Raw genomic sequence first — 243793 nt, 5'->3', positions numbered from 1 at the left:
AATATGTTGATGGCAGATCAGATGGCGACAAATTTGCGTTATATGAAACATAATACTTTTTGTAATGCAAATAAGCCTGGGAGGTGGTTAGCTTATCAATTACGTAAGAAACAGAAAGCAAGAATTATAGAGAAAGTAAAATATAAAGGTACTGAGGTTTTTCAATATAATTTGATTAAAAAGAGTTTTTTAGATTTTTATACAAAATTATATGCTAGTGATAATATACATGTTGCAGAAGTAGAAAAGTATTTACAATCAGTGCATTTTCCTAAACTTTCTAATTAACAACAAATTATGATGAATTGTTCAATTATTTCAGAGGAAATTGGTTTAGCTATTAAGCAGTTAAAAGTGGGAAAGTTTCTAGACACAGATGGATTCACAACAATGTATTATAAAATTTTATCTAAGGAAATGATGGAGCCATTAAAGGAGCTTTTTAATAGTATTTTGTTGGGAGCTCAAGTTCCCCCTTCATGGAGGAGTGCGTTTATATCATTGATCCCAAAGGATGACCAAGATCTTACTGAACCTAGGAACTATAGACCTATATCTCTTTCAAATGTGGATTATAAGATTTTTTTCAAAAATTTTGGCAAATAGATTAATGAAGGTAATGAAGGACTTGATTCATTGTGACCAATCAGGATTTATAACAGGAAGATATATGAAATATAATGTAAGGCAAATTCTCAATTTAATAGAGTATTTGGATAAGAATAATCAGATCCCTGCGGCTTTCATATTTTTAGATGCTGAGAAAGCTTTTGATCAACTAGATTGGGAATTTTTATTTTTATTGATAGGGAAAATGAATTTTGGAGATAAGTTTTTACATGTCATTAAGGCTATATATCAGTAACAGTCTGCTCAAATTATTATTAATGGGGGTCTGACTGAGACTTTTAATATTGAAAAGGGAACAAGACAAGGATGTCCATTATCTCCATTGTTATTTGTTTTAACAATGGAGATTTTGTTAATTCAGATTAGAGAGTCAACGGTAATTTAGGGAATAAAAGTAAACAGAAATGAGTATAAATTGAGAGCTTTTGCAGATGATTTGGTTTTAACTTTAATACAACCTACTCAAGTAGTTGGTCACTTGTTGGAAATGTTAATGAAACTATTTTAATGTTGAATCTAATAACTGCAGCAAGGTTACTTGTAGGTTTATATTGGAAGAAGGATTCGCTGCCTACTTTAGAAGAATGGATACTTAAAGTTTCCAATTTAGCAGAAATGGCAAAGATTTCTGCTTATTTAAAGGACCATACACAAGAAAAATTTATCATAGTGTAGAGAAGGTGGATAGATTATATTCAGAATAAATATGGAATTTTAAAGTTTCATTTATTTTATGATTAATTTTTTCTCTTTCTTTTTTTTGAAGTAGTAATTATTATTTATAGAATTTTATAATATTTGATTTATAGTAGATTTGTTCATTTTATTATTTTTAAAGTTTAAAGGGAGTTAAGAGTTATGTATGAATTTGTTTATTGTATATATATATTTTTGTTTTAAAAGTTATAGATTGTGTTTATTTTGTTTACAATAACCCTGTATTTTGCTCTGGGAAGCGGGGGGGGGAGGTGGGGGGGAGGTAGGGGGGAGGGGATGGGTGGGATTAAGTAGGTTAGTTATATAGAAATATTAATGTATAAAATAGATAATTTTAGAGAGAGGTGCCGCTCGGGTATTTCCCCTGAATTGTATCCAAAGAGGGATAAGAGGGGAGGAGGAAGGATGGAAGGAAGTTGGTTGGGAGGAGGGATGAGGGGAGAGATGAGAGGAGAGGAGAGGAGAGGAGAGAGGGAGTAGGGAAGTAAGGAAGGAAGGTTGAGAGGGCGGATGCAGTCGGGGGGAGATAGACGAGCGACACGTAAAATTCTATTTTAAAGGTATTTTTCTCTTTTATTTTTTTTCTTATATAATGTATGGAAAGTATTATATGTATTGAAAATTTAAATAAAATTTTTTTCAAAAAAATGTCTCCAGTCTCCACTTGGTTCTCTGATTTTTTTCAATTTTTTTTTTGCAGTTCAGAATAGAACTCACATTTACTGTTTTAGAGCCAGGTTTCACCTAGTCTGTTCTTTGGTTTTTCCTGCCTAAATGTAAAACCTTCCCATATTAAATTTATTTTTGTTGGATAGAGCCCATTCTTCAAGTCTGTCAAGATCCTTTTGGCTCCTGAGCTTGTCTTCTGGGGTTTTGGCTTTTCCTGCCAGTTTAGTGTCATCTGCAAATTTGTTGAATTCCCTTCTATTCCTAATCCAATATCTTCTAGATATTGAGTAGTACTGGGCCTAAGATGGAACCTTGTGGTACCCAGTCCTTCCTTCCTCTTTCCTTCCTTCCTTCCTTCCTTCCTTCCTTCCTTCCTTCCTTCCTTCCTTCCTTCCTTCCTTCCTTCCTTCCTTCCATGTAGATGTAGTACCCTTAAGGACTACTCGTTGAGTATGATTTTTTCAGCTAGTTACAAATCCATCTGGTGGTGATGCTGCCTATCCCATTTTTTTTTTTTTTTAGCTTACCAAGAAGTAGATTGTGGTCTACTTTGTTGAATGTCTTACTGAAATCTAAGTATACTATATCTATAGCATTTCACTGGTCTACTAATTTAGTCACTTTGTCAAAGAATGAAATAAGATTGGTTTGGTATGATCTGAAATCCATGCTGACTTCTAGTTATAACTTTATTTATTTCTATATGTTTGCAGATCTCTATTTTTTTAAAAAAATCTTTTCCAGTATCTTTCCAGGTTTGATGTTAGGCTGATTGGTCAGAAGTTTTCTGGGTCTGTTCCCCCCCCCCTTTTTTTGAAGATGGGAACCACATCAACTCTTTTCCTATCCTCTGTTAGTTTCTTGGTGCTCCAGGATTTTGAAAGATATAATACAATGGTTCTGAGATTATGGGATGTAATCTGTTATGTTTTCTGTTCGATGCAGCATTGAAGAGGCAGCAGGTGGAAAACTATTTTCTTTATTGAAGATCAAAACAGAAACTAACAAGCACATGCTCCACCCTATTTATACATTCAGCCTAGGAGGTGGCAGCCAATAGAAACACAGCATTCTCCCACTTAAATGCATACTAGGTAGACTGCAGACAGAAAGTCTGGTTTGTTGGCCAAGTGGCCTGCTAACCATTACTACACAGATCTCAGCAACCAATTTCTCAAATTTAACTCTATACATTATACCCCTTCCCCCTAGATCATTGACACTTACAACTTTGCTTTGTTTGTGCAAACATTATAGATATTCAAAAGGCATAATGGCATACAATGGTACATAAGCATGACATTACACTGTTCCAGTAGCAAGAATATCTAAGCATCCCAGTTTGCAAGAAAACACATAAACATTCAAAATTGCAAGGAAAATACATAAGCATTCAAGTTTGCAATGAAAATACTAAGCATCAAGTTTGCAATGACAAAAATCTTATGTAGTCTTTTAAGTATTTCGGTGACCCTTTTGCCCACTCCAAATGTCTTGGAGCTGCTGCTAGCTCCCGATTCACAAACTCACCTGCCATGCTCGGCAGACCCTAGCTTTGTGACTCATCCGACACAGGTAGAGCCGATTCTTGAAGGCTGGTCTGTTCTGGTAGACCCAAGCCTATGTCTATTTCTCTGCTCCAGTAGGCCTGAGCCAGTGTTCCTCAGTGGGGTAGAACCCACCGGATCGGCTTGAAAACCTAGTTGAAGACCCTATTGTCGGCATTGTCCTGTGGACTCAGTGCCTGAGTTAGGAGCAGCCTCGTTTGCAAAAAACCCATTTGGCAATCGCAAGGTCTCGCTTTCACTGGGAGACTCAGATTCACGATCGCAATCGTGTTCCTTCTCCTCTCCCTGAGCAGAATCATGAGTGAAAGGGTGGTTTGGTAGCCTCCATTGCAGCTGATCAATGTGCCTGTGAAGCACTTGACCGTCTTCCAGGGCCACTTCATATAAGAGTGGCCCTGACACCTTGCAAATCACAGCTACCACTCACAGTCCCCCTTGCCCATAATTCCACACCCACACTGGGTCGCCAATTTGCAAATGCCTCGGAGCCTTAGGCTGCTGTGCTTGTGAAGCAACCCTGTCTGGATGTAAGCGATCCAGCTTTGTGTTCAAGCACCGCCCCCATCTTAACTCAGCTGGGCTTCTGCCTGTAGAAGTGCAGGACGTTGTGCATTGGCAGAGTAAGAAATCTACCAGCCTATGGTGCCAGTTGCCAGTTGCAATCCTCTTCAAGGATTCCTTGGTCGTTCTGACCATGCGCTCCGCTTGGCTGTTAGAGGCCGGGTGAAAAGGAGTTGAAGTGGCATGTCTAATCATATTCGCCCTTAGAAAGGACTGAAACTCTGCAGAAGTAAATTGAGCCCCGTTGTCTGAGACTATGCATTGCAAAGATGCTATGCAGAACCTGGATGGTCCTAGCAGTAGTCATAGTGGAAACTGGAGCAACCTCTAACCACTTGGAGTGGCTGTCCACAACTATGAGGAAGAGTTGTTCCTGAAAGGGGCCTTTGAAATCAATATGAATCCTCGACCATCGGGCTTGTGTGGTTTCCCATCTGTGGACCGGAGCATGTGGCATTTCTGGCCTTGACTGCTGGCAAATACTGCAGCTGTGGACCTGGGCTTCGATATCTTTATCGAGCCCAGGCCACCAAAGGTAGCTACGTGCGAGTGCCTTCATCCAGACTATTCCTGGATGTCCCTCATGCAGAGAATCAAGGATTCTAGCCCTCAGTGAGGTTGGGATTACAACCCGACTGCCCCACAAAATGCAACCCTTATGAATAGATAACTCTTTCTTCTTTTTCCCAAAATTTTGAAAGTTAGGGCCTGGACACATTTCAAGCCATCCTGTGAGCACCCAGTTTAACACACGGCTCAGCATGTTGTCTGAAGCTGTTTCAGTAGCCACATCCCCTGCGTTAAGGGGAGACTCCGGCAAATCCTGGATAGCCAGGATGCAGTTAGCTGGAGTGGGATATGGCTCTAAATGCAGTAGGGGTAACCTACTAAAGCAATCTGTGTGTCCCATTTCTTTGCCCAGTTTGTAAATCAGACAATAACTATAAGCGGACAGGAATACTGACCCCCTCAACATCCTAGGAGAAATAATCTGGGGTGTTTGCTTGTTTGTAGTGAACAACCCCAGAAGTGGCTTGTGGTCTATGAAGACCATGAAATGGCCGCCATACAAATAGTCATAAAACTTTCATATACCCGCCAAGATGGCCAATGCCTCCCTACCAATCTGTGCATAATTGCGTTCCATTGAACAGAAAGTTCTAGAATAATATGCTATGGGAACTTGTGTCCTTTCAGCCTGAAGATGGCTTAACACAGCTCCGATCCCGTAAGGGGATGCATCACAGGCAATGCTGATTGGAAGCTGCTCATTATAATGAGTTAACACTGCATTTGATGACAACAGTGATTTAACTGCTGCAAAACCTTGCTCGTGGATGCTCGTCCAGTTCCATTGGACCTTCTTGTCCAACAGCTGGTGTAAGGGCTCTGCCACTGCGGCCTTGTGGGGAAGGAAGGCATGATAAAAATTAAGGAGTCCCCAAAAGGCCTGAAGTTCTCCTTTTGTCTTGGTACTGAGTGCCTGCTGAATTGCTTTGAGCTTGGATTCAGCAGGATGAATGCCTTCGGCATCTATAGGAACTCTGTGGAAGTGACCCCAATTTTACATTTTTCCTGCTTTAGTTTTAGGCCCGCTTTGTGGAAACACTGCAAGACAGCTCTAAGCCTTTCAGTTAGGATTTCGACTGATTCCCTGGCTATAAGGACATCAGTGAAATATGGGCACACACCTGGAATGTTTTGGAGCATGCCCTGAAAAATTCCTGGGGCTATACTAACCCTGAACTGTAACCACCACACCTTGAAACCTCCCCTGTGGGTTACTATGGTCTGGGCCTCAGCCATGGGGTCGCCCACTGGCAGCTGCTGATAGGCTGGGCCATATCTAATTTGGCAAAAATGCGACCTCCCTGTAGAGATGGCAAAATGTGGCTGATTACAGGCACTGGATAGGAGTGCTGCTGGAGAGCTTTATTTAGTGTGCATTTATAGTCAACACAAATGCGGACTTCCCCGTTGGTCTTAAGTGGCATAACTATGGGAGTTTCCCATGGACTGCTATCCACCAGCTCTAAAATGCCTTGTAGCAACCGCTTGTTCAGCTCTGCATCGATTCTCTACTTCAGGGCAAAAGGCACCCAACAAGTCTTTATCCTTATTGGTACTATTGTAGGATCAAGCCGGAGGGCAATAGGGGGGGGGCTTTGTATTCCCTTAATTCTGGGCTGAAAATACTTTACAAACTATTGAGAGGCTCAAAGTCTGCAAGCTATTTAACTTGGTCATTTGAATTCCCAACACATCAAACCAATCAAATCCGATGAGGCTAGTGCTGTTGCCCTCAACTACTACATTCCAGAGGACTCTGGAAGTTCCTGAACTGCACCCTGAGTGTGGCCTCCCCTTGACTTTTACCCAGGAGTTTTGGAAATTGGTTAGAACAAGGTTCGATGGCCTGAGCTTAACTCGCTTGCCACTTCGACTACAAATTTGCTGAAGAGTACTTTGGTAAATTATTGATAAGGCTGAACCTGTGTCTAACTCCATGTCAGAGGAAACCACTTGCAACTTGACTTTGAGACACAACTTTTCCTTGAGTGTCCTAAACACGCTTCTTCTACTAGCGCAATAGCCCACCCTGTTTTGCCAGGCACCCTGGTACCTTTCTGAGGCAACTCTTCTGATGGGTGTTCTTTCCTGAGACTCCTACAAACAGCAGCAATGTGGCCTTGCTTGCCACACGCCCGGCAGGTTGCCATGCAGAACCGGCATTTCACCCATTTATATCGGCTTCCACACCCAACACATCAAGAAAAGGGAACTGTCTTGTCAATTGGTCATTGAGGCCTTCTTTCAGGTGGTTGCTGTAACCGATCAACTTCATGGTCCAATTCGGAGTCTTTGACTCTCTCAGTGTCCTCTTGGTGGACAGTCTCCGTGCAATGAGGGCTCTTGGAGAGCCGTAGGGCCTTGATGGCTCCACCAGCTGCTTCTTTGGCCATGATCTCCTGCAAGGCATCTTGGAATGAGATAGTCTCTTTTGTGAATATATTTTGTTGCAGCTCTTGACTCCTTAGCCCACAAACTAAATGGTCCCTCAGTCTTTCTTTGAGGTCTTTGAATTCACAAAGTCCCGCAGCTTGATGAAGAGCAGCTATGAAGTTGGTGGCAGACTCACCGGGATGTTGGTCTCTCTGTTCGAAGGTCTGCCGCCAGGCAATGATCAATAGCTTGGGCTCAAAGAGTTCTTTGAGCATCTTCTTAAGTTCTGAGTTCGCGATGGATTCGAGCGGGGCTGGTGCAACCAAGTTCTCAGCGATATCAAAAGTTGCCTGACTGCACACACACAGCAGCCTTGCAGCCTTCAAACTGTCATCTCAAACTTGGTTAACCCTCAGGTAGTTTTCAACTCTCGCGACGTAAGAGCTCCACCTCTCTGGATGAGTGACGTCGAATTTGGAGTTTTCCGATCTTCGCCATTGTCAGTTTTTCATGGGCCTTTCAATGCCTTGTGCTGCGCAGGTTTCCATGGGACTTCCAGGGTGGATCCTTGGAAGCGCTCTCCTCCAGCATTTCCATACTGGCAGGATAGAGTGAAGGGGGGAACCGCCGTTCCAACCCAGCGTCTACTAGGCCTAACCCCCGTAGTGACTCAGCTCTTCAAATCGAAGGCAGCATGATCCCACCTTCGCTGCCAATGTTGTTTTCTGTCTGATGTGGCATTGAAGAGGCAGCAGGTGAAAAACTATTTTCTTTATTGAAGGTCAAAACAGAAACTAACAAGCACATGCTCCACCCCTATTTACATATTCAGCCTAGGAGGCGGCAGCCAATAGAAACACAGCATTCTCCTGCTTAAATGCATACTAAGTAGACTGCAGACAGAAAGTCTGGCTTGTTGGCCAAGTGGCCTGCTAACCATTACTACACAGATCTCAGCAACCAATTTCTCAAATTTAACGCAATACATTACATAATCTGTCAGGTCCTGGTAATTTATATTTATCAAGATCAAACTGATTGGATCAGGCATCTGTGGAAGGTCTTTAAAGATGACCAAAGTTCCTAAAAGGATATGGGATGAAATATGCTGTGAAGTACTTTATCTTAAGTTCAGGATTTCAAAAATAAGTACCAGGATTCTGATTTTGGACTTAACAGTGACTGGCACTTAATTGGCAAAGGATTGATGTTCCATGATGTTTTTTGGCCAGTACCCATTAGTATTGCAAAATTTAATGAAGTTTTTGAAATGTTTTTAAAGGAAATAGAATTATAATGCATTCTAGTAATCCAGTGAGAAAACATGAGAAATGCCAAGCCTTTCCTGATCTGAAAAGATTATAGCTAATGCTGTTGTCTTTAGTTATAAAATAGTCTTTATCCATAAAACCTACCTGTTTTTCCACAAGTTGATCCATCTCTATCACAGACTGTAAATATATTTAGTTGTTTTAAGGCCTCCATTTGGATATGAAAGAGTAAGACACTGCCAGGATAAGGATAGATATGTTGGCATAACTAGTGAGAAAAGCAATAACTTGGCCAGGCATAATATAAATTGTTAAATTCCATTTGCTCCACAGAATCTATTTTAATTATTTCCTATCCTGATAAAGCAGAAAGTAACTGAAAATCTGTACCTAAATTGATAGTGATCTAAAAATGACAATAAGCCTAAATGTGATATCATCTACTTTACCCTCTACTTGCTTAGATCTAGTGGTGGGATTCGGCCAGTCTGCACCAGTTCAGCAGAACAGGTAGCTAATTTTTTTGTTACCCTGGCCCAGAACGGACTTCCGGAAGTGGCATCACACAGAGAACCAGTTGTTCACATATTTGAATCCCACCACTACTTAGATCTGAAAAAAAAGTCATAGAGCCATCTGTATGTGTGGTCTGATAACATATTAGTAAAGTTCCATGACATATTTAATCATGATTTAAGTCATGACCATGAGTATAGGCATCCTTATCATCAGATATTATATGCAAACAATGCATGAGAAATCAGTTAAATCCTTAACCTGAACCACCGCTCCAGCATCAGATGTGAATATTCAAAATTGTCCAATAGCAAGAAGTCTGGAGATGGATATGAAATTTTTAGGGGCCTGTAGTCTCAGTATCTTTCATCATTGGCTAAGGCCTGCTGAGAATACTAATTCAATAGCATTTGAAATCCCAAGTTCCTCATGTCTTATGTAAATAAGTTGTTTAGGATTGTTGCCTTTTTTACTCAGATTTACAAAGTATATTACCTAAATACTATTGCAATCATATTATTTAGTACACTTTTTTCCTTTAAATTTATTATTTGATTTTAGGCTTCCTGTCTCCTACTACTTTAGCAAAAGGCAATAATGGCTTCTCAGATTCACTATATTTTTAATTACTAGCATCCTACATAAATATAATCCCTTCCATTGCTTCATAAAAACTAAAAAGGAAACTGATGAATAACTCATTAGTTTATCTTTAAATTAGTCAAATGTCAATTTTTGTTTTCTTCTCTTAATAAAATAAAATAAAAAAGAGAATATTGATAACAGATGATAATGAATCTTATTGCAACAAAAAGCAGTAAAAGAGTGAGAATGAATGCTGTGGGATCTGTGCTGAATAGGAGTAACTTTGATTTCTGGTCAAAAGAATTCAACAATTAAACTGTAGTTTCACACTGCAGTTTAAATAACACTGTTTTAATTACAAAAAGTTTTATTAATCCTTTTACTACTTTTTGTTGATGGTTATTCTGTGAGACTCCTCCAATAATAATTCTATGGCAGTGCCCATGATACTTTTACAAATATACCAAAAGTAACAGTTTAATTCTTCTAACTACTTATAGAAAAGACAATTCTTCTATGGCATTAAAAGACCCTTGGGTAGTATTTGCTTTATAAATTACAATCTTTTGTTTGTAATTCCCCCCTTCTCCCTGCACTCTCTCTCAACACAGTTACATGTATACACACTTAGCCAGAATCTGAAGACTGTTCATCATGCTATATTTTCTATTCCTTAGAAGAAATGTTCCAAATATTCTGTATTGCAAAAAGATTAATCTTTGCCTTCAGACAAAAGTTACAGTTTTTATGAAATTCACTTCACTGTGTTTTAAACACATTGGTTAAAAAAAGTTATTAGGAGTACAGTATAAAACCACAGCAAAAATTTCTGTAATACAGGTTTAAAAGGCAGCGCCAAAATAAAGCTGGTATAAGCTCTCAGTCGCTATTTACAGAATTGAGGCATTATCAAACAAAACTTAAATTAATATCAATTTATCAAAGTATACATAAAAATAAAAGCCTGTCATTTATTTTCAAACAAACAAGACAAACATGTGTGGCAAACATGACAATTCCAATGATGGGCCTTGTCAGTACAGTGTAGATCACAGGTCGGCAACCTGCAACTCCGGAGCTGCATGTGGCTCTTTGAGCCTTTCCCTGTGGCTCCCAGCCTCCTCTGCCATTTGCAGACACAGAGACAGAGACAGAGAGAGACACTTGTGCTTCCCTGCTTCTCTGTCTCTCTCTGTCTCTCTGTCTCTCTGTCTCTCTCTCTCTCTCTCTCTGTGTGTAAAAGAGAGTGGACTCACGGTGTTCTCCGTGGAGCTGAAAAGCTTATTGGGTGGAGCTCCTCCCTTTGCTGCGTCTCTGCAGGAAGCAGGAAGCAGGAAGGGCAGGAGAGAGCTAGCTAGCCCAGCTATGCTGACTCAGGAATTCTGGGAGTTGAAGTCCATGAGTCATAAAAGAGCCAAGGTTGCCTACCCCTGAGCTAGCCCAATAAGAATGTGTGTCAGCTGGTTGGAGAACAGCTTGAAGCCAGCTTGCCAGGTGAGCAGAAGATGGGAGAGAGGGAGGGGGAGAGAGAGAGAAAGAGAGGGAGAAAGAGAGAGAGGGAGAGGGAGGGAGGGAGGGAGGGAGAGAGAGAGAGAGGAAAGAGATAGAGTGGGGGAAGAGGACTGGCAGACCAAGGGCAGAAAGAGGGAGAGGGAGAGAGATGGTGGGAGGGAGGGAGAGACAGAGAGAGAGAGAGAGAGAGAGACCCTTTTGATATCTAAAATGAAGATAACACTGCATATATCCTTTTTTACATTATGAATAAAAAACATACTCCTAGATTGGAGCTAAATGCAGAACAGACTGATTTATAGTTGGTAGACCGGGTGCCTTACCCAACAGATAAGATATATATATACCTATAATAAAGGTAAAAAAGGATATATGCAGTATTACCTTCATTTTAGATATCAAAAGGGTTTTGCAGCTCCCAGTGTTTTGTTTTCGGTGGGAAACGGGTCTAAGTGGCTCTTTGAGTGTTTTGGGTTGCCTACCCCTGGTGTAGATCATTAATATTATCCTTCCCTAAAGTATATTTGCTTTCAGTGTTAAAGAGAAAAAACTAGAACAAAAAACATCATAAACTCTGATCATACATTAGTTGATGCCTATACAAAAATAAAGTATATTAATTTTAAATGTACTTATATCTTGTGCTCTTTGAAATTACAGAAGATTGTTTAGGATTACTTAGTTCAAAATATCATCATTGCACTGATGTTCAACTACAAACTGATCATTTTGTTCAGTGAATGGAGCCAAGCCTCAAATTCCAAGGAATGTGAATATAGACCAATCTATGCATTTGAGAAAAATCAGTGTGTGCAATGTAGTGAGCAGCTTGTGCTTATGAAGAATGATGAATCAAAATGAAACTTCAGCAGTGAAAAGCCACTCTTAGAAATTATAAATCTATAAGCCAGATATAGAAGAGGCCAATTAGAAGGGACAATAGTTTTAGGTGTATGCTCCATTACTTTAAAATGTTTACTAAAAATGTGCAGAGTATGATAAATGTTTGGCAAAATGTGTCATCGAAGTGCATCAAAGTGTATCTGAAGTGGTTGTGACTCTCTATTCAACATATATCCCATGACAAACTTGTTATATAATGTATGAATCTTTCACTGTTATTAAATTGATGCACACAAAATTCTTCAAGTTGAAGAACAGAGATAAAACTATTATAAAAAGAAAAATGCACCTTAAGTGCAAATTGAACAAAGTATAGGGTTTGCAGGAAGGAATTAACTTGATAGTTTCGCGACTGCTTCAAAACTCACCAGTTTTGGTACTTGACACATTTTGATGGGAAAATGTTGTTCTGGTCCTCATCATTTGTTTGGCGCTTAACACAGTGCAAAAGGAAATGGGGGACAGCAGCAGAAAGCAAACAGAAAGTCGGCCATGCTGGGAAAATTGCTGCAAAAGGAAGTGGGAGACAGCTGCAGAGAGCAGACAGGAAGTCAGCCATGCTGGAAGGTTGCTGACATGGGAAAAAGGAACAGATAAGAAGTCTTCCTGGCCAATACAAAGGGTCATGATAAGTCACATAATTTGTTTGATATTCATCTTTTTAATGCTCATCGCACCTCCTGGAATCAATTTAGGATAAGTACCAAAGTACCCCTGTACTGAGTTTTTCAAAAAACCTTCAAATAACCTCAAAGTTGTAGTTTTCCCTATTTTCTAATAGATGCACCATTAAAACCACAAACAACAAACATGTGTATTGGTGGAGACTTTATCATCAGTTTTACAATCAGCAATAAGATAGACCACTTATCAATAATATGCCAAATTGATCTATTAAAAAGGCATCATCCTAATTGGGCATGTTTTACATAAAACATTTGGATATGTATGAACAGCCTTATGCAATTGAATCAAATGAAACCAGGCTATACTGAATATATATAGTTTGTTATGTGTTATTTATCAGTATTGATCCACAACTAATAAGACTAAAAGCTACCAGCATCAATATTTAACAATGTGAAAATGGAATTTCACATAATAATTCTAATAAAATGCCCTCCCTTCTTCTATACCTAAAAGTTGCACAAGTGATGATGATGTGCTTTTAAGGGGAAAAAAAAACATTGTTTAACAGCATTGGTATTCCCTTCCCAGGATTTCAAGTTGTTTTATAAACTCAGTTGCATGAGAAACAGAATACCACACAGCTATAAGGTAAGAACAGATAAAAATACAGCACATATGTAATTGTTTCAAACTATACAACAGGCTTTCTTTTATATTTCACCAATCAGACTGCAGTTGATTCACACTGAATCTATTTAAGATTAGTTTGTAGTTCTAGTAAAACTGCGTCATTGGTTCTTGAAGATATTTTTACTTAAAAGATCTGGATTTGGGCAAAGCACTTCATGCTTTCAGAAATTAATTGGTGCAAGTAGATTTTTCTTTGAATAACTCATGAAAATTGTATCTATAATTAACATAACAGCATTTTTGCTTTATTTTCAGAGTAATACATAAATTCTTCTGTCCATACTCTGCTTCCATTAACTAAATCATGGGATCAGAGCATTCACATTTTATCATTTAGAAAAAAATGTTTCTGTTGAGACAAAGGATAGGTGGAAAAATAAGTGGCTTTAACTTGTTCTAACTCTAGATTGTTGATTTAATTAATACACTAAATTATTACAAAAATGTTATGGTGTAAAAAGTATATTTTCAAAACATCTGCATAAAAATATGCTAATTTTATAATTCTACATTTCAGTCAAATTCAGAGATGAGTGTGCACAATTAACAGCCTTAAATAGGGGATGGGGGTGGGAGTGAGATTTTGCAAGAAGCACTTGCTAGTAAGAAAGAAGTTCTTTTACTTAACTAAAAGTTTCTGTTTACTACACTATCATTTTGGTTACCTACATTTGCAAAAAAAAAACCCCACTATTATTAATATAAAACTGTCTCATGAATGCATGCTACAAGAAGAGCTCATTTCTGGCAGCCCAGCTTTCTGATATGTATTTTTATTGAATACTATCCTGTTCATTGTGGTTTTTTTTTCTTTATGGCTGCTGTTCACATTGCTCCAAATACTGCATACAACAAAGATTTTAATTCATGTGGAAACGGTGTTCCCCTCGAGTTATGTGAGAAGAGAACTCATACCTATCCTGGCTGTGATAGCCACACATATTACACTCAAAAGGATCACGGAATCCATGACAACCCATATGGATGGTATACATTACATGGTCTAGAAAAAGAATTCTACAGTGTTCACATTTGTAGACTTTTACTTGCTCCCCATTGCCATTGATTACTTTGAAAGCATCTTGGGAGCTGTCATTGCTTCCTCTTAGGACATCATACTGCCTGTGTTCTTCTTTTATGGAGAGGCCATTCCGTGCATGAGGCACTATGTGGTTGGTTAGGTATATTAAACCACTACGTTCTTCATTATTGCTCTCAGTATCGGTGGAGTCTTGGCCACTGTTGCTGGGTGAAGGGTCCCTTTCTGAAGAGATGGACTTGGTTTTAGAAAGTAGTAGCAAGTTTTCCACTGCACTGTCCTGAGCTGCATGATTGGCTCGAGCATGGTTGTCTCCAAGGGGTTTGTGAAGCTGATACATTGGACTGATGACAGACACTCCTTCTGAGCCACCAGGGGGTGTCTGCACCAAAGGGCGCAAAGATTCCGCCCCTAGATAATTGATGGCATTATTAATAGCTTGGTCAATGACATGGGTTTGCATCATATCATTCTCCTTTTCATAATTGGTAGTTGTATCATAGGGAATATCAGATATACACTTCTCACCTGCAATCCAAAATATATCATAATTAGGCTTGGTTTTGAAATATTTTTCTAGACATCAGGCCTGATCAATAAGAATCGATAATGACCTTGGGAAAATATCACAAAAGTAGAAAGTTGAGAAGGTGTGCACAAAGGCAAAGATTCTAAAATGAAATATTTCTAATACATTTTAGCAGAATCTCTCTTCGGAATTCAGCTGAACTTGCCAATTTTCTCACTATTTGTGACTATTATTTTGTTTGATTAATATAATTCATCCTTCCTTCCTTCCTTCCTTCCTTCCTTCCTTCCTTCCTTCCTTCCTTCCTTCCTTCCTTCCAAAAGTAGATGCCTTTGTATTTTTTTAACTCCTCTTATTGGGAGATAAAACCTGATCCTTTGGAGTGTGGACCTTCACATGCTACACCATACCTGTGAGCTGTCAGAGATTCCATATGCTTGCTATGTGTGGAAAGAGAGTTTATATATATATATATATATATATATATATATATATATATATATATATATATATATAGAGAGAGAGAGAGAGAGAGAGAGAGAGAGAGAGAGCTCTGGCTCAGAGAGATAACTCCCAAATATGCTCCTTTGTGACATAGCCTGACATAGTTTGCTATAAGAAAGAGAGCAAAGCTGAGAAAGGCTTGGTCGTACCAACTTGAAACTCCTGCAGAAGCAGAATCGAGATCACTCTATTTTTCTCACATAACTTTATATTCTCTGCAAAGCAATTTCCTGAACAAAGCATTGTAATAGATTGGACAAAGTACATGTGCATGCTGCTTTTGCTATCTTCCATGATTCTAAATGTTCTGTTTCCCTTCTCATAGAATCAGACTTGTGTGACAGAAGTTAAAATACCTATGATGGAAAGTGGCAGTCAGATGAGCAGAGTAGTAACATAGCAAATAAACCTCTGCTAAAAATTCTCATGTCCTAAAACTTCTTTTCTCCAGAATTGGAAACATACTTTTATTCCTTTATAGGTCAAATAGCAGCTTTCTGTAGGGGAGGAAAAAGGTTTATTAGCCTGGAACAGTGGCTTGAGAACAAGAATTAAATTCCCCTCCAAAAAAGCAGAGCATCCAGTCCTGGAGATTCTTCATCATTTCATCCAATTTTCTACTCAATGCAGAAGATCAGACTCTGTAAATCAGTAATTCCTGAGTTATGTTTGAAACTAGAAGCTTTCTCTTTTTTTCTAGAAATTAACTACAACTTATATAGAACTATAATGAAATATTAGTGTCAGAACCCATTTCTATTTCATTTCTATCTATCTCCTCTGATCTAAAAACAAATCTCACTTTTCCCTGGGTTCTGCCATACTCCCAACAGGGAGGGGAGGATATGCCTGCAGGGTTATTGCTTTCACTTCCTCTATTCACTACAATGTAACCTTTTACTTTATTATTGCCTCTGTGTCCACTGCCTGCTACAATGTAACAATTTGCTTCCTACACTGGATCTCTCTCTCTGAACTTTCTTCTCCCTAACCTGTCAGCTAGGAAAAAGTGGGGAGAAAGAAATACAACCTCCGGAGCCTGGCTTATTTCTCTGGTCTCAAAAGAAGGTGCAAAGAGTTGCTTGAACATCATTCTACGACCGGAGCCAGACTGATGTTATCTCCTCTTTCCCACAATGGACTTTAACACCTGTAGATTGGCTGGTCTGAGCCGTCTGGATGAACTGTGGAGTGGGGTTGGCTTGGGGACACTTTAAAGTATTGATCTGTAAAGGAATCCCTCAGATCATGTCTATTATGCCTGCTATCAACTTTTAATAAAAGTTCCTGTTGGAGGAAACCCTCTCCAAGTGTCCTGCTTTCTTAAGATGTGGGTCCTTAGATTAGCATGATCCAACATTGGAGGGGGGACAGAATTATCACCTAATGGGAAAAGAGATTCTTTCTTGTGACCAGAGCAGAACTGTGGCTACTAAGCATCTGAGTTACTTGATTTAATTTTGATAAAGCCTTCATGTTTTTAGAGCTTCTGTCCATGTCTTACTAAAATTCTTGCTATCATTATTGTTATCTTCTTATGCCACACTGTGAATAACTGACAGGAAACACTACTCTTCTAAGTCTTCATAGCTGGCAAGATTTCTTATTATGTCAGTAAGGAAGTGAGAGCATGAAAATTGCATCTTCCTCTAGTCCCATGCCAGGACTAATCCATAACAAAAATGTTCTTCTCAAAGTTATTGAAAATCCATGTTTGTCCCATGTTCATAGATTTTGTATTCTTCTGGGAAAATGTGTGGCACTTTATTTAGATAATGTTTCTGAACTTGAGAAAGTCTGTGAGTAATTTTCATCTACAGTACAATGTAAGGTCATCTGATGAGGCTACCTATATTACAAAAGTTTCTGGGCAGCAATATGGAACACCACTATCACATCTCCTGAATGTCAGGCCTATGCATCTGGCAATATCATTCTCTTAATAATGCTGTTATTCCTGTGTCATGCAATTATGCTCTGCAAGACTAAGAGTTTTATGAAATCATTTTTGTTGTACATTTGAATTACTACTGAAATATTCAATATTATACTGATAGGACATACGAATTTTATATAGTTTTCATGCTGTTTTGGAAGCACTGATAGGAAGCTAGTTATAGTGAACTGGATGAATAGTTTTCAAAATGTTAGTAAAAAAATTCTGCATATACATGAATATCTTCTGTGTACTAAACACATTGTAACATAAGTGTTCATTCCATTTCTAAGCAACATTATAAAAATTAAGACATTATTCTTGGTAAACTACATATAATCAGTAGATTTGGCTGCAAAAGCTGAATTTTATCATTACCTCATATGTTGCTATTAATTATTTCTCTCTCTCTCCCCTGGACTGCAAGGCAATCAAACTGGTCAGTCCTAGAGCAGATCAACCCTGACTGTTCTTTAGAAGGCCAGATCCTGAAGTTGAAACTCAAGTACTTTGGCCACCTAATGAGAAGGAAGGACTCACTGGAGAAGAGCCTAATGCTGGGAAAGATTGAGGGCAATAGAAGAAGGGGATGACAGAGAATGAGATGGCTGGATGGAGTCACTGAAGCAGTAAGCATGAGCTTAAATGGACTCCAGAAGATGGTAGAGGACAGGAAGGCCTGGAGGAACGTTGTCCATGGGTCAATGTTGCGATGGGTCAGAAAAGACTTTGCAACTAATAACAACAACAACAACTCTTTTTTAGTTGAGATTATATGAAGTTGAATCAATCAGAATAAGCATTGGAACAGTAGATTTACTTTAAACTATAGCCCATGTTGGACTTTCACCAAAAAAAGGGAGAGATTATAGGAGACATAGGAGAAAACTATCAAATCAGAAAAACTGTTTTTGCTCAAGTCGAAGGTCTTACTTCTCATTCAATTACTCTAGTATTCTCAGAGAGACTACAAATATCTCAGAAGTGCAATTTTAGGAATGGTGAATCTATGACTCTTCAAGGTGTTGAATTAACTTTAATCAGTATCAATTGCCAAGGCAGGAATCATGGGGGTTGTTCTATTTGAAAAGATATAGATTCAATCTTGGTAAATAATTGATTCCATGTTAGATTACATCAATTGCTAAGAATGACGATGTCCAGAGTTTTTGTATCCCAAAGATCCCACCAAGTATGGATATCATTTTCTTATCTTACATATCTTTCCCTATGTGTAAAGCTTCATACTGGAGGTGGTTGGTTAATTAAGTTCAATGTCACCTCCCTCCCATGTGTCCAGCATCCTTCTTTGCCATATTGTCTCTAAGATTGTTAATTTTTTTCTGCTATTTATAATGGATATTATTGTTTCTAATGTTTGTTTTGTTGTAAGCCACTCAGAGTTGTTGGATACAAGATGGGTGGCATATAAATTTTATAAACAAACAAACAAACAAACAAGCTATTTCTGTATCCACTCTGTCTGCTTCCCTCAGTCGCAGGGGTAAAACACTTTTTGGAAACTTTCAATCATGTCAGTGCTGTTTTGTTGATCTTTTTACTTGGCCACTGCTAAGAGCAGCTTGGAATCCACATTTTTGGTTAATTGTTTTGCTCTTTCTATTGTTATACAGAAGTAGAAACAAAATGGAAGAATCCAATGAGAAAAATGAGGGAGCAACATTTAGTTCTTACCAACAAATTTCTGAGGCAGAGAACTCTTACGTTTGGCGACGTTACTTGCAAGCCTGTCCAGCATAAGGGAGCGCTCTGATCCCATTTTACACAGGTCTTCAGCCATTTCACTTTGGCTGGTTTCCTCTTTCAAGACTGGAAAAAAAGTGTTAAAGGACACCAGATGTTTAAGGCACAGTTATTTTCCATTTTTTCTGAAACTCTGCTGACAGTCAGGCTCTAAAGCTGAGAAGCAACAAAAAAGAAAGGTAGCTTGGGGTAGCTGATAATTAAATCCTCTGACACAGAGATGCAAAATCCAAGTACCCATTGTCATTTTTAATACAAGAGAATATGAAATGTATTAAATATATGGATATAATTATATAAATACTTCCTATTTTAACTTGAATTAAGATTTAGTTCAGCTTAGATTTACTTTTTCCTTCCGCTTTCATCCATTTCTTTGTCCTACCTATTTTTTAAAATAAAGCTCTTCTCTGAAAAATAAATCAACAGTAAAAAAGCGCAGCATAGTTTGTGACAGTGGTAACCAGTGACTTTGTGAGTGTGCATAGCAGTTATTAAAAACATATCAAACATAGGCATAAAGCAGGGGTGTCAAACTTGGAATGTCATGTGACATGTCGCAACGTATCGCGACTTTGTTTTCCATTGCTGGCAATGGGGTGGGCGTGGTTTTGCTATGATGCATCTGGCCCATGGGTCAGCAGTTTGACACCCCTGGCATAAAGCAAAAATGTGGAGGAAGAAAAGGCCCTGTGATAACTCCCTGTTTCTTCTCACTTGGACTCCAGCAGGGAGTAACAAGTCCTAACTAATACTCAAGCAAAATAGGATGTTTTCTTTCTAAACAAGAGGCCTGTATATGTTTTCCAGGAGAAATAGAGAAAAATATATCACTGAATTCTAATGCAGACCCTCATTAAGGAAGACCGCCTTGTTTTGCTATGGAAAAGATGTATGTATGTATGTATGTATGTATGTATGTATGTATGTATGTATCTATATTCCTAAGAAATGAAGAATTTGTAGGATAATTCTAGATATGTTATTCTACAGCTTCCTTATTTTTTTCTCTAGAGTATTCTAGAGGCAGCTTGTGAGACTCCAGGTTTGAATTTGAAGTAAAGATCAATCAGAAGACTCAATATAAATTAAGTGAATCAATGATCTTTAATAATTTTCTACATCCCCCTTTCATTGTGGGAGGGAATTCTATTCCTCTCCCATAACAGTTTCTGATCTTCAAGTTGCTGTTTCATTGTAAAGCAGCTCAGAAATCTCTGTCCATAGTGCTATTCAAGAAGAGAAACAGATTTTGATTTTTTTTTTGTTTAATACAAACCACTTGTTATCAAGAGTATATTTGCAAAGGAGATACTTGCTACAGTTTACACAATCCATCATTCCTACTATGGTTACCTGGTGGCATTCACATACTGCTCATACTCTACCACTCATATTTCTTGCTCTGTGTTGAATCCATTGTTCTTGTATAAAAGAATGATTTTGCCTTATCCCAACACCTAAACCTTTTCTATTTTCTACTTGGTTATAAATCATTGGCTGTCTATTAAAGCATTGTCTTTAATCACTCCACTGAGCTTTTTAAATGTGGGGCTTATGTCAACTGATTCAAAATTATTTTCAAACTTTTTGTGCAATTGCTATATTACTGGATCTCTACAAAGTATTTCCAATCATCTGTCCCAAGTTGGAAGTACAAATTTGTGTGAAAAAATATAGCCCAATTTGGTCTGGTTTATTCTTGTTGTGATACTCTGATTGATGTGTCCTCTAGTCTGATTAATAGATATGATGAGTTTAAATACCTGCACATTTGGGATATTTTGATTGGTCATAATACAATCCATATGTATATTGTTTTTGAAATAAATAGTTTAGCACACAGTCTCATAGATGCTTTTTATAATCTAGAACCAAAAGTAACCCTTTGTGTAAATCAATTTGCTATATTTAAAAGTTCCCAACTTAGCAAAAATGAAAAGGTCTTACAACATCAATTGTCAGAAGCATCTCAGCTGCTTTCCAACACTACTTTGACAGACATTAACTTTAGATTATCTGAAAATGTGACAGCTATACAAGCACAGAGCTGTGATGGTGCAGTACTGCTCACTCCAGGAGTTCGATTCTGATTTGTTCAAGGTTGACTCAGCCTTCCATCCTTCTGAGATTGGTAAAATGAGGACCCAGATTATTGGGAGCAATATGCTGACTCTGTAAGCTTCTTAGAGAGGCTGTAGAGCACTGTGAAGTGGTATATAAGCCTAAGTGCTATTGCTATTGTCCAAAAACAGTAAATGTAGCATCTGCATATGAAGCTTAAAATAACATAACCTACTGACAAGATAATCTGCAAGAAACTATCTTCAGGACTACCACCTGATACAACCATTATATCCTGTGCTATTATATATTCCAACCGAGCTGATCATTATTTCTAGATTGAAGGGGCCATAGTGTCTCCCACATGATGGATCAGCCTACCTGAAAGCTAAATTAGCACAGGCTTTGGCATTCTGTTACAAAGTGAAAACTGCAGGACTTGGAATATTACCCATTTTTATGTTGCTAATAATTGAAGTAGTTGATGCAGTTGGGAATTATATTATTTTCATTGAGTTACTTCCACTTTATGAACTGCTATACATTTCTTTATTTATTTGGAGTTTTTTTAAGATTTGATAATATTTTTATTGTGGTCTGCCATGAGCCATATAATTTGCTAGCAGAAATGTAATTATGAGCAAGGAAATAGTTAAAATGCATTGACAGGATCAAAGCAATTTTAATTCTTTTTCATTATACGCGCAGTAATAGGTATATCAAAAATGCTTTATCTAGTCTTGTTACAGGGACTTGATACAGTTTGTATCTTTTCCTGAAAGGACCTTACTTTCCACATAGTGTTTGATGGCAATGTTAGGAATTGTGTTTCCAGTAATCCAAAATATGCCTTCAGAAAATATGCAATAGCCTTGTGGGGCATTCTGCTTTAAACTGTTCCAATGCAAAATGAATGTGTGCTTTTAAAAAAGTGTATAAGAAGACTTGTATATAACTGGTCTGATCATTCATATCCAATCCATTCAGATATGCAATTAGTATGCAATCGAAGTGTTCATAACCGATAGTTATCTCAACTTTAAGAAACAGTGGTCTCCATCTGTTTCTCTATGCACATTATTAATACATGTCATATTTTACTGTGCATTCAGCAAAGATGGAATAAGCATGAATTGTCCCCTTTCAAATAAATGTGACTGTATGTGTGTTTGTACCTTATAATATGCAGTCACTGAAATGGTTGATTAATGAGTGCTGAAACAGGAATAGGAGAAAGAATATTGCTTCTAAAATAATTTCCATGTCAAAGAACTTGTTTTTCTTGGAAGATAAAAGAATTCTATCTTATATTTGGAGGTTTCCCAGATATTCCTACTTCATGTTTTATTTCATGAATCTGATACTGAAAAAGCTAAAGTAGTATTAATTCTCAGTATTGGAGCCAGTGGGGGAAAGGAGGATTACTGTTTGAGAAAGGCAGGGAAGATAGATGATCACATTATTGAACCTGCAAACAGAAAGAAGAAATAGCTTCTTATTGCTATGACAATAAGATCATCTATAAAATTCTCCAAAAAGGTGTAGCTGTTTGAAAGTAAGCAAGGGAAAAAAAGTGGGCAGCATAAAAGTAGCCATTCAAAGATAAGGCAAAGAAAAACAGGAAGGATCACTTGCTCAACTTCAACTGAGCAATTGTAACCAGACAAGAGGCCAATAGCTATTTCTCACATTCAAACTCTCTGCCTTTGGGAATTTGATCAGTCCCTTCCACCCTAAACTTACAAGTGCTTTCTACAGCTCCTAAAAATGTTAGTGCTCCAAGAGAGCACTGGACTAGTCATAAAATTGGGCCTTATAATTGCATCTTATTTTCAAGCTAATCTTGCCTTTTGCTTTGTATTCTTACCCGGATATATGCCACCTGAAAGATTCATGGTTTGTAAATAGTTGTGGCAGCGCTCCTTATGTTCTTCCAAAGAGCTTCGCTGCTTATAACTCCGACCACAATATCCACATTTATGAGGTTTGCCAACTGCAGGGGAAAATGGAATTTATTGTAGAAACTCAAAGAGGTCTGGAATAATTTAGTCCAGATAATGTGAATCAAATAAGTACAAATAGCCAGACTCAACAGCCATCCTGAAGAATGAAAAGGATAATTTTTACTGCAATTTTGGGGGCATGTAATTTAGTCATGTTGTAATGAAAACAGGCCCATTCACTCAAAATATCCTGGGAAAACTGCCACTAATAAGAGAAAAAAAATGCCAAATTAGAATTTGCTTAACTCTGACTTGAAGATTTGAGTTCAAATACAAATAAATTTAATAATGAATAAAACTTGCCTGATTTTAAAATCATTTTGAAAAGTTATTTTGTAACTTTTCTACAAGAAAAGTTATAAACATGAAATTTTGACTTGAAAATTGTTTAAATGCAAAGGCTCAAACTTGCATTCTATGCATGTAATATTAAATGCTTATATTTAATGGTAAAGAAATTTTAGCTGTTAATTTTGTCCATTATTACTTCTATCTTTATAAAACAGATTGATTATGATGTTTTTTTAGTTATCAAATAAACCATGTTTCCGCAGCTGAGTAACAGAATAACAGAATTGGAAGGGACCTTGGAGGTCTTCTAGTCTGTACTGAAGCAGGAGACCCTACACCAATTCAGATGAATGGTTGTCCAATGTCTTCTTAAAACCTTTAGTTTTTAAGTTTTTAAACCACAACTTCTGGAAGCAAGTTGTTCCTATATATATAAAGATATAAGGAATAAGCTATATTTTATAACTATGTATTTGGGTTGGGCCCATCTATGGAACTATTGGCCATATGTAGTTTGTAAATTTATGATTCATTGTGTTTTGCAGTGTTAATACATGGCCAACCATTTATTAAAAATAATAAATAGTTCTGAATGAAATCTATAGTTTGCTCTATATTTGACAACTCTTGTGATCTCACAAACAGGCAAAAGATAATAAGAAAAAAAAATATGGGCTGCATACAAACTGATAGGAAATAGTAATAATAGTAGTAAAGTTGGAAGGGACCTTGGAGGTCATCTAGTCCAACCCCATGCTCGGGCAGGAAACCCTACACCATTTCGGACAAGTGGCTGTCCAGTCTCTTCTTAAAAACTTCCAGTGTTGGAGCATTTACTGCTTCTGGAGGCAAGCTGTTCCACTGATTAATTGTTCTCACTGTCAGGAAGTTTCTCCTTAGTTCTAGGTTGCTTCTCTCCTTGATTAGTTTCCACCCGTTGCTTCGTGTCCTGCCTTCAGGTGCTTTGGAAAATAACTTAATTCCCTCTTCTTTATGGCAGCCCCTGAGATATTGGAATACTGCTATCATGTCCCCCCTTGTCCTTCTCTTTGTTAAACTAGACATACCCAATTCTAGCAACCGTTCCTCCAGTCCCCTAATCATCTTTGTTGCTCTTCTCTGTACTCTTTCTAGAGTCTCAACATCTTTTTTACATCGTGGTGACCAAAACTGGATGCAGTATTCCAAGTGTGGCCTTAGCAAGGCATACCAATACACTGTTCCAGTCTGTTATTCTGTTCTGTTGTGGACTAGTCTTCTTGAAAATTTAATTGAAATGCAACTAACCAAATATCTAGTAGGCCTTTGGTTTCAGTTGAGATTAGAAGTAACCTCAACTAAATTAGCATTAATCTCAAATCATTTTGTAGATATAATTTGGCTTGGCCAAGTAGCAAGCAAAACCTTTCTAGAATTTACTATCATGGAACCTACCGGAATGGGTCCTCAGATGGCCCGTAAGAGCATCTCTACGACGGCAAGCATAGTTACACAAGTGGCACTTGAAGGGCTTTTCGCCGGAGTGTAACTTTATGTGGCGGAGAAGGTTGCCCTTTTGAGTAAAGGATGCCCCACACTGATTACACTGGAAGGGGCGTTCGCCTACAGGGAGAATGAGAGGGAAAAATATGTGAGAACAAAACTCTTACAAGGTAATAGGAGGATGATTTCAGTGAGAAAGTTGTTTTCCAACTGGCGCTCTGTGGCTTCCACCAGCTGCAGGTTTGATATAACATGAGCCTTTCAGACTAAACCTGCCAGTTCCTTAATGCTTCACTGGCTGGGTCAATTTGATCTGAAAATCTAATTTTTTTTCTAAATCAGAATGGCACATCACAATGCAAATTCAAACTCATTTAAATAAAGTAACTGCAATATTTTGTGTTGAAGAGCCACTCTTCCTGATCAGCAGTTTTGGAATAAACCAATATCCAATTTTGCATGTTGTGGCATTTGGTGGGTTTTTTTAATGTGGCTTTTTTCAAAGGGTCTTTAAAATATGCCATTGAAGCAGCAAAATAAAAAGGAAACTCATTAAAAATGCATTTCAGGATCACAAGTTCATTTCAGCGTTACATTCTTATATTTAAATGAAAGGCACTTCATTATAATAGTTATAATAACTTCTTTTCATTTACATTTTCCCTGTATTTTTCCTTTCAATTTCTTCTCCATTACCTGACTGTCCCTAAGCAGCCAAATCAGGAAAGAGACAGAAAAGTGTGGGGGCAGGTGGGGGAGTGAGAGGGTGGGGTAGGGTGGGGTGGGATGGGATGGGATGGACTAAAAAAAGGAAGTTAAGACAGAGCAAAGGAGAAAACATCTTCTACACAGAACTCCTAACTCTCATTGCTGATATGTTATATCAGAAATTGACTGCAGGTTTGTTTTTGTTTGTTTTGTTTTGCTTCTTTTGGTTTTGCTTTTAAAAACAGCCCAGAGTAATTAATGTCAGATTTACTTGTTAGGTTTTATACATGGAACTGTTTTATTGTTAAAAATATCTTTTGAAGAGAATAGGCTATTTTGGTTAGACTATACTTTACTAGCATTGCCAATCAATCTTGAGCATTTTAAGAAACTAATAGGATAATTACAGTTTGGTAATATTAATATATTAATCATAATTCAAGATGTCTTGTTAGATACTAAAGGAAGCTAGAAAACATTGTCTTGCCGCTAATCAGGCACTATTGCTTTTCTATAACAATTCTCCTATATTCCTTATTTTGCTAACATGCCAGAACTAAAGTAGCTTTAACGATGGTAAATTTCATTTTCCATCTTGACCAGTTTAAGTTTGTCTTCTCTATATTTTATTAGCCAAACCTGATCAACTGTAATTAAATCACATTTCCTTTCCTTTCTCCCATATCCTTTACGTAACCTCATAGTAATTCAACTATTATATAGCAGAGAAATTTAGTGAGGTACTGTAATAAAATATATGGATGACCTTGAGGAACAAAGGGAGGAGATGCTACCTAGGAAACAGCCAGACAAGAGAGACCAGTGGCATAATGTTAGAGAAAGAAGCTTAGGAAGGACTTATCCTAATTGATCAAAAATGGTGACAGGAAGTTTGTACTTTCAGATTTGCACGTTTCTGTTAATATACCCTCACAATAAAGTTGAATTAACATATCTAGTCATTTTTCCAGTCTTGTTTACCTGGGAAGGCTGACATCAATCTTGCAAATCTAAAAGTACAAACTTTCTGCCACTACTTTTAACCTCTTGATCCATTAGGGCAGGTCCCTCCCAAGTTTCTTTCTCTGACTGCTAAGCCACTGGGGCTCTGGCCTCTCTTGTCCAATTGTTTCTTAGGCAGCATCCTTCCCCTCATTCCAAAAGTTCATCCACATTACAGGTACCCCTGCCTCACCATTACCTAACCCACTCTCTCTTCTCTATCAATCATTACTCCTGCCCAGCACTACAGATCCCCATTAAATGTTGAAATATGCTATTTTCATATAAACACTGATAATATAAATCCTGTCTAATAAAGGTAAGAAATCCAATGAGGCAATCAATCACTCAAATAGATCCAAAAAGAAGGGTCAATTCCCATAATCCTTCCTAATTACTATTTAAACTTTTTTTCTAACTGAGAAATTACTAGATATTTCTAGATATGTTCATCTTAATAAGCTAATACATTTCAAAATATGTTAGATGTAACCAACAAATGGTTTTTCCAAAAGAAGAATTTATTCCAAAGGGAAATTTGAATTTAAAATATTGAACTGATAAAATAATCATTTTGTCATCATTTTTTTTCTTTTCACATCCTAATCTTATTACTCTATTGAACAGTATGTTAAAGTTTAGCAAGTCAAGAAACAATGGTTAGAAACTGATCAAAAAAAGAAGCAATCTGGAATTAAGGAGAAAGTTCCCAACAGTGACGACAATTAACCAGTGGAACGGCTAGCCTTCAGAAATTGTGGGTGCTCCATCATTGGAGGTTTTTAAGAAGAGACTGGACAGTCACTTGTCTGAGATGGTATAGGTTCTCCTGCTTGAACAGGGGGCTGGACAAGAAGAACTCCAAGGTCCCTTCCAGCTCTATTCTATTCCATTCTGTTAAGTTTCTATTCTATTCTATTCTATTCTATTCTATTCTGTTCTGTTCTGTTCTGTTCTGTTCTGTTCTGTTCTGTTCTGTTCTATGATTTATAATTTCCTTATTATTTATCTTTACTCCATGAAAAGCTTCACTAATAAACTTGCATGTGTCTGTTAGAATAGCGATAGCATTTAGACTTATATACCACAGTGCTTTGCAGTACTCTTTGGGTGATTTACAATGTTGAAGAATTATTTGCATATTATCCCCAACAAATTGGGCCCTCATTTTACCAACCTCGGAAGGCTAGAAGGCTGGAGTCAATCTTGAGCCCCATCAGGATTGAATTCCAGACTGTAGGTAGAGTTTGTCTGCAATAATGCACTTTAACCACTGCCCCACTAGAAACTAAAGTCAAAGGAAAGGATAGATCAGGTGGAGTTCTAGGAAAAAATATCAGCTTCCCTAATCAGGTAATTGGAAACAGCAGCAAAGTTTGAGGAAAGAATGATTACTGCCTGCACTGTGAAGCCTAGGTTCTGTGGTATGGGCATATGCCAACTGGAAGATAATTCTCTGTGCAACTGAAACATTTTGTTTTGATATCCCTTCATGTGAAAATTATTTTAAAAATAGTTTTGAAAAAGAAAAAAGATAAATATGGTAGAAATAGAATATTGAAAAAAAAGTGTCTTCCTTTAACTAAGGATGTACATTGTGAAAGAGTGAAAATACATGTTGCATAGGAGAAACAGATATAAGCAAAATGCTAGAAAGTTGCAACAGTATCCCAAAAAGAAATTGGCAAATCAATCTTAAAATTGCAATTAAGCAATAGCCACACAGAATTCAGATTTTGTACTATAGATATTTTACATTAAGAAGATTTAACAAAAGATTAAGCTGTGAAATGATTTTAAAATATGCTATAGGTTTTTTAAGAATGAGGAATTAAGGGAATTGCCCTATATATAAAACCTCAACTTAAACCTAAGTTACTTTTAGCAGATGAACATGTAGATTTGTAGTAGTGGTAACTGAATTTAATTGAATAAAATTAATAGTAGTGGGTCTATACAGGCTAAATGATGATAAAAGTAAATGTTTTGAATATATTATAGATCAGCTAATACCCTTTTTGTATGAAAATTGGTTTATGTTGGGGGATTGGAATGGAGTGACTTTAACCAGCTTTGGATAGATCATCTACCAAGGGGATTAAACCCTCCCAGGGTAAATTACCAAAGACCTTTTTTGAGATGATGGACAATTTAGTACTAACAGACTCATGGAGAAACAAAAATGATTCTGCTAGAGAATATACTTTTTTTCTCAGAAAGACATAAATCTGTTTCAAGGATTGATATGAGATGGATTTCTAAAAATCTTGCAAATAAAATTTTGAAAGTGTACATTTTACCTAAACCTTTTTCTGACCATAACCCAGTTCTTTTGGTACTTAGAGGAAAGAGTTTAAGCTATAGATGGAGATTAAATGAATCTATTTTGCAAAAGGAGGTGATCATAAAAGATTGCAAAAAGAAATTAAATGATAATAATTTAGGTAAAGGGATAACCTTAACAACTGTGTGGAATGCTAGTAAAGCTGTTATGATGGGTTATTTTATACAATACAATCGCTTACAGAAGAAAAAGATCTTAGGAAAAGGCACAAAAGATATTGGATGAAATTATACAGAAAGAAATCGAGCTGCAAAAAACACCTATGGATTCTAAAATTTCACATCAAATTAAACTGTTACAGCAACAATTGTCTATGTTAACAGTTCAAGAAACAGAAACAAAATTGAAGTATGTGAAACAAAGACACTGAGTTTGCAAATAAACCAGGAAGATGGTTGGCATATAAACTAAGGAAGGAAAGGGAAAAGAGAATGAGAAAATTTGTGAAGGTAATAAGGTAATAACAGAATATGAGCTTGTTAAAAAGACTTTTCATAATTTGTATAAAAAATAGGAGTTAGATATGTCTAAAATAGATGACTATCTTTTAAGACAAAGGTTGCCTAAACCAGGACTTTTCACCCTTTTCACCCACTGTACCACTTTTAGGATATGGTAATATCTGAGTACCACCAGTCGCCTAGCAAGTGTCAAAAACTTGATGACCCCCCCCAAAAAAGGAAAAAAGTGATAAAGTACAGGTAGTCCTTGACTTACAACAGTTCGCTTAGTGACTGTTTGAAGTTACAATGGCATTGAAAAAAGTGCCTCCAAGCCACAGTTGAGCAAGACGCCTGCCTGCCCGGCGGTGCTCTTCCGCCTATCCAAGGTTTTCATTGTTGTGAGCATTTCTGTTGAGGATTGGCAGTGGGGGGTGGAGTGGGGGATGTTTGGTTTTTATTCCCCCATCTGCTGGGTGGTTGCAGCAGGTTTTGGTCACTTCACATGACCCTGGGACACTGTGACCATCATAATATGAATCAGTTGCCAAGCATCTGAATGTAAATCACAAGATCCTGGAGATGCTGCAACATTCCAGCTGATCAGCGCTTCTTCTGGGCTCAGCAGAAGCACCAGAAGCAGCGCCGAGCTCCAGCTGGAGCCTGGTGCTGATCCGGGTGCTTCCACTGGGCCCTGACAGCCCTACAGCTCCAGCCATCTCTCACTCAGGCTTGTGCAGTGCTGCCACCGGTTTAGCTCATTCACCTCCCCCGCTACCACTTTTCTAGGATGGTCGCATACCACCTGCCAGGTGCCAATGTACCACAGGTGGTACCCATACCACTGGTTGAAAAGCCCTGGCCTAAGCTATCACAAAGTCAGAGGCAACTTATGAATGACCCAATAACTGCCTTTGAAATATCAGAAGCTATTAAAAAATGAAATCAGGTAAAGCTCTAGGACCAGATGGCCTTACAAGTCAATATTATAAGTGCTTTGAAGAGGAATGTCTTCAGCCTCTAAAGCAGGGGTGTCAAATGCTGCCCTGTGGGCAAAACCACACCCACCCCATTGCTGGCAATGGCAAAAAGGTCACGATACGTCATGACACGTCACGTGAAATTGTGAATTTGACACCCCAGCTCTAAAGGATATAATGAATGATATATTACAGGAAGGAAGGATACCTCAAACATGGAGAGAAGCCAACATTGTGTTATTACCGAAGAAAAGTCCACATGCTACAAAAATAGAGAATTATAGACCATTTCATTATTAAACAAAGACTATAAATGCTTTGCTGCAGTTTTGGCAGAAAAAAGAATACAGGCATATTCATGAAGACCAATCTGATTTTCTGCCAAAAAGACAGCTAAGGGATAATGTGAGGACTGTTTTGAATATCATTGAATATTTACAATACCATAATGAGAAACAGGTAGCTCTAATATTCCTAGCTGCAGAGAAGGCCTTTGACAATCTAAATTGGGTTTTTATGTTTAAAATTCTGAAAGAAATGGATTTTGGAGAAAATTTTATTTAAGGAGTCAAAGCTATTTATATGTCACAGCAAGGAAAAATTGTTATTAATGGTGATTTTAACTAATTCATGTGAAATTCAAAAGAGCGTGAAACAAGGATGTCCCTTGTCTCCTCTATTATTTATTTTGGTGCTGGAAGTTTTGAATAGAGATATTAGGCTGGATGAGATAGTAACTGGTATAAGTATCAAGAAAGAAGTTTATAAATTGAGGGCATTTGCCGATGATTTGGTTGTATTCCTACAAGATCCAAAAATAAGATAGAATATTTAATAAGGAAATTAAATAAGTTTGAGGCTTTAATGGGTTTTAAAATAAACAAACAAAAAACAACAATGTTGCTTAAGAATATGTCTTCTCACGATTGTGATATATTGATTAAAAAGTCTGATTTAAAGTTGAGAAAAAGGTGAAATATTTGGGGGTTATGTTGACAAAAACAAATGCAAAATTGTTTCAAAATAATTATGCGCCTCTTTGGAATGATATTTTTTTTTAATTTTAAGTTTTTTATTAAGTACAAAGAAAAAAAGGATTAAAAACATTGAACATGGTAAATCATCTTTGATTGACATCTCAGTCCATATTGTACATTAATTACATATAATATATCTATATACAAACTGTATATTTCTGGTCTCTATCTTAACTTATCTCTTTATTTGTGACCTCCATTTTTTCCCTCCATCTATAAAATTTATTCCATATTCGATAAAATTCTGTTTCTTCCTGATTTTTTAATCTTTTAGTTATCCTATTTAGTTCTGCGCAATACATAATTTTCTTTATTAGTACTTCTTCACTCGGTACTTCCATTGCTTTCCACTTTTGAGCAAATAATATCCTTGCCGCCGTAACCATGTGTAAGGACCCACCCCACTTTGCATCTTAAAAAGACAGAACTCTTGGAATAATTCTTCCAACAGGCATCCTTTATTAAGAGAAAATGGTTGCAGGCGTTCTAGACAGGACTTGGGGTCCAAGCTCTCCCATTCAAGGTTTTAAGGGGTTCCCCAGTAGCCTCACTCAATCACCCCCTTCTTCCAGGGACAGTCTCAGGCATTACACTCCCACCCCCTTTTCCTTACTGCTGGCTGGATGTAGACTTCAGAAAGAACTACATGAAGGTAATAGCCCCATTGTTATGGTTAGTCCTTTTGGTGATATACACATCCAGTTCCTTTGAAGTGTACTGAAGGAAGTGAGAGCCATAAAGCCCCTTTGTTCACTCCCTTCCCTTCATTGTATGACAGAATCCAGAGAAGGCAGAAATGGTATTTTCTATAGTTGATAACTAGAGATGAAATATAATTGGATTCTGACATCCTGCCCCCTTAAAAAAAGACAGATCCACCTGAAAAAAAACAAAACAGGTATAAAAGTTACTCAGGCTTGTTAGGATACTCTGTGTAAAACTTCTTTAATAGCTTCGGGGTTCTGACATGACATTTATAGACCCGCTCATTTTGTGAGGCTGGGAGGTGTTTCCAGGCAACTAGGTACTGAGTCACTCCATGATATCTCCTAGAGTCAAGGATTTCTTTTATTTCGAAATGTTCACCCTCCACCATGATTGGAGGTGGTGGGGGGGATTTTTGGCCATAAAGGTGACTGATGCTCTCTTTTCAGCAAGCTGCAATGAAAAATTGGGTGTATTTGCCTGAGATTTTTGGGTAATTCTAATTCTACTGTTACTGGGTTTATGATTCTATTAATTGGAAAAGGCCCTATATATTTTGGTCCAAGTTTTTTACAGGGCTATAGGGACTTTAGGTATCTTGTAGATAAGTACACCATTTCTCCTATACTGAATGGTGCAGGCTCAACCCTTTTTTTTATCGGCTTGTGCTTTGTATGCCTGCCTAGCTTCATCTAGTGCTTTTCTAACTATTGGCCAGGTGTTTTGTAATTGTTCCATCCATTCTTTCAGTGATGGGATTGTTGGTTCATTTGGGGTTAATTCTGGCATGGGGTTGAAACTTTGACCGTTGGTTGTTTGAAAAGGAGTGTAACCAGTGCTGGAGTGGACTGCATTATTGAAGGCAACTTCTGCAAAAGGGAGTAAGTCTGCCCACCCGATCTGTTGGAAATTAAGAAAACATCTTAGATATTGCTCAAGTACTGAGTTCATTTTTTCAGCCCCCCCATTCCCTTGTGGGTGGTGGCTAGATGTCAGTCCCTGAGTGGTTCCTAAAAGGGATAAAAATTCCTTCCAAAATGCAGATGTAAATGGTACTCCCCTATCAGAGATGATGCGTTGGGGTGCCCCGTGCAATCTGTAAATGTGCTGGACGAAAAGTTGTGCTAAGGCTTTTGCAGTGGGAAACTTTTGGTAAGGGATAAAGTGCACCTGTTTGGAAAACAAGTCCGTGACCGTCCAGACAACAGTATTCCCATTGCTTTTTGGTAATTCCACTATAAAATCCATGGCTATTTCCCTCCAGGGGGCTGGGGGATTTGCCACTGTTTGTAATAGTCCTGGCGATTTCCCTTGCAACCCCTTTGCAGTAGCACATTTTGGGCAGCTGGCTACATACCTTTCTATGTCCTTTTTATGGATGGCCACCAAAATTGCCATTTAATTAAGTGTAATGTTTTTACAAATCCAAAATGCCCTGCTGATTTTGTGTCATGTCAAAGCTACATGAAAGTGACTTTTTGGGTTGTTGGTATATATAACTTTTCCCCTACCCAAGGCAACCCGTCTCTCATTGTGCACACATTTTTGTTTTTCTGGAACCATTCATCTGTTTCCAAACTTTTTCGGAATTCAATTCCAGTTTGGCTGTCCAGTTGTGGTTTTAATTTAGCTTGGGTTCTTGTGGTTACTGGTGCTGCCAGTTGTGACTCTGCCATCATTAGTTTATAGTCTGTGGCTCGTGTGCTGTTATATTGGGGCGTGCATCTGCCAGGAAGTTCTTTCTCCCTGGTAAATGTTTGAGCTTAAATTGGAACTGGTGAAAATGCTGGGACCAGCAGGCTTGTTTGGGATTGAGCTTCCTGGGCACTTTCAGGGCTTCCAAATTTTTGTGATTAGTCCACACCTGGAAGGGGATTTTGCCTTCCAGGAACTGTCGCCACGTGAGTAATGCCCAATGTATCCCATATGCCGCCTTCTCCCATACGGGCCAGCGCTGTTCTGTTTCTGTGAGTTTTTTGGGTGTATATGCACAGGGTTTTCTTGTAATAGAACAGCCCCCACTGCCACATCACTTGCATCTGCCTGTATTACGAAGGGCTTATCCATGTCTGGATGCCTTAGTACTGGTTCGGCAGAAAAGAGTCTGTTTAATCTCTCAAACGCTGCTTGGCACTCCATTGTCCATTTTAATAGCTGGCTAGGTTTTACTGGGGATGCTCCCTTCGTTTTTAGTAAGTTCATGAGGGGCAGGGTTATCTGGGTAAATGAGGGAATGAATTGGCGGTAAAAGTTTGAAAACCCAGGAAACTTTGCAGTTGCTTTCTTGTGCGAGGTGGTGCCCATTCTAATACTGCTCTGACCTTCTCTGGGTCCATTTCAATGCCCCGGGAGGATATGCGATAACCTAGGTAGTCTATCCTTTCCTGGTGGAATTCACATTTTGAGAGTTTGGCATATAGGTGGGCGGCTCGCAGTTTCTTTAAAACCACTCTGACAAGGTTGACATGTTCCTCTTTTGTTTCGGTGAAGATAAGAATGTCGTCCAAGTAAACAAGAACCCCCTTAAACAGGAGCTCCCTTAGAACGTCGTTGATTAATTGCATAAAGACTGCAGGGTCCCATTGTAATCCAAATGGCAAGACTTTGAATTGATAGCATCCCATGGGGCAGTTAAATGCGGTCTTCCATTCGTCCCCTTCCTTAATTCTCACGCGATACTAAGCTTCCCTTAGGTCTAGTTTAGAAAAAAAATTCCCTTTCGAGAGATGTGACAGCATGTCTTTCATGAGGGGCAGAGGGTATAGGTTGCTTTCACTGATTGTATTCAGTGAAAGCCCTATAATCCACACATAAGCATAAAGAGCCATCCTTCTTCTCTCTAAAGAGGACCGGGGCAGCCACTTTAAGCTTGGCTGGCTCAATGAAACCTCTCTCTAATTTTTTTTTTTATGAATCTTTCCATTTCCTCCTTCTCCTTTGGGCTCATGGAGTATAATCTGGGTTTCGGGAGTTTTGCCCCAGGCTTGAATTCAGTGGCACAGACTGTGGGTCGGTGGGGGGGAAGCTCATCCGCCCTCTCCTCACTGAAAACTTCAGCAAGGTCTCTGTATTCCTCTGGTATTTCTGGTAGTCCCTCTTCCTCTCCCATGGATGCTTTTTCTGTTCTTGATTCTGGTAGCCCCCCTTGGTATTTTAAGTCCATAGGGTCTCCCTTCGGGAATTTGATTTCTGTCATCCTCTAATTTACCCAGGGGTTCCATGTTTTTAACCATTCCATCCCTAGGATCATTGGGCATTCCATGCCTGGGGTCACCACAAACGTTATGTCCTCCTCATGTTTGCCCAAGGAGAGGTGTATTGGTAAAACGGCTAGGGTAGCTGGCACCCCCTGCTATGAATCCATCTAACTGGCCTAATGAGATTGGTTGTTCCAGTCTCCTCGATGGAATGCCCAGATTCCCCACTAGTGTTGGGCTAATGAGGCAGCGGGTGCAGCCAGAGTCTATTAAGGCTTTCATCTTCACGGCTTCGGGCATGGGGGGGAATTAATATAGTCACTGTCTTGAGGATGGGTGTGATATGTCCACTTACCAGGGGTTCACCCTCTGAGCTGTCATCTGAGGCATCCACCGGCCCTGCGGTGTAGGCTGGAGTTCTTTCCCCCTGATGAGCAGAGGTGGGGGGGTTCCACAATTTCCATCATTCTCATGGCCGTTTCTTTTGGCTTAGCTGAAGACTTTCCGAATTTGCTGATTGGGGATCTGTCTGGGTTGTGCTGGGGGCTTTGGAGCAGCATTCTACAGCTCGATGCTCTTCTCTTCTGCACTTGAAACATTCCATTTGCTTCTTGACTGTAGCCAATGGTTTCACTGGTTTGTGTGTCAACTCAGGCGGGGAGTGGCTCCATTGTTTTCCTTGGCGATGTCTCTTTAGTATGTCGATTTCTGCTTCCTCTGCCAAGACGTACCATTCCTCAAGTTGGTGTGGGTCCCCTTGGGGCAGGCAAGCATCATGTAGGTCATAATTTAGTCCCTCTTTGAAATGGCTAAGGAGGATGTCTTCTGGCCAGTTCAGTTTACTGGCAATGGCCCGGAATTCTTGTGTATATTCAGCCACCGGGGGTTTGCCTTGCCTCATCGTTTTTATCCTTTCACGGGCTTTGCAATCAGCCAGGGGGTCTTCAAATCGCCTTCTCAGAGAGGACATGAAACTGTTGAAGTCATTGAGTTCTGGGGCATTGGAGTTGTGCAAGTTCACCACCCAATCTGCAGCCGGTCCGTCCAGGGCAGATTGCATGATCCGGATGCGGGCTTTGTCACTGGGGACGTCCCGCCCATATTCCTCCATGTAGCTGAGGTCTTGGGTTAGGAAAAACCCCAAGCGTGTTGGCTCCCCTTTGAATTTCACCTCCAACGGTGGACGTCTTGGAATGGATCGGTGCCTCCGTTGTGGGTGGTAGTGTCTTCCTTCCAGATCGCCATCTGTGGTTTGGTAGGGGGTGGGGACTACTGGATCAGTAGATGTCCCCAGGGCTGCAGGTTCTATTTCCCCCTCGGTGTCTCTCCCTTTGCGGTTCCAGGATCTGGGGCAGCCGTAGGGCTCAGGATTCTCCTCTCCTAGGAAGCTGAGAGTTCTCTTCATCAGGTCAATAGCTTTCTCTAGGATCCAGTCTAGGTATGGTGCCCAGCTTTCTCTCTCGTCACTTGCGTGCAGGGATTTCTCCATCTCCTGCTTCCATTCTGATTGCTTGGCCCCCCGTCTCAGGGTCACCTTTCTTGATTCCTTTCCCCACTCGCTTTTCTTTCCAACGCCCATTGACCAGCGAGGCTTGTGGTCCCATGTCTCCCCCACTTCTTCTTCTGAGGAATCTGACCTCTTGGATCCTGACATCCGGCAAGGTTCCAGTCGGGGCAGTGGCTCGCTTTCCGGGGAGTTTTCCCCCCTTGTTGCTCCATTGTCTGACATGGTAATTTTTTGCAAAATCCCCTGGCAAGGGTCTCCCTTCCAGATGGATTAATTTTGCAAGTCCTGTCTAATATAAGGACCCACCCCACTTTGCATCTTAAGAAGACAGAACTCTTGGAATAATTCTTCCAACAGGCATCCTTTATTAAGAGAAAATGGTTGCAGGCGTTCTAGACAGGACTTGAGGTCCAAGCTCTCCCATTCAAGGTTTTAAGGGGTTCCCCAGTAGCCCCACCCAATCACCCCCTTCTTCCAGCGACAGTCTCAGGCGTTACACTCCCACCCCCTTTTCCTTACTGCCAGCTGGATGGAGACTTCAGAGAGAACTACATGAAGGTAATAGCCCAATTCTTATAGTTAGTCCTTTTGGTGATATACACATCCAGTTCCTTTGAAGTGTACTGAAGGAAGTGAGGGCCATAAAGCCTGTTTGTTCACCCCCTTCCCTTCACCGTATGGCAGAATCCAGGGAAGGCAGAAATGGGGTTTTCTATAATTGATACCTAGAGATGAAATATAATTGGATTCTGACATGAATAATTAAATATGTGTCCTCTTTATTTACATTTTTCTCTAGTATTCCTAATAGTAATGCCTCAGGTTTGTATAGAATATTTTGCCTAGTCATTTCTATTGCCCATTCCCAGACCATACGCCAATACACCTGTGCTTTTCCACATGTCCTCCATACATGAAAAAATGTGCTCTTTTCTTTTTTACATTTCCAACACATAGATGAATATCCGTTATACATTTTGGCTAATCTGGCAGGAGGAAGATGCCATCTGTAAACCATCTTATACAGGTTTTCTTTATATGATGTCGCCAATGTTATTTTGTTATTTCTCTCCCATACTTGCTTCCATTGATCCATATTTATATTATATCCTAGATCTATTGCCCGTGTCACCTGTGGACATAATTTACTTGGACTTCAGTAAGGCATTTGATAAAGTAGATCACAACCTACTACTTGACAAGATAGAATAATGTGGGGTAGACAGAACCACCACCAGATGGATCCGTAGCTGGCTGACCGGCCGTACTCAGCGAGTGGTCCTCAATGGAACTGCATCTATATGGAGGGAAGTGTGTAGTGGGGTGCCCCAGGGCTCTGTTCTGGGCCCAGTACTCTTCAACATCTTCATCAACGATTTGGATGAAGGGATAGATGGGGAACTCATCAAATTTGCAGATGACACCAAGCTGGCAGGAATAGCCAACACTCCAGAAGACAGGCTTCAGATACAGAAGGATCTGGACAGACTTGAACACTGGGCACTAACTAACAAAATGAAATTCAATGGTGAAAAAAGCAAGGTTCTACATTTAGGCAAGAAAAACCAAATGCACAAGTACAGCATAGGTGGCACCATGCTCAATAGTAGTAACTGTGAGAGGGACCTCGGAGTCCTAGTAGACAATCACTTAAATATGAGCCAGCAGTGTGCTGCAGCTGCCAAAAAGGCCAACACAGTGCTAGGCTGCATTAACAGAGGGATAGAATCAAGATCACGTGAAGTATTAATACCACTCTTCAATGCCTTGGTAAGGCCACACTTGGAATACTGCATCCAGTTTTGGTCACCACGATGTAAAAAAGATGTTGAGACTCTAGAAAGAGTACAGAGAAGAGCAACAAAGATGATTAGGGGACTGGAGGCTAAAACATATAAGGAACGGTTGCTAGAATTGGGTATGTCTAGTTTAACGAAGAGAAGGACAAGGGGGGACATGATAGCAGTATTCCAATATCTCAGGGGCTGCCATAAAGAAGAGGGAATTAAGCTATTTTCCAAAGCACCTGAAGGCAGGACAAGAAGCAACGGGTGGAAACTAATCAAGGAGAGAAGCAACCTAGAACTAAGGAGAAACTTCCTGACAGTGAGAACAATTAATCAGTGGAACAGCTTGCCTCCAGAAGCAGTAAATGCTCCAACACTGGAAGTTTTTAAGAAGAGACTGGACAGCCATTTGTCCGAAATGGTGTAGGGTTTCCTGCCCGAGCAGGGGGTTGGACTAGATGACCTCCAAGGTCCCTTCCAACTTTACTACTATTACCATTGTTTCTTTAACCTGCTCCTCATATAGCTTATGTTCCAACAGGTGTTTATAAATATTCTTTATTTTTTTTTCTCCAGGCCTAGCAATATTTTATCTAACCCTGTATCTTGTCTGTTAATACCCTATTCTTGCTTATCCTTCATGTATCTTGCTTATATCTGGAGATAAGACCATCACTCCATGTCTATTCCTTGTTGTTTTAGCTCTTGTTTTTGTTTTAAACAACCTTCTTCTGTCAAGATGTCTTTATATATAATAGCCTTGTCTTTCCTACAAATTGGGATATGTGACTGCCTCCAATGGCGATAGCCAAGCCGAAATCTTTGTGTAATATTGACGTTTAACTATATTCCAGCTTTTTATTAATTCTTGCTGAACCTTATGTCTTAAAAATATTGGTGGTTTCTGCTTTGCCCCATCCATATGTGAGCATGCCAACCCTGCTGGAGGTCATAACCCTCTAAATGGAAACATCTTTTATTTTCTAAGGTTATCCAGTCTCTAATCCATGTTAGGGCCGCTGCTTGGTAATATAGCTCCCAATCTGGGAAGCCTAAACTTCCCCTCTCTTTGGCATCCTGTAATGCCTTTAATTTTATTCTTGCCTTCTTACCGGACCACACAAATTCTAAGGTTAATTTATTCAGCTCCTTAAAAAAATTCTTGTCTAATTGAATTGGGATATTCTGAAACAGGAATATCATTTTAGGTAAGATGTTCATTTTTTGGAATGATATTAAAAAGGATTTGCAAAGATGGTGCAAATTACCTTTATCCCTACTGGGCAGAATTTCTGTAATTAAGATGAATGTTTTACCAAAGATGCTCTTTCTGTTTCAGACAATACTAATACTTGCAATGGATACTGTATTTAAACAATGGCAGAGAGATATTTTCAAGTTTATATGTCAAGAAAAGAAACCAAGAACTGGATATAAACTACAGCAAGATGCTAAGGAAAGAGGGGGTTTGAGTTTACCAGATTTGAAATTGTATTTTGATGCATGTTGTTTAATCTGGCTATAAGAGTGGGTGAACCTCCAGAACAAGAGGCTAAGGTTTGGGTGGCACGGTTATTTATGATATGATGAAGTTAAAGTAAATGTAGATTTTAACAGTCATTTTATTAGACATGCCATATTAAGAGTTTGGAATAAATATAAAACAAGAGTTTTATGAAGTTGCCTCTTTGGGTGCGCCCCCCCCCAGAAACTTTTTTAAAAAATGAAATGGCAATGAAGCCGGACTGGTGGATGTATGGTAAAATAATCTTTTTAATTATGGTGAGCCTACCCTTAATTCTAAGGAAGAGCTAGATTCAGAAGTCAAGTTTGCCATTGGTTTACATACTTACAAAAGAAAGAGAGATTTAACTCTTTATAGGTTTGACTTTGTTAAAAATGAATTGGAAATTTTACTATATGGTAGTCATGACCATTTGTTGCTAAGGTTTACAAAATGTTATTGAAATTGACTTTGGAAAGTGAACGTGTAAAAACACTGTATGATTCAGTGGACAGGAACTTTGGGCATTATGTAATGCTTGAACAATGGGAGAATATGTGGACAAAAGGCTTAAAATTCACACTAAACTATAACTTAAAAGAAGACTTTGATAATATGATGTATTGCTGGTATTTAACACCAGATACATTATCTAGAATGTATAAAGGTATCTCAAATGAATATTGGAAATGTAAATGTAAAGAGGGGACTTTTTATCATTTATCATTTGCTAAAGCAAAGAAATATCTGAGTAGGATTCATATTTTAGTGCAGAAAATTCTTAAAGTGAATATGAAGATTAAACTAGAAACTTTTCTTCTGGGTCTAATGGAAAAAGACTTGGGAAAAAAATTAGAACTTTGATATTATATATGTTGATGGCAGCAAGACTATTGTAAGCACAAAAATTGAAGGACATTCGATTCCCACTATGGATGAATGGCTACAGAAGCTGATGGAATTGGCAGAGATGGCTAAATTGATCATTTTGATTAAAGAAAAGAATATAAGTACTTTTGTTTCTTCATGGAGACCGCTTCTGCACTTTGTGCTTGAGGTGGAAAAAAATGATACTTTGATTTTAGGTTTTACTGATTAGACTGATTTATTGATACAGAAATGGTTCACACTACTATAGAAATGTAAAAAGTTGAGGTTTGATATTAATGCCTTATTTTACTGCAAAAAAGGGAGTCAGAAGTTAATGCCTTTTTTTCCCTTCCTCCCCTTTTCCACACTTCTCTTTTTTCCTTTCTCTTACCTCTGTTTCTTTTTATTTGCTTTTGTGTTTTCTTATTTTATAAGTTTTTTTTATTGAAAATTTTTATAAATTTTTACAGAAAAACAAAAAAATAACAATACAAGAATAACATAAACAAAAAAACCAACCATAACAAAACAAAACAACCCTTCCCCAACCCCCCCCCAAAACACCCAGTCCCTCCCCCCCCCGAGCTTCCCAGAGCAGAATATAGGCTTAATTAAAAAAAAAAAATTAAAAAAGTTATATAAAAAAAGAGAATATAACACTAAGATATATGTATATATATAAAAATAAAAGTTATAAAAAAGCTAAATGATATTTTTTTATATCCAATTTAAATTGTATAAACTTTATCCATTTATCCCAAACAGCAAGAAATTTCTCTTGCGATTGTTCTTTTAAGAAAGCCGAAATCTTTGCCATTTCTGCCAAATAAGACACTTTAAGGAACCATTCCTGCAAAGTAGGCAAAGATTCCTTCTTCCAATATTGTCCTACTAACAGCCTTATGGCTGTGATCAAATTTAACATCAATATAACCTCCTTTGTATCACAATCAGTAACTATACCTAGCAAAAATAATTGTGGAGTAAATTTTACCCTCCTTCTGAAAATTCTCTGAATATTCCACCATATCTTAATCCAAAAAGCTTTTATATCTCTGCATGACCACCAGATGTGATAATAGGTGGCATCCATACAGCCACATCTCCAACATTTAGGCTGTAGGTCAGGGTACGAGCGACCAAAGGAACCATAACTGATTTAATGAGCCATTCGCAGTTTCACTGTCACGCCCGTGTGTACTTAGACATGCATGGCTTAATCTTTGAGACAAGCATATGCTACTGGCAGGATCAACCAGGTATTTTATAAGTTAATAAATTAAAAAGAATGCAAAAAAGAATGAGGAATTTAGTTACAAAGATTGTTTCCTGATATGAAGAAAACTTTTGTCTTCTGTTTAAATACTATATTGTAGATTTAATTATTTAATTTCTTATTTATTTATTTAAAAGGAAGTCACCTTCCAGGTTAACTCACCTTTTGATGACTTTTGTGGGGAAATTAACAACACTTTCTTGAAATAGTATGGAAATATCTTGCCACTGCCTTTTCTGGAATATTTTTCAACTTAGATGTCATCTACTGATAATTTGCTACTAAAGTCAAAACTAACAGTGAAATCAAGGGAACAATGATGAAAAATGTGGAATTTAAAATCAATGTATTTATAGCTACTATTATGATGATCTTGACAGAGCCAGAGTATTAAATCAAATATGGCAATAGTCATTTTATGGTTATGATACTCACTAGGACTGTTATAATAAAGAAAGATACAAATAATATGATCCCCCTCCAATGTATCTGTTTTAATCTTTCCAAATGTATGCAACAATTAGGCCTAAACAAGTTTGTGTGAAGCATTTTAATTAAAAGCAAGCTAATTGCCATTTACAGTCTAGAAAAAGGTTTATGTGCTATGATTTTAATCAACTGCACAAAGTGTCAGTATTCTTATCTGTCAGGCACTTATGGAGAGAGTTTTATTCTGAAAAGAGAAGAAAATTCAGATAATCTCAGTTATATTTAGGATTTTTTTAAAATAGAAGATATTAAGTATTGTTTTGAATAACCACATCTGGCAGATATATTTGGGGATTGGAATTATATCTTTTAACTCATATCATATTTAACTCATATAATTATTCATTATATTTGCTATTTATTACTATGCTTATGCCAGTTAAGTATAGTGGTTATGCCACAAGGCTAGAAACAGGGAGGCTCTGAGTTTCAGTATCACCTTGGATACAAAGCCAACTGTAGGACCTTGGCCAGGTCACTCTCTTAGCCTTGGAAGAAGGAAAAGGTAAATCTCTTCTGAAAAACTTTCCTAAGAAAATCGAAGGGATTAGTCTAGATAATTGTCAGGAGTCAATACTAACTCAAAGGGTCAAAAAAAAAAAAAAAAACCAACTCTAGGTTACACAGTGCTATGGATTTGATCTTTAAAGTTGTTTCAGAACAAGTGGGACCATGAAAATTGCAACTTTTGTATTATGTTTATCCTCCCATACAGCTTATGGAATATTCAGGAGTTACAGTAAGTATGAATTATAGTTTCAAAAACCTCATACTGTTATCTGATGCATGCTGAAATGTCACCATGACATTGTCACATCTAATTTCCACATGTTACTGAAAAAGTAAGATTGGAGAAAATTATTTTTGCTTTCTTAGGACTAGATCTGTACAAAACCTTCAAAAGAGATGGTTGATATGAGGGAATGGTTATCTACTACATTGTGGCTACCCCAGATATCTCCCCATGCCTGAGCATGCACCACTACTTAGCTTCACCGGCATATTGAAGCATGGTAACAGGAATCAACAACATCAAACCTCTTTGCCAAGATCCTCCGTCTACAAGGTTAAAATTTCTCCTCTAATTCAGTGGCCTTTTCAAATACATAACCATGACCTGAATGAAGACAAAATAGCAGTTCCCACTTGTTTTTGCATTCCCTCTTGATACAAATTAGGTCACAAAGGAGAAAATAAGCAGACAAGTAATTATTTCATAGACTAAAACCTAGAGCCAAAAATTAAAACCTGGAGACAAGAATTATATTTATCTAATATGGGGATCATAAAACAGTTTTGTATAGAAATACAAAGGATTTCACCAGAGGATTGCTGGTGAAATCAAAAAAATTCAGATCACCAGCAAAGTAGAGTTAAGATGAAATGATGGAAAGATAACAAAAAATCAGAATTAACTGTTTCTCTCTAACTTGCAAATGATGCAACAGTTTTCAAGGCTGCATCTTAGATACATGAAGCACACATGGAGAATCTAACATTCAGGAATAGCTGGACAGAAACAACTTTTTATGCATTCCTATGGTGGAATAGTCAGGACAACAATCCTATAAAAGAATTCATTTTAGAATTTTTCCCAGATTTCTCTGTAACACACATGGCTCTGTGTGGCAGAAGTTCAATATTTCCTCATAAAAAACTGATGTTTCACAATTCCTTGAGGGCAAGGAATTATCCAAAAGTACCCTTTTAGATAAAGATATGTAGAAGGAAAGAATGAAGTACCGTTATTAAAACTATTTGACTGGTAATAGTATATTAAAAAAATCCTATAAGACTGCCATCTCAGATTATATCCTCACTTGCAATTTACAGGATAGTATGTTTTAGAATTGTTGTACCATCGTTGTGCCCAAATAACCAATTTATTATTATTATGGTTGATCACATTATTATTGCAACTGCAATGACAGCTTAGTGGTGTTCTAAAGATGCTGTAAATCACTCAGGAGAAATAACCTTGAGTTGCTTAAAAACAAGATTGGTTTAATTGAAATCTAGTGAATACTATATATTCTTACATTTAAGATATTTGCTTGGTTTCTTCCTTTTAAATTTCCAGCTCCATCAAGGTCTATATCAACATTCATGTTTGTATATGTCCATAACCAAACACTACTAGTATAAACAACAGTAATTTATGGTATTGGAAGCAACTCTAATCATTGGTTCTTTGCTACAGAAAATACAGTGAGGTTCACATAATCCTTACAATTCACTATATGAATTATGTGGGGATAATTTGCCTGCTGACAATGATACATTGAGGCAAATGCCATGGAGAAATTATTTGTCTGTTTAAGATTTGCCACTCACTCCTTGGATCCATCTCTTTCCAGATAAGCAGAATCTACCTGGAAGATTAAAATTACTACCTGAAACTCAGAGTGGTTAACTTTAGAAGACATTATTCCCACTATATTTAAAACTTCATTAAAATCCATTTGGATATTTGATTCTGATAATTATTGTTTTGTTTCTAAAATATGGTTATTGAGTGAATGGAAAAGAAGATAATTTCTCAATTTGGTAACTGCTATTATTTTGATTTAATGTCTGGCCTGATTTGAAGACAAGACATAGCCTTATTATTATATTGTTTGATTTACAAAAAGAATGGATTAGAAATTTAAATTAAAATTCTCCCTGGCCTCTTCATGGCTTTTGACACTATCAGCTATGGTATGGTATTGGTATTCTTGGTGTGGAATAGAATAGTATGGTCTGGGTGTGTTAAGTAATGTCTGGTAACTTTCAGAGTTTCAGGATAGGAGTGGGCAGCCCAGTTCTGGATTAATTTGAATACAAATCTCTAATAACTAAAGAAAAAAAAAACTCTGCTAGACCTTACCAGTGTGGCTTCTCTTGTGAACCATAAGAACATTGGGACCGATGCAAATTATCCCACAGACATCACACTTTAGCTTTCCGTTAGGGAGTCGAATGCCTCCAATTCCTGACATGGCTTTGCTGCCACTGTGTGAGCCATTCATTTTGTCTCCAGAGGCATCAAGCATTCGTAAATCCTCCGCACATTCTTCCCCATTCATTTCACAGGCATGCCCATTCTCTTCATCACTCTGTGTCTCTATTTTAATATTACTGGCTGAAAGAAATAATAGAGGATGCTACTCAGTGTTTCTTTTTTTTAAAAAAAATAAACCAATCAAAATCATTATGGGAAAGAAACAGCATAAAGGGAAGCATTTATCAATAATACACTTAACAATATAATTAAGTGACAAATTACTGATGGAATGGAATGGACTTATTTAAAATACATATACAATATTAAAATATTTACATGTTTAACTCTAAGTTTCATATCATGCCCATATGACATATCAATATAATGTGCAAACTAGTGAAATTATCAATGTTTCTGGCAGCCACAATAGCTCTTTAATATGTTGGCGCATTTGACTGGAGAATGTGGCCAAATTTTGATTTATTGATGTAACATTTGTTGCCATCAATTACATTTATTATTTATACATAGTTATTTATTGCATTATTATTTTGTTTCATACCTAATTTTATTTGATAATATTTGTTTTCTTTCACCTGGTAAGTTTTCATCTTTATGTTTTTCTGTATTGCTTTCTGCTCATTTATTATAATAAAAGACTGACTGATTTGTGACTAGATAAACAAGACCAACCTATCAAGCCATTTCCTAGCTCATTTGCCATAGATTTGGACTGCCAAAGCACTTTAAACCTTAAAGCAACCAAGCAGAGACTCCATGTATAACTAAGGAGGCAATGGAATATACTTAGTGGGGTGGGCTCAAATGCACATATCCAGTGGTGGGATTCAAATATGTGAACAACTGGTTCTCTGTATGGATTCCACATCCGGCATCTGTGCCTGGACAGCAAAAAATTAGCTACTGGTTCTGCCAAAATGATGTGGACTGGCTGAATCCCACCACTGCACATATCTGACAGAAAGGTATGACTTGCACAGAGTCATGGTTCCACCTGTATCCTAGGTGCCCTAAGCAGTCACTAGAGCAGGTGCCAAAACTATTTTTAATAATGGTCATCATTTTCAGAGATTGCCAATTCTAAAATGATATAGCTATTCTTGCTCAAAATCTGACAAGAATTCAGGTCAGACCCATGAAATCTTGTGAGATTCTGCCATTTTCAGTTCCATAAACTCTCTGTTCACTGTAGCATTGGCACATACTACAGTGGTGCCCTGACTTATGTGGAACTCCAAATAAAGGAAAATTTAGAAGTCAGGGATCTAGGGAATGAAAGCAGAAAGAAAAAAACTATTTTTCTATATTTGACCTAACAGATGGAAATTGATGTTGGGCTTGGGTGGTGCAGTTTAAAAAAAATTAAAATGTTTGGGCTCTTAAAGCTACAGGGAGGAATGTGAGATCATCAGAAAATAGAGCTTGTTTTTCTTCTTTTACCTTGAACATTTTGCCTTACAATGACTCTATTTATTATTTTATAATTATTTACATTTCATACTTCTTAACTGCCCAACTCCCTTAAAATGTTTATTAGTTTGCTAAAATTGTGTCACTAAAAATGAATTATGACAATGTGATATGGAGGTAGTCTGGGGCCAGAAAGCTGGCACATGTAATCCACACTGCAGATTGCTTATTCCAATTCTATCCTCTTAATTGTAAGAAAATTAAGTAGAAATATAAATGGAAATCCTTTCCTATTTGAAAAACAGAATAATTCTGGAAAAAGCAAAGTATACATCAAGAAGAAATAAAGTTAAAAATTGTATTTCTGACATGCCATCTTTTTGTATATAAAGAGACTTCTTTTCATTTATTTATCTACAAAGGTATCACTCATTCCAAAGATTTTAGAAATCTTTTATATTGGAGAGAATACAAACATGTCATTCCCACCAATATCTAAGTATGCTGTTCATGAAGCTAGGATTTTATTCATTTAATAATACAGGTAATCCTCACCCACCAACTGCAACTGCGTCTAGCAATTTCATTGTTAAATGACACAATCATTAAGTGAAATATTACACGATCACATCAGATTTACAACATCAGTTTCGCAGTTGTTAAGCAACAAAACCAAAGCACTATAGTTATTAAACATGAATTCCAGAACTGCAACTTGCAGCAACCTGCCAGATTTTCTGCTGATTTTGCTTTTTAGAAGCTAGATGTGAAGGTCACAAATGGGGATTATAGGATTGTGGGACCCTTGTAAATGTGCACCAATTACAAAGCACCTAAATTATGATCACATGATTACAGGGACACAGCAATAGTCACAAGTTTAAGAACCAGTTGGAAACCTACTATTTCAGTGCTTTTGTAACTTAGAACAACCACTGAATAAGACAATCTGTAATTGAGGACCACCTATATTCTAGGTGACTGACCAAGAAACAACAATTTCTTTTTAGATGCATAATCTATAAAAAATGTTAATTAGAATTTGTTTTCAGCTCTTCAGATTATATAGACAAAGGGGAGGTAAATGGATTATAAATGGATAGTAAAAAAATGGGATAATACATCTTCATTGTTTTGACTGATTTCTTATGTATTAAAAGTAAATTTTCTACCATAAAATTATATAGGGTATAGTCATGGATAATATTTGGGAAGCAAAAATGATTTTCCTGTGATCATACTATGACACTGCTACAAGTAGATTTGTCAACTTCTCCATATTTGGTAGATCCTAAAACAGGGATCTCCAAACCCCAGTCCATGGACTGGTACCGGGTTGTAGCATGCCAGCAATCGGTCCGCACAAAGAAGCAAAGCCCCATCTGTGGGATGCAGGCAGCACACAAATCCATGCACTCTCCAGTCCATGAAAAAACCTTTCTCCATGGAACTGGTACCTGGTGCCCAAAAGGTTGGGGACCTCTGCCCTAAAATACTCCATCTTCCCATTCTGTTTTTTTATCACACCAAAACTAGACAGTTGAAAATATATATCCAGTTGGAGCCAGAATTAATCCATTGAATCAATGGGATTAATAAATCATGATTAATTGTTACCTCAGAGCTTTTTTTTGCAAAAAAAAAAAAAAAGGTGCTGGAACTCACACACGTCATGCAACCTGCCTTGCCTACCCTACAAAGTTCCATCCAAAAAAGGTGCTGGAACTCCATTCTGGGCGTTCTATGACAAAAAAAAGCCCTGGATTACCCTACTGATTTAGTGTGACTACTCAAAGTGTGACTAAGTATGGATCAAACTCTGCTTTTATCTTCTTCCAGTTTTAAAAACAAAACATATCTTCATTCTCTCTGGGGGTAAACCTCCCTAAGCACAGTGAAACCTCTTTGTATATAGACATGGTCTGCAATGGTCCTAAAATAATATAGGCTCCTTTGAAGTTAATAGTAGAAAAGTGTTTTTAATGATCAATTGCTATGAGCTACAAAAGCCTGGTTAACTGGGACTAAGTATTAATTCTTAATCATATGCATTTCAAAAATGCAGACACACAATATCCCAGCTACTATCCCACATACTGCAAAAGTGATATCAATTGTTATTACAGATAACTGACAATGGCTAAATTATTTTTTATGAGTCAGATCAAACAGAAGGGATGTGAGGAACATTTTAACTTCTGTTAACGTTCAGCCAAATCAGACCACTTGTATAGCACTTCTGATTAACTGGCAATGATGTTAGACTGAGATTTCCCCCCAATCTTGGTACATAATGCTTAACAATACAAAGTTTAGCTAGCACTTGAATCTGGGTACTACATGTGTAAGACATAAGCAGTGCCATTGAAACTGTGTCCAGGCCTGTAATACTAAGGTGATCAACCGTCCTCCTTTAGGGAGGACAGTCCTTCTTTTATGAGTTCTGTCCTTCCTCAAAAAGTGTCCTCCTACATGTCCTCCTTTTCGATATTTGAAGACTAATCTGCAGGGCTTTTTTTTTTCTCATAGAACGCTCAGAACAGTGTTCAGGCACCTTTTTTGATGTTTTTTTTTTTCAACTTTTACATGAGCTGTGCTACTCCTATTGGCTTTCGAAAGCCAATAGGAATTGCTGCTGAGCACGCCAAAACACCCGGCCGGCAAATTTGGCACATGTAAGTTGTCTGCAACAAAGGCGAATTGGCAGGAACTTTGCACCCTGCTATCCAACTACACCATCTCCTAGTTAGTCCCGAAGATACCTGGAGGAGACTGGAGCGGCGACGCCATGGTAATTTTCTCTTGATCTTCGGCCCTGCTAGGGCAATAATGGCTGCGGGCACAAGAGGCAAGGGCGGCAGGGCTGCTGCAGGTGGGGGTGTGAGGGGCAGTGGTGGCCGACTGCCCCCGTGCTGTGGGAGCCGCGGGGCCTGCTCTACACGGGATTGTGCAGGGTGGGCAGTGGTGCTGGTGGGGTGGTTGCAGGTGGGCTGTGTTGACAGCGGGCTGCCCCCCCAGGGCCGGAGCCAGCACAGCTGGTGCTTTGGGAGCTGCGGGGCCCGCTCTACACAGCAGGGCAGCCGTGCTGGCGGGGCGGCTGCGGGCGGGTGCACGGCATGTAAGCATAATTACAATATAAAATGTTATTGTTACAAATGTTTTTTATCATGCATTTATCATATTATAGTGTATTCTGTATTATTATTGCAATGAATAAAATCTTTCTTTTATTTAAGATATTTTTTTCTTCAATTTATTTGTGTCCTCCTTTTCATTGTAAAAAAGTTGGTCACCTTAGTAATACTTCAGTGTCGAGCAGAATGGTCTGATCTTATAACCACTTCTCCTACTTAGTCACTGCTAGTTTTGACTTAATAACTGTATCATGTGCCTAATCCTCCATTATTTGACCTGATTTGCTGTTTCTGGGCCTTAGTCAACCAACCAGTGCCTTATTTCTCAATTTTTTGTTCTCATCATTATGAAATCTGAAATCAAGGCATAAGAATTATTTTATCAATCAAACAAAAGAATCTTAACCAATTAGCCATGCACTTCTGTATGAAGAAAAGTAAATATATACTATTCAATGTCCTTCTTTTATTTACATGGTTACAGGGCCCTGTGTGTAGATGTTACTAAGCATTTAATTCTCTCTTGATATAAGTGATATTTTTTTTTTCATATGCCTCTCTAGCCAATAATATAGATAAATTAGGCTTTTCTCTAAGCTAACTGATCTATGTGTAACACTAACATTATTTGTAAGCTTGAAAAAATACAAGGAGGTAAAAGTTAAATGACAAAGGTAAGAACAAAAAAACAAAGACAGAGAAATACATGAGTAACGGAAGTTATATGTACAGATGAAAAATACAAGCAATATCAGGCCATCATACCCACAGAATACTTACTAGAAAAAGATTTGGGGATGATGGTGTGGAAATCCTTAAAGCCTTCAGCCCCATATGCAGCTGCAATAAAGAAGGTAAAGAGGATGCTGGATTGTAAGGTGGTCAAGCAGGACAAGATGAAGAATCATAACATACATTGCTTCTATGAAAGAGACTGGCATCACTATTCATAGAGATAAAATAGAGGACAGAATAATAGGGAGGCAAACTCTTGATATTTAATGAAGTGTTTTCATATGTGGAAGAATGTAAGAGGAATTTAAGTGCTTAGAGCAATTCCATTCTAAAATAAACAAAAACAAACTATTTAATTAGCATCTGTGAGGATTTCTTCTATATTGTAAGATAACCATCTTTTTTGTAAAAAAGGGGATTTTAGGCCTTTGGTACTGTGTGCTCACTTAGAAGATAAGACATTTAAACATTTATAAGCATCATACAGTATGTAGAATTGGAAAGTGAGGCATAAATAAAACTTAAAATACAAAAATAATATTTAGAAGACATAGTATGGTGGATCTGGGAAAGAATTGTTTACTTTGGTAAGGAAGCTAAAACCTAGACTCATGAAATGGGAGGGGGCAATTTAGACAAACACTTTTCATGTAGTAGTTCAAATCAAATCATCCAGATAGTTATGCAGCCTTTACTTAAATAGGAGGAGTCCACCATCTGGGTAATAAATTCTATTGTCTTATTATTAGTTTTTTTCCCCAAATCAAAATCTGTTTCCTATAATGCAGGAATGTCAAACTGCCGGCCCACGTACTGGATGTGTCACGCCAAAATTGCGCCCATCCTATTGCCGGCAATGGGGGAAAAGTCACGATATATCATGCGACGTCACATGACATTGGAAGTTTGACGTGCCTGCTATAATGTAAATCCATTATTCTGAGATATGTTGACTATATTGATAGAGAATAGGTTTCTGTGCAATATTTTTTGGGGTACTTAAGGATGCAAGTCTCCATTCAGGTTTTTTTTAAAACTAAATATTTTGCATTTCTTCTGTACATCCTTATAGAACTTAGTATCATATTTCCTAACCCATCCTTATCCCCCTTCTCTGAATTTGTTCAAAGTGTCTAAATCTTTTCTTAAAAATGCTCATATGCTGTTTGTCTATTTTGCAATCACATCCAATTACTGATATATAGTCAGTTTGTAATCAGCTACTATTTCAAAATCTTGTCCACATATATTGTTATTCCTCATTCAATATCTGTACATTAGATTCTGTTTGATAAATGAAGAACTTTGCATTTATTTGTTGAATATTTATTTTGTTATTTTCAGGTAATTTTCTCAAGATCATGAATTGTATTCATTTATTTATTTCCTAGGTATTTTAAAAAAAATCTCACAATTTTGTACCATTTAACATAACAAAAGGTAGAAGGGATTTTGGAAATCTTCTGGTCCAATCCCCAGATCGAGCAGGAGATCTTATATTATTCCAGATTAATGGTTGTCCAATCTGTTCTTGAAAACATCCAGTGATGGGGCACTCACAATTTCTGGTGAGAAGCCATTCCACTGATTAATTCTCACTGTCAAGAAATTTCTTCTTAGCACTAGATTGTATCTCTCTTTAGTGATCTTCCATTAGTTACTTCTTGTCCTGCTCTCAGGTACTTTGGAGAACAGATAGATTCTCTGAGAGAGCCCCTCAATACTGGAAGACTGCTTTGATGTCACCCCTAGTTCTTCTCATGGAGCCAAGCAATAACTATATGGCATCTCACATGATACTTACCACTATTTTGATGAGGACCCATGGGTTTTTCAAATCAGTTATATATCAACATGCCATGTCACTTAACCAATGCCATATTAGTTTGTTAAGCAGAAAGTTAGACTTTGTCAAGTTTTTTTTTTTTGCTGAAATCGAGATATATTTTCTCTTATTACACCCCCAGAATTCACTAATGAAGTTATCTAATAAAACAAGTAGAGGAGTTTAGCCTGAAAAGAATTGTTTTTTATATTCACTTCTGATAATGGCCATATTATTTGCCATGTGTTGAAAACTGATTGTGTTTTAGTTTATTCTACAGTTTCCCAGGTTTTAATGTCAAGCTTCCTGATCTGATCAGAATAGATCTGGAAGGGACCATGGAGGTCTTCTAGTTCAGCCCCCTGCTCAAGCAGGAGACCCTATATCATTTCAGACTGACTGTCCAGTCTCTTCTTAAAAACCTTGAGTGATTTAGCACCCACAACATCTGAAGGCAAGCTGTTCCAACTGGTTAATTGTCCTGACTCTTAGGAAGTGTCAGAATCCTCTTCAATGTTTCTTTTCAGGGCTCTGCCATTCTAGTGGGAGGGGGAGGCTTGCTCTGTTGAAAGGGGGACTTATGGATGTACTTCCTCTACTTTGTTCTTTCTGAACTTTGATGTAACTCTCTGGGTGTGAAAAGGGGAAAGAAATGTGCCAGGAGCCATCTGCCTTATCTCCACTCCATTGAGAGCTCTGGTGAAGAGCCTGGGAACTGTCCCTTATCAGCTCTGGTTCCCATAACAACTTCGCATCTGTGGATTTGCTGGACATAAGTTGGACAGTTGGGCTCTGGGATGGGTTTTGTGTGAATGAAAAGTTTAATGTAGCAATTTGCATGGGAAATCTTTAGATCTTGCTTTGCTCTCCTGCTATCACTAACTCTCAATAAAAGTTTGTTAGAGAATTTTAATTTCTCTGTTGGTGAAAAATAAATCAGAAGCTCTCACAGTTGACTGCATTTAGCTGATTCAAAATAACTTCTTTATATCAAAATATTTACATTACCATACATTCTTCTTTACAGCAACATAGCTTAATGAAGACTTCTTACAGAGACAGATCAGAGACAAACCTTGAGACTGGAAATCCCGCTCCTAACTCAATACTCTTTTTGCACAGACTCAGTAGCACTTTCTTCACATTGGCTGACTGAGTTACCACATGACTCTTCCTGTTCATGAATATTCCAACAAAGTTCCTGCTTGAAACAATGCCAGTTTCAAGAGTTCTGCTTTCTGGGGAGAATTAGTTGAGGCAGGTCCTTACAATAAGCAAGATCTGCAAAGTAGTCAAACCGGAGAGGCATACGCTCTACCATGGGGACTGTGCACAATATGTCGTTCCATGGCAGAGAGCAGATGACTCTGAGTGTGGGGAAGAGCTTGCCAAAAAGACTCACCCCAAGTCTTCCATCTGGATGGATGGAAGAGACGGGTGCCATGGAGGAATCTGCCAGATCGAGGTGGTTGTTTGGCATGGGCAAAAGGGAAGACTGGGACAGAAGAGCCCAGCTTGTAACCTTCACCCGAGGCAGCCCAAAACTAGGCTGGAGATGTGAGATGGAATTGCTTGGTGAAATGAAGAAGCTGAGGGAGAACTGGATCCAACTGACCAGATCCTGAAGGGGATGATAGAGGTGTTCCAGGATCTAAAGGCAAAATCTGGATGCCACAGAGTGAGAAGTAAGGAACATCTCGAAGAGGCTTGGAGAAGCAAAAGCAAGGCTGTAGTCATTGAGGCAGCAGCTGTAGCGGTGAGCTCCACTGGCATGGCAGTGACCATCCCGGCTGCCCTCAGTCAACCAGGACCCTCGGAGTCAACTTTCCTCACATACATGCTGGTGTATGGAAAAACCATCACTAGTGAGGAAGCTAGGGTCAGGGTCATCACCCTGGCTCTGGAAAGAACTGCAGGCTGGTGGATGGTGACCTTGCACAGCTCAATGTCCCAGAGCTACGGAATTTCAATTGCTTTATGTCAGCCCTGAGATGGTGGTTCGAAGATCACCTAGCTAACAGGAAAGCACGAAATCGCATAAAAACAGTCAGGCAAGGGTGATGCCCCATAGCCAAGTATACGGAGGAGTTCCAGGACCTGGCATGTCGCCTCAATTGAGGCATATCGTCTCAATCCTAGTGAGCTGCTTCCAGGATGGGCTTAATGATGACCTATACAATGACTTATACACCATGGGGCCCCAGTTTGCCTACACAACTGATGCATCCTGGCCAAAAAAGCAGAGATTGAACAGAACCACAACCCATATAGATTGGGGAAGACTTGGAAGAGGTCTTCCCTGGAAAAGAAGTGAGAGGGAAGGTGTTTTCAAAACTAGACTTGTGGGAGGCTTACTACCAGATCAGGATTAAAGAAGGGGATTAATAGAACACTGTGTTTAACTGCCCCCTTGGCTGTTTCCAGTTTAAAGTACTCTCCTTTGGATTAAAAGGAGCCCCAGCTTTGTTCATGATAAACAAGGTACTTCATGAGCAGCTATACAAGGGAGTTTTGGTGTACTTGGGCGATATCTTGGTTTACATCAAAACTAAAGTGGAACATGTGAAATTGATCAGAGAGATCTTGAAAAAACTCTGAGTGGCTAAGCTGTATGCTAAGTTGTCAAAGTGTGAATTGCACCAAGAGAAGATTGATTATTTGGTTTATCACATTTTGCATGAAGGAGTGGAGATGGATTCAGAAAAGGTGCAGGCTGTGTTAGCAACACCAGTGACCATGAAAGCGCAGTCAAAGGGAAAACCCCTGCTAAATACCACTGTCACATCTGAATTCAAACAAGCATTGGACAAAGATGATTGGTTCCTGAGCCACAAAAATCTCTGTTCCATGCAAAACTCTATCTGCCAGCCAGCCAGAGACTAAAGACTATGCAAATCTGCCATGACTCCAAAGCAGCTGGGCATTTTGGATTCATGAAAATCTTACATCTCCTAAAACAACAATTTTGGTGGCCCTCCATAAAAAAAGTTGTGGAGGGTTATATCACCAGCTGCCTTACCTGTGCAGCAGCAAAATGAAGGCAAGGAAAGACACATATTACCAGTTGCACGTAGCCCTGCAACGCATAATCTCCAACAGGGGGTCCAATTCACCTCAAAGTTCTGGAGGGCATTTTTGGACCTTTTGGGCATGGACCAGGACCTGTCATCTAGTCATCATCCTCAAACGAATGGTGGAACAGAATGAACAAACTCAGTACTGAAGCAATACCTACATTGTTTTATCAACTATCAACAGGATAACTGGACTGACCTCTTGCCATTTGCTGAAATAGCATACAATAATGTGGTCCATTCTAGCATGACGTTCACTCCTTTTCAAGTGGCCACAGATCAAGTTTTCAACCCCATGCTTGAAATGCCAAATAACGAGTCCACCATCCCTTCCTTTAAGGAATGGATTAAACAATTGCAAAACACCTGGCCAATAGTCAAAAAAGTTTTAGATGAAGCCAGAGCAGCTTATAAGGCTCAGGCAGATAAGAAAAGAGTGGAACCTAAACATTTCAAAATAGGGGACTGGGTATATCTGTCTACTAAATTCCTTCAGTCATTGCAACCATCAAAGAAACTGGGCTCCAAATTTCTGGGTCTGTTCCCAATAAAATACACCATAAATCCTGCCACAGTAGAACTGGAACTCCCCAAACCCTTAAGGCAAATCTACTCTGTATTCCACTGCAGCCTGTTAAAACCTGAAATAACCTCACCTTTAAGGCCTGTAGCTCCCCCTCATCTCTACCCATCATGGTAGAGGGTGAACAACAACAATCAAGGAGATCTTAGATTGATGAAAACACCATGGGGCTACAAAATACCTTTCAAAATGAATGGGTTCAAAAAAACATTTTAGAGCACCTAAACTGCTCAGATGGTTTTATGCTTGTTACCCAAACAAACCTGATTAACCTATTAACCTATTTTCCTCCCTACTTTGTTATTTTTTGTCTCTCTGGGTGGACTTCTTCTTTTTTTAAGGGTGGGGGGCAGCATGTCAGAATCCCTTTCAATGTTTCTTTTCAGGAGTCTGCCATTCTAGTGGGAGTGGGGAGGCTTGCTTTGCTGGGAGAAGAGGCTTATGGACATATTTCCTCTACTTTGTTCTTTCTAACTTTGATATATCTCTTTGGATGTGAAAAGGGGAAAAGAATGTGCCAGGGGCCATCTGCCTTATCTCCACTCCGATCTGGTGAAGGGCCTGGGAACTGTCCCTTATCAGCTCCGGTTCCCATAACAACTTCGCACCTGTGGATTGGCTGGAGGCAAACTTGAAAGTTGGGCTCTGAGGTGGGGTTTCTGTGAATGAAAGGTTTAATGTAGAAATTCGCGTGGGAAATCTTTAGATCTTGCTTTGCTCTCCTTCTATCACTAACTCTCGATAAAAGTTCCTGCTTGAAATAATGCTAATTTCAAGAGTTCTGCTTTCTTGGAAGAATTAGCTGAGGCAGGTTCTTAAAGGAAGTTTCTCCTTAATTCCAGGTTGCTTCTCTTCTTGATTAGTTTCCATCCTTTGTTTCTTGTCTTGCCTTCTGGTGCTTTGGAAAATAAATTGACCCTCTCCTCATGGCAGCCTGTAAAATACTGGAATATTCCTATGTCCCCCCTAGTCCTTCTTTTCTCTAGACTGGCCATTCCCAAATCCTGCAGCTGTTCTTCATATGTTTTAATCTCCAGGCCTTTAATCATCTTAGTTTCTCTTCTTTGCACTTTTTCCAAGGTTGTAATGTGATAACCAAAACTGGATGCAGTATTCCAGATGTGGCTTTATTAAGGCTTTATAAAGCACTACCAATACTTTATGTGATATTGATTCTATGCCTCTGTTTATACAACCATTAGCTTTTTTGGCTGCTAGTGCACACTGCTGACTTATGTTTAAGTGATCGTCCACTAGGACTCCATCTATAGATCCTTTGATCACTGTAAAATTCCTAGAAGAGTTGATGAATTATACATATCCAGGGGATGTTAAAAAGCATTTTAATAAGTTCATGTTAATCTTTTCAGGAAACTTTGGATTTTTTTTCTAATTGATTAGAGAAACAGCAAACAGCTTAATGTATTAAATCCTTCTTTGCCTAGAAGTTGAATTCTAAATGACTATTAAGATTGCTAAAAAAAAACCTTCTCCCCCAAATAAACAAATCTCCTGCTGAACAATCAAAGAAATGAGCACAATCAATGGTAGAGGCTGGTGATTTGAAACTGGAATTAAACATCGAATATAAGACCACCAATCAAGAAGGGTAGCTCATTTTCTTTCTAACTGTGCTTATATTAAGAAGAATTATAAGTTACGAACATAATCTTCCAATCCTTATTTGGCAGTAAGTTGATGACAAGATTTGAGTAAACATTTGTGGGGGGAAAAACAGACAAACTATTGGAATACAATGCTATTGTACCCAAGTTTAATTTAAAAACTGGAAAATTTACACGAGCAATATGAGGTTCTTATGGATCCAGTTCAACAAGGCCTAAATAGGCACACTTCCCTCTGCAATCTAAACCTGCTCATTCCAAAGCATCCACAGTGATTTAGACTGAAGTCAATCAATGCTTTGTGGCTACTGAACAATTTTATATTTGAAACTATTGTATGTTGTGAGATATACAAAGAAATAGCTGCCAGGGATGGGTAGAAGGCTATTCATTTACAAAATGGCTTCCATAGTGAGTACACATCACATTTATCACAAAACACACTAGCAAGCTGCAAGATACTCTCTACCAATTTTATCTTTTTAATATTTCTTTTGGAGTGTATGTTTTCTAAACCTTATATGAAAAACTGTGAAGTTTTGAAATCTGTGGCTTGTGTCCATGTAACTGCTGAAAGATAAGGAAGGTTGTATTATCATAATGATTCAGTGATTCTGATTTTTTGTAATTAATTATCATCTAACTATTCATTTTGCTTAGTTCTGTTTCCCCTCTTCCCCCCCCCATCATGTTTTAAAAGGGAATAGGCAACAACTGACCAAAATTGACTCTTGTTTCCTAAAGTTCTGGATATGAGTTGTATCCATATAGATTCTGGAAGGCCATAAAGGACAGCAGAGCCAAAGAGCTGACAAAGAGCCAAAGAGCTATATTGAAATGGAAGCTGAAGAACATCAAGTTCCCTAGGGAACTAGGAGAGCATAGCTGAACCAGCAAATCACTCCTTCCCCCATCTAACTTAACTGGAAATCTCAACCTATTGCTTCTCTCTCTCCTGTGCAACATCCACAAAGGCAGCAATTCTGGGCTTTTGTTGGTTTTCTTCCTTTCTCCATAGTACTTCCCCTTTCTCCCCTTAGCCTTTTCTTTCTTATCAGCTTGAGATGGCTTGGACATTTCCACTTGGCATTGTTTCTACTCCCAAACTTTCAGAGCACTTTGTTTGCTCTACTATGTGATCACTTCATCACTTATTCTTGCACCTGAAATATAAAAGAGGCTCAAGTAAAAGAAATCTATTTGCTTCCATTCTATATAGAAAGAGGAAAAACTAAATTGTACTTCTATTGTCCCTCCTTCTGTGTTTTCAATTCAAGTTTATTTTGTTGATAAGGAAGGAAAAGATGTCTGGCCATCAAGCTGTTCATTCTTCCTACATATACATTTCTACTAAGAGATTTCATTAAAGCTTGATAGAGCAGTTTTGCAGACAGTTATTTTTTCCCAATAGCTCTAACCATGTTTGGAGGAAATAGTCTTAAAAAACCCCTATGTGCATATTGTTAAGAGAGTGATATCTCACTTGAGGCTCAATGTCAGAATCGGATTAAGAAAAGAATCTGGTATGTTCTCTCTATGTAAACAAGGAAAATCAAGCTCAAGAATAGTATTTAACAGGGGATCTGAAACTGCTAGAAGGATTAAGAATGCACTTGCTGATAAGAGTGAATATACTACTGTAGAGGGCTCTTAATTCCGATGGCAGAAAGCAGAGTGAGGGAAAAGTTCCCCAAATTATTGTTTTGCAGCCTGGACTACAACTCTTTTCCTAAACCAGGAAAAATGTTTCCAGGGATGCAAACAGTCTCAACTTTTTTAAGCAGCCCTACTTTTCCCAGGATTCCTTAGCAGCCATATAGGAAAAGACAAAGCTATTTTAAATATGTCCAGGCAAGTACTTGACAATATTGCTCTGCCACAGCAAGAAGTTCTCTGATAGCAGAAACAGAGTGATCCTTTCTCTCTTTATCTTTTATAATTCTCTGATCTTTCAATTAGTTGAATTGTTAATAACCAAACATCTCAGACATTAAAATGCCTTAGGCCAAATGTGCAAACAAGAGTTGATTAGCATTGGTACTGCAGGCAATAATTTTTGTTCACTCTCAGGTATTAATTTCATTAAATTTTCTTGATTAGCTCCAAGAGGAGGAATAACAGAAAAGAAACCATTCCAAAAATGCTTGGTAGATCTCTGTTGATCAGTTAGAGAGACAGAACTTGAGATTTTTTGTTTTTCTTTTTCTTGCTCTCTCATTGAATCTAGGAAATATAAGACTGATTTAATTCCCTGCTTCAGCATTTGCTGTCATTTTGTAATCTTTCTCAAGAGCAAAATCTTCTGAACAACAGCCAATGACACAAATAGGAGTGAACTCTTCATCTCCTATTGATAAAAGGAGAACAAGAGAACTTCAGCAAAAATACATGATAGATTTATTTATTTATTATGTATAATGTATTTGACATGATGCTGCCCTCTTGCTGGTCTATGACCATAATAAAGATTTGATTTTAATGCTGCCTAACTCCAAATTAATCTGGGTGGATCGCAGTGTATCAAAACAACATAGAAACAATATAACAAAAACAAACCAACAATAGAATCAGATTCAGACAAAGAAAAAAAGAAAGAAAGAAAAGCAAGGAGGAATCTGGCAAATGCTATAACATCCCACCACAACTAACTTCCAACAAAGAGGGCATCAACTGTCCTGCTCCTGGGAGAAGGGCCACGTCTTCAAGGCCATTTGGAACGTTATAAGGGTGTTATAAGGGTTGGAGCCATTCAGATTGCAAGAGGAACCTCATTCAAGAGGGCAGATGTAGCAGGGAAAACATGTTTCCTGGATCCTGATAGATAATTGAATGGACCTGGAGCATGCTAACCTATCAACTTGAGGTGATACCAAGGAAGCTGGCAGTTGCTCAAATAACCAGGCCCTGTGCCATGAAAGATTTATACCTTTTGTAATAGCCTGATTCCTTCATTTGACTTTTGTACACAAACTTTGCATCTTTGATGCAGACAAAGCATTAACATTCAATAGCAGATACTGGAGGTTGATTTGCAGTTCATAATATAACTGGGTTTCCACATCCTCCTCATTTTGCTTTAGAGGAAGAAGCTGCAAATAATGAAATATAGGAATGCAGGAAAAAGAGGAAGCAGTAGGCAGCTGAGAGCCCAACCAAAATAAAAAAAATTATGGAGAAGTGACAGAAAGGGAAACCCAGACCAGGAATTGCACTTGGTGGCTTATTTACTTGAAAAACAAAATAACAAGTTAGCAAAAAAAAAAAAAAGTGATCTCTTCCATGAAGAACCCAGCCTTCAATATTGAAAGGTTGGGCTGTTTTTCAATTTATAAAAACCTGCATAGTATGTATCAACATAGATTAAGGATCTTCCTTCCAATTCTGCTTACAATTTATCTCATTGTTTTTACAGTGGATGTTTTTGTTCTCAGAGAAGTATTTATTTAAATGTTATTTATCAACACCTCTTTAAATATCTACTCCAAATGAATTGGTTACATGTGATCCACAGTTGTACTGAAGGACAAACTAGGAATCTGTCAGAAAAATGTATTTGGCATTCTCTTAAGAAAATCATGATTATTAATCCAAAATAGCCATGCCTTCCAGACACATAGCTTAAAACCCCGTCAAAATAAACAAATGCAGATATGCAGTGGGCTACTGTAAAGAGACTGATAACCTACAGCTTTGGCTGAATAAGAAAGCAAAGACCATAAAGGCAAAAATAAGGATAAGTCCTTATTTTTTATGTGTAATAAGCCACAGGATTCTTCTATTAGAAATGGTGATGCACAATAGAAGAATGCACAACTTAGAGCTACTGTTCTGGGCGTTCTATGACAAAAAAAGCCCTGGATACAAGTACAGATTAGGTGAGACCTGGCTTAAAAACAATAACTGTGAGAGACACCTTGGAGTCCTAGTAGACCAGTGATGGCGAACCTTTTAGAGACCAAGTGCCCAAAGTGCAACCCAAAACCCACTTATGCATCGTCGGGTGCCGGGGTGTGTGGCCCATTGGGTGGGTTTGGCCCATTGGGTGGGCGTGGTTGCAGTGGTAATGGCAGACTGGGTGGGATTAAAAAGTTCAATCAATCAATTCCAACTTTGCAAGATTTTTTTCCCCGAGAAGTTGAAATTGACTGATTGATTGACCTTTTTTTTTTTTTTGCACATGACGATGGAGGCCTAAAGCGAAAAGGTTTTATAAAACCCAGCTGAAGGCCTAGGACTGGGGCGATGGCATGCATGCCCACAGAGAGGCTCTGAGTGCCGCCTCTGGCACCCGTGCCATAGGTTTGCCACCACTGTAGTAGACAATCACTTGACTATGAGCCAGCAGTGTGCAGCAGCAGCCCAAAAAGCTAATACAATCCTGGGTTGTATAAACAGAGGTATAGAATCAAGATCATGCAAAATATTGGTACCGCTTTATAAAACCCTAGTAAGACCACACCTGGAATACTGCAGCCAATTTTTTTCACTAAATCACAAAAAAAGATGTCGAGAGTTTGGAAAAAAATTCAGAGAAGAGCAACTAAGATGATCAAAGGCTTGGAGACTAAAACATATGAAGAACGGCTGCAGGACTTGGGTTTGGCTAGTCTAAAGAAAAGAAGACATAGAGAAGACATGATAGCAGTGTTCCAGTATTTGAGGGGCTTCCACAAAGAAGAGGGGGTCATGTTATTCTCCAAAGCACCAGAGGGCAGGACAAAAAACTATAGTTGGAAACTAATCAAAGAGAGAAGCAATCTGGAATTAAGGAGAAACTTCCTGGAAGTGAGGACAATTAATCAGTAGAACAGCTTGCCTCCAGAAATCGTATGTGCTCCATCACTGGAGATTTTTAAGGCTAGACAGTCACTTGTCTGAGATGGTATAAGTTCTCCTGCTGGACTAGAGCTGGGACTGGACTAGAAGACCTCCAAGGTTCCTTCCAGCCCACAGCCTATTCTAATAGGTCTGTGCCAACTCAAAAGCAATGTTGATGCTACTCTTCTAGCCAGCTGTAGTTGTCAGAATCCAATTATATTTCATCTCTAGTTATCAACTATAGAAAACCCAATTTCTGCCTTCTCTGGATTCTGTCATATGATGAAGGGAAGGGGGTGAGCAAAGGGGCTTTATGGCCCTCACTTCCTTTAGTACACTTCAAAGGGATTGGATGTGGATATCACGAAAAGGACTAACCATAACAATGGGGCTATTATCTTTCATGTACTCCTCTCTGAAGTCTCCCTCCAGCCGGCAGTAAGGAAAAGGGGGTGGGAGTGTAATGCCTGAGACTGTCGCTGGAAGAAGGGGGTGATTGGGTGGGGCTACTGGGGAACCCCTTAAAACCTTGAATGGGAGAGCTTGGACCCCAAGTCCTGTCTAGAACGCCTGCAACCATTTTCTCTTAATAAAGGATGCCTGTTGGAAGAACTATTCCAAGAGTTCTGTCTTCTTAAGATGCAAAGTGGGGTGGGTCCTTACATTAGACAGGACTTGGGGTCCAAGCTCTCATGAAAGACATGCTGTCACACCTCTCAAAAGGGAAATTTTTTTCTAAACTAGACCAAAGGGAAGCATACTATCGTGTGAAAATTAAGGAAGGGGATGAATGGAAGACCGCATTTAACTGCCCCATGGGATGCTATCAATTCAAAGTCTTGCCATTTGGATTACAAGGGGGCCCTGCAATATTTATGCAATTAATCAATGACGTTCTAAGGGAGCACCTGTTTAAGGGGGTCCTTGTTTACTTGGACGACATTCTTATCTTCACCAAAACAAAAGAGGAACATGTCAACCTAGTCAGAGCGGTTTTAAAGAAATTGCGAACCTCCCACCTATATGCCAAACTCTCGAAATGTGAATTCCACCAGGAAAGGATAGACTACCTAGGTTATTGCATATTCCCCCAGGGCATTGAAATGGACCCAGACAAGGTCAGAGCAGTATTAGATTGGGCACCACCCCGCACAAGAAAGCAACTACAAAGTTTCCTGGGCTTTGCAAACTTTTACCATCAATTCATCCCCTCATTTGCCTAGATAGCCTTGCCCCTCACTAACTTACTAAAAATGAAGGGAATATCCTCAGTAAAACCTAGCTAGCCACTAACATGGACAATGGAGTGCCAAGCAGTGTTTAAGAGATTAAAGAGACTTTTTTCTGCTGAACCAGTACTGAGGCACCCAGACATGGACAAGCCCTTCGTAATACACGCAGATGCAAGTGATGTGGCAGTGGGGGCTGTTCTATTACAAGAAAAGGATGAAGGGGTATTGCAACCCTGTGCATATACATCCAAGAATCTCATGGAAACAGAACAGCACTGGCCCGTACGGGAGAAAGAGGCATACGGGATACTTTGGGCATTACTCACGTGGCGACAGTTCCTGGAAGACAACAAAATCCCCTTCCAGGTATGGACTGATCACAAAAATTTGGAAGCCCTGAAAGCACCCAGGAAGCTCAATCCCAAACAAGCCCGCTGGTCCCAGCATTTTCACCAGTTCCAATTTAAGCTCAAACATTTACCACGGAGAAAGAACTTCCTGGCAGATGCAGATCTCACATGCCCCAATATAACAGCGCACGAGCCACAAATTCTAAACCAATGATGGCAGAGTCACAACTGGCAGCAGTAGTAACCACAAGAAGCCAAGATAAATTAAAACCACAACTGGACAGCCAAACTGGAATTGAATTCCGGAAAAGTTTGGAAACAGATGAATGGTTCCAGAAAAACAAAAATGTGTGCACAATGAGAGACGGGTTGCCTTGGGTAGGGGAAAAGTGATATATACCAACAACCCAAAGAGTCACTTTCATGCAGCTTTGCCATGATACAAAATCAGCAGGGCATTTTGGATTTGTAAAACTTTACACTTAATTAAATAGCAATTTTGGTGGCCATCCATAAAAAAGGACATAGAAAGCTACATGGCCAGGTGTCCAAAATGTGCAACTGCAAAGAGGTTGCAAGGGAAATCGCCTGGACTGTTACAAACAGTGGCAAATCCCTCAGCTCCCTGGAGGGAAGTAGCCATGGATTTTATAGTGGAATAACCAGAAAGCAATGGGAATACTGTTGTCTGGACGGTCACAGACTTGTTTTCCAAACAGGTGCACTTTATCCCTTGTCAGAAGATTCCCACCACAAAAGCCTTAGCGAAACTTTTTGTCCAGCACATTTACAGATTGCATGGGGCACCCCAACGCATCATCTCTGATAGGGGAGTGCAATTTACATCTGCATTTTGGAAGGAATTTTTATCCCTTTTAGGGACCACTCAGGGACTGACATCTAGCCATCACCCACAAGGGGATGGATAAACAGAACGTTATCACTCAGTACTTGAGAAATATTTGAGATGTTTTCTTAATTTCCAACAGACCGATTGGACGGACTTACTCCCTTTTGCAGAAGTTGCCTACAATAATGCAGTCCACTCCAGCACAGGTTACACTCCTTTTCAAATAGCCACCGGTCAAAGTTTCAACTCCATGCCAGAATTAACCCCAAATGAACCAACGATCCCATCACTGAAAGAATGGATGGAACAATTACAAAACACCTGGCCAACAGTTAGAAAAGCACTAGATGAAGCTAGGCAGGCATACAAAGCACAAGCCAATAAAAAAAAGGGTTGAGCCTACACCATTCATTATAGAATAAATGGTGTACTTATCTATAAAATACCTAAAGTCCCTACAGCCCTGTAAAAAACTTGGACCAAAATATATAGGGCCTTTTCCAATTAAAAGAATCATAAACCCAGTAACAGTAGAATTATTAAATTAAACAGCAGTCGACGTGATGTGCCGGTGCCTGGAAGATGTGAGGGTCTGGATGGGGGTGAACAGGCTTAGACTCAACCCTGACAAGACCGAGTGGCTCTGGGTCTAGCCTCCCAAAGGTCAACTGGATGGTCCATCATTAGTCCTGGGGGGGGGCAAATTTACCTCCCTCAGTGCAGGCATGCAACTTGGGTGTCCTCCTGGACTCACAGCTAAATTTGGAACAACATCTATTGGCTGTGGCCAGGGTGACCTTTGCACAGGTTCACCTAGTGCACCAGTTGCGGCCTTATTTGGACCGGGAGGCTTTACTCACAGTCACTCATGCCCTTGTCACCTCAAGACTGGATTACTGTAACGCGCTCTACATGGGGCTACCCTTGAAGGGCGTTCGGAGGCTGCAGTTGGTTCAGAACGCAGTCGCGAGAGCGATTGTGGGTGCGCCAAGGTACGCCCACGTGTCACCTATCCTCCGCAAGCTGCACTGGCTTCCTGTGGGTCTCTGGACACAATTCAAGGTGTTGGTTATCACCTTTAAAGCCCTTCATGGCATAGGGCCAGGTTACTTACAGGACCGCATTCTGCCGCATAGTTGCCAGAGACCGGTGAGGTCCCATAGATTGGGCCTCCTTCAGGTCCCGTCGGCCAGACAATGTCAGCTGGTGGGCCCTCGGGGAAGGGCCTTTTCTGTGGTGGCTCCGACCTGGTGGAATCAACTTCCCCCCGAGGTTCGAACTACTCCCACCCTGCCGGCCTTTAAGAAAGCCATTAAAACTCTCCTATTCCGGCAGGCCTGGGGCTGATGTCCCTGGGGGGGGCTAGGATATGAACGCACTCGCAGTATGACTGTATTATTTTATTGTTTTATGATTGTTTTAACTCTGTACGCCGCCCTGAGTCCTTTGGGATTGGGCGGCATATAAATAAAATTAAATACAAAAAATACAAAATTAGAATTACCCAAAAATCTCAGGCAAATACACCCAATTTTTCATTGCAGGTTGCTGAAAAGAGAGCGTCAGTCACCTTTACGGCCAAAAATCCCCCCCCACCAGCTCCAATCATGGTGGAGGGCGAACAACACTTCAAAATAAAGGAAATCCTTGACTCTAGGAGATATCATGAAACGACTCAGCATCTAATTGCCTGGAAACACCTCCCTGCCTCACAAAATGAGTGGGTCCATAAACGTCATGTCAGAGCCCCGAAGCTATTAAAGAAGTTTCACACAGAGTATCCTAACAAGCCTGACTAACTTTTATACCTGTTTTGTGTTCTTTCAGGTGGATCTGTCTTATTTTTAAAGGGGCAGGATGTCAGAATCCAATTATATTTCATCTGTAGTTATCAACTATAGAAAACCCAATTTCTGCCTTCTCTGGATTGTGTCATATGATGAAGGGAAGGGGGTGAGCAAAGCAACTTTATGGCCCTCACTTCCTTTAGTACACTTCAAAGGGACTGGATGTGGATATCACCAAAAGGACTAACCATAACAATGGGGCTATTACCTTTCATGTACTCCTCTCTGAAATCTCCCTCCAGCCGGCAGTAAGGAAAAGGGGGTGGGAGTGTAATGCCTGAGACTGTCGGTGGAAGAAGGGGGTGATTGGGTGGGGCTACTGGGGAACCCCTTAAAATCTTGAATGGGAGAGCTTGGACCCCAAGCCCTGTCTAGAACGCCTGCAACCATTTTCTCTTAATAAAGTATGCCTGTTGGAAGAATTATTCCAAGAGTTCTGTCTTCTTAAGATGCAAAATGGTGTGGGTCCTTACATTAGTGCTGCAATCAAAAGTTAGGGTTTTTTAGAAAATTCAATACTTAACCATACCTTTTATATATTATAACTTTGTTAATTGCAAAATGTAGTATATTAATGTGCATAGAGAAAGATGAAAATAAGTGGTCATGCTACTGAGTCCAAAACAATTTCCACTGAGATTGTTACATTTGGCATCCCGTTCATTCAGAATGAAACTTCCATGCAGTAGGAACGGTTTGCGGATTCTAGTTATGGGTTTTTTCTTCTCCTTTTTTCCAGCACAGGAAAGAATTAGCTGGAATAAATCTTTTTTTAAGTGCAATACTTACACCCCTGTTTACTTTGACATACTTCTTTGGGAAAAAAACAAATATTTTCAATCTGTCCCTAAAATATATTTTAAAAAAGCACTACATACAGTTCTGTTATTTTCAATTAAAAGATATGTTTGTGTGCATATTGTAAGAAAAAGAATCCCACGGGGAAAAAAATCTCAATAGTATTCTTTCTCTATAAAGAATACCAAACACTTTTTTCAGAAACAGCATTAGGAATATGATTTTTTTTTTCAATTCCAATACTCTAATAATCTCACGTAGATTGTAAGGGGACAAAGAAAATTTCAAATGCAGCTGGGAACATTTAATAGAACTGAAATGATTCAAATAATTTGTTGACATGCATGATCTAAGCAGTCATTTTAAAATTTTTAAAATGTCATGCTTCATCACTTTTTGGGAGACTGAGAAAAAGTGCAAGCAACATGATGGATCTATATATTGTAAAGAAGCTCTAATTACAGTCAGGCAGCCATAATGAAATAGTAGTGCAAGTGAAAATGCAGAGAAGAGTCAGGATTTAGATTTAGAAGATTTTGGTCTCTTCCCTACCTGCTATTCTTAGTTCTAGCTATTACAAGGAACGAACACTAGTAGATGCATAACTTTTATTTCAGCTTAGTTAATTATACCAAGATGTAGTGGACAAAAATATCAAATCTAGTCTAAACATCTGGCTGACTGCACAACCAACCATAATAATAAGCATCAAAGCATCACAAGCCCCTCACCATGACACTGGGATATCCATGAGGGAATAATAATAATAATAATAATAATAATAATAATAATAATAATAATAATAATAATAATAATAATAATTAATAATAATAATAAATTAAACTGCTCTGGGACTTCAGAATTCAAACAGACAAGCACCTGCAACATAACACCCCAGACTTCACAATTGTCGATAAGAAAGACAAAAAAGTCTGGATAGTGGACGTGGCAGTGCCCGGAGATAGCAGAATAGAAGAGAAAGAACTGGAGAAGATAACAAAATACAAAGACCTACAAATAGAAATAGAAAGACTGTGGCAAAAGCAAGCAAGGGTAGTACCAATAGTCATAGGCTCCTTGGGTGCAATCCCAAAATAACTGGAGCACCACTTGAACACCATTGGCATTGACAAATTCGCTATTAGTCAATTGCAAAAAGTGGCCTTACTAGGAACTGCTTCCATCCTGCGACGATATCTGTAATACCATCAAACATCCACATCTGCCTATCCCAGTTCCTGGGTAAGGACTCGATAGGTAGACAAAATGCCAAATCCAGTCTGAACATCTGGCTGACTGTGCGATGATCGATAATAATAATAATAATAATAATAATAATAATAATAATAATAATAATAATAATAATAATAACAACAATAATAACAATAATAATAATAGTAATGGAAAATGAAGAAACTAAAGTGCTCTGAGACTTTAGAATTCAGACATATAAGCACCTGATACTTAACACCCATGACTTAATAACTGTTAATAAGAAAATGGATATTGCAGTACCTGACAACAGCATAATAGAAGACAAAGAACTGGAGAAAATCACAAAATACTGAGACCTGCAAATACAGTGGCAAAAGAAAGCAGACAGTACTAATAGTAATGGGTGCCTTATGTGAAATCCCAGAACAATCAGAGCACCACTTGAATACTATTGACATTGACAAAATCACCATCAGTCAATTGCAAAAGGAAGCTTTACTTATAATAATCTGCAACAATACCTTTAACATCATCAAATAATATCTGCCTATCCCAGGTCTTTGGAAAGGATTCAATGGACAAAAATACCAAACCCGATTAAAATATCTAGTTGACTGTGATCATCATCATAATAATGTATTGAATTTATAGCCCAGAACTTAAGGGAGAACTTTTATAAAATGTTTTATAGATGGCACCTTGATCCACAAAAAATGTCTCGTATGTATCCTGACTTACAGCCCAAATGTTGGAGAAGTGGTTGTTTGGACGCTACTTATTACCATATTTGGTGGTCGTGTAAAAATATAAAAGCCTTTTGGATTAAGATATGGTGGAATATTCAAAGAATTTTTAGAAGGAGGGAAAAATTTACCCCACAATTGTTTTTGCTAGGTATTGTTACTGATTGTGATACTAAGGAGGTTGTATTGATGTTAAATTTAATTACAGCTGCAAGGTTGTTAGTAGGGCAATATTGGAAGAAGGAATCTTTGCCTACTTTGCAAGAGTGGTTTTCTAAAGTATCCTATCTGGCGGAAATGGCAAAGATTTCGGCTTTTTTAAAGGATCAATCGCAAGAGAAGTTCTTTGTGGTATGGGAAAAATGGATAGATTTTATATAACGTAAGTTGGATATAAAAAATATTATTTAGTTTTTCAATAACTTATATATAAATTTTAATATCGTATAGATTGTAATATTTTTTCTTTCTTTTTATATTTTTTATTATTATTTTACTTTCTTATATTTCCTTTCTTCTTTCTTTCTCTTTATTTTTTTTCTTTTTAAGTATTTTTTCCTTTCTTTAATATTTATGTTTATATATATATATATATATATATATATATATATATATATATATATATAAACATAAATATTAAAGAAAGGAAAAAATTAATAAAATAATTAACAAAAAATAATTAACAATAATTAACAATTATATATATATATATATATATATATATATATATATATATATATATAATTGTTAATTATTTTATTAGTTGTTTCAGTAATGTATTTAGATTTATCTATGGTTTATACTTTTTTTTTAAGAATTCAAGAAACTTTAATTAAGCCTATATTCAGCTCTGGGAAGGCTGAGGGAGGGAATGGGAGGGTTGGGGTGGGTTGTTTTTCTTCTTGTAAAAATTTTAAAAATTTTCAATAAAAAAAAATGTATTGAATTTATATGCTCCCCAACTTCCAGCAACTTTGTGGTGGAAGAAGAGAAAAAGGAATGCTCTTTCCCTTCCCCTTCCCTTGCCTTCATAATGTATCACAAGATCACACATTTAAAAAAGAGAGAAGTAAATGTGTGATGATTCAGTCCTGATTGGTTTGTTTTAGGGCCAATGTACATATTAACATTCATCACTTTTTGCTTGCTACATACATGAACAAGCCATCAAAGGTAAATAATTGCAAAACTAGAACTCATTTCAGTAGGATAAGGCCAGTGAAACACATACATGTCTGAAAACAATTTAGAAAATGTGTGAAAGTACTTCCCACTGAGACTGGATATATGGCAATTTATTTAGCCTCTCATTGTTTTTGATTCTGAACCTCTGGTTCACGCTACATACAGATTTATTAACCAACAACATAAGTTTGAACCAGTCAAACCTGGTAGTTTTTTTAACAATGATTTTGGACATTTGTTACAGAGAAATTTTTAGAAGTGTCTGACTAAAGTTTCATTTTTAAAAAATGGTCACATGGCGAAGAAGAAAAAAAATGCTTTAAAAAAGGAATTTGTAACCTCTAAAGAGTCAAATAAAAATATAAACCTTGTAGTATCAGTTCAAGTCATTGTTCCATTGAGCCTAAGGATTGGGTACCAGGACTTCAGGCTGTGGAGTGGGAAACAATGACCACTTCCATGCTTCTACCATTTCAATCTCTAACCTCCCCAGAAGTATTTGAAAGCCAAGGTTAACATCACTTACATGGATGAAACTAGGCCAATTGGTCTAGTGGTTAAGGCATTAGTCCAAAAAGTGGGAGACCATGAGTTCTAATTCTATCTTAGCTATAAAAGCCAGCTGGGTGACATTGTACCAGTCACATGGTCACAACCTCATCTCATAGGGTTGTTATTGTGGGGAAAATAGAAGAGAGATGTTAGATATGTTCACCATCTTGGATCATATGTAAAAATAATAAAAGTGGGTAATAAATAAATAAATAAATAAATCACCATCCCACCTCCAACCTCCATGGCCACAGAATTTCTGCACACTTCTCACTTTTGCAACTGGTGCTGAAGAGAAAGGGGAAACTGACAAAAGGCTGACAAAAGATATTAACCGTAGAGGCCTCTCCTTGAATTCCATGTTGAATTCACTACAGAAAACAAAGTCTCACCAGTCTCCATCCTGATGAATTATTTGGGCAATTGTGCCCAAGCTACAAAATGCTTAAGCTGCCCCTTTCCATCATGGATCTGAAGTACAGGAACTTGGAGAATGGATGAGGCTAGAGAATGGGGAAATGGTGATATTGTCAGGTCCACTGTCATATTTTGATATCCTGCCATTATCTAAAGGGGGGGGGGAGAAGGAGGGCATACTTGTGATTTTTCTGCTTCTGCTGTTCTCTTGCAAATTAGGGAGGGGGACTGTTTTTGGAAATGGGACAGTCTCCTTCCCAGCCAGTTTTTGCCCAGTTCCAAGGCCATCATGTCCTGAGTGTGAGCTGTTATCTGCCTAACACCATAGCATTCTCAAAATATCTTCTTGGCATCACATTGGCTACCGGTGGACTGGTCAGGGGGTTGGGATTGGGAAACTGAAAGAATTGTGTTATGCTTTGTGCGGGGCCTTCAGATTCTGTCTGATTTTATTGCATTCAGTTTCTCTCAGTAAAAATTATTTTGATTCAACTCAATGGGTTCAAGAGTCTTGCTTTCCTGAGGGGCCAACTGGAGCAGGTCTGACAGCTATCGTTTTTCAAAAACCAACTGCAGCCAAGCTGAAAATAAAACAGTTCAGCACTTTAATATGGTGACACTCTGGATATGCAGAAGCTTGAAGTTATTTTCTAGCTTGCACAAAATCTTTGAGTGGAAATGCCAAAAAAAGGTGAATTTCACAGAAAGAATACAGTTGCTGCCATAGAAACTAGGTAGCAAATGTGAAAAGGAAATCTATATGAGCTTCTATTGGTCTTTGGGCTCTACTAATTGGTCCCATTTCCAGGACTACTATATAACATGGGGAAACAAGCATACCCCACAAGATCTTGCAAATGATTCCCAGTTATTTCAATTTAAATCCATTGAATTAAATACCCAACTTCCACTGACTATTGATTCTCTTCATGGTATATTTTGCTGAATCAATTATCCAAGTGTATGAATTTGTGATATGAGGAAACATTTATTTTAAGCTATTGGAAGGGAAAAAGCAAAAAAGCAAAACTAATCCCAATTCTTAATTACAATTTTTATATACATGTTTTTCTTCCTCTGGCCAACGTATGGATCAACAAAGAATCCTCTTGCCATGATGTTCTATTTTATATCTTCCATGGACACTTCTCCATTTGGGAAAATAGGGCAAAATGAGCAAGAGTATGGACTAGTTCAGAATTCTACAGGTTGCTTGAGGGTGCTGAAAAGCACTAGACAAATATAAGTCTACTATAGAGAAGTGAGGTATATAAAAGCAGGTAGAATGTTTCTACTGCAGAGGTAATTAAACAAGAGTAGCTGTGAGGACCCACCCCACTCTACATCTTAAGAAGACAGAACTCTTGGAATATCTCTTCCAACAGGCATCTTTATTAAGAGAAGATGGTTGCAGGCATTCTAGACAGGACCCGAGGGGCCAACCACTACCAATCAAGGTTTTAAGTGTTCTCAAGCAGCCCCCACCTGACTGTCCTTCCAGCGACAATCCCAGGCGTCACATTTCCACCTCCTTTTCCTCTCAACTGGCAGAAGAGAGACTTCAGAGAGTAGTAGATGAAAGCTGATGGGCTATATTGTTATGATCAGTCTTCTGGGTGAGATCCACATTCAGTCCCTTTGAAGTTTTAATGAAGGAAGTGAGAGCATAAAACCCCTTTGCTCATCCCCCTTCTCCTTCATAGGAGAGGGCAGAAATGGGGTTTTCCATAGTCGATAACTAGAAATGAAATATAATTGGATTCTGACATCCTGCCCCCTTAAAAATAAGAGACATCCACCTGAAAAGAAAACAAAACAGGTATAAAAGTTAGTCTGGCTTGTTAGGATACTCTGTATGAAACTTCTTTAATAGCTTCGGGGCTCTGACATGACGTTTATGGACCCACTTGTTTTGTGAGGAAGGGAGGTGTTTCCAAGCTACTAGGTACTGAGTTGCTCCATGAAATCTCCTAGAATTTAGGATTTCCTTTATCTCAAAGTGTTATTTGCCCTCCACCATGATTGGAGGTGGTGGTGGGGGAGAAATTTTTGGCCATAAAGCTGACAGATGCTCTCTTTTCAGCAAACTGCAATGAAAAATTGGGTGTATTTGCCTGAGATTTTTGGGTAATTCTAATTCTACTGTTACTGGGCTTATGATTCTTTTAATTGTAAAAGGCCCTATATATTTTTGTCCAAGTTTTTTACAAGGTTGTAGGGATTTTAGGTATTTTGTCGATAAGTACACCATTTCTCCTATAATGAATGGTGTAGGCTCAACCCTTTTTTTATCGGCTTGTACTATGTATGCCTGCCTAGCTTCATCTAATGCTTTTCTAACTATTGGCGAGGTGTTTTGTAATTGTTCCATCCATTCTTTCAGTGATGGGATCGCCAGTTCGTTTGGGGTTAGTTCTGGCATGGGGTTGAAACTTTGACTGGTAGCTATTTGAAAAGGAGTGTAACCTGTGCTGGAGTGGACGGCATTATTGTAGGCAACTTCTGCGAAAGGGAGTAGGTCCATCCAATCAGACTGCTGGATAATTAAGAAAGCATCTTAAATATTGCTCAAGTACTGAGTTCGAATGTTCCGCTTGTCCATTTCCTTGCGGGTGATGGCTAGATGTCACTCCCTGAGTGGTCCCTAAGAGAGATAAAAATTCCTTCCAAAATGCAGATGTAAATTGCACTCCCCTATCAGAGATGATGCATTGGGGTGCCCCATGCAATCTGTAAATATGCTGGATGAAAAGCTTTGCTAAGGCTTTTGCGGTGGGAATCTTTTGGCAAGGGATAAAGTGCACCTGTTTGGAAAACAAGTCTGTGACCGTCCAGACAACAGTATTCCCATTGCTTTCTGGCAATTCCACTATAAATTCCATGGCTATTTCCCTCCAGGGGACTGAGGGATTTGCCACTGTTTGTAACAGTCCGGGCAATTTCCCTTGCAACCTCTTTGCAGTTGCACACTTTGGGCAGCTGGCCACGTAACTTTCTATGTCCTTTTTCATGGATCACCACCAAAATTGCCATTTAATTAAGTGTAAAGTTTTTACAAATCCAAAATGCCCTGCTGATTTTGTGTCGTGGCAAAGCTGCATGAATGTGACTCTTTGGGTTGTTGGTATATATAACTTTTCCCCCAGCCACGGCAGCTCAACTTTCATTGTGCACACATTTTTATTTTTCTGGAACCATTCATCTGTTTCCAAACTTTTCCGGAATTCAATTCCAGTTTGGCTGCCCAGCTGCGGTTTTAAATTAGCTTGGGCTATGATGGTTACTGGCGCTGCCAGTTGTGATTCTACCATCATCGGTTTAGAGTTGGTGGCTCGCGTGCTGTTATATTGGGGCATGAGAGATCTTTCCCCCCAGCAAATGCTTGAGCGTAAAGTGGAATTGGGGAAAATGCTGGGACCAGCCGGCTTGCTTGGGGTTGAGCTTCCTGGGTGTTTTCAGGGCTTCCAAACTTTTGTGGTCTGTCCACACCTGGAAGGGGATTTTGTTGCCTTCAAGGAACAGGTACCACATGAGTAATAACCAACGTATCCCGTATGCCTCTTTCCCCACACGGGCCAGCGCTGTTCCGTTTCGGTGAGTTTCTTGGATGTATATGCATAGGGTTGCAATACCCCTTCATTGTTTTCTTGTAATAGTACAGCCCCCACTGCCACATCACTTGCATCTGCCTGTATTACGAAGGGCTTGTCCATGTCTGGGTGCCTCAGTACTGGTTCAGCAGAAAAAAGTCTCTTTAATCTCTCAAATGCCGCTTGGCACTCCATTGTCCATGTTACTGGCTGGCTAGGTTTTAGTGAGGATGCTCTCTTCATTTTTAGTAAGTTCATGAGGGGCAGGGCTATCTGGGTGAATGAGGGGATGAATTGGCAGTAAAAGTTTGTGAAGCATAGGAAACTTTGCAGTTGCTTTCTTGTGCAGGGTGGTGCCCAATCTAATACTGCTCTGACCTTCTCTGGGTCCATTTCAATGCCCTGGGGGAATATGCAATAACCTAGGTAGTCTATCCTTTCCTGGTAGAATTCGCATTTCAAGAGTTTGGCATATAGGTGGGTGCATGCAGTTTCTTTAAAACCACTCTGACTAGATTGACCTGTTCCTCTTTTGATTCAGTGAAGATAAGAATGTCGTCTAAGTAAACCAAGACCTCCTTAAATAGGTGTTCCCTTAGAACTTCATTGATTAATTGCATAAAAACTGCGGGCTCCCCTTGTAATCCAAATGGCAAGACTTTGAATTTGTAGTTGAATTTGGGCAGTTAAATGCAGTCTTCCATTCATCCCCTTCCTTAATTCTCAAGTGATAGAAAGCTTCCTTTAGGTCTAGTTTAGTAAAAAAAATTCCCTTTCGAGAGGTGTGACAACATGTCTTTCATGAGGGGCAGGGGGGATGGATTGCTTTCATTGATTGTATTCAGGAGCCTATAATCCACGCATAAGCGTAAAGAGCCATCCTTCTTCTCTCTAAAGAGGACCAGGGTGGCCACTTTAGGCTTGGCTGGCTCAATGAACCCCCTTTCTAGGTTTTTCTTTAAGAATCTTTCCATTTCCTCCTTCTCCTTTGGGCTCATGGAGCATAGCCTGGGTTTCATGAGTTTTGCCCCAGGCTTGAATTCAATGGCACAATCTGTGGGTCAGTGGGGAGTGAGCTCATCCGCCCTCTCCTCACTGAAAACTTCAGCAAGAAGATTCCTCTGGTATTTCTGTTAGTCCCTTTTCCTCTCCCATGGATGCTTTTTCCATTCTTAATTTTGGTAGCTCCCCTTGGGATTTTGAGTCCATAGGGTCCCCTTTCGGGAAAGTGATTTCTGCTGTCCTCCAATTAACCCAGGGGTTCCATTTCTTTAACCATTCCATCCCTAGGATCACCGGGCATTCCATGCCTGGGGTCACTACAAATGTTAGGTTGCCCAGGGAGAGGTGTATTGGTAAAGTGGCTAGGGTAGCTGGCACCACCCCCTGCTATGGACCCATCTAACTGGCCAAATGTGATTGGTTGTTCCAGTTTCCTCGACGGAATGCCCAGTTTCCCCACTGGAAATGAGGCAGCGGGTACAGCCGGAGTCTATTAAGGCTTTCACCTTCACAGCTTCAGGCATGGGGGGAATTAATATAGTCACTGTCTTGAGGATGGGTGCGATGAGTCCACTTACCAGGACGGGTTCACCCTCCGAGTTGTCATCTGAGGCATCCACTGGCCCTGCAGTGCAGGCTGGAGTTCCTTCCCCACAATGGACAGAGGTAGGGGGTTCCACAGCCTACATCACTCTCATGGCATGTTCTTTTGGCTTAGCTGGAGACTTCCTGGATTTGCTGTCCTGTGATCTGTTTGGGTTGTGCTGGGGGGCTTTTGAGCGGCATTTTGCAGCCTGATGCCCCTCTCTCCCGCACTTGAAACACCCCATTTGCTTCTTAGCCATAGTCGATGGTTTCACTGGTTCACGTGTCAACTCAGGCAGTGAGCGGCTCCATTGTTTTCCTCGGCGGTGCCTCTTCAGTAGGTCGATCTCTGCTTCCTCTGCCAGAACGTACTATTCATCCAGTTGGTGTGGTTCCCCTCAGGGCAGGCAAGTGTCATATAGGTTGTAGTTTAGCCCATCTTTGAAGTGGCTAAGGAGGATGTCTTCTGGCCAGTTCAGTTTGTTGGCAATGGCCTGGAATTCTTGCATATATTTGGCTACCGGGCGTTTGCCTTGCCTCATGGTTTTATCCTTTCTCAGGCTTTGCAATCAGCCAGGGGGTCCTCAAGTCACCTTCTCAGATAGGAGATGAAATGGTTGACATTGCTGAGCTCTGGGGCATTGGAGTCATGCAAGTTCACCACCCAATCTGTGGCCGGCCCATCCAGCACAGATTGCACGATCCGGTTATGGGCCTTGTTGCTGGGGATGTGCTGCCCATATTCCTCCATGTAGCTGAGGACTTGGGTTAGGAAAAACCCCAAGCGTGTCGGTTCCCCCTTGAATCTCATGTCCAGCGGCGGGAGTCTTTGAATGGATTGGTTCCTTCGTTGTCGGCGTTAGTGTCTTCTATCCAAGTTGTTATCTGTGGGTCAGTGGGGAGTGGGGAACTACTGGATCAGCAGACGTCCCCAGGGCTGCAGGTTCCACTTCCCCCTCTGTGTCTCTCCAGTTGCAGCTCCGGAGCTGGTATGGCCGTAGGGCTCAGAATTTTCCTCTCCTAGGGAGCTGAGGGTTCTCTTCATCAGGTCAATAACTTTCTCTAGGATCCAGCATACCTTTTGCAAATGCTGCTAGTAGCTGCTTCTGCAGCTATTATATAAATGTGTAATTTGTTAGAGCTCTACCTCAATATATCTAATGACCTCATCCTATGTTTCAGTATAAAAAACATAACCCTAAAAAAAGCCACAACCCCAAATTGGAGGATCATTCTGTTCTCAGGAAATGTGCAAATTTGAAAATGTAAGCAGCAAAAGGTATAAAAGAAGAAAATGACTTATTTATTCACACAGGAAGAATGGGGTTTTCTAGAAGTTCAGGGACTATATTATCTGTTTGTTCTGCAGGTATCATTTGCTGCCCTGCACCTGCTCTGTAGTACAGGGAAGATCTGTGGTCAGAACTATGTTGGTTGGTTTGTGGGAAACTGGCAGTCAATCTTTTGATTATGACATTACTTTTGGTTGGAAAGATAAACAGAAATTCATTCAGTTTCTGGAAGAATTTTCAGCGCATTCAGATAAACACTGAAAAAGATATATAAAAATATCCAATTGTTTAGAACACTGAGTTCTTTTTGTGAGTTGTTTTATGTTCAATAGCTATGAAAATTCTGTGCCTTCTGGAAACCAAGATTGAGCTGCATCAAAAGTTTAGCCTGGAACCAAGGGCAAATTTTGTGTGTGTGTGTGTGTGTGTGTGTGTGTGTTGGCAACTTTAAGCCTGGGGAATTTTGGGACTTGAACTCCAAAAATTGTAAGCTTGTCAAGGTTGGAGACCCCTGTTCTACTTAACTTTAAACAGATTGGAAAGTTGCATGAATATGTTATCTGTTACAGGGCTATAAGCATTTCATATTAGAAACTGTAGCATTATCAGGGAAGTCCCCAGCCAAGCCAAAAGAACCTGCAACAAGGGCGATAGAGACTGTGGAGTCCCCAACCCCTGCCAAGGATGGGGAGGTAACTCCGGCCTACACCACAGGGCTGGTGGACACCTCAGACAACAGCTTGGAGGGCGAACCTCTGATAAGTGGACTCATCGCACCCATCCTCAAGACAGTGACTATATTAGCTCCTTCCATGCCTGAAGCTGTCAAAGTGAAAGCCTTAATAGATTCTGGCTGCACCCACTGCCTCATTAGCCTGACGCTAGGGGGGAATTTGGGCATTCCGATGAGGAGGCTGAAACAACCAATCTCATTTGGCTAGTTAGATGGGTCCATAGTGGGGGGGGTTCCAGCAACGCTAGACACTTTACCAGTCCACCTATCCCTGGGGAACCATGAGGAAGACATAACGTTTGTAGTGACCCCCGGCATGGAATGCCCAGTGATTCTAGGACTGGAATGGTTAAAGAAATGGAACCCCTGGGTAAATTGATAGATGGCAGAACTCAATTTCCAAAGGTGGATCATGCAAACTTAAAACCCCAAGGAGCCCTACCAAACCTAGGAACGGAGAAAACATCAGTGGGAGAGGAAAGGGGGCTACCCGAAATATCAGAGGAATACCGAGACCTTGCTGAAGTTTTCAGTGAGGAGCGGGCAGATGAGCTTCCCCCTCACCGACCCGTGGATTGTGCCATAGAATTCAAGCCCAGGGCAAAACTCCTGAAGCCCATACTATACTCTGTGAGCCCTAAGAAGAAGGAGGAAATGGAAAAATTCATAAATAAAAACCTAGAAAGGGATTTATCAAACCTTCCAAGCCTAAGGTAGTCACCCTAGTCCTCTTTAGAGAGAAGAAAGATAGCACTTTGTGCTTGTGCATGGATTACCGTGCCCTGAATGCAATCAGTGAAAGTAACCTATACCCCCTACCCCTCATGAAGGACATATTATCCCATCTCTCGAAAAGAAGTATTTTCACTAAACTAGACCTAAGGGAAGCATATTACTGCATTAGGATTAAGGAAGGGGATGAATGAAAAACTGCATTTAATTGCCCAATGGGGTGCTACCAATTCAAAGTTTTGCCATTTGGACTACAAGGGGCCCCCCCCGCACTATTTATGCAATTAATCAACAAGGTACTAAGGGAGCACCTATTTAAGGTGGTCCTGGTTTATCTAGACAACATCCTTATCTTTACAGAATCCAAAAAGGAACATGTCAACCTAGTCAGAGCAGTTTTAAAGAAACTATGAGCTGCTCACTTATATGCCAAATTATCGAAATGCGAATTCCACCAGGAAGAATAGACTACCTGGGTTATCGCATATCCCCACAGGGCATTGAAATGGACCCCGAGAAGGTCGGAGCAGTACTAGAATGGGCACCACCTCACACAAGGAAGCAGTTGCAAAGTTTCCTGGGTTTCACAAACTTTTACCACCAATTCATCCCTTTGTTTGCCCAAATAGCTCTGCCCCTCATGAACTTACTAAAAATGAAGGGAGAATCCTCAGCGAAACCTAGCCAGCCACTAAAATGGACAATGGAATGCCAAGCGGCATTTGAGAGGTTAAAGAGACTTTTTTCTGCCAAACCCGTACTGAGGCACCGAGACACAGATAAACCTTTCATAATACAGGTGGATGCAAGCGATGTAGTAGTGGGGGCTGTACTATTACAAGAAAACGATGAAGGGGTATTGCAACTGTGCGCATACATGTCCAAGAAACTCACTGAAATGGAACAGCACTTGGCCATGTGGGAAAAGAGGCATATGGGATGCGTTGGTCATTATTTATGTGGCGCCATTTCCTTGAAGGGAATAAAATCCCTTTTCAGGTCTGGACAGACTGCAAAAACCTGGAAGCCTTAAAAACAGCCAGGAAGCTCACTCCCAAGCAACCCCGCTTGTCCCAGCATTTTCACCAATTCCATTTTATGCTCAAACACTTGCCAGGGGGGAAGAACTTCCAGGCAGTTCTGTCTCACATGCCCCAATATAACAGCATGTGAGCCACCAATTCTAAGCCACTCAGGATTGAGCGAAAATATTCATGCAGTAAATCTACAGACTGCATGGGGCATCGTATCTGATAGGGGAGTGCAATTTACATCAGAATTTTGGAAGGATTTTTTATTCCCCCTAGGAACCACTCAGGGACTGTCATCTAGTCATCAACCTCAAATGTAATGGAGAATCCAAATGTTCTAATTCAGTACTTGAGCAATACTTAAGATGCTTTATTAATTTCCAGGAAATGAATTGGACGGACCTACTCCCTTTCGCAGAAGTTGCCTACAATAATGCAATCCACTCCAGCGCAGGCTACACTCCTTTTCAAATAGCCACTGGTCAAAGTTTCAACCCTATGTCAGAACTAATCCTAAATGAACCAGCAATCCCATCACTGAAAGAATGGATAGCACAATTACAAAACACCTGGCCAATAGTTAGAAAAGACAAAGCTAGGCAAGCATACAAAGGATAAGCAGATAAAAAGAGAGTCAAATCCACACCATTCATTGTAGGAGAAATGTTATATTTGTCTACAAAATACCTAAAATCCCTACAACCCTGTAAAAAACCTGGATCAAAGTATATAGGACCTTTTCCAATTAAAAGAATCATAAACCCAATAACAGTAGAATTAGAACTACCCAAAAATCTCAGGCAAATACACCCAATTTTTCACTGCAGCTTGCTGAAAAGAGAACAACAGTCATCCTTACAGCCAACCCCCCCCCACTACCTCCAATCATGGTTGAAGGAGAACAACACTTCGAGATAAAGGAAATCCTAGACTCTAGGAAGTATCATGGGGCAATTCAATACCTAGTAGTATGGAAACACCTTCTCTCGTCACAAAACGAGTGGTTCCATAAATGTCATGTCAGAGCAACGAAACTGCTAAAGAGGTTTCATAAAGAATACCCCAACAAATCAGACTAACTTTTATACTTGTTTTGTTTTCTCTACAGGTGGATCTCTCTTGTTTTTAAGGGGGGTAGGATGTCAGAATCCAGTTATATTTCATTTCTATCTATCTCCTTTGAGCTAAAATCAAATCTCATTTTTTCCCTGGATTCTGTCATACTTCCAAGGGGAGGGGGATATGCCTGTGGGTTTATTGCTTTTACTTTCTCTATTCGCTACAATGTAACCTTTAGTTTACTGACTCCATGTCTGCTATCCATTATAATGTAACAAATTGTCTCCTGCACTATGCATCTCTCTGAACCTTCTTCTTTCTAACTGGGCAGCTAGGAAAAAAAAGGGGAGGGGAAGAAGTACAAACCTCCGGGACCTGACTTATCTCTTCGTTATCAAAAGGAGATGTGAAGAGCTGTTGCACTACAAACGGAGCCAGATTGATGTTATCTCCCCTTTCCTATGATGGGCCTAACATCTGGAGATTGGCCAATCTGAATTGTCCGGATGAACTGTGAGGTGGGGTTTGCTTAGGGACACTTTAAAGTAATCGATCTGTAAAAAAATCCCTCAGATTCTGTCTATTATGCCTGCTATCAACTACTCTTAATAAAAGTTCCAGTTGGAAGAAATTGTTTCCAAGAGTTCTGCTTTTTTAAAATGTGGGATTGAAGTGGATCCTTATATTAATATAGGTTCTAGAAATAATAATAATCACTGGATTGGGGTTTACCAATAGAAAGTTCTACATTAGTGCTTGTTCATGTAGATATATGGTAATGATTTAAGGCAGTGGTTCTCAACCTGTGGGTCAGGACCCCATTTGGGGTCGAACGACCATTTCACGGGGGTTGCCAAACAATGCAGTCCACCATTTTCCCTCCTTTTCCTTAGCTGTGCTACTCCCTTTTATTCTATTGGCTTTTGAAAGCCAATAGAATAGACTCTCTCTTGAATAGAGTCTAATTCTATTGGCTTTCAAAAGCCAATACGAATTGTCCAGGCTGTCTCTGCCCTGCTGAGCCCACCAAAATTCCCATTCTGCAAATGGTGCTGCACCAGTTGAGTAGTCCTCGACTTACAACCGGTTGAGTAGTCCTCGACTTACGACTGGTTGTGAGTCGCGGCATTAAAAAGATTGAGAACCAGTGATTTAAGGGGAAATTTCTGTCTAATCTCCATGAAAAGTACTGGAGCTATGGGAAAGCATGATTGTAAGCCAAAAATGGCAGTGATCTTTTTCAAAACTTACCCCTTTCAATTATGTTTTACAAAGAATAACAGAATGACTGAGTTGGAAGGGACTTTGGAGGCTCAGGCAGGAAGCCCTATACCATTTCAGACAAGTCGTTGTCCAATCTATTCTTAAAAACTTCCAGTATTGGAGCATTCATAACTTCTGGAGGCAGGTTGTTCCATTGATTAATTGTTTTGTCAGGAAATGTTTCCTTAGTTCTAGGTTGCTCCTTTCCATGATGAGTTTTCATCCATTGTTTTTTGTTCTGTCTTCAGATGCTTTGAAGAATAGGTTGACTCCCTCTGCTTTGTGGCACCTCTTAGATATTGGAACACTGCTATCATCTCACTTCTAGTCCTTCTTTTCATTAAACTAGATATATCCAAGTGTTTTGGCCTCCAGTTCCCTAATCATCTTCGTTCTTCTCTGCATTCTAAAGACTCAACATCTTTTTTACATTGTGATCAAAACTGAATGCATTATTCCAAGTGTGATCTTACCAAGACAATATAAAATGGTATCAACACTTCATGTGATCTTGATTCTATCCCTCTGTTAATGAAGACTAGGACTGCAGTAGCTGCAGTACACTGCTGGCTCATATTTAAGTGATTGTCCTCTAGGACTCCAAAATCCCTCTCACAATTATTAGTATTGAGCCAGGTACCATCTATACTGTACCTGTGCATTTGGTTTTTCTTGCCTAAATGTAGAACCTTACTTTTTTCACCATTTTCACCATTGTTAGATAGGGCCTATGTTCAAATCTGTCAAGATCCTTCTGTATCTTAAGCCTAACTTTTGGAATGTTGGCTGTTCCTGTTAGTTTGACATTGTTTGCAGATTTGATTGATAAAGATATCAAATGCTTTATTGAAGTGCAATTAAATTATATCCACAACATTTCTCTGGCTCACTAATTTGCCACTTTGTCAAAAAAGGCAATAAGATTTGTCTGGCATGGTCTGTTTCTGACAAACCCATGCTGGTTTTGGGTTATGACCTTTTTTTCCTCTAGATGTTTGCTGATTTGTTGCTTGATTATCTTTTCCAAAACTTTTTCCAGGTATTGATGTCAGGCTGATAGGCTGTAGTTTCTTGGAATCACTTTTTCCACTTTTTTGAAGATGGGAACTATATCAACTCTTTTCCAGACCTCTGGTAATTCCCAGTGCTCCAGGATATTTGAAAGATATGATTCACTGGTTCTGAGATCACATCTGCCAGTTCCTTCAGACCCTTAGGGTGAAATCCATCCGATTCTGGTGATTTGGATTTGTCTAGGGCCTATTTTAACCTGTATTCCTAATCTTTTACAGTACAGTTTTTGATAGGTTGGACTGATTTTTCCTTTTGTGTAAAGACAAATGCAAAAAAACAAGTTAAGCAATTCTGCTTTTTCTCTTTTGTTTGTCACCCTTTTGCCATTTTCTTGTTTTTTACATTTTGAAAGAAGTTTTTTTTGTTATTTTTTTACTTTTGTCGCAAACCTTATTTCATTTTGAGTCTTAGCTTTCCTGACTTCATCTTTGCAGGCTTGGGCTATTTGCTGATATTCTGCCTTAGTTGTGTGCCCCTCTTTCCACTTTTTATACTGTAATTGTCCTTTTTGTCTTTCAATTTATCAGAGAGTTCTTTGTGCAGCCATGCTGATTTCTTTTGAGAGCTGTTATTTTTCTTCTTCATTGGAATTGTGCTAGACTGGGCTTTTCAAAATTTCCTAAGCTTCTTGGGTTGTTTTTCCCCTGAGGATTCTCATCCATGGAATCCTTCCCAATTTCTCTTTAAGTTTATTGAAATCATCTTTCTTAAAGTCCAAGACTCAAGTTTCACTTTGTTTTATTGCTTGTGCTTGCATAATGTGGAATTCCAATATTGTATGATCACTCTGGCCCAATATTTCTTTAACTTTAACACCTATCATTTCGTGCCTGTTAGTGAGAATTAAGTCCAATATGTCAGGGTAGTTAAAGTCCCTTATTAATATTATGATGTGCTTCCTACATACCTAGCAAAAAGTTCATCTATTTCCTCTTTTTGGTTGAGTGGCCTACATATAGTGGTCCCAAATTATACTGTAGTGCTAGTTCAACGTGAAAATTTTTAAAATTAAAAAAAAATCTAGAGCAACTTCTTTGCCAGATAGTGAGACTCCAGTCATTTATATACTTATATACTAGATAAGTACTATTGGTCTCACTGGGGCTTGATTCTGAATGGATAACAGTAAGATTGAACTATAAACTATAACTGTAAGGACCCACCCCACTTTGCATCTTAAGAAGACAGAACAGGCATCCTTTATTAAGAGAAAATGGTTGCAGGTGTTCTAGACAGGACTTGGGGTCCAAGCTCTCCCATTCAAGGTTTTAAGGGGTTCCGCAGTAGTCCCACCAAATCACCCCCCTCTTCCAGTGACAGTTTCAGGCATTACAATCCCACCCCCTTTTCCTTTCCACCGGCTGGATGGAGACTTCAAAGAAAACTACATGAAAGGTAACAGCTCCATTCTTATGGTTAGCTCTTTTGGCAATACACACAATCAGTTGCTTTGAAGTGTACTGAAGGAAGTGAGGGCCATAAAGCCCCTTTGTTCACCCCTCCCCTTCATCGTATGGCAGAATCCATAGAAGGCAGAAATGAGATTTTTTATAATTGATAACTAGAGATGAAATATAATTAATATAATTGGATTCTGACATCCTGCCCCTCAAAGATACGGCAGATCCACCTGAAAGAAAACAAAACAGGTATAAAAGTTAGTCAGGCTTCTTAGGGTATTCTATGTGAAACTTATTTAATAGCTTCGGGGCTCTGATATGACATTTATGGACCCACTCGTTTTGTGAGGGAGGGAGGTGTTTCCAGGCAACTAGGTACTGAGTCACTCCATGATATCTCCTAGAGTCAAGGATTTCCTTTATTTCAAAGTGTTGTTCACCCTCTACCATGATTGGAGGTGGTGGTGGTGGGGATTTTTGGCCATAGAGGTGACTGACGCTATCTTTTCAGCAAGCTGCAATGAAAAATTGGGTGTATTTGCCTGAGATTATTGGGTAATTCTAATTCTACTGTTACTGGATTTATGATTCTTTTAATTGGAAAAGGTCCTATATATTTTGGTCCAAGTTTTTTACAGGGCTGTAGGGAATTTAAGTATTTTGTAGATAAGTACACCATTTCTCCTATAATGAATGGTGTAGGCTCAATCCTTTTTTAATCAGCTTGTGCTTTGTATGCCTGCCCAGCTTCATCTAATGCTTTTCTAACTATTGGCCAGGTGTCTTGTAATTGTTCCATCCATTCTTTCAGTGATGGGATTGTTGGTTTGTTTGGGGCTAGTTCTGGCATGGGGTTGAAACTTTGACCGTTGGCTAATTGAAAAGGAGTGTAGCCTGTGCTGGAGTGGACTGCATTATTGTAGGCAACTTCTGCAAAAGGGAGTAAGTCCGTCCAATCACTTTGTTGGAAATTCAAAAAACATCTCAAATATTGCTCAAGTACTGAATGACAACGTTCCCTTTGTCCATCTGTCTGAGGGTGATGGCTAGATGTCAGTCCCTGAGTGGTCCCTAAGAGGGATAAAAATTCCTTCCAAAATGCAGACGTAAATTGCACTCCTGTATCAGAGATGATGCGTTGGGGTGCCCCGTGCAATCTGTAAATGTGCTGGACGAAAAGTTTTGCTAAGGCCTTTGCGGTGGGAATCTTTTGGCAAGGGATAAAGTGCACCTGTTTGGAAAACAAGTCCGTGACCGTCCAGACAACAGGGGATGAATTGGCGGTAAAAGTTTGCAAAGCCCAGGAAACTTTGTAGTTGCTTTCTTGTGCGGGGTGGTGCCCAATCTAATACTGCTCTGACCTTCTCTGGGTCCATTTCAATGTCCTGGGGGATATGCGATAACCTAGGTAGTCTATCCTTTCCTGGTGGAATTCGCATTTCGAGAGTTTGGCATATAGGTGGGCGGCTCGCAGTTTCTTTAAAACCGCTCTGACAAGGTTGACATGTTCTTCTTTTGTTTCGGTGAAGATAAGAATGTCGTCCAAGTAAACAAGGACCCCCTTAAACAGGTGCTCCCTTAGAACATCATTGATTAATTGCATAAAGACTGCAGGGCCCCCTTGTAAACCAAATGGCAAGACTTTGAATTGATAGCACCATGGGGCGATTAAATGCGGTCTTCCATTCGTCCCCTTCCTTAATTCTCACGCGATAGTAAGCTTCCCTTAGGTCTAGTTTAGAAAAAAATTTCCCTTTCCAGAGGTGTGACAGCATGTCTTTCATGAGGGGCAGAGGGTATAGGTTGCTTTCACTGATTGTATTCAGGGCCCTATAATCCACGCATAAGCATAAAGAGCCATCCTTCTCTCTATAAAGGACTGGGGCAGCCACTTTAGGCTTGGCTGGCTCAATGAAACCCCTCTCTAGGTTTTTTTAAATGAATCTTTCCATTTCCTCCTTTTCCTTTGGGCTCATGGAGTATCATCTGGGCTTCGGGAGTTTTGCCCCAGGCTTGAATTCAATGGCACAGTCTGTGGGTCGGTGGGGGGGGGAGCTCATTCGCCCTCTCTTCACTGAAAACTTCAGCAAGGTCTCTGTATTCCTCTGGTATTTTTGTTAGTCCCTTTTCCTCTCCCATGGATGCTTTTTCTATTCTTCATTCTGGTATCCCCCCTTGAGGTTTTAAGTCCATAGGGTCCCCCTTCGGGAATTTGATTTCTGTCATCCTCCAATTTACCCAGGGGTTCCATTTTTTCAACCATTCCATCCCTAGAATCATTGGGCATTCCATGCCTGGGGTCATCACAAACATTATGTCCTCCTCATGTTTGCCCAGGGAGAGGTGTATTGGTAGAGTGGCTAGGGTAGCTGGCACCCCCCTGCTATGGATCCATCTAACTGGCCAAATGAGATTGGTTGTTCCAGTCTCCTCGATGGGATGCCCAGATTACCTACTAGTGTTGGGCTAATGAGGCAGCGGGTGCAGCCAGAGTCTATTAAGGCTTTCACCTTCACGGCTTCGGGCATGGGGTAATTAATATAGTCACTGTCTTGAGGATGGGTGCGATGCGTCCACTTACCAGGGGTTCGCCCTCCGAGCTGTCATCTGAGGCGTCCACCAGCCCTGCGGTGTAGGCTGGAGTTCTTTCCCCCTGATGAGCAGAAGTGGGGGGTTCTGCAATTTCCATCATTCTCATGGCAGTTTCTTTTGGCTTAGCTGAAGACTTTCTGGATTTGCTGATTGGGGATCTGTCTGGGTTGTGCTGGGGGGCTTTGGAGCGGCATTCTACAGCTCGATGCCCTTCTCTTCCGCACTTGAAACACCCCATTTGCTTCTTGGCTGTAGCCGATGATTTCACCGGTTCCTGTGTCAACTCAGGTGGGGAGCAGCTCCATTGTTTTCCTCGGCGGTGTCTCTTCAATATGTCGATCTCTGCTTCCTCTGCCAAGATGTACCATTCCTCAAGTTGGTGTGGGTCTCCTCGGGGCAGGCAACGTCATATAGGTCATAATTTAGTCCGTCTTTAAAATGGCTAAGGAGGATGTCTTCTGGCCAGTTCAGTTTGCTGGCAATGGCCCGGAATTCTTGTGTATATTCAGCCACCGGGCGTTTGCCTTGCCTCATTGTTTTTATCCTTTCGTGTGCTTTGCGATCAGCCAGGGGGTCTTCAAATCGTCTTCTCAGAGAGGACATGAAACGGTTGAAGTCGCTGAGTTCTGGGGCATTGGAGTCATGCAAGTTCACCACCCAGTCTGCCCCTGGTCCGTCCAGGGTGGATTGCATGATACGGATTGCTGGGGACGTCCTGCCCGTATTCCTCCATGTAGCTGAGGACTTGGGTTAGGAAAAATCCCAAGCGTGTTGGCTCCCCTTTGAATTTCACTTCCAACAGCGGATGTCTTGGAATGCATTGGTGCCTCCGTTGGTGGTGGTAGTTTCTTCCGTCCAGATCACCATCTGTGGACTACTGGATCAGCAGATGTCCCCAGGTTGCAGGTTCCACTTCCCCCTCTGTGTCTCTCCCTTTGCGGCTCCAGGAGCTGGGGCGGCCATAGGGCTGAGGATTCTCCTCTCCTAGGGAGCTGTGAGTTCTCTTCATCAGGTCAATGGCTTTCTCTAAGATCCAGTCTGAGTACGGTGCCCAGCTTTCCCCCTCTTCACTTGCGTGCAGGGATTTCTCCATCTCCTGCTTCCATTCTGGTTGCTTGGCCCCCCGTCTCAGGGTCACCTTTCTTGATTCCTTTCCCCACTCACTTTTCTTTCGAATGCCCATTGACCAGCGAGGCTTGTGGTCCTGTGTCTCCACCACTTCTTCTCCTGAGGAATCTGACCTCCCAGATCCCAACATCTGGCAAGGTTCCGGTTGGGGCAGCGGCTCTCTTTCCAGGGAGTTTTCCACTTTTCTTGCTCCATTGTCTGATATGGTAATTTTTTGCAAAATCCCCCGGCAAGGGTCTCCCTTCCAGGTGGATTAATTTTGCAAGTCCTGTCTAATGTAAGGACCCACCCCACTTTGCAATGGAGTTTGCATTGCGTATCAGAGGATTGAAAGAAAATTTACAAGAAGATTTAAAGGGGCTTGTTGTTAAAGATATTGCTTTTAACTTGGGTTGGAGACCGGATATAAGGACCCACCCCACTTTGCATCTTAAGAAGACAAAACTCTTGGAATAATTCTTCCAACAGGCATCCTTTATTAAGAGAAAATGGTTGCAGGCGTTCTAGACAGGACTTGGGTTCCAAGTTCTCCCATTCAAGGTTTTAAGGGGTTCCCCAGTAGTCCCACCCAATCACCCCCCTCTTCCAGCGACAGTTTCAGGCATTACAATCCCACCCCCTTTTCCTTTCTGCCGGCTGGATGGAGACTTCAAAGAAAACTACATGAAAGGTAACAGCTCCATTCTTATGGTTAGCTCTTTTGGCAATACACACAATCAGCTGCTTTTAAGTGTACCAAAGGAAGTGAGGGCCATAAAGCCCCTTTGTTCACCCCCTCCCCTTCATCGTATGGCAGAATCCATAGAAGGAAGAAATGGGTTTTTTTATAAATGATAACTAGAGATGAAATATAATTAATATAATTGGATTCTGACAATAACCTTCCTATTCTCTGCATTCATAACAAGTGAGGATGAAAAGGAAATTATATACTGCTGTAACAGGGGCTGCTTGACAGTGTGTTGAATTCAGACATTCAATTTTATAGCAGATGTCCCAAAATCAACAATTAACAACTAAGAACAACTATTAATTTCAGTAGAAATGAAATTAATAAATCACAAGCAAGAAATTACAGAGAATCATCTCTGATTTGACTAAAACAGAATTAAGTAGATTTTGCAATCAAGGTAAACCAGATTGTTCTGTGAACAATTCTTACTGCAATTATACTCAAACATGCATTTCTTTTCTTGCTTCAATTCGACACATCAAATAATTATATTAGAAATATAAGCAATTCCAATTAGGATCAACATAAAGTCCATGACATGGTAGTAGATAGATATAGCAGAGATGCAGAGATAAATTAAGAAAATGCATTGAAGCTTCAGATATTAAGGCTAGAATGAGTCAGCAATAATTCAGTTTTGATCAAACAAAGTTCAAATAATACTTCATTCAATTAAAGCCTATGATTCTAGCTTCAATGATTATCTAATTCAATTCTATCAGAACTGATACTAAACTTTGCCACCTAGAGTAATTCTGAAGTCAGGAGATGCCAAAGTTAAATTAAACAAATTGAATAAATAAATAAATTTGATTCAGAATATGTATAATTTATGATGGTGAAATTTTAAGATGTCTGGATTTTATATTTTGAAAATAACAAGAATAATAAATCTTAATTCTGACAAGTTTCAGTCAAATGGCTTCCACTATCCACTATTATACATTTTAAATATTCCATTCTTCTATATCTCACAAATCCTTTTTTTTTTTTTTTGCAATCACACTAAAAAATGATAGTTTGATAAGTCCATGATAATTATTTTCACCTTTAGACCAGGGAAGTCAAAAGATTCCCCTTTCTTCTAAATTAAATAAATTTGAATTGGGAGGTGACATGATGAAACCTAAGTTAAATTGAACTACCATTGCCAAGAAACTGATTCTCTCTCTCTCTCTCTCTCTCTCTCTCTCTCTCTCTCTCTCTCTCTCTCTCTCTCTCTCTCTCTCTCTCTCTCCCTCCCTCCCTCCCTCTCTCTCTCTCTCTCTCTCTCTCTGTGTGTGTGTGTGTGTGTGTGTGTGTGTAATGGCATTATTTAAAACTAAGAAAGTTGGTAAATAGGTCAAATAATTTAAGAATCACAGATTGCATAGCTAAAGTTGGAATATTTCTGTGTATAAGCCTTTTAATCTGACTTATTGCTTTAGATAAAATCCCCATTTAAATACATGAATCTCATTCAAATGTCTCTTTACTGAATCTCTTAATCAAAATTTTACACAGCTCTTGATAATATCAATGATTGTTCCCTCATTTTTGATTTTCCATTACAATGGAAAATCTTTTATTCCAAAGCTAAGAAAACTTCTCCCTCATAAAGCTAACACTCTTAATTTATTTTCCATGCTTTTGAATAATAGTTATCTTTAGCAAGGAGGGCGGCATACAACTTTAACAAACCAATAAGCTTATGAAATTAATATTTTTGTCTTTATAAATGAAAACCTTGATAGCTGGTCAAACTAGAGAGAAATGTAGGCACTCTGTTTGTGCATATATAATCAGTATTGTGTTAGAAAAATTGCTGGCCTTGCTTTGTCCTAAAGCATTGCTAGGTAAATAACCCACTGGAAATGGTACTGGATATGATTTCTGTACTCTCCAAAACCAATAAAGTTATATGTGTAAATTACAGGAAAAGAGAGGGAGAGGCAATTGTAGGCATGGTTTTGCATACATTTACCCCATTTTAAATGTAAACCTATCTGATGGGAAAACTGTTAACTTACTAAACTTCTCTGTCATGAGGAAAAAGGCTAAACTTCAGGGGGAAAAGACCAATAAAAAAGAGAAGAAAGTAATGCTTCACATTCTGGAGGTCATGATGGCTACCATTACAGTGGTGTTGGAAGTCTTTGTGATAAATGCAGAGGTGAAACTTTCAATATTGAAAAGTACAAGAAAAAAAGATGTCTTCCTCATCCCCTTTTGACATGTGGATAAATCAAACTGTGATACATTGTGCTGTTTTTAATAGAATAGTCATATTCTTCAAAATATTGGCTCCATTGGCTCCATTTTTTTACTGGCAAAAACCTAGGCAAAAGTTTGAGAACTAAACCAAAAAGTGGGGTGAAATAATGCTCTACAGTAGGACAAAGATAACATTTGATTGCACAAAGAGAAAATCATGTACAGATAACAAACATAAGAAATTATTAATATACAACTCAAGTTACTGAATGTTGTTTCTAGCCATGTACACATTTCTTTACTAATATATTTTTCTTCTGGTTTTTCCTTCTTCATGTGAACCAGAGTAGAAATAGCAATATCTTAGAAAGACCCTGCTAATACAATCCCTCTATCCTATAAAATTAAGGTGAAAGCTTTTGATGGATGTAATTTCTTATTCAGTTACAGCTAATAGCAGCTTTAGTGTAGATGAAAATGGCAGAAAGAGAAAAGTTAATCTTTAGTAGTATCATAATTCCAATAAATTGAATCATCTTTTGATTATATTTGAACAGTTTTTTATATCATATCCAGTTTGAAGTTTGTACCTAATAAATTTATAGCTATATACAACTTCCTTCCATGGACAAAATATAAGTCCCATATGGACTTCATATTTATATTAAAGTGTCAGTCTCTCACTCCTTGGGAATATGAAAATATTTACTGATTGAAAATTTTTACAGATTGATTGAATGTTTTGTGTCCATATAAAACTACTACTATACTTCTATCAAACGGAAGGCACATTCAGGTAAAACGTTCAGACAGAATGGAGATGTTGCACATATGGGACATCCCTAAATAATGAATATGAGCAAGTTATTATTTTTAAATAATTTTGTTTCTATTCACTTAGAGTAGACTTTCTTTTCATTTAGATATTATTTGCATTTTATTATTGCATTTTACTATTGGATGAAGTGGCAGTGGACAAAAAATCAGTCTGTGCAAGCATACTGTAGCTGTGTGATTTGAAGGGTCAGTTTGGTTGTCCAAGGGTTGGCACTCTGAGGACAGAGACATTGTGGTAAAGCAGAAATGCACAATGTGCATTCTTTAAATTTAACTTTTCTTTTTTAATCATTTCCCCTGATTTCTCCTATTTTATCCTAAAATAAACTTTGCATATCTCTTTATTGATTAATCTCTATTAAAATTGCATGCTTTGGAACATCTGTGATTTTTTTAAAATGTAGAATTTCAGTAAATGTTCCTATGAACTCAAAGCAATGGTTTTTGAACAAAAAAGTTTTATTCTTTGAATAATTCATTTTCTAACCAACAGTCTGGAAATAATAGCATTAACTTTGGTAAACTGGCTTCAGTGATAGCAGTTTTTCTTTAAAACTGATCTGGAAAAATAGAGCTGTGACTCTCCCAATATTTGTGAAAGACAGTTACATGAAAGTCTTGTGCTTACTGAGTCTGCCAAGCATAGAAGTGTCCTCCCTCAAACTATCCTGCCCAGCAACCCTATGTTTAAGCAGATTGTTTCTCTTTTTGGCTAAAAGGACCCTTTTCTTGTGACCGTCCTAAATACCTGAGCTGAACCCTGCTGTTAAGCCAGAGATTTTGCTAGATAATTTAAAGTCCACAGGACTTATCAGAATGGGAGAGATGTGCTTCACAGATAAAAATGACTTCCTCCCACTGCAGATAACATCATCAGCCTCATTATCCGAACTGAAAAAGCCACACAACTGAGTACACGCTCTCATATCTCCACATTTAGCCAGAACCATCTTTCTTTCCTCCTCTGCACAGCACGGAAAGCTGATCTTTTTTTTTCTTTCCGTTTGCTTCTTTCCTCAAGATTAGTGATAATCATCGACAAATTTCTCCACTGCTGATGATGTTACTCAGTGTTAGGATGTATCAATTTTGCATACTTAACAGACACTAAGGAGAGAGGAGGGATTTTGTTTCTTTTTCACAGGGGTTTTATACAAGCAAACAACTAATGTTGCAATTCTACAATCACCTGAGTAGCAGTAGGACTAATAAGTCTAGACCAGTGGTAGGCAACCTCGGCTCTTTTATGACTCATGGACTTCAACTCCCAGAATTCCTGAGCCAGCATGGCTCAGCTTGGAAACCTCTTCCTTTCCCCTCAGCATGGCTGGCTATTGAATTCTGGGAGTTGAAGTCCATGAGTCATAAAAGAGCCGAGGTTGCCTACCCCTGGTCTAGACTCATGTTCTTGGAACTGGGAAGACATGTAGAATTGCACTGCTGGTCCCACTAAATTCAATGAATTTCTACAGAGATTCAGATTGTGCAATAATTGGATTGCGCAATTATAAGATAACTGCTTGACATATAGTTACCATAAAGTGTTTAAGAACTCCTCCGCAACATTTATGATTTCAGTGGAATTTTGCTTAACTTGATTAATTTACATTAATAGGATTCAGCCTTAATCTCTGTCCCCCCCCCCATGATAAGAATTTGTATAATCTCTTCCTTTGTTTGTGCTATGAATTGTCTTGAGGAACTAAAATGCTATATAAATTCCATGCTTTGAATGATTGATCTTTGAGATTATGCATTATTTTATCTTTTGAACAAATTACAAATCATAGCATCTATTTTTATTCTCAAGCATTTGTTTCCATCCATCTAATTAGCAAAGCTAAAGCAAAATACACTCAAACCCTTGAGACAAGTCTGTGCCTTCACAAAACCTTCAAAATATCAGTGGACAATTACACCAATGAATATACATAACAGAAAAGAGTAACAAAATAAAAGAGTTGGAAGGGACTTGAAGGTCTTCTAGTCCAACCCCCTGTTCAGACAGGAAACCCAATACCATTTCAGACAAATGGTTGTTTAATCTGTTCTTAAAAGCCTCCAGTGTTGGAGCACCCACAACTTCTGAAGGCAAGTTTATTTATTTATTTAAATTTTTAGACAATTTATATTGCAGTCTACTTGCACATGGCCACCAAGATGGCTTACAGGATTTAAAAACAATATAAAAGAAATAAACAATAAATAATAACCCCCTACCCTGGCAACACACATTCATACCAGCCATTCAATGGGCTCCATCCCTCTCTAGGTTCTCCTGGCCCATTGGCAGAACCACATCTTCAGGGCCTTCCAAAAGAGTGTTAGAGTGGGGCCCGTCTAATCTCCAGAGGGATGATGTTCCAGAGGGAGGGAGTCACCTAGGCTCTTCTTCTGGGTCCTGTCAGATGTATCTCCTTAGGGAATGGGACCTGCAACATTCTAGTGAGTTGGGTAGATGTGACTGGCAAGAGATGTCCCTCAGATAAACTGGTCTAAAGCCATGAAGAGCTTTAAAGGTGACAACCAGCACCTTGAATTGCACCTGGAAGCAAATCAGCAACCAATGAGCTCCCTCAGGAGAGGTGATACACGTGCACACCAAGGTCTGCACAAAACCATGCCTTTTGCACCAACTGGAGCTCCTAGATGTGTTTCAAGGACAGCCCCATGTAGAGCTCTTAGCAATAGTCAAGATGGGAGGTGACTAGTGCATGAGTGACCATAAATAGGGATGGTTGTTCCAGGAAAGGGAATAATTGGAGCACAACCTGCAGTTGTGCAAAGACCCTTCAGGCCACAAGTGCCACCTGCTCTTTGAGCAGGAGTTGTGAGTGCAGCAGAACCCTTGGATTACACATTGGATCTGTTTGGGGCAGTGCCATCCCATCTAAGACCAAAGGTAGCAATTCTCTATTGACCAAAGAATCCCAAACCCAGAGTCACTTGGTCTTGTCAGGGTTCAGTTTCAACCCGTTGCTCCCATTCAGCCCTAACAGCCTCCAGACACTGCAAGAAGGAGGTCACCATGGGCTGAGATATACAGCTGAGTATCATCAACATATTGATAATATCTCAGTCTATGGTGATGGATGATCTCACACAACAGCTTCATGTAGGGGCAGAGAGAGTACCAAGCTCTGCAGGACCCCACAAAGCAGTGGGCGAGGGCTGGATCTCTCGCCTCCTCTTAGTACCAACTGAGAGTGGCCACAGAGGAAGAAAGTGAACCAGGATAGCACAGATTGCTCCACTCCCAACCCCCAAAGCCGCTCCAGAAGGATACATGGTCAATGGTATTGAAAGCCGCTGAGAGATCAAGTAGAGCAAGGATAGATGCATTTATCCCCATCCCGCTCCCACCAGAGATCATCAAAAAGAGTGACCAATGCTATTTTTGTCCCATATTCAGCCCTGAATTCTGACTGTTGTTCCACTGATTAATTATTCTATCTATCAAAAAAAATCTCCTTAGTTCTTGCTTCTCTCTTTGATTAGTTTCCATCCATTGTTTCTTGTCCTGCCTTCAGGTACTTTGGAGACTATGTTGACTCCCTCTTCTTTGTGGACAATTCCTTAGATATTGGAACACTGCTATCATGAGATATGTTCCCAATAGAAGAAGAGACAGCAAAGCTCCAAGTGAGGGATCTTCAATCAGGTTATAAAGTCTTTATACAGTTTTAAGTGATACAAAATTAGGAATTTCTGCCATGAGTTTGGGAGTATATAGGCTTAGACATAAGAAATAATTCTGTTCCATACTAGCTATATTTCTAGTATTCCTTGCTTTTGTTAAGATAGTGGCTAGATGAATAGCATTCTTCCCAAATTAATAAACCATATTTCCCAATCAGGAGTAGAACATTTCCTCTTTTTCTTTAGCGTGCTTGACTTTTTATTTTCTCTGTTGGGTGTTGACCTATATTTCAGCATGGAACAAAGATTCTAATGGGGACAAAAAGGAGAGAGCAAATGTGTCACTGGATTTGAACAATATCAATTTAATTATTTGTTTCCCATATTCCACTATGCTGTTGTATTAATATAATAAAAAACCAAGCAACTGTTTTTGGAAAAAAATAGGATCTTTCCCATTGGAAACAACAACAGCAACAATACCTGAATACTGGCACCTAAAAAAATATCTGGCCATAATTCCTTTATGGGTTGGATTCAGGACCCTTAAACAGTGCTGGAATTCTTGATTTTAAGGAAAATTAAAGCTGAATATAAGCAAAGCTTATCCTGGACTTCCAAAAAGTGATTTTATCAAGGTAATGATAAGATTCCTTGGAAAAATAACTCAAGATGATACTCAAGAATATAAAAAAGGGAAAAAAAATCAACATGCAGTTATAATGAAGAAAAAAAAATCAGAAGACATCCAAAATGCAGATGGCCAGGAAGCACATATTTACTTCAATGAGTTTAAACCACCAGAATCACATGTATTGCATCCTAGAGTACTGATGGTCTGCCTCAATCTTTAGATATCACTTTTGAGAAATCCTGAAGAAAGAATGAATACTTATGACTGAAAAAGGAAAAAAAAGTATGCCTATATTTCAAGAGGAAAACAAAAAATCTACCAATCAGCTCAACATCAATAATTGGAAATTCATAACCTTATTTGTTAAGTGTCTTAAAAACAATATGGCGATTATTAGATGTAAACATGGATTTGCCAAAACCAAACCTCTAACTTTTAATTGGCTAACTTTATGGTTTGTGAGAATGCTGGAGATTTCTAGCCTTATACCTTAAAAACAACATCAGATTTGCTCTCTTATGTATATTGGATAAAAAATCCCTCAAATGTATTGCATTACTGTATTTCATTATATTTATATTTCATAAATCATTTGGAATGGCAAAAAACTCCTAAAAATGTTTAAAGAAGCTTTCTTCCTTTAATGACCATAAATGATCACCACAAACTTGAGGTATTCATATGGTAACCACTGTGTGTTTATTAAAATGTAGTAAATTAAACCATCATCATCATTTTAGCTATTGTCTATCCACTATTGGCTTCTTCTGCATGTTTCCAACCAATATAGTCCTGAGCTTTCTTTTGTTAATTGGGCCCACAATACTTGCTAATGTCATCACTCCATCTTGTTTTAGGTCTCTTTTGTGGACGTTTTTTATCAAGTGAAATCCATTCTATTGCTGCTTTAGTCCACCTGCCATCAGTTCTTCTTGCTATTTGACCGACCAATTTCCATTTCCATTTTTTTATTCTCTTGATGATATTGTATACTTTTGTTTGTTCTCTAATCCATGTGCGAGTCATACTATCTTGCCTTATAATGCCAAGCATGTATCTTTCCATGGCTCTTTACGCCACTTGTAGCTTTTGTATCAATTGTGAGGTTAGTGTCCATGTTTCACTGGCATATGTTAAAGCTGGTAGCACACACTGATCGAAAACTTTTCTCTTCAGGCATAGGGGGAGGTTGTTCTTGAAAATTATACTTAGCTTGCCGAATGCCTGGCAACCACATTTCAATTTCCTTTACTGTATCATCTACCATTGAGATCCATTGGCTAAGGTATATGTAGTGGTCTACTACATCTAATTCTTTTCCAGATATAAACATTTTTCTTTCTTTGAGTAAACTAAATAAAAATACTAAACAATTGGTAAAGTTCATCAGCCAATGGTAATATTGACCATATTTAAGGTATAATTCTTGTTATTTGTGATGATAGATTTATTTGTAAAATCTGAGGAGATAAAATTGTTTCAATCCCAAACTACTATTCTACAGAATAGTGATAAAAGGAATTATCAAACCTATAATTTATTCCATACTTATTAGTTCTGCTTGTTTCTCTGAAAATAAAGAGGTAAATGTTTTATAGATATTGGCAACATCATCCATTTGCTGTGCAAGAATGTTTCCTCATGGCTATGCTGCAACTGTCATGATAAAAAGTTTTGTCTTATCTCTTTTTTACTTATCATAGGATCAAAAGAAACACAGTGGGAAGAAACCACACTACATTCATAGACACATGCACATTCACATGTAGCAAAGCATGAAATCTGCCAGTATGGCCATAATACTGTCATAAAGAATTATTTGTGTAACTGCACTTTAGGAAACATGGGACAATTTGTGTAGTTATTTGTTATCCATTATCTATCCTCTATATAGTATAGTGTAAAGTAGTGGTTTGCAGATTCAATCAAAATATAGCAATATTTAAAATACAATAACATGTACAGGATCCCTTCAACTTTGATAAAAATAATAATAATAAAGCAGCAAATTTACTTTGAAGGCCTTTGGAAATGTTGCTACAGGTAGTCTCAACTTACAACCACAATTGCAACAAGAACTTCCAACTTCCATTGCTAAGTGACGTGGTCATTAAATGAGTTACCCCCAATTTTATGATCTTTATGTTGCAGTTGCTAAGTGTGTATTGCAGTAATTAAGCAATCCAGCTTCCCCCATTGACTTTGCTTGTTGGAAGCCCTCCAGGAAGATTGCAAATGTGATCAAGGCATAAGGCATGGCAACCATCATGTTGGTTGGTTGTCAAGCATCCAAAATTTAATCATGTTAACTGCAATATTCATGTAAGCATTGGTTGTAAGTTACTTTCTTCAGTGCCATTGTAACTGAATAGCCATTAAAAATACTTTAAGTCAAGGACTAAGGACTATCACAGATGATACCACTCTAATGGCAGAAAGTGAAGAGGAACTAAAGAGCCTCTTGATGCAAGTGAAGAAGCAAAAGTTGGCTTGAAACTTAACATTAAGAAAACCAAGATCATAGCATCTGGCCCTCTCAATTCCTGACAAATAGATGGGGAAGAAATGGAGGCAGTGATAGATTTTATCTTCCTGGGCTCCAAGATCACCACAGATGGGGACTGCAGGAAATAAGTTAAAAGATGCTTGCTCCTGGGGAGGAAAGCTATGGCAAATCTAGACAACACACAAAAAGCAAAGACATCACCCTGCCAACAAAAGTACGTATAGTCAAGGCCATGGTTTTCCCAGTTGCAATGTATGGTTGTGAAAGTTGGACCATAAGAAAGGCTGAGCACAAAAGAATTGAGGCCTTTGAACTATGGTGCTGGAGAAGACTCCTGCGAGTCCCCTGGACTGTAAGGTGATCAAACAGGTCAGTCCTAGAGGAGATCAACCCTGCCTGCTCTTTAGGAGGTCAGATCCTGAAGTTGAAACTCAAATACCTTGGCCACCTAATGAGAAGGAAGGACTCACTGGAGAAGAGCCTAATGCTGGGAAAGATTGAGGGCAATAGAAGAATGGGATGACAGAGATGAGGTGGCTGGATGGAATCACTGAAGCAGTAGGCGTGAACTTAAATGGACTCCAGAAGATGGTAGAGGACAGAAAGACCTGGAGGAACATTGTCCATGGGGTCGCGATGGGTCAGATACGACTTTACAACTAACAACAACAAGGACTATCATTATAGTAGAGAGTAAATGAGATAGACCTCCCTAGACAGAAGGTTCAGAGTCTAGTTGCAGCCACTACAAAGGCACACTTCCCAGTCTGAACAGGATCAATATCAGGCAGGTTGAGAACCACCAAACTTTTGAGTGATTTATAGGTGAAAAGGTCTTATTTTGACTCTAAACCATTCTGGTTTTTTTACCTGGAAAACAAACTGGAAGCCAGTCAAGTTATTTCAATAAAGAAATGACATGCAACTCTGTTTATGAGCATTTGCTAATAATAGGGCTTCAGTCATCTGGACAACAAACTTATGCCCGTCAAACTTGCCTTGTCCAGCCTGACTTTGCTATTTTCCCCTCAAGAATGGGATTGATCTCAAGTCAGAAGGGAATTTGCTTTGATTTTTGTTGCCAACTAAGCAACAAATAATTGAAGTTTAGACTTCTGCATAACTGAATTCAGAATTGTAAATATCAAGTAGAGAGGCATGTGTATACATACATAAATACTGTATACATACTGTATACACATATATGTACACTGTGAGTTTATGCACTGGAGACAAATGCACACACACACACACACACACACATATACACACATTAAATTAAGTAGAGGTGTGTGTATCTGTGTGTGTGCATGTGTTTACTAACTGAACACTTAGCTATCTTTTTAAAATATGGATACACTCTCTTATTTTGAACACAAATAGAGGAAGAAATCCGTAATATGGATTTAGATAAGCAATATTTTTACCTTAGATGCTTATATTTAAAATTAATCATTAGTAGTTTTCCCCATCTTTTTTCTCTCTTTTATCTTCCCCTAATGCAGTGGTTCTCAACCTGTGGGTCGGGACCCCATTTGGGATCGAACGACCATTTCACGGGGGTCGCCAAACACCGCAGTCCGCCATTTTTTTCCCCTTTTCCTTAGCTGTGCTACTCCCTTTTATTCTATTGGCTTTTGAAAGCCAATAGAATAGACTCTCTTGAATAGAGTCTAATTCTATTGGCTTTCAAAAGCCAATAGGAATTGTCCAGGTTGTCTCTGCCCTGCTGAGCCTGCCAAAAGTCCCATTCTGCAAACGGTGCTGCACCAGTTGAGTAGTCCTCGAGTTACGACCGGTTGAGTAGTCCTCGACTTACGACCGGTTGGGAGTCACGGCATTAAAAAGGTTGAGAACCACTGCCCTAATGCAATCTTTCTACTGTCCTCTCCCCATTCCATCTATCCTATTTCTTTTATCTTCCTTTTTAAAAACGTGAACAATAGAAAAAGCATCAATGAGTGAAGCCAACTGTGAGTTCAATTCATTTACTGAAGACCAAAAACTTATATGGTTCGGCATTACAGATAGGTATTCCAGGTACATTCTCTGTTTAACTTAAAGATGTTAAAATTTTAAAACCTAAGTCAAGTTAGCTTTCCCCCTATAATCCATACCTTTATAAATTTAGTTCTTCATTATGACATCATTTTGAGGAAACTGAACAGAATTTTTTTTTAAGTTAGAGAGTTGCCTGATATTTTCTTTAAATCTGAACATTTATTTTATTTAAGACAGAAAAGAAACATGAAAAAGAGGCTTTGTCAAAAATGAGAGTACAGACTTAAATATTCTTTTCCCAAGTATAAGTGAAACACCTTATGCATGACAAAGCAGAATCAACCCATGTACCAACAATCTTACCCAAAACTCTTTCATTTCTAGAATTTGGCAATCCTCCTGTGCTAGTTGAAAGATCTTCTGGTACAGGCATGGGCTCATCAGCATCGTCTGGAGCATCGCTTACTGGAGGACTTTCTTTCCCTGATAATAAAAGAACAATCCCACTAAGTTAGGAAAGATATCTGCTCTCTGTATATTTCTTTTCAAATAAGATACAGATAATACTGATAGTGATTCCAAGGCCATAAAAAACAAAGCAAATCATGATGTTGTTTTTTGATTGGCAAGTATTTTAAAACTAAAGACAGATTTTGAATTGAACAAAGCCTAAAGATTAGTAAGTATATTTGCTGCTGCTTCCATTTACATCAAGTGACAGTGCAAATAATTTTATCATTCTTTTCAATTCTTTTAACACATTGAATTGGAGCTAGGCTATTTTCAATTAAATCCTATTGAAATCAACAAAATTTGTTGTAATGATTAACTTTTTATATTGATTTGTATGGCCTTAAGAGCAACCAAGTTAATATATCAGACAGCTGAACAAAGAGAATCGGATTATGGAGAATTTGGAATATCTTTTTGAATTGATGTCTATTTTGACTCCACATTGTTTCATATACTAATCCTTTTTTAATTGAAAATGTTAAAAAGGACAGATAAAGGAAGTGCACATTGTTTTCCACATTGATATCCCTACCTTTTTGCACAATATTTCATGAAGTATATTTTGGGGAGAATGCACGTATAATAACAAGTCTTAACTACTTGTTCTGTAACAATTACAAGTTGTTAGCCTCCTTCTTGTGCAAATAGCTTTAACATGAAAGCAAACACTACTTTGATGTTGGCTATTCCTAAATTCTGCTTTAATACTACTTCTCAAATAAATAGAATCTGGGTGTTCCTCAACAAAACCTTCCTTTTTAAATATATAACTAACTAAATAAATAAGTTTTATTTAACGTGCTACACATTGGCTCTTCTTTTGAGCATTAAAGAGAGTTTGGTGTTCATATTTCATGCCTTAACATATCTTACGTTGTTATACCCAGATAAGTCAGAGTTATGTGGCAATTTTAACAGATATGTAATCACACAAGCATTTTCTAGCAGATGATTTTCAAAGTGGAAAGATGGGGAAAATAGGCATTCTCCATTTAATTTTTAAAAAGCATGTTCAGAATAATAACTGGAACTGGTTGTGCAATTGCAAACAAAGAAGCAAGCATTGGGACAAAATATTTAAATAGCATCTAGACATCTGAGTCCCAAATGTGTTCCTTTGCTGCTTGATAGAAACCAGTCCTAAATACATGTTTCAAGTCTGCTCCATGCATTTAATTCACTCTGTTTAGTTAGATCATTTTTCTTATACAAAACTGTGAGTCTAGTTTTCTGGTAGTGTCACACCTGCTATTGCCATGCCATCTCAGCTTGGCACATCATATTCTAGTCACAGCAAACAATTCTTTTAGCTAAGATAAAGTCCCAGAAGGCTGGTTTGGTGAGTCTGCTTTTTGTTATCTGACTGACAGTACTTCAATTAAAGATACTAGATCTTGGCTGTAAATAATCATTTGATCACTTAATGGCAGGGAAGAATTTAACATTCTTGCTAATGGCAACAAAACACCTTGATTTCACTCTATAAGAAAATACAGACCACAAAATTAGAGAGAGAAATGTGTTATAATAATTTTGGGGAGAAGAGCAGACAAACTTTTCCTTGCACACATCTAGTGGCTTGCAGAATTTTTGCAACCTAGGTACAATAGCTCTTAGCCTTCATTTTTCAAAAGGGACAATGGAATATAGTTGTCCAAACAAACTTTTTGTTGAATCTTCACTGTTATTACATTTTCAACTGAGCAGGGAAAAAACTCATTTCAAAAATGACTGCTTTGTGGAGTGTAATAGAAGTGTGAATGGGAAGCTTATCATGTAGGAAGCTCCTTCCAAATCCATCTATGGCTGTATATCAAGAAGTGCAAAAAAAGCTTCTGTTTTATGTTTGTCGGCTTATATATCTACTATTTTAAAATAAATTTGCAGCTATTTTAAGGCAGGGAGCCATTCTGCTTTCTCCATTTGTCAGCCAATATGCTATTGATCCTTTTCCTACTTATACAAGCAATGGAAGCAGAAGAATTTCCCTGTTGTTCAGTCCCATGTTGTTAGGAAGTTTCTATCTGTTAGACATTACTTGTTGAATGGCTCATATGTATTACAAATGGTTATTGGGCACAGACTCCTATTTCATAAAGAAAGGACAGATAATGTTGATTCAGAAGGAACTATCAGGATCTGAATCAGTCATTCAGGGACTATACTTACTTGAGTACACTTGAAACCATGCCTATATAGAACCTTGCATACACAATGCCCCTTCCCACATGCATATATACATATCTTCATCTACACATGCATACAGGAACATGATACTTTAACCTCTTTCAGAAGTGGAAAGAAATGATATTAATGTAATGCAATGCAATGCAATGCAATGTGATAAAACTTATGTGCTATTCCAAATCAAGAAGATGAAACTATGGTGCTTTAGGTATCTTTATCCAAAGTTTTGTCCTATCTTTTCCTACAGGAGAAAAATCATTATCTTTCATTGCCATTAGCAGCAATAAATTAGCTTCAGGTGATAAAGAAGAGGAAATTATTTATTTATTATTTAGTTATTAAACATGGATTCTTACTGAAGACCTATTAAGGAGTACACATGATGAAAAGCATAGCATATGGCTAAGATATGTAAATTACCAAGCAGAAACATCCATTAAATGTGATGAATATACACACTATATTTTATCTGTTAACATGTATTAACATGGCACTTAACATGTATTCATCTCATTGTGTGATCTGTATATCATCTAACATCTTATATGGTCCTGGTTTCTAATACCTTTTGAGAAACATTTTTTTCTAACACTATATAATTTTATATATGAGTAATAATATTAAAAATATGAACCCTGGGTATGTTCATGTTTAAAATAAAATGAGCACCAAGGTAGTTAAAACTATAAAAGTTTAATTTAAAAATGCCAAGCTTTCGCCGTCACCTGCCGGCATCATCAGGGCTTAAAATGCTAGAGAGTGAGAGAGTCTCTTATAAGCAAGCCAGAGTCTGCGCCTGGCTCCTTGATCTCATTATCGGACCTAATTGGATAGATTGTACTCCGGTGATCCGTTTCTTCCTGCACCCCTTATCTACATGTGTGTCCTCATTTGCCTTCTTTTCCTTGGATTCTAGGGTGGGTGGGACAACCTCTCTATCCCCCTGGTTGTCACCATCCTTTGATCCATTCTCTCCCTCAGGTTTGTGTGGTGGTTTGCATTTCCCCTTCCTTTTTTTTCCCCAATCCACATCCACGCAGCTATTCTCTCTACGAGTGCTTTCCCTTTCTTCCCTAATGCCTTCCCCTCGCGCCCAGTTGTTACTGAGATGGTCATGTGTGACATTCTGGGCTGACTGGGTTACAGCAGTAAATTGGGGGAGTTCGATGAGCTGTTTATCCATATGGTAAGCCTCGTAAGTATGGCCATGCACAGTCATCATGCCCCTCCCCCCTTTTTTCATCTTCTGCATCCTTTCTCCACACGCTACAATCGGAATCACCGGTGCGGGGGGAGGTGAGAGTATAATCTCCTTGAGCGTCGCAACGTTCCTCTTCTGCTCTCCTCCTCCCTCCAGTGCTTCTCGTTCTTGCATGTGTCTGGTACAGATCTTTATATTCAATGGATGCTGCCGACGCGAGGCATGGCAAGACGATTTCACAAGCCCCACCCCCCATGTGTTCTTCCGTCCGGGTTCACTCTTCTCCCTACTCCTCGGGATATCTATCCACCCATCATTACACTCAGCACCGTCCCATACTCCATGCACTCCTGATTCGGTTGGCGTTGCTGGTCGGGGGAGTCGTCCCATCCTCCTCGGATCGGTCGCCTTCTTTCTCTCAAGCTGTAGGTGGGGTGTCAATGTTAATAACCTCCTCCCATCTCCGTCTGCGGTGTTTTCCTGCGCACCAATTGGGATATCCCCAGTGTTCATAATATAGGGATTCTGGGCTTTGATTTTCGCCGCCCCCCTAATCTTTTGGAAGTGCGTCAATACTGTGGGGGTGGTGGGGGTTTTTGGATGTTGCTCCTCCTCCTCTAGACTATCCACGACTTGTCAGGGGATTGGCATATCTTCCTTGATTTTTCTACTGAACCTGCCATTGAGCCGTCGGTAGCGGGATGGGCAACTGGCCACACTCCATGATCTTAATGCCAAATGTGCCGAGCAGAGGTCAATATGCTGGTTAATGGAGTTACTATTGGAGAGCCATGCTTCTTTAAGCAACCGGCCCCCCTTTGTATTGTCACTTGCCAAGACGCATACCTCGTTAAAATTAAAGCGGTGGCCCAATTCCGCCATATGTACCCATATCTGGGAGTGCTGCTCGCCCCTTTTCACTGCCAGTTTGTGTTCATGGACCCTGGTCTTCACTCGTTTGGAAGTCTCCCCAACATAGTTGCATGGGCAGTCCATACAATCAATCTTATATATGGCTGCCGACCTTTCCATGCTGGGGAGCGGGTCCTTGGGGCGCATAATAGCGGCACGTAGCGTTTGATTGGATCTGTGTGCTACTTTTATGTTATATGGCGCTAGGATTCTTGCTGTTGCCTCCGAGACGTTGCAGTTATAGGGGAGGGTGACCCGTGTTGTCTGTGGCACTAGTTCATCAGGTGGTGGGTTACTCCGGGATTTAGATGGTGTATTAAACCGATTGATGAATCTTGCCGGGTACCCATTGCGCTTGCATATATGGAGAAGGTGGTTTCTTTCCTCCTTCTTTGCTCTGGCAGTACTGCAATGTGACTCCACTCATTTAAATAAGGTTCTAATGCAACTGACTTTATGGGCTGTCGGATGGTTACTCTCGTAATGGAGAATCCTATCCGTACAAGTTGCCTTTCGATATACCTTGGTGGTCAGAGATCCATCCAGTTGGCGTTGAACTAGTACATCTAAGAATGCCAACAAGCCCTGATTTTCCTCCTCCATGGTGAACTGGATGTCTGGGTATACCGAATTCAAAATGCCCATAAAGTCAGTCTTGTGCTGTTTCTTGATGACTACAAACGTGTCGTCCACATAGCGGGCCCAAAACTTTGGTTGGTACTGGGCCATCGCTATGTGTTCCAACCGTTGGAGCACCACCTCTGCTATTATACTGGAGATCGGAGACCCCATTGGTGTTCCCTTAATTTGTTCAAATATAGTGCCCTGAAAGGTGAAGTAAGTCTTTAAACAGACCCCCACCAGTTTTATAAGATCTTCCGTCTGGAGGGAGTCCTGATGTTGTTCCGGGTTTCATTTGTTCAATCGGTCCCTTAGGACTGTGACCGCAAGGTCTTGCGGGATGGAAGTAAACAGGGAAACCACATCAAAAGAAACCATAAGTTCGTCTTCCTCCACCTTCAGGGCTCTAATTTTGTTTAAGAACTCGTCTGCCGATCTCACAGTGGTGTTACTATTGTTGGCCAAGTGGCTGATGCGTACGCTCAGCCACTTGGCCAATTCAGAGGTAGGGGTGCCCCTAAACGCGACAATAGGACGGAGGGGGACATTAGGCTTATGTATCTTGGGTAGCCCATAGAACCTGGCAAGAGCTGGGTCACCAGGACGTACCCTTCTCAACACGTCTTCACCCATCCTCCTATTCTGTTTTAAGTCATCAAGAAGCTTGTTGGTACGGTTCCTGAGTGTAGTTGTGGGATCTGAATCCTGGAGTAACCCACCACCTGATGAACTAGTGTCACAGACAACACGGGTCACCCTCTCCTATATCTGCAATGTCTCGGAGGCAACAGCAAGAATCCTAGTGCCATATAACATAAAAGTAGCACACAGATCCAATCAAATGCTACGTGCCGCTATTATGCACCCCAAGGATTCGCTCCCCAGCATGGAAAGGTCGGCAGCCATATATAAGATTGATTGTATGGACTGCCCATGCAACTATGTTGGGGAGACTTCCAAACAAGTGAAGACCAAGGTCCATGAACACAAACTGGCAGTGAAAGGGGGCGAGCAGCACTCCCAGATATGAGTACATATGGCGGAATTGGGCCACCGCTTTAATTTTAACGAGGTATGCGTCTTGGCAAGTGACAATACAAAGGGGGACCGGTTGCTTAAAGAAGCATGGCTCTCCAATAGTGACTCCATTAACCAGCATATTGACCTCTGCTCGGCACATTTGGCATTAAGATCATGGAGTATGGCCAGTTGCCCATCCCGCTACCGACGGCTCGATGGCAGGTTCAGTAGAAAAATCAAGGAAGATATGCCAATCCCCCGACAAGTCGTGGATAGTCTAGAGGAGGAGGAGCAACATCCAAAAACCCCCACCACCCCCACAGTATTGATGCACTTCCAAAAGACTAGGGGGGCGGTGAAAATCAAAGCCCAGAATCCCTATATTATGAACACTGGGGATATCCCAATTGGTGCGCAGAAAAACACCGCAGACGGAGATGGGAAGAGGTTATTAAGATTGACACCTCACCTACAGCTTGAGAGAAAGAAGGCGACCGATCCGAGGAGGATGGGACGACTCCCCCGACCAGCAACGCCAACCGAATCGAGAGTGCATGGAGTATGGGACGGCGCTGAGTGTAATGACGGGTGGATAGATATCCCAAGGAGTAGGGAGAAGAGTGAACCTGGACGAAAGAACACGTGGGGGGGTGGGGCTTGTGAAATCGTCTTGCCGTGCCTCGCATCGGCAGCACCCATTGACTCTAAAGACCTGTACCACACGCATGCAAGAACGAGAAGCACCGGAGGGAGGAGGAGAGCAGAAGAGGAACATTGCGACACTCGAGGAGATCATACTCTCACCTCCCCCCGCACCAGTGATTCCGATTGTAGCGTGTGGAGAAAGGATGCAGAAGACGAAAAAAGGGGGGGAGGGGCATGATGACTGTGCATGGCCATACTTACGAGGCTTACCATATGGATAAACAGCTCATCGAACTCCCCCAATTTACTGCTGTAACCCAGTCAGCCCAGAATGTCACACATGACCATCTCCGTAACAACTGGGCACGAGGGGAAGGCATTAGGGAAGAAAGGGAAAGCACTCGTAGAGAGAATAGCTGCGTGGATGTGGATTGGGGAAAAAAGAGGAAGGGGAAATGCAAACCACCACACAAACCTGAGGGAGACAATGGATCAAAGGATGGGGACAACCAGGGGGATAGGGAGGTTGTCCCACCCACCCTAGAATCCAAGGAAAAGAAGGCAAATGAGGACACACATGTAGATAAGGGGTGCAGGAAGAAACGGATCACCGGAGTACAATCTATCCAATTAGGTCCGATAATGAGATCAAGGAGCCAGGCGCAGACTCTGGCTTGCTTATAAGAGACTCTCTCACTCTCTAGCATTTTAAGCCCTGATGATGCCGGCAGGTGACGGCGAAAGCTTGGCATTTTTAAATTAAACTTTTATAGTTTTAACTACCTTGGTGCTCATTTTATTTTAAACAATTTTATATATGTATATAATCTTGTATCACTCATTTTTAAGTAAAACCACCAATTATTGTAATTTTTATTTAAAATTGTTTCTATCAACTCCTTGATAATTGCATATTCTGCAATGCTAGATTACAGAATGTTCTTTTAGGGTGAAATGAGAAGTTTTCACAAGTTATGACTTCAATATGCTTGTGTCAAACATCAGGATCATCACACCTGTTTAATATTGCACTTTGATGACATCACAGTTTGCTAAAGATGCCACTTGTAATGAAGATGCCTGATGGAGTTTTTAACACAGTACAATAAAGGCACATTTATTGACATCCATAATCTGGATGTTCTACTTTTCTCCTGTTACACACACACACACACACACACACACACACACACACACGCTTTGAAATGTACGTTCTGAAACCTCCTCTAAACAAAAAATGACCAGTCCTGGCTCAACTACAAAAACAGGTGGTTTCTGAACATTGATATCCAAAAATAGTAATGATTATGGATTTAAAGTTATTTAAATGTCTTTCTATTCAAATTAATACAAACCTAGCATTCAATGAAATGTCATATGGAAGGCAAGAGATTCCTTTCAACTAATTACAGAGGCAAAACAGCTCCAGCCTTGAGATAGGGAAATGGGATTGGTCGGGGAGAACTGCAGATGGGTAAGTATTCAGCATCTCTTTACTAAATTTCCCATGCAAGTAGATCAACATTTGTTCCATCTGGTAAACATGGGCTGCAAGGCATATAAAAGTTGTGTTCAAACAGAGGCTAAGATTTATGTCAAGTCTTGGTTCAAAATTGCACTTGCACACTAGGTACTGATTAAAAGTAAAAGTATGGATAGTAAAAATCTCACTGGAAAGAACTGAAAATTCATTTATTTCCTTGGTCATCCACACTTCCTTCCTACATAATGTCCAGGGAATTCTCCTCATAAACCTTTTTACTAATCTTGCCTTTGGCAATCATGTTGTTTGTTTCTCTTCTGGTTAAAACAAAAGCAAACAAGCAAAAATCATATCCATTATTAGCCAATTGCATTTATATATTTGGTAAAGAGCAAGGAAAATTATTGAATATGAATATGCTGTTCAATTAGCTGTTACCTAGACAAAAGAGACTGAAGCTTTTAAAAATTTTAAAGTTCAAAACCGATAACATTCAGAAATGGTTCAGGCATATGTCTCCCTGAATCACTGGAGTATAAGAAGGGAGATAATAAGCTACGCAGTCAGACTTGCAAAATTCTGTTATTATAAAAGTAGTGTTAGCCTTTCCTGTGGCTTTCCTAGTCAGGTATACCTAGTGGGGCTGACTAGCCTACTTACAATGTAAACTTCACTATAATTTTTGTGTGAGATAATTGGCAACAAAAGTATCTCTTTTTTTGATTTGTATTGCTTCTGATGAAAACTGACTCCCATAAACATTGTACTGCCCATAATATACAAAGGTAACCTTAATTTTTTTTAAAAAAGCAGTTTTATTCTCTGTCTACTTAAAATAATCAGTGAATAAAGAATTCAGATTGTCTTCCTTTGGGCAAGTTGCATTGCCTTTTCCAACTTGTGAGCTGAAGCACTCACCAATTCCATAATGAACAAGGCCATAATGGCTTAGTGCTGTTTTTAGTCAGCATTCAGTATTGTAAAAATGTACAGTTTATATTATTTCATGCTGAATATCCACTACTAGACATTGGTAGCTAGTTCTTTCTATGATGCTTACAAGCTGTTTATGTGCCTAGGCCTAATGTCTGTCCCTTGCACTTGGAATTCAGGAAAGTATTTCTTTGTTAAATAGATATTCTATTAATCTTAGTCTAATTTTTTCTATTAATTAGTTCAAATTTTTTAAACCAAATCTTAAGAGAAAAATAAGTGATGTCACAAGTCAGTTGTCCCTCTCCTAACATCCGGCTTACTGAAGACTTGCTAAAAACTTAATTCTTACTCCACCCAAGCCCTATCCTGCTTTCTGATGCAGGTGTTTTTACAGGAAACCACACACATGAGATACTGCAAAAATTTAATTTCATTTCCTCTTCAATTTGGTTTTAGCTGAATTTGCCACTTATATATAAATACAAGATTTTAAAAATTCTTTAGATTCACTCTTCAAACCTCCCTGTCCACATTAAATTTTATATTAATATAAGCCTGTGGAAAGGGAAGTACAAAGTAAACATAACTCAAACATAATTATGTAGGCTTAGATTAGAAACATAAATCTAGGCGAGATCTAGGTGATATCACAGGCAGAAAGTTAGCAAGTGGCTGTAATTTATATTGGAGAAGTTTAAAGCAATTTAATACAGCCATTTCAATAAACTATTGAAGAATGGCCCATGATTACTTTCACTGACGGTACCAAGGAACTTAAAGAGAAATCCAGCCCAATAACGAAAACTGCTGAAGTCAGCATTCTGACTAAAGTATTGAGGAATGGAATAAGGCAGGAGTTTCTGCAGCAAGGAAAGCAGTCTACCCCAAGTTCCACATAATTACATTGTAACCGATTGAAATATGGAAAACAAACTTATTTAGTTATTTATTCATTTACTTACTTACTTACTTACTTACTTACTTAATCCCACCTTTATTATTTCTTCAATAAACAACTCAACACAGTGAAGATACTTCCTCTTTCTATTTTTCTCCACAACAGCAAGTGGGTTAGGCTGAGAGACAGTGACTGCTCCAAGGTCACCGTGCTAGCTTTCATGGCTAACTCATGATCTCTCACTTTCTCTCAAGATGCCTAGACCAAACTGTCTCAAATAACTCCTTTTGACTCACATAGCCAAACTGGAAGTAAACAGATTCTATTGCATAATAATATTGGCAACCTGGAATCACAGTGGCTGGGAACATAGCTAAGAAGTGTCCTAAGTGCTGATCTGTGAACTGTGCCAAGAAGAACCCTAATTGTTCTACTATAGATTTGTATATAACTCTACAGATCTTATTCAGAAGAATGATATCTATTGCACCATTTGAAAAAAGACAATCTGAAAAGTCTTATACAATTGATGTATCACCTGCTTTTAAAGACATTCATTTTTTTTTTCAAAATGTAATCTGAGTTTAAAGAGTGATTTGGAGGTTTCTACATCACAGAAACAACCTTATTAAAAAGCCTAAACAATGACAAAGAACCTAAGAGTGTCTAACATAAAGAGAAGACCAGTAATACTTGCTGACATTCTAAAAATTATACCCTGTCCTGTTATATTGTTATGCAGTTGGCTGCTATCCACACTTGATGTGTGGTCTTCAATGAAGTAGATCAGGTGGAGGGAAGAATGCAGTGGAGTACCTCAAGGTTTCATCTTGGGCCCAGTACAGTTCTACTTTTAGGAAAGAAAAACCAAAACAGATATAGAATAGGTGGTAACTGGCTCAATAGTATTAACTGTGAGAGGGATCTTGGAGTCCTAGTGGAGTATCACTGCACTTTTGGTGCTGCAGTACCAAAAAAGCCAAAGCAGTCCTAGGCTGCATTAATAGGGGGATAGAATGAAGATCATGTGAAGTGTTAATACCGCTTTGTAATGTCTTGGTAAGACCATAATTGGAACAGTGCATCAGTTTTGGTCACAATATAAAAAAGATGTTGAGACTCTCGAAAGAGAGAAGAGCAACAAAGATGATTAATAGACTGAAGGCTAAATTAAGAATGGTTGCAGGAATTGGGTTTGTCTAGTTTAATGAAAAGGAGAACTAGGTGTGATAGGATAGCAATGTTGAAATATCTAAGGGACTGCCACAAAGAATTGGGATCAACTTATTTTCCAAAGCACCTGAAAGAAACAATGAATGGAAGCTAATAAAGGAGAGAACCAATCTAGAACTAAAGAGAATTTTTCTGACAATTAGAACAATTAATCAGTGGAACAACTTGCTTCCAGATGTTGTGGATGCTCCAATACTGGAGGTTTTTAAGAAGAGACTGGACAGCCTTTTGTCTGAAATGGTATTGGGTTTCTTGCTTGAGCAGAGGGTTGGACTAAAAGATCTCCAAGGTCCCTTCCAACTCTATTATTCAACATCTTCATAAATGACCTAGATCAGGGGATTGAAGGGGCATTATCAAATTTGTGGATAACACCAAACTGGAGGGAATTGCTACAGTTTAGAAGATATACTCAAGATTCAGAATGATCTTGACAGGCTTGAGCATTGGACTCTATGCAATAAGATGCAATTCAATGATATAAATATCAACCAGAATAGAGTTGAAAAGGATTTTGGAGGTCTTCTAGTCCAACCTCCCACTCAAGCAGGAGACTCATTTCAGAGAAGTGATTGTCCAGTCAATTAGGCAGGAAAAACAAGAACAGGTACAGAACAGAAAGTGTTGGACTCTACAGTAGAGCCTGTGACACTCCTGGTGGACCATTACTTAAGTATGAATCAGTAGTGTGCTGCAGTTGCCAAAAGCTCAATACAATCCTAGGATACATCAACAGAGGGATAGAATCAAGATCACAGGAGGGGATAGTATTTGGAATACTGCATCCAGTTCTGATCACTCCAATACAAATAGATGTTGGGATCCTAAAAAGTATGCAGAGAAGAGCAGCAAAGATGATAAGGAGTCTGGAGCAGTAGTGAGATTCAGCTGATTCGCACTACTTAGGCAGAACGGTAGCTAATTTTTTGTTGCCCAGGCCTGGAAGTGGCATCCACACAAAGAACTGGTTGTTCATATATTTGAATTCCACCACTTGTCTGGAGTCTAAATTGCATGATGCATACTTATGAGAACTAGGTATGTTTAGCCTAAAAAAGAGAAGTTTTACAGATGACATGTTAGCCATGTTCTAGTACTTGAAGGGCTGTCACATGGAAGAGGGGGTCAATTTATTCTCCATAGCACCTGAGGGCAGGACAAGAAGTAAGGGATAGAATATTATCAAACAGAAATAAGGAGGAATTTCCTGATAGTGAAAACAGTTAACCAATGGATCAGCTTGCCTCATGGAGTTGTGGGTGCTCCACTGTTGGAGGTTTTCAAGAAAAGCTGGATGATTATTTGTCCAGGATTACATAAGGATTCCTGCCTTGGATGGAGGGTTGGACTGGAAGACCTCCAAGGCCCCATCCAGCCCTATGATTCTGTGTTTCTAAGATTCTACAATTCTATGATTCTATTCTATATTGGTTACTTGTCTACAATAAAAATCTTAATTTTCTGCATTTGGGTAACAGTGTTACTTGCTCTTTAATATGTACATTTTTAATGACCGTCTCTTAAATGTTTTATACAGTTTAGAAATATATAATATAGAGGTATCTAGAAGGATTTAAAATTCCAGCTCTAGTGGATTATGAAATACCCAGGTCTTTAGTAGATCTCCAACTTGCATGTTATTTTCTCTCTCCTCAAACAGTAATGCCCCTTCAAGTGTCTCCCCTTACAATTGTTTCCAGATGTAACAAATCCCTTTCACAAAAAAAATTGTGTAAGCCAATTTCACTGCAAAAAACGAGAATTCAAGACTAAGGAAATCTAAGCAAGGAAATTTAATCAGTCTTAGACTAATTATAAAACTAAAGATCATTAAATTTAGAAAATATTGATAGATAGTACTTGACAGATAAGATAAAATTATTTCTCTGGTTTTCATATAAAAAACTTGTAATAGAAATCTAAATATGGTTTTGAATTTAAAATATGTCACATAGGCTTATTGTTCTGTGAGAGAAAGGAAGATCTGTGCATACCAACAAGTATGCTTCTTTTTCATTTTTTCCCCATTTTTTTTAAAAAATCCATTACTAAGTTTGAAGTGATAAACATTAATGATATCCTGATCTGCATATAGTCATTACAAAACATTGAAGCATCTGTCCTGACAATAACAACAGTGCTATGGTCTTGTAGAGAACCAAACAAATTTGAAGATGGATGAGATTCCCTACTTCTTTTTAAGTCATATTCTTTATATATCCCATCTCACCAGAAACTTGGGACATGTCTTGAGTCTCATCTGTTTCCATTTTCCTCAAATTATCTGGAAAAAAAGAGAAAAAGAAAAATTTTAAGTTTAATGTGAAATATAAAATCACAGGAGAGAACTGAGAGAACAGAAAGAGAAAGGAATTGCTATTTAACTATGAGATTATCTGTCAGGACTAATGTTTTCCCCCTTTCTTTCCAATTCTGCATATTTGTGAGGTATCAGTCTGGTACAGACCTTGATCCTTTTAAAAAGAGCATTACAAAGATTTATAAAAAATATCATTACAAGCACAGGAAGACCAAATTTGTTATTTATTGTTAATTTCCTACTGCATAATAACCCAAAATGCAAACTGACTGCAACAAAATTAAGCAGAAAATTAAATGGCCCTGGGTCATTGTAGGCAAAGAATTCATTCTCTTGGCTGATCCATAGTTATGTTCTTTCTAATTTACTGAGCATGCATCGATGAACTTTGAGTCAGCTTGGTGACACGCGTACAATCAGCAATCAAAAACCAAAGCAATTTGCTGAAGAATGTCTCATTTACCCAAGCAGGCCTGCATATCTGAACAGCAATCGCCACTACCTCCATTAATAATGAATACACCTCAAACAGTGGCAGATGGGCAAAACAGCAGCTTCAGTCTTTTGGCCTTCTCTTTTTCAACCATCTTTGCTTCAAACCACACCAGCTTTCTTCCACATGGGGAATGGAAGCCCTCCCCAAAATAGCAAACTGAACCCTGGAGAGAAAAGGAACTTAGGTTTTTCTGTTTTACTGACAGATGGCTTGACTCCCTAGATATGCAACCAATAGTGGGAAGCTGCTTGGCCTTCTGTTACAACATGTAATGTTCCAAAGAATAAAGTTGCAAGGTGGTCACAAACACCAGGGAAACATGCCCAAGGTAGTGAAGCAGAAATAAAGCCTAGCTCTGGCCTTGGGGCATAATGCTAGAGGTCTAAGTTCTCTAGAGCCTGGATAGACATTTGCTGGCTATTTGGCCAAAAATAAAAAAATAAAAAATAAAGTATTCTTAGCATATATAAGAATGAACTCATTCAGTAACACAGGTAGTCTCTTTTCAAAAGCATAGTTCAGATCAGGTTTTCTAGCTTCTACATCTTCTTTAAACTACTAAGGGCTTTATCCAGTATTTTTTTTTTCAGACATCTACAGAATTGTAACTTGATTGTCACAGAAGCTTTGGAAACAATCTTCGACGTGCAATACACAAATGATTTCCAATAGAACAATGTTTTCTCCAATTGGCTAGCTTGGGACTTACCAAGCTGAACAAAAAATATATGAAATCTTTATTTTCCTTACAAAAGAAAAGTTTTGTCAAGTTGTCAAGTTCCAGTAAGCTAAAAATATGGTTGATGGGCTGCATTTGGTTTGGTGAGTTAAATGTTATGCTGCTCTGAGCTGTTGGATCTGGATGTTGGGAAGGCTATATTGAATTCTGGACAACTTATTATGACTTGGTCTGAACTTAGGGGGCATTCTATAACTCTAAAGTTAGAATGCAGCAGTCAGAAATGGCTTGTGTAATCCATTTAACACCAGCTTGAAAGAAATCACCAGGCCTTTGTTCAAGACCTTTAAAATCCTAAATGGTTTGGAATATGTAATACTTAGATTTCAATAAGGCATTTGACAAAGTAGACCACAACCTGCTGCTTAGTAAGCTAGAAAAAGATGGGATAGACAACAACACCATCAGATATATTTGTAACTGGCTGACAAACCATAATCAGCAAGCAGTCCTCAATGGTACTACATCCACATGGAGAGAAGTAAGCAGTGGGGTACCACAATGCTCTGTCTTAGGCCCAGTACTTTTAATATCTTCACAAATAACTTAGATGAGGAAACTCATCAAATTTGCAGATGACATTAAACTGGCAGGAATAGCCAACATCCAGAAGACAAGCTCAGAGATCCAAAAAGATCTTGAGAAACTGGAATAATGGGCCCTATCCAACAAAATTAATTTTAATGTGGAGAAAAGCAAAGTTTTACATTTAGGCAGGAAAAATCAAAGGTACAAGCAGTGGTGGGATTCAGCCGGTTCACAGTGGTTCGGCAGAACCAGTACCTAAATATTGTTGAGTTTGGAGAACTGGCTGAATGCACACTGCTTCCGGAAGTCTGTCCTAGGTCTTAGAGGACTGGTGGAGATCTCCTAGCCTAGAACGGCCCGCCGGAAGTGCATGGATGTCACTTCCAGAAGTTGGTTTTAGGCCTTGGAGGCCCAGGTCTGCATCCACGCACAGAACCGGTTGTTCAGATATTTGGATCCCACCACTGGGTATAAGTACAGATTAGGCGAGACCTGGTACAAAAACAGTAACTGTGAGAGGGATCTTGAGTCCTGGTGTCCTTGACTATGAGCCAGCAGTATGCAACAGCAGCCAAAAAAGCTAATACAATCCTGGGTTGTATAAACAGAGGCATAGAATCAAGATCACGCTACCGTATATTCTAGTGTATGACTTTTGAGAGTGTTGAAACAGGCGCCGAACTCGGGGATCGTCTTATATGCCGAGTCGTCTTATACGCCAGAAATAAGGTAGTTTCTGGCATATAAGACGACTTTCTAGGCATGCAACTCGGCGTCGATCGTCTTATACACTGGAAATAACATAGTTTCCGACATATAAGATGACTTTCTAGGCATGCGATTTGGCGTCGATCGTCTTATATGCCGGAAATACTGGTAGTTTCCGGCGTATAAGATGACTTTCTAGGCATGTGACTCAGCGTCGATCATCTTGCGACTCGGCGTCAATCGTCTTGCGACTCGGCGTCGATCGTCTTGCGACTCAGCGTCGAACTCAGGGGTCATCTTATATGCCGGGTCGCCCTATACGCCGGAATATACGGTAAGTATTAATACCACTTTATAAAACCCTAGTAAGACTACACCTGGAATACTGCAGCCAATTTTGGTCACCATACTACAAAAAAAAAATGTTGAGACTTTGGAAAAAGTTCAGAGAAGAACAACTAAAATGACCAAAGGCCTGGAAACTAATACATAAGAAGAATGGCTGCAAGTCTTGGATTTGGCTAGTCTAAAGAAAAGAAGAAATAGGGGTGACACGATAGGAGTATTCCAGTATTTGAGGGGCTGCCACAAAGAAGAGGGGGTCAAACTATTCTCCAAAGCACTAGAGGGCAGGATAAGAAACAATAGTTGGAAACTGATCAAAGAGATAAGCAATCTAGAATTAAGGAGAAACTTCCTTAATTAGCAATTAACCAATGGAACAGCTTGCCTTCAGAAATCGTGGGTGTTCCATCACTGGAGGTTTTTGAGAAGAGACTAGACAGTCACTTATCTGAAATGGTATAGGTTCTCCTGCTTGAGCAGGGGGCTGGACTAGAAGTTCTCCAAGGTCCCTTCCAACTCTATTCTATTCTATTCTATTCTATTCTATTCTATTCTATTCTATTCTATTCTATTCTATTCTATTCTATTCAGAATGTTCTTCCCTTGCATTGAATAATTGACATTATCCAAATAATCAAGTTTTGAATTGAGGTCAATCATTCCTGTAAACATTTCAACTTGTTTTATTAAAAATGATAACATAATAGTGATGGTAATTATTTGGTATTTTAAAATTAATTAAATTATTTTCAATTATGTTGAATTATTTTGTTGAGTCTACCTCATGCTACAATTCAAAATACTGGGGTCACTTTCTTAATGAATAAAATGAATAATAAAATATATCTCAGAATTCCTTTAAAGAAGACATAATACACAATTTACATAGATCTTTAGGCCTGAGACAGATCAACCTCTATTTTCTACTTCAATTTTACCCAATTGCCACTCTTGTTCAGACAGATATTTCTGAATCTGTTATGGATTTTCCATCCCTACATTGTACAAGGTTTGGATATTTTTAACACACATTTCTCTTGGACACTGGTGAATATTTACCAAATATTTATCTGGAAAATGCTACACAGAATTCAGAAGGGGAAAATGTAGGGTTTTTCCTTGCTAAAAGTGAAACCCATTGACATCCTACATATAGATGGTATCCTGGAAAAATGAAGAACTGATTACTCCATGACTTGAAAAAAGAGTCTTAACCTATGATTTAAAATACCACAGAACCCATAAATAAAAGGGATAAGGATGCATAAAAACTTACATACTTCACTATTAGCAACAAAATAGCACTCTCTATCAGCTGAGGATGAGAGCCTTATTTATAGCAGCAAGCCAGCTCCTCATTGTCTTTAATGAAGGACCAGCTGCATATGGAAAGATTCACAGGAACAGTCATGTTCATATGATGATGGTATATGTGTTATATTCATGCTATAAGATACGCATATGGATCACTATGGGGCTATAATGCATTTAATGTTAAGCACTTGTAAGTGATTAATTCAACATGAGTTAAATTGTTTAACAACCAATGTAAAACATTCACATTTCCATTCTAGTCTTCTACTTTGCTTCTATCTAAAATTTATCTATATTTATTTATTTAAAATTTATTTATATTTATTTATCTAAAATAAATATATCTTCAGTATATGTTGCTTATAATATCCACCGTTTTAACCTTATTGCTTTCCTTCTTGTGCTATGGACAAATAATAATTATTTTCTTATTGTTCTGTCCTTCTGATAATTCTTGTTATTATTTTTAAAAATAGAATACAAATGTATTTTTAAAAATCCACAGGCAAAACGGCAATATATGAAGCTGGAACAGAACATCTCAAAGTTTATTTTCCACATTATACAGCAAATTTCAATCAGGCACAGCTTTCCCATAAAGAAAAAGCATGATTGTGAAATTTATGAAATCTATCTTGGAGTAGTAAAGACTATGGATGCTAGATTTTTGTCACTCAGTCCTGCAGTTCAGGCCTCTGATTAAGCTGGAATCCCCAAAAGTCAGATTTGAAACATTTGTTCTATTAGTTTTGATCCAGATTGTATCTACTATTTAGTGAGGAGTTGGGCGAGCACTCTATCATAGACAAATTAATATTTAGGCAGTGACCAAAAGCTAAAACTCCTTTGCCTCCATGCCAAGATTCTGGCCCAATCCTAGTTAAGAACAAAGAAAACATCAAAATCTGTTTGATCCTGAGATGTAACATTATTAATATCCGGCTTTGGGAGTTTCACACATTAAGAATACATCATACACCAAAATACTGTATTTTTGCAGTAATGTATGTTTCATATATGTATCCCAACTGGAATTCAGCCAGAATAACCTGCAGCTCCAGTTGTAGTTTTAGATTTGCTGCTATATAAGTTCCAATCGATGTCAAGAAAACATTCTTTGAATTTCTCAGTATATTTAAAGACTGGAACAGTATGATCCTCCATCCAGGTCATTTGGAACCTTGAATTCTAGTACCTTAATTTAAACAAGAGGTGCACTGCCTTTTTTGTGAATTATCTCATTTTCAGTGTAGCTTATTTGCAAATCTATAGGATTGGAAGTAAACTTCATTAGAGACAGTAGGAAATTCCTCATATATAAATGTGCATTACAAATCAGTTTGACAATCTACTCTACCTAAATAATACTCTAGCAAAACAGATACTGGTATAATCTCTAACCATTTAGGAGAGTAATAATTATCTTTACATCATCCTTAATTCAAATATGAAGAGATGACTTTATTTTACTCTTGAAAGAAAAAGAAACATGTTATGTGGAGAACGAGGAGAAAACAAAAATCCACATTACAACAATACCTTTACTACAAAGATCCCAAAACATTGCTTTAGTACTGTGAAGCAAATAAGTTACAAAAGGAGAAAGGCTGATTTGACTTAAGCATCACAGCACCTGATTTCCATCAAAATTGATTTTGTTAACTTCATTAATTTGCATGTTTTTTTAAAATTTACCCTAAAACAGTCTTTAGAATTTAACTTCTAGAGCTGATAATGAATATTTTTATATTCTGCCTGCTACAATGATGGTTTTGCCTCTTAGAAAAATGGGGATACATTGCAAAGACAGTCCACAGTATAAATGTGTATTCTGTAGGATATTTATTTAGAAAATTTATATTGCTGCCTACTCATACATGGCTACTCAAAGTGGCTTACACGGATATAAAAACACCATATAAAAGAAGTATAATAATAATAATAATAATAGTGAGGCACTACCTTGACGTGGTTGTGGGGCTTGTGTACTCTGAGGAAGATGAGAGCTATGCTAGAGGTTCAACCATACTGGACAGGTCTCATCAGAGGAGTCAGACAAAGAGTGTCTCTCCCATAAAAAATATGGTGAGACGTAAATTTCAGAATGCCATACCGGCTCGGACGTCGCCCGGGTTAACAAGGTCCGCGCTAGATATTGGAGTTCCTGGATATCTGGTGAAAAATGGGTTACAGGACTCAGGACTGTTGGCTGAGCAACCAGGGCCAGCAGCTGCAGAACTACTGGAAGAAAAGGTGTTTACCCGTCGCAGATACACAGTGATGGAAAACAAAGAAATAATGATCTGTTACTACAGATCAAGTCCAACAAGAAGAGGATATCTAAAACGAATGCACCAGTTCTGGAAAGAACAACATCCAGAATCAGAAATAACAGAACAGAGACTAGCAGATCAACGCCGATTTATAACACGAAATAAAATATTCACAGAAACAGAATTGGACGAACTGCAAAGGTTTACCCAGGGCAAAGAAATCAAAGCCTTACCAGAAGTAATTCAGAATGTAGAGGCAAACCAGGGGGAGTTGGCAGTGAAGAATCTAGCAGAGATATACAACTGTTCTCATTTGGAAACCAGGCACCTCTACCTCAGGAAGAACAAAACCCTCTAACTAAAGAAATAAAAGAATTGAAACAAAGAATAACTGAGCATCTAGAACAGCACAAAAACAACAGAATAAGGCTACCTGCATTGAAGCTTGTTCCAAAGAAACAGCTAGCACAAGCATTAAAAGATGCAAATATTGCAATATCAAGTATAAGCACCAATTCATTGCAAGAAACAAACCAACTAATGTACAGCACAGCTGCAGTTATAACAGAATACCTGGGATGCAAAATCAACAAAAAAGAAAAACAAACAAACAGTGCACCAGAAAAATGGAAGGTTAGACTAGAAAATAAGATCAGCAAGTTAAGATCACATGCAAGCAAGCTAGAACAGATGAAAGAAAAGAAGCTGAAGAACAAGAAGACCAAAGAATACCTAATCAAGAAATACCACTTAGAAACAAGGAAGATCAAGGAAGCACTGGAAATAATAAAGCAACAAATAACAGCTATAGCCAGGAAAATCAGTAGATATGAAGCTCGAATTGCAAACTATAGGCAGAACCTCCAATTTCAATCCAATCAGAAACGTTTCTACCAATCCATCAATGGAGAAACTGCAAGGAATCAGTCAGTACCTGACAAGGAAGAAACAGTGCAGTTCTGGAAGCAGATATGGGATAACCCAAAGAAATACAACAAGGATGCGGCTTGGTTAAAAGAGGTGGATGCAAATAAAACAGAAGTTGAAATGAAAGAACTAGTAATAACAACAAAAATGGTAGAAAAAAGAGCAAAGAAAATCAAAAATTGGTCAGCACCAGGTGAAGATGAACTGCATGGGTTTTGGTTGAAACATCTAACTGTTATACACCCACTCATTGCCAAACAGTTCAACAATATACTACAAGGAGGAGAAATTGAAAAGTGGCTAACAACTGGGAAAACCTACCTAATAATGAAAAATCCAGCAAAAGGGGCAACACCAGGTAACTACAGGCCAATTACCTGCTTACCAACAACTTTCAAATTACTAACTGGTGTAGTAGCTGATGCAGTGCAACAGCATCTAGTTGAAAACAATCTCTTTCCACCTGAGCAGAAAGGAAACCGCCCCAATAGCAGAGGAACAAAAGATCAACTCCTAATAGACAAAATGATCTTGGAAAACTGCAAGAGAAGGAAGACCAACCTGAATGTGGCATGGATTGACTACAAAAAGGCATTTGACTCTCTGCCACATGATTGGATAATAAAGTGCCTAGAAATAACAGGAGTCAGTAGAAACATCAGAAAATTTGTGCAAAGATCGATGGCACAATGGAAGACACAGTTGCAGATCAATGGTGAGAGGCTGGGAGAGGTTAATATCAAGAGAGGAATATTTCAAGGAGATTCATTATCACCATTACTATTTGTTATTGCACTGTTTCCTCTGTCAACAATACTGAATAACTCAGGACATGGCTATCAAACATCAAAAACATCTGCCAGACTATCCCACTCCTTTATATGGATGATCTGAAGCTGTATGGAAAAACATCATCTGAAATAGAATCGCTGCTCAACACTGTCCGTATATATAGCCAAGATATTGTAATGGAGTTTGGCTTGGACAAATGTGCCACACTTACTATCAAACAAGGAAAAATAATGAAAACTGAAGGAATCAAGATGCCCCACGAAAATAACATTAAGAGTCTGGATGAGGAAGAGTACTACAAATACTTGGGTATCCTTCAAGCTGACAACATCAAGCACACTGAAGTCAAGAAAAAGATTAGAGGTGAATACATCAAGAGAGTGAAGAAGATCTTAAAATCCAAACTCAATGGAGGAAATACCATAAAGGCAATCAACACCTGGGCAATCCCAGTCATTAGGTACACAGCTGGAATAGTGGACTGGACTCAAGCAGAACTAAAAGCAATGGATAGGCAGACCAGAAAAATAATGACAATGAATCATGCCCTTCATCCACGCAGTGACATTGATAGACTTTATCTACCAAGGCAAATAGGTGGGCGTGGAATGCTACAAGTACATCAGATGGTTGAAGAAGAAAAAATGGCTTTGGAAGAATATCTGAAGAACAATGATGAAGATGCACTGAAATTAGTATATCAGGAAGGCTTACTAACTACTGGAGAGACCAAACTGGCCTACAAGAAAGACCAAATGAAGAACAGAATAGAGGCATGGGAAGACAAAGCACTACATGGCCAATACATGAAAAAAATAGCTGGGAAAGCAGATAATAATAAAACCTGGCAATGGCTAAGAGCAGGAAAATTGAAGAAAGAGACCGAGGGACTAATTCTGGCTGCACAAGACCAAGCCTTAAGGACAAATGCATACAAAGTCAAAATTGAGAAGACAGCAACAGACAGTAAGTGCCGCCTATGCAAAGAAGCTGAAGAAACAGTGGACCACTTGGTAAGCTGTTGCAAGAAGATTGCACAAACTGATTACAAGCAGCGGCATGACAAAGTAGCAACAATGGTGCATTGGAAGATCTGCAAAAAATATCATTTGCCTGTAAGCAAAAACTGGTGGGATCATAAAATAGAGAAAGTCATAGAAAATGATAAAATTAAACTGCTCTGGGACTTCAGAATTCAAACAGACAAGCACCTGCAACATAACACCCCAGACTTAACAATTGTCGATAAGAAAGACAAAAAAGTCTGGATAGTGGACGTGGCAGTGCCTGGAGATAGCAGAATAGAAGAGAAAGAACTGGAGAAGATAACAAAATACAAAGACCTACAAATAGAAATAGAAAGACTGTGGCAAAAGCAAGCAAGGGTAGTACCAATAGTCATAGGCTCCTTGGGTGCAATCCCAAAACAACTGGAGCACCACTTGAACACCATTGGCATTGACAAATTCGCTATTAGTCAATTGCAAAAGGCGGCCTTATTAGGAACTGCTTCCATCCTGCGACGATATCTGTAATGCCATCAAACATCCACATCTGCCTATCCCAGGTCCTGGGTAAGGACTCGATAGGTAGACAAAATGCCAAATCCAGTCTGAACATCTGGCTGACTGTGCGATGATCGATAATAATAACAACAACAACAACAACAACAACAACAATTTAAAAAACACTCCTCCCACCCACCCTGGCGACAGCACACACTCATACTAGCCATTTAATAGGCTCCATCTAGCTCTGGGTTCCCAAGGCCCACTGACAGAGCCACGTTTGCAGAAAATATGAGAATATGATTGACTTATGTTCCTTTATTTCATGTAGCAACAAATAAAACAGTCCCCCTCTATTTTCTTTTGCTTTTTTGGTGTTTTATTAGCAATTGTGATCAATATGTTATTTCAAAAGGCTTTTCTTGAGAGCAAACCATTTTGGGCAAGGAAACCTGGTAAACCTGTGGTAAAGGTATCTTCACCACAAAAGCATACACTCGGTGAACTCATTGAACAGCTGTGACATTATTTAAATTTTCTAATATTGTCTATGTGTATATGTTAATGATTTTTTTAAAGAATGGGAAGCTGGCACTTTGCTTTGCAGCATTCCAGTTTTAGTTTTTTATGGGTAGTCTTCAACTTGTGGCCAGTGGCCATGACCTTCTGAAATTCTGATGGACAACCCCCCCAAAAGAGACATACAATCCATTTTTTAAAATTCTGAGGTACCTTCGCTATGGCCACACAACTGCATTTTGGGCACTCAGCAACTGGCCCACATTTACTGTATAGCTGTTTGCAGTGCCCTGCAATCACATAATTATGATTTATGATGTTTTTGTCAGAAACTGGCATTTACTTATGGTTTCTGGCAAAAACTGCCCAATAACAACTGCTGTGTTCTTTTACAAAACACTGCATTTGCTTAATGACCTCCACATTTGCTTAACAACCATTGCAAAAAAAAAGTTCTAAAATCAGGTCTAGTCATGTGGTGACCTGCTTTACAACTGTCATGACTTATAATGATTGATGTAATTGTCAGGCTTAATTATGATCATAAATTGAAGATTACCTGTAAAATAGGTAACATAGGTGACATTGGGAAAATATGGGGCAACAAATGATGTGTTTACCCTTAATATATATCCAACAAAAAGTTAGCCAGTTAGCAGGAATAGAAGAAAATCCTCAACTGTGCAGCCTGTTCCCCAAACCAGGACTGGGCATCCTAGGAAGCAGGTTGAGGCCATAACCTGGGTAATGCATTGGGAAGAATCATGAACGACATTTACTTGTTAATCTACCATCAGGAGAATCATCACACACTGCACTCTTCTAAATTACAGTGCTACTGGCACTGTTCCAAACAAAGAATACCAGCCGTATTACCTGGTCCCAACATTTTGATTTGAATAAAATCTCCTCAGAACAAGATTGTATTCATCAGCTATTCTGGAAACCTTTTGACCATTTCTTGCAGAGGAAGTTGCCACAGCACTCACACAGTGATGGGATCTTCAGAACATTAGTCTAAAGCAGGTCTATACAACATGCAGTCCACATGCAGCCGGTGGCAGCCCACTGGCAGTTTTAAAAAATAACACATTTGCTCCTGCCACCCCAAGAGATTTTGCTCAATGGCGGCAACTGCATGATAAATAGTGTCAGCAGAAAAATTAAGTGGCAGCATTTTTGGGCAGCAGAAAGGGGCAGGGGCAAGAACTTCCAGCCTTCTCAATTTGTTCTCTCTGGTTTGTGAAAGGAATGATCTCTCCTGAGCAGCAAAGAACAAAGCTTGGGCTGATATCTTGATAATAATAATAAATGAGAAGCATTTAGGCTCTTAAATTACTGTTTGCTGTAATAGTTAAGGGGATACTGTGAGTTCTACTCCTGTCTTAGGCAGAAAACCAGCCTAACGGTTAGTCAGTCTCCTAGAAAGGAGGTAATGGCAAACCACTTCTGGAAAATCTTGCCAAGAAAACTGCAGGGACTAGTCCAGATAGTTCTCAGGAATTAACACTGACTTGAAGGAAAAATAAAATAAAATAAAATTTAAAAATAAAATAAATAAAATAAAATCTAGGCTTTTATTATCTTAACATAGACATGCATTAATAAGTTTGGGCAGTCCTACACTTAAGACAATTTTGCTAAACTAAATACAGATTCTTATGGATGAATGAGCTGGAAACCTTTGTCCAAAAACGCAAACCGTCTTTAATTAAAAGTATCCAATATCTCTACTAGCAGCTGATAATTAACTTTATTATTGGAATTTAATAAAGTAGACCTCTCAATCCCTATGAAAGATTTTACTTTAGAACCATTTTAATTCTATTTTTAATTTCCTCTCCAGCATACTACAAATAAAAACTAACAAAAAAATCCTTTCTAGAAACAAAAACTGAGAAACATAGTAGTCTTTCTTTCTCAAATTTCCATTAAGTAAGTTTTCTCTCTAAGATTATCAAGATGTACAAGAAACAAAGTTTATAATTAAGATCAATTCATTTCCTCCTCTGCTGTGTTAACACATCTATATGGAACTTTTCTATAGAAAAAAGGGAGCATATTTAGTCATAGTTTCTTTCTCAGGAAGTTAGATGAATTGACGGTTATAACCATAAGTACACTGTTTCACATCAGGCACCTACCTAATGAATTGAATTTGTATCCTTCTTTTTGCAAATTTTGCCCCCCCCCAATTGGAGTATGACTAAAACCACAGTCATATCCATGAAAGGAAGCCCCACTGTATTAACTGGAACTCACTTTCAAGGGTCACAAATTTGAAGCTTTCTATGTCAAAATATCTTCTTTTATCCAGATGTTTAATTTTTAAAAAAAGAAATAAAGATGGCAAATATAAACACAAATATGTACAGAAAATCCTATATAATTAATTATTCTGAAATAATTTCTTGTTACCTAATTCATGTTAGCAAGATGTTTTGTGAAAATAATTTATTAAAACATTTCCTTTGTTTTAGATTAATTCACATTATGAATTAATCTATAATCCTGTTGATAGAAAATATAAGTTTCCTTTATAAATGACATTTAAGTTCTCTTACTTGCTCTTTGCATTTTAATATTCAAAATATGATAAGGGAAAATTATTACAAGTGCTCAAGAAATCTATATAAATTAACCCAATCCTACGCAAGCTTATTTGTATCTAAATATAGTGAGTAACTGTATGCAGGTCTAATTCTGCAAACTATTATAATGTCGATCAATTTCCCAGGATAAAGAAATTTCCTTCATGTAGATTCATGGATTTGAAATCGGTACAATGTCCAATTGAAGCAGTTTTTCCTTGTCTTTGATTATGAGCAAATTCCATAAGTATTACTTTTATTTCAATTTAATAGGTAGTCAACTTCACATTAAAAGTGAGATAACCAGATGCAAAGTAGATTATAATTTTTGAACATCTGGATAAAAGAAGACATTTTGACAGATACAGCTTATGATAGAAGAGTAAAAAAATGCACTTGCCATCTGCTAATTCAATACAGTATGAAGATCAGGGATAAAGAAGTCCCATTTTGTCCTGATTTGGTCTTCCTCAGTACAGTCACAATATTACCAATCAGAAAAATACCATTTTAAATGAGACTGTAGACTGTTGTTTGAAAAGAGCCTGCTAGTGCTCTCTTCAAACAATTGGCCATATTTGGATCACAAAAAGGCCACATAAAAGGTAAGATTTTAAAGAAATTACAAAACATTCTGATATAAAAACAGCCCTGTACCCGTTTTATTTGTATTCCAATATGTTTAATGGAATGTATTCAATAATTCTGACACTGCTTTCTAATTTCTCTAAGACTATTCAAGGAATTCCAGGTTAAAAAGAAAACAACTCTTAGATTTTTGCATTTCAAATAAGTAAAAGGATTCCTAAAATGAATTAATCAACGTATCTTCTGCCTCCTTGGGTCACCTCTTTCAAGTTAACTTATTTCAGGATCTAACTCTAACTCCAGGTCAGAGTTAAATGAGTGGCATTCCATTAATTTCAATGGATTAAAGATGATTAATGCTATGGTCTCTGACCAAGCATCAGTCCTTTTCACTATTTCAATTAGCCACAAAGAAAGATTCATTCTTGATGAGGGAAGGGAAAAGACATGTTCATTTTAATTTTTTCCCACAAATGTAAGTTAAGCTACTTATTTGTTTTCTTTATTCAATATTACTTGTTTCATTTGAATTGACCTATGTTTCTCTTTAGGGAAAAAAATGTGCCCCTTTTCAGATTAAGTTTATCCCATAAAACAAGACATCACATTCATATTTTAATTTTGGTGTAGATTAAGCCCTTGTTGCAAATAGTTCTCCATGAGAGTAGAGTAGAAATCTCCTAGAAATAACAGTTATAGACATTTGTGCACATGAATGTCAATGCTGTTATAGACATATAGTATAAATAATCTAGTTGAACAAGCCACACAAGTTCATGCTTCACAATTATTTCCTCCATAGTTATTAAGTTGACATAAAACTAATTAAATTTTGCAAGAACACATCTTAATCAAAGAAAAATGGACTTGATTGAGCTGAAGAGGAGACAGAATTTTGAAGGGATATATAATGTCCTAGGTGATTTTCTTTGAGAGAGATGGCAAAAGTGATAGATATTAATACATTTTTTAAAACTGAAAAGCACTATAGGATTATTGGTTTAACAATGATTTTGTAAATTTCACAGAAATATAACTACACATTTAAATCAAGGTATCTAAACATTTTGAATAAATCTTCTGAAAAGAGGATAGTATTTCTGCATTCCAGTTACTAGCTTCATACTTGTTAAACCATGGAGACTTTTTTCTCCCCTTTGGTAATATTCCTTACAGAAGTGAATCTAAACTAAATATTGATCAGTAATTACTTTTTTATTTTACTTTGAATTGAACAGGGACTGAAAATACAGATATACTAATCTATGCATGCTGTATCTTTTTCTACTTCTACTGCAGGGTGATGAAATGGCCTATTTCAGATTATGTCAGAGGGCAAACATTGAAGGCAGAATTTAGAGTCTGATGTATAGCATGATTTTTTTGATTTTTTTAAATCTACTTTGGTATGGGAGGAGTTGTTTGGATTTCAGGTTGCAAAATACTTGTCTGAATTCTTCCAGTGTCTTGATTTTTCACAAAAGTATGAGCAGAACCCTTCTGTGAAAGTTATTGTGTGGAAGAAGGTTTTAGAATCTACTATCCATCTCTTTGGAGAATGGCTATCACTTCCACATAGCCACTGGCCTTGCATCTCTTACCTTTACAACATTTTCACACTGTTAGAAAAGTATCCTCACTACTTGTACTCCAATCTTTAAATAACAGCCTCCCTGGAAAGTCACAAAATCAGGAGTGAGTTGGCACCCCATCTTTGTTCTTCCTTCACTGTGTTTTCATTTCACAAAACAATAAATAAGTTTTTATAAAACCTCAAGTGGCTGAAAAAAATGGGAAGAATGGAAGGTAGTGCTATGACACACGGGATGTAGAAGAAAGGGAGGGGACTCCCAGGAGGCAAGTGGAGTTTCCACAAATGGAAAACTGCTTATCCTCTAGTTCTAGAAGAAACCAGTGCAAAGATGTCTTTGGTTTTCTCAGTCAGCTCACATTTCTAACCTCCACATAAGACCTGCAATGTTGTGAGGTCACAGTCTCAAAAAGCCATCTACACAAAAGGGCTTGAGGAAGGAAATAAGTCAGAAGAAAAAAGTAGATATTGTTTGCATCTAACCTCAATAGAAATGGCTGAACATAAGTGTGAGTTCAATACAGGAGAAAAAGGACATATTGAACATAGTTCAATGCACTAAACACTATATATTGCCTAGAAATTTAAACTGCAGCATACCTGTGGATCTGATCCAATGATTATTTAAATAGGTATCTATTAATATAAGATTAAAATCACTGAAGTTTTTTTCCTGTGGAGCTAAGCTTCCAATACAAATTGAAAACCATATATGCCAACTTGCAACTGTCATGCCATTACAGCATGATGAGATTATAAACTAAAATTTTCATTTAATTTTTCTATGTTTCATTTGCTCTTTGTTTCAATATTCAATTATTACAGTATAAATCATGAATATTTTAAGGTAGAAAATGAACCTGAATGTATATATATTGACTTTGGGAAACTTAAAGAACCATGCTTTTATCTAAAATAAATAATGTAAAATTGACAAATAATGGCTGTTTAGGTCTAACAGAATTCATATTCAAATCTTGCATTAGTTGTGAAGCAAACTTTGTGCAGCAATCTCTACATTCAGAGAGCCCACACTTAAAAGTAGGCACTTTTTACGAGTGAAATAAAGGAGGACTGCTGCCTTGCACATCTTTTTCTGCATCTCAGATGCAGATACTCAAAAGATGGGTAGAAGATTCCTGGATTAAATGGACCTTATCCAGGTTCTTCAACTTGTATGCATGACCCAAAGTCAGGCATTCTCCCTTAGCCTAATTAAACATTTGGTAATGATATAAGCCTAAAATGTTTGAACAATTTTGATTAAAGGATATGTATCAATATCATTAATAAATAAACATACTCTGGTTTCTCTTCAGAACGTATAAATCTTTCGCCTTTTACTAAAGATTTCCGTGGAGAGGAACATTTATGAGTTTTCATCTGGTGGAACATTCAGAGAATTTTTAGAAAGAGGGTAAAATTTACTCCACAATTGTTTTTGCTTGGCATTGTTACTGATTGTGATGCCAAGGAGGTTATATTGATGTTGAATCTGATTACAGCCGCAAGGCTCTTAGTAGGTCAATACTGGAAGAAGGAATCTTTGCCTACTTTGCAAGAGTGGTTCTTTAAAGTATCTTACTTGGCAGAAATGGCAAAGATTTCGGCTTTCTTAAAAGAGCAAACGCAAGAGAAATTTTTTGATGTATGGGAAAAATGGATAAATTTTATACAATTTAAACTGGATTTGAAAAAATATCATTTAGCCTTTTTATAACCTGTATTTTTCTATTTTAAATATTTTTTTAAGGATTATAACTCTTTTTTCATATATATTTTATTTTTAATTATTTTATAATTTTGTTAATTTTTTTTTTAATTAAGCCTATATTCTGCTCTGGGAAGCTCCGGGGGGGGGGAGGGAGGAGGTGGTTTGGGAGGGGTTGGGGGAGGGTTGTATTGTTTTGGTTTTTTTGTTGTTGTTGCTGTTATTGTTTTTTTTCTGTCTTTGTAAAAGTTTTTAAAAAATTTTCAATAAAAAAAATATATATCATTAATAAATAAAATCCCAGAAAGGTGGAATCAGCAGCTTGTATTTCTGCAAGTAATGTGAGAAGAATTTATTTTCCCATCTTTTACATTTTAAAAAGTCAATTTTATCTCCAGTTAATAAAGTTAGGTAATGAAGCAAATGCAAGTAATCCTTCAAATTGAGAAACCAGGAAATTAAGGAAAATTAAGGAAATGTTTTAATTTAATTTTTAATTTAAAGAAAATTAAGGAAAATATGCCACAAATTCCAACATTTGTTTATACCGGATCACATAATTCATAAATGGCTGATATCTTTTATGATTGATGAAATAGTGCCAAACTATCTTTGAACATTTTTGCTTTGACTCTCCTATTACCATAACTTTCAGAACACTTGAATACAATGCTGTTGTACCTACTTAATGGAAATGATTCATTTTTAACCAAAACCCAAGAAGAATGAAGTTGGTAAGTTACTTTTGGATCCAAAAATAGCACATCAGGAGCATAGTGAAACACTACAGCATTCCTCAATCAAAATCAGTGTCTAGTAATATGTTATATGATTTAAATTCAATATATTTTTGCCAGACTGTTTTGTAATATTTTCAATTAAAAAAGCCACACTGAAACCTTTTTCCTTGTTTGAAAAAGTTCCTATTGACTTCAAAAATAACTAGCTTCTCTAAGAGATCATTATTTTGAATTTCAATGCATGTTTTGTTCTCTTTATCTTCAGAAGTTGACTCAAAGATTTTCACATTGGCTCTTCAAAAATAAATTATTCTCTAAAAAGAGATAGCTAAATATCAGAAAACTTTCTAATATCTTTTAACAAATATACCTGCACTACAGAGAATGGAGTTTATATGTTTCAATAGGTCTTCCCATTATAAATATTTTTTTAGTATTGGATTTTAATATATTTAATTTAGCACATTAAACTGTATTGGGGTATCATAGTTCAATATAAATTAAATATTGTTATTAAACTAATATTGAGCATGCTCTTTTCTAACAACATAAATTAAGTATAGTTTTATTTTCAAGCAATAAATGAATTAGCTTATTTTAATGTATGAAATTTTATATTTTTATACTTCTCTTTTATAGTGGCTTGCCTTATGTGCAGATTTATTTGATGCACTACCTTGTTTAAAAAGAGATGGTAATGAACCAAAGATATTTGACAACCTTAAAAAGATCTAACTCTACTTATGAAAGATAAGCTATCTTGGTGTGGAAGCATTCAGCCAATCTGAGAAAGTTTGGGACACTGATACTTGAATTCACTGTAAAAGGAAAATGGCCTGAATACTGTATACATTTCAATGGCTAAATATGCTAGTGTTATACTCAATTCTATCTGCTCAAGCTACTATATTAATTTGCATGGTACATTTCCAAAAAGAAATGTAAGCCTGACTCCCATATTGCAACTAAATTACAATTCTAAACATGTTGATTAAATCTTAAAATGTTAAGATTTAATGTTATGTTTAATTTAGAATTTAACTTTCTGTGAAAAAAAATCAAAATTATAAGTTTGTGATACAAATTAACAATATGTTTTCAATATAAAACATTTGGAGTTAATGGTATAGTTAGAAAAAAAATATTTCAAAATATGCTCATAGAAGATATTTATCAAGATTCTCCAAACTTCCCTTCATTGGTACTGTGGATTACTTGTGTGAAAAGAAAATTTATTTTGAATCTATGCAGATATAAAAACTGGGAAACCTTTTCAGGGATGGGATACAGAACAAACACCTCTCTGCATATGTGTGTGTGTGTGTGTGTGTGTGTGTGTGTATGTGTATGTATGTATGTATGTATGTATGTATGTATGTATGTATGTATATATATAGAAGGATACAGTTCAGTGCTTGGTATCTAAATACTATTTTAGACCTAGTGCACTTATAGTAAACCTTTATCTCTACTTTGATGTAAAATAAATGGTTTTCATTTTTCTAAATAGGTGCCTGATCTTTTAAAAAATGAAAAAGCTGAAAAGTTATGCATCACTACTACTATACCACTACTTACTATAACTATTATTATTACCATTACTATTGCATTAATTCTTATAAACCAAGCATTTTTAAGTATGTTTTCAATTCAGTTACTATAATAATAGAACACATCGTCTGGTAAGAATATTTGAGAAAATCAAGTTAAATCAGGGACTCCAAATATAATTCAGTGCTTTGCATAAATAAATAGCTGACAACTTGTATAATGCAGAGACCTCACTGAAAACAGATGTGATTTCTTTCTTGAACTCATAGGTATTACTCTTTGGTGCTGCTGGATTATTATTATAGTTACTATCATTCATACCTATTCTTATATGGAATAAATCTCAATCGCCTCCAGCAATATTCTATATCAGGTGATTTCAAGTGAAAAGTGGTTAAGGATAGTTAATTCAGCTTGTCTTGGACAGGACTTTCATTAAAAAAAAATCTGGGCATGCAGGCAATCCAGTTTTTTAAAACTTCCTATTTGATGCTGAATATAAGTGTGTGCAATGGTTTTTGCAACTTAACTATGCATCTCTATTTTATTCATTTTTCGTGATTCATGAGTCACATTGGATTCATTAGATGTTCTATGAAAGAAAGGTGCTATGAAACAGGTTTGGCTTCTCTGACTAGAAGCAGGACTCACTGGAGATTTATGGAAGCTAGTCCCGTTGTCTTCACGGAAGCTTATGGCATATTTAGGATTGCAATGAATTTCTCAGGCTGAATTTCTAAAGTTAATTTTGCTTTGCATATGGAAAAAATCCTTGTCACCCAGCTAATCATGTATTTTACCTGATGTCTTATTGACAAGTACAGCAGGTTCCTCACTTTTTCATTGTTTTACATGTATATATAAACATATCAGGAAAGATTGATAGAGCTGCATTGTATTGCCCATAGGAAGTAACCTTTCTTTGTACAATAATTCTACTTTTAAAATGCAGATTTAATAGTTATATCCTGAATCAATTTTGGTTTTGGTTCAGTGATTAATTCAGTTTTAGAAATGCTAATTTTGTACTCATGACTGGCTTTATAAAGTGTAGAGAATCTATAAAAATGAAAATTTCTCTATTGCAGCAAATATATTCCTAAATGGAAAACTGAAATCTTCCTATCGAGAGAGAGAGAGAGAGAGAGAGAGAGAGAGAGAGAGAGAGAGAGAGAGAGAGAGAGAGAGAGAGAGAGAGAGAGAGAGAGCGCCTGAAACTCATGGGACTCTGTTGGTTTAACTCCAAACAAAGTGTTACATGGGCATTTTGTGGAAATCTGGGGTTTACTTTATATATTTACTGCCCAATATTTGGATGTCTTAAGAATCCTTGATTTTTTTACTTCATGTTTTGCTTTTGGGGATGGTGGGAGAGGGTGTAATTGTAAAGTTCAGAAAAAATGATAAGCTTCTTCTATTAATATTTGTATTCAGCTTAAAAAGAGGGAGATATTGCCCCAATTAAGGAGAGAAAATATTTCCAAAAATAACTTCTTTTTTTTTTGCAGCTTCATGTTTTTCATAGTCTTCCATTCAGCCTTTCAGCTTTGAATTTGTTTTGAATTTCTTATCACTTTCCTTTAGAGTTTAAAATGCAAGTATACAGGAATCCCTTTGCTTATCTCTTTCAGAAATTCAGGCTTTTGGGAGTAAGAGCAAAACTTCATAATCTCTTTTTGACATATTGCAACGTAATGGGAAAAGAAAAAGAAGCAAACTTGGCCCAAGAAAGAAGAACCAAACTGGCGCTTGAAAAGTTCTCCCTCTTCCGAATAGAGAATTCAGCGGGACACTTGTTCATTATAATTTGTGCGTGTGTGTGTGTGTGTGTGTTTGTGTTTGTGTGTGTGTGTGTGTGTGTGTGTGTGTGTGTGTGTGTGTGTGAGAGAGAGAGAGAGAGAGAGAGAGAGAGATCTAGCACTTGTTCCCAGCGCACGCACTTCATTTCTCTCCGTCTTCTTCTCACTACTTAATAAAACTTCTGCTTTTTACTCCCTTCCCAAAAGTTTGCAGCCGCAGAAGAAACAGCTCCGAAAGAAAGAAAAGAAGAAAGAGAAAAAGAAAGAAAGAAAGAAAGAAAGAAAGAAAGAAAGAAAGAAAGAAAGAAAGAAAGAAAGAAAGAAAGAAAGAAAGAAAGAAAGAAAGAAAGCCGTTATCTGTCAGAAAAGCAGAATAAGAGAGGACCAATTTCGATGGGCGCGCTCTGGCGCGAAAATACGGTACCTGCTCTGGCCGGAGCTGGATGCAAAGAACTCGCCCAGATCTCTCCACTTCCATGTGTTGCGGCTCCTCGGCCAAGCAGAACTACAGGAGGCAGCTCCATTCTCAGTCCCTCCCCTCGCCACTCCACTTCCTCATTCCAGTGCAACATCTTTGCAGGCGGCCGGTGGATCTCACGGGCATTTCGCCCCTGCACTGGGGTGTGCGGAGCTTTTTCATTTGTGGGCAGGAGAGGAAAGAGCGCGGGGGACTTGTCGTGCCTGTCAGATGATGAAGGCAACACCCCTTCTGCTGCTACCAAAGGCTCCTAGGCAGGGCAAATGCACACCTTGCCTTTTTGGGTCCTGATGGATACTCCTTGTATGAAAGTACTGATTTACTTGGTGAAAGAAAACTCCAAAGATAGTCTATTTTCATAGTGAGCCTGGGAAAAAGGAGTTTTCAACCACCAGTATTCCTTAGAGCCCAAGATGATGGAGGGTTGCCTTTATATCCTAATAAAAAAAAAATCTCATATTAGCCTATCATGTTTCTCTGAATAGTCTTGAAAATGATGTCCCAGGTCTATACACAGTTAGCTAGAAAAGTATAACAGTATAAGATCCAAACTGAAACAAGAGTGATAATTTTAATCTTGGGATTAATCTTCTCTAGATAGATCTGTGTTTGGATCCAACTCACTGAATTCAGTTCAACATACTTTCGATTAAATGTACCTAAGACTGCACATTTTGCATAGTCCAGAACTCCCATGTGGGAAGCATTATTAAGTATTATTGTTATATCTATAAACTGTCAAACAGTGATGATGGGGTGTTTGAACACATTCCAGAAAGCTACTAATTTCTACTACTGATTTCAACACACAGTATATTAAGGCAAAGTAGTTATGCAGCCTTGATGATTTACCAAGAAAAATCTATTTTCTCTTGAGTATTTAATCATTCTTTTGAATGGATTCTGTGTTTAATGGATTAATGCTTAAATGGCCCAATAATTTTATTTATTTATTTATCAAATTTATGTGCACAAATTTTAATTGTGATTCATTCTGTGATAGGAGCTGCAGCTTCTTGGCCAAGCAGACTGACAGGAGGCAGCTCTGCTCTCAGTCCCTCCTCTCACCACTCCACTTCCTCATTTCAGTGTAATATCTTTGTAGGTGGCTGGTGATAGTTAAAATTCTGAAAGGTAAGCAAGAAATACATCAACATTAAACACTATATGAACACTTAATAGAAATGGGATTGGTGCCTATTCCATGGGAAAAAATAACCCAATTAAGTCCTACCCACGGAGGAAGATAATTCCATGGAAACGTGCTACATCTTTATTAATTTCTGGTAAGATAGATAACTTCTTATTTGTTTTCAGGTATGGAAGCCCTGTTTTATTGTTACTGTAATGTAACATATTAAGGAAATTTATTCATAACTATATAGATATGTGTGTGTGCTTATTTATTTAGTTTTATTTATCAAATTTAGACACTACTATGTCACTCTGTGTGTATATGTGTGTGTGTGTCCCTGATGAATGTCTGAAAAATAGAGGGAACTTATGGAGTTTATAAGGGGAGCAAAGGACAAATAAATAATGATATTGTAGGAACCCCCCCTTCCCAGAACTAATAATAATAATAATAATAATAATAATAATAATAATAATAATAATAGTGCCCCAGTGAGGCACTACCTTGACGTGGTTGTGGGGCTTGTGTACTCTGAGGAAGATGAGAGCTATGCCAGAGGTTCAACCATACTGGACAGGTCTCATCAGAGGAGTCAAACAAAGAGTGTCTCTCCCATAAAGAATATGGTGAGACATAAATTTCAGAATGCCATACCGGCTCGGATGTTGCCCGAGTTAACAAGGTCCGCGCTAGATATTGGAGTTCCTGGATATCTGGTGAAAAATGGGTTACAGGACTCAGGACTGTTGGCTGAGCAATCTGGGCCAGCAGCTGCAGAACTACTGGAAGAAAAGGTGTTTACCCGTCGCAGATACACAGTGATTGAAAACAAAGAAATAATGATCTGTTACTACAGATCAAGTCTAACAAGAAGAGGATATCTAAAACGAATGCACCAGTTCTGGAAAGAACAACATCCAGAATCAGAAATAACAGAACAGAGACTAGCAGATCAATGCAGATTTATAATACGAAATAAAGTATTCACAGAAACAGAACTGGACAAACTACAAAGGTTTACCCAGGGCAAAGAAATCAAAGCCTTACCAGAAGTAATTCAGAATGTAGAGGCAAACCAGGGGGAGTTGGCAGTGAAGGAATCCAGCAGAGATATACAACTGTTCTCATTTGGAAACCAGGCACCTCTTCCTCAGGAAGAACAAAATCCTCTAACTAAAGAAATAAAAGAATTGAAACAAAGAATAACTGAGCATCTAGAACAGCACAAAAACAACAGAATAAGGCTGCCTGCATTGAAGCTTGTTCCAAAGAAACAGCTAGCACAAGCATTAAAAGATGCAAATACTGCAATATCAAGTATAAGCACCAATTCACTGCAAGAAACAAACCAACTAATGTACAGCACAGCTGCAGTTATAACTGAATACCTGGGATGCAAAATCAACAAAGAAGAAAAACAAACAAACAGTGCACCACAAAAATGGAAGGTTAGACTAGAAAATAAGATCAGCAAGTTAAGATCACATGCAAGCAAGCTAGAACAGATGAAAGAAAAGAAGCTGAAGAACAAGAAGACCAAAGAATACCTAATCAAGAAATACCACTTAGAAACAAGGAAGATCAAGGAAGCACTGGAAATAATAAAGCAACAAATAACAGCTATAGCCAGGAAAATCAGTAGATATGAAGCTCGAATTGCAAACTATAGGCAGAACCTCCAATTTCAATCCAATCAGAAATGTTTCTACCAATCCATCAATGGAGAAACTGCAAGGAATCAGTCAGTACCTGACAAGGAAGAAACAGTGCAGTTCTGGAAGCAGATATGGGATAACCCAAAAAAATACAACAAGGATGCGGCTTGGTTAAAAGAGGTGGATGCAAATAAAACAGAAGTTGAAATGAAAGAACTAGTAATAACAACAAAAATGGTAGGAAAAAAGAGCAAGAAAAATCAAAAATTGGTCAGCACCAGGTGAAGATGAACTGCATGGGTTTTGGTTGAAACATCTAACTGTTATACACCCACTCATTGCCAAACAGTTCAACAATATACTACAAGGAGGAGAAATTGAAAAGTGGCTAACAACTGGGAAAACCTACCTAATAATGAAAAATCCAGCAAAAGGGGCAACACCAGGTAACTACAGGCCAATTACCTGCTTACCAACAACTTTCAAATTACTAACTGGTGTGGTAGCTGATGCAGTACAACAGCATGTAGTTGAAAACAATCTCTTTCCACCTGAGCAGAAAGGAAACCGCCCCAATAGCAGAGGAACAAAAGATCAACTCCTAATAGACAAAATGATCTTGGAAAACTGCCAGAAAAGGAAGACCAACCTGAATGTGGCATGGATTGACTACAAAAAGGCATTTGACTCTCTGCCACCTGACTGGATAATCAAGTGCCTAGAAATAACAGGAGTCAGTAGAAACATCACAAAATTTGTGCAAAGATCAATGGCACAATGGAAGACACAGTTGCAGATCAATGGTGAGAGACTGGGAGAGGTTAATATCAAGAGAGGAATATTTCAAGGAGATTCATTGTCACCATTACTATTTGTTATTGCACTGTTTCCTCTGTCAACAATACTGAATAATTCAAGACATGGCTATCAAACATCAAAAACATCTACCAGACTATCCCATCTCCTTTACATGGATGATCTGAAGCTGTATGGGAAAACATCATCTGAAATAGAATCGCTGCTCAACACTGTCCGTATATATAGCCAAGATATTGTTATGGAGTTTGGCTTGGACAAATGTGCCACACTTACTATCAAACAAAGAAAAGTAGTGAAAACTGAAGGAATCAAGATGCCCCACGAAAATAACATTAAGAGTCTGGATGGGGAAGATTACTACAAATACTTGGGTATCCTTCAAGCTGACAACATCAAGCACACTGAAGTCAAGAAAAAGATTAGAGGTGAATACATCAAGAGAGTGAAGAAGATCTTAAAGTCCAACTCAATGGAGGAAATACCATAAAGGCAATCAACACCTGGGCAATCCCAGTCATTAGGTACACAGCTGGAATAGTGGACTGGACTCAAGCAGAACTAAAAGCAATGGATAGGCAGACCAGAAAAATAATGACAATGAATCATGCCCTTCATCCACGCAGTGACATTGATAGACTTTATCTACCAAGGCAAATAGGTGGGCGTGGAATGCTACAAGTACATCAGATGGTTGAAGAAGAAAAAATGGCTTTGGAAGAATATCTGAAGAACAATGATGAAGATGCACTGAAATTAGTATATCAGGAAGGCTTACTGAACTACTGGAGAGACCAAACTGGCCTACAAGAAAGACCAAATGAAGAACAGAATAGAGGCATGGGAAGACAAAGCACTACATGGCCAATACATTAAAAAAATAGCTGGGAAAGCAGATAATAACAAGACCTGGCAATGGCTAAGAGCAGGAAAATTGAAGAAAGAGACCGAGGGACTAATTCTGGCTGCACAAGACCAAGCCTTAAGGACAAATGCATATAAAGTCAAAATGAAAAGACAGCAACAGACAGTAAGTGCCGCCTATGCAAAGAAGCTGAAGAAACAGTGGACCACCTGGTAAGCTGTTGCAAGAAGATTGCACAGACTGTCTACAAGCAGCGGCATGACAAAGTAGCAACAATGGTGCGTTGGAAGATCTGCAAAAAATATCATTTGCCTGTAAGCAAAAACTGGTGGGATCATAAAATAGAGAAAGTCATAGAAAATGATAAAATTAAACTGCTCTAGGACTTCAGAATTCAAACAGACAAGCACCTGCAGCATAACACCCCAGACTTAACAATTGTCGATAAGAAAGACAAAAAGGTGAAATAGTGGACGTGTGGCAGTGCCTGGAGATAGCAGAATAGAAGAGAAAGAACTGGAGAAGATAACAAAATACAAAGACCTACAAATAGAAATAGAAAGACTGTGGCAAAAGCAAGCAAGGTAGTACCAATAGTCATAGGCTTCCTTAGGTGCAATCCCAAAACAACTGGAGCACCACTTGAACACCATTGGCATGACAAATTCGCTATTTAGTCAATCGCAAAAGGACAATTATTAGGAACTGCTTCCATCCTGCGACGATATCTGTAATACCATCAAACATCCACATCTGCCTATCCCAGGTCCTGGGTAAGGACTCGATAGGTAGACAAAATGCCAAATCCAGTCTGAACATCTGGCTGACTGTGCGATGATCCATAATAATAATAATAATAATAATGGGATCATAAAATAGAGAAAGTCATAGAAAATGATAAAATTAAACTGCTCTGGGACTTCAGAATTCAAACAAACAAGCACCTGCAACATAACACCCCAGACTTAACAATTCAAACTTCAGACTGCTCTAGGACTTCAGAATTCAAACAGACAAGCACCTGCAGCATAACACCCCAGACTTAACAATTGTCGATAAGAAAGACAAAAAGGTTTGAATAGTGAATAGTTTGAAAATGATAAAATTAAACTGCTCTGGGACTTCAGAATTCAAACAAACAAGCACCTGCAACATAACACCCCAGACTTAACAATTCAAACTTCAAACTGCTCTAGGACTTCAGAATTCAAACAGACAAGCACTTGCAGCATAACACCCCAGACTTAACAATTGTCGATAAGAAAGACAAAAAAGTCTGGATAGTGGACATGGCAGTGCCTGGAGACAGCAGAATAGGCGAGAAAGAAGTGGAGAAGATAACAAAATACAAAGACCTACAAATAGAAATAGAAAGACTGTGGCAAAAGCAAGCAAGGGTAGTATCAATAGTAATAGGCGCCTTGGGTGCAATCCCAAAACAACTGGAATACCACTTGAACACCATTGGCATTGACAAATTCACCATTAGTCAATTGCAACTGCTTCCATCCTGCGATGATATCTGTAATACCATCAAACATCCACATCTGCCTATCACAGGTCCTGGGTAAGGACTCGATAGGTAGACAAAAGGCCAAATCCAGTCTGAACATCTGGCTGATTGTGCGATGATCCTCCATAATAATAATAATAATAATAATAATAATAATAATAATAATAATAATAATAATAATAATAATGTTGGAAGGGATCTTGGAGGTCATCTAGTCCAACCGCCTGCTCAGGCAGGAAACCCTATACCAGGGGTAGGCAACCCAAAACACTTAAAGAGCCACTTGGACCCGTTTCCCACCAAAAACAAAACACTGGGAGCCGCAAAACCATTTTGATATCTAAAATGAAGATAACACTGCATATATCCTTTTTTACCTTTATTATAGGTGTGTGTGTGTTTGTGTGTGTGTGTTTGTGTGTGTGTGTGTGTATGTGTGTGTGTGTGTATATCAATATTCCCAGATATGGGCACACATGGCTGAATGGGACCATAGATTCAACTTCAATGAGATTAGCGTACTGGCGAGTGACAACACCAAGGGAGGCCGCCTACTTAGGGAGGCATGGCTTTCAGATAGCAATTCCATCAATCGACACGTTGACCTGTGCCCAGCGTATGTGGCTTTAAGATCGTGGAGTGCAAGTAATCAGCGGCAGCACCCCCTACGACTCAGTAACAACCTTAACAACATTAAGAAGGAAGAGTCAACTCCCCAACTGATCCGGAGTAATCCAAAGGAGGAAAGTCAATGGAATATCCCTGTGATACCAGCAAGGGTGCCACAACCCCAAAGAACTAAAGGGACAGTGAAAATTAAGATCCAGAATCCCGGTACCATGAATATCCGAGGTATTATGACTAATGTAAAGGAGGATGTAACTAGTGAAAGGGGGGAAGAAGAATTTCCAAATACGATGGTCTATCCCTACATAGAAAGAAATGCACTAGCCGATTCAGAAAGGGAGGAAAGATCCCCCCGCTCGACCAGGATAATCGAACTGGGGGAGTGGGAGTTGCAAAGTGCAACTAGCGATAGACCCGGGAATGCCATTGGGGAGAAAGAAAAGAATGGACCGGAACGGAGAGGAAGATGGAGGGGGGAGATTCGCGAGGTTGACGAGACGCAAGAGACCGGACCATCACGCCCCCCATCTACAAACCCTGAAGACCTCCGTGAGACTTACGTAAACATCAGCAACGTAGGAAAGAAAAGGAAAATGAGAGAAAAGTACTGTAGCAACCAAGGGGAACATAGTCTCGTTACCACTACCCCCCCCGGACCGGTTACCCGCAGCATGGCGGGTGCAAAACAGTGGGAATTGCGAAGTGTAACTAGCAACGGACCCGTGAATGCCACTGGGGAGAAAGAAAAGAATAGATCGGAACGGAGGGGAAGACGGAGGGGGGAGATTCGCGATGTGAATTCTGAAGGTCTCTGTGAGACATGCGCAGACACCAGCAACGCAGGAAAGAAAAAGAAAACGGGAGAAAAGCATTGTGACAACCAAGGAGAATGTGATCTCGCCACCACTACCCCCCCAGACCGGTTACCCGTAGCATGGTGTGCGTAAATACAATGACAGCTAGAAAACCGCTCCCCCCCATAACTGAACAATCTACCTCCCAACCTCAGACCATCACTATGTCACATTCAACTCGGAATAATTTACAAGATCACCCGGATGAGAGTTGCGTAGAAAGTGAAAGTATTAAAACCAAAAGAGAAAGCCATCGCGAAAGGAGCAACTGGGTAAAGGACGATTTTGAAAAGAACATGAAATGCATATTGTTACCCGAACCTGGGGGGAAGGAACTAAAGTATAGAGACCATCGAAATAATAGAGACTCTTATCCATTCACCCCAGAGTTAAAGGAAGGTAAGATGGACGAGGAGAGACACGTAACTGAAAGGAACAGGAAAGAACCGACCAGCCTTGTGCAATTGAATCAATCTGGCCCGATGACGAGGTCGAGGAGTCGCGCGCAGGCTCTGACATACCTATAAAAAGACTCACACCTCCTGGCGCACTAGCCCTGAGGATGCCGGCAGGTGACGGCGAAAGCTTGGCGCTTTTTAATTAAACTTTTATGGTTTTATCTTTACCCTGGTGTTCATTTTATATTTTTACTATGAATATTCCCAGGGCTCATGTTTTTAATTTTCTTAGTCATATATATATATATATATATATATATATATATATATATATATATATATATATGTATATGTATGTATGTATACATACACACACACACACACACACACACAGGTAAAAAAAGGATATATGCAGTGTTATCTTCATTTTAGATGTCAAAAGGGTCTCTCTCTCTCTCCCTCTCTATCTGCCCTTGGTCTGCCACTCCTCTTCCCCCGCTCTCTTTCTTTCCTCTCTCTCCCTCTCTCTCTTTCTCTCTCTCTCTCTCTCTCCCCCCCCTCTCCTATCTGCTGCTCACCTGACAAGCTTCAGGCTGTTGTCCAACAAGATCAGGGGTAGTCAACCTCGTCTCTTTTATGACTCATGGACTTCAACTCCCAGACTTCCTGAGTCAGCCTAGCTGGGCTAGCTAGCTCTCTCCTGCCCTTCCTGCTTCCTGCAGAGACGCAGCAAAAGGAAGAGCTCTGCCCAGTAAGCTTTTCAGCTCCTCGGAGAACACTGTGAGTGCACTCTCTTTTTTATACACACACACACACACACACACACACACAAAACACACACACATACACACACACACACACACACAGAGAGAGAGAGAGAGAGAGAGAGAGAGAGAGAGAGAGAGAGAGAGAGAAGCAGGGAAGCGCAATTCCTCTCTCTGTCTCTGTCTCTTCTGCAAAGGCAGAGGAGGCTGGGAGCCGCATGGGAAGGCTCAAAGAGCCGCATGCGGCTCCGGAGCCGCAGGTTGCCGACCTGTGCCCTATATCATTTCGGACAAATGGCTGTCCAGTCTCTTCTTAAAAACTTCCAGTGTTGCAGCATTCACCACTTCTGGAGGCAGGTTGTTTCACTGATTAATTGTTCTGTCAGGAGGTTTCTCCTTAGTTCTAGGTTGCTTCTGTCCTTGATTAGTTTCCATCCATTGCTTCTTGTCCTGCCTTCAGCTTGACTCCCTCTTCTTTGTGGCAGCCCCTGAGATATTGGAATACTGCTATCATGTCCCCCCTCATCCTTCTCTTCGATAAACTAGACATACCCAATTCCAGCAACTGTTCCTAATATGATTTAGCCTCCAGTCCCCTAATCATCTTTGTTGCTCTTCTCTGTACTCTTTCTAGAGTCTCAACATCTTTTTTACATCGTGGTGATCAAAACTGGATGCAGTATTCCAAGTGTGGCCTTACCAAGGCATTGTAAAGTGGTATTAATACTTCATGTGATCTTGATTCTATCCCTCTGTTAATGCAGCCCAGCACTGTGTTGGCTCTTTTGGCAGCTGCAGCACACTGCTGGTTCATATTTAAGTGATTATCCATTAGGACTCCGAGATCCCTCTCACAGTTACTATTATTGAGCAAGGTACCCCTATACTGTACCTGTACATTTGGTTTTTCTTGCCTAAATGTAGAAGCTTTTTTCACCACTGAATTTCATTTTGTTAATAGCGCCCAGTGTTCAACTCTGTCCAGATCCTCCTGTATCTTAAACCTGTCTTTTGGAGTGTTGGCTATTCCTGCCAGCTAGGTGTCAGCTGCAAATTTGATGAATTCCCCATCTATCCCCTCATCCAAATCATTGATGAAGATATTGAAGAGCACTGGGCCTAGAACAGAGCCCTTGGGCACCCCACTACACACTTCCTTCCATGTAGATGTGGTTCCATTGAGGACCACATGTTGAGTACGACCAGTCAGCCAGCTACGAATTCATCTAGTGGTGATGCTGTCTAACCCACATTTTTTCTACCTTATCGAGTAGAAGATTGTGATCTACTTTATCAAATGCCTTACTGAAGTCTAAGTAAATTATACCCACAGCATAGCTCTGATCCACTAATTTTGTCACTTGGTCAAAGAATGCGATAAGATTTGTCTGGCATGATCTGTTTTTGACAAACCTATGTTGGCTTTTAGTAATGACTTTGTTTGCCTCTAGGTGTTCGCTGATTCATTGTTTGATTATCTTTTCCAGAATCTTCCCAGATATTAAGGTCAGGCTGATAGGTCTGTAATTTCCTCGATCCATTTTTTTCCCTTTTTTGAAGATAGGAACTACATCAGTTCTTTTCCAGTCCTCTGGTAGTTCCCCAGTGCTCCAGCATCTTTGAAAAATATAGTTCAGTAGTTCTGAGATCACATCTGCCAGTTCCTTGAGAATCTTGGGGTATAATCCATCTGGTCCTGGTGATTTGAACTCGTCTAGGCTGGACAGGTGCTCACTTACCATTTTCTTGCCTATCTTAACTTGTGTTTCTGTTCTGTTTTTTATGGCACTATTTTTGATAGGTTGGTCTGTTTTTTCTCTTTGTGTAAAGACAGATGCAAAAAATGAGTTAAACAGTTCTGCTTTCTCCCTATTGCTTGTCACCTTCTTGCTACTTTCACCCACTAATGGAGCAATCATTTTCTTTGACTTTTTTCTTGTTTTTTACATGTTGAAAAAAGCTTTTTTGTTATTTTTGACTTTGGTCGCAAGCCTTAGTTCATTATGAGCCTTAACTTTCCTCACTTCATCTTTGTAGGCTCGGGCTATTTGCTGATATTCTGACTTAGTTATGTGCCCCTCTGTCCACTTTCTATACTTGTCCTTTTTATCTTTCAATTTATCAGAGAGTTCTTTATGCAGCCATACTAGTTTTTTTTGAGAGCTGTTATTTTTCCTCTTTGTTTGTATTGTGCTAGACTGGGCTTTTATTATCTCACTTTTCAAAATTTCCCAAGCTTCTTGAGTTGTTTCCCCCTTGAGGATTCTCATCCATGGAATCCTTCCCAAGCCCTCTCTTATTGAAATTAACTCTCTTGAAGTCCAAGACTCTAGTTTGACTGTGTTCTATTGCTTGTGCTTCCACAATATTGAATTCCAATATTGCATGATCACTACCTCCCTGTGGCTTCAACACCTTTTATCATTTCATCTCTGTTAGTGAGAATTAGATCTAAAATTGCTAATCCCCTAGTTCCTTCTCTACTTTTTGGGAGACAGAGTTGCTGCTAGCTTTGCCAGGACTCTGTTTGATCTTCCACTTGCTGCACAGTTTATCTCCAAGTTGATGTCAGGGTAGTTAAAAGTCCCCCATTACTATTGTGATGTGCTTCCTACATACCTTAGTTAGCTGACTAGCAAAAAGTTTATCTATTTCTTCTGTTTCGTTGGGTGGCCTATAGTATACACCTATGGCAATGTCGTTTTTCCCCCTTTTATATGGACCCAAATGCGTTCAAGACAGTTTTCATCATTGTTGTACTCTATTTCTGTAGAGATGTAGTTATTTCTTATATAGAGAACAACTGCACCTCCTCTTTTATTTGGTCTGTTTCTTTTAAATAATTCAAATCCCTCTAGCTATGTGTTCCATTTGTGGGTTTCATCCCATCAGGTTTCCATAATGGCAACAATATCATATCTGCCCTCATTTACCTGAATTTCTAGTTCACCCTGTTTATTTCTCATGTTCTATGCATTGGTGTATAGACATTTGAGTCCTTTATGACTGACCCTGTGTTTACTTTCTGCATAACCTGTGTGGTGCCTGAGTTCCCCTATTTTCTTACTACCTGTTTGGTTAGTGCACATTGTGCAACACTCGTTATTAAAAGCTTGATTTTGCTTGACAGCAATGTTGATATTCTTGTCCATATACACATCTATGTTACATGCACTGATAGCCCTATAATTTTTAGATTGCTGGGGACAGGGATGTTCTGTATCAATTAACTCACTGTCCCTGTTGTTTAGTTTAAATATTCCTCTAGAAAATCTGTGAATTTATTGCCGAGTAACTCAGTCCCTATCTTTGATGGATGCAAACCATCTCTTTTGTACATGTTTTCATTGGACCAGCTAAAGACATTGTGACTAATATAACCAAAGCCTTCCCCTTTACACCACTCCTTTAGCCACAGATTGAATTCTACTATATGCTGGCCTTTTCCATTTTGCTCCATATATACTGGTAAAACCTGTGAAAAAGTAAGTCTACAACCTATCCTGCTAAGTTCCTGCCCCAAGTTCTGGAAATCATTCTGCACAGAGAGTACATCTTTTTGGGACAGATTGTTAGTGCCAAGATGTACAATAGCATCCACAATCAAAGTTCTTGCTGGCATTCTTGACTATTTTAAAAATACGCTTCTTGTCCCTACTGGTAGTAGCACCTGGAAGACACCTGACCTCTTTCCAAACCTCTATGTCCTTTCCTAAATTTACATCCCTTATAATTGAATCATTAACGAGAAGGTGGCTTCTCTTTTTGGATGCCTTTCTCTTCTTGCATGACTGATGTGTAATACCTGATTCGCTCTTTTCCCTATCTAAAACCAGTTCTTCATATCGGACCATGATCCCCTGCTTATTTGAGTTATCATCACAACTACCTTGATCTGTCTCCTTAATGTCTCTATTAAGGTCAGCAAGGGCACTGTATCTGTTATGCAGGGACACAGCGAAAGCTTTGTGTTTATGGTTCACAGCTCTCATCCTGCCAGATCCTATAGTTGTCCGCACTGCCCTTCTCCTGCAGGATCTTTGTGGTAGAGGGGGCTGATAGCGCAGAGGCTCAATAGAGTAGAAGGGCTGAACTGGACACCTAATTTCTGCCTGAAGAGCACAGATTACAGATCATAGATAGATAATCTGTCCTTGTAGACTAGTGATTTGTTTACAGATATTCCACAGAATAAGAAAAGAAATAGAATAGACCAAGAGCTGACAAGATTAGCTTGACAGGATTAGATCAGAGAGACAGATAACAAGAAGACAAACATCTAGGATTTGCATTTGCCCTTTATCTTTAGGGCTGGTCACGACCTTGCTGACCATATTAGAAATCTTGCAACATAATTAAATAACAAGGACACACAGGCCCAGAAATCAATTCATCTACTAACTATGCCAATTTGCCAGCTGCCCCCAGAAACATTTGCTGTTGTCAGTAGTGTCTCTGGGCCAATAACCACCTTTCCAATTGCAGTCTTATTTTCCTCTGCCTTTTTTCTCTCTCTTAATTTGGAATAAGACACTGACCAGATTTGACTTCCAACAATTTGGCATCCAAGATGGGACTCCAAGCTAACCTGACTAAGGGATCTGGTCTGGGTATGCTCCCACATTGCTGGGAAAAGATCCTTTTTTTCCTGGACCTTGCCCATTTGGAGCAAGAGTAGTAAAGGGAGTTTTGAGTCTTCTGCTCAATGGCTGCTTGGAAGAAAGGTGAGTACCTTGAATTTTTTTATATTTTGTGCTCAGGAGTGAGTGTGAATGTGTGAGTATGTGTAAGGGAATCCTCTTTTCCTCCCACTGCAGCTAGATCTTGTTTCTTTTGTGCCATTCTTAGCCACATCCAGAGAACCTAGAAAGCAAGAGGGTTTGGTAAAAGTTCAAGGATTTCTGCAAGGAGAAAAAGAACTGTGTCAGACCTGCCCCAATCAGATCCCTTAGGGAAAAAAGACCCTCAAATCCATTTGGTTAAAGCAAAGGGTTCTTTTATTAAAGATATTGGTTGCATAAAGTCAAGCCAGCTCTGAATTCTCCCACATTTACAAAATATAAAAAAGATTCACCCACAACCCATCCCCACCTCTATGACCAGTCCATTTCCAACTAACCAGAGCTTGCCAAGATGTTTTGAGAATGCAGAGTTATTTGGAGGTAATCCCCATACTTCTCAAGGCCATGGGATGCTGCTACAAACAGGATCTGGCTGTTCTGGTCTTTATCACCTGTCATTTCCCCCCCCTCCCAAATTCCCATCATGAACCCACACACCTTTATTGCCCTTTCATTCTTCTTTTCTCTTCCAGCCTTTCATTGTAGGATGCTTGTGAGCTGCCAAGCCGAATCAGGCAGACCTGACATTGTGTGTGTGTGTATGTCACATAGAGAAAGAGAGACTTACACCTGGGCAGCTGTATCCTGATCTCTGAATGAAGTCCTGCTTAGAAAGAGGGCCATACTCTGTGAAAAGAAGTCCTCCCAGACCATTTTATCTGAAAACTCAGAGGCTGCTTGGTGAAAAGCTGAAAAGGTGTCTTCCATTGCAGAGGACTCCAAGGGAGAGTTGGTGGGAGAACCAATAAAGGGAGTCTCATCTTGGGAGGTGGGAAGGTTGATGAAGATTATGGCTCAAAAACAGGGAACTCAGGCTCATGGATCCTGTTGGAGTCTCCACTAGAGAGACTAATGGGAGCCTGGGATCAGAGGAAATTGTCTGTCTAGGTGGAAGCACACACACAAAGATTTGTGTATATATATTAACATTGATCTTTCTCCTCTCTTATGTATTTTGCAATCATTGAGCAAATAATATGTTTATTGAGATTTTTATCTTTTCTAATTTAATTAAGGTTTACAGTAAAAATGACCAGGGTATATAAACATAAGAGTTCTGTTTTCTTTTTCTTTTCTCTTTCCCTTGTCTTTGTGTATCTATGTATATATATGTGTTAAAATCTTGTGTATTCTTGAGGTAAAGAAATTGATATGAAAAGATAGGTTAATCATGCTGATAATAACAGATTTATAGAGAAAAAAATATGGAATGTATTTCCCACTTTGTCTGGTTAGGACCAACCAAATAGCCAGGACAAGGAGGGAAGATTGAAGGGACTATTCTGTTAACCCTCTCCTGCTCAATAAAAAATACTTCAGGGAAATTGATGGAAGTTTTATTTAACTGTTACATGTCTATAATCACTAGAGACAAGATTTTTAAATTCTGTTAGGGGAAAAAAGGTTAAAACAAACCATAAAAAGAAAGTATCTTCACCCTAGTTTACCTGGCCAGCAAAACAGGGTGAAGAGAATTGTGTACCCCTTCTCTTCCTGTGCCTTTAAGAAGTTTATCAGGAGGGAATGTTTTAAACTCATTTAGAAAAAAAAGTTTTATTTTTGCATTTATTGCATGTGTTGTAAGTGGGATTGATTTGTCTGTCCTTTTTTTAAAGCATGAGGTGTGTCCATCCACAGGAGACACACGAACTCAAATTTACTTGTGTAGGGACATAACCTTTTTCTTATTAAGTTACTTTTCTTTTCTTTTCTTATCATTAGTCAGTAAAATTCCCATGGAATTAATCCTGAAACATATAAGCACTTTTCAATCTCTAAAATAATGTGGTCTTTTCATCTAATCTGTGTATTGATAACACTGGGCCAACTGCTGTCAAGATGTTTTAAATATTTTAAAACAAATATTAAAGGTAGACTCTTCATGCCCCTCACAAATTGTACACACTAAAATACATGCTTATAAATTTATTTGGAACTTTCAGAATTCTCAAGCTGCCCAGCATTCTCAGACTGCTAGTCCTTAAGTCCTCTTTAATATGTACTTTACACAAATTTATGTTATATTATGTATATGGGCGAAAATAGGGAAAAATGTACTCGGAAAAAGACTGGCCCAACTCATTAGAAGGGCTTTAAATTAAAACTGAGAGGGAAGGGTGATCAATCATTAGAATCTTGGAATAATTCTTCCAACAGGAATCCTTTATTAAGAGAAAATGGTTGCAGGCATGCTAGACAGGACTTGGGGTTCAAGCTCTTCCATTCAAGGTTTTAAGGGGTTCCCCAGTAGTCCCACCCAATCAACCCCCCTTCCTGTGATAGTTTCAAGTATCACAATTCCACCCCCTTTCTTCTTTCTTCCGTCTGAATGGAGACTTCAGGTAACTACATGAAAGGCAAGTATCCTGCTTTCTTATGATAAGGTTCTCTAGTGCTAACGCTTTGATGTTACAATAAACACACATTCAGCATTCAGCTCTTTGAAGTGTACTGAAGGAAGTGAGGGCCATAAAGCCCCTTTGTTCTTCCCCTTCTCTCCCTCTTATGGCAGAATCCAAAGAAGGCAGAATTGGGAGTTTCTATATTTGATAATTAAAGATGAAATATGATTGGATTCTGACATCCGCCCCCTCTTAAAAATAAGAGAGATCCACCTGAAAGAAAACACAAGTATAAAATTTAGTTAGGCTTGTTAGGATACTCTGTGTGAAACTTCTTCAATAGCTTCGGGGCTCTGACATGACGTTTATGGACCCACTCATTTTGTGAGGGAGGGAGGTGTTTCCAGGCAACTAGGTACTGAGTTGCTCCATGATATCTCCTAGAGTCAAGGACTTCCTTTATTTCGAAGTGTTGTTCACCCTCCACCATGATTGGAGGTGGTGGGGGGGGGGATTTTTGGCCGTAGAGGTGACTGATGCTCTCTTTTCAGCAAGCTGCAATGAAAAATTGGGTGTATTTGCCTGAGATTTTTGGGTAATTCTAATTCTACTGTTACTGGATTTATGATTTTTTAATTGGAAAAGGTCCTATATATTTTGGTCCAAGTTTTTTACAGGGCTGTAGGGACTTTAGGTATTTTGTAGATAAGTACACCATTTCTCCTATAATGAATGGTGTAGGCTCAACCCTTTTTTTATCGGCTTGTGTTTTATATGCCTGCCTAGCTTCATCTAGTGCTTTTCTGACTATTGGCCAGGTGTTTTGTAATTTCTCCATCCATTCTTTCAGCGAGGGGATCGTTGGTTCGTTTGGGGTTAATTCTGGCATGGGGTTGAAACTTTGACCGGTGGCTATTTGAAAAGGAGTGTAACCTGTGCTGGAGTGGACTGCATTATTGTAGGCAACTTCTGCAAAAAGGGAGTAAGTCCGCCCACTCGGTCTGCTGGAAACTAAGAAAACATCTTAAATATTGCTTAAGTACGGAGTTCATTTTTTCAGCCGATCCATTTCCTTGAGGGTGGTGGCTAGATGTCAGTCCCTGAGTGGTTCCTAAGAGGGATAAAAATTCCTTCCAAAATGCAGACGTAAATTGCACCCCCCTGTCAGAGATGATGCGTTGGGGTGCCCCATGCAATCTGTAAATGTGTTGGATGAAAAGTTTTGCTAAGGCTTTTGCAGTGGGAATCTTTTGGCAAGGGATAAAGTGCACCTGTTTGGAAAACAAGTCCGTGACCGTCCAGACCACAGTATTCCCATTGCTTTCTGGCAATTCCACTATAAAATCCATGGCTATTTATCTCCAGGGGGCTGAGGGACTTGCCACTGTTTGCAATAGTCCTGGCACTTTCCCTTGCAACCTCTTTGCCGTGGCACATTTTGGACAACTGGCTATATAACTTTCAATGTCCTTTTTCATGGATGGCCACCAAAATTGCCGTTTAATTAAATGTAAAGTTTTTACAAATCCAAAATGCCCTGCTGATTTTGTGTCATGGCAAAGGTGCATGAAAGTTACTCTTTGAGTTGTTGGTATATATAACTTTTCCCCTACCCAAGGCAACCCGTCTCTCATTGTGCACACATTTTTGTTTTTCTGGAACCATTCATCTGTTTCCAAGCTTTTTCTGAATTCAATCCCAGTTTGGCTGTCCAGTTGTGGTTTTATTTTGGCTTGGGTTCTTGTGGTTACTGGTGCTGCCAGTTGTGACTCAGCCATTATTGGTCTAGAGTCTGTGGTTCGTGCGCTGTTATATTGGGGCATGCGAGATAGAGCATCTGCCAGGAAGTTCTTTCTTCCTGGTAAATGTTTGAGCTTAAATTGGAATTGGTGAAAATGCTGGGACCAGCGGGCTTGTTTGGGATTGAGTTTCCTGGAAGTTTTCAGGGCTTCTAAATTTTTGTGATCAGTCCACACCTGGAAGGGGATTTTGTTGCCTTCCAGGAACTGTCGCCACGTGAGTAATGCCCAACGTATCCCATAAGCCTCCTTCTCCCATACGGGCCAGCGCTGTTCTGTTTCCGTGAGTTTCTTGGATGTATATGCACAGGGTTGCAATACTGCATCATCATTTTCTTGTAATAGCACAGCCCCCACTGCCACATCACTTGCATCTGCCTGTATTACGAAGGGCTTGTCCATGTCTGGGTGCCTTAGTATTGGTTCGGCAGAAAAAAGTCTCTTTAGTCTCTCAAACGCTGCTTGGCACTCCATTGTCCATGTTAGTGGCTGGCTAGGTTTTACTGAGGATGCTCCCTTCGTTTTTAGTAAGTTAGTGAGGGGCAAGGCTATCTGGGCAAATGAGGGGATGGATTGGCGGTAAAAGTTTGCAAAGCCCAGGAAACTTTGTAGTTGCTTTCTTGTGCGGGGTGGTGCCCAATTTAGTACTGCTTTGACCTTCTCTGGGTCCATTTCAATGCCCTGTGGGGATATGCGATAGCCTAGGTAGTCTATCCTTTCCTGGTGGAATTCGCATTTTGAGAATTTGGCATATAGGTGAGCGGCTCGCAGCTTCTTTAAAACCGCTCTGACAAGTTTGACGTGTTCTTCTTTTGTTTCAGTAAAGATAAGAATGTCGTCCAAGTAAACAAGGACCCCCTTAAACAGGTGCTCCCTTAGAACGTCATTGATTAATTGCATAAAGACTGCAGGGCCCCCTTGTAATCCAAATGGCAAGACTTTGAATTGATAGCACCCCATGGGGCAGTTAAATGCAGTCTTCCATTCGTCCCCTTCCTTGATTCTCACTCGATAGTAAGCTTCCCTTAAGTCTAGTTTAGAAAAATTTTTCCCTTTCGATAGGTGTGACAGCATGTCTTTCATGAGGGGCAGCGGGTATAGGTTGCTTTCACTGATTGTATTCAGGGCCCTATAATCCACGCATAAACGTAAAGAGCCATCCTTCTTCTCTCTAAAAAGGACCGGGGCAGCCACTTTAGGCTTGGCTGGCTCAATGAAACCTCTCTCCAGGTTTTTTTTTATAAATCTTTCCATTTCCTCCTTCTCCTTTGGGCTCATGGAGTATAATCTGGGCTTCGGGAGTTTTGCCCCAGGCTTGAATTCAATGGTACAGTCTGTGGGTCGGTGGGGGGGAAGCTCATTCGCCCTCTCCTCACTGAAGACTTCAGCAAGGTCCCTATATTCCTCTGGTATTTCTGTTAATCTTTTTTCCTCTCCTATGGATGCTTTTTCTATTCTTGATTCTGGTAGCCTCCCTTGGGGTTTTAAGTCCATAGGGTCCCCCTTCGGGAATTTGATTTCTGTCGTCCTCCAATTTACCCAGGGGTTCCATTTTTTCAACCATTCCATCCCTAGAATCATTGGGCATTCCATACCTGGGTCACCACAAACGTTAAGTCCTCTTCATGGTTGCCCAGGGAGAGATGTATTGGCAAAGTGGCTAGGGTAGCTGGCACCCCCCCTGCTATGGATCCATCTAGCTGGCCAAATGAGATTGGTTGTTCCAGTCTCCTGGATGGGATGCCCAGATTCCCCACTAGTGTTGGGCTAATGAGGCAGCGGGTACAGCCAGAGTCTATTAAGGCTTTCACCTTCACAGCTTTGGGCATGGGGGGGATTAATATAGTCACTGTTTTGAAGATGGGTGTGATGCATCCACTTACCAGGGGTTCGCCCTCCGAGCTGTCATCTGAGGCATCCACCGGCCCTGTGGTGTAGGCTGGAGTCCTTTCCCCTTGGTGAGCAGAGGTGGGGGTTTCTGCAATTTCCATCATTCTCATGGCCGTTTCTTTTGGCTTAGCTGAATACTTTCCGGGTTTGTTGATTGGGGATCTGTCTGGGTTGTGCTGGGGGGCCTTTGAGCGGCATTCTACAGCTCGATGCCCTTCTCTTCCGCACTTGAAACATCCCATTTGCTTCTTGGCTGTATCCGATGATTTCACCGGTTGGTGTGTCAGCTCAGGCGGGGGGCGGCTCCATTGTTTTCCTCGGCGGTGCCTCTTCAATATGTCGATCTCTGCTTCCTCTGCCAAGACGTACCATTCCTCAAGTCGATGTGGGTCCCCTCGGGGCAGGCAAGCATCATATAGATCATAGTTTAGTCCGTCTTTGAAATGGCCAAGGAGGATGTCTTCTGGCCAATTCAGTTTGCTGGCAATGGCCCGGAATTCTTGTGTATACTCAGCCACTGGGCGTTTGCCCTGCCTCATCGTTGTTATTCTTTCACGGGCTTTGCGATCAGCCAGGGGGTCTTCAAATCGTCTTCTCAAAGAGGACATGAAACGGTTGAAGTTACTGAGTTCTGGGGCATTGGAGTCATGCAAGTTCACTACCCAATCCGCAGCTGGTCCATCCAGGGCAGATTGCACGATCCGGATGCGGGCTTTGTCGCTGGGAATATCCTGCCCATATTCCTCCATGTAGCTGAGGACTTGGGTTAGGAAAAACCCCAAGCGTGTTGGCTCCCCTTTGAATTTCACTTCCAACGGTGGACGTCTTGGAATGGATCGGTGCCTCTGTTGTGGGTGGTAGTGCCTTCCGTCCAGATTGCCATCTGTGGTCCGGTAGGGGGTGGGAGCTCCTGGATCAGTAGATGTCCCTGGGGTTGCAGGTTCCATGTCCCCCTCGGTGTCTCTCCCTTTGCGGCTCCAGGAACTGGGGCGGCCGTAGGGTTCAGTATTCTCCTCTCCTAGGGAGCTGAGAGTTCTCTTCATCAGGTCAATAGCTTTCTCTAGGATCCAGTCTGAGTACGGTGCCCAGCTTCCTCCCTCTTCACTTGCGTGCAGGGATTTCTCCATCTCCTGCTTCCATTCTGGTTGCTTGGTCCCCCGTCTCAGGGTCACCTTTCTTGATTCCTTTCCCCACTCACTTTTCTTTCCAACGCCCATCGACCAGCGAGGCTTGTGGTCCTGTGTCTCCACCACTTCTTCTCCTGAGGAATCTGGCCTCTCGGATCCCAACATCTGGCAAGGTTCAAACTGGGTCAGCGGCTCTCTTTCCAGGGAGTTTTCCCCCTCTCTTGCTCCATTGTCTGACATGGTAAATTTTTGCAAAATCCCCCGGCAAGGGTCTTCCTTCCAGGTGGATTAATTTTGCAAGTCCTGTCTAATGTAAGGACCCACCCCACTTTGCATCTTAAGAAGACAGAACTCTTGGAATAATTCTTCCAACAGGAATCCTTTATTAAGAGAAAATGGTTGCAGGCATGCTAGACAGGACTTGGGGTTCAAGCTCTTCCATTCAAGGTTTTAAGGGGTTCCCCAGTAGTCCCACCCAATCAACCCCCCTTCCTGTGATAGTTTCAAGTATCACAATTCCACCCCCTTTCTTCTTTCTTCCGTCTGAATGGAGACTTCAGGTAACTACATGAAAGGCAAGTATCCTGCTTTGTTATGATAAGGTTCTCTAGTGCTAACGCTTTGATGTTACAATAAACACACATTCAGCATTCAGCTCTTTGAAGTGTACTGAAGGAAGTGAGGGCCATAAAGCCCCTTTGTTCTCCCCCTTCTCTCCCTCTTATGGCAGAATCCAAAGAAGGCAGAATTGGGAGTTTCTATATTTGATAATTAAAGATGAAATATGATTGGATTCTGACACCAATCATAAATCCCAAGAAAACAAATCAAACAAAGAGATGGGGAGTGATGAGAAAAAAGAAAAAAAATCAAACAACCATCAGGAGATCCAGGAAACATACACACGGACAGACATAACAGTCTTAAATGTTAATAACACTAAAAATATGAACCCTGGGAATATTCATATTTAAAATAAGGTGAGCACCAGGGTGATAAAACTATAAAAGTTAATTTAATTTAAAAACGCCAAGCTTTCGCCATCACCTGCCGGCATCCTCAGGGCTTAAAATGCCAGGGAGTGAGAGAGTCTCTTATAAGCAAGCCAAAGTCTGCGCCCGGCTCCTCGATCTCGTCATCGGACCTAATTGGTTGGATTGTGCTCCGGTGACTCGTTTCTTCCTGCACCCCTTTTTTTTTGCGTGTGTCCTCATTTGCCTTCTTTTCTTTGAGCTCTAAAGTAGGTGGAGTCTTAAATGTTTATATACTAATGCTCAAAGCTTGGGGAACAAACAGGGTAAACTAGAAGCAATAGTACACGAGGGTGGGTATGACATAGTTGGCATTACAGAAACTTGGTGGGACAAAATCGAAGACTGGAATGGACTGATGGATGGATACAAATTGTTCAAAAGAAACAGAACTACAAAAAGGGGAGGGAAAGTTGCACTATATGTAAGAGAGTACTACATATCAACAGAAATGCATAAAAGTCCCAGAGAATGTATATGATCAATATAAAAGGGGGAAAAGTGACATTGCCATAGGTGTATACTACAGGCCAACCAATCAGAAAAAATAGATGAACTCTTTGCCAACCAGTTAACAAATGTATGTAGGAAGCATACTACAGTAGTAATGGGAACTTCAAATACCCAGATATCAGCTGTGAGACAAACTTCAGCGAGTGGGAGATCAAACAATTCCTAACCACCTGGCTCACTGAGAGGTGGCTGGAGTGGTTGCCCCTACTGTGGTTTTGATGGTTATCAACTCATTCTTGCCTCATGTCGCCTCCTTGAGTCATTCTTCAGTTCTCTCTCTGCACTGCTCGGATTTCACCTTCAAATCCTGAAAGGCTTCCATCATGAAGTGCATTGCTCATTTCAGGATCTGGTCAGTTGGGTCTTGTTCTCTTTTGGTTTCCTTGTCATTGTAGAGTAGTTCCATTTCATGCTCTGTTTTCAGCTGCCTCAGATGAAGGTTATTCATTGGGCCCTTCTGTCCTGGTCTTCCCTTTTTCCCATGCCAACCAACCACTTCAACTTTGTGGATTCTTCCAGGGCAGCCATTTCCTCCATCAATCCGGAGGGGCTTTCTTCAGGGTGAGTCTTCATGGCAGACTCCTCTTAGCAGTCAATCTCATCCTGCTCGCTGCCATGGAGCAACATGGTGTGCACAGTCCTCCTTGTCCCCATAGTAGGACAAGTGCCTCTCTGGGATGACCACTTTGCAGATCTCATCCTGCCTCAGCTAGTAATCCAAAGAAAGCAGAACTCTTGAAAACATCATTTCAAAAAGGGACATAGTGATAATAGAATAGCAAGGCAAAATCTGACAAAATCCCATGCAAAACATTACACTAAAATTCCCCTTTCAAACCCCTCCCCAGTGCCCATGTTCCTCCTGGTCTCTTCCTAGCAGAGCAGAGATAAGATAGATGGCCCCTGTTACATTCCTCCTCCTTTCATACCAAGAGGGATGCATCAAAGGTGAAAAGAACAAAGTAAAAGAAATACATCTTAAAGCCCACAGGGAGATTCTTTTTTATTCACCTTGCTGGTCTAACTGCTTACTAACTGCCCATGTGATAGGGCCATCCTTCCTGATTAACTGTAATTGCCTTGGTTGTCCCGTCTTCTCTTTTTTGCACTCCAATTCCACACTTTTCCCCTCTCTCATCCTTGTCAATCTCCTCCCTCCCAGCACCACTGCTGCTGGTGTTCTCTCTAACCGCTCCCTCTTGCTCATTCCAGGCTGCGCATTCAGACCCAGTGTTCCAAAAGGCTTGCCATCAGCACTCCCTTCCTTTCTAGCCCATTGGTCTACACGCTATTCTTGCTTTCCATCATCCATTCCAGTCAGTCTTTTTTCCTCCGATTTCCCTCCACCCCCAGGTGTGCGCATGCTCCATCGTGCCTCATCCTTCTGCTCTGCCTGTCCACAATCGGTGGGAATGCCTATTGGCTTTATACACAAGGTGTATAAAAAAGAATCTCCCCACTCCCTGAGCTTCACTCTGAGGATGCTGGCAGAGGACCAGCGAAAGCTAAGTTTAAATATCTTTTCAGCAATAAACAACTGGTTTATACCTCTCCCGGAGATTGAAGATTGTGTTATTGAACAAATATGCCCAGGATTCGCATTTTTGCAGCTATCAAGGACACACACACAAACACACACACACACACACACACACAAAGATTGGACATTTGTCTGATTTCAACATCACGCATCTGGAACACTGGAGCTCCTACATTGCTAGGGTGGAAAATTACTTCAGAGTCAACCAAGTTCATGAGGACGGGCTTAAGGCCGCGATGCTACTATGTTTGCGGTCAAGAGACTTTTGACATCGCTGAAAACTTGGTTGCTCCGGCACCCTTGGAATCCATTGCTTATGTGGAGCTTAAGAAAATGCTAAAAGGATTTTATAAATGCACAAAATGCTAAAAAGATAATCTTTTTAAGGATTATAATTTTTTTTCATATATATTTTATTTTTAATTATTTTATAATTTTGTTATTTTTTTTTAATTAAGCCTATATTCTGCTCTGGGAAGCTCTGGGGGGGGAGGGAGGGGGTGGTTTGGGAGGGGTTGGGGGAGGATTGTATTGTTTTGTTTTTTTTTGTTGTTGTTATTGTTTTTTTTCTGTCTTTGTAAAAGTTTTTAAAAAATTTTTCAATAAAAAAAAAAGAAAATGCTAAAAGAACATTTCGAACCAAAACTGTCGGTCATAGCATGGCGACATGCTTTTGAACAGTGGAGAATCTGCCGTGGACTTCACTGCTGCTCTGCACCAAGCTGCAAGGCCTTATGAGTTTAAAGACTAGAAAGAATGGCTATGAGACCGGCTAGTTTGCAGTATGAGGAGCCGAGAACTGCAGCAAAAGATTTTTGCCAAAGAAACTGTTTCCTTCCAAGATGTGCTGATGGAGATAACAGCTGAAGAAGCAGCAGGTGAAGCTGTTAAGACCTTGCAGTTCTCAAAGAAACATCAGTGTTCAGACTCCGTCCATCAAGAGATCACTGAGAGGGTTGAAGACCCAGAATCTGACAACGAGATCAATTGTTTGCAACAGCCACAGAAAGAAGGCCCCAAAGGTAAGCCGACAAAAGATAAGGCAGTTCCCTTCTCTTGGTGTTTCGGGTGTGGAGGCTGCCACAAATGTACCGACTGTCATTTTCGTTCTGCTACTTGCTGGGCATGCGGCCAGCAAGGCCACATAGCCGCCATCTGTTTGGGTCGCAAGAAAGACCATCCATTGGAAGAGATGCCTCGGAAAAGTACCGAGGTCCCCAGTCAGAACAGGGTGGGTTTTTGTGCAACCAGAAGGAGAATGTTGAGAACAGGTGCCCACCGTCCATTGAAGAAAAAGCTTCAGCTTGAAGTCAAATTGCAGGGGGTCTCCTTAGAGATGGAGCTGACATGGATTCAGCTCTGTCAATCATTTCCCAGAAAACCCTCAAGCAGATCTGCTGTAGAAGCAGCCAAAGAGTTAAGCTTAGGCTGTCAAATCTTATTTTGACCAATTTCCAGAATTCCCACGTCAGTGTGAAGGGGGAGGCCACACTCAGAATGCAATGTAGGAACTTTGAGGGGTTTGGGAATGTTGTCATGGTTAACGGTGACCGCACAAGTCTAATTGGACTCGATTGGTTTGATGCGCTTGGAATTCAGTTGACTGGGTTACACAGTCTGCAATCAACAAGCCTTGCAGAGATGTATAAGGAGTTTGACGATGTGTTCAGCCCTGAGTTAGGGGCCTACAAAGGACCTCCTATTGCCTTAAAGTTAGACTTTTCCATTGCCCTGATCAGGATTAAACCTCATCGGGTTCCCTTTGCGCTTAAGCAAAAGATCAATGCTGAGCTGAACAAGCTGTTACAGCAAGGCATTTTGGAACCTGTGGATAGTAGTCCATGGGAAACACCAATTGTCATGCCACTTAAGGCCAACGGAGAAGTCCACATTTGTGCTGATTATAAATGCACACTAAACAAACCGATACAGCAGCACTCTTATCCAGTGCCTGTAGTGAGCTACATCCTGGCGTCTCTACAAGGAAGCCACATTTTCGCCAAGTTAGATTTGGTGCAGGCCTATCCGCAGCTGCCGGTGAATGATGCAACAGCAGAGGCCCAAACGATTGTGATCCACCGGAGTGCCTTCAAGGTCCGAAGGCTACAGTTCAGGGTAAATATAGCCCCTGGCATCTTCCAAAGCATGATGGAGCGAATGCTCTGTAACATTCCAAGAGTATGCCCTTACTTCAATGATGTCCTCATCGCTGGGGAAGCAGTCGAAAACCTGTCTGACAGGCTTCGGGCCATTTTGCAGCATTTCCATAAAGCGGGGCTGAAGCTCAAACAGGAGAAGTGCAAAATTGGAGTAACCTGCACAGCATCCATCCTGCTGAATCTAAGCTCAAAGTGATTCAGCAGGCCCCAAGTCCCAAGTCGAAGAGCGAGCTTCAAGCCTTCCTTGGACTTGTAAATTTTTACCATTCATTCCTCCCCCACAAGGCTGCAGTGGCAGAGCTGTTACACCAGCTCTTGGACAAACAGGCTCCATGGAAATGGACAAAAGTCCACGAAAAAAGTATTGCTGTCTTCAAATGCTGTTTTGGCTCATTTCAATTAGCAGTTGCCAGTTAGCATAGCTTGCGGTGCATCCCCTTATAGGATTGGGACTGTCTTAAGCCACCTCAGGGCTGATGGGACACAAGTCCCTGTAGCCTATTATTCCAGGGCTCTGCCTTCTGCTGAGTGAAATTATGTGCAGATAGATAGAGAAGCACTGGCCATTGTGGCTGGCATTAAGAAGTTTCTCAACTTTTTGTATGGCCGCCATTTAACAGTCTTCACTGACCACAAGCCACTTCTGGGGTTGTTCACAACGAACAAACAAATGCCCCAAATCATCTCTCCTAGAATGTTGAGATGGTCAATATTTCTTTCTACTTATGACTATTGCCTGGTTCACAAACCGGGTAAAGAAATGGGCCATGCTGATGGCCTTAATAAGTTGCCTCTACAGCTATTAGAATTGGATCCTACTCTGGCCAATCACATCTGGCTATCCAGGATTTGCCTGAGTGTCCCCTTAATGCAGGGGATGTAGCCACAGAAATGGCTACAAACAACACATTAACACGCGTGTTGAACTGGGTGTTGTAGGATGGCCTGACACATGTCTTGGCACTAATTTCCAGAATTTCTGGAAAAGGAAGCATGAGTTATCCACCTTTAAGGATTGTGCTATGTGGGGCAGCAGGGTAGTAATCCCAACCTCACTGAGGGCTAGGGTCTTCACTTCCTTGCATGAGACAACATGCCAACAGGCCACTCCACTTAATTGGCTTTCCACTCCACATCTACCTCAGGCCTTGTGCCAACAGGACAGTGCTCCCAGCCGGCCGTTTATGCTGATGCAGGGAATTCCACCCCATCAAGGAACTCTGGCTTGGGCCAACCGGAAAAGGCTAGCCAAAGACAATTGGACAAAGGTTTGGGCCCATTGGAACAGGCCAGCCTTCATGATCCGGTTTCACCCAGATCTAACAGGTCTCAAAGTCCCGGTCTGCCGAGTCTGGCAGGCGAGCTTACAAATCGGGTGCTTGCAGCAGTTCTGAGACAATCGGAGTGGGCCAAAGGCCCACCGAAGTTCTTAAAGGACTATGTGAGGTTTCTGTCTTTGCAGCGATAAAATGCTTTTGTATTTTATTGCAATTTAAATGCTTGTGTATGTCTTTTGGGAACTGGTATTTAGTGCTATATTGTGATGCAGGGAAATGGTGTATATTCCTTGTAAGGGAATTCAATTGAATTATTATTTTGTTAATTGAACAGACTTATAATGTTGTGTATTATTGATTGCCATAATAACATTGTAAGGGAGCAAGTAGTAATGTAAAATAGTAAGTATCTATTCTTGAACCAAGAGGGGAGGGGTGTTATGTATGTCCTGGGCTCTGAGTGACAGAGCAGGTGCAGGAAGCTGCACTGAGACCTGGGCAGACCACGTGGGCTGCCCGGGCCAGACAGGCTGTCTCCAGCTTACTGAGCATGTGCGGGAGCGGGAAAATATGTTGCATTCATTGACTGATGCTGTCCCTTGCAAACAGTATAAAAGGTTTGCTGTTCTGTTGTTTGCTGTTCTGTTGTAGCTGAATAAAGAAGTACCTTCAATGCCTTCCAATGCAGAAAACAGAACACATTGTACAAGTCATTGTTCAATCCATCGTTGAAACAGCTCACGAGGATGTTCTTTGGCCAATCATTGAGTCAGCATACGAGGTCACAGAATTTTTTAGGACTCCCTGCCAAAATAAAATATTCCACAAACTAAGAAAAGAAGAAGAATAGACCAACAGCTGAAACTGACAAGATTAGACTGACAGGATTGTATCAGGAAGACAAACATCAGGGAGACAAACACTTTGTATTTGCATTTCCCCTTTACCTTTAGGGCTGGTCATGACCTTATAGATCATAATACAAATTTTGCAACACAAATAATAAAGGACACACAGAACCAGACATCTCAATTACAAAGCCCCCAAATATATAAAAACTCATTTGCTGACCAGACCAGTTTGCCACCAGAAACACTTGCTATTGTCACTACTGTCTCTGGGCCAATAAACCTCTTTTCCAATTGTAGTCTGCCTCGAACTTATTTTCCTCTGCCTGTGTTTCTCTCCCAGATTTGAATAAAACACAGAACTGACTGATTTGACTTCCAACAATATCAATATGCAAATGATACAATTTACCTATTTGTAAGAAATGTCATGATGCACATGTCAACATTTTGTAATATAATGGCCTGGATAATCCAGATTGATAAACCGAGATTCAACCCAGACAAGACAGGAAGACAAAACTCTTGGAATAATTCTTCCATCAGGCATCCTATATTATTTTCATCTTTCTCTATGCACATTAATATGCTACATTTTGCAATTAACAAAGTTATAATATATAAAAGGTATGGTTAAATATTGAATTTTCTAAAAAACCCTAACTTTTGATTGCAGCACTAATGTAAGGACCCACCCCATTTTGCATCTTAAGAAGACAGAACTCTTGGAATAATTCTTCCAACAGGCATCCTTTATTAAGAGAAAATGGTTGCAGGCGTTCTAGACAGGACTTGGGGTCCAAGCTCTCCCATTCAAGGTTTTAAGGAGTTCCCCAGTAGCCCCACCCAATCACCCCCTTCTTCCAGCGACAGTCTCAGGCATTACACTCCCACCCCCTTTTCCTTACTGCTGGCTGGAGGGAGACTTCAGAGAGGAGTACATGAAAGGTAATAGCCCCATTGTTATGGTTAGTCCTTTTGGTGATATCCACATCCAGTCCCTTTGAAGTGTACTAAAGGAAGTGAGGGCCATAAACTCGCTTTGCTCACCCCTTCCCTTCATCGTATGACAGAATCCAGAGAAGGCAGAAATGGTATTTTCTATAGTTGATAACTAGAGATGAAATATAATTGGATTCTGACATCCAACTGAATGGTGCTTTGCCTATCCTGGAGAGATCTGAAATTACTCTAAAGTGCAGGATTATTGCAATGTGTTATATGTGGGGGTGTCTGGGAAAATTGTCTGCAATCTTCCTTTGGTTCAAAATAGAGTAGCTAGATTGCTCACTGAGACTGACAAATACAATTTTATTATGGCATTTCTTTGTTATTTACACTGGCTAATTCAAAGTATTGATTTTAACCTTTAAGGCCTTAAAAACCTTAGGACCTGGTTACTTCTATCCATGTCACCCAGTTTTTAGGATTTTCCAATGAGACGCTCTTTCAGGTCCTCCTAATCAAAGGAAGTGAGATAGGCTGCTACAAATGGAAGAGCTTTTTCTGTGGTGCCCCCTGCAATCCCAGAGCATTAACTCTCCAGAGAAACTCAACTGATACTAGTTATCAATTATAAAAAAACCCATTTCTGCCTTCTATGGATTCTGCCATACGATGAAGGGAAGGGGGTGAACAAAGGGGCTTTATGGCCCTCACTTCCTTCGGTACACTTGAAAGGGACTGGATATGTGTATTGCCAAAAGAGCTAACCATAAGAATGGGGCTATTACCTTTCATGTAGCCGGCAGTAAGGAAAAAGGAGTGGGAATGTAATGCCTGAGACTGTCGCTGAAAGAGGGGGGGTGATTTGGTGGGGCTACTGGGGAACCCCTTAAAACCTTGAATGGGAGAGCTTGGACCCCAAGTCCTGTCTAGAATGCCTGCAACCATTTTCTCTTAATAAAGGATGCCTGTTGGAAGAATTATTCCAAGAGTTCTGTCTTCTTAAGATGCAAAGTGGGGCAGGTCCTTACATTAGACAGGACTTGCAAAATTAATCCACCTGGAAGAGAGACCCTTGCCAGGGGGTTTTGCAAAAAATTACCATATCAGACAATGGAGCAAGAAAGGGGGAAAACTCCCCGGAAAGAGAGCCGCTGACCCAACTGGAACCTTGCCAGATGTTGGGATCCGAGAGGTCAGATTCCTCAGGAGAAGAAGTGATGGAGACACAGGACCACAAGCCTTGCTGGTCAATGGCCGTTGGAAAGAAAAGTGAGTGGGGAAAGGAATTAAGAAAGGTGACCCTGAGACGGGGGGCCAAGCAACCAGAATGGAAGCAGGAGATGGAGAAATCCCTGCACGCAGGTGAAGAGAGAGAAAGGTGGGCACCATACTCAGACTGGATCCTAGAGAAAGCTATTGACCTGATGAAGAGAACTCTCAGCTCCCTAGGAGAGGAGAATCCTGAGTCCTATGGTCGCCTCAGCTCCTAGAGCCGCAAAGGGAGAGACACAGAGGGGGAAGTGGAACCTGCAACCCCGGGGATATCTGCTGATCCAGTAGTCCGCACCCCCTACCGAACCACAGATGGCGATCTGGACGGAAGACACTATCACCAACAACTGAGGCACTGATCCATTCCAAGACGTCCACCGTTGGAGGTGAGATTCAAAGGGGAGCCAACACACTTGGGGTTTTTCCTACCCAAGTCCTCAGCTACATGGAGGAATACGGGCGGGACATCCCCAGTGACAAAGCCCGCATCCGGATCGTGCAATCTGCCCTGGACAGATTGGGTGGTGAACTTGCATGACTCCAATGCCCCAGAACTCAATGACTTCAACCGTTTCAGGTCCTCTCTGAGAAGATGATTTGAAGACCCCCTGGCTGATCGCAAAGCCTGCAAAAGGATAAAAATGATGAGGCAAGGCAAACGCCCAGTGGCTGAATATACACAAGAATTCCGGGCCATTGCCAACAAACTGAACTGGCCAGAAGACATCCTCCTTAGCCATTTCAAAGACGGACTAAATTATGACCTCTATGATGCTTGCCTGCCCCGAGGGGACCCACACCAACTTGAGGAATGGTACATCTTGGCAGAGGAAGCAGAGATCGACATATTGAAGAGACACCGCCGAGGAAAACAATGGAGCCGCTCCCCGCCTGAGTTGACACACGAACCAGTGAAACCATCGGCTACAGCCAAGAAGCAAATGGGGTGTTTCAAGTGCGGAAGAGAAGGGCATCGAGCTGTAGAATGCCGCTCCAAAGCCCCCCAGCACAACCCAGACAGATCCCCAATCAGCAAATCCGGAAAGTCTTCAGCTAAGCCAAAAGAAACTGCCATGAGAATGATGGAAATTGCAGAACCCCCCACTTCTGCTCATCAGGGGGAAAGAACTCCAGCCTACACCACAGAGCCGGTGGACGCCTCAGATGACAGCTCGGAGGGCGAACCCCTGGTGGATCTGTCATATTTTTGAGGGGCAGGATATCAGAATCCAATTATATTTCATCTCTAGTTATCAATTATAAAAAACCCCATTTCTGCCTTCTATGGATTCTGCTATATGATGAAGGGAAGGGGGTGAACAAAGGGGCTTTATGGCCCTCACTTCCTTCGGTAGACTTCATAGGGACTGGATTTGTGTATTGCCAAAAGAGCTAACCATAAGAATGGGGCTATTACCTTTCATGTAGTTTTCTTTGAAGTCTCCATCCAGCCGGCAGTAAGGAAAAGGGGGTGGGAATGTAATGCCTGAGACTGTCGCTGAAAGAGGGGGGTGATTGGGTGGGGCTACTGGGGAACCTCTTAAAACCTTGAATGAGAGAGCTTGGACCCCAAGCAACCATTTTCTCTTAATAAAGGATGCCTGTTGGAAGAATTATTCCAAGAGTTTTGTCTTCTTAAGATGCAAAGTGGGTCCTTACACACTAGAATTATTATAGAGCTAGATGAAGACCTTTCTATTTCTAATTGGCTCTTAATTATATTTTGTATTTAATGTTATATTTTAATCCATATAGTTTATATGATGTTCTTAATTTCACATTTGTTTAATTTTATTATATACATTTTTATTCAAAATTCTTTTTTATGGTAAATTGACTATTTAAGACACAGAGTAATAGTTCTTTTTCCCTTGTTTTGAATGTTGAATAATTCTAACCTGCCCATTCATTTCCATTGTTATAATTCACTGAAGCATAACTGACACCAACCAAGTGGATTCCCACTTTCACTTCCACAACAACAATGATGACATTGTAATTCATACTTTCAGACATACATTTTGGCCCTTTCATTTACAATGACATCTACATCCTATATGTATTCATTAATTCCACTCCACAAGATCTGGTCACCTTCATTTAAATATACATGTTTCTCTTATTTCACAGACAAACAATATATCCTTTAACATTATTTCTCCTTAAAGTTTCACTATAACATACCCATTTAACTTTCTCTGATTGAGGCTTTCCCATAGTGTTTTTCATAAGATCAATGAAGTTTAGCTTAGCAGCCTTGTATTCGTGCCATATGCAATATTTCTTACTAATGGTAACCCTGCTTTATTCCAAGCATACTTACACTCTTCTATGCCAGCTAGAATCTTTGTTCTAGATATTACGATTGCATATCGACACATTGTTCCCCTCAACATACCACCTAGAAGGTGTTATATGTGCAATGCACTGAGATACTTTTAGGATTGGTCAAGCTATGTATGAGAATTGAAATCTGATGATATGACTATCAGAATGCTATTAAACTAAATGCTACTGTTCCAGGATTTCTAGAGAATTATAACACCATATCTTTATATTGTAGATGCTTAAGTTTGCTACAGGAAAGCCAGAAATCTATTCATAACCATAACATAAAACAACTACAAGCAAAGAACAAGATTCTAATGGCTGTTATAAGTTAAGATGAGCAGGAGGAAAAGTCTATTTCATGAATTCTGAAGAAAAAGAAATTGTGTTAATGGGAAGTGACTAGAAACAGTGACAAACTGGGAGGGGATGTTATTATGCACTATTTGCAAGCAAGTAAGGAATTGAAGTTGTTTTGTTTTGCCTATAGCTAGCCACACCTACTATGTGCTTGGATTACTATCCATTGCAATGAGCTTGGAACAATGTGTTAATAATTTTATATGTGTTATCAAAGGAGATCTAGCACCACTATTTGTCCAAAACATTACCTATGACCTTCATATTGTCAGATTTTTAAAATATTATATGTGTTGCTCTTTGTTCTTAAAGTCATCTGAATCAGCTGAGGGGCTGGACAATTACTGAATATTCTTACAGAGTAAATGAATCTATTGTGCATGTTGCATAGTACTTGAGACGACTATCATATGCCATAGTAGAAGTTATAAAATGCTGAATTACAGAATGGCATCATTCAGTCTAGTAATATACAATAGTATTCTTTGATCTAGTGGTTAAAGCATCAGGATAGAAACCAGGAGATATTAGTTCTAATCTTGCCTTTAGACATGTAATCTGGTTGGATGGCTTTGTGCCAATCACCTTCTCTCAGTCCACGATGTCAGGCTCAGGTGACAATCCAGTCAAAAATAAAGGCAATCTGCACTTTTTCCAGAATCTCAACATTTTTTTTATAATATGGTGACCAAAACTGGATGCAATATTCTAAATTTATAAATTTGTTATTTTTCCTTTTCCTTTTTTATTTTTATTATTATTTTTAAACTATGGATTTTATGGATTTCCCCTCCTAATTAATAGGAGCCTATGGGATTATAAAAGCTGGCCATTTGGCTACCTGGTGGATTACAATTCAAGAAGTAAAGACAAAGCTGAGTGCTTATGATCTATCTAAACTTGGGAAAAAAAGCTCCTGCTCCTACCTCCACTTCTGCAAGACCAGTATATCAGAAATCAATTGCAATAATGCTGCAGCAGGAAAAGATGGATGCTCAAGCAATTTTGCAAGGAATTGCAGCCCAGATAGCAACATCAACAAAAAATCATGAAGACTTGAAAAATGATCTTGACAAAATGAACCAAAAAATTACTAATATAGATTCCCAAATTGAAAAGTTTAACCAGATGTTTACAGACAATCAGCAAAGAATTCAAAAACGGGAAGATAAATCAGTTGAAGTTGACCAGAAATTAGAAGCTTTAAAAGATGAAAATGAAAAATTGGCCCAAATAAATGGAGAATTGGAAGACTTGTTGGCAGTCATAGAAATGGAACACGCCTCATATTTTTTAAGATTCCAAAATATAATAGAAGACAAGGAAGAGGATGTTTTGAACTTGATGACAGAGTTACTGGCAGATGTTCTAGGAATGGGGAAGATCCAAATGGAAGGAGAATTGGATCAGATCTATAGAGTCAACTCAAACTATGCTAGAAGAAATAAAGTGCACAGGGAAGTCCATGTTAGATTTCTCAAAAGATCCATAAGAGATGAGATTTTGAGAAAAATAAGATATCAACCATTAAAATATAAAGAAAAAGAATTAGTAGTTTTCAAACAAATTCCTAGAAGGATAAGAGAGGCCCAAAGAGGCTATCAGTTTCTAACCAGGAAATTGGCTGAAAAAGGAGTGAATTTTAGATGGTTGATTCCAGAAGTGATCTTAATCTACTGGGACACAAAAAGATACAGACTGGACACACCACTTAAAGCAATGCAATTTTTTGACAACCACAGAGCTTTCCTGGAAAAAGGTGATCCTGAACCCAAGAAGCAAGAAGAAATGGTAGTTGAAGGAGCCGCTAAACAAACAGAAGAGGAAGAAGTCAAAAGTACATACCCAGAACAAGGAGCAAGACTGAGAGACCAGAGAGAGATAAGACCAACTAGAAGACTGAGACATAGATATATTTGAAAGAGATAGAAGAGATTGGAATTTTATCAATAAATATAAATGGACTAAACTGTCCCTTAAAAAGGAGAAATTTTTTTTACAAGACTACAAAAACTAAAAATGGACATAATTTGCCTACAAGAGACACATTAAAAGACAACATTCCAAAATTCTAGAACAACCAAAAATTGGCAAACTTTATTTTACACTTACATTTCAAAATAAAAGAGGAATAGCCCTTTATATTAAAGAAAAGATGAATCCCAATCAAATCTATGCAGTTGAAGAGGGGAGAATACAAATGGTGGAAATTATGGTAGATCAAAAACAGATATTGATGGTAGAAATATATGCACCTAATGATAAGCAAGAACAATTTTATCAACAACTACACAAGAAAATGTTGGACTTAAATTACCAAAATCTTTGTATAATTGGAGACTTTAATACAATAGCAGATGCGACTTTGGATTATAAAAGCCATAAACAAGGGAGGAAAGGAGGAAATATACTACCTAAAGTGTTTTTTTTAAATGAAAGAAGAATTGTGTATTCAAGAACATATGGAGAGAGAGAGAAACCCAGAAAAACTACAGTATACATTTTATTCAAATAGACATAAATCATAGTCTAGAATTGACATGATATGGACATCTTTCAAATTGAAAATGATAATACAAAAGGTGGAGATAGAAACTAATGTTTGGGCAGACCACAACCCAATAAAAATGATCTGGAAAGGAACCAAGAAAAAACTAAGATGGTCTCTGAATATATCTATATTGAAAGAAAAAGAATTCTTACTACTAGCAACAAAGGAAATGGATTTTTTTTTAAATAAACAAGGAAGAAGAAACATCCCTTCAAAATATATGGGACACGGCCAAAGCATACTTCAGAGGGCTGGCTATAATATATGCTTCTAAAAAGAATAAAGAAAAGAAACGATTACAGTTAAAGCTGAGAGAAGAACTTAAAAAATTGGAACTAGAGTTACAAACAGACCCACAAAAGAAAGTCCTTAAGAAACAAATGGAGATAATAAAGTATAAATTAAACCTGCCTGAGACAGAAATAATGGCTCAACAGATTAAACAGACTAAACAGAATTTCTTCAAAAACGCTAATAAGCCAGGGAGATGGTTAGCATATAGATTGAAGAAAGAACAAGAAAAAGAAGATAAATAAGCTACTAGATTCAAAAGGAGAATTACAGTTCCAAAATGATGCAATGAAAAAAATTATTAAAGACTACTATGAGACACTTTATAAGGCAAAGGAAGTTCCTAAAGAACAAATACAGTCATCCTAAAAAAAGCAGACTTGCCAAAAATCTCAGAGAATATTCGAAATATATTAAATGGAAAAATATCAATGATGGTGACTATAGAAGCCATAAAAAGGCAAAAAAAAGATAAGACTCCAGGTTCAGATGGACTTCCTGCAGAATTTTATATAGCATTACAAGATGTATAAAGTCTGACGTTAAAATAACTGTGTAATGAAATCTTGTTGGAAACTAAAATACTAATGTCATGGACTGAAGCTAATATTACTTTAATACCTAAAGAAGATACTGACTTCACACAAATAAAAAACTATAGACCAATATTGCTACTAAATGTGGATTATAAAATCTTTGCCTCAATAATGGCAGAAAAAATTAAGAAATCATTGACTGAATTTATACTCACAGACCAAAATGGCTTCCTACCTAAAAGACAGATAAAAAATAGCTTAAGAATGATTTTGGATGTTTTAGAGTATTTTGAAAACCATCCAGGAAAACAGATGGCATTAATATTTCTTGATGTGCAAAAAGCGTTTGATAATTTGAATTGGCAATTTATGTTCCAGCAGTTGGTGGAAATGGACTTTGGGAAAAACTTTATAAATGCAATTCAAACAATCTACACAAACAGCTGGAATAATCTTAAATGGAGGCTACATGGAAAATTTTGATATCAAAAAAGGTACAAGACAGGGATGTCCATTATCCCCATTGTTAGTTATACTAACATTGGAAGTACTGATTAGAAAGATTAGACAAAATATAGAAATTAAAAGATTGGAGATAAAAGATCAAAAATATAAATTACAAGCCTTTGTGAATGATTTGGTTTTTATCTTGGAGGAGCCACTTGAAACAACTACTAAATTGTTGGATAGAATAGAAATGTTTGGAGAAATGGTGGGTTTGAAAATAAATAAAGAAAAGACTAAATATTAACAAAGAACTTAACAGATAAACAGAAAAGTCAACTTACAAAAAAGACAAATCTGCAAATAGTTAAAAAAGTTAAATACTTAGGAAACTACCTAACAACAAGATGTGCAACATTAAAAGAAGACAACTATGAAAGATTGTTAAAACAAATAAAACTGGACTTCCGGTGGATCTGCGCGCGCGATGGTGGCTACTTTGTAGCCGTCCTCCTGGGTAAGTGTTTGAATCGCTATGAACAGCGGACATCAGCTGTTCAGCGGTTCAAAAACCCCCTCCTGGGCAAAGGGGGGAGGTAGAGAGTTGTCTGAATAGTGGTAGAGCCTCTTATGCTCCCCCAAAGTTTTTTTTGGGGGGGGGGCGAAAGGAGTGCTCCCACGGAGTTCAGACTGTCTCCACTTCCCAGCTGCTTTTGTTCCTAGGGACAAAACAAGCCACTGCAACCACCTCCACGATTAAAGTTAACTGGTGAGGTTTTTTTAGAAGCGGACAGAGCTGAGTAGAGGATTTAGTTTTTGCTTTCTTTGATTTTATTTGGATTTTAAGTCTAAAGATTTATTTTTACTTTTATATTCCCTCTTTTTATTTTTTTTCCCTTTGTTGAAAGGGAAAGTAAAATGGCGATCGGCAAGCCTCTCGGTGTTTTTTTTTTTTTTCGGAAGGTAGAATGGTGACCGGCAGGCTTCTTGGTGTTTCTTTTTTCCCTTTCTCTTTTTCCTTTTTTTTTTTAATGATTGGAATGGAGTGTTAGTATTATTATTTTTGTTTAATTTTTTTGTTTCTTGTACTTTTTGTATTTTTAAAAAATGGAATGGATTTTTTCTATTTATTTTTTTCTTCTTTCTCTTTTTTCTTTTTTTTGAACTCCTTTCTTTTTATTATAATGATCTCCTTTTGAAGGATATTTTTTTTTGATTTTATGGAGTTAATTTCTTTTTTTTTCCTTTGCTTAATTTTTGCAATTTCCAAGAAGGAGTAAAGATTTTTTTAAGATGGCTCCAAAGCATCCAGTAATCCCTACAGCTCCTAAAGTGGCTTCTTCTTCGGTGTTATCATCAGCGCAACAACCTAAATTAATAGCTTCACCTTCTTCCTTGGCACAGTCAACAATGGTGAAGGATTTGCAAGATATGATGGGAGACGTTGTACTTCAAATTAGGGGAGAAATGAAAGAGATTTTAGAGGAAAACAATAAGACTTTGAGGCAAGAGATAGTTTTGGCTTTAAAAGGTGTTGCCTCTGTTCTTGAAAAGTTGAATTCTCGTGTAGAAGAGGTAGTAGAAAAAAGTGGAATTGATGGAGGGAAAATTTGAAAGTATGGAAAAAGAGATGAAAAATTTTCAAGATGAAATTCTTATGCTTCAATATAAACAAATGGAATATGCCTTAAGAATCAGAGGTTTGGGTGAGTCTGTGCAAAGAGATCTGAGAGAGATGGTTGCAAAGGACTTTGCCGTGATTTTGAATAGAGAAAAAGAGGAAATACTTAGTGAAATGGAACAGACATTTAGAGTTAACTCTGTGGTGGCAGAGCAAAAGAATTTGCCAAGAGATGTGGTAATTTACTTTGGGAAAAGATCTCTGCGCAATGAAATTATACAAGCTTTTTATAAGAAGAGGTTTCAAATTGCTTCACAAGATGTTATAATTTTAAAGGAGATCCCATCTAAAATTTTAAGAAGAAGAAAGGAGTTTGCTTTTTTAGCAGACGAACTTAAAAAGAGACAAATTTTGTTTAGATGAGACGTTCCGACTGGAATGGTGGTGAGTTACCTGGGGATACATTATAGTCTTAATACTGTTTCTAAAGCAAAAGACTTTTATACTTCGGTCCTGGGGGTATGCTCATCGCCACCTACCACGTTTAAAGCTTTGGAAGATAAAAAGGCAGAATTGCAGTCTGAAGTGCTTACATTTATGAAAATTGGGAAACTTCAGTTTGAGGGGCCTCAACAAGTAGAGATGGAGGAGCAGAAGACAACCTGTGTAACATACAATTGTAAAGAAAAGGATCAACAGAAGAAGGTCAAGGAAGTTTCACAAGTATTGGTTCCTGAATCTGCGGGAGAAGCAGGATTTATAAACTCTTTGGAGCAACCTTTAAGGGCAGAATTGCAGTGTGAAGAGCCTATATTAATTAAAAAGGGGAAATTTCGGTCTGAGGGGCCTCAACAAGTCGAGATGAAAGAGCAGAGGACAACTCGTGCAACATATAAACGTAAAGAGAAAGACCAACAGAAGAAGGAGGTTAAGGAAGCTTCACAGCTATTGGTTCCTGAGCTTGTGGGAGAACCAGGACTCACAAATTTTTTGGAGCTATCTTCAAGGGCAGATTTTAAAGCATTTTTTTCGAGGTTTATGGACAAGAGAGACTGATAAGGATTGTGTTTATAGTGGATGGAACTGGCTATTGGAGAGAAGATTATGGAGATCGAATGAATTTTAGAAAACAAGTTTAAGTTTAAGTACTTAGTTTAAGTATTCAGAAGACTATTGAATTGTGGGAGAAGTAAGATTTACAAACTTTTTGGAATTACTTTTAAGAGACTTATGGATAAGAGAAGGAATGTGTTGATTGTGGAGGAATTTGTTATTGGTAAAGATTTAAACAGGTATAAGGGAATTTTAATGTCTTAAGTAATGTTAAAATATGTGTTTTGGGGTAATAATATCAGTATGATATGAAAAGGTTTAGAGTATATTATAAAATGATGGATAATTTTTTCTATTATTATTATTATTTTTAAGAGAAGTTAATTTGTTTAATTAAACGTATTTAGATTTGTTTAGGATTTTTATCTTTTTTAAGTCCTTTTTTTGATAGGAGAGAAGATCATGGAGATTGAATGAAAATTTTAGATAAGAAGTTTAAATATAAGTATTTAGTTTAATTATTTAAATGGGTATCCAGTTCTGATGGTATAATGAATGTTTATATGCTTATTTTTGTGTTCTAGAGTAAAGAAAGAGGGAGATTAGATTTTATATTGTAGGTATAGATATTTAAAGAAAGTAATGTTTAAATTTGTGTTTTGGGGATTCTTTATAGAATGATGGATAATAATATAAGTACAATATTAGAAAAGGTTTAGAGTATATTATAATATGTGTTTAATGTTTGCAATTATTATCTTTTAGAGAAGATATTTTGTTTAATTTAATGTATTTAGATTTGTTTAGGATTTAAATGTGTTTTAAGTTTTTTTTATTTTTTATTTTCTTTGAAAATTTTTAATTAAGCCTGTACTCAGCTCTGGGAAGGTTGAGGGAGGGTATGGGAGGTTTGGGGAGATGGGGGAGGGTATGGGAGGGTGGGGGGTTTGGGGAAGGGATTTGCTTTGTAAAATTCAAAAACTTTCAATTAAAAAAAACAAATAAAACTGGACTTGGAAAAATGGAAAAATCTTCAACTGTCATTGCTAGGAAGAATAGCTATAGTGAAAATGAATATTTTACTGAAAATACTCTTCTTATTTCAAACAATTCCTGTAAAACCGGGAAAGGGCTTTTTTGATGATCTAAATACAACAACATTGAGATTCATTTGGCAAGGGAAAAAAGCTAAAGATAGTGGAGGATTTGTACTCCCGGACTGGAGACTATATTATCAAGCAGCCATCTTACCATGGCTTAAAGAATGGATAATGCTGAGAAACAAAAGTCTATTGTACCTAGAGGGGCATGATCTACAAATTGGTTGGCATGCCTTCCTATGGTATGGGAAAAACAAAACACACAGATATTTGCAAAACCATTTCATAAGGAATGCTCTTCTTTTAGAATGGGAAAGACTAAAAGAGAAAATGTATATCAAGCTACCTGAATGGCTTTCAACAATGGAAGCTTTTGCTTACCCAAATTTAATTAACTATGACAAAGTCGTGACTTATAAAGATATCTTGGACAATAAAGGAAAATTGAAAGACAGACAAGATTTACAACAACAAGGTATTGATTTACCATGGTGGCCATATTTTCAAATTCAAACAAGATATGAAAAAGATGTAAAGATAACAGGATTTTATAAAGAACAAACAGAATTTGATCAAATATTGTTAAAAAGAGATGAAAACTTGATTAAGAAATTCTATAGATTTCTGCTAAATCTAAAGATGGAAGAAGAACAATTTCCGGTGGCGATCACTGTGCCGATGGTGGCTTTTTTTTAGCCATCCGCCCTGGGATTGCGTTAAAGCTGGCAGAGACAGTGATCAACAGCTGTCTCTGCCCTGGGAGAAGGGGAGAAGGTGAGCTTATTCAGATAGAGATCGAGTTCCCCAGGTCCTCCATAAATTTATTTTTTGGAGGGCGAAGGACGAGAACTCCCTCAGAGTCTAGGTTCTTCTCTGCATCCCAGGATGCCTTTGTTCTTAGGAACAAAGCCAGATGCTGCTTCCACATCTGCTGTTTAAAGAAGATTTGTGAATAAAATAAAAAGCAGATGGAGCTGACCAGGAGGATTAGAATTGTGATAAGATGGGACTTTAAATCAGGAAATAATTGAAGTATCTTTCACACCTATTATTTTAACAAAGGGAGGAAAGAAAAAAATGGCAGAGGAATGCCATTTCTTTCTTTGAAAGGAAAGACTTTCACTTTCACTTGGCAACAAAGTTTTAACAAAGTAACAGATTTTGGTATTCATTTAAAGAAGCTCTTTTTTTTCTTTTTACTGTCTCCTCTTTTTATCTTTTGTAACTGTTGGATTTATAAGAGAAGTGGTTTTAAGTGGTTTGAAAATGGCTTCTAAACGTCCTGGAACTTCTGCTTTTCCTAAAAGCTCAATTTCCTCTCCTGTAATTCAGACTGTACAGCAATCCAAGCCTAAGTCTCCACCACCCTCTCCCCCACCACCGGCATTCACACTCAAAGATTTACAGGATGCTTGGGAGAAAACAGCACAACAAATTAAAACAGAGACAACAGAGCTTTTTGAGGAGAAAAATAGGGAGATGAGAGAAGATATAGTGTTGGCTTTCCAAGGGCTAGCAACTCATGTAGAATGGCTGGATGACTGGGTGGATGATGTGGTGAGAAATGTTGAAAGGTTAGAAGATAGAGTGGAAAAAGTAGAAAATAATGTTGATACAGCACAGAATGAAATTATTATGTCACAATATAGGGATATGGAATATGCTTTGCGAATAAGAGGGTTGAAAGAGAATTTGCAAGAGAATTTGCAAGAAGAAATTGCAGCAGATTTAGCTCCTATTTTGGGATGTGATCCTGAAGAAATTTTGAGAGAAATAGAAAAACATTTCAGGGTCAATTTGTGGATTGCGAGACAGAAAAATCTACCAAGAGATGTGGTGATTTACTTTTCCAGAAGATTACTTCATAACAAAATTATACAGGCTTTTTATAAGCAGAGATTTCAAACTGCAGCTCAAGATGTTATAATTTTAAAAGAAATACCTCCAAAAATTCTTAGAAGAAGAAAGGACTTTGCTTTTTTCGCTGAGGAGCTTAAAAAATGACAGGTTCAGTTCAGATGGGATTTACCTGTTGGAATTGTGGTGAACTATGCTGGGATACATTATAGACTTAACACAATTTTTAAAGCAAGAGATTTTTATCCTTCCATTTTGAAGGCAGGTACACCACCATCTCCACCATCTCAGAAAATTGAAGAAAAGCTTGAAGAAAAGCTGGCTGAAGGAGCAATGTCATCAGTTTTAAGAGATTTGCAAGTTGAATCTATGCAACAGTGTCTCAAGATAAAAGATGATCCAAAGGAGCAGAGGATGACTCATGCAGCTCATAGACATAAGAAAGAAAGAAAAAGAAGAGCAGAAAGTGGATGTTGGCTCTACAATGCAATCAACTACCTCAGAGCCGGTGGAAGGAACAAGACTGAAGAGATCTTCGATGGCAGATTTACAAGCAGTGTTCGGAGGCTTCATGCCACTAAAGATGGCAAAGTTTCTGACATGGAATGTTAATGGTTTGAATTCACCACAGAAAAGAAAGAAGGTATTTCATTATTTGAAACAACACAAGAATGATGTTGTATGCTTGCAAGAGACTCATATTATTTTAAAGGACCAAAAGTATTTGATTAATTCCCAGCTGGGATTACATTTTATAGCCTCTGCTCCGCAGAAAAAAGGAGGAATAGTTATATATGTGAGAAAAGACTTGTCGCCGAAATTAATTGACTCTGATTCACAAGAAAGATATGTTATTATTGATTTATTATTAAATGGTAAGAGATGTCTGATTATTGGATTATACGCCCCTAATCAACAACAGAAACAGTTTTATAAATTGATACATCAGAAATTAATTCAATTGGATTATAAATCTGTTATTATGATGGGTGACTGGAATGGTGTTTTAGATTCAAGTAAAGATAAGAAGGGTTCTTTTAAACTTTCTAATCATGCTAAGTTACCCAAAGCTTTTTTTGACTTGAAGGATGATCTGGAATTTAGAGACATTTGGCGAGAACGGAATATTGAAGAAAGAGACTTTACTTTTTTCTCGGACAGGCATCAATCATATTACAGAATTGATTTTTTTAATTACTAATTACTTTTTTTCCAGGGTCAAGAATGTCAAGATTTTTCCTAAAACATTGTCTGACCATAATCCTATATGGTTGGAGTTATCTGTTGAAGATGTGAATAAAAGGACTTGGAGATTGAATGAAAATTTATTTAGATAAGAGGTGAATTTACAGAAATGTAGAGAATATTTGAAGGAATTTTTTCTTTTGAATATGTATAAGGGTACTTCGATGCCAGTAGTTTGGGATGCTAGTAAAGCGTATATGAGAGGGGTTTTGATTCAAATGAATAATGCGAACAGATGTAAACAGATGCAAAAAAGTAAAGTTGGAAGAAGAGATTAAACTTAAAGAGAAGGCTCTTATTTTAAATCCATTGGATAATAGTTTAAGAGTTTCTATAAATATGCTTAGGGAGCAATTTAATATGTTAATGGCTGATCAGATTGCAATTAATTTGCGGTATATGAAACATAATACATTTTGTAATACAAATAAACCAGGTAGATGGTTGGCTTACCAATTATGAAAGAAACAGATGTCAAGGATTATAGAGAAAATAGATTATAAAAGTAAAGAGGTATATCAACAGAATTTGATTAAAAGGAGTTTTTTAGATTTTTATTCAAAGTTATATGCTAGTGAAAGTATACAAGTTTTAGATGTAGAAAAGTATTTACAGGCAGCACATTTTCCTAGACTTTCTAACAATCAATGGGATGAGATGAATTGTTTAATTACTTCTGAGGAAATTATTTGAGCAATCAAACAATTAAAGGTTGGTAAGGCTCCTGGTACAGATGGATTAACAGCAATTTATTACAAAATGTTATCTGAAGAAATGATAGAACCATTGAAGGAACTTTTTAACAGTATTTTGTTGGGGGTAGAGGTACCTCCATCTTGGAGAAGGGCTTTCATATCGTTGATACCAAAGGAGGATCAAGATTTGACCCAGCCCAAGAATTATAGACCTATATCTCTTTTGAATACAGATTATAAGATTTTTTCAAAAATATTGGCAAATAGATTAATGCAAGTTTTGGAGCAATTGATTCATAGTGATCAATCTGGATTTATAACTGGAAGATATATGAAATACAATGTAAGACAAATTGTTAACCTAATTGAGTATTTGGATAAGAATAATCAAATTCCTGTGGCTTTGATATTTTTGGATGCTGAAAAAGCTTTTGACCAGTTAAATTGGAAATTTTTATTGAAAGTTGTAGAGAAAATGAATTTTGGGGATAAATTTTTGTATGCTCTCAAGGCTATATACCACAGGTCGGCAACCTGCGGCTCCGGAGCCGCATGCGGCTCTTTGAGCCTTCCCCTGTGGCTCCCAGCCTCCTCTGCCTTTGCAGAAGAGACAGAGACAGAGAGAGGAATTGCGCTTCCCTGCTTCTCTCTCTCTCTCTCTCTCTCTCTCTGTGTGTGTGTGTGTGTGTGTGTTTGTGTTTTTGTGTGCGTGTGTGTGTAAAACAGAGTGCACTCACAGCGTTCTCCGAGGAGCTGAAAAGCTTACTGGGCGGAGCTCCTCCCTTTGCTGCGTCTCTGCAGGAAGCAGGAAGGGCAGGAGAGAGCTAGCTAGCCCAGCTAGGCTGACTCAGTAATTCTGGGAGTTGAAGTCCATGAGTCATAAAAGAGACAAGGTTGCTTACCCCTGAGCTTGTTGGACAACAGCTTGAAGCTTGCCAGGTGAGCAGCAGATAGGAGGGGGGAGAAAGAGAGAGAGAGGGAGGGAGAGAGAGAGAGAGGAAAGAGAGAGAGAAATAAAGAGAGCGGGGGAAGAGGAGTGGCAGACCAAGGGCAGATAGAGAGGGAGGGAGAGAGAGAGACAGAGAGAGAGAGACCCTTTTGACATCTAAAATGAAGATAACACTGCATATATCCTTTTTACCTGTGTGTGTGTATGTGTGTGAGTGTATATGTGTGTATGTGTGTGTATATACACACATACACACATACATATACATATACATATATATATACACACACACATACATACACACACAAACACACACACACAAACACACACGCACCTATAATAAAGGTAAAAAAGGATATATGCAGTGTTATCTTCATTTTAGATATCAAAAGGGTTTTGCGGCTCCCAGTGTTTTGTTTTTGGTGGGAAACGGATCCGAGTGGCTCTTTAAGTGTTTTGGGTTGCCTACCCCTGCTATATACCAACAGCAATCGGCACAAATTATAATTAATGGAGGATTAAAAGAAGCATTTAAAATTGAAAAGGGTACTAGACAAGGATGTCCATTATCCCCATTGTTATTTGTTTTAACAATGGAAATTTTATTAATTAAAATTGTGAATCAACTACAATAAAGGGAATAAAAATAAAACAGAATAATTACAGGTTGAGAGCTTTTGCTGATGATCTGGTTGTGACATTATCCCACTTTGCATCTTAAGAAGACAGAATGGCAGAAAGGCGTCAATAAATTCATTTGGGCAGGGAAAAAGCCAAGGGTTAAGTTTAAAATCATGCAAGACTTCCGTGAGAGAGGTGGACTCAAGGTACCGAATTTGAAATTATACTATGATGCGGTGGTTTTAACACTAATTAGTGACTGGGTAAATTTGACAAATCTTGAGATACTCCATCTAGAGGGATGGGATTTACTTTTGGGGTGGCATGCCTATTTAATATTCAATAAAAAAGTGGATTGGGCTTTCAAATCTCACATTATAAGAATTTCCTTACTTAGGATTTGGAGAAAATATTATAAAGGTGATTTTAAAGTACCATTATGGGCTATACCTTGGCATGCGATAGAAGGAATAAAAAGAGGTGTTAAAATGGACATGGTGTCTTACAGACAGCTACTCAGATGGGATGGACAAAATTGGCAGTTAAAATCACGGGAAGAGTTAGCACAAGAAAATATTATTTATTCTTGGTTTCAATACAGGCAATTAGTAGACAGATGGAAGGTGGATTGTAAGGTGGGTTTTCTTAGAGAAGATGAAAATTTTATTAAGCAAGTGAAGGATCAAAGACAAACTCATATTAAGAGAATTTATGGGGTTCTAGTTGAATTGGACTCAGAAACGGAATTAATTAAAGATTGTATGATTAGATGGGCGCAGAACTTTAGTGAACCAGTTCCATTGGATACCTGGGAAACCATTTGGGTGAGAAATGTCAAATTTACACAAGCACAGAATTTAAGGGAGAATTTTTATAAAACGTTTTATAGATGGCACCTTGATCCACAAAAAATGTCTTTCATGTACCCTGACTTACAGCCTAAATGTTGGAGATGTGGTTGTTTGGATGCTACCTATTATCACATTTGGTGGTCGTGCAGAGAGATAAAAGCCTTCTGGATTAAGATATGGTGGAATATTCAGAGAATTTTTAGAAGGAGGGTAAAATTTACTCCACAATTATTTTTGCTAGGCATAGTTACTGATTGTGATACAAAGGAGGTTATACTGATGTTAAATTTGATTACAGCCGCAAGGCTGTTAGTAGGACAATACTGGAAGAAGGAATCTTTGCCTACAGTGCAGGAATGGTTCCTTAAAGTGTCTTATTTGGCGGAAATGGCAAAGATTTCGGCTTTTTTAAAGGAACAAACGCAAGAGAAATTTCTTGCTGTTTGGGATAAATGGATAAAATTTATACAATTTAAATTGGATATAAAAAAATATCACATAGCTTTTTCATAACTTTTATTTTTATATATATATACATATATCTCAGTGTTATATTTTCTTTTTTTATATATATATAACTTTTTAAATTCTTTTTTAATCAAGCCTATATTCTGCTCTGGGAAGCTCAGGGGGGGAAAGGGGGTGGGTGTTTTGGGGGGGGTCGGGGAAGGGGAGTTTTGTTATGTCATGTTTAGTTTTTTTGTATATGTTGTTTTTCGTTTTTGTATTGTTATTTTGGTTTTTTTGTAAAATTTATAAAAATTTTCAATAAAAAAAAAAGAAGACAGAACTCTTGGAATAATTCTTCCAACAGGCATCCTTTATTAAGAGAAAATGGTTGCAGGCATTCTAGACAGGACTTGGGGTCCAAGCTCTCCCATTCAACGTTTTAAGGGGTTCCCCAGTAGCCCCACCCAATCACCCCCTTCTTCCAGCGACAGTCTCAGGCATTACACTCCCACCCCCTTTTCCTTACTGCCGGCTGGATGGAGACTTCAGAGAAAACTATATGAAAGGTAATAGCCCCCCCTTTTGGTGATATCCACATCAGTTCCTTTGACGTGTACTGAAGGAAGTAAGGGCCATAAAGCCCCTCTGTTCACCCCCTTCCCTTCATTGTATGGCAGAATCCAGAGAAGGCAGAAATGGGGTTTTCTATAGTTGATAACTAGAGATGAAATATAATTGGATTCTGACATCCTGCCCCCTCAAAAATAAGACAGATCCACCTGAAAGAAAACAAAACAGATATAAAAGTTAGTCAGGCTTGTTAGGATATTCTGTATGAAACTTCTGTAATAGCTTTGGGGTTCTGACATGACGTTTATGGACCCACTCGTTTTGTGAGGCAGGGAGGTGTTTCCAGGCAACCAGGTACTGAGTCACTCCATGATATCTCCTAGAGTCAGGGATTTCCTTCATTTCGAAATATTGTTCGCCCTCCGCCATGATTGGAGGAGGGGGGGGATTTTTGGCCATAAAGGTTACTGATGCTCTCTTTTCAGCAAACTGCAATGAAAAATTGGGTGTATTTGCCTGAGATTTTTGGGTAATTCTAATTCTACTGTTACTGGGTTTATGATTCTTTTAACTGGAAAAGGCCCTATATATTTTGGTCCAAGTTTTTTACAGGGCTGTAGGGACTTTAGGTATTTTGTAGATAAGTACACCATTTCTCCTATAATGAATGGTGTAGGCTCAACCCTTTTTTTATCGGCTTGTGCTTTGTATGCCTGCCTAGCTTCATCTAGTGCTTTTCTAACTATTGGCCAGGTGTTTTATCATTGTTCCATCCATTCTTTCAGTGATGGGATCGCCGGTTCCTGTGGGGTTAATTCTGGCATGGGGTTGAAACTTTGACCTGGTGGCTATTTGAAAAGAAGTATAACCTGTGCTGGAGTGGACTGCTTATTGTAAGCAACTTCTGTGAAAGGGAGTAGGTCCATCCAATTTGTTTGCTGAAAATTAATAAAACATCTTAAATATTGCTCAAGTACTGAATGACAACCTTCTGTTTGTCCATCCCCTTGTGGATGATGGCTTGATGTCAGTCCCTGAGTGGTCCCTAAGAGGGATAAAAATTCCTTCCAAAATGCAGACGTAAATTGCACTCCCCTATCAGAGATGATGCGTTGGGGTGCCCCATGCAATCTGTAAATGTGCTGGACGAAAAGTTTTGCTAAGGCTTTTGCAGTAGAAATCTTTTGGCAAGGGATAAAGTGCACCTTTTTGGAAAACAAGTCTGTGACCATCCAGACAACAGTATTCCCATTGCTTTCTGGCAATTCCCCTATAAAATCCATGGCTATTTCCCTCCAGGGGGCTGAGGGATTTGCCACTGGTTGTAATAGTCCTGGCGATTTCCCTTGCAACCTCTTTGCAGTAGCACATTTTGGGCAGCTGGCTACATAACTTTCTATGTCCTTTTTTATTTTATTTTTTATAAAAAAAGTTTTTATTTTTCATTTATCAATTACATAAACAAAAAAAGAAAAAAATTCACATTTGACAAAATAAAATAAATACACATAGGTGTTGCTTGCCCACCCCCCCCCAAACTGCATCCGCCCTCTCTAACACTTTCCCTTACTTCCCTCCTCTTTCTCACCTCCCCTCACCTCTCTCTCCCCTCCCCCTCTCCTCTCACCATCCTACTTCCTCCCTAACCTTTCTCCTCCACTCTCATCCCTCTTCAGATACAGTGCCGGGGAAATGCCCAAGCAACATCTCTCTCATAAGTTGTCCCATCTATTATCTTACTTTAATCCTATTGTCTACCCTACTTACCCACCCACCCCCAACCCTCCCTCCCCCCACTCCCCAGAACACCCACCCAGCCCCCAACCCCCCTCCCCCTCACTTCCCAGAGCTTGGCACAGGGTTTTCAAACATATTAAACGAAATCTACTTAACTTTAACTAATACAAACTGAATCTAACTAAACCTATCCAACTATACAAATAACAAAATCAATAACTTACTTTAACTCAGATACAAAACAAATTTAAACAACAAATTCAAACAAATTAAAAAATTTAAACCAAAAATTATTCATAATCAACTATAAAAATCAAATACAAAGCGAATTAAACAATTCCAAATTTAAACCAAAAATTATTCATAATCAAAATGATACTTTTAATCATATCTACTCTAATCATAATTTATCCATTAAATCCCATATTTATTCTTCATATAATTTATCCATCTTCTCCACACCGAGATGTATATTTCTTTTAAACAATATAAACTTGGCTCTTAACTCTTTCCCCCCCAGACTCAAGTAAATTTATTAATCATAAATTTAACCTTTTCTCCTAAATCAAAACCTATCAACTTCTTATACACTTTTAATATATCATAATATATCGTAATTATCTTTATACGTTTATTAAAAATTATAATAAATACTCCCAAATATTAAAACCTATCAAGTCTTCTCCCAAACAGAGATCATAATTTTAAACTTTTAAACTTTTTCCCCTAAATAACAAAGATTTAACAAAACTCTTTATAATTCCCCCCCCCAAAAGCTAGCTGGCCGGCTGATATTCCAACTTTTCCTTCTATTGTCTAGCATGTAGAAAATTTTACTTCTGAAAGCTGCATGAGTCATACTCAATTTCTTTAATGAATCTTCTGTTAAGGAGGACTGCTGCAAAAGTTCAACCTGCATATCTTCCTCAATCGACTGCTCTTCCAACTTTTCTTCTGATGTCTCAGCTGTGGGTAATGAAGAGCCCACCTTTATTTTGCTTCTGAAAGCTACACGAGTCATACTCAATTTCTTTAATGAATCTTCTGTCAAGAAAGATTGTTGCAGAGGTTTAACCTGCATATCTTCTTCAATCTGTTGCTCTTCCAACTTTTCTTCTAATATCTCAGCTGTGGGTAATGAAGAGCCCACCTTCAAAGAAAAGTCTAAAAATCTTTTGCTTTTGAAATTGTATCAAGTCTGTAATGTATCCCCGCATATTTCACCACTATTCCCACCGGTATTTCCCATCTGAACCGAACCTGTCGCCTCTTAAGCTCATCAACCAGAAAAACAAAATGTTTGTAAGGACCCACCCCACTTTGCATCTTAAGAAGACAGAACTCTTGGAATAATTCTTCCAACAGGAATCCTTTATTAAGAGAAAATGGTTGCAGGCATGCTAGACAGGACTTGGGGTTCAAGCTCTCCCATTCAAGGTTTTAAGGGGTTCCCCAGTAGTCCCACCCAATCAACCCCCCTTCCAGTGATAGTTTCAAGTATCACAATTCCACCCCCTTTCTTCTTTCTTCCGTCTGGATGGAGACTTCAGGTAACTACATGAAAGGCAAATACCCTGCTTTGTTATGATAAGGTCCTCTAGTGCTAACGCTTTGATGTTACAATAAACACACATTCAGCATTCAGCTCTTTGAAGTGTACTGAAGGAAGTGAGGGCCATAAAGCCCCTTTGTTCTCCCCCTTCTCTCCCTCTGATGGCAGAATCCAGAGAAGGCAGAATTGGGAGTTTCTATATTTGATAATTAAAGATGAAATATAATTGGATTCTGACAATGTTTTCTTACTTTAAGAATTCTTGAAGGTAATTCTTTCAAAACTATAACATCCTGGGCTGCAATTTGAAATCTCTGCTTATAAAAAGGCTTGTAAAATTTTATTACAAAGTGATCTACTAGAAAAATAAATAACCACATCTCGTGGCAGATTCCTCTGCCTCGCAACCCTTGAATTAACCCTAAAAACTTTTTCCGTCTCTCTCAAAAATTAAAAGGGGGTAATATTTGGGAGTATATATTACAGCTTCTAATATTAAATTGTATAAAAATAATTATGAGACATTATGGGTAAAAGTGCAAAAGGATTTAAATGATTGGAAAAAAATTACAGTTATCTTTGCTGGAGAGAATCTCAGTGGTTAAAATGAATGTTCTTCCAAAGTTTCTTTTTTTGTTCAAAATGATACCTATTTTGAAAAAAGATGCCAACTTGGAGGAATGGCAGAAGGGTATTAATAAGTTTATTTGGGCAGGGAAAAAACCAAGAGTTAAGTTTAAGATTATACAAGATGCACGGGCAAGAGGAGGACTTAAGGCACCTAATTTAAAATTGTATTATGATGCGGTGGCTTTAACTCTGATTAGCGATTGGCTTAAATTAACAAATAAAAATATATTACTTCTTGAGGGATGGGATTTATTATATGGATGGCATGCATATTTAATTTATAATAAAAAAGTAGATCAGGTTTTTAAATCATATATTTTAAGAAATGCTTTATTACGTGTCTGGAAGAAGTATTATTATAGGTTAAATTATAAAATTCCAATTTGGGGGATTGCCAGACACATGATAGAGGGGATATCTAGAGGAGTGAATTTGGATAGGATTTCTTATAAGGAATTACTTAGTTTGGAAGGGAAGGACTGGCAACTAAAATCTTTAGCTGAGTTGAAGCAAGAATATATTGTACACTCTTGCTTTCAATATAATCAATTGTTAGTTAGGTGGAGTTTAGATCAAAAGGTTGGTATTACTTTAGAGGATGTGAATTTGATAAAACAGATTAAAGATCAAACTCAAGTTCATATAAAGAGAATTTATAATGTTTTAATAGAATTGGATTCTGAAACGGAATTAGTTAAAGATCGTATGGTAAAATGGGCACAAAATATTCAAGAGCCGATTCTATTGGACACATGGATAAGTTGGATGCAACTTATTTTCATATTTGGTGGACTTGTAGAAATGTAAAAACTTTTTGGATTAAAATTTGGTGGAACATTCAGAATATTTTTAAAAGAAAGATAAAGTTTACTCCTCAACTATTTTTGTTGGGTATTATAGTAGATTTTGATGTTAAGGAAATTAATTTGATGTTGAATTTAATAACATCAGTAAGGCTGCTGGTAGGGCAATATTGGAAGAAGGATTGTTTGCCTATTATAGAAGAATGGACGCTTAAAGTGTCAAATTTAGCAGAAATGGCTAAAATTTCTGCTTATTTGAAGGATTATTCACAATAAAGATACATTTCAGTTTGGAGAAAATGGATAGATTATATTCAGAATAAATATGGGACTAAAAAGTTTCATTTTATGAATAAATTTTAGAATATTATTGTTGTTGTTATTATTATTATTATTAATAATAATAGTTTATTATAGTGGAAATTTTATGATATTGTGTTGTTTAGAAATTATGATTTTAATTTGTTTATATGATTAAGTTTATTCTTAAATTGTTTAGTTTGTGTTAAAAGAGAGTTAAAGCGCACTATATTTGTTTATTTATATAGTTGGTTAATGTTAGTTCGATTATGATTATTATATTTATTACCCTGTATTCAGCTCTGGGAAGTGGAGGAGGGGAGAGGGGGGTAGGGTGGGTGGGTTTGGGGTATATTTTGTAATTTTTTGTAAAACTTTTTAATAAAAAAAGATGGAAGAAGAACAAGTAAAAGAAACAATGATAGCATGGGCAATTCTTTTTGATATTCTATAAATTTGGAAGACTGGCAAAAACTATGAGATAGAAATATCAAATTAACTAAAGCAATCTCATATAAAGAAAAGTTGTATAAAATGTTTCACAGATGGCATATGACCAGTAAGATTAGTGAAAATGTTTTAAAATACTTCGAATAATTGCGGGAAATGTAAACAAAGGCCAGGTACTTACTATCATATTTGATGGACATGCCCTAAAGCAAAAAGGGTTTTGGGTAAAATACATACAGGGTTGAAAAAATGATTAAAAAAAAGATATAATTTAAACCAGAACTGTTTTTGTTAGGAATATTAGGACCTAGCTATGAGAAGGAGAATGAATATTTAATATTGCATATACTGACAGCAGCGAGAATAGTATTTGCCCAATATTGGAAAAATGAAAACTTACTAAATGAAGAGGTTTTAATTAAGAAAATCTTAGAATGTGCAGAAATTGATAGATTGACCTCAGAGATTAAAGAGAAAGAAGATTCAGTTTACTTTAGAACATGGCATAAATTTTACCAATGGTTAGCACAGGGGTCGGCAACCTAAAACGGTGAAAGAGCCACTTGGATCCATTTCCCTCACAAAAAAACTGGGAGCCGCAAAATGTGCGCATGCCCACACACATAACAGGGCTTGATTGAAGAGTGGAGCCTAAGGGGACACATGCACCGGCCCTGCCCGCGTCCAGCTCTGGTATGGACGGCTCTGCTGTCCTGGCTTCTCTTCTCAGAAAAGACTCCTCTCCCCCCTTTGCTGAAGTGGTGAGCGGGGGGCTTGCCTTGGGCATGGCGGGGCTGCTGGAGGCTGAGGCCCCAAAGGCATGGACCAGGCTATCTTCCATAGCGGCAGGAAGGCGACCGTGTGATCAAGAGCCTGCTCATCTCCCCCAGCGGTGACAGTGGCAACTGTGGAGTCCTGGTGGTGTTTACATGGCCCTCCACGTGCTTGCCTGCCTGCCTGCTTGCAGAGCTGCAGTGCCTGACCCTGGGCTGATGGGGAAGGGGGTGGGGGGTATCCGGGGCCTAAAAAGTCCTTGAGGACAGGCTCAGGGCCGGCCCTCTTTCCCCGGCTGCAGGAGAAGGGAAGGCACAGGCTATCCACCCGGGTGGGCAGGCGAGCAAAACCCCGAAAGCAGGAGGGAACCCTCTGGACCTTCAGTTTTCCTGGCTTGCCAATGAGGCTTGCAAACTCAGCTCCTGCCAGGGAAGCAGCACCTTTTGGGATGGGCTCTGAACAATTGCATGCTTCGGGGAAGAAGCATGGTGGCCTGCAAGCATTTGCAAAGAAGCAGTGAAAGCCGGTCCAGCTGGTCATCGGGGTGCTAAACTGGGCTGTGGATGCCAGGCCTCTCTCACTGGCAACACTGGAGCCTCCCACACCAACCAGTAGATCTTCCGTGCCGCTCTGCTGAGACCACTGTCTTCTGGCTGCGTGGCTGCCTCCCTCCAGAGATGTCTTCCCCCACCTGGACCATGCGCCACCAGTGTCTTCTCTTTGCAAAGGAACCCAAAAAGTTTTGGGGTTTTGCTCGCCCGCCTGCCTGGGTGGAGACCAGAGTTGACGGCTTTAACATCCTACTATCGCTGGCTGCAATCCTATCCGCCTGTTTTGTCCAACCGATTGCAAGACGCTGGGCAACATGAACTAAGCAGCAGCAGGAGGAATCCGGGGCCTTGGCTTGTTGCTTATCAAGACTGTGCTCAGTTTGTGCTGCCCAGCATCTTGTTCTGCTGCTGCTCAGGCCCCTTTTTCACCGCTGGAAACATGCCGCATTAGCTGGCACCGCAGGGGGTGGTCCCATGGCAACGCTGACAGTCTGGACCATGCACCACCGGTGTCTCCGGTCCCGAACCTCAAGCTGCAGGAAATATCTGGGCCCAAGCTATCTGCTGCAAGGACACCCTGGCCATGGCAGCACCGCCAAACTGCTTTCTATGCCACTGGCATCCCTGGGATGGAGTAGTGAAAGCTGATCCAGCTGGTCATTGGGGTGAGAAACCGGGCCGTGGAGACCAAGCCTTACTTACCCGCAATGCTGGAGCTTCCCACACAGACTGATAGGTCTTCCATGCCACTTCGCTCGGACCACCAGCTTCTTGCTACAGGGCTGTCTCCCTCCAGAGCTGTCTTCCCCCCCGTCTATGTTGAGCCCATGGCGAACAGCATCCCACAGACCAAAGAAGTTGAACCAATCAATTCAAATGTCTTTCATGAGAAGTTTGAATTGATTGGTTCAACTTTTTTAGTCTTATTTTTTTTTTTTTTGGCACTGCACGTGGCTGGGAGCCGTAGGAGATGGTTGAAAGAGACGCATGCGGCTCTGGAACCGCGGGTTGCTGACCTGTGGCTTAGGAAAACAAGCTAGTGAGAAATAAATGTGATATGTTATTTTGAATATATATTAATAAGAAGAATGATATGCATTAATTAACTGATACTGTTTATGATTATCATTTATTACACTTATTACAGTTACTTATTATTATATCAACTATTGTTAACTGAACATCTGTACCCAGACAATAGTCTGTTTGCTAAAGATTGAAAATGTTATTGGGGGATAACCCCAATGTCGATCCCAACCCCACCAACATCAATCCTGATCCCAACCCCACCCTAAACCTTAATCCTTATCCCAACCCTATTCTATCCCCAATCCTATAAAACTCAATAAAATGTAAAAGAAAAGAAAAGAAAAGAACAACAAAGATGACTAAGGGGCAGGAGGCTATAACATATGAAGAACGGTTACAGAAATTGGATATATCTAGCCTAGTGAAAAGAACTAGAGGTGAGATGATAGCAGTGATCCAATATTTTCAATAATTCATTAATTAAATAATTATTTTATTTAAATTATTAAAATTAAATCATCAAAATTTATTAAATTATATTTAATAAATTATATTAATATAATTATTAAAATTAATAATTCAACATTCCAATATGTTCTCAAAAAGATTTGCCATATGTTGTCTCAGCTGAAGAAATTAAACTTCATTCAAATAAAGTAGAAACTGTTCCACAAGATTCAACTGCTGGGTGCTAGAGTGTCTATCTCATGAAGTTTATTGCTAATTATATGAATATTTCAAAACTTGACTGTGAAAGGAATTGCTTATGACTGGATTGCAGTAGCTAACTACATTTCAGTAATTGTAAAATGCATCAAGTAAATATGTACTCTGGTTTGTAATCTGAAGGCACTGCTCAGTCCTGTCGGAATTGCTGCCATCCTCCTGCAAACTGGAAGACAGATTAAAGAAACCTATTTGCTATGTGTCAGTTTTTTACTTTCTTTTCTATTATTATTTTGACTGCTAAAATTAAACAGGTAATCAGTTCTTTACTTTAAACTTATGGTTTGGTCCTTTAAATAAATTAGCAATTAGCCCAACTCTGGACAGCATTTAACTCTTTATTTAGTGACAATACTTATCTCTCCAAAATATTTTTTCCAAATGATATAACTATCATATTACTACCACAAATGAAAAAAGACTCTTTTTTTGACAAGGTCTCCAGTATTTGGAAGAATAATTTTGATATTTATGTACCAATTTAGCAAGACTTCAGTGCCAATGATATATATTCCTCCACTGCAGTTCTTGCATTGAATCTGAAATGAATTCATCCAGTTTCCATAACTTCTACCAACTTATTTCCTATGTGGTATTACCAGGCTCAATATCCCAAGCATCCGCTAAGCTAGGGCTTTTCAACCTATGGTATGCATACTACCAATGTTACTTTGGCATGTAGCAGGTGTAGCATCCTAGAGAAATGTAGCAGGGGAGGGGAATGAGCTGAAGCCACCCAAGCCTGAGGGAGAGGCAGATGAAGCTGCAGGACTGTAGGGGCTCAGGAGAAGCCTCAGGATCATCGCAGGGCTCCAGCTGATTGGCACTTTCAAAAACAGCATGGAGCTGGAGGTGAACTGGAAAAAAAGGGGGAGGAGAGGATAGGATATAAAAGGAGGTTGTTTTAGCAGGAAAGGGGGGAAAAGACAACAAGGAAAGAGAAGGACAGAGAAGAAGCTGTGGAAGGAGAGTTTGGCAGGCAGGGAGGAAAAAGAGACATGGAAGAAGAAGCTGTTGCTGGAAGAAAAGGTCCCCTGGTTCATTTTCTCCAGCCAGGAGAATGCAATTAGCGCTGATAAAATGAAAAGCGGGGAGATGAGCATGTCAGAAAGGAGATTAGTTTATTTTGGAAGCCAGTGGGTTCCTGGTCACCTGGCAGCTTGAATGGATTACCATAAGGATTTTTATACAGTTTTTACCGCATTTTGTAATTCAGAGGTTTGTGTGCTTCGGTTATTGGAATATTTTAGTCAGTTTCACAAAGACTAGCAATGAGTCCAAAGTGTTGACTTCCGTAGGTTTAATCGCTTTAAACAAATGTAATTAGTTTTACCCCCTTATCTGTCTATGGCTTTTAGCAAGTTTTCTTTGTAGGTAAACAGGCTTAACTCAAAGTTATTACTTTTCACAATTGCCGAAGTCTGGTTGCTACATTGTTTAAACTGAGACATGCCTAAGACAGCTTAAAGAAAAAATCGCCAGAGTTTAGTGTTTCTTTATTCTGGGAGGCTTTTGTGTGCCTTTCTTGCTTTGTACTTGATTCCTGTGTCTTTATGGTTACAGTGAAGGGACTGGGGGAGGGGGTTGCATTCTTACTACACTGTGGAAGGAGAGTTCAGAAGGCAGGAAGGAAGAAGAGGAGATGGAGAGAGGAAGAAGGGCCAACCAGCCAGCTGGTAGTGGTGCATATTAATAAATATGGATAAATTCATCATACATTTGTCAGTGCAAAGGAAAAGTGATTCAGCAAAGGAACTGCCACTGAGGAAATTAAAACTGGTCCTTTTTTCCTTTTTTTCTACAGATTGTAACATTTTATTAGATTATAGAATAAAATACAAAAATACTTCGAATAATTGCTGGAAATGTAAACAAAGCAAATAGTTAGACACAGTGGGAAGGAAAAAGTGGGAAAAGTGAGGGGGAGAAGGGAAAAAGAACAGACTTTCTCTGTTGCAGTAGAAAGAAGCATTAACATTGAACCTCAACTTTTTACTTTTCCATAATATTATAAACTAGCCATTTCTATAACAACAAATTAATCAGTAAAATCTACCCCCTTTTTTTTAGTTATCAAATTTTTGACACCTTGCTAAGCACTGGTGGTACTCAAATATTGTCATGTCCTAAAAATGGTACAATTTGTGAAAAGATTGAAAAGCCCTGCTCTAATCCGTATGATAAATCTCTTATTTCTAATTACAGCGATAACCCATAAATGTTTGAGATTGTTCCTTTAGTTTTTTTTTCAAAAAAATATATTAAATTCTCAAAATTAGTAGAAGGCCATATCTGGTGATTTCCTGGACATGCTCCTATAGCCTGGAAGTGGTATGTCATTATAGGTAATCCTTGACTTATGACCACAATTGGGACCAGAAATGTGGGGGAAATTGCACATGCAGCAAACTGCCATGCTTTCCCCCGCACAAACCTCATAACCTTTTGATACCCTTTGTCCCTATGAAGCAGCCAGAAGGTCATCCCCTTTTGACTTAATACCTCACCTATCTAAACAGATAATATGCTTAAGTTATTTCCTATCTCTTCCTGCCTTTGTTAGTTCTTTCTCCTTTTGATCTATCTGTATTTGTTTTTACCTGGTCTCTGATCAGGTAATATGTTACTAGAAAATAGTTGCTTATATGAAGGAATTTTCCAATGAAGAAACTTTATGTCAGCATCTCATGGTTAAACTTATGAATGTAAAATGTCAGCATTTAATGGTAAAGCCTATGTATGTAAAAAGTATATAAAAACCAATAAACACACAGAGATTCTCAAGCTGTCTCAAGCTGTGACAAGCACCTCTGCAGCAGCTTCAAATCTCTGCTCAAGACATGCCTGAGTCTTTTTCTTAGCGTCTTTACACAGAAATCCAGTCACAAGTTGCCACAGCCATAAGACATAAGTTGAGGCACTGGAAACAGGCAAAAAAGAATGCTGCTACTGAACATAAAGATGATGTCAGGTCCCTAAAGAAATGTATTCTTTCCCTTTGCATATTGTTGAATTTAGAAATATATTCTTTCCATTTGCATATTGTTGAATTTGTAAACCTTCTTTGTGATCTCCCATTCTGTTAGGAGGGGGGAGCTGTTGTGATTGCTTTGCACTGTCCTGCTATGATGCCCTTTCTCCAGGGGATGGAATGTATCACCCTTATCTCAGAGACAGTTTGCACTTGGAGCCAGAAGGAAAAAAAAGCTAGAGAAACCTTGAATGAGTATGCCAAAGAACTCAGTTACCAAAACACAGATTTCAAACAAATACTGGGACACTGGGGGGGGGGGTGAGGAGTATTGAATGTTGCTTTTATTATATTGCTTTTGCAGTTTTTTCCCCTCAGATCTCACCTTGATTCCCTGCTGTCACTAGCCCCTAATAAAAGTTCCTTTTGAGACAATGCCTGTTTCAAGAGTTCTGCTTTCTTGGGTGGCTTAGATGAGGTAGGTTGTTACATAAGGTGAGGTCTCTATAGTGCCCAGTCTGGAGAAGCAGCTGCCCTACTGAGGTGGGTTGCAACCAATATACCCCTTCCTAACAGCAAAATGGAAGAGGGTGAACTGGAGAGCTGGAGCGGAGATATCGGGAAAAGCACTTACAGGGACCTGGGAGTGGAGGAACCTCTGGCAGAAGGTGATTGAGCCAGGTGGTCAGAAAGAAAGAGGACTGGGAAGGAGAGGCTCAGAAAGTAACTCTCACACAAGGTGGAGGAAAAAAGAAAGCAAAGAAAAAAATCCAGAGCCTACCCCTCCTGAGAAGGAATTAGTGGATCCAAATCCAGAAATGATGAAAGCAGTCTTAAAGCAGACAATGGAATATGTGTGAGAGTCTTTTGAGGATCTAAAAGCCAGCTGAAAGAGCAATCTGAATTGGAGGAGGAAGCAGAGGAGTAAGCCTACACTGTATGATGGGCGGTCCTAATCTGGAGGCATTTCCTAGAGGGGAGTAAAATACCATTCCAAGTGTGGACTGATCATAAGAAACTCGAAGCTATGAAAACCCCTAGGAAGTTGTCACCTAAACAAACACGGTCTCAACATTTCCACCGATTTAACTTCATTATCATTACCTCCCTGAGGGGAGGAATTTCCTAGCAGATGCCCTATCTAAGATGCTGCAATATAATAGTGCAAAATTTGAAGTAGTTAAACTGTTCCTGATTCCCAAGCGGTTAGTAGCGCTTGTCAGTACCTGAGCACAAACCAGGGCTATGATGCCAATAGACAAAACACCATGCCAGGAGTTCAAAAAAGCACTGGAAACTGATGAGTGGTTTCAAGAACATAAGAACTTGTGTTTAATTAAAAACAACCTGACTTGGGTCGGGGACAAAATATATGTCCCAGCAGCTCTAAGACTGAGAGTAATGCAAGCTGGGCATAATTCAAAAATTGCTGGATATTTTTGGTTCGTCAAAACTCTACATCTGCTTAAAAGACAGTTTTGGTGGCCTTCTTTGAAAAGGGACATAGAAAACTATGTTGTGAGCTGTCCCACATATGCTGCATCTAAGCAGAGGCAAGGAAAAACACCAAGATATTTACAGCTGGTGGCGAGTCCTTCAGCACCCTGGAAAGATATCTCTATGGATTTTATTGTGGAGCTTCCTGAAAGTGCTGGGAATACAGTTAATTGGATGGTTACAGACTTATTTTCTAGACAAGCCCATTTCATCCCATGCCCAACGATCCCAACAGCCAAGACATTGGCTAAGCACTTTGTGAATCATATCTAACTAATTCCAAGGAGCTCCACAATGCATAATTTCAGACAGTGGAGTTCAATTCACCTCTAAGTTCTGGAGAGCTTTTCTGGACCTTTTGGGTTCTAGTTAGAGCAGTGGTTCTCAACCTTTTTAATGCCGCGACCCCAACTGGTCGTAAGTCGAGGACTACCCAACCGGTCGTAAGTCGAGGACTACCCAACTGGTCATAAGTTGAAGACTTTCCCTGCTTGGGAGCGCCTGGGTGCCGCCCCCTGCACTGGCTGAGGCGTAGCTGGCAAGCGGCAGAGACAGCACAGGCCGACCACTGGCTGGGCCACCAGCTGGCCCAGCCCAAGGGAAATAAAGCACCCACCAGGCCCCACACATGCCAGCAACCCTCCCTGCGCCCACCAGCCTCCCACCTCCCACCCCTGGCCCTCTTTTACTTACATTTTTAGTAGTTGCTCAGCAGGGAGGGGTGGAAACTTCCAGACAGCTCGCCTTCGCTGCAGACAACTTGCAGCACCATTTGCAGAATGGGACTTTTGGAGGGATCAGCAGGGCAGAGACAGCCTGGACAATTCCTATTGGCTTTTGAAAGCCAATAGAATTAGATTCTATCAAGAGGGAGAAGTAGCACAGCCAAGGAAAAGGGGAAAAAATGGTGGACTGCATTTTTTGGCGACCCCCGTGAAATGATCGTTCAACCCCAAATGGGGTCCCAACCCACAGGTTGAGAACCACTGAGTTAGAGATTATCATCTAGTCATCATTTTCAAATGAATGGGGGGACAGAGAGTCTGAACTCAATACTAGAAAAGTACCTTAGATGCTTTATCAACTATCAGCAAGATAATTGGACTGATCTATTGCCATTTGCTGAAGTCGCATATAATAATGCTGTGCACTCAAGTACTGGTTATACCCTATTCCAGGTTGCCAATGGCCAGACATTTGTCCCCATTCTGGAACTGCCTGTTAAAGAATCTGATATTCCCTCCTTGCAAGAATAGTTCAAACAATTGCAAAATATCTGGCCAATAGTATGGAAAGCACTAGATAAAGCTAGAGAAGCCTATAAGGCCCAGGCTGATAAAAAGAGGGTGGAACAGAAACCTTTTAAGATTGGAGACAGAGTTATCTTTCTATCAAATATTGGCAATCTTTTCAGCCTTCCAAGAAACTTGGTCCTAAGTTTGTTGGACCTTTCCCCATTAAACACATTGTCTATCCAGTAACTGTGGAATTAGAACTCCCTAAGAGCTTAAGACAGATCCATCCTGTCTTTCATTGTAGTTTGCTCAAACCTATCTAATCTTAGACCCCCGGCCCTTCCAGTACCTACATTGGTATGAGTAGAGGGGGAATAACATTTTGAAGTGCAAGACATCCTTGATTCCTACAAACACCATGGCTCCACTCAATATTTAGTAGTTTGGAAAAACCTTCCCTCTTCTCAGAATGAATGGGTATACAAAAAGAATGTTAAAGCTTCTAAGTTACTTAAGCATTTTCACTCTAATTACCCTGATAAGCCTGATAAATGTTGTATTTTATTTGTTTTCTTTCCCTTCCTTTTTGTGTGTTTTGCAGGTGGATTACCCATTTTCCTAAGGGGTCTGTATGTAAGATTCCTAAAGAAATGTATTCTTTCTATTTGCATATTGTTGAATTTAGAAATATATTCTTTCCCTTTGCATATTGTTGAATTTGTAAACCTTCTTTGTGACCTGCCATTCTGTTGGGAGGGGGGAGCTTTGGGGATTGCTTTGCACTGTCCTGCTATGATGCCCTTCCCCCAGGGGATGGAATGTATCACCCTTATCTCAGAGATGGTTTGCACTTGGAGCCAGAAGGAAATGAAAGCAAGAGAGACCTTAAATGAGTGTGCCAAAGAACTCAGTTACCAAAACACTATGCCACCTGTGGATTGGCTGAATTTCAAACGAATACTGGGACACTGGGGGAGGAGTATTGAATGTTGCTTTTATTATATTGTTTTTGTGGGTTTTTCCCCAGACCTCACCTTGATTCTCTGCTGTCACTAACCCCTAATAAAAATTTCTTTCAAGAGCTCTGCTTTCTTGGGTAATTTAAATGAGATAAGTCCTTACAGATGAACTGGTTACCAGGTACCTGAAATTTAGTAATATAATTGTGGGATGTGTGTGATATTTTACAATGGTTGAAAGTAACTCAAAGGCTGTTGTAACTCCAAATGGTCATAAAATGACCAATTGCAAATCAAGGACTACCAGTACTTCTGTCTGCTATCTCTAGCTGTCAAGCTACTAACCCTATGCTCTTTAGGACTGCTACATACTTCTAACTTGCCAACAATATGGGAGGGAGAGGGGGAAATTTTGAAATCCACAGGTATTCTTATCAGTGTGAGAGCCAGAACTGTTGAAGAGTTGTTTTGGTGAACTAAAGTTTATTCTCATAATAATTACTGAACATGTATTGGACAATGTAACCCAAACCTGTTAGAGAGGGGAGGAAAAGTTCCATCCTTTTAATTAATTGCTTCCTGCCATTTCCTCAGAGCTAGCTTTCCTTTAACCCTGCCAGTTTGTATTTGCTCAATAAAGTATACATTAGAGCAGTGGTCCCTAATCCCTGGTCCATGGATCAGTACCAGGCCACAGCATGCCATCAACTGGTCCACACAAATAGGCAAAGCCCCATCCATGAGATGCAGGCAGCACACAAAACCATGCATCCTCTGGTCTGAGGAAAAACCTCTTTCCATGAAACTGGTCCCTGGTGCCCAAAAGGTTGGGGACCTCTGCATTAGAGAACACAATGGCTCTGGTGTTTTGCTTTGATTTTGCTTTTCAGCTGGAGGTTGACACTAGCTCTATAATTTCCCATTCTAAGTTACAGCTCCAAATGTTTCCCATCCAAGTATTAACATCTACTCATGCTCTTTCAAATAATTACATAATGTTTATCCCAATTATTTCTACGCATATATCAATTGCCTATATTCAAACTTCTAAACTTTAAAACAAGAATGTATTTTGTTTTTGTATATATGTGAAGAAATATACACATTACCATATATGTTCAATGGAAATAATTGTATATAAGAGGGACAAATAACTAAGGCAGAATATCAGCACATAGCCAGAATATGCAAAGATGAAGTCAGGAAAGCAAAGGCTCAGAATGAACAAAGACTTGCAACAAAAGTCAAATATAATAAAAGTTTCTTTCAACATACAAATAACAAAGAAAAAAAAATCAAGGAAACAGCCAGTCCATTAAAGAGAGAAGATGGCAATGAAGTAACAGGCAGAATAGAGAAAAAAAAGCTGCTTAATTCATTTTTTATATTGGTCTTCACACACACAAAAAGAAATTATAGCCCAATTTACCAAAAATATAACTGAAAAAGACAGACTAAAAATAATGGTCAAATTTTTTAAAAAATGGTAAGAGAATACCTGTCTGATCTTGATGAACATAAATCATCAGGACCTGATGGGTTACATCCCAGAGTTCTGAAAGAGCTGGCAGATGTCATCTCAGAACCATGGTACCATATCTTTCAAAAATCCTGGACCATTGGGGAACTACCAGACATTTGGAAAAGAGCTGGCGTGGTTCCCATCTTCAAAAAAGAGGGGGGGGGATACAGACCTAGGAAACTGCAGACCAATCACCTAACATCAATACCTGGGAAGACACTGGAAAAGACCTGTGAACATTTAGAAACTAAGTTATAACTAGAATCAAGCACAGGTTTGTTAAAAAAAGATCATGCCAAACCAATCTTATTTCATTATTTGACCAAATAACTAAATTAGTAGACCAGCGAAATGTTGTGGACATAGTGTAAGTCTCCCAAGGAAGCAGAACTCTTGAAACTTGCATTGTCTCAACAGGAACTTTTATTGGAAGTTAATGATAGTAGGATAGTAAGGCAGGATCTGAGGATTTCCCATGCAAAATGTTACATTAAAAGAACCCTTTCATACTTCATCCTTATTATCCATCTGGCTGGTTTGAATTGAGCCAATCCATAAGTGCTAAGTTGTTGAGAGAAAGAGCCAGTAAGGCACCATTCTCAAAACTGTCAGGTTGGCATAGGAAAGAAATAGGAAATATGTTGGGGTTTTGGCATGCCACCCCCCCTTTAAAAAAGAGAGATCCATCTGGAGAAAATAATAACAGGGAGAGAAAATGAAACATAACTGTTAGTCAGGTTTATCCGGGTAATGAGCATGAAAACATTTGAGCAATCTAGGGGCTTTCATGTGCTTTTTGTGTACCCGTTCATTCTGGGAGGCTGGGTGGTCCTTCCATGCCACTAAGTATCGGATAGACCCGTGGTGCTTTCTGAAATCTAAGATTTTTCTGATTTCAAAATGATGTTCCCCTTCCACCATAATTGATTGTGGTAGAGGAGCTACTGCTGGCCTTAAGGACGAGCTCATTCCAGATTTTAGCAAACTACAATGGACCTGTCTTAATGTTTTAGGGAATTCAAACTCCACTGTGACTGGGTTGATGATGCGCTTAATAGGGAAGGATCCCACAAATTTTGGCCCTAACTTCTTTAAGGGTTGCAGAGACTGCAGAAACTTAGTGAAGAGATGCACCCTGTCTCCCACTCTAAAAGGCTTGGGCTCCATCCTTTTTTAGTCTGCCTGCACTTTATAAGCTTCACCTAATGCTTTTCTGATCACTGGCCATGTATTTTACAATTCTGTGATCCATTCCTTAAAGAAAGGGATAGTAGGTTCATTGCAGACAACTTGGGCATTGGATTGAAGCTCTGTCCTGTAGCCACCTGGAAAGGTGTATAACCAGTATTGGAATGTACTGCATTATTATAGACTATCTAAGCCAGCGGTTATCAATCTGTGGATCGTGACCCTTTTAGGGGTCATATGAGCCTTTCACAGGGGTCGCCTAAGACCATCAGAAATCACATATTTGCGATGGCATTAGGCAGGGCTTGTCAACTGCCTTCTCTCCCTCCCCCCTCCACTCCACCTCACTTGTTTGTGGAAAATATGCTGCTTGGCGGCAGTCTGCATGAACTCTATCAAATGTGCCCTGCAGGGGGCTCATGAAGAGCACAAGCACAGAGCAAGGCCCTGCCCTCCCCAGAGACTCATTGTGCAGCAACCAGATTGACTTCTTCTTGTGCGCACAGGTCAGTGAAGGGGAGGCCTCCACAGCACCTAACTCCTGCGCCCATCAGCTGATGACCCTGAACTTGTGATTGTCAGCTGGGAGGTCTGGTGACGGCCGCCGATCTCCTTCGCCACCCCACCCGTCCTCAACTCCTCCTCTGCCCGTTCATGTCGAGCCCGCCAGGGCTTGACAGGGAGAGAGGGAGAGAAGGAGGAAGGGACTCCTCCTCCTCTCCTAAGCTTCAAAGCACGATCGGCTTCCCAAGGGCGCCACAATCCTCACAAAAGTGGGGGGAGAAGCAAAGGGGGTGAGAAAGCTCACGGTGGGCTCAAAGCAGCATCTATCAGTGATGGTGACGAGAAATTCCCCACAAACCCAGGAAAGGGGTGGAGAAAAGGAGCCCCCTTTGAGAGGAAACTGCCACCTTCTTCTTCTTGGCTTTGCGCTCTTCTGTTTCTCAGCCGGGCTGCCAAGCTTCTGCTGGCTGGAACTTCCTTTCCTTCCCTCCCTCTTGGTCTCTTCCTTCTTCCCTCCCTCTCCCATTGTCCCTTCCTTCCTTCCTTTCCTTTGCCTCCCTCTTTGTCCCTCCTTCCCTCCCTCTCCCCCTTGTCCCTTCCTTCCTTCCTTTCCTTCACCTCCCTCTTTGTCCCTCCTTCCCTCCCTCTTTCCCCTTATCCCTTCTGTCCTTTCTTCCTTCCCTCTTGTGCAGGATCGGGGTGAACTTCTACAGCTGATCCGCGCTTTTGCAGAGTAGCCAAGAAGCAGGTCAGCTGTAGCAGCTCTCCTTGGCTCCTGCCCAGCAAACTTGCTTGAGCTCTGCTAGAAAACATGCTGCTTGCTAATTTAGCAGAAGTGCGAATCAGCTGTAGCCCGGCGCTGAACCTGGGGCTTCTGCTAAATTAGCAAGTGGCTTGTTTTCTGGCGAAGCTGAGCAAGTGAGCTGGGTGGAACTCTCCTCTACCTCTGGCAGCCTGTCCCCCTCCACTTATCCCTTCCTGGTCACGGAGGGGGGGAGGAAGGAAAGGACAAAGAGGGAGGGAAGTAAGGGACAATGAGAGAGGGAAGGAAGGAAGGAACAATGGAAGGGAGGGAAGGAAGGAAGGGACAAAGAGGGAAGGAAGGAAGGGAATAAGGGAGGGGAAGGGAAAGAAGGAAGGGACAATGGGAGAGAGGGAGGGAAGGAGGAAGAGACTAAGAAGGAGGTGAAGGAAAGGAAAGAAAGAAGGAAGGGACAATGGGAAAGAGGGAGGGAAGGAGGAAGAGACTAAGGGAGGTGAAGGAAAGGAAGGAAAGAAGGAAAGAAGGGACAATGGGAAAGAGGGAGGGAAGGAGGAAGAGACTAAGAGGGAGGTGAAGGAAAGGAAGAAAAGAAGGAAGGAAGGGACAAGGGGAGAGAAGGGAGGGAAGGAAGGCAGGCACCCACCCCAGTCCCATCCCAGAAACCCACAGATTCCCCCCCCCACAGGCACTCTGCAACCTGAGTGATCAGCTGGCCGGGCCCCTTGGCCATTGAACATGTGACCCTGAGACACTGTGAACGTCATAAGTATGAATCAGTTGTCAAGCATCCGAATGTAAATCACATGACCCTGGGATGCTTCAATAATCATAAGTGTGAAAAATGATCATAATTCGCTTTTTCAGTGCTGTTGTAACTTCAAACAGTCACTAAGCGAATTGTTGTAAGTTGAGGACTTTCCCATTTTTTCCTCTTTTTTTGTCAAGTTTTTGATACCCCCCAGCCAGATGGATGGGGGGTTGGGGGTCACCACAACATGAGGAACTGTATTAAAGGGTCGCGCCATTAGGAAGGTTGAGAACCACTGACCCAAGCAAATGGTAGCAGGTCAGTCCAATTGTCCTATTGATAGTTTATGAAGCATCTCAAGTATTGTTCTAGCACTGAGTTCATTCATTCTATCCCCCCATTCATTTGAGGATGATAACTAGATGACAGGCCTTGATCTGTGCCCAGTAAGTCCAAAAAGGCTCTCCAGAATGTGGAGGTGAACTGGATTCCCTATCCAAGATTATGTGTTGTGAGGCCCCATGTAGCCAATAAATGTGTTGCACAACATTTTAGCCAAGGCTTTAGCAGTTGGAATCTTTTGACAAGGGATGAAGTGGACTTGTTTGGAGAATAAATCCATTACTACCCAAATGACAGTGTTTCCAGAGCTTTCTGGTAGCTCTATAATAAAGTCCATGGAGATCTCTCTCCAGGATGCTGAAGGGTTTGCAACTGCCTGCAGGAGGTCAGGCATCTTTCCCTGTCTCCGTTTAGCTGCTGTGCAAATGGGACAACTGGCTACATAACTTTCAATGTCCTTTTTTAAAGACGGCCACTAAAATTGTCTCTTTATCAGGTGGAGGATTTTCATAAACCAAAGTGTCCCACTAGTTTTGAATCGTGGCAGAACTGCATGTAGGAATGTATAATTTCCCTCCCCCCACAACAGTCCATCTCACATTGAACAGAGGTTCTTGTGGCTGAGGAACCACACATCTTTCTCCAAAGCTTGTTTGAATTCTGTGGCCACTGTGCTGTTCTGAGGTGGGACACCCTTTGTTTGTGCTCTTGAGGTGATAGGGGTGAATAGTTGCCTTGTGAGCAGCAGTGATTTTACTATATCAGCTTTAATGCTATTATATTGTGGCATCAGTAACAGGGCATCTGCTAGGAAGTTCCCCCCCCAGGTAAGTACTGGAGAGTAAAACTGAATTGGTGGAAATGCTGGGCCCACCCAACTTGCTTGGGGACAGCGTCCTAGGGGTCTTTAATGCTTTGAGGCTTTTATGATCAGTCCATACTTGGAAAGGAATTTTGTTCTCTTCCAGGAAGTGACTCCAAGTGAAGAGCACAGGGCACAGCGTAAGCCTTCTTCTTCCAGACCATGCATCTTTGCTCAGTTTTGGTAAGTTTCTTTGAGGTGTAGGTGCAAGGTTGCAATTGGTTCTCTTGGTTTTCCTGGAGCAGTACTGCACCCATCACTACGTCGCTGGCCTCAGCCTGGATGACAAATATTTTTTCTGGATCTGGGTGTTTTAGCATTGGCTCCATGGAAAAAGGTCTTTTCAATTTCTCAAATGCCACCTGGCATTCCATAGTCCATTTTATTGGCTGGCTAGGTTTCAGCTTGTCCTCCCCTTTTGTTTTTAGTAAGTTAGTAATGGGGAGTGTGATCTGAGCGAAGGGGGTATGAACTGCCAATAAGAAGTTGGTGAAGACCAGAAAACTTTGCAGTTGTCTCCAGGTACATGGAGGGGCCCACTCCAATACAGCCCGCACCTTTTCTGGGTCCATTTCCATCCCCTTGTGAGAAATTCGATAGCCCAAATAATTAATCTTTTCTTTGTGGAATTCATATTTTGAAAGTTTGGCATACAGTTTGGCTGTGCACAGCTTATTTAAAACAGCTCTTACTAATTTGACATGCTCAGCCTTTGTTTCAGTGTAGATTAATATGTCATTAAGGTACACCAAAACCCCTTTGTATAGGTGCTCACGGAGGACCTCATTAATCAGTTGCATAAACAGTGTGGGTGCTCCCTGCTTCCAGTTCAAAATACTCCCATTTTGGAATGGGAGTACTTTGAACTGGAAGCACCCCAAGGGGCAGTTGAATGCGGTTTTCCATTCATCCCCCTCCTTGATCCTAACCCAGTAATATGCTTCTCTCTGATCTGGCTTTGAGAAAACTAAAGTTCAGTTGATTCATGGCAGTGCTGAGGCAGTGGTTCGAGGATCCTTAGCCCATATCTAGTAAAGCCTTTAGGGTTACCTTCTCCTCCATCCCTGGGATCAGCAGTTCTATGGGCCTGGTAATGGGTGCAATGGGTCCACTTACCAAGAGCTCATCATCAGAGTCACTATTGGATGTCTCAGGTCCCTTCTCTGGTCGGAGTTCCCCCTCTCATTTTCTTGGAGGGTTGGAACTCCATCATCTCAGTGCTTTTCATCGCCATCTCCCTGGGGCACTGGAGGGGTTTCCCAGTTTTTCCCACCCCGAGGCTGGTCTCCTTTTCTCACTGGACTCTTTGAATGAAACTCTGCAGCTTGATGACCCTCTTTTCCACATTTAAAGCAAACAGTTGAGCACGGGATTGCTGTGGGAAGTTTTGTCGGTTCTTGCTTCCTCTCCAGTGGGGAGTGTTTCCACGCTCGACTGAAACAATATTGATTTCGGGCTTGGTTGATCTCTGCTTCCTCAGCTAGGATGCACCAGTTCTGAAGGCAGGTAGGGGCTCCTCGGGCAATACAAGCATGGGAGAGATTATCATTCAGCCCATGTTTGAAACAAATTACTAGAATGTCCTCTGGACAATTGAGATGACAAGCCAGGTCTTGGAATTCTTTGGTGTATTCAGGGTGTCAATCCTGCCTGAAAGTTTTAATCAAATCCCTGGCCATGGGATCCTCAAACTGCTGCCTCAGTGCTGTCATGAATTGATTGAAGTTTCGGAGTTTGGGTACCTTGACATTATGCAGGGTGACCATCTACTGAGTCGCTGCACCTTCTAGGGCCAAGGTGATGACCAAGACCAGGGCATTCTCACTGGGGATTTCCCAGCCATGCTCCTGCATGTAACCTAGAATGTGGGCTAGGAAGAAACCCAGTTGCTGGGGATCCCCATCATATTTCGCTCCAACGGGGATGTCAGGGCCCACTTCAATACCTCATCCCAAGAAAGTAGAACTCGTGGAAGTGGTTTCTTCCAAAAGGAGCTTTTGTAAGGAGAAGCTGATAGCAAGCATAGTAGCCAGGATCTGAGGGTTTCCCACCAGATCAATAGGTAAAAAGTATCCCCAAGCATAGTCCCACCCCATAGTTCATCTGGTCAGTTCAAATAGGCCAATCCCAAGGTGTTAAGTTTGTTGTGGGAAAAGGGAGATAACATCAGGCCATCTCCGGATTGCAGCAATATTGAATGTGGAGATAACACAGTTGCTGGAGGTATATTCCATTCTCCTCCCCCTTCTAGCTGATAACAGGGAAGAGAAGGTTCACAGAGAAAGAAATGCAGAAACAGAAGGTGTTACATTGTAGCGATAGAGGAAACAGGGCAATAAACTTCAAGCGTTTCCCCCTCCCCTCCAGGAGTATGACAGAACCCAGAGAAAAGAATGCACTTTAGGTTTAGAGAGAAATAAGAAAGGCCCGTTAAAATATGAGTTCTGATATCTTGCCTCCCTTAAAAAAAAAGAGATCCAGCTGTGGAGAGATAAAGACAAATAATACATGGGTTAGTCAGACTTGGTTGGATATGCAGTACAAAATATTTAAAGTAGTCTAGGAGCGTTAATGTGGCATTTGTGGATCCACTTGTTTTGGAGCAGCGGTTCTCAACCTGTGGGTCGGGACCCCATTTGGGGTCGAACGACTATTTCACGGGGGTCGCCAAACAAAGCAGTCTGCCATTTTTTCCCCTTTTCCTTAGCTGTGCTACTCCCTCTTATTCTATTGGCTTTTGAAAGCCAACAGAATAGACTCTATTGAATAGACTCTATTCTATTGGTTTTCAAAAGCTAATAGGAGTTGTCCAGACCTGGTCATTAATGGCTGTCTCTGCACTGCTGAGTGCGCCAAAAGACCCAGCCCAAAAATGTTGCACATGGAAGTTGTCTGCAGCAAAGGCAAGTTTGCAGGAACTTTTCAACCCTCCCTGCTGAGCAACTACGCCATCTCCTACTTGTAAGTAAAAGAGGACCAGGGGTGGGAGGTGGGGAGCAGCACTTAATTCGGCCCTGCTGAAAAAGCGGAGTCCATGTGCATTCCTGCCTCATGCTCACCTGTGTCAGCCAGGCTCTCCATGTCGTGCTGCTACATGGAGAGCCTGGTACTGAAGCATGGAAAACATGTGCTTGCCTGCCTTGTGCTCACCTCGTGTGCCATTGGTGTGCATTGTGGCTGGTGCTGTGGGAGCCACGGGGCCTGCTTGACACAGAGCAGCTATTCGGGAAAGGTGGTGGCAGAGGTGGTGCTGGCGGGGTGGGTGGTTGACCTTCCTTGGGCTGGGCCAGCTGGTGCCCTAGCCGGTGCTGAACCTGCACCGTCACTGCCTCACCCTGTGTGCCTACATGGCCACCCTGGAGCACCTGGCCTATGATGCTTGCCGCCACCTCGGCCTGCCCGCATCCTGTGCCCTCCTGCCACCCTGCATTGATGTCTGGCTCGGCAACCGCAAGCTCTGCACCATCAGTGTGGTGTGCAGCTGGTGCTGTGGGAGCTGCGGGGCCTGCTCTACACAGCAGGGCTGCGCGGGGTGGGCAGCGGGGCTGGCGGGGTGGCTGCAGGCTGGGGTATGAGGGCGGGGGTGGCTGCACCAGCTGCTCCAGCTCTGGGGGGGGGAGCCCGCCACTGATGCCCCCCCCATGCCTCACATATCATACTCTTAGGAACCTGTCTTGCTTTACACTGCCCCTAAAATTCTTCATTCAGGCAGGCTTCCAGAGTTCGGCCAGCAGGATGCAGGTAACCCCTCCCCCCATCCTGTCACCTCCCATGGCACCGCACCGCTCCGCGTCCTGCACCTTAAGCTCCATGGCACCAAACTGCTGGGGTCCCCAATGGCCACTGACGCACTCCCTGCTGCCGGCGACCATGCAAGCCCTGGCAATTGCTCCAGCCAAAGAAGCGGGTTGTTGGGAAGCCACTGCAGCACCAATCTTCTGTGCTCATCAGCTAGCTACCCCCTGAATGTGAGTTTATCACCTGGGAGGTCTGGCGATGGAGCCAGCCAGCATGGAGGGTGATGGGGAGATGGCAGCTTGGCAGGCGGGTTCCTGCCTGCCTGCGAATGTCAGGTCCATGGGGCTCAACACAGAGTCAACGGTCCAACATAATTTCCCTCCTCGGATGTCCCTTCCCCCCCCCCAAGCATCAACAGGAGGTTGCAGACAACTAAGTCAGCCAGTGCAGGAAGCCCTGGAATGGCCAGTCCAGGGCGCCTAGTTGCAGTGCTGGATGTCTTTTGCTCCTTCTAGAAGCCGTGGCAAGAGAAATAAGTCATTCAAACCAAGCTAGCTACTGAATACCTATTTGCACTTTTTTCCTTTTTTTTTTTTTTTTTTGAGTACTTGTCTGCCAACCTACCCCATCTGTAAAAGAAAAAGTCTTCCACCCAAGCATAACTTTTAAGGATTTTAAGGATCTTTGAGTGGAAGAGAGAGAGAGAGAAAGAGAGAGAGGGAGAGAAAGAGAAATAGAGAGAGGGAGAGAGAGAAAGAGAAAGTGACAAAGAGAGAGAAGGAAAAAGAGGGAGAAAGGGAGAAAGAAAGAAAGGGAGACAGAGGGAGAGAAAGGGGGAGAGAGAGGGAGAGAGAGAGAAAGAAAGGGAGACAGAGGGAGAGAAAGAGGGAGAGAGAGAGGGAGAGAGGGGGAGAGAGAGAAAGGAAGAGAGGGAGGGAGAGAAATAGGGGGAGAGAGGGAGAGGGGGAGAGAGAAAAAGGGAGAAAGGGAGAGAAAAAGGGAGAGAAAGAAAGGAAGAGGGAGGGAGAGAGAGAGAAAGAGAGGGAAAGAGAAAGAAAGGGAGAGGGGGAGAGAGAAAGAAAGGGAGAGGGAGAGAGAAATGGGGAGAGAGGGAGAGAGAGAGAAAGAGGGAGACAGAGAGAGAGGGAGAGAGAAAGAAAGAGGGAGAGAGAGATTAAATTAGTAACATGGTTGTTAAGTGAATCTGGTTTCCCCCATTAACATTGCTTCTCAGAAGGTTGCAAAAGGGGATCATGTGACCCTGGAACAATGTGACCATAAATATGAATCAGTTGCCAAGCATCAAAATGTAAATCACATGACCCTGGGGATGCTGCAATGGTCATAAGTGTGAAAAATGGTCATGTCACTTTTTCAGTGCCGTTGTAACTCTGAACAGTCACTAAGCTTGGCTCTCCACCAGGCTCTCTGCCAGAGCCTCCTCCCCTCCCTGGGCAATGGTGCAGAGATGCTTGTGTGTCCTTGGCAGCGCCTCCCCCCTTCAATCTCCTTCCTTCTCTATCTCCTTCCTTTCCCCTTCAATCTTCCTTCCTTCCTTCCTTCCTTCCTTCCTTCCTTCCTTCCTTCCTTCCTTCCTTCCATCTCCATCCCTTCCCCTTCAATCTCTCTCTCCTTCCTTCCTTCTTTCCCCTTCAATCTCCTTCCTTCTCCATCTCCTTCCTTTCCCCTTCAATCTTCCTTCCTTCCTTCCTTCCTTCCTTCCTTCCTTCCTTCCTTCCTTCCATCTCCATCTCCATCCTTCCCCTTCAATCTCTCTCTCTCCTTCCTTCCTTCCTTCCTTCCCCCTTCAATCCTTCCTTTCCCCTTCAATCATCCTTCCTTCCTTCCTTCCTTCCTTCCTTCCATCTCCATCCCTTCCCCTTCAATCTCTCTCTCCTTCCTTCCTTCCTTCCTTCCCCCTTCAATCTCCTTCCTTCTCCATCTCCTTCCTTTCCCCTTCAATCTCTCCCTCCTTCCTTCCTTCCCCTTCAATCTCCTTCCTTCTCCATCTCCTTCCTTTCCCCTTCAATCTTCCTTCCTTCCTTCCATCTCCATCTCCATCCCTTCCCCTTCAATCTCTCTCCTTCCTTCCTTCCTTCCTTCCTTCCTTCCTTCCTTCCTTCCTTCCTTCCTTCCTTCCTTCCCCTTCAATCTCCTTCCTTCTCCATCTCCTTCCTTTCCCCTTCAATCTTCCTTCCTTCCTTCCCCTTCCCTCCCTCCCAACATTTTTGAGCAAGGAAGAGTAAGCTTCTCCAGCGAGCATTGCTATATTGTTTTTGTGATTAATCACTATGCTTTAATTATGTTCAGTTCGTAACAATGAAAATACACCCTGCATATCAGATATTTACATTACATAACAGTAGCAAAATTACAGTTATGAAATAGCAATGAAAATAATTTTATGGTGGTGTTTTCACAAATCTGAAATGGCCGGCTGATTTTGAATTGTGGCACAGTTGCATGCATGTTAGTTTCTGACTCTTTGATATCTATAGTTTCTCCTCCACCCAGGATAGTCCATCTGTAATGGTGCATAGGGTTTTGTGATTCAGGAACCACTCATTGGTTTCTAAGGCTTTCCTGAATTCAATCCCTGCTTGGCTAGCTAATGGTTTTTGTAATCTGGCTTCTGCGCAGGTGGTTACTCAGGCTGTCAACTGGGTTTCAGGCATGAGTGGTTTTGTTATGCTGGGTCGGGTACTATTGTATCGAGGCATTCTGGATAGTGCATCTGCCAGAAAGTTCTTTCCCCTGTTAGATGTTTTATGGTGAAATTGAAACACTGGAAATGTTGAGACCATTGCGCTTGTTTGGGGGTCAGCTTTCTTGGCAACTTTAGTGCTTCCAAATTCTTATGTCAGAATCCAATTATATTTCATCTTTAATTATCAAAAATAGAAACTCCCAATTCTGCCTTCTCTGGATTCTGCCATCAGAGGGAGAGAAGGGGGAGAACAAAGGGGCTTTATGGCCCTCACTTCCTTCAGTACACTTCAAAGAGCTGAATGCTGAAGGTGTGTTTATTGTAACAAAGAAGGGTATTTGCCTTTCATGTAGTTATCTGAAGTCTCCATCCAGACGGAAGAAAGAAGAAACGGGGTGGAATTGTGATACTTGAAACTATCACTGGAAGGGGGGTTGAGTGGGTGGGACTACTGGGGAACCCCTTAAAACCTTGAATGGGAGAGCTTGGACCCCAAGTCCTGTCTAGCATGCCTGCAACCATTTTCTCTTAATAAAGGATTCCTGTTGGAAGAATTATTTCAAGAGTTCTGTCTTCTTAAGATGCAAAGTGGGGTGGGTCCTTACATTAGACAGGACTTGCAAAATTAATCCACCTGGAAGGGAGACCCTTGCCGGGGGATTTTGCAAAAAAATTTACCATATCAGACAATGGAGAAAGAGAGGGGGAAAACTCCCTGGAAAGAGAGCCGCTGACCCAGTTGGAACCTTGCCAGATGTTGGGATCTGAGAGGTCAGATTCCTCGGGAGAAGAAGTGGTGGAGACACAAGACCACAAGCCTCGCTGGTCGATGAACGTTGGAAAGAAAAGTGAGTGGAGAAAGGAATCAAGAAAGGTGACCCTGAGACGGGGGACCAAGCAACCAGAATGGAAGCAGGAGATGGAGAAATCCCTGCACGAAAGTGAAGAGGGAGGAAGCTGGGCACTGTACTCAGACTGGATCCTAGAGAAAGCTATTGACCTTATGAAGAGAACTCTCAGCTTCCTAGGAGAGGAGAATACTGAGCCCTACGGCCGCCCCAGCTCCTGGAGCTGCAAAGGGAGAGACACCGAGGGGGACGTGGAACCTGCAACCCCAGGGACATCTACTGATCCAGGAGCCCCCACCCCCTACCGGACCACAGATGGCAATCTGGACGGAAGACACTACCACCCACAACGGAGGCACCGATCCATTCCAAGACGTCCATCGTTGGAAGTGAAATTCAAAGGGGAGCCAACACGCTTGGGGTTTTTCCTAACCCAAGTACTCAGCTACATGGAGGAATATGGGCAGGACATTCCCAGCGACAAAGCCCGCATCCGGATCGTGCAATCTGCCCTGGATGGACCAGCTGCGGATTGGGTAGTGAACTTGCATGACTCCAATGCCCCAGAACTCAGTAACTTCAACCGTTTCATGTACTCTTTGAGAAGACGATTTGAAGACCCCCTGGCTGATCGCAAAGCCCGTGAAAGGATAAAAACGATGAGGCAAGGCAAACGCCCGGTGGCTGAATATACACAAGAATTCCGGGCCAGTGCCAGCAAACTGAATTGGCCAGAAGACATCCTCCTTAGCCATTTCAAAGACGGACTAAACTATGATCTATATGATGCTTGCCTGCCCCGAGGGGACCCACACTGACTTGAGGAATGGTACGTCTTGGAAGAGGAAGCAGAGATCGACATATTGAAGAGGTACCGCCGAGGAAAACAATGGAGCCGCCCCCCGCCTGAGCTGACACACGAACCGGTGAAATCATAGGCTACAGCCAAGAAGCAAATGGGGTGTTGCAAGTGCGGAAGAGAAGGGCATTGAGCTGTAGAATGCCGCTCAAAGGCCCCCCAGCACAACCCAGACAGATCCCCAATCAACAAATCCCGAAAGTCTTCAGCTAAGCCAAAAGAAACGGCCATGAGAATGATGGAAATTGCAGAACCCCCCACTCCTGCTCACCAAGGGGAAAGAACTCCAGCCTACACCACAGGGCCGGTGGATACCTCAGATGACAGCTTGGAGGGCGAACCCCTGGTAAGTGGATGCATCACACCCATCTTCAAAACAGTGACTATATTAATCCCCCCCCCATGCCCAAAGCTGTGAAGGTGAAAGCCTTAATAGACTCTGGCTGCACCCGCTGCCTCATTAGCCCAACACTAGTAGGGAATCTGGGCATCCCATCCAGGAGACTGGAACAATCAATCTCATTTGGCTAGTTAGATGGATCCATAGCAGGGGGGGGTGCGAGCTACCCTAGCCACTCTACCAATACACCTCTCTCTGGGCAACCATGAAGAAGACATAACGTTTGTGGTGACCCCAGGTATGGAATGCCCAATGATTCTAGGAATGGAATGGTTGAAAAAATGGAATCCCTGGGTAAATTGGAGGACGACAGAAATCAAATTCCTGAAGGGGGACCCTATGGACTTAAAACCCCAAGGGAGGCTACCAGAATCAAGAATAGAAAAAGCATCCATAGGAGAGGACAAAAGATTAACAGAAATAACAGGAGGAATATAGAGACCTTGCTGAAACTCCTTTCAGTGAGGAGAGGGCGAATGAGCGTCCCCCCCACCGACCCACAGACTGTACCATTGAATTGAAGCCTGGGGCAAAACTCCCAAAGCCCAGATTATACTCCATGAGCCCAAAGGAGAAGGAGGAAATGGAAAGATTTATAAAAAAAACCTAGAGAGAGGTTTCATTGAGCCAGCCAAGCCTAAAGTGGCTGCCCCGGTCCTTTTTAGAGAGAAGAAGGATGGCTCTTTACGGTTATGCGTGGATTATAGGGCCCTGAATACAATCAGTGAAAGCAACTTATACCCTCTGCCCCTCATGAAAGACATGCTGTCACACCTATCGAAAGGGAAATTTTTTTCTAAACTAGACCTAAGGGAAGCTTACTATCGCGTGAGAATTAAGAAAGGGGACGAATGGAAGACTGCATTTAACTGCCCCATGGGATGCTATCAATTCAAACTCTTGCCATTTGGATTACAAGGGGGCCCTGCAGTCTTTATGCAATTAATCAATGACGTTCTAAGGAAACACCTGTTTAAGGGGGTCCTTGTTTATTTGGACGACATTCTTATCTTTACTGAAACAAAAGAGGAACACGTCAACCTTGTCAGGGCGGTTTTAAAGAAGCTGCGAGCCGCCCACCTATATGCCAAACTCTCAAAATGCGAATTCCACCAGGAAAGGATAGACTACCTAGGCTATCGCATATCCCCACAGGGCATTGACATGGACCCAGAGAAGTTGTAGTTTTTCCGTTGTAGGTGTGTCTAGCAAGTGGCGCTGGGCTGTTTCTTTGGTTTCCTGTTTCTTGATCAGTCTGAGCTACCCGATGGGTGCTAGTGTCTTCGTTCTGTCCGTGTCCGAAGTGGTTTTCGGCCCGCGCTAGTTAACGCCTTAGTGTTGTAGGCCTGGTGAGTGGCGCGGTCAGAGCAGTATTAGAATGGGCACCACCCCGCACAAGAAAACAACTACAAAGTTTCCTGGGCTTTGAAAATTTTTACCGCCAATTCATCCCCTCATTTGCACAGATAGCCTTGCCCCTCACCAACTTACTAAAAACGAAGGGAACATCCTCAGTAAAACCTAGCCAGCCACTAACAGGGACAATGGAGTGCCAAGCAGCGTTTGAGAGACTAAAGAGACTTTTTTCTGCCGAACCAGTACTAAGGCACCCAGACAGGGACAAGCCCTTCGTAATACAGGCAGATGCAAGTGATGTGGCAGTGGGGGCTGTGCTATTACAAGAAAATGATGATGCAGTATTGCAACCCTGTGCATATACATCCAAGAAACTCACGGAAACAGAACAGCGCTGGCCCGTATGGGAGAAGGAGGCTTATGGGATACGTTGGGCAGTACTCACGTGGCGACAGTTCCTGGAAGGCAACAAAATCCCCTTCCAGGTGTGGACCGATCACAAAAATTTAGAAGCCCTGAAAACGTCCAGGAAACTCAATCCCAAACAAGCCCGCTGGTCTCAGCATTTTCACCAATTCCAGTTTAAGCTCAAACATTTACCAGGGAGAAAGAACTTCCTGGCAGATGCTCTATCTCGCATGCCTCAATATAACAGCGCACAAACCACAGACTCTAGACCAATAATGGCAGAGTCACAACTGGCAGCACCAGTAACCACAAGAACCCAAGCCAAAATAAAACCACAACTGGACAGCCAAACTGGGATTGAATTCAGAAAAAGTTTGGAAACAGATGACTGGTTCCAGAAAAACAAAAATGTGTGCACAATGAGAGACGGGTTGCCTTGGGTAGCGGAAAAGTTATATATACCAACAACTCAAAGAGTAACTTTCATGCACCTTTGCCATGACACAAAATCAGCAGGGCATTTTGGATTTGTAAAAACTTTACATTTAATTAAACGGCAATTTTGGTGGCCATCCATGAAAAAGGACATTGACAGTTATATAGCCAGTTGTCCAAAATGTGCCACGGCAAAGAGGTTGCAAGGGAAAGTGCCAGGACTATTGCAAACAGTGGCAAGTCCCTCAGCCCCCTGGAGAGAAATAGCCATGGATTTTATAGTGGAAATGCCAGAAAGCAATGGGAATACTGTGGTCTGGACGGTCACGGACTTGTTTTCCAAACAGGTGCACTTTATCCCTTGCCAAAAGATTCCCACTGCAAAAGCCTTAGCAAAACTTTTCATCCAACACATTTACAGATTGCATGGGGCACCCCAACGCATCATCTCTGACAGGGGGGTGCAAGTTACGTCTGCATTTTGGAAGGAATTTTTATCCCTCTTAGGAACCACTCAGGGACTGACATCTAGCCACCACCCTCAAGGAAATGGATCGGCTGAAAAAAGGAACTCCGTACTTAAGCAATATTTAAGATGTTTTCTTAGTTTCCAGCAGACCGAGTGGGCGGACTTACTCCCTTTTGCAGAAGTTGCCTACAATAATGCAGTCCACTCCAGCACAGGTTACACTCCTTTTCAAATAGCCACCGGTCAAAGTTTCAACCCCATGCCAGAATTAACCCCAAACGAACCAACGATCCCTTCGCTGAAAGAATTGATGGAGAAACTACAAAACACCTGGCCAATAGTCAGAAAAGCACTAGATGAAGCTAGGCAGGCATACAAAACACAAGCCGATAAAAAAAGGGTTGAGCCTACACCATTCATTATAGGAGAAATGGTGTACTGATCTACAAAATACCTAAAGTCCCTACAGCCCTGTAAAAAACTTGGACCAAAATATATAGGACCTTTTCCAATTAAAAGAATCATAAATCCAGTAACAGTAGAATTAGAATTACCCAAAAATCTCAGGCAAATACACCCAATTTTTCATTGCAGCTTGCTTGAAAGAGAGCATCAGTCAACTCTACGGCCAAAAATCCCCCCCCCACCTCCAGTCATGGTGGAGGGTGAACAACACTTCGAAATAAAAGAAATCCTTGATTCTAGGAGATATCATGGAGCAACTCAGTACCTAGTTGCCTGGAAACACCTCCCTCCCTCACAAAACGAGTGGGTCCATAAACGGCATGTCAGAGCCCCGAAGCTATTGAAGAAGTTTCACACAGAGTATCCTAACAAGCCTGACTAAGTTTTATACCTGTTTTGTTTTCTTTCAGGTGGATCTCTCTTATTTTTAAGAGTGGCCGGATGTCAGAATCCAATTATATTTCATCTTTAATCATCAAATATAGAAAACCCCAATTCTGCCTTCTCTGGATTCTGCCATAAGAGGGAGAGAAGGGGGAGAACAAAGGGGCCTTATGGCCCTCACTTCCTTCAGTATGAAGGAATGTGTTTATTGCAACCTCAAAGAGTTTGAATGTAAATAGCACCAAAGAACCTTACCATGACAAAGGTGCTATTTACCTTTCATGTAGTTTATTTGAAGTCTCCATCCAGAAGGACGGAAGAAAGCATCAAAGGGGTGGAATTGTGATGCCTGAAACTATCACTGGAAGGGGGGGTGATTGGGTGGGACTGCTGGGGAACCCCTTTAAACCTTGAATGGGAGAGCTTGGACCCCAAGTCCTGTCTAGCCCGCCTGCAACCACTTCTTCTTAATAAAGGATTCCTGTTGGAAGAATTATTCCAAGAGTTCTGTCTTCTTAAGATGCAAAGTGGGGTGGGTCCTTACTTTAGGTTTAGAGAGAAATAGGAAAGGCCCATTAAAATATGGGTTCTGACAGGAGAGAGTCTTACATTTGACATCGTGTGTCTTCCTCCTTCTGGCTCTGTGCCCATCACCACCAGCTGATGGAATTTGAGCTGGAGTCATTGCTGTGGTTTTGGTCCCTGTGGTGTCCGTAGTGTTGGCAGAGATGCCTGGGTTGGAGGGTTTGCTGTCCCCCCCTTCTAACTTCCTCTTTCAGTCTCTCCTCATCTCTATCTTGGCAAGGATCTGTTTCTACCTCTCCAAGGTTTTTGAAAGCCTCCACCATCAGACTATTGGCTTGCTTAAGGAAGCGATTGGCTTGGGTTGGCCTTTTGTCCTCCTCTTCACTAAGGTTGATTGACCACTCCATTTCCTGTTTCCAACATGGCTGGTGGCTGTCCCAGCTGAGGGTCACTTTCCAGGACCTTTCTTTCCAGTCCTCCTTCCTTCCAATGCTAATCAACCACTCGGTTTCAAGAAGGTCTCCCCAGTTGCAGCCTTATCTCCCAAGCTAGAGGAATTGGGAGGGGCAAGCCTTCAAGGGAGGGCCTCTGCCCAGCACTTGCTCTCTTCCTTCTCACTGCCGTAGTTAGACATTGCTTGCACAGTCCCCTCTGTAGGGGTTTTCTTTCCTCCAGGTTGACCATTTTTGCAGATCCTGCCTAAGTAAGGACCTTCCTCAGTTAAGCCCCCCAAGAAAGTAGAACTCTTAAACTTGCATTCTCTCAACAGGAACTTTTATTAATAGCAGGATAGTAAGGCAGGATCTGAGGATTTCCAACACAAAATGTTACATTAAAAGAATCCTTTCAAACCCCACCCCAACTGTCCATCTGGTTGGTTTGAACTGAGCTAATCCATAGGTGCTAAATTATTGTGGGAAAGAGGTGATAAGGCGCCGTTCTCAAGGCTGTCAGGTTTCTTCATGACTTCTTCCCATCTACCTGGAGATAAGGCAGATGGCCAGAGGTGCATTCCTTTCATACCCCAAGAAAGACACTTAAAATAGGACAGAACAAAGCAAAGGAAGTATACAGCAGAATACCCTTAAGTCCCCCTCAGGTCCCCCTTTCCCCCAATAGAATGGCAGAACCTGAAAATGATGGCATAGGAAAGAAATAGGAAATACGTTGGGGTTCTAACACATAATATACTTAGACTTTAGCAAGGCATTCAACAAAGTAGACCACAATCTACTTCTTGGTAAGCTAAAAAAAAGTGGGATAGACAGCGTCACCATCAGATGGATTTTTAACTAGCTGACAAACCGTATTCAATGAGTAGTCCTTAATGATACTACATCTACATGGAGGGAAGTAAGCAATGGGGTACCACAAGGTTCTGCCCTAGAGTCCAGTACTCTTCAATATCTTCATAAATGAGTTAGATGAAGGAACAGAAGGGAAACTTATCAAATTTGTAGATGATACTAAGCTGGTAGGAATAGCCAACACCCTAGATCAGTGGTGGCGAACCTTTTAGAAACCGAGTACCCAAACTGCAACCTGAAACCCACTTATGCATCACCGAGTGCTGGGGGTGTGGCCACTGAGTGGGTGTGGCCACTGAGTGGGCATGGCTATGGTAGCCATGGCAGCGTGGGTGGGCATGACCAAGATGAGCATGGCCACCTCGATGTTGCTCCTGGGGAGGGATGCCTGTGGGGGCTGGGCAGGAATGAGGGAGATCCAGGGGTTTTCTGGTGGGTGGGACAGTGGGTAGGAGTCTTGTCCTGCAGGGTGAAGTGAGGCAAGGGAGGAGGCAGGGTGCCATTGCTGTGGGGCAAGGCAAGGTGAGGCAGGGGCTGGGGCTGGTTGCAGACAAAGGGGGGCTCTGGTGAGGAGGAGGAGGAGGTGGTGGAAGAAAGTTTAAGCAAGCTTAAACGAGGCAAGGAAAGCCCCCCACCATTAATGCCCACCGTCGCCATCGCCATGCTTAAAGCAACAAGGTACCCCCCCCCGGCATGTGGTTCTGGGGCCACCGCGCTGGGCTCTTTGACCTCATCTCCCTTGGTGGCATCTGCCTTCTCCGCTGCAGCTGCATCCAACCCATGCACATTTAGCCAGAAGATCACACTGCAGAAGCAGCGGCAGGCCAAGGAGATGGCACCGTGGGGGCTGCGCGAGGCGGGGCATGAGGAGACACAAGATGCCGGTGCTGGAAGATTCCAGTTTTGGGTGCTGCAAGATGCCGGTGCCAGTGTGGGGTTCTGGGGCTGCTGCGCTGGGCTCTTTGGTCTCGGCCTCGTTTCCCCCGTCGGCCACCACCTTGTCCACTGTGGCTGCATCCAACCCATGCAAGTTTAACCAGAAGATTGTGCTGAAGAAGCAGCAGCAGCAGCAGGCCGAGGAGATGGGGATCATGGGGACTGCGCAAGGGGGGGGGTGTGAAGAGATGCAAGATGCCAGCACTGGAAGATGCCGGCACTGGGTGCTGCAAGATGGCGATGCTGGCATGGGGTTCCAGGGCTGCCGACAAGACTGCAGCCTTTGTGGTGGTGATGATGGAGCTGGGCACCACCTGGGTAAGTGGGGCCCTGCGAGGGGAGGGGGACCTCATGTGGGGCATACGAGCCACGACAGCCCCACCTGCCCCCAGCTGCCATTAACATTGTGCTCCTGCTGCCGAAGGCAAGGCAAGGCAAACCCCCCTGACCCCCAACCCCCCGCACCACTAGTGCTCTGCCCCTGCTGTCCGCTGTCTACTCGTGCTCTCTCTCGCGCGCTTTCTGCCGCAAATGCTGCGTCCTCCGAAAGTTGCTTTTATACTCTCTCGCCTATTCCCAGGCTTCGCATGCATGGAGAGCTGCGCATGCACAGAGAGCACAAAGCGCTGAGCATGCACAGAGAGCGTGAAATGCTGTGCATGCACAGAAAGCATGAAGCAATGCACATGCACGAAGAGAAGGGAAGCAGCTTGGTCCAGCAATGGTTCGCATGCCATCAGGGACGGCTCCGCATGCTGCCTGTGGCATGCATGCCATAGGTTCGCCACCACGGCCCTAGATGATAGGCTCAAGATCCAGATGGATCTTTACAGACTTGAACACTGGGCTCTATCTAACAAAATGAAATTCAATGTAGAGAAAAGTAAAGTCTTACACTTAGGCAGGACTTTTTTGTCATAGAATTCATTGGAACAGAGTTCCGGCACCTTTTTTTGATTTTCCAGAGTTGCATTCTTTTTCCTATTGTTGCCATTCCTATCCTCATTTGCTTTTGAAAATTCCCCACTGGTGGTACAGTGCGAGTGGGGTCCCCTCTGGCACTTTCTGCCTCCTCTAGGAGGAGCCATGAGATGTTGGAGCACCACAGCCAGAGTGTGGCTTGATTGGCTGGGTCGGACCATGTGGTGTGGAAGCCAATGGTGGTGATGGGAGACACATAAACATGGAGGCCATCTTTCACGAGAGGATGAGTGAGCCTTTTGCCTTCCCTTACAGAAGGTGGGGTATGAGATTAAAAAGAGGCAAAGCGAGAGGAAAGAAAGATGGATGGCGTGGAAGCTTGCCCAACAGCAAAACTTTGCTGTTTCAGTTCTTTGGATAGTTCAAAGGCTGGGATGTCTACAAAAATCTCTTTTTAGTCTTTTATACTTTATATTCAAACTGCAGAGTGAAAGAGTAAGAATAAAGCCAATGTCTTGTGATTTGGAGGTAATAATAATGATGATGATAATAATAATAATAATATATTAATTATGTATTGGTCAGATGTAAAGGTAGATCTACAGTATGAAGTTTAATCAGATCTATTTATTAAATTGGGTTTAACTTAAAGATAAATTAAAAGTAATCTGTTCATTGACAAAGTTTGAACTTTAATTTGTTTCAAGTCAATATCCATATTAAACTCCAAATGTAAATTTTTCCATCTTGTTTGACAACTTCTTAAAAATAATTCAATCTTTTACAAGCAACCAAATTTTGTTTTATTGGGCCAATTTCATTCCACATAGAAAGCTGACATTTCCACTCATTAAACTAAATGGGTATGCCAGGGGTAAATGTCCCAAAAGATTAATAACATGCCTTCTTGTAATTTAAAGCCACACAGTGCATGGAAACATTAATAGTATTAACTTACCTTGAACAAAATCCTAATCCTTTGGATACACTAAAAACTGAAGGGATTTTTTTCAGCTACAAAGGTAAACCTTTATGGTAGGCAAGACAGGTTGTATGACGTGTGTGAGTTCTGGCACTTTTTTTTTTTTTTACAAAAAAAAGCACTATGCTTAGGCAAGGAAAACCAAAAGTACACATATAGGTTGGGTGAAATCAAGCTTAATAGCAGTAACTGAGAGAGGGATCTTGGAGTTTTAGTGGACAATCAATTAAAAATGAGCTAACAGTATGCTGCAGCAGCCCAAAAACCCAATACAATTTTAAATTGCATTAACATAGGGATTCAATCAAGATCACGTGAGGTACTAATACCATTTTGTAAAGCCTTAATAAGACCACACCTAGAATACTGCAACCAATTTTGCTTTCCACACTATTAAAAAAGATGATGAGACTAGAAAAAGTGCAGAGAAGAGCAACAAAGATGATTAGGGGACTGGAGGCTAAAACATATGAAGAATGGCTACAGGAACTGGGCATGACTAGTCTAGTGAAGAGAAGGACCAGGGGAGACATGATAGTAGTGTTCCAATATTTGAGGGGCTATTGCAGAGAGGAGAAGTTCAACCTATTTTCCAAAGCACCTGTGGGCCAGACAAGGAATAAAGGATGGAAACTGACCAAAGAGAGATTAAACCTAGAAATAAGAAGAAATTTTCTGACAGTAAGAACAATAAACCAATGAAACAGTTTGCCTTCAGATATTATGGGAGTTTCATCACTGGAACCTTTCAAGAAAAGGCTGTGGGGTCACCTGCTTGAGCAGGGGGGTTGGACTAGATGACCTACAATGTCCCTTTCAACTCTGTTATTCTGATTCAGATCCTAAAGTTGCCAGCTGAGTTCACAAGAGATTAGCAATGAAGAAGATATTCTGTCATTTTGACAGTTCACTGGGTTAGGACACCTGCCTAGAGAGCCAGACACCATGATTTCTAGTCCTGCCTTAGAAATAAAGTCATTTGATTGACTTTGGGCCAGTCTCTCTGTCTATCTCAGTCCTAGGAAGGAAACAATGGTAGACCACTTGTGAAAAATTTTGCCAAGAAAACTGAAAGGACTTATGCAGACAGTAGCCAGGAGTCAACACTGACTCCAAGGCACACACATATGGTTTTTGTAATATTACATGTGCTATATCATGCCTAATGTGAGATCCTATACCATTTTCCTAAGTGTGCGTGCGTGCGTGCGTGCATGCATGCGTGAGAGAGAGAGAGAGAGAGAGATTTTAAATGAAGCTTTTTATTTTGGGCTTTTTTTGAAAGAAAAAAAAATAAATTTCATATTAGGTTAAATTCACTGGCAACCTAAAAATATGTGGAACCTCAATGTTAAGTCTGATATTTTAAGGGTTTTCCCCTTAAGACTCTATTGTTTTATTTGACAAAAGAACCCTATCCCTCCCTCCCTTCCCTCCCCTCCCCTTCCCTTCCCTTCCCTTCCCCTCCCCTCCCTCCCTCCCTCCCTCCACCTCTTTCCTTCCTCCATCCATGCAGGGTGGTGAGGGTTGAGGATATGTGGGATATGTGAGGGTAAACAAGAGATAATGGCAGATTGTGGAAGATGTGTGGTAGAGGTCCAGAAATATGCATAGGGGTGTGCAAGAGATGCTCTGAGAGTTGGGGAGGGTGTGCCAATGTGCAGGGCATGGCAGGAAGAGTGTGCAGGGATGCACAGAGGTGCATAAAAATTCCATACAGATCAGGGAGGGCACAGGAGTGCATGAGAAATGCTGCATAGTTTGGGGAAGGCCTTGGGTGTGCAACATGGATGTTTTAAAGAAGAGATTGGACAGTCATTTGTCCAGAATAGTATAGGACAGGGATGGCAAAACTTTTAGACACTGAGTGTCCTTGAGATGCACGCCTACCGTACTAGTCAGCTGGCCATCAAGTCACCTGTGGATTGACTGGAGTTCAAACGGATGTTATGACTTTGGTGAGAGGGGGCATATTGCTTGCTTTAATTATATCATTCACATGGGCTTTTCTTCAGATCTCGCCTTACATTCCCTGCTATCACTAGTCCCTAATAAAAGTTTCCTTTTGAGACAATGCCTGTTTCAAGAGTTCTGCTTTCTTGGGTGATTAGTTGAAGTGGGTCCTGACAGAAGGTGAGATGTTTGGCCATTGGCAACTTGGAAAGGAGTGAACCCAGTAGTGGAACGTATTGCATTGTTTTGTAGGCAACCTCAGCAAAAGGGAGTAAATCCGACCAGTTGTCCTGTTGGTAATTAATAAAGCACCTAAGATATTGTTCTAGAACTGAGTTCAGACGTTCTGCCCCACCATTTGTCTGGGAATGATGGGAAGATGATAACCCTTGTCTAGAACCCAAAAGATCTAGAAAAGCTCTTCAGAATTTTGAAGTGAATTGGACCCCTCAATCTGAAATGATCTGATGTGGGACACCATGGAAACGGTAGATGTGCTTCACAAAAAGCTTGGCTAAGGTTTTAGTAGTAGGGATTTTGGAGCAAGGTATAAAGTGTACTTGTCTAGAAAACAGGTCAGTAACCACCCATATTCCCAGCACTTTCAGGCAGTTCAACAATAAAATCCATGGAAATCTCTGTCCATGGTGCTGATGGGCTTGCTACCGGTTGTAGTAATCCTGGGGATTTCCCTTGGTCTTGTTTTGCTGCTGCACATGTGGGACAACTGGCTACATAGCTTGCAATGTCCTTTTTTAATGCAGGCCACCAACATTGCCTTTTAATTAGATGCAAGGTTTTCACAAATCCAAAATGCCCAGCAATCTTTGAATCATGACCAGCTGCCATCACTTTAAGTCTCAAGCTAGCTGGGACATATATTTTCTCCCCAACCCATGCTAATCCATCTTAGAGTACACATAGATTGTTATGATTATGAAACCATTCATCAGTATTTAAAGCCTGTTTGAATTCCAGCAGTAACGTTTTATTTTCTGGTTCCTTTGCTCTAGTTTGAGCCCTAGTAGTGACTTGAGCCCTGGTAGTTCATGAGGCTGCAGGAATGGTTTAGCTATCTCAGGCTTCTTACTGTTGCATTGAGGCAATCTCGATAGGGCCTCAGCTAAAAAATTCTTTCTCCCTGCCAGGTAATGGACGTGAAATTAAATCTGTGAAAATGTTGCGACCACCTTGCTTCTTTTGGGGAAAGTTTCCTGGGTGTTTTCATAGCCTCTACGTTTTTATGATCAGTCCATACCTGGAATGGTATTTTATGTCCTTCAAGAAAATGTCTCCAAGTAAGCAAAGTCCACCTTACTGCATATGCTTCTTTTTCCCATGCTGCCCATCTCTGTTCAGTATCTGACAGTTTCTTAGAGGTGTATGCACAAGGTTGTAACTTCTCTTCTTTATTCCTTTGTAATAGAACAACCCTCACTGCCTCACAGACTGTGCTATTGAGATCATCCCAGGGGTGAAACTACCAAAACCAAAAATGTACTGAATGGCTCCTAGAGAACTGAATGAACTGGAAAAGTTTATAAGAAAAAATTTACAAAGGGGTTTTATTGAGCCAGCTAAACCTTGAGTAGCTTCCCCAGTCCTGTTTAGGGAGAAAAAAGATGGATCTCTTTGTCTCTGTGTGGACTATCAAATTCTCAATGTTACCCCCTACTTTTAATGAAGGACAAGTTAGCACACCTGTCAAAAGGAAAAATCTTCTCAAAACTGGACCTGAGGGAAGCTTATTACTGCATAAGGATTAGGAAGGGAGATGAATGGAAAACAGCTTTTAACTGCCCATTGGAATGTTTCCAATTTAAAGTATTCCCATTTGGACTGCAGGGGGCGCCTGCTGTCTTTATGCAATTGATGTCCTGAGAGAGCACCTGTATAAAGGGGTTCTGGTCTATCTGGGTGATATCCTCATCTACTCTCAAATGAAAGATGAACACATTATATTGGTTAGAACTGTTTTGAAAAAATTACGCTCTGCAAAACTGTTCACCAAGCTATCTAAGTGTGAATTCCACGAAGAGCGTATTGATTACCTGGGGTATCCCATGAGGGAATAGAAATGGATCTAGGAAAGGTGAGAGCAGTGCTGGATTGGGCTACCCCAAGAACCAGGAAACAACTCCAAAGTTTCCTGGGGTTTGCAAATTTTTATAGACAATTCATTCCATTGTTTGCTCAGATTGCCCTCCCTATCACTAATCTGTTAAAAACCGGGGGGGGGGGGAATAAACCAAAACCTAGCCAGCCACTAAAATTGATAGGTGAATGTCAAGCAGCATTTGAGAAACTTACAAAGGAGCCGGTCCTAAAGCATCCAGACCCAGACTAGCAATTCATCATGGATATTAAAGACATTGCCTATTCTAGTTGGGATCAGTACCTAATCAGGAGATCTTACTTAAATTAAGAGTACAAACTGAACATAAGGATAAGTACTATGCTCCATGGGTCCCTCTAAGAAACAATGTAATATACAATGTAAAAAACAACAATAGCAATAAACTATTCCTAAATGGTAAGGAGACTTTTAAATGAACATTGAAAAATGTGTGCGATGTAGTGATTGAACAGTTGGAACAGCCAAAGTTCATGCCCATCTTCAGCCATTGAACCAGTCATTCTCTCCCAATCCAATTTGCAAGATGTGGCAGAGTAGGAAACAGTATCAGGTCATGGGAGAAATGTTACTAAACTGAGTAGAAAGATACAAAGGGTACAAAGGGGAGGAAAAAGGATCAGAAAGTTAGATAAGGAAGATAAAAAGGATAAAGGAAAAGAAGAAACTGGAGTAAGGAGGAAAACACCAGCAGACTGGAGCACAGCAAATGAATGGCTGCACGTGAAGTCGGAGGCAGCTGGCAGCAGAGAATGACAGATCCAGCTCAGGAACCCAACCAAGCAGCCCAATGCTGGAAAAAGCAGCAAATTGACAGCTAAACAGCAAACAAGAAGGGAGACTGTTGGAGACAGCAAACCAATGGGTCACAGTATATTCAGGAATAGCCTAGACCAGGCATGTCAAACAGAAGGCCCGCGGGCTGGATGTAGTCCGTGGAGTGGTTTCATGTGGCTGATGAAGCCATCCTGGAAACAGTGGGGGAACGGCCCCCACTGCCTTGGCCCTGGCCCAGGCTGGCCGGGAGCCAATGTACAATTTTGTGGTGGCCGTCTATGCTGAAACGCATTCACTTAGCTCCACAAGGCCGTCTGGAAACAGCAAGGAACCAGTCCCTGCCACGTCGGTCCCACCCTTTTGGGTGCTTGCTGGGGAAGTGTTACCCTTTGTGAGGAATGAAGAAATGCACCATCGCCTGGAAGTGGCCAGCAAATGGCTCTCGCCTACTTCACCTATCCAGCTTGATGGGCTCCGAGGGAGGAATTTCGGCAGGCAGTGGGGCACTCTCCTCACAGTGCCAAGAACTGAGCCAGGTGGCATGAATCTGATGAGAAGTGCAATGCTGCCTAGCCCCCAGCCTGCCCAGTTTCAGCAGGCAGCAAGGTGCAAAGCTGGCAAGCTTTGCACTGCTCAGCTCAATCACTCAGCACTGTGAGGAGAGCGCCCCACCACCTGCTGACACCAGGCAGGCTGGGGGCTGGGCAGCATCGCGCTTCTTTTTGGTGCTGTGAGTAAAGTGCCCCACTGCCTGCCAAAACTGGGCAGGCTGGGGGCTGGACGGCATTGCGCAGGTAACGTTGACTCTCCCACTGCTCATGGCATCCCCTCCCCCAGAACCCACCAAGCCAGATATGTGAAGTAGGTGAGGGCCATGTGCTGGCCACTTCCAGGCAATGGTGCATTTCTTCATTCCTCATGAAGGGTGACATCTCCCCAGCTTCATTTCTTGCCTGTTTTTCTCCCTCCCTCATCTCAAATATTTTCCCACCACTCTGAACTTAGGAAGGAAGGAAGGAAGGAAAGAAGGAAAGGAGAGGGAGGGTGTGAGGGAAGTCCTGCCTTAGTCCTGCTCTGCTGCCCTTTCACCATCCCCTTGCCCCCTCCTCCTGGCCTTTCCTGGGGGTCTCCCATCCTATTGCTAAGAAAGCTTTGGATACAAAGCTGGGTCTCCTCCCATGGAGAGGGAATTGGCCTCCCTCTGATTATGACCTCATACCCATCATGAGTGACTTGGCTAAGGAGAGCAAGCACAGCAGCAGCAGTCTTGAGGAGGAGGTGAGTGCAGCTTGGTGCCCCCTTTGGAAAGTGGGGCTGGGCTTGGTGCCGTGGTGCTTGAGGGCCAGGCTGGGCATTTGACTTCTGCTGCCCAGGGCTTCAGGGAGCCTGCACTACCATGCAGCCCCCCCAATGGCCTGAGAGGAACAGTGAGGCTCCTCCAGTGGACCATGCCTTGGCACTTGCCCTGGTCCCACCCCCTTCTGTCCCACTCCTGCCTAGGCCCCCACAGGCACCCTTGACGCAAACAATGTAGAACTGGCCATGCCCACCCAGTAGGCCATACCCACTCCATTCATGCCCATTCAATAGGCTGCACCCACCTGGCCACACCACCCAAGGGAAACTGCAATGCTTATGTGGCCCTCAATGAAACTGAGTTTGACACCCCTGGCCTAGACCCATACTCCAATCTAAGCAGTCTGTCTTGGGAGAAGCCAGGCATTCCGACCCAGGGCCCAGCAAACTAGAGGCAGCCTGACTACCACAGCCCTCTCCCTGCATCTTTCCAACCCCTCAGTCTTCCCCAGTGATTTGCCCCAAGTGAAGGACTTGATCACTGTTCCCTCCCCAGAGAGATCAGCAACCCCCTCCCCAATCACCTACTAGCCTGGTAGCCCAACTGGTGGAGGATAAAGGGCTTGGAGCAACAACAAAAGAAACAGGTGGCTGTGAGAAATTGGTGGTGGCAAAATCTGTGGAGGGGAGAAAGGCAGCAGCAGCAGCAGCAGCAGAGGCACTTTGAGTTAGAGAGCTCTGATCATTAAAGCTGAGTGGCCAGCTGAGTGGAGCAGACCAGACAGTGGAGCTGAGCTGACCAGAAAGCCAACCGGAGGCCTTACCAGAACAGAGACAACAAGAGGCCAGAGCATATGATGGCATATGACACTGTTAGACTAGAGAAAATTTTTAAAAATGTATCAAATATTTGTTGGAAATGTAAACAAAAACCAGGCACTTATTATCATCTCTGGTAGATATGCCCTAACGCTAAGAAATTTTGGTTTAAGATTCATATGTGGTTAGAAAAGATGATTAAAATAAAGATAGAATTTAAACCAGAATTGTGTTTGCTAGGAATATTAGGATTTAATTATGGAAAAGAGAATGAGTACTTAATATTACATGTATTAACAGCTGTGAGAATAGCATTTGCCCAATTCTGGAAAAAGAAAATCTACCATCTGACCAGATTATAATAAGAAAAATACTTGAATGTGCAGAAATGGACAGATTAACTTTAGAAATGAAAGAGAAAGAGGACTCAATCTATTTTAAAACATGGGATAAATTTTACCAATGGTTAGCAATACGATAGAATGAGAAAAGGATATGAAATTTAATGGGATAATTGATATTTTGTATTTAAATTTCATGTTTATTTCTATGACTTTTTCTTCTTTTTTTTAACAATAAGTAATTATAACCAATAAGTAATATATTAATGTGTTAAAGTTATTATAATTAATTAGTAATATATTAGTAATATTATATTAAGTATTGCTATTTTATATTAATTACTATGATTGAACATGTATACCTGGATGGGTTTACTTGCTGAAGCATTGACTTACTGTGGGAGACAACCCCATTATTGTATCTATCCCTTCCCCTGGTCTAACCTTTTTTGTTTGTTACCCCTTGTCATATCCTTATTGACCCCACTTCCCCTTTACCCTTATAAAATTTAATAAAATATTTATAAAAAAAACAAGAGGCCAGAGCAGCAAACAATGGAAGTGAAGGCAACAATTAAGTCTGAATTCCCAATAGGAAGGAATGGAAGATCCCAGTAGAGAATAAAAATAAATGCAGGACAGAAAATAAAAGCTAAATAAATGGGCAAAAAATAAGGACAAGAGTGAAACATTAGAAATCAAGGAAGAATAGGATTATTATAGAGGAAAATCTTAACAAGACAGATCTTAAATAATAAGTTAGGGAGGAATTGGAGCTCAAAAACTTAAAAAAAGAGGGAAGTAAAGGATAAATAAACATAATAGTAAGAAAGCTAAATAAATAACAAGGTAGAAAAATGAGCACAAACAGGCAGAAAAAAGGATTAAAAAATAGGCATAATTACCTAGAACAGAGAAGGAAGAAACAAAACTAACAGCAAAGCATATTCACTATCCAAAAAAGTGGGATTTTTCAAACAACAAATTCATGGAACAGGTGACTGATACGATTATGGTATGCAATACATGTTCTATGTATGTGCTTATTCCCAAAGAACACCCAAATTATATATGCATTAAATGTAAACTATGTGAACTACTAGAGCAGTGGTTCTCAATCTGTGGGTCGGGACCCCATTTGGGGTCGAATGACCATTTCACGGGGGTCGCCAAACAACACAGTCCACCATTTTTCCCCCTTTTCCTTAGCTGTGCTAAGGAAAGAGTCTATTCTATCGGCTTTTGAAAGCCGATAGAATAGACTCTCTTGAATAGAGTATAATTCTATTGGCTTTCAAAAGCCAATAGGAATTGTCCAGGCTGTCTCTGCCCTGCTGAGCCCACCAAAAGTCCCATTCTGCAAACGGTGCTGCAAGTTGTCTGCAGCGAAGGCGAGATGTCTGGAAGCTTCCACCCCTCCCTGCTGAGAAACTACTAAAAATGTAAGTAAACAAGGGCCGGGGTGGGAGGTGGGAGGCCGGTGGGCGCAGGGAGGGTTGATGGTGCACGTGGGGCCTGGTGGGTGCCTTACCTCCCTTGGGCTGGGCCAGCTGGTGGCCCTGCCGGTGGTCACCCTGCGTTGTCTCTGCCGCTTGCCAGCTCCGCCTCGGCTGGCGCAGGGTGCAGCACCACGCATGCGCGGTGCTCCCGGGCAAGGAAAGTCCTCGACTTACAACCAGTTGGGTAGTCCTTGACTTACGACCGGTTGGGGGTTGCGGCATTAAAAAGGTTGAGAACCACTGTACTAGAGGAAAAAGTAAGGGGCTTAGAGGCAACTCTAGCCAAACTCCAACTATGCAAGAAAGCTATATCCAAACTGAACCAAATAATGAATAAATAACTCCCAGGGGTTTGACCCTACACATAAAACCTTGGAGGAAGATAAATGGAGGTGTGTCACACATAAAAGGAAATGCAATAATCAAAGAAAGAAGCAACATACAACTAACAAAGTCCAATTGCCCAATCTAACCCAACCAGAAGCAGCCCCATTAAAAATGAGCAATTGATTTCTCCCCCTAGATGGAAATATGCAGACATACAACCTCCATCTTAAAAAAAAAACATGTGGACACCTAGCAAAGAAACAACATGAAATATCCATTAAAAAGTGACATCAACAAACACACCTGAGATAAACAGAAAAGCACTTCAGACTGCATCCCCCCAAAAAGGAAGGTGAATGTTGATAATAGGATATTCTATTCTCAAGGAAACAGAAACAGCCATCTGCCGATGGACATACAATCCAGGGATGGTATGTTGTCTCCCTAGAGCAAAAATCAAAGATGTGGCCAAGAACCTAACCAAAATAATTAGGCCCACAGATTGCTATCCTTTCACATTGGGACAAATGACACAACAAAGAACCTGAGTACAATATTGAGAGATTATAAGCACCTAGGCAAGTGTAAGGACCCACCCCACTTTGCATCTTAAGAAGACAGAACTCTTGGAATAATTCTTCCAACAGGCATCCTTTATTAAGAGAAAATGGTTGCAGGCATTCTAGACAGGACTTGGGGTCCAAGCTCTCCCATTCAAGGTTTTAAGAGGTTCCCCAGTAGTCCCACCCAATCACCCCCCTCTTCCAGCGATAGTTTCAGGCATTACAATCCCACCCCCTTTTCCTTTCTGCCGGCTGGATGGAGACTTCAAAGAAAACTACATGAAAGGTAACAGCTCCATTCTTATGGTTAGTTCTTTTGGCAATACACACAATCAGCTGCTTTGAAGTGTACCGAAGGAAGTGAGGGCCATAAAGCCCCTTTATTCACCCCCCTTCCCTTCACAGTATAGCAGAATCCATAGAAGGCAGAAATGGGGTTTTTTATAATTGATAACTAGAGATGAAATATAATTAATATAATTGGATTCTGACATCCTGCCCCTCAAAGATACAACAGATCCACCTGAAAGAAAACAAAACAGGTATAAAAGTTAGTCAGGCTTGTTTGGATATTCTGTGTGAAACTTCTTCAATAGCTTCGGGGCTCTGACATGACGTTTATGGACCCACTCATTTTGTGAGGCAGGGAGGTGTTTCCAGGCAACTAGGTACTGAGTCGCTCCGTGATATCTACTAGATCAAGGATTTTGTTTATTTTGAAGTGTTGTTCGCCCTCCACCATGATTGGAGGTGGTGGTGGGGGGATTTTTGGCGTTAGGGGTGACTGGCGCTCTCTTTTCAGCAAGCTGCAATGAAAAATTGGGTGTATTTGCCTGAGATTTTTGGGTAATTCTAATTCTACTGTTATTGGGTTTATGATTCTTTTAATTGGAAAAGGTCCTATATATTTTGGTCCAAGTTTTTTAAAAGGCTGTAGGGACTTTAGATATTTTGTAGATAAGTACACCATTTCTCCTATAAAGAATGGTGTAGGCTCAACCCTTTTTTTATCGGCTTGTGCTTTGTATGCCTGCCTAGCTTCATCTAGTGCTTTTCTAACTATTGGCCAGGTGTCTTGTAATTGTTCCATCCATTCTTTCAGCGAAGGGATAGTTGGTTTCTCTGGGGTTAATTCTGGCATGGGGTTGAAACTTTGACCGGTGGCTATTTGAAAAAGAGTGTAGCCTGTGCTGGAGTGGACTGCATTATTGTAGGCAACTTCTGCAGAAAGGAGTAAGTCCATCCAATCGCTTTGTTGGAAATTCAAAAAACATCTTACATATTGCTCAAGTACTGAATGACAACGTTCCATTTGTCCATCTGTCTGAGGGTGATGGCTAGATGTCAGTCCCTGAGTAGTCCCTAAGAGGGATAAAAATTCCTTCCAAAATGCAGACATAAATTGCACTCCCTATCAGAGATGATGCGTTGGGGTGCCCCGTGCAATCTGTAAATATGCTGGACGAAAAGTTTTGCTAGGGCCTTTGCAGTGGGAATCTTTTGGCAAGGGATAAAGTGCACCTGTTTGGAAAACAAGTCCGTGACCGTCCAGACAACAGTATTCCCATTGCTTTCTGGCAATTCCACTATAAAATCCATGGCTATTTCCCTCCAGGGGGCTGAGGGATTTGCCACTGGTTGTAATAGTCCTGGCAATTTCCCTTGCAACCTCTTTGCAGACGCACATGTTGGGCATCTGGCAACATAACTTTCTATGTCCTTTTTTATTGATGGCCACCAAAATTGCCGTTTAATTAAGTGCAAAGTTTTTACAAATACAAAATGCCCTGCTGATTTTGTATCATGGCAAAGCTGCATGAAAGTGACTCTTTGGGTTGTTGGTATATATAACTTTTCCCCTACCCAAGGCAACCTATCTCTCACTGTGCACACATTTTTGTTTTTCTGGAACCATTCGTCTGTTTCCAAACTTTTTCTGAATTCAATTCCAGTTTGGCTGTCCAGTTGTGGTTTTAATTTAGCTTGGGTTCTTGTGGTTACTGGTGCTGCCAGTTGTGACTCTGCCATTATTGGTTTAGAGTCTGTGGTTCGTGCGCTGTTATATTGGGGCATGTGAGATGCCAGGAAGTTCTTTCTCTCTGGTAAATGTTTGAACTTAAATTGGAATTAGTGAAAATGCTGGGACCAGCAGGCTTGTTTGGGATTGAGTTTCCTGGGCGTTTTCAGGGCTTCCAAATTTTTGTGATCAGTGCACACCTGGAAGGGGATTTTGTTGCCTTCCAGGAACTGTCGCCACGTGAGTAATGCCCAACGTATCCCATAAGCCTCCTTCTCCCATACGGGCCAGCGCTGTCCTGTTTCTGTGTATTTCTTGGATGTATATGCACAGGGTTGCAATACTCCATCATTGTTTTCTTGTAATAGAACAGCCCCCACTGCCACATCACTTGCATCTGCCTGTATTACGAAGGGCTTGTCCATGTCTGGGTGCCTTAGCACTGGTTCGGCAGAAAAAAGTCTCTTTAGTCTCTCAAACGCTGCTTGGCACTCCATTGTCCATGTTAGTGGCTGGCTAGGTTTTACTGAGGATGTTCCCTTCATTTTTAGTAAGTTAGTGAGGGGCAAGGCTATCTGGGCAAATGAGGGGATGAATTGGCGGTAAAAGTTTGCAAAGCCCAGGAAACTTTGTAGTTGCTTTCTTGTGTGGGGTGGTGCCCAATCTAATACTGCTCTGAACTTCTCTGGGTCCATTTCAATGCCCCGGGGGGATATGTGATAACCTAAGTAGTCTATCCTTTCCTGGTGGAATTCGCATTTTGAGAGTTTGGCATAAAGGTGGGCGGCTCGCAGTTTCTTTAAAACTGCTCTGACTAGGTTGACATGTTCCTCTTTTGTTTCGGTGAAGATAAGAATGTGGTCCAAGTTAATTCCAGTTAGGATGTTCAAACCAAGGGTTAAGTTCAAAATTATGCAAGACTTCCGTGAGAGGGGTGGACTCAAGGTACCAAATTTGAAATTATATTATGATGCGGTGGTTTTAACATTAATTAGTGACTGGGTAAATTTGACAAATTCTGAGATACTTTATCTAGAGGGATGGGATTTACTTTATGGGTGGCATGCCTATTTAATATTTAATAAAAAAATAGATTGGGCTTTTAAATCTCATATTTTAAGAATTTCTTTACTTAGGATTTGGAGAAAATATTATAAAAGTGATTTTAAAGTACCATTATGGGCTATACCTTGGCATGCGATAGAAGGAATAAAAAGAGGGGTTAAAATGGATATGGTGTCTTATAGACAGTTACTTAAATGGGATGGACAAAACTGGCAATTAAAATCACGGGAAGAATTAGCACAAGAAAATTTTACTTATTCTTGGTTCCAATATAGGCAACTACTAGATAGATGGAAGATGGATTGTAAGGTGGGTTTTCTTAGAGAAGATGAAAATCTTATTAAGCAACTGAAGGATCAAAGACAAACCCACATTAAGAGAATTTATGGGGTTTTAGTTGAATTGGACTCAGAAACGGAACTAATTAAAGATTGTATGATTAGATGGGCGCAGAACTTTGGTGAGCCAGTTTCATTGGACACCTGGGAAACTATTTGGGTGAGAAATGTCAAATTTACTCAAGCACAGAATCTAAGGGAGAATTTTTATAAAATGTTTTATAGATGGCACCTTGATCCACAAAAAATGTCTTACATGTACCCTGACGTGCAACCTAAATGTTGGAGATGTGGTTATAAGGAGGCTTCCTATTATCATATTTGGTGGTCATGTAGAGAGATAAAAGCATTTTGGATCAAAATATGGTGGAATATCCAGAGAATTTTTAGAAGGAGGGTAAAATTTACTCCGCAATTATTTTTGTTAGGTATTGTTACAGATTGTGATACAAAGGAGGTTGTATTGATGTTAAACTTGATCACAGCCGCGAGGCTGTTAGTTGGACAATATTGGAAGAAGGAATCTTTGCCTACATTGCAGGAATGGTTTTTTAAAGTAGCTTATCTGGCAGAAATGGCAAAGATTTCGGCTTTCTTAAAGCAACAAACGCAAGAGAAGTTTTTTGCTATCTGGGACAAATGGATAAAATTTATACAATTTAGATTGGGTATACAAAAATATTATATAGCTTTTTCATAAGTTTTATTTTTATATATATTATAGATATCTTTTTTATATATATAAATATAAAGTTTTTAATTTAATTTTTATTTTTATTTTTTTATTATTATTTCTTAAGCCTATATTCTGCTCTGGGAAGCTCAGGGGGGGGGAAGGGAGGGTTTTTGGGAGGGGTGTGGGGTGGGGTTTTTTTTTTTATATGTATTGTTTAATTTTTTTTTCTTTTGTATATGTTGTTTTTTGTTCTGTATTGTTTTTGTTTTTCTTGTAAAATTTATAAAACTTTTAATAAAAAAAAAAAAAAAAAAGAATGTGGTCCAAGTAAACAAGGACCCCCTTAAACAGATGCTCCCTTAGAACATCATTGATTAATTGAATAAAGACTGCAGACCCACCTTGTAATTCAAATGGCAAGAGTTTGAATTGATAGCATCCCATGGGGCAGTTAAATGTGGTCTTCCGTTCGTCCCCTTCCTTAATTCTCACACGATAATACGCTTCCCTTAGGTCTAGTTTAGAAAAAAAATTCCCTTTCGAGAGGTGTGACAGCATGTCTTTCATGAGGGGCAGAAGATATAGGTTGCTTTCACTGATTGTATTCAGGGCCCTATAATCCACGCATAAGCGTAAAGAGCCATCCTTCTTCTCTCTAAAAAGGACCGGGGCAGCCACTTTAGGCTTGACTGGCTCAATGAAACCCTTCTCTAGATTTTTTTTAATGAATCTTTCCATTTCCTCCTTCTCCTTTGGGCTCATGGAGTGTAATCTGGGTTTCAGTAGTTTTGCCCCAGGCTTGAATTCAATGGCACAGTCTGTGGGTCGGTGGGGGGGAGCTCATTTGCCCTCTCCTCACTGAAAACTTCGGGAAGGTCTCTGTATTCCTCTGGTATTTTTGTTAGTCCCTTTTCCTCTCCCATGGATGCTTTTTCTATTCTTGATTCTGGTAGCCTCTCTTGGGGTTTTAAGTCCATAGGGTCCCCCTTCGGGAATTTGATTTCTGTCATCCTCCAATTTACCCAGGGGTTCCATTTTTTCAACCATTCCATCCCTAGAATCATTGGGCATTCCATGCCTGGGGTCACCACAAATGTTATGTCCTCCTCATGTTTGCCCAGGGAGAGGTGTATTGTTAGAGTGGATAGGGTAGCTGGCACCCCTCCTGCTATGGATCCATCTAACTGTCCAAATGAGATTGGTTGTTCCAGTCTCCTCGATGGAATGCCCAAATTCCCCACTAGTGTCAGGCTAATGAGGCAGTGGGTGCAGCAAGAGTCTATTAAGGCTTTCACCTTCATGGCTTCGGGCATGGGGAGAATTAATATAGTCACTGTCTTGAGGATCGGTGCGATGTGTCCACTTACCAGGGGTTTGCCCTCCGAGCTGTCATCTGAGTCGTCCACTGGCGCTGCCGTGTAGGCTGGAGTTCTTTCCCCCTGATGAGCAGAGGTGGGGGGTTCCGCAATTTCCATCATTCTCATGGCAGTTTCTTTTGGCTTAGCTGAAGACTTTCCAGACTTGCTGATTGGGGATCTTTCTGGGTTGTGCTGGGGGGCTTTGGAGCAGCATTCTACATCTCGATGCCCTTCTCTTCCGCACTTGAAACACCCCATTTGCTTCTTGGCTGTAGCCGATGATTTCACTGGTTCATGTGTCAACTCAGGCGGGGAGCGGCTCCATTGTTTTCCTCGGCGGTGTTTCTTCAATATGTTGATCTCTGCTTCCTCTGCCAAGATGTACCATTCCTCAAGTTGGTGTGGGTTGCCTCGGGGCAGGCAAGCGTCATATAGGTCATAATTTAGTTCGTCTTTGAAATGGCTAAGGAGGATGTCTTCTGGCCAATTCAGTTTGCTGGCAATGGCCCGGAATTCTTGTGTATATTCAGCCACCGGGCATTTGCCTTGCCTCATCGTTTTTATCCTTTCGCGGGCTTTGCGATCAGCCAGGGGGTCTTCAAATCGTCTTCTCAGAGAGGACATGAAACGGTTGAAGTTGCTAAGTTCTGGGGCATTGGAGTCATGCAAGTTCACTACCCAGTCTGCCGCTGGTCCGTCCAGGGCGGATTGCATGATCCGGATGCGGGATTTGTCACTGGGGATGTCCTGCCCATATTCCTCCATATAGCTGAGGACTTGTGTTAGGAAAAACCCCAAGCGTGTTGGCTCCCCTTTGAAGTTCACCTCCAACGGCAGACGTCTTGGAATGGATCGGTGCCTCCGTTGTTGGTGATAGTTTCTTCCGTCCAGATCGCCATCTGTGGTTTGGTAGGGGGTGCAGACTACTGGATCAGCAGATGTCCCCAGGGTTGCAGGTTCCACTTCCCCCTCTGCTTCTCTCCCTTTGCGGCTCCAGGAGCTGGGATGGCTGTAGGGCTCAGGATTCTCCTCTCCTAGGGAGCTGAGAGTTCTCTTTATCAGGTCAATAGCTTTCTCTAGGATCCAGTACGAGTATGGTGCCCAGCTTTCCCCCTCTTCAGGGTTGCATGCAGGGATTTCTCCATCTCCTGCTTCCATTCTGGTTACTTGGGCCCTCGTCTCAGGGTCACCTTTCTTGATTCCTTTCCCCACTCACTTTTCTTTCCAATGCCCATTGACCAGCGAGGCTTGTGGTCCCGTGTCTCCACCACTTCTTCTCCTGAGGAATCTGTTTTCTCGGATCCCAACATCTGGCAACGTTCCAGTTGGGGCAGCAGCTCTCTTTCTGGGGAGTTTTCCCCCTTTCTTGCTCCATTGTCTGACATGGTAATTGTTTGCAAAATCCCCCGGCAAGGGTCTCCCTTCCAGGTGGATTAATTTAGCTAGAAGCTAGTAGTGTTCTCATCAGTACTTCCAACAAAAGGCCAACATCCACTGAGGGGAAAAAAGAATTCTAGAAATAAACCACTGGCTAAAGGGTTGATGTCACTAAGAAAACTTTAGTTTCCTGGACCATGGACTTCATTTCCTACACGAAGGACTCTTGGTAAAGGATGGGTTGCACATCACAAAAACAGGAAAAAATGTACTCAGGAAAAGACTCATCAGGAGGACTTTAAATTAAAATTGAGGGGGAAAGGTTGCCAATCATTAGAATCTCTAGAACACAAAAGCAATTATAAACACCAAAAAACAAGTCTAACAATGAGGTAGGGAGTGATGAGAAAAAAGAAAAACCCAAACAAAAATCAGAAGATGCCAGAAATACACCCACAGACAGGCATAAAATTATCAAATGCTTATATATAAATGCTCAAAGCTTGGGGAACAAACAGAGTGAATTAGAAATAATAGTACACGAGGGTGGGTATGATATAGTTGGCATTACAGAAATCTTGTGGGACAAAACCCATGACTGGAATGTATTGATGGAAGTATACAAATTTTTCAAAAGAAATAGATCCACAAAAAGATAAGGTGGAGTTGCACTATATGTAAGAGAACATTACATATCTACAGAAATGCACATGATCAAAGATAAAATCTCTCCAGAATGTATATGGGTCAATATAAAAGAAGAAAAAAGTGACATTGCCATAGGTGTATATTACAGCCACCCAACCTATCAGAAGAAACCAGTTAACAAATGAGTGTAGGAAGCATACCACAGTTGTAATGGGAGATTTCAACTATCCAGATATAAATGGGGATACCAACTCTGCAGCGAGTGGGAGATCAAACAGATTCCTAACAAACCTAGCCGACAAATTTCTCATCCAAAAGATAGAAAAGGGAACTAGAAGTAAAGCTATACTGGATCTAATTCTTACTAATAGAGAAGAAATAGCTGAGGGAGTTGAACTTGCCAGAACCTTGGGCGAGAGTGACCAGGTGATATTGTAATTCAATATAATGCAAGCACAGGCTATAGAAAATAATCCAACCAGTGTCTTAAACTTGAAAAGAGCTGATTTTAACAAACTCAGAGAGAAGCTAGGAAAGAGTCCATGGATGAAAATCCTACAGGGAAAAACAACTCAAGAAACATGGGAAACTCTGAAAAATACTATCATAAAAGCCCAGTCCAGCACAATACCACTGCAAAAGAAAAACAAGAAAGTCAAGAAGAAACCAGCATGGCTGCACAAAGATCTCTCAGACAAACTGAATGATAAAAAGGCTAAGTTCAAAAAATGGAAAGAGGGACAAATAACTAAGGCTGATTATCAGCAGACAGCCAGGACATGCAAAGATAAAGTCAGGAAAGCAAAGGCTCAGAATGAACAAAGGCTTACAAAAGAAATCAAGGACAATAAAAAAAAATTCTTTCAATATATTAATAGCAAGAAAAAAGTCAAGGAAACTGTAGGTCCGCTAAAGAAAGAAGATGGCAAGGAAATAACAGACAGTAGGGGGAAATCAGAATTACTTAACTCATTCTTTGCATCAGTCTTCACACAAAAAGAAATTATAGCCCAACATACCAAAAAAAAAACCTAGTGCAAAAAGATAAACTAGAAACAAAAATTAAAATAAACAAGAAAATGGTAAGAGAACATCTATCCAACTTTGATGAATATAAATCACCGGGACCCAACGGATCACACCCAAGAGTTGGCAAATGTTATCTCATAACCATATATCATATCTTTCAAAAATCCTGGAGCCCCGGGGAAGTGCCTGAGGATTGGAAAAGGGCTGATGTGGTTCCCATCTTCAAGAAAGGAAAAAAAAACAGATCCAGGAAACTACAGACCAATCAGTAAACCACCAATACCTGGGAAGATCCTAGAAAAGTTAATCAAAAAACAGATCAAATGATCAAATGCCTGGAGACTTGTCAGAACCCTCAATTATTAATACCCCCATTGCAGATATTCTTTGTGCTTTAGCTGTCGAGATCTGCCATTGTCCCTGGGGGAGAGGAGGGGGAAAAGAGTTTGTAGTGTTTGTAGTGCATGCTTCCTCTATCTGCTTTGATGGGGTGTGAGTGGAATTCCTTGGGGCCATCTGCCTTATCTCAGTGTGGAGGGAAGAAATTGTGAAGACCTCAGAACCTTGAGAGAGGCGCCTTATTGGTCTGTTTCCCATGGCTCATTGTCATCTATGGATGGGTTTTACCTATCAATTCAGGTAGGAAATCATCAGATCCTGCCTAGCTTTCCTGCTGTCTGTACCTGCCAATAAAAGTTCCTTTTGAAATGATGCAAGTTTCAAGAGTTCTGCTTTCTTGGTAGGGAAATGGAGGCAGGTCCTTACATTATGCAGCATCTGCAAAGTGGTCAACCCGGAGGACAATTCCTACCATAGGGATAATGTCTAATCATGGTGGTGAGAAGAGGGAAAGCAAGCGTTTGGAGGAGCCCCCCCTGGAGGTTTCCCGAGTGGCAGCAGCTCGGATTCCACTAGCTAGTCTGAAGAGACAGATACCCATGAGAAACTGATCAGGGTGGGGAAGAAGGATGACTGGGATATGAAAGCCAGAAAAGTAACCCTCAAATGTGGCAACCATCAACCTGGCTGGAAGCACAAGATGGAGAGATTGCTCAACATCAATAAAGAGGAGAGTGAGAGGTCAGCACACTCTGACCATTTTCTTAAGCAAGCCATTGACATGCTGGTGGAGGCATTCAAAAATCTGCAGGAGAAAGAGGCCGATCCCTGGTATGGCTTGATAGCCATGGGATGGGACAAGGAAGAAGAGATCTGGGATAGTGAGCTCATGAACCCCGGCCCTTCTTTGAGCACTTCAGAAACCGCTCGAGCAGCAGCCAAGGCCACCACCCCAGCCTGTGTCACCCCAATTGGAGGAGACAGGCGCCAGGCTAGAAGGAGGAGAACTCATCCACCTGACCACGAAGTCCCAGCCCTGGGGACTTGTATGATGATCACCCCAGCAATTGGGCTTCTTCCTAGCCCATGTCCTTAGCTACATGCACGAATACAGGTCGAACATTCCCGGGGACCGCAGATGTGTCAGGATTGTAACCCTGGCCCTGGAGGATGCTATGCTATGGATGATGACCCTGCATAACACTGACACACCTGAACTCCAGAATTTTAACTTGTTCATGGCAGCCCTGAAATAGAGATTTGAGCACCTCCTAGCAGATCGGAAAGCTAGAGAATGCATTAAGACAATAAAGCAGGGCAGACAACCGGTGGCCAAGTATACCGAGGAATTCGAAGACTTGGCAAGCCACCTCAACTGGTCAGAAAAAATTCTGGTTGGCTTTTTCAAAGACAGGCTGAAGGATGACCTCCACCAGGCCTGCATCACCTGGGGGGATCTAGCACGCCTTCATGGTTGGTACATCATGGCAGAATAGGCAGAAATTGACCTGGCATGTAGCCAATGATGAATGGGTCAAACTTGGAGGCACTCCTCCCCAGAAGGGAAGAAGGAGATGGCTAAGACCCTGACTGTGAACCCGCATTTGACCGCCTGCTTCAGATGTGGTGAAAAAGGCCATCGAAAGGGCTGATCCTGAGAGCGGACCGAGTTGTAGGGGGAAAACCCGGGAAAAACGTCACTGTGCCCCGGGAGACTGCTATGAGAGGTGCCATAGCAGCTCTAAAACCCAGGAAGGAGGAATTCTGACCCCACTGGAAAAACCGCTGGAAACCTCCGACAGTGACTCAGATGATGAGCCCCTGGTAAATGGACCCATTGTGCCCCTCACCAGACCCATAGAACTGTTCAGCCCAGAGATGGAAGAGAAAGTAGAATAATAATAATAATAATAATAATAATAATAATAATAATAATAATAACAACAACAACAACAACCCCCAGTGAGGCACTACCTTGACGTCGTTGTGGGGCTTGTGTACTCTGAGGAACATGAGAGCTATGCCAGAGGTTCAACCATACTGGACAGGTCTCATCAGAGGAGTCAGACAAAGAGTGTCTCTCCCATAAAAAATATGGTGAGACGTAAATTGCAGAATGCCATACCGGCTCGGACGTCGCCCGGGTTAACAAGGTCCGCACTAGATATTGGAGTTCCTGGATATCTGGTGAAAAATGGGTTACAGGACTCAGGACTGTTGGCTGAGCAACCAGGGCCAGCAGCTGCAGAACTACTGGAAGAAAAGATGTTTACCCGTCGCAGATACACAGTGATTGAAAACAAAGAAATAATGATCTGTTACTACAGATCAAGTCCAACAAGAAGAGGATATCTAAAACAAATGCACCAGTTCT

General features: G+C 40.2%; 1 protein-coding gene and 1 pseudogene across 9 annotated transcripts; one reads left to right on the top strand and one right to left on the bottom strand.

The window, feature by feature from the left end:
• Positions 1–11371: 11371 nt before the first annotated feature.
• On the bottom strand, positions 11372–137611 carry IKZF1 (IKAROS family zinc finger 1). Of its 9 annotated transcripts, none has more exons than XM_039336382.1 (9): positions 137191–137611; positions 115957–116010; positions 102441–102560; positions 50985–51044; positions 45523–45777; positions 24760–24927; positions 22899–23024; positions 18929–19033; positions 11372–14762 (listed from the first exon to the last, which is right to left on the bottom strand). In XM_039336382.1, exons 1-9 carry the CDS (start codon positions 137336–137338, stop codon positions 14056–14058), a joined length of 1743 nt encoding a protein of 580 aa, XP_039192316.1. In that variant the 5' UTR covers positions 137339–137611; the 3' UTR covers positions 11372–14055. The 9 variants fall into 9 exon arrangements, with proteins under 9 accessions (XP_039192316.1, XP_039192315.1, XP_039192318.1 ...); XM_039336381.1 differs by having other exon boundaries at positions 18899–19033; positions 137191–137607; XM_039336384.1 differs by having other exon boundaries at positions 18899–19033; positions 115919–116010; positions 137191–137238.
• On the top strand, positions 132265–132397 carry LOC120305306 (annotated as a pseudogene).
• Positions 137612–243793: the final 106182 nt, after the last annotated feature.

This window comes from Crotalus tigris, unplaced genomic scaffold (genome assembly GCF_016545835.1).
Source record: "Crotalus tigris isolate CLP2741 ecotype Arizona unplaced genomic scaffold, ASM1654583v1 scf7180000017666.379230911805:20528666, whole genome shotgun sequence".
Classification (NCBI taxonomy): domain Eukaryota; kingdom Metazoa; phylum Chordata; class Lepidosauria; order Squamata; family Viperidae; genus Crotalus; species Crotalus tigris.
Note: the sequence above shows the minus strand (reverse complement) of the source record. Positions and strands in the feature narration are given on the sequence as shown.

Bases quoted from the DNA above. Each gene is read 5' to 3' on its own strand.
- IKZF1 (XM_039336381.1), bottom strand. From the start codon at position 137,338: ATGTTGCACTGGAATGAGGAAGTGGAGTGGCGAGGGGAGGGACTGAGA. The intron at 116,011-137,190 runs GTACCGTATTTT...CTTTTTTTCCAG, and splicing joins TCCAGCTCCGGCCAGAGCAG to ATAATTTGAGGAAAATGGAA. The intron at 45,778-50,984 runs GTAAGTATTCTG...TATTTCTTTCAG, and splicing joins CATCCCCAAATCTTTTTCTA to CCAGTAATATTAAAATAGAG.